Below are 255,704 nucleotides of genomic sequence, written 5' to 3' on the forward strand. Positions count from 1 at the left end.
AAGTTTGGGGCTCCGGTGCCGCTGGAATTTCCCATTGTCGCGCCTGCCCCGGCCCTCTGGACCTGCCAGTGCCTCCTCCCGCCGGAGTGTTTGCGGAGTCTTTGTGTGCCAGGTGAGTGGAGCGCTCCCCGCGACGACGCCGATCACGCAGCGTCTGAGCTGCAGGCAGGTGCTGTGAGTCTTGCTGACTTCCCATTCTTTTGGGGCATGTGGGGGAAGGGCAGGCTGAGGCCCTGGAACTGCGAGATCCAATTGGAACCTACCCGGGACGAGAGCTCTGCATTCTGCTGGCACAGAGGAAAGCCTTTCTCTCTGCGCTCTCCATCTTCTCCCCTCCTCCTGTACTTCCTGGGCTTTTGGATCAGTCCCTGCCTTCTGAATACTTGCGGTGCCGGTGTCATTTCAAAGTTTGGGTCCCCCCGCCTAGACATGCACCCTTTTCAGCCCCAAAGAAGTCACTGGTCCGTTCAAAACAGTGTGGAAAACGCGCTTGTTGTTGGAGCAGTTGGAGGGAGAGTCATAGTTTGGGAGCTGGCAGGCGGAGCATGGACCCACCCTCTAATTTTAGTTTGTTTGCACTCTGGGGAAAACCAGAGCAGCGTTCATTTCTGAAGGGATGGGGGTGGTCGAGAGGGAAAGCTGAGATGTTTGTCCTGTTAAAGGAGCAGGAGGAATGTCCAAGTTAGGTCAGTAGCAGAAATAATAATAATAATAAAAATCTTAGAGGAAAGAGCTTTCTGGGAAATGGTCCTGTCTGCTTCAGACATACCTGAGCTGTAATGATGGAGGGCAAAGGCCACCACTCACGCCTGGGGTAGTTGAGTGCACGGCCTGGCGCAAGCACCATCTATAAACTGGCTTAAATGAAGCCCAGGCACAGGTGAATCCAGAAGGGTCATTCCCCCTCCACCCTCTGTTTGTGTCATTTAACTGGCCTGCAGACTCTGAAAGCCACTGACAGATCACTCAGAGAGGACACACTTGGGCACAGGAAGAAGCCCTCTCCCCGCACGCACACTGGGCCTGCTGGGCCGAAATGCATCAAAGCACAGCAAGAAAACAAACTTAAACCTTAAAGGTAGATAGAAAGTTACACGTCATCTTCTTTCATCCCTCGCTCTGAGATCTTTGGAGACAAGTCACTCAATAAATAGAGGATAATTTAAAGCTCACACTAGCTGGGAACTTCGCTTCTTTGCCATCAAGCAGCAGGTGCGAGTTTGTAGAGCTGGCCCCTGGAGTCCCCCTCATTCCTAAATTCAGGAGGTGTCAAACCTTCATGTTCTTTTAATGGCTGTGGTTTCTGGATAGTTTTCAAGGGGAAACCCTAAAAATCACGAGTTCCAGGAGTTGGGCTGGAGAGGGAAACCGGAGTGCTGGGGCCGAGACTGCCTTTGAGAGGAAAACATACACCTTCCAACGTAACCTGATCGAGCAAGGCCCCGGCCAGGAGCGTGGGCCTGTTCCTTGTTATCAGAACTGCCACTGGCGGCCTGAGATTCCGAATCCTTCTCGTTACCCAACCCAAACACGAAAAGCAATTAGGGAACAGAGGTGGGGTGTGAGGGAAGTCAGGAGACCGCAATTCTAAATAATTTAAGGGTTTCAAGAATGGGGTCATTGGAGGAGAGGTACATACATACCTGGATGTTTGCACACCTGTATTTGTGTTCATTGTACTTTGCAGAGACCCCAAAGCCCCCCCTCTCTCCTTTCAGAAGGTGTGTGGCCCTGAAGGCCAAGAGAAACTTTTCCTCCCTCCGTTTTTTAAATTACAGGACTAAGGAGATTGTCTGCATTTCGTTTCCAGCATGTTTTCAGGGAGCGTGTAAGTGCCTCTCAGAATGGGCGAGGGTCACCCTTGGCTCTTTTATTTAATTACACAAGTGTTATTTAACAACATGGGGCAGATGCAGAAGCAAGCACTTTTCCGATTTAAAAATAGTCCTTTTAGAATCACAAGGAATTAAGTGGCTTGAAGACCTACTGTCTTTATGACATGGGTCACCTCCCTTTCCCAACTCTCTTTTGAAATGGCTGCACTTTCGGTGGGAAGGAGCTGCTGTTTTCCAGTTCTCCTGAAAACACTTTTGATTGACAGGGAACTATTGAGAAACCCTTGCTTATTCTTCCAAAAAAAAAAAAAAACCTGTGCTGCTTCCCCAACCACCTGAAACTTTAATTTTGGTTTCTTCCCTTCCGTCTTTTATTTGCACAAATGAATGCTCAGGCTGGGTGGAAAGGACCCAACTAAAACAGTGCTCCCAGCAGGCCTCTGTTTGGCTCCTCCCACCAGGACAGCGAAGTGCCTTCCTTCTTGATGCTTTCAGAACGGATTTGGAACGGGTTTCACTGCCTTGTAAACTTGGTGCCAGTTGGACTGCCCAGTGGCAAGGAGCTAAAATAAGCGAGATTTCAGTTTTCATTATTATTTTAAATGATGATTACTAGACACTTCCAGGACAGGCCTGGCTCACCTTGGATGACCCAGAGGTTGTTGGTTCATTAGAATAAATACTAGCAAAATATTATCTGGGGCTGGTGATGACTTAGCTCAGTCTCTTTACTTCTGGTCACAAGTGGTGTCCAGGGAGCATGTTCTTATTGTCACTGTTACTATTGAGGATTATTTATTTTTTATTTTTTATTTTATTTTTTTTTTTGCTTCTGAAGTCTTAATGTGAGAAATGCAAGGACCCAAAGTAGACCCTCACCTAAGAAGTTCTTTTTTTTTTTCAGAGTTACAACAGTTTTATGTTAAAAAGTAAATATGTAAGTGACCAAGCAGGGCTTTGTGAAAGTGTCGGAAATTGGTGGGAATTACTTGAAGGGGAAGAAAGTGACTTGTCTTTACAACCACTTTGGAGAGTAGCTGGCTGGCTTCTTAACCCAAAGGACTGGGCCTGGTCTAGTAGGGGAGGCAACTGTGATTCTGCCCGAACAACCTTGCAGGCTCCCTCTCACACTCGCCAGTATTTCAGGGATAATGCACCTGACGTCCCCCATCAGTAACCTCAAGCAGCGCAGTATGTGCTGTGGTTTATACTTTCGCTTGTTATTAAAATGCTTGCTTGCTCTTAGCCTGGCCTATTTCTGTAGTGCTGGGGCTCCTTGGCCTACTCTGGTCCCCAAGACGGGAGTAATTAACCAGGATGGGGGCGGTCCTGTGAAAACACCACAGGAAGGCAGATTCCATGACGGTGAACTTCCTAGGGGTCTCCACAGGCTCTGGTAGGAGAATTGAATTGCAATGGTGATTGTTAGAAATCACAGCTCAGAATCCCAGGCCTCTGCCTGGGTTAGGCACTGTGGTCAGGGAGAAAGGGGGCCCCGTTTTACTAGAAGCCAGCCAAAGGAATTCCTCTGCAGGAGCTGATCTCAATCAAACACTGAGAGGTGCCTGTTCTGACCAAAGAGCGGTGTCCTGAGTCCTTAGGCTGCTCAGATTGAGAAACAGACACACAGAAGCTAAGATTGAGTCAAACCGCCCCGAGGGAGAGACCCAAGCAACAGTCTTGGCTCGTTGGCAAGCCGCTCTCAAAATCCAGATTGAGGGGGAGAACTACAACATCAACAACTGTCAGATTTCTTTTCTCTATGATTTAAAGTTGGCTGCCAGATTGTTCTCTTTGAACATGTGCGAAGTGACAGTCAGATGGGAGAGGGCTTTTTCTCTGCTAATGTGGTAAATGACTTCTATGTGGATGGAAACTGGGGCATTGACTACAGCCTGTGCCAAAGCTTCAGAAGCACAGAGACGACGTGAGTGTTTTCTTCTGGTTTTCATTCTGTGGGGCAGGGGATGGGATGGTGAGGACAAGGTTTTGAGTGCCTCAGCCTTGATGGGTGCCTTTCTAGAGAGTTCTTTGCCCAAAGAAGGTGTCTTGGCTTCTTATTGGTTACTTTTAAAGGTGATCCCCCCCCCCGCTGTTTCTCCCCTTCTTTCACCCTTAATTCCTGGAGTTTCTTGCTTTTGCAGAAATAAGGGTGTGAATAAAAATGGGGTAAGAGACATAGAAAGTTTGCTGGGTGGCAAATTTGGCTTCATTTCAGAGCAAGACTACTGTTTTGTGGGTTTTAACCCCAGACAGGGCCTCTTAGCAAAATGCCTGGGCTTAATCTGGCATTTGGGTGAGCCCTTCTCCCATCCCCAGGCGGGGGGGGGGGTCGCCATGCAGCCTTGTCAACATGAGGATTAATGCATGCGGGTTTTGATGTGCACCCCTCCAGAGCGGCCTTAGCTAGCAGGCCTCCTGTGTGCTGGAGGAGCGGGGAGAGGGGAGGGTCTAGGATGGTTCAGCTGCTCCTTCTTTGAATTTTGTGCCACCTCCCAAGATTTTTCCCTCCTCTTCCCTCCCTGCAGTTGGTCTAAGGCGTCCGTGGCAGGATTGGGATGGGCAGTGTGGTCAGTGACTTCTCCTCCCATGCTTGTCCCTTCTGGCTGCTGCTGCTGGTTTGGGACTAACCACCGAACTCTGCTCCTTGTGAGGATGGGGAAGCACCTGATCCTGCTCCCCTTCCATTCTGCTAATCACATAATGGCCTGAAAGGCTTTCCCAAATGATTATCTCGTCTTTAATTTTAAGTGGGTCTTTTGGAGCAACAGTTGGGAGTGTATGGAGTGTCTTTAGTCATCCGCAGGGAGACTCTGAACCAGGAAGACTGGCTCCGTTGGCCTCTGTGAAAGGACGGTGGAATTTTCATCTGCTGCCGATTTCACGCACTGTCCTGAGAGTGATTTCAGCCACAGACCTTTGATCTGGGAGTGAGACCTCCCCCTACTCGGTTGCTTCTGGAGGCCCGGCATTGATGACTGCTCCCTCCTCCCCTCCTCCTCCCTCCCTCCCCCCTCCTCCTCCACCACCTCCTCTTCTTCGTGTGTGTGTGTGTGTGTGTGTGTGTGTGTGTGTGATGTTACCTAGAGAGAAGGGCTGAGACAGGACTTGGGTGGTTAAGCATGATGGGGGCTTGTAGACTTCTTAATGAATTAGAAGCCTGAGTTACTCGGGGGCCCTTGGGGAGTGGGCTAAAGAACAATCTTGTGTGTTTCTTGGTGGTGGTGCCCAGTTGATCCAGGAATGTGACTGGAGAAGAATTCTCCGGGTCTGTTGTCTGAGCTAGATTTTGAATGAGGCCTGTGCCTGTGCACATGGCTGTCGTGGGCTCTGTGTTTCAGTATTAAAATTCCAGCTCACAGGCGGCTGTCTGTCTTTTCGCTTGAAGCTCCTCAGTGGAGAGGCTGGAGTCAGATTAGCTGAGTGAAAAGACCAAGGGGCTTAATTTGATATTTCGTTTCAGCCCTGCAGCCCCCCCCCCCCACTCTAAAGTCATATAAGTGCCTGTTCAAATATGGAAGTCTCCCTTCTGTGTATAAAAAGCTCTTTTCAAAAGAATTTAAACTCCTGTAAATCTATAAAAAGTACATATGTGTAGACATGAACTTATTTGCTTCTCACACTTCTGGTCTCTGAGTGGCCTATTTTGAGCAACTCAACCTTTCTTTTCCTGACGTATTTGTCCAGCGAAAATACGCTAAAGACCATGTGTGTGCCTTTTTTCTCCTTCTCAGCAACTTTTCCCTTTTTTTAAAAAAAAAAAACAAAACCACACAACAACAACAAACTTTTTTAAAACAATTTTTCTTAACTGCTCAAGAAACAATGCAAGCCTCTTCCACCATTCCAGGCCCTCCCTGGTTTTTAAAATGCTCTTGGCGCAGAGCCTTGGTTCGTAATGTCCATTTGGCTCAGAGGGGGAGCGGTTTTTGCCTCGTATTTCTCTGTGGACCATCTGCATGGTTGCCACTTTTGGACACAAGGAAGAGGCCCGTGGGTTCAGTGTGAGTGAGGAGGTTGATTGTCACGGCGACAGCAACTGCTTATAAATGGCCCCTCTGATCCGTCAGGCTCCTGAGTAGCATCGCTTTTATGGGCATTGAGGACTGTCGGTCTGTGTACCTGACAATGTGAACACGTGCTACTTGACTGACTTGTAAAATGCGGTTCCAGGTAAACCATGGCAGAAGTGAAAATAGTGGTCCCCCCACTTTTTCAAAGAGGAGGAGAGAAGCAGGGTTCCCTTCAGTAGGTATGGGCCCAGGCAGAGGAATCTTTGGGGGAAAGGAGAGAACTTCTACGCCAGCGGTTCTCAACCTGTGGGTCGCGACCCTTTTGGCGGTCGAACGACCCTTTCACAGGGGTCGCCTAAGACCATCCTGCATATCAGATATTTACATTATGATTCATAACAGTAGCAACATCACAGTTACGAAGTAGCAACGAAAATAATTTTATGGTTGGGTCACAACATGAGGAGCTGTATTTAAAGGGCCAGAAGGTTGAGAACCACTGTTCTACGCCTTTTGGGAAAGGACCGTTCATTGATTTTGTCCTTGTTGGGGAATCCATAACAACTGTCCAGACAGTGGAGCCACTGGCTGGGAGAGGAACTCCTGGTGCAGACTCCCCAGTGTCTGATTGGAGGGAGGTGCAGTCCTCTTCATTGGCTGAAGGAGTGAGATAATTACAAAAGGTAGGGTCCCCATCGGGACCAGAGTGGCACTCACGAATCAGCCCGTGAAGTGGGGGCCCCGTGGTTCACACTCAGTTCCTTGGCGGGAGCAGAGATGAATGAAACGGAGCCTGCTCTTTGGGAAGCCGGCTTCAAGCTGCTGGGGTCACAGGCTTGAGGCCCAGCTCAACGCGGGCCTAGCTGTGTGGCTGTGGACCAATCATTGAAACTCTCTGAGCCTCCCTTCCTTCATCTGTGAAATGGGCATAATAGACGCCCTGCATTTATAGAGGAAATTAAATGAAATGGAAAACAGGGCTTTATTGTGCTTATAGCATATTGAGCAGCCTCTCCACAAAGGTTGGTTCCAACCCCATATCCTTTTCCTTTGTGTTTCTTTTGTTGCTGCTCATGGCCTCCGCTACCTTTGTCTCCCAACACCCTGGAAGAGGGAAACTGATCGGTCCAGTATTTTTTCGCTCTTCCCTCATGGGCTTAGATGAAAGACAGTTCTTTTTGACATCCTTCATCTGAGTTCAGGAGTGAAAGAGTCTGAAATAGACAATGTCACTGTCCTCCTCAGCCCTCCCCTCCCCTCACATGCCCCCCACCCGGCCCCCCAGCTGGCAGGCGGCCTTCTAAGTGAGCAGCCCCCTCAATGACCCACCTAGAGAGGCCTTCCCAGGCTGGCTTGTATATGCTAATAGGCCTGACTTGTCCTGGCTTGTTTGTAGTGATTTGTGGAGGCATTTATATGCAAATACTATCAACTTGCTGAGTTAATTATCATGTGCCCTCCCCGCCCCCCCCCCCCTCCTTCCTGCAGTGCCTCCCAGCCTGGCTCTGAGAAGGGGCTGTTCCCATTCATCTCTGTGCTCTTCCTGTCTTTGCCTCCTCCTCCGTTGCCCTGTCCCCTTCCTGCCCCTGCAGCCCAATCACAGTGTCTCCGCCGCTGCTCTGTCACCGGTCACAGGAACCTGTGTGGTCAGGGGTGGGGCCCTGGGCCGGCCCGTAGCTGCCCAGTTGGAATCCTCCATGAGAGGCGGCACTTTGTGTGCAGGGGGCTCCGGCTGGCCCTGCCCTGAGCTTTAAACCCTGCTTCTCCCCTACTAGCTTGAAAAACAGACCTGGCCAGACCTATCAACCCTTGACACTCAGTCTGGTGAGAAACTGAATATAGTTTTAACCTTTTTGTTGTTATTTTTTTTTTTTTTTTGCCCACATTGTTTATCCCACTAAAACCTGTTACCAATGCTGAAACCTGCAGAGAAGCCATTTTGCAAAGCGATGCCCCTTCCAGCCCTGTGCCCCTGGAAGTCTGAGTATTAAAAGCGGGCTTGCTTGGGACTCGCATCTAGTCCCTTCCTGGTTGTGTCTGGTTATGTCAGGGCACGGTTGACACGTGGGGCCTGATCATTCTCTGTTCAGGGTGACAGTCGTCTTGTGCACCATAGGATGTTTCACAGCGTCCCGTCTACTAGGTCGTCTCCACTGGGTGCTGCTAGCTCCCCACCTCCCATCATGACAATAAAAACAGTCTCCAGGAGTTGCCCACTCTCTGCTGGGGAGGCAGAATCGCCCCGGTTGAGAATCGCTGCGGCAGAGGTTGCATTTGTTCCTCTTTGCTAAAAAGACACGAGCTTCCCCCCCTCTCCCAAGCTAGACATACTTGGTGAGCACGCTCCGAGTCCGTGATCCCGCCTAGCTGACACCAGATACTGCCATTTGCTTCATTTTAGGGCCTTGCTAGCATTTACAGATTAAGCACTTCCTGTTAGGGCATGGCCATGGGCTTGTGTTTGAGGCTGTAATGTTTTCATCCTCTGGCGTGCCGGCCCATAGAAATAGAACTGGAGCCTCACGCGTAATTGTATTTTTTTTTTAGTAGTCCCTTTAATACAGTGCAAAGAGGAACAGGTGGAATGAAGTTTAAAATATATTGTATGCCGCCCACAATATCGCCATGACATACATTCTTGTTTCAGCAGTTGGGAATGGCCCTGTTGCCAGAGCCCAGGAACCCCGTGTTGCTGGTGGCTCCCCTATTGGACAGCTCAGCGGTACCTGGGATGATTTTGGCCCTTTCAACCTGTTTTCTACAGTTACTGGGCCTGGAAGAAAGTTTTTTCCTTCTCTCTTTAAAAAAAAAAAGTCTTTGTGTTTATTTTCTGAAAAGTAGGGCCTTGGCTGCACAGCTGCAGTGCAGCGCAGCGCAGAGGCTGGGGAGCTGGGCCTCTAATCTCTGGGGAAGCTCCCCGGCCTTGAGGGAGAGGCCGCGGGCAGCACCCTGGGCCGGGCCTGGCAGGAGGGTAAATATCCCGAGGGCTCAGTGTACTCTCTCACACCGCAAAGACTAATGGTTCGGGTTAATTTTGTGTACAAGGTCCCTTTTGTTGGAGAAGGGGGTGAAAGTCCGCAGCTGCGACCGGAAGCAGGGGAAGGGCCTAGTGGGATGACCTTGTTTTGGAAAATCTAAATGGACCACTAATGGCAGAGATCTAAGGCGGGTGATGTATGTGTGTGTTCTGGCCTGAAGATAAGGGGAAGAGTATTTTAAAAGTTACTTTAGTGCCACCTCCCAGATAACCATAGGCCTGGGGCCAGTTACAATGTATGGCAAGCTGGTAGTCAGGCCTGCGTGCGTTGGCCTCATTTTATCTTTTGAGTCCAGGCTCCAGTAGTTTAACTGGTGGTGCTCCCTTTGTTTATTTTATCTTCTTTTTTTTTTTGGAAGGGGGCAGTGAGGGCTGATCAGGTTTTGCAGTGACACATGGTGGCATTTTCTAATGCACAAAGAGCTGTTCATGTTACTGCTCCCGGGTGCTGTCCCTAATAACAGTGTGCCCTGGGGTGTTGCATTGTGGAGTTTCCAGTAGCCTGGAGTGCAGGCCCACACCTCGCACAGTGCCACAGCCTGCCTGAGGTGGGAGCCAGGGAGGTGTGCGGCCTTAATATAGCTAGCTCCGAGCCCCAGGTTTCTTTCATCTCTGAGGTCAGCCTTTTCCTGTTGCCTCTTGAGTTACTGAAACTGCATTCAGCGCACCCAGCACATTCTCTTAGTGAGCTGGTGGACAGTTTTGGGTGGTGAGGTCCTAGCGAGGTCCTAGCTTTCCCTGGACAGCAGATGAGCAGTGATATCTTCCCTCACTCAGGGGATCTCTTCATCCCGACACTGAGCCGTCCCCTGAATGCTGCTCCTCTTATAACTTAAAGACATCCCAGAGTTTACAGAGTCACCATGGATTTGATCCGTGCATTTGAACAGTGACTGGATGTGCCCCTTCCTACCTCAGTATTCCCCAGGCAGACCCTCGCACCACAAAATACTCCCAAACTTTGTTCTTGAGCTTGCCGGGGGGGAGGGGGGGGGGTGTGCTCGCTTTTCATGATACATTTTATAATCTGGTGCCTCTTACATCTTGCACTGTTTCTCTTACTTGCACTTTGACAAGGTATAGTTTAAGGGACTTTTCTGGGAGGGGCAATAAGATAAAATAGAACTTTCTTTTGGGCCTTAATTTATAAAATAACTTATTTATTGATAGACTATAGTAGACTTATGTTTTGTTTTTTTTTCTTGTGGGTTGAGGATGGGACCTAAGGTTCTTTCAGACTTTTCACTTTACCTATCCCCTAAACCACTGCCATCTGCTTTAAAAAAATTATTTCATTTTAAATCCTCAAAGACAAAGGGACCTGGAAGCTCAGACCTGTCCTGCCACATTCCTGAGTAATTTGGTTTTGATTAACCCGAGGAGAAAAGTTGGTTTCTCCTAGCGACGACCGTGGGGATCAAAGCACCAGGAGGGGCAGTTCCCCTAATTCATGCAGCCCCTCCCCTTCCCTCCCTCCCCTCCCCCCACCGCCTTCCTGGCCCCACTCCCCCTCCCTGGCCTTTTCAACCTCCCCCTCTTCAGAAAGCCCGAGCAGGAGTTATTTCCACTTTCAGACGCTCAGAGCAGTGGTGGTGTATCATAGAGCTTCGGATGGACAGACCAGGGAGAAATCCCCCCCCCCCATTCCTTTCTTCCTAAACTCCCTTTCCCCCCACAAAGCTGCAAAGCACATTCCTGTGCTAATCCTGCCGCGGGAGGAATGCAAATGGCTGTAATTGTGTGCCCCAGGATGGGCCTTCCGCATCTGTGCAGCTTTTCTTCTTCCCGGAGGTAGCTAAAAAGTTCATTTGCATGGAGAAATGAGTCTGGGCTGTGATCCCTAGGGTAGGGTAGGCCACTTTCTAATAGAAAAGGGGCCATTTCTGTGTTCTCTGCCCCTTTCTCTCCCTTCCCTTCCCACCCACCGTACAGTGTGTGCATGTGGGGGTCGGGTACCAGGCTCCTGCTGGTATATTTTATGGAAAGGGCAGTTGAAAGAGAGAACTCTGCTCTCGGTAGTAAGAAATCAAGCTGAACTATTTGACAAGTCAAGGAATAGGTAATCCTTGTATTAAACCACAATAAACAACTTGTTACTACCGTTACTATTTAAAGCAGAGGGTTGGTCTCAGACGTCATTGATAACATTTTGGAAGCGGTGGCACCTCTCCACTGACCCTGTCTAATGCTGACACTCATCTGACCTTCTACCTTTCATTTTTCTTAGCTTACACATGTATTTTGGCATTAGGCTAGTTGAATACTAGCATTTCCCAGCATAATTAAAAGTATCCCTTTGAGAGTTGGCACATTGTGGCCCTAGGGGGATGTTCCAGCTAGACAAGAAAATTCTGTCTCAGTCATATTCGAGAACACTTCACTCCTGGCTGAATCTGAAGTTGAAAGACAGGCCAGGGCTCTAGAACAGCACCGTCCAATCGAAACACAGTGTGAGCCGCACACACATGTAACTTACACTGAAAAATTAACACGAAACTGGTGAGATTAATTTTAAGGAGATATTTTATTTAGCCCAGTATACCCGAATGTTATTTTAATATGCAATCAATATAAAGAAAACTATCGAGACGTTTTACATTCTTTCAGAATACATGCTGTGTGTGTTCTATCTCGACAGCACCTCTCCATTTGGACTAGCCACATTATATCAGCTCAGTGGCCACAGGGGCTGGTGGCGACCTACTGGACAGGGCAGGGCTGCCCTGGGCTCCTCCGAGACATTTGGTAGATGGAGCTGAGTCACCCTCGCTCCTTGAGACCAGTTGCTTCAATTTACTGGGGTTCAGGGGGTACTGGCTTCATCTGCACAGTTTGCTGTGTAAAAGCTACATGATTCCTCCGACATCCTCATGGGGTTGTTAGGAGGCAAAAATATGATGCTGGCGTGAAGATGTTTTGTAAACTGTCCCGTGGCACGCAGGTGGGGGAGGTGGAGATAGCTACCCGGCTTCGAAGGCCGTTCCCAAGGGACAATACCAGCAGAGGCCCTGAGGTGGACCAGGCCCCAGCAGAGGGCCCCCGTGAATGTAGGCCCTTGGACACCTGGATAATCTGGGAACTGCCCTCTCTAGCGTCAAGCAGGCCTCCTGATTGGTTGGCCTGGGCGAAGTGGTGTGTTCCTGGGAGGGAGCTTTCATTGGGAGGCTCCTGCCCTTCCCAGATGTGACGCTCAGGACCTGTGGACCAGACCACCAGTCCTAACACGAAGCCACTCCTCTCCCCTGAGTGTTTATTAGCCTATCTGATTTCCCACATCATCTAATGGCACACAGTGAAATCCTTCCCTAGTCTAGGGCCTTGGGCATCTTTGGTTGGAGGAGGAAAGGGAGGGGCAGAGAGCGATAAGGAAAAATCGAAGCCACCTTGCACCTGAGGATAAGGGATAGGATAGAGGCAAGAAGTTCCAGCCTAGACTTTTCTTTTTTCTTTAAGGCTATTCATATGTTTCTGTGGTTCGCTCCTGAAGTGACTTCCCAAAGCTGGGTGATTACGAGCCCCGCTCCCATGACAGTTTTTATGGGTCCACAGCCAGGAGGCCAGCCCCTGGCTTCTGTTACAGAGAGAGCCACTGCGCGCCGCGCCCCACAGAGGAGGCGCTTCTTTCAGAGCCGGATAAGTACCCGGCTTCTCGCTATTGATCTTCGCATCCTGAGTCGATGTCTGTGATGAGCACAGTTTTCCTTCCTCGGTGCTGGGCCCAGAGCGCCCCACCAGCCTCTGCCCATTCGAGGGCCTCCTCGGGGCGGACGGTGGGATCTGTGCCCCTGATAAGCCCAGAGGCTGGTGTGGGTTTGGGGGTGTAGGGAGGGAGATATCTGATTCCTTCAGCAGGCGGCCTCCTGTGCCGGCAGGAAAAAAACTGTGAACGTGTGAGCTGCAGTGGCCCCGGCGCCGGCCTCTGCTGGGGATGGAGCAGCGCAGCTGTCTGACCCCGGGTGAAAAGTTCAAATCTGCATTTAAAAGGAGTGCCAGGACCCCCACCCCCCCTTCCCCGTCAAGTTGAAACCGCTCACATTTGAGAGGATGGGATCAGGCCATGTGCTGGGACACCAGGCAGCCCTGGCCTGAAGATGCTGGGGGCTTCCTGGCAGCCAGGAAGGGGATGGGGGTGCTCTTGTAATACTCAGTTCTGCAGCAACAAACTCCCCTCCCTCTGGCCTGGAAGGAGGGAGGAGTTTCTTCCTTCAGCTCCCCTCTCTTCCTCTGGAAGCTTCCATGGCCTCCAAGGGCCCAATCCAGATGGGCCGTGTGGGGTCCTGAAGGGCCCAGGCTTGGAGGGAAAAGCGGGGTTGGGCCGGGATGGGAGCCTGGCCTCTGTCCTCTGAGCCGGGAAGCCAGCCTCAGCCTTCTTCCCTCACCCCCAGGGGCCCAGGACCCCTCCTCTGGCCTCCGATTTGTTTACTTGAGCATTAGGTGAATGTAAACAGTTCAACCTCTCCGATTTTATACCCCTGAAGGGCCTGCGTGTGAATACAAATGGGTATTAGGCCCCTGCGGTTTCAATGACTCTCCCCACCCCTCCCGTTGCTAACGAGCAGGTCTCTAACCTGCTGGGCGGAGGACACGCCCCCTGCCAGCTCGGGGACTGGCCGCCTCGCTTTCTCTTTCTGGTTCTGAATGCTTCGCCGCAAAGAGTGACGTTGTGGGGCCCCCGTCTGCAGGACCGCATGTTGGAGAGCAGAGAGCGAAGCTTCTATTAGGAGAAGTCTAGTTATTTTGATCGCTTGTCTGGGGAGGAAGAGAAGTTTCCTGTTACCCTGTCCGATGTGCACTTAGGAGTCCGGGCTGTTTGGGGAGACGGATACTTGAACTGACCAGGTGGCGTCATGTGCCTTCCATGCATCTTTCTGAGTCTCGTTTCTCATTTAAAGGGTAACTGGGAACTCACGCTTCGGACCCTCATCCCTGTAAGAAGTGTGGTCTCTAGAGAAGTATCTACTTGGTCAGTTTAATACACATACTTTTTTTTCTTCTTCAGGGCAACGCAGGAACTCAGAGTATTGAGGGTCATGCCAGGTCACTTACCCACAAGGTTCCAGAACGTGCATTCTGTTCAGGGATCTGGCATTCCCTCTGAAACCCCAGTGCCCTCACTCCCCCACTCCCACCTCCTCCTCCTCTCCCCCTGAGTCCCCAGTGAGGGGATCCCTTTGCAGCCAGAGGGCCACTGTGTGTCCTCAGCACTGGGAAGCCAGCCTTGGCCTTTTTCCACGCCCGCCCCCACTCCAGTTTGTGTTCTGGTTTTTGCATTCAAGGCCCAGCCAGTTCTGTTCCCCGTGGTGGCTCCCGGTCCAGTCACGCCATCACAGGGACATTTTAATTAGCAGGGCCTTAGTCATTAGTGAGTTATTGTTTTTGTCTGGAAACACTTAAGTACTGTTTACTTGATGTCTCAACGAAATACAAAACAGCAATTAAGCAGAAATTTGTTGTATGAGGCAGGAACCAAAATGGATTGTCAAAACAGGTCACAGTTTCTCCAAACCAAGTTAAACCGCTCTTGCCTGCAGCCTCCGATACCTGGAGTGCCCAAGCCCTCTATTTCTCTGTGACCTGCCCCCTAGAGTTACCTGATGGAAATGCCCAGGAACCGGTGTCTTCCTGAGTCCCTCCTTGTTAGGTTGGGTGATGTTTACTCTCTACCCGCCCCCCCCCCCCCACCCATTTTGTTGTATTACCTGGGATAGTTCACACACCTTCCCCAATGGAGATTAATCATTTGTGAAATCTCTTGTGAGTCCTGTGTGATGATTTCTGTATTTTCTTTATGCTGCTTGAGACCAGGTGCCACTGTGGCCTTGAGAGGGTTGGGGTGCTGGGATAGATACTCCTTTTACTTAAGGAGGTTGTTTTGTTTTGTTGTGTGTGTGTGTGTGTGTGTGTGTGTGTGTGTGTGTGTGTGTGTTTAATGGGTTGGTGGAAGGGAAGTTGAGACCTGGCAGAGGTGGAGCTGGAGAGGCACAAGAATGCAAAAGAGAAAAAAGGGGGTGGTGCCTGGGCCTTCCTGCAGCTTCAGCAGGAATCATTGGACCCACAGGGAGGAGCTGTCCTTGTGAAACAAACACACAAACAAACAGCTTCTGCTTTGGTGGGATCCCCCCTCCCCCTCGAATCCAAGGTTTGTGGAAGGAATCCCACGGGAAGGTGGAGGGAGCCTGCCCTGTAAGGGCCGATGAACTCTGTGTTACATTGTACCGGTCTCCTTTCCGGAGACACTTTGGTGTAAAACTCTGCACTGAGTTCGTCACCGGGGAACCCCATTTCTCACTGCTCGGGCTCTTGTCTCACTCTCTGTCTCTTCTTTTTTTTTCCCTTTTCCCTTCAAACAATATCTTCTGACTTCCAGATTTCTGATAAATTGATAAGAGGCATTGCGTGAGTCAATAGAGCTGTAGACACTTTGCCAATATAACCCCGGCTCTATTGATCTGCCAGTAAATTAAAGTCTTACTTAGAGCCTGCTGATATTTCTAATCTCCTGCCTCACCAATTACGTCCTCCCAGCTACCTGGGGAGGGGACTGGAGCCTCCCAACCTCTCCTTGCTGTTGGAGCGAGCAGGCTGCGGGCCTTTGCAGGGCGGGGGCAAGTCCCTTGCTTCTGTGATAGGAAAAGGAGGATCGCGGAGGGACAGGAACCAGCCTGGCTCCGTGCACAGGAGCTGTTTCCATGCAAACTTCTAGGAAACAGCTTCATTCCGTCATGGTGGCCACGTGCGTTTTATAAACAGTCCGCAGGCCACTCTCACTGACCCTTGGGTTCGCCCAAGGTTGGAATAGAGAAAGTTGAGAGTGGCTGCTCTTAGAGGTAGTCACCCTGGCATATCTCATGGATGTGTCTCACTAAAAAAAAATGTCGACAGTCTTTCTCTTGCACTGGGAGAGAATGGATGTTCGGATAAAAACTGGGTGATGAGTGCTTATTATCACTTTTTAAAAATGCCCGAGAGTTTGTAGACAAGAAAGCAGAGGAGGGGGTGCCCCAGGCAGGAATGCATCTTTGCCAGCTGATTTTTTGGGTTTTGTTTTGTTGTTGTTTTGAGGTCTCATTAGAGAGGAATGAGGGAAAGAGAATTTGCTTCTTTGTCCATTGTAACTCTTGCCCACGGTATCCCCAGTCACTCCCCTCTCTGCCCTCACTCCCTTGTTTGAGGTTGAATAACAATGGCAACTGCTCACAGAGGTCTGTGCAGGAACTTAGGGCTCACAGAGTCCCTGCTGGGCTGCCCCTCTCCACGAAGGCTGTCAGCAGATCTTTCCTCCCATAAGCTCCTTTCAAGGCCCGCTGATGTGGTCGGCTTTGGGAAGAAATCTCCAGATAAATGCTGTGTTCTCTCTAATACTCCAGAGTGAAAAATCAATGGGAAGGATAATTCCTTCCTTGTCCAACACACACGTCTCATGTGTTTCTACCTTGAGCAGCACTCAAGAAAACCTTCTTTTAAAAAACAAAAAATGCAGTCCTGGCGTCCCACCTCGTGTCCACATTCCGAGGGAGGAACCGGTAGGAGGTGCCTGTGTCCCCTTAGGACCGCTTGGGCCCTGTGGCCTTCCTCTTCGTCCCCCTACGTCCTTCTGGCTCTCCTTGCCTTTCAGGTGGGAGAGGTGGGTGGTGAGCTGCAGTGGTCACGTAACATGGGAAGCTTGCCAGTGAGGTTCATTGGCTGGCCGAGTTAGGGGGGGCGTGGGAGGTGCATGGGGGCCCAGGCCCAGGGGTGAGGTGTTGAAGGGTCTCCCTTCTGGGCCAAGGCTTTGCAGAACCGCCCCCCGGAGGTAGTGGGAGCGGCCCGCTCAGGGTTGGTGAGGTCTCCGTGCAGCCGGGCTGGAGAGAGCTCCTCCACCTTCCCTTGGCTCCCTTGGGCTGAGTGAGTGAGGAAGATGTCAGACAAGGAGAAACCCCAGGAGGTTGGGATTGACTTTCCCTTTGTCTGGATGGCATTGTGTTGTAGGAGGTGTTTAAATCTTGTTCACACCTGTCGAGGCTGAGGCCTGGCTTTGAGAGCAGTTTGTAACAAGACTTCTGTTGTTGTTGCCCAAAAGGTTCCTCGCTCACAACAGAGGAACTTTATTGTAGCAACTTGTTAATGTTCAATTAGGCAAATTCTGGGCGCCTGGGGCAGTGGGAGGGCGTGCTGCTTTCCCTGGTTGCCAGGGCCCCTGGCAGGCAGGGATGGGGCAGGGGAAGCAGCCATGCCCGCCGGCTCCTCCAGGGGGCGACCCGTGGGGTCTTGGCTGAGCTTGAGAGTCCCCCCTAGGCGTTTGGTGTTGGTGAGGGTGAAGGGAGTGAGTCTCATGCCAACTCTGCACCTTCTGTTGTAACAGTCTCCCCTGCGAGTTGGCACTGGCGGACCCTTGGGTGTGGCGCAGGCCGTGCGCCCTGCACAGTCTGTCTGTGGTTGGGAGGAGGGAGAGAGGACTGACACCAAGCCCAGTGTGGTGGCTTCCACGCCGCCCCCAGGCCTGGGTCCCTGCTGCCTTCCGGCAGCTGAGTCGGACAGGCCGCACCTGGCATGTTCTCTGGCTTCCTCCCGGCCTGGTTCTTCTGGAATGGCTGTTAGGTACCTCGATGGGCAGTGTTCTCCACCTCCTGGTGGACCGAGGTCTTGAGACCTTGGGAAGGGGAAAACAGGACACTCCCTTCTCTGATGTGGCGGTGCTTGCCTTCTGCCACATGAACGTGGGCGCTGGCAGTTGTCTTTTCATGGTAGGAAAAGAAAGGAGAACTCAGGGGGACTGGAGCTGAGCCTTAAGTAAAAGGAAAGCTCAGAGGGGCCGTGCCCCGTCCTGCCCTCCCTGGCCCTCTGTCAAGGTGTGTCTGGGACCTGGCAGCGTGGCAGGAGCTGAAGGTGGGTGTCCTCTCCCCACGGTCTCGGGGAGTCTTCTGTGGCCACAAGGCCGGGCTGTAAAATATGGCCCCTGGCAGCCTCGCCCCGCGGCGTTGAGCGATGGGGAGCGCAGGGCACCCGCAGTGTATTAAACACTAGTTGAGCTCAGGAGGGCCAGTATATCACAGGAGAGAGATAAGCAAAGTTCTCTGATGGTGGATCAATAAAGGTTAGTGACATCATATCTCAAAGTGAGGGAACCTGCTTTCTGCACAGCCATTTATCAGATCCCGGCCCTAGAAGGGCATTAACCTCTTTCTGGCCAGATTTCTTTTTACTGAACACGGACCGAAACTCCTTCTGGCTTGCGGGGGCGGTGGTAGGGGGACCGTCGCCCCCCTAATATTGTGTCTCAGAGTTTGGAAATGCCTCCTGCAGTAGCACTTCCGGCTAGTGGTGGCCTGGGTATTCACCGTGAATTTATAGGAAGTGTCTTAACTTTGAAATTTGTGCAGAAATTCCCATAAAGAGGCAGCGTTTCCACTGAAGTCTTAAGGCTACGCCGTCCTGTGATGGGCCATCGAACACTCGCTGCTGGGCTGTATGTTAGGTGTTTGAGGGTCGAGCAGTGTGATTGGACGGGTAATTAAAATTAATAAGCCTGAGAACGATCTCGATTTGTCTTTTTTTGGCGCCGGGTGTTCTTAGACATTTACTAGCCTCCCGGTGGTCCCGGTAGGCAGACTACAGCCTGTGGGCCAACGGCTGTTTCTGTGTAAGCTGCGAGCTAAGAATGGTTTTGACATTTTTATTTATTTATCTTTATTTTATTTTTATTGAGAGAGAGAGAGACATCGATTGGTTGTCTCTTGTACGGGCCCTGACTGGGGATGGAACCTGCAGTCTTGGTGTATGGGACAGTGCTCCAACTGAGCTACCCAGCCAGGGCCAGCTTTTACATTTTTAAATTGGGGGGGTGGGGAGGGGGATCCAAGGAATCACGGTAGTTCGTGACCCATGGAACTGTGTGCACGCCGTACTTGTGTTCATGGGCCTCTGGGCCAGGTGGGCCCGGCTTGTCCACTCACACGGGTCTCCGGCTGCTTTCCTGCTGCAGCGGCAGAGCTGAGTAGTTGCAGCAGAGATGGTGCGGCCCAGGAAGCCGGGGACGATTACTGGCACTGAACGGGAAGAGCTTGCCAGCAGCCACTGTAGCCTCTGGTTTCAAATCTATTGCTAAGTAGCTGCGTGGCCTTGGCTAAGTCACTTCCCTTCTCTGTTGTATCGGTTTCTGTAACACAGTGTTGTCCCTGGCCTACTCCAGGGTGTTTGAACGTTCGATGAACATGGATCAGAAATGCGTTGGGAAAATGGCTTGGATTTGCACAGCGTTTATTAGCAAATGAGCAGACCCTTGTAAACCCACTGAAGACTGCTGAGCCCTGAGCCTTTTCCTTATGGAAATGCAGCTCCTGCTGAGAGTTTGGGTTTGGCAGAACGGTGAGCCTTGTCATATCCCTGGGTCTCCTTGGGCGGAGTTGGAGCCCCATCACCTCCCTGGGAACTTGAAGGCATGCCGCCCCCCAGAGTGACCTCAGCATCCATTTTCCTCAGCAGCGGCCGAGATTTTTATCCTTGAAGAGTCGGGTCACTTTTCTTCCCTTCCCACCAGTGATTTATAGGCAGAGAGAGCAGGCCTCTTCCTGTGGGTCTCTGACTGTTTATCTTTTTGGTCGGGGCCCTGACAATACACTGGCTGAGGTGTTCGCACTGGGTGTCTGGGGGCGAGATGCCAGTTCCCGGGCCCCGGGTGGGGGGCGGGGGAGGAGGGAGGCGGAGATTCCGGCCCCAAGCTAATGGGCTGATGTCCAAGTGGAAAGTGTGTTTTCATTGAGGAAGTGTAGGTATTAGTGGAGCCTGGATTACTGTGTGATTGTGCTGTCAATACTGCCGTATTGAGTCCGCGAGAGTCCGCACAATACGGGGAAACACTTAGCTCACTACTGCTGCTTATTGAGAAGCCAATAGCAATTTACTTGCTGACACTTGACATCAAATCCATTCCCGGGGTGGAGCTCCTGCAGCTCCCGGGGAGCCCGCTCCCTGCCCGGGCCCTCTCCTGCCCGGGGTGGCGGCCTCCTGGGGCGGGGAGGAAGCCGCCTGGGGTAGCACTGGGGGAGATGTTCCTGCTTAACCTCCCGAGCTGACAAGACGTTTTCTTCGCTTCCTAATCGCTCTCGCACTCGTCTTCTTTCAACAAGTGCTCAATGACCCTCTCCCCGTTCCTCCCTGGGGTGTGGGCTTCCTGCATGTGGGAACTTTCTCCTCCTCTCCATAAAAGGGCCGTCCTCAGAATGGATACATGAGGGAATCACATGTGGGAGAGCTGAGGAGAGGGGTGGGAGTCTGCATGTGCTGTGTGGGGAGCAGAGAGCTCCCCCACCCCGTGGGACCCACGCTAGGGGAGCAGGGCCACCCCAAGCCCACGTTCTGGGCGGGGGGAGAGGGGTGTGTGACTCCAGGGCCGCGGGGATGGGGCTCAGGCGAACACTCTGTTCCTTCTGTAACTACTCATGTGGAGTCTGTCTGCAACGTGTCTGGCGGCCCGACTTACAGTGTTTTCACGTGGCCAAGTCGCTCAGATGCCTTCAGATCCCAGATTCTCCTCCAGATAATCAGCTGGCAAATCAGAGCAACTCACTCTGGGAGGCGGAACCTAACACAGGGCGACTTGGGGGTGACCAGCCCATGGCTCCCACTGGCTCCCCTGGCCTCGCTGAGCGCCAGGGCGATCTGAGTTTCGTCTCTGCGCTTGGGACCCAGGCCAAACGTTCTTCGAGTGAGTCCTACGCGGGTTTCTTTGCAGCCACTGCTTGGAGGTTGGTGAATGGAGAATGAGGTTTGTGTTGTGAAGGTTGGACGGTCTCAAACTCAGTCACCAGGGTTGGTGCCTGTTGCCTGTCGGTGAGGGGAGGGGCCGGAGGGGAGGGAGCCTTTGCTCTGTGGAGGCCGGCCATCAGTTCTGTGGAGTCCAGAAGTTCCTCCCCAATGGGGAGATTGTCCTGCCGCACTCCTTCCTTGCCTCCCATTTCGCCCCATTCACCCAACCTCCTCCTCCTCTTCCAAAGACTCAGTTATTCGTGCCAAACAAAGCAGAGCTGCTTGGAAGTGAGTTTAGGGGGCTCCGATGGTTTTACCTTTTCTCCAGTGACCTTGATAGGACCCAGAATAGGATGCAAATGTGTGGGCAGCAGCCGGGCCTCTGCTGTTGATGGAGCACCAAGGAGGGGGCGATGCAACTTAATTATGATAATGCACAGGCTCTGTTTGTGGGATCCCTTTCTCAGGGAAGATGACAACACTCAGAGGAGGCCATTCTACCCAGTTTACAGATAGGACAGCAGGAGCTGGTGTCCCCCCAGCAAGTCTGTCTCGAGATGGAGGTGTCACTCGGAACTTTGCCCCTTTCTGTCATGGCCACATTGAGGGCCACATTGCCGTTGGACAGACACAGTGGAGTGTGTTGTTGGAGAGTCCTTCTCCTGGTTACTCCAGGCTCTGGGATTCATTGGTGCGGGTGGTGGCCAGATGACACGAGATGTGCCTGGTGGATTTGAGGTTGAGGACCCGAGCCCTGGTTCCCGCAGGCTTCAAACGCTCACGTTATCCCCTTTCCAGGCCCTGATTTTCTTTAACACAAAGGGGCCGACTTGAAGGCTTACGCTTCTGCTGACTCAGGGCGCTGCTGTCCAGAGCATCACGGGAGTGAGTCCCGGAGGCAGCTGGGCCTGCTGGGGGCGGTAGGAAGTGCTGTCCTTCACACGGTGACATTGTCCTGACTCCTCAGGGGGGTCGGCCACCCTCTGGCTGTTCCTGCGCTGGTGGCTTGGGTGGGTTGAGTGGCAGGGAAGGCCCCCTGGGTGGCCAGGCTGGTTCCTGAGCAGCATTGAGATGAGGAGCCTTGGGCTCTGTCCAGGTTGGGTCCGGGCTCAGGGTCACGTAGGCGCAGGCTCTTCCACCTTCTCGAATTAAGGCTGGGACTTGCTGCACTTGCTTTGATCTTCAAGAGACTCTCAAAGCCTGTGGCTGTTACTTGCACCCTTGTGGCCCACAGGCATGCGTTTAGCCATTTCGGGGAGCTTTCCCGGAGCACGTACCTCGTTTTACCTGAGCTCCTGAGGCGCAGCCCTTTCCTTACACTCAGTCTCTCACAGGCCCCCGTCCCCTTGTGGCTGAATTGTAAGTTCCTCATGGGTCTCCCATCCCCCTGTCTCTTTCTACCCCCAGGTAGCCTCTATGCTGGAGGTTACAAAGTTGTGTCCTGTAGGCAAACCTGGCATGCACACGCTGTGATCAGTACCTACTCTAGCTTTTAAATTGGCACATTTCAGTGTAAAAATCAGGACCGGACCCTTCTCTTAAGGGATTTGGCATTTCTGGGCCTCGAGGGCAAAAGCTGGCTGGCACAGGACAGTCACTGCCCCTCTTAAAGGGGCATGCACTTCTTGGGTCACCAGGGTGGGTCCCTGCCACTTCCTGCAACCTTATATGTGCTCAGCTCGCTCACATCTGTTACCTGCCTGGCCCCTCTAGGCCTGTGCTTCCTGTGGTCACACTGTGTGCACTGTCACTGGATACTCTCTGAGTGCTTCTCAGTGGGGACTGATTGTGCCTTCCCCTCGCAGCACGGCATGTTTGGCCCTGTCTGGAGATGGTTGTGGTTGAGGGTGAGGGGGATTCTGCTGACATCTGGTGGGTGGAGGCCAGGGATGCTGCAGGACCTCCTACAGCGCACAGGACAGAGCCCCCACCCCCTAGAACTGTGAGGCCAAATTGTCCCAGTGCCAAGGTCAGGACACCCTGCTGTGTTTTCTTCCTCTCATTCTCCTGACCAGCGGCTTGCAGTGGCTCCTGGACGCCTAGCGTTTCCACCTGCCCGCAAGGACTTGCAAGTCCGGCCTCCATGCGGGCTCCTTCCGCTGGCCCACAGTTGGAAGTGGCTCCCAGGACCTGTGCTCTCCCGCAGGCTGCATTCCCTGCTGCCACTTCCTCTGGGCCTCTGGCCACTCCTTCGCCACCTGTTCGAGAACCTCGGAGCTTCTTGTGTGCCAGGCACTGTTCTGGGTGCTCTGGGGGCTGGTGATGCAGCGATGGGGGGAGAAGGACACGTCCTTGTCTTCAGGGATCTTACCCTCCCGTCCTCCCCCAATATGCATAATTAGTACGTACAGAGCAGCATTTTAAAAGATGTTAAATGCTATGGAGAGAAGGCAAGTAAGGGATCAGGAAGTGCCATGGAGGGCTGTGGACTGCAGGTTAAGTAGGGGGTGAAGAAGGCCTGGTGAGATGGCAGCGGTGGAGCACAGACTGGGAGAAGTGGTGTAGGAGTTCTGGAGTGGTGTAGGAGTTCTGGATGGAGGGAGGCTCCTTCGGAAATCCTGAGGAGCGGCGAGAGCCCCGCGTGGCTGAGTGGGTGTGTGAAGGGGAAGGGGCAGATCTGGGAGGACTCCCCTCACTCAGAGTGAGGGGACATGGGGGGGTCTCGTCCCCCGGAGTGACTGATCGGACTTGGGTTGGACAGGTTCCCTCTGGCAGCTGTGCTGGGGGGTGGGGCAGGGGGCCAGGGAGATGATTGCAGCCGGCCGGCAGAAGGTGGCTCCAGCCAGGCCTCTCGGTGCAGGGCCAGAGCGGTGTATTCCTTTCCCGGGGCTGCTGTGACAAAGTATTACATAACTGAGTGGCTTAAAATAACAGACATTTGATCTCTCACTGTTCTGGAGGCTAAAAGTCTGAGATCAAGGTGTTGGCAGGACCTTGCTGAAGGCTCTCGGGGCGAGGCTCCTTCCAGCTTGCAGTGGCTGCCAGCAGTCCTCGGCATTTCGTGGCTTGTGGCTGAATCCCTCCAATCTCGCTCTCCCTCTGCATATGATGGGCGCCTCCTCTTCTCTTCTAAGGGCACCAGTCATTGGATTTAGAGTCCCCCAATCCAGGATGACCTCACAGAGACCCAATTTCCAAATAAGGGCACATTCTGAGCTTCTGGGAGGACATATTTTGGGGGACACTCCAGCCTGCCCCAAATGGTCACCCCGTGGTTCTACTTTGAAGGTGGGGTGTGGGGTGGGAGGGAAAGAAGAGTCCAGGATGCCATGAGATATTGGAAGGACGGGTCCCTATGAATTTGGCTGGGCGGCCTCCTCGGCAGCCTCTTCTCCCCAGAGCTGCAAGCCCCGCCCCCTTCCTGTGTCTTCCCTCACCGCTCTGAGCCCATTGGTCTTTCCTTTTATTGAGCTACTGCATGTCTACTCAATACCACTGTGGAGGCCTCTGAGTTTGCCATTCAGATGTTTAAGTGTTTAATTCTAAATAGCAGGGAGAGGTGCCATGTCTGTCTGAGGAAAATTGGAAAGGAATTTAAGAAGCTTCGTGTTTTCAAAGCCTCGGAGCCTGTGCCCTTTCAACTAATCCTCACAGTTGTTCTGTAAGGTATGCAGGGTGGACACGAGATTTCTTTTCAGATGAGAAAAGCTCAGAGGCGTCTTAAGAAGTGTCTTAGGGGGATCACCTAGCAGTTGGTTCACATCTGAATTTGAACCTCATGGCACGGACTTGGAAGAGTGTTGGGAGGGGAGGGGGCGGGTTATAGGGAGACATTCTCTACTCACCACCCCTCTGACCCGCCACCCCTCTGACCCGCCACCCCCTCTGACCCGCCACCCCTCTGACCCACCACCCCTCTGACCCACCACCCCTCTGACCCACCACCCCAGACAGAGGGAGGCCACAGGACCACTTCGTGCATGTTGGGGACTCAACTTTTAAGGACCTGTGGAAAGGAGGGAGTGGGCTACACTCCTCCTCCTGAGATGAGCGTGCTTTTCCATAACAGTTTCAAGAGTGTGTAGAGAAAGACAAATGGAGACGCGCTCCTTGGCAGGAGCTGCCGTGGATGCTTCTGATTGCTTTCTGAGCTGGTATATGGACTGTCCTACCTAGAAGAATACCTACAGGTGCTTGTTCTCCCAAAGGCTCCGGCGTTAGAAAATCTAGGCACTGGATTCTTGCTCTGATGCTTCTTAGCTGTGTGACCTTGGGAAAGTTACTTGGTGTCTCTGAACTTCGATTCCTTGTGGGCAAAATGGAACCGATGCTAGTGCCACTTCACAGATTGTTAGGAGGATGAAACAAAGAGTGCAGGTGGAATGTTTGTCATTGTTCCTGCCCATAACTGAGCAGTTGTTAATGGTACAGTTGCACTTAATGCTTTGCAGTGTTTTCCCCACTTTAGCTAGATTTGAGTACAGTAAGACAGAGAAGGACCGAAGACCATGCCCATAATTTTCTGGCCTTACCCTTAAACTAGTAAATGTGTGAATGGAAAACTGTCAGGAACATGTGGGGCATTGAAGAATCATTGAGTGGAACTCAGCATTGGCATCTAAACGGATCAGTTCCACTTGATTTCAGTTTCCATAACTTTACTGCAGAGTCGTGGTGGACAAGCCAGAGTCAATGTGGCAGGTCTGGCTGGGGCACCAGTCCCACACGCCCTGCATTTCCCGTTCTCTGTGTATCTCAGAAGCTGTCCCAGATGGCGAGGCCATTCTTGGCCCCCACAGGCTGTGTGGGGGATGTTTTTGTTTCAGAATTTAAGATGAAGATCTTTTATTTTGATATTTCTTGTAAGAAACCAGAACTGTATCCTTTTTATTATTATTTTAAATTTTTACTCCAGGATATTTCTTCCATTGATTTTTTTAAAGAGAGTGGAAGGGAAGGGAAGATGGAGAGAGAGAGACACACACACATTGGTTGGTAGCCTCCTGTATGCCACCCCCCCCCAACTGGGGACTGGGCTGGGGATCAAACCTGCAATCCAGGTACGTGCCCTTGACCAGGAATCATCCCTGCCACCCTTAGGGCCGATGCTCTAATCACCAGCCAGAGCTATAACCTTATTTTTTGATAGAATGCTACCAGTGCTAGCCTGCTCTAAGGTTTCCCTGGGCAGTCTCCCTTTAATCTGGCCTGAGATTTGGTCTTTATTGCTCAGGAAGTGGTCCTCCAATGTAAATTTTGTATGTGGTCCATTAAATTTATGTTTAAAACTTTGAAATAGAGTGTTCTCTGGTTGGTGCCTCTTGTGCTGGTGGCAGTGGCCTTTCCCGTGTTCCTGCTGCATCCTCCTGTGTCTTACATGCTCCGCTCTCGGACCAGGAATGTGAAGGGTCCATGTGGCAGTGTGGAGCGGATTTTGTCTTTCAGCAACGATAAGGAAGAGTGATAGTCAATCCCCATGGGATGTCCGCAGCTCTTTCGGCAGGTCAAAGGGCTCAGTATAGGACTCAGGCGTAGTTGGAACATGCACATCTTTAAAAAAAGTGTTTATGCCCTGCCAGGAATGGCAGACAGCTCGCTCATTTTGCTTATCTGTGGGGTAAACAAGTAAACAGTCCCAGTGGTGGGTAGATGGAAGAAGCTTGCAAAGGCTGTGGGGAAAGGGGCTGAGTAAGCCCAAGTGCGATCTAAGTGACAAGGGGAGAGAGACCAGAGAAATCTCTCTAGGAACTGGCTCACGTTTTGGATGGAGACGTTGCTTCCTGTAGATAGTGATGAGTCACAGTACCCAGGTTCATGCCCTTTAGAACAGGAAGGTCTATACAAGGAAAAAGGCCACGCTGAGGGTGCAGATGCAGGCGGTGTGGAGCAGCTGCCCAGGGCCAGCCCAGGTTTGGACAGGAAAGTGCTGCTCCCTGGATGCTGTAGGGAGGCTGGGCGGGGCAGGGGCGGGGCCTCCAGTAGACACCCGGTGAGGAAGTGATGGAAGAGTTCTAGGCGCCTCTGGGGCTCAGTGTTGTGCCCAAGCATGTTTTCCTGGGCATGTAAAGATAAGGCCACGGTGAGGTGTGAGAGAGACATTCTCTGGCTGCTGGCAACTTCGGCCGCATTGGGCCACTTTCTGAGATGAAATGGCCACAGGATCCTTGCCTCCTGGAATAACTTTGTAAAGTTACAGCTGCTTTAATGCAGGCACTTTGACTGGAGGCAGGATGAGAAGGTGCCAGGTGTATTGCTGTTATAGTTCCATGTCCAATGACGGCCTTTGGGAGTCTTACGTGAAGTGAAGCATGTAAGGAAATGGGATGAGATGATGGGATGGAGGGCCAGGTCTCCGAGGCCCATGTTCTTAGAAAGCCAGCAGAAAGGCTTCGCCGGACCGCAAACTTTGGCGCCAGCACAAGGGCGCAAGCAAAGCTGGAAAGCGAGTTCTTTTGGGTTGGCTTGAGGAGGTTTAACCTTTGCATGAGAAGAATGGCAGCTTTGGGGATAGAGTCATGGTGGACGGGCAGTGGGGAGGTGGTTTGACAACTGAGCTCATCATTTAAGACTTACAGAGACTGGCTTCAGTCTCGAAGGGAAAGCGACACTTCCAAAACCCAAGATGAAGAGAGTATGACAACGTGCACAAGATACGGGTCCGTTTATTAGAGGGGCCCTCCAAATGTCAAAGAATTCTAGCCATTTATTGCCTAAAGTTAATTTTTTCCGAAGATGAAAACGTAAGTCTTCCCTTCCCCCACTCCCTAAAGACCCCAGACATTTTCAGCAAAAATAAGGAAATCCTTCCCCCAAAAGAAGGGATTAAATTCAGGACAAGAGGAGGATCTGAAGTACTGGCAAGGGGGCAGGTGTCAGAGCCTGCAGGGCCTGAGCTCTGTGAAGATGGCGGGAGGTGTCTTATAGTCTGTCTGGCTCACGGCTCATTCCTGTCCAAGCCCGCAGGACAGCCCTGGGCGATCTTACCGCTCAGAGTTTGAATGCGCGGAGGGACCAGCTGGAAACGCCCTTTGTGTGGGACCTCGTTTTCTAGCACCCGGAGTTGGAGAAGTCAGCCGAGAGGTTGTGCTGCGGATCAGGAAGGCTTAGGTCGGCCGTGTGGAAGGGATGCAGGCAGCCAGTGCCTGGGAGGAGAGCCCACAGAAGTGCCTCAGAGATGGTATTGGCGAGCCTTTGATGGCTTGGCGAGGGGAACCATCAGGATGGGGCTGGAGAAAACTTGGAGCATTTTCAGATATTCCTTTTAAGTATTCTTCCTCCTATGACGGATGGAGTTTCTTGTCTGGGACATCTTCCCATACCCGCCTCCCTGAAGAAAAACAAAAACAAGATCCCCCATTCCTCTTAACCTGAGTGTATGAGAAAACGCAAAAGATGTCTTGAAATCATGTGCTGATTGCCGAGCCAGCCATTGGTATTCCGTTGTCTCTTTTCAAGGCGCTTTAAAGAATACGGATTGTTCAACTCTCTAGGGATATACAGCCAGACCTGGGTAGGGTTCCAAGTGAATTTACACTGAGTGGAGAGTTGTGCCGGAGAGCCGCCTTGCTCTCACCAGGGCACGATCCCACATCCGTGGGAGGCGCGGAGAACATTCTTGGTTCACACAGAGGTTACAGAGTGGCCGTAAATGGACGTTCATGTAGAAGAAGAGGAAATGACTGGAGTCAGAGCTCTGTGCAGGGCTTTAAAAGAAGGCCATAAATTAGTCATAAGAGCTAAGGAAGATGGGCTTCTATTTCTAGGGCTGGTTTATTTCAAGGGGGCATTGGAAGAAGCAAGGGGTAAAGAGAAACAGGTCAATACATGAAGATTTTGGATCTTGGGCAAAACTATCTGCTAGTTTTGCCAGAATTCACCTTCTCTTGGACTTGGATTATTCCAGATTATATCTTCTTTAAAAAATATATACTTTTTTATTGATTTCAGAGAGGAAGGGAGAGGGAGAGAGAGAGAGAAACATCAACGATGAGAGAAAAATCATTGATCAGCTACATGCCCCCTATTGGGGATTGAGCCCACAATCCGGGCATGTGCCCTTGACTGGAATCGAACCCAGGACCCTTCAGTCAGGAGGCTAATGCTCTATCCACTGAGCCAAGATTATATCTTCGTTAAGCAGGAGTCTCAGAATGCTTTGTGGGGGTGGTTAATTTTTTTCTTAATGACTTTACCCTGTTTGAAGTAACGCCTCTATATATGCACTGAAATTGCACTTTTAAACCCTGTAGAGCAGCGGTTCTCAACCTGTGGGTCGCGACCCCTTTGGCGGTCGAACGACCCTTTCACAGAGGTCGCCTAAGACCATCCTGCATATCAGATATTTACATTACGATTCATAACAGTAGCAACATTACAGTTATGAAGTAGCAACGAAAATAATTTTATGGTTGGGTCACAACATGAGGAACTGTATTTAAAGGGCCAGAAGGTTGAGAACCACTGCGTAGAGAAATCCGAGTTACCCAGACCCTAAACATGTAACATAAGTCATCATGTCAGTTGTTAACGTGAAGAAAATGGGCTGGACTGGGAGCGTGTAAACAAGCTGGTAGGCTTAGTGGAAATGGGAGAATTCAGGAGTATGCGGGTCTGGGGAACCAAGTGGATGGATGGTCTGATTGGTGATGGGAAGAAGGTGGGGTCGGCTGGAGTAGGAGGAAGACCCTGGTGGCACCTCCTTTGCAGAGTGAGCAAGAAGAATATTCTTTGCAAACAGGCAGATGTGAAGCACAGATGCACCTTATTGCTCCGTATCAAGACATCTTCCTCTGCCCACCTGGCCCGTTTTTGTGTGGGACGTCCTTCCAGGCTCCCTGCCTCGACCTGGTCCACCGTGGCCTGTACCTGTGCGGTGTGTAAAACCCAGTCCTGGAAAGCTGGCTCCGGCGGAGGTGTTGGGCAACTGGGGCCGGCTGGCAGCCAGCGTCTGATGTGGTTGGCTGCCTGGCTTGCACCTCTCAGGTGCTGGCAAGGTGGCCAGATCTATTGGCCCCAGGCTACCACTGAGGTGGGCAAGACGCCACCACCTTCCAGAGCCTTCCTCCTCCCTTTGTCTTCAGGAGCCCAGCAGGCACGGCCCTGGGTTTCCAGTTCTCCAGGCTGGCAGTTGGCATCGTGCTGAGGCTTCCAGCTGTGGGGTCCATTGGGTGAGGTTGGCTTGGCATAGCTTCCTTGATAAAAGCAACTATGGAGCTGGGATTGTGCCTGTAGATGCTTTTTTTCTACCCAGAATCTCCTGTTAGATAAAATCAAAATGTCATACACACATATACTTTGTTTAACTACTCTTTTTCTGTGGTTTACTTGGGATATTTGTGAGTCTCACATGTAGTTGGCTGGTATGGGAGGTTTTTTCTATCTTATGCTAAGATGCTCCACTAGATACTTACTACCTGTTACGACATAGCACTGGTTTATGGCACCAAAGGCCTGTGGTTCTAATTTTTGGTGATGGAGAGAGGGTTCGGCTGGCTCTGGGAATCTAGAGAAGAGGAGGCTGTGTGAACCCTATGGGTCGACTCAGCCTGAGATGTAGGGACATTCCTGCTTCCGGGTGTTCATTGCTGCAGGCCCCCTTTCTCCAGAAGGGTCGTTTTAGTTCCCTGTTGATGCTGCAACAAGTCATTTGTTTCAGCAAATGACTACAAATTTGATGGCTTAAAACAACGTAAATTGATTGTCTTACTGTTCTGGAGCCCAGAAGTCCAAAATCAGTCACTAGGCCAGAGCCAGGGCGTTGGCAGGGTGGCTCTGGGAGGTTCGGGGGGGAATCGGCTTTCCTTGCGTTCTCCGGGTTCTGCAGCCCCCCATGTCCCTTGGCCCATGACCCTTTTCTCAAATCAGACCACCCCTTCCTTCCATGCCACACCCACTTTAACTCTTAACTCTTAATTATATCAGACCCACCTGGGTAATCTTGTCTCAGAACCTTCCCTTGATCCCATCTGCAAAGTCTCCTGGCCATATAGGTTAACACATTCACAGGTTCTAGATAGTAGGATGTGGACGTGTTGGGGGGCTGTTATGCAGCCCACACAGGGGCCTGTGGAGGAACTGGTGCCGTGGACAGTGAAGGAGAGTCCCCAGCCCCACGGGGACCTAGAGGTCGGTGGCCCGGGAGGGGGGAAGCTAAACCAGACAGCGTCCTCAAAACTGGTCTGGCAAAGAGGGTTTTCTTGGGAATGAGGGGGGTTGCAAGGTGACATTTGGTAGCTTCTCTCCTTCCAAAATCATGTGATTTGAGTTCTTGGTCAGCAGCGGCTTCATGGTGTAGTTGAGAAGACTGCTTCTTCAGGTGCCTGGAGTTATGAGTGGCTCTGACATATGCCGGGAATACTCAGCTTGAATGTGCTTTGTGCTTGATGACCTAATAGCGTGCCTGCCTCTAAAGATAGTGTTTTAGCGGTGGGGGAGGAGGTGTGCCTCTTTAGGCCTGGACGGCAGCAGTTGGCTTCTCATCCTTGATAGAAACTCACCTGGCACCCCAAATTGAATTGAAGGGTATCTTAATTTTCCCTGCATTATCACCGCGTCATTTGAGAGGGATTACCTTAAAACTTAAGTCCTTCGGGGGATTTGTGACATTAAAATGTTCCCTGTTGGCCCAGCTGGTGTGGCTCAGCGGTTGAGTGATGACCTATGAACCAGGAGGTCACGGTTTGATTCCTGGTCAGGGCACATGCCCTGGTTGTGGGCTCAATTGCCAGTAGGGGGTGTGCATGAGGCAGCTGATCAGTGATTCTCATCATTGATGTTTCTATCCCTCTCTCCCTCTCCCTTCCTCTCTCTGAAATCAATTAAGAAAAAAAGAATTTTTTTTTTTAATGTTTGCATTAGCCAGACAGTAGGACTTGAGTTGAACGCCTCCTCATTCTGAGTGGAGCCCCTATGCTGATGGCCTGGCCGTGCATGGCGTGGCTTCTGAAGATGGACATGGAGCCTGTCAGCCAGTGGAGGCTGCTGGCTGCCAGCTCAGTCCTTTTATGAGGTGTCCAGAGTCAGCTCCCCTGAGAGGAGGGGGCTGAGATGAGGTAACCTGGTCCTGCAGGTCAGCAGGGGAGGATGTGCTTGGGGCGATGTGCCCAGTGCTCTGATAATGCAGCTTTTGCTTTAATGCATCTGAAATGTGGATCATGCTATTAATTACTGCTGGACAAGAAGGGACCCGTGCAGCCGGCCTGCTTTCCCTCTGCACTTCTACACTTCCCCTTTGCTAGGCAGTGGCCAAAGGGCAGTGGGTTTTCCTGTCATCTGTCTTTTGTTTTAGCAGCAGTGGCTGCTCAGCCTCCTGTGCTCGTCCAGACAGAGGGGAAGGCATGGGGCTGGGTGCAGAGTCCTGAACTCTGTGTGGCACGCGGGTGTGGGACGGAGGTGGGGCTGCTTCCTTCCCCAGAGCTGGGCATTCTTCACCGGCCGCTGAGGCTGTCTGTCTGGATGGCTCCTCTCAGCTACTGAGGGGCCTGTGAAGTGCTCCCTTCCCATGGGGCTGCACCTCTGTGGCTGCTGTAAATGGAAGTCCCAAGATGCCATGTCCCTTTATGAGTTTCTTAAATGGGTGGCTCTGATTTCTGCTGCTGGCCCACTCCAGCCCCGGTGCCAGGGCGGAGAGTTTAGTAGCCAGAAGTGAGCTAATACCTTGTCATTTGAGACATTCTGAATCTCTAAGCTTTGGTACTACCACCTTTCCTTGCATAAAACGGTATAGATTTTAAGCAATAAACAGCTACATTTTATGTTTTTCCCATATTCAGGCTAGTATACTCATCCTTCATCCATATGGAATGACATTTTAAGAAATAGATGCGGCATTAAATAACATCGTACTTGTATTCCCAGGAGTATGTAACTTGGTCGTGTTTGCAACTACACAGTGTGATCTGTGGTGTGTGCAGCTGTCTGTGTCCTGGCACCCTTCATAACAACACACAGACCTTCCCAGGGGCAGAAGTTAGCATGTGGGAAACGGGTTTCTCCAGAATAAAGGGTGGGGCAGAAATAGGTTTGCAGTTAGGAATATGCAAAACACAGTGTTTATTCTTAGATCATTATTTATTGATTATTGTATTATTTTCCATATGAACAACTGTAACCCCAACCCCCACCCCCATAAGTTGGAAAACTGATGAATGGAGTTGGTGTTTTCTTTTTTTCTTGATATTGCGAAGTTTGTGGGGAAGATGGAAGTGGACAGTGGCATAACACTTAAAAATCACAAGTTAATTGACTTAATTTTGGATTGAAATTCATTTTAAGGAATAATGAGGAAGGAAGTCTGCAGCAACCCAGATGCACATTACGGAGCATTCCGAAGCCAGGAAAGGCTCGGTGCGGAGGTGGGGGAGGCAGAATTCTATCATCTCCTCAGCTGCACATTCATGCCTTTCAGGTTTCAACATGGTGGCCTGATGGGAACCGAACTCAACTTTTTTTTTTTTTACTACTTTTTTCCCCCTTGAAACTGTTAATTCTCCTGAACTTGGAGGTTACAGAATTAGAGTTTATTTTTTCCCCCTCCCTTCTCTAGCCACAGATGTTCATCAATTTGGAGCCAAGTCTTGCTTAATGAAACCAAACTCAAGAAAGTATGGAAATTTACTCGGTTATATACTTAGACTATCTGGGATGATTTGATTCCATTTATCAAGAGATGGCTTTGCTTTTTAAATTAATTTTTAAAGAGGCAATACATGCCCGTAATAAAATTTTCAGAAGGTGCAGCAGAGACTTCCTCCGCCTCTCGTCCTGCGCTGCTTGCCCCGCAGCCTCTCCGGTCCCCGGATCACCTGCCGCTGGAGTGCTCCTCTAAGGCAAATGCTTGCATAGCACCACACAGCATTCTATAAGCAGGTGTCTTTTTACGACTTAAACATGAAGTCGTGTTTTCTGCTTAAGTTTTTTCCCTTCGCCAGAGTTTCTTTATCTTCTTTCTGAGATGTCTTTAATATTAAACATATTAATGAAATCCACTTACTTGAACATTAAAAAACATCCTCCCGAATCACTGGAGTCAAAGAGGAAATGAAATTGCTGCTATAGAATCATTGGGAAATAGTGAGAACTCTGCAGGTCTCAATGTATGAGTCACTGCCAAAGTTATATTCAGGGGCACATTCATAGCTTTTAAATCCTCTTATTATTAAATAGGAAAAAATGAAAATAAATGAGTTAAGTATTCAACTCAAAGTTGGAGAGTATGAAACAAGCCTAATAAGATACAAGTGACATGAGTTAGAAAACAGACCAAAAAAATACTGAACTGATAAGTCTAAGAGCTATTTACTTATTTTTCTTCTGCATTTTATTTTATTTTTCTATCATTTATCCCCTCTGTGCCCTCCTCCACTTCCATCCCCCAACAATCACCACACTGTTTTCCATGTCCACGAGTTTTCTCTTTTTTTCTTTTTTAATTCCTTCACTATTCCCCAACCTCCCCGCCCCCCCGCCCCCACCCAGAGCTGTCTGCCTGTACTGAGAGCTATTTATTTAGGGGGGAAATTATAGAAATAGACCAGACCACTATCATGGAAAAGAGAAAATCCAACTGCATAAAACTAAATGTGATTAAAAAAGAGTAATAAATTCTAAATTATATTGGAAATAATTGTTTTATAATATAAAAATAAAATATAATAACTTAAAACACCAAACTCTGAAAATCTGGGTGGATAAAGCTGTTTTAGGGAAATGACTCAGAAGTCTGAAACTTTAAATCAGGAACTAGAGATGAAACGGAACATTGAAAAAAATAACATTTCAACAAAGGGATCTGGATACATGCAGTTTAATGGATGATTTCTTTTAAACTTTGAGGGATAAAATAATTGCCTGCTAAATAAACTGTTTCAGAACTTAGAAAAAGACATAAAGCAATTCAGTTGATCTTACAAAGCTAGTACAACTCTGGGATCCAACATCTTGACAAAAGATTACACAAAAAGAAGACGGAAGACTGAGTTCAGGCATGAGTACAGATGCAAAAATGCCAAGTAAAACAGTCGCAGGTTGAATTTAGCAGTATTTTTTATTTTTTAAGAGCGAGACAGAGACAGAGATAGACATTGATTTGTTTCTCCACTTGCTTATGCATTCATTGGTTGATTCTTGTATGTGCCCTGACCGGGGATTGAACCTGCAACCTTGGTGTATCGGGATGACACTCCAACCACCTGAGCTACCCGGCCAGGGCCTCAGCAATATTTTAAAAAGAATCATGACCACAAAGGGTTTATCTCAGAAATGTTAAGAAAGGCTTAACATGAGAATGTCTGTTCCTCAAATACTTCACATAAGTAGAACAAAGAAGCAAAACATAATATATAACACATAAGGATGTGGTAATTTTCTACTCTTATTTCTAGTTTGCTTATAATTTTTGAAAACCAAGCTACAAAGTGATTGCATTACTTTGACAAAGAAACCAGCAGCCTCAACAGCTGGCGACTTAATGATGAACCATGAGAGACAGAATAATGAACTTGGGAACGAAACAAAGATTGCCAGTGTACTCATTTCTTTTTCCTGTCTTATTGAATTGTCCGGAATGTACAAACCAAAGTCAAATAATGGTTAAAAAGGAACAGCAATAATTATTTGCAGATGTTATTGTCTTCCTAGAAGACCCAAGGCACAGTTAAATTGAATTAAGTACACAGTTCAGTTACAAAGTAAAATTTCAAAAATCATTAGCTTTCTCATATGCTAGAACAGCTTGGTTAGAAACTATTATAGAGACCACTCAATGGAATGGAACCAAATAGAAATGTGTCTGGTGAAAGTAGCATTTCAAATAAGTGAGAGGAATTAAAATGATAACAGCTCACATTTTTCGGTCCTTCTAAATGCCAGGCATTATGCTAAACACTTATATATGAACTTATTTAATCCTCACAAGAACTGTATGAGGTGTACGCTATGAGTAATTCCATGTAGTGATGTTCAGAGAGTTTAAGTACTTGCTCAGAGTCACCCAGACTTGAACACCGATCCAATTGCCAGCAAAACCAGTGGTCTGTGTCATTGTGCTTTCCTGCCTGTAGTATTAAACAACATTGTGTATTATGCAATCATATAGTAAATGGTTGTAGGATAGTTAGATGACCAAGTAGGGAAAAAATGAAGTTGGAGCCATTTCTCATAGTATATATTACCATAAATTACTAGATGAATTAGAGAGGTAAAACCAAAACTGAAATCACAGAGGAACCAGAACTAGAAGAAGGTATAGGTTAATATTAATGTGACTAGGGGGCAGAAAGATGCCTAATTTTTCTAATGAAGAAATCGTAACTGAAAAGACTGATTTTACTACATTAAAAAAAATTCAGTATGCTGGGCACTAATAGCAAACTTTAAACACACATGACAAACTTGGAAAATATGTTGCCAACACATGTAATTGACAGAGATTGTCCTAAGTGTCCTTAATATATAAAGAGTTCTTAAAATCAATGATAAACGTAGCAGAAAAATGAGCCAGGGATACAAATGAGCAACTCATACGAAGAATAAATTCAGACTGCCCATTTGAAGAGCCAGGTGATAAATAGCTCTTTGTTGAGCTTTTTGTTGTTGTTGTTTTCAACGAATGTGCGAGTGTGTGTGTGTGTGTGTGTGTGTGTGTGTATACATGTGTGTGTTATGGTGAGGAAGTAGAAAAATTGGTGAGCCCTTCCTGGAGAGTAGTTTATCAGTGTGTATCAAAAAGCTTTAAAATAAGGTTTATTTAAATTTGTAGCTTGTCCCACCATAAATTTCATAAATTACTCTGTTCTGCCTTTTCCTTTTTTACCATAGTCTATGCCACCTAGTAAAACACTATAATTTTAACATTTATTTTCCTTGCTTGTCTCTCATACTAGAATATAAGCTTCGCAAGGGCAGGGATCTTTGTATTTTTCACTAATTTATCCTTAATATCTGCAACAGGACTGGGGATCCAGTATCTTCATTTATAATAAAGATATTATCAATTGTGCATAAGACATTTATGAATATTTTCATTACAGACATTTGTATTAGTGAAAAATAGCAACAGTATAAATATCTCACAGGGGATTGATTTAAACTGTGGTGCATCCATATGGCAGGTTCTTGTGTGGCTTTTCCAAACTCCCATCTCATGGTTATGGATGTGGGGAAGCAGTGATGTTAAATTCAATGAAAGGAGGTTGTGTGTATTATAGGACTTCAGTTTATTTTTAAAAACATGCATTGACTGGCCTGTGTGGCACAATGGTTGAGCACCAACCTATGAGCCAGGAGGTCATGGTTCAATCCCCTGTCAAGGCACATGACTGGATTGTGAGCTTGATCCCTGTTGGGGGGAGGAGGGGCTTGTGCAGGAGGCAGCCAATCGATGTTTCTCTCTCGTAATTGATATTTCTATCTACCTCTCCCTTGTCTCTGAAATCAATTAAAAATATTTTAAAAACCATCCGTCCGTAAAGTGAGAGAGGCTAAAGGATTCCTATAACAGAATATTATCTGAGTGGTTATTTGCAGGTGGTGGAAGTGCGGGCGACATTAATACTTTGTTTTCTGAACTCTGAGTAGGAAGTAGCTATTTCCATCATAATATAAAGTACAAGTGTCCAACAGTGAGAGTGGAGAGTCACTTGAATAGCACTTGTCTGTGGCTACTTCTGGAAGACTTTTGGAGATTATTCAATCTTGTGAATTAGCGAGAGCCTAATTAAAAAAAAAATCAGCAAGAATGCTTCACAGAATGTCCTCAGGCTACTTAGTCTTAATTATTTATGATCTTTACTGTAAGTGTCTAGAGTCTGTGTTTGTAAAAATAATAGAACTCTTAGTGATGTGCAAGCTTGTGGAACCCTCCAGGAGATGCAAGAACACCTCTGCCCACTTAGCTTTCTTGATGGAAATGTATTGTAAACTTAGGTTTCATAGAATCTAAAGTAAACTTAGGTTGGACCTCAACATAAGCCAAGGATGAGGGTTTTCAGCTCTCACGTTAACCAAGGGGCAGACTGTTTACCTGTGGTGCCCCATGGCTGTGAGGAAGGACTTTGGGGGACAGACGTAGGAGAAGCTGCCAACTTAGAGGGGAGATGTCAAGGTGGGGGGTGGCCACCACAGAATATCACAGCAGAGTGCCATGGGGGCAGGTCGGAGTCACTGATGGAATTTTCCTGGCCAGCAAATCAGAAGTAATTTTAACACATTGGGGCTGAACTTCCCCAGATCCCTAAGAAGTCCTGTGTGATCTTGGCTAGCATTTGAGCTCCCTCTCTGCTATTTTGACTGTACCAAGGTAAGTCTCTTTTCCTGTAGAAGGAAAAGGGTAAACTAGACCGTCACCATCTCTTCACTCTTCCTTCAGCTCTGACATTCTGAATGAATCCAGTTTCTTTTTGTTTGAAGCCATGTTTTTGAGGTTCCTGTGTGAATCAGTGGTGAGGGACAGGTCCAGTGTGTATTGTCACTGCACAGCTCCATGGACCAAAATGTGAGCTAGGTTACTCAAGTCGCAAGGTGAGGGGAAGCAGCCATGAAGGACCAGTCTGGCCTGAGAATCCCAGCTCTGCCATTTAATGGTCCAAATCTTGTTTCCGTTTGTAAGATAGAAGGATGCTTTAGTTACCTATTGCTGCATAACAAATTAAACCCTAGACGTAGTGGCTTAAAACAGCAAACCTTTAGTTAGTTTCTGTGGATCAGGAATCTGAGTGTGGCGTAACTGTGTCCTCTGGCCGGGGCTGAGGTCTCATCCGAAGGCTCCACCGGGCAAGGGCAGGAGCCTGAGCTCACCCACGTAATTGCTGGCAGGATTCACTTCCTCGAGGGCTGTTGGATCAGGGGCCTCTGTTCCTTGCTGGCTGGAGGCTGTAGTCAGTTGCTTGCAATAGGGGCCTCTCCGTAGAGCAGCGCCTGACATGGCTCTTGGCTTCCACTGGGGAGAGTGAGGGTGTGCAGAAGGCTGAGACTACAGTCTCTTTGTAACCAGTGACCTGTTCTATTTGTGGACTGCTGGTTAGAAGTGAGTCACTGTACACAGCCCACTCTGAAGGGAGGGGATTGCACAGGGATGTGAGTGCCAGGAGGTGGGATGAGAGGGGACTGCCCACCCGGGTTGTGAGGACAGAGAGGTGGTGGTTTGTTCAAGTTCGGGAACGTCTTAGATGATCAGTGTTAGTCCCTACCCCCAGGCCTACTCCTGGTTTAAAAACTGCTTTTCTTAAGGATACTGTGGGTTTGAGCCAGTTGGAATGTGGGGGAGGTGGGGTCTCCCTGCACCATTTAATATCCACTGTTTTCTTACACTTATGCCTTGAAGTGTCTGTGGGCCAGTCTGTTAGACCCTCGACTCCTCGCCATGCGGGCTGGGTGTGGCACCTCTAGTGTAATTTGGGAGGGAAATGGGTGTTTGGCCGGAGAAAACGTCCAGCGAATGTTTCCATGGGTTAGGCAGCTATTCAGGGAAACGCCCCGGAGCTCCTAGGAGCCCATGGGCCAACACACGGCAGCCCCTGATGCTGCCCCTGTTTGTTTCTGAATGCCCACCACCTATGAAGTCGCAGAGGCCTGCCTGGCACGGCTCTGGTTGGGGACACTCCAGTGGGCCGAGCTGGGTGCCAGACATTGCCACAGCCCTCGGAAATGAGTAAGAAAAAATTTTAAAGCAAAGCCCTCCCCCTAGAACAAGCTGAGCTTTGTGCAGGACGGGCTCCAAATATGAAAAGACCATTGTTCCCCGATGGCTTTTTAATTAATGCTCACCACTCACACCCATCAGCTCGCCAAGAAGAGCCGCCTCCTTCCTTCCTCTCCCCGAATGCTCTTCAGCCCGCTCCTCTCCCCATTGCCTGGGGACAGGTCGAGGGACCCTCGGGATGGGAGGATGCTGCGAACAGTGTGGGCAGAGAGTGGCTCCTCCTCCTTGCTCCTGCCTGGCTTAGTGGGGAGCCCTCCACCTGTTGGAGGGCAGCCCTCTGCACTTCCATGTTCAGGAGCCAGACCTGTCCCCTGGGGGCTCCTGGAACAGATCCTGGCCTCAGCCTGTTCCAGTCCTTTCTCCCAAGCTCTGTGCGCACCTTCTCTTGCCCGGAGCCGGAGCAGTGAGCCAGAAGTGAGCTGTTTTCTGTGTGTTTTGGATTCCCCAGGTTCTGCTGCTCTTAGGGCTGAGGAGCTCTTTAACTTTCCAATGTCACTCTCCAGATCAAATCCTCTCCGCTTCCGGATAGGGCCCGTGTAAATGCAGGGACAGGGGCTGACTTAGGAGGTGCCTCTGGGATGACGTGTCTAGTGGGCTCCGCGGGACCCCGTGCTGTGCTGCCCTGACATTGGCAGGCTTGCTGTCCCAGAGCCGTGCTCACTGTCCTTGCAGAATGGGGTGGGGAGCTATGCGTCAGCTCTGGGGTATGTATGGTACTTAAAGTGACTTTGTGCCACTCCTGCGCAGACCTAGGCTGAGCCTGCAGTTTTCTGGGTAACAGTTGCTGAGAACACGATCTCAACATTTTGTCTTTCTTGAAAAAAACTCTTTCTGTTCTCGGCAACTCCCAGATCTGTGGATTTGTCCTGCGTCCATTTGTATGAGGGCAGAAATACTTCAGGGTGAGTTTTGAGTTTGAAATTGAGTCTGTCCCAGAACACACCAACCCCGAGACACTGGATGTGGCCACCACAGAGTTAACTCCGCGTCATTGTGAGTATGAGAATTTTAAGTGACAGGGTTGTGAGGGTTTTAAATGAAGAAACCCTGTGGGTCTAGTTGAATGGTGGGCGAGCCCTGGAAAGCATATCCGATGGACCAGATAAGTCGTCCGTGATTCCTTGAATATCTGTTCGCTCCAGGCCCAGCCAGCTTAACTTCTTGACATGTCACCCAAATATAATGGCAAGTGCCGTGGGAAAGAATCTTGAGTAGGGGCGAGTTGTGTGAAGCCCGGGAGTGGGAAAAACAAGCATGAACTGTTACAGGGAGGCCGGGTTAGAGTCGTGTTTTAGGTTCTCATCGGCAGAGGAAGACAGCCACTCAGATGGCGGGAGCTTGGTAGCCACCAGCCACACGTGGCTCCCGAACACTGGAGATGCGGCCGGTCTGCATTGAGCTGTGCTGCGAGTGGAAGACACACTGGCTTCCCAAGGCTAAGGAAACTTAAAATTACATACACGGCTCCCCTTTAAGAGGAAGGATTTAGATCAAGGAGCTACACAAGGGGGACCCAAAGATGTGCTGGTTATGGTTCTTGGACAGTGGACTTTGTGGAAAGTCAAACTTGGCTGCAGTCGGGAGTATGGTGAATAGCACCACGGGGGACAGTCTGTGTTTGCTTTTTGGATTAACCCAGAAATGCATCCAATGGTGTCCCTCTGGCTGTGCTCTGGCTGTGAAGTGGCCAGGAGAATGAGTGGCCGCACATAGTGGGGGAGCCCAGCGCCATGAGATGATGCACGGAGGCCACGGGGCCTTACCCTGGCGAGCCCCGGGGGAAGGAGGATTTCTCAAGAGCTGGAGCAGCCCTCCAGGGTGAAGTCCTCTTGCTCAATGGCCAGACCTTTTCGGGAAGATGGCTGTTGCTCAGATGGACCTCTGGACCCTCTGAATCCAATCATTCCAGTTACACAGGCCCACGGGCAAGACAGCACTGTTTAATTCCTCAGTGGTATGAAGATTTTACCCCACGGTCATCGGCGGGAGCGATAGGGCAGTTCCACACAGAACCTGTTTGGGAAGGTGTGCCTCTAAATCCCTCCCAGAGTTAGATTTCTGATTCTGATTTCCTTTCTCAGGTGGGTTTGGGGGGGGGGCTCTCTTTGTGAGGGACCCAGTGTTTCTCCTCCAAGAACACTAGGTCTCCCGCCCAGTGTAGAATGCCCAGCCTCACTATTGGCTTGTACCAGCTTAGGGGTCAGGAGCTCACCATACTAGTTGTAAGTAGTACTAAGAGGGCTAGCAAGACAAGATTGATCTTAAGCTGGGTTTAAGTTTGTCTTGTGATTCTACATCCAGAGTACTGGTCAAACCAGTCCGTATCTGGCTGATCCTTATCAATAAAGCAAACTTAACTCTGTGGCCAGAAACAGTCTCTAGCCTCTGGCAGCTTAGGTTTACCAGGTGAAACTGCCTTGCGACTGTGGTTTGCATCTCACAGAGGGCAGCGCCTGTAGATGTGAGACGTCCGGCCATTTCTGCACAGAGAAAGAGCCACAGGCCTTATCTGTAAGGAAGCCATGTCTAGTTGGACTAATAATTGTCCACATTTAGGGGCTTAGCTGTAGAACAGCCTGTGAATAAGTATTCACAGTTACGAGGCAGGCAGGGAGAGAGCACAGTGCCTCTTGTACAGAAAATGTAGAAATTTCCGAGCCTAAGGGCTTTGGCTGCCGGAATAATCCCCACGTTTATTTGTGTTTTCAGTTTGCACTGTTCTCATCGGACCCTCTTAACAGTCTCAGAGGTCGCTTGGTCAGACCACGTGGTGCCTGTGTTGATGGTGAGCTGTCAGCCCTGGGAAGTTATGGGATTCACCCCAGGTCATGCAGCCGGCGAGTGCGGGGCTCAGTGTGGGGTTTGGGGGCCGCTGCACACCACGCCACATGTTTCTGCAGCAGCCTGGAGAGCTCTGAAGACTGACTGATAGCCGCAGTGTGTTTCCTATTAGAGGAATTTGGGGGCTGGCCTTGGGGAGAGGACTAGGAAAGCTGTAGTTGTGGATATGATTGGAGGGACAGAGAAGGTGTCCATCAGAGAGGTTTGTGCCAACAGTTTAATTTCCTTTATTTCGGGACTGGAAGTTATTTAAATTACTTTATAGACTTCCTGTTTCCTTGCAAGAGCTCATTAAGCCAAGCTGAATAGCCGCATGGCCATAATGGAGAGCTGGCCCCGCAGTTCCCATTCCATCCTCTAGGGCACCCCGATGGGAGCCGTCCTTGCTGAGGATGGAGGACAGTTTGGGATGCCTGTGGATGGTGACCCTTTTCATGGATGTCCCAGTATGACTTGGCATTTATGGTCTTCCTCAAGGATAAAGAGTTACCTAGTGCTCTGGATTCTGTAGACTGTGGACTTTCGGGGACTCATTCATTTCACCGTTATGTAATGGGGAAGAGGCAGCCACATTTCATCTGGCCACCGGACCAGGAACCCTGCCTACCTTTTTGGTGATTAGAGTGCAGCTTTGGACTAGCTGTAGCCTGAGAAGCCAACGCCGAGGCCATGAAGTCTGAGGGCTTCCCAGGGATTAGGACCCGTGTTGGTGTAAACGTGGATGACCTCAGCGCTCTGTTTTACTGGGTGGGAAGGTTTTGAGACAGGGGTTCCAGAAGCGCACTGCAGCTGTGAACCCCGCCCAAAGGCAGTTCTCGAAGAGGTGTGCATTGGACTAGATCATTTACCTTTCAACTTGCCAAGAAAATCATTTTGGGTGACCAGGAAACACTCCCTTTTGCATCTGTAATTGCTCCATCAGGGTGGTGGCTGCCCCTGCAGTCAGGGCTGAGTTTGTTGCAGATGCTGATTAGAAATCATAGCACCAACAAGCAGGTGCTGGGAGGGAACAGGGATGGTGCCAACGTGGAGAAGCTGTCGCCGGCTCCCTGGGGATCGGGAGACCCACGCAGCTGCGTACCACCCACCTGGGGAAGGGAGAGGCAGTGGAAATTGGATAAGTTGAGCAGCCACGTCCAGGCCTTCCTGGCCTTTTATTCCCTGCTTTGAGGTTCTGGTCCGCACTCTATTTCCCTTCGGTGCTCAGTGCATGTTCAGTTCCAGCTGGTCCAGAAGGTCTTGGGGAGTCCCACACCTGGGAGCTGGGGAGGGGGATCATTCCTTACCAATAGGCAGATGAGAATCTTTCTAGAGATGGAGGTCATGCAGCAACTTAAACGTAACCTGCGTCAGACTCGCATGTTTTGGTGAACGCTGAGTCTTAAATATTCATTTACAACGTTCAAGTCTGTAATTTCTTCATAAAGAATTCTAAAATAATAAAGATGACCTGGTAGGCGAAATTCACTTGTGTTTTCTAAAAGCTTTTGATAAGGTCCCTCATAAAAGATTGAGAGAACAAAACCGCAGTGTGGCGTAAAGTCCTTGTTGTGGATTAAAAAGTGATTAAGTGATAGGGAGCAGCAGAATTCTGGTGGAGACCCACTGCTTGTCTCGGGGAGAGGTTAATAGAAAGGGGTGTCTGAGGACTCTCTCGTCGGGGCCGGAGTTATTAAGTCTATTAATTGTTTGGAGAAGGAAATGGAGGGTGAATTAGTGCAGTCGGCTGCCGCTGCCCTCCTTTTTGCCATGGATTCTCCGCAGCCTTGCAGGTGCGTTGGCGGAGGAAGTGACGTCTGGGGAGGCTGACAGTGCAGCTCAGATCGCCAGAACGTCGACTCCACGCAGGGAAGATACAGTGGCCCCTGAGCTTGCTGCTCTGTTGAGGAAAGAGATTCAGGGGTTACCATGGGTGACTGCAGTTCAGTGAAGTGGTCTTTCTGAGGACACAGCAGACAGAAGAAATTGGGGTGGGGGGAGCTGAAAAATAAAGGGTTCCTTAGGAAGGACGAATGGTGCCTCTGTGTTCTCAGCTGTCCCCCTGACCTGCACAGGAAGGAGGGACAGTTCTTAGTCTTTCTGACCACGTTCTCTACTTTCACAGTCATGACGAGGGCAGTCTGCTGTACACGTTACAGACGTGTGTGGGCAGCTAGTAAAGGTGGCCTGCTGGACGGATCTGTTTGAATGACCAAAGAGGTCCTTCAGGGTCCACCACACAGCATCTCGAAGTTTCTAAGTTCAAGGTGGGGTGTCTACCCTGTTTGGGGAGAGGAGTGGTGAGCAGACCAGAGTGGTGTCCTTGTGTGTGTGTGTGGGGGGGGGGCAGTGGAGCCCTCACTGCCCACCCTCCTGGTCTGCATTTCTCCTGGCTGCCTCTCTAACTCTCCTTGCCTTGTGCCTCCAGTGGCTGAAACGCAAGTTTCCTGCGCATGGCCATTCGCCTCGAGGGCCTGTACCTTCCTGAATGGGCTCTTGCCGGCGAGCCACGGATTTCTTTCTTGGCCCCTCTCCTTTATTTACTAATTTCCTTTGGTAGCTGTCTGTCTCCTTACCCGGGTCCCACTTTAATTAAGACCTGGAAAAGTGCTGGCCTCCCTCAGAAATGTTGCTGAGTCCCTCCTTTTGGCCTGGAGCAGATGCCTCTGTGTGGGTTGGGGTCCCCCCCTCCCCCAGGGCCCCCCTGGGGAATTTTTGCAATCTTGGTCCAGCATAGTTAGAAGCGGCAATTACTACTTGGTCGCTAATTACCCGGCCTAACATTAGATCAGTTTACAGAGGGAGCTTGGAGCCTGTCAGCAAAGGTCAGCCTGAGGTCCTCTCACTAAACAGCCCTCTTGTGATAGCTGCACCAGGAAAAAGGCATTAACGGGGGAGGCTGGGGAGCCGGCTCCCGGCAGGGTCCTGGTGGGGGATGGGAGAGGGAGAAGTGCTGTTGATGACTAAAGGGGTCAGGGAAGCTGATAACCCTCCTCACAGCCTTTCTCAGAAAGTCTGGAGGAAGGGGCAGCCTTTCATTGTGAGGCTTTGCTTAGAGAGAGCGAGAGAGACACAGAAAGGAAACCAGGCCCTGTGCATTGGCGACTTTTAATGGTTGACTCTGTTAGGAAGATCGTTAGCCACAGGCTCTGAGAGGGGGCGCAGTGTCTAAGGGAGACCCCCCCACGAACGTGGAGTGCCCTTTTTGTTGTATCTTTTTAACCACCTGTACTATACTCGCTTAATTTTTTTTTTCTTTTCCTGGGCTTCCCTGTTAAAACCATAAATACCCGCTCTAACATCACCCCAAGCAGTGATATCTGAGGAATCTCAGGTTTGGGCTGGTTGTATTGGCTCAAATAAACATTAAATAGATAAAGATTTGACTTTAAAATGTTCACCTGTCACCTAAATCATCCAGCCTGTGGCCAGTGCTGCTTGCAGGACGTGCTGGAAAATTATGGTGGAAAAGACACTAAACTGGAAGTGTGAGTCCCTGTCTTCAAGTCCAGCCTGGCTCTCTCATGCCAGGTGTGACTGTGGGTGAGTCCCCTGCTTCTCTGAGCCCTAAAAATGAAGATGTGGTCTTTTGTTAGATTTATGCACAAAAAATGAGCATGTTCTCTCCCTCTCTCTCTCTCTCTCTCTCTCTCTCTCTCTCTCTCTCTCTCTCTCTCTCAATATTAACAGCGAACACTTATTAAGCATCTACTGTGCTAAATACTTCACTGTCTTATAAATCCTTACAACCATATGGGGCAAATATAATCGCTTTCTACACCCATTACATGTCTAGTGAACCCAAAGTAGGTTAGCAACAACCTGCAGCTTTTAAATGGGTCCGTGCTGGGATGCTAGCCCAGGGCTACGCGTGTAGGTTTTTGTTACTGACCCACTTCAAGGTGTTGGGTTAGTGCCTCTCCGCTCTCTGCCCGTTGGGTACAGGGCTAGAAAAAATCCTCTGATGTGGGGAGGCCAGGAAAGAAAAGAGTGTCCTGCTCCTCGCGGGTGGATCTCTGAATTCCCCCAGCAGCCCAGCACGGTCCTCAGTGCTCAATTCCCGTCGTCCATGGGGCCCTTCACTGGTTGGGACAGGCCTGGACTTCACCATAGCTCTCCCCTCCCACCCTTTCCAATCGGTAAGATCAGTATGCGGTTGATGGGGGCCTGGAAGGCAGGGGTACGATGTGTAACATTGATAAAGTTCCTGCAGCCTGAGCTTCGGAGCAGTTTCAGAACTCCCTGTTCGATCTTCTAACTGATATACCTCGTCTCACTGGCATCTGAAGCTCTGACATTGCAGGACCCAGGAGGACACGGAGTCATCCTGACCCTCCGGAGTGGCCGAGGGACGGCGCTGGGAGGTTTCGTGTGTGCCCCGCCGCCACCTGAAATTGGCACACTCTGGTGGTGGTGGGGGGGGGCGGGGGGGGTTCACTCCTTGGACTGACTGAGTCTGACACGGGCCCAGACCTAGCACTTTGGATTTGTGTAACAAGTGTACAGAAAGGAAAACACTGTTATTTTATTTTTTTTAAATATATTTTATTGATTTTTTATAGAGAGACAGGGAGAGGGATAGAGTTAGAAACATTGATGAGAGAGAAACATCCATCAGCTGCCTCCTGCACATCTCCTACTGAGGATGTGCCCACAACCAAGGTACATGCCCTTGACCAGAATCGAACCTGGGACCTTTCAACCTTTCAGCCTGCAGGCCGCGATGCTCTATCCCCTGAGCCAAACCGGTTAGGGCAGTGGTCGGCAAACTCATTAGTCAAAAGAGCCAAATATCAACAGTACAACGATTGAAATTTCTTTTGAGAGCCAAATTTTTTAAACTTAAACTATATAGGTAGGTACATTGTTATTAACTTAATTAAGGTACTCCTAAGGCTTAGGAAGAGCCACACTCAAGGGGCCAAAGAGCCGCATGTGGCTCGCGAGCCGAAGTTTGCCGAAACTGTTATTTTATAAGTCAGGGAAGTTTGGCTGAGCAGCCCGGTGAATGGAAGAGGAAGGTTTTTGGCGATAAACTCCCGATTCCTCTTCTGTCCCCGTCCCCCACCCCGAGCCAGAGAATCTTGTGCGTGAAACACGCTCTCCAAAACGATTTTACTGAACTTCCACCCCCTGGGTGCTGACTAACATGACTTCCCCTCATATAACTTCACGTTCTTGTAATTAACATATAATTTGATACCTGGAAATCCATGCTGGGTGGAGCTGGAAAGAATTACTCAGCTCCTAGCAATTCAGACTCTTGGGTTATAGAACTCCGTGTGCCGAGTCCTGTTCTCCTGTTACTGCTAACTCGTTTTGCCAGTATCCCCGCTGCTACTTCTTCCTTCTGTCCTGCGAGGATGCGTGAAATCATGACACAGTAGGTTTTTATCACTCAAGCAGCTGAAGGGGTGTTGGCTTCTGCATGTGGACTGCCTGCTTCTCTGGTACTTGCGTTCTTTGCTTTCTTCTCCTATGGCTGGAGGGATTGGATGGTGTCAGAGTTTATTTCACTTCCTGCTTCTTTGTCAAAGCGAGGCCACCAGTATTTTTTTTAAATGCAGTAATTATCAGGGCGATTCTTCCATTGAAATTTGGAGTGTATGCCAATCGTTATAAGTTTAGTTAAGGAAATTATCCATTGTGTCGGCACATGTATTAAGGTGGGGTGACCATAGTTCTTATCCTATGTGATACCTGCTCATTTAAAGATGTGAAGGCTGGGCGAACTCTGACCCAGAGCTGAGAATCAGCAGAGTTAAAAGCCAATCAGGATATCTTGAAAGTAAATCGGAATGTCCACATGTTTTGAAAGAGGACATGAAGAGCAGTTCAGATGGGAAATTGTATGTGATGTGAACGCAGAGGAAGGAGAAGAGTGACTCCCTTAAGCAGCGATGGCAGATGGGTTCTGGCTTGCATACCGCCTCTCCGCAGTCACAGCTTCCTGACCCAGTGGACAGAGACGGAGCCACAGGCCCGGCCCAGGCCGAGCATGCCGTCTTCCGTGGGCTGCAGAGAAGGTAGGCGTGCGAGAGGAGCGTGGACGCTGGGCACGTGTTCCCAGCCATGGCTCGTGCTTGTGCTTTCAGGGTTTGAGAACTTGACTTTGGAAAGCTTCTAAATTTGTTCCTAGCGGGTTGATTTATTTTGTTGAGGTCAAATTAGAGCTAATGGCCCTAATGGTTTACAATGCTCCTAAATGGTTCTTAGCACTTAGGCAGGCTTGCCCGGCCAGTGTGGGTGGGCTTCCAAGTGTGGACCATGTCATTCCGAGGGTATATGTTTGGTTGAAGTTATTGTTGAGAGTACAGCGTGTATGTGTAGGTCGGTTAAAAGGTACCAGCAGAATTAGTCACGCTTAATATTCAATTCTGTCTTGGTACCAGGTCCAGGGGTGTGTTTGGGAATGTGGACCCTGTGGGCTTGCAGCTGGCAGTTTTGTTGCTGGTGATCGTATGTCGTCTGCCACTTTGCCGAGGCGTGTGCTGCTCGTGAGATGCAGCAGTGGGGAAGCTTCAGCTTTCCTCTGGCTGTTCCTGGTTGCCAGGTAGTTCCTGTGAGAGCAGGTACCCAGGTTAAAGGAATCTCAGCGCATGCCTTCCAGTCACGCTGTGGTGTCTGGGAGTTCATGGCAAGGTCTTTGGCAAGGGGATCCCACTCCATAAAAAACTGGCTCCAGTCTCCTGATTTCTGAGCGATTGGGAGTAGGAAGAGCAGACAGGTGTCTGCAGAGGAGCTGCGTGTCTCTACGGGTCCACAGAATTAACCCACGTGTACAGGCGGGCTCTGAGGGCAGTGACCTCCAGGGCTGCCTGGTGCAGCTGAAAGGGGGGAGCGGTGGGAGGGCAGGGACTCTGCTCCCTAAACTGAGGTGGTGGTGCAAGGGGCATTGGTTAACGATTTCTCCATGCTTTGATGGGGCTCGGGGTGTGTGTGTGGGTGGGGGGGAGCTGTCTCCAAAGCGTCTTTCTTTGGCCCATCAATTTTCAGAGTAGCTCCCCCAAAGTTGCAAATGTGGTTTTGAAGGCCAAGTCCCGTCGAATTCTATTATGGGTGAAATCCTATTGGTTGCCGTGGATTGAGCCAGAGCGATGGAGGGTTGAGTGAGGGATGGGGGCTTTGCCTTCTGATTACTAATGGAATGGCTACTTGGCTCTCAGAACTTGGGTTCCCTTTTCCCCTCCCGTATACTCTGCAAACACGCTTTCAGTATGTTTGCATGGTTTGCAGTCCCGAAGCTACTGTACTTACCATTCTCAGACCCAATGGATTTTCCCTTGAGCAGTTTGAAGAACATAATGCTACCTAAGTGATGCCTACCTCTTATTGAGAAAAATCTCTACATTCATCCGGTTCATCTTGAAAATATCACCGTCGTCGTGAACAGTGCTGTTCATTCAAAGACTTGGGTCTCAAGGCAGATAGATGGCTGTGTTGGTGACCAGGAAGGAGTTATTTTCCACTGTTAACAAAATTGAGCTGGTGCATTGGGCATGATAGAACGCAAGACATGAGCCCAGTGTAGCAGCCAAAGTCACCATGGAGCGGTGTCGGTGGAAATGCTTGACCACGTTCAGTCCATGGCCACCAAGTTCTCCAGAGAAGTTTTAATTACAAACCATGGTGGTGTGGTTTTTCAAATGTGTTACAACAAATGGATGTCAGCCCAAGTAGCCCTCAGCCCCCTCCATCAATAAAACCCCATAATTATCACATGGTGGGCTCCAAGGAGGAAGTCTCAACGCCCTGAGTGTCTAGTCGGCTGCGCTTCCGGCCTCCCTTTCCTGGAGTGGGAGGCAGGGAGAGGGTGTTGAAGGACAGCCCTTTCCTCAGAGGTCCTGGGGGTGATGATGCACCCTGGACGGGCGCTGTTGCTGTCCCAGGGAGGGACATGTCAGTAGCCTGGAGGGTCAGGTCTGCTTTTCGGTGGGGGGCCAGGGGTGGGAGTTTGGGGGTGGGAGGATAGTTGAAATGGAAGACCTTGAAATGGCAAATCTTTATTAGTTTTGTAAACAGCTTTAGGAAGCGCTGGGAGCATCTTGCAGGGACCCTGCAATTATCATAATAAACAGTTTTATCATCTGCTTGGCAATCAATATTGCGGCTTATGCTGCTTTAGTATCTCAGTGGTATTGATTACCTTAACAACTGTGCTGCGGTCAGCTTCCATTAACCCCTGCTCTGCCGCGGGCTCGAGTCTCCCATGGTTGGATGGGAGACTGTTCTGGTCCCAGCCCAGGCAAGCGCTGGGATTTGAGCTGGCCAGAGAGTCAAGCACAGCTTTTATCTCAAGACACCCAGCAGAAGAAAGGGTTTTAAACAGGGAATCTGGAAGCTAATGCAACTTTTTAAAGGCTTTTTTTTCCCTTCCCTTTGTGGAGACAGTGTATAAAACAATTACAGCAGCGGGGTTTCAACTGTGACTCAGGAATTTGAACGTTAAGAGGGAAAATTCTGATTCTTCCGTGCCTGGGCTCTGTCCAGTGTTCTTCTCAGCTCCACCTCCACCCTCCCCGGGGGAAACGGACATGTGTGGAGTTGAGTGGTGGATGCCGCGCTTAACGCCCTTATGCAACAGGCATTCCTGGGACTCTTCAAGCATTAGTTTTACGATCCACATTTTACTTTTAGAGAGAAACCACTTATTCAGGGACATCGAGTTCCCGGATTCAGGTTCTTCTGGCCCAGCCAGTGCCTGAAGTGAAATGGCCCATCCTGAGGGGAGGGAATGCTGGAGATAGATGGTGGTGCCGCTGTAGATTCTATCACTCTCACTGGCTGCCCTGCCTCTGGTCTGGTTGCTGTTTACATTCCCCTTTTCTCCTGATGAAACAAAGGCAACGAGGACACTCTGCTCTAGGGAGCACTGAGGGACTCCCCAGACCAACCAGTAGTCAGGGATTAGATAGTAGTGACAGTCATTGAGAAACTTGCAGGATGAGATCTTGCCAGCAGTAGGGGTGGTGGTGGTGGTGTGTTGACTTTCTATGTTTTTTTTTCCTCTTTTAACTGCCCTCTTTTGTTTTGTTTTAAATGAGAAATATAGGTGTGTATGCACATGAATATGTGAAGTTGGGGGTGGGGGTGAGGTTGCACACATATCCAGTGGCTTAACCCCCCTGGCGCCCTTTTAGTGAAGTCTGTCATGGGGTCTTCAGCATTGCAGACCCAACAGCACAGATGCTGTTCAACCTGAGTGGCAAGGACCTCTAATGGGAAGCCAGCTACCATGGTCTATAGTTAGTTTTTAACCATTGATGAGTTTTATGGAGTCACTGGGGAGTGGGGGAAAGGAAAAGGAGGGGGGGGGGGCGTGGAAAGGGAGAAGGAGACAGTAGCTGGACTAGAAGGAGAGTGAGTTGTGCTGGCAGCTGCCACTTTCCTATCCTTCTTGCCAGGCTGCAGCCTGTGGCTTCCTGGTCCCTCGTGGCTGCCCCAGAGGAGCCAGGAGTGGAAGTTTATCAGATAGGGAGGAGGCTAGTAGGTATGTGATGAAGGCAAGTGCCACAGACTGAGCTTGGAGAAGTGCAACGGGTCACAGGTGTATGGGATTCCTGGCCATGGGATACAAGCCCCAACAGGGTAAGAGTCTATAGATGAGAGGGTCAAGAAGCCAGGCCACAGAGTCTGGACAGCAAGATGTAAGGCTGTAGGCTCCATCTGGTGAGGCCTAGGCTAGTAAGAGCAAGACTTGGCCTTGTATTGAGTCACAGGCTTGATGAGCAGGGCTGAGCCTGCAGATGCCAGTGAGTAGACAGACCTGCGCGGGTGCGGGGAGGGCCCCAGGGAGTGATGGTGGATCTCTCCTTCCGAAGGGAAAGCCGATGGGAGTGTCCTCTCCTCAGGGTTGGAGAGTCTGCACAGGGCCATGCGTCAGCAAGCCTTCCCTCCTGACTGACCCCATCCTCCTCGGTCACCCTCCCTCCGACTGGGATGTCAAGGGGTCCCCGTCACTGTCTTGTATTCTGGTCCCACCCACTTCTGTCCTCTTTCTCCCTCTGCCCAAACCAGCTTGGTTCCACAGATTGGAAAGTTTTAGACAGAACGTTCTTCCTAAAAACATCACTTAGATAAATTAACTAGACTCAGAGTGTGGGCGGTAGTTCTTAAGTTGACCAAAGTTCCATTGTTTTCCATCATGATGGGGACTGGAGCTCACAGGGTTCCACTGTGATGGGAGAGTGTAGACTAGACTGCTCAGACCCATGGAATAAGTAACATTAATGATGGGAGTGAAGCCAGTTCCCCAGTTTTTGGTTTTATTTAGATTTGTGCACGCTGAGTCATGATGCACTAATGCTGTGGCCAAAATCACCCTTCGCTTTACCCCACTGGTCTTAACTTGAGCTCTGTGTTGGTATTAACTCTTCAAAGTATGACCTCATTCATGTGGAGCTCCTAGACCTTCACAGTGATTTACTTTCTTCTTTTCGCAAATAGCTTTTGAGCTGTGTTCAAACCAGTGTGAGTGGCAGTGTCCTCTGCACAGTAGAGGACACTTAGAGGGCGTTTTACCCTGCCCGCTCATGTCTTACATTGTGTTATGGCCAGAGGGTTTTGCTTTAGCAATAGGTGCCTTACTATGTGCTTTTCCTGCCACACACTGCTCTATGTAAAACTTTCAGACTTAACTGTCTTCCGTCAAGTTCTTGGTATTTGGTGTTATTTATAACTATGCTTTTAAGTGTGAGCAGTGAAACATATTTTTGGGGTCTTTGGCATACTCAGATTTTTTTCATACGCATTTAGACGATGAGGTGTGATTTTGAAGGGTTTGCAAAGGTAGATTCTCTTTAGGAAAGAGATGCCTTTGTAGAGAAAAGAACACTGGAGTGGAAGCCCAGAGTCCCATTCCTGGTCCCTGATCAGCTACTAACCAGCTGGCGACGTTGGGAAAGAGTGACTCATAGTAGTCACTCTTATGTTTGATGAATCTTTTTAAACCTGTAAAATCTGAATGATGAGTCCTATTCTGCCTATTAATACAAGTGTTTGAAACGTGTAAACCACTGTATACATTGAAGGACCTTCGTTATTTGTTCCTGGGAAGGTTGGCGTTGGGTGGGACTTTTCCTTGGGTCAAACGCTAAGGCCACTATGAAAATGTTTATTGCAAAGAGTTTTCCAGGAGCCACAGCGTGCTGATGGGCGTGTGTGGGCCCACATGTGGCAAGAAGCCCTCTTACCATTGGGCCGTCCCACTTGCAAATGAGCACAAGAGAACCAGCCCAGTTCCAACTTTTCAAAGCAATCCCCGTCACTTAGGAAACATTCCTACTGAGCTGAACGACAATCAGCTCAAAAACAGTGGTTGGGAAACATCGCCTTATTTTGTAAAAGTCACTAAAAGTGTTTTAAATTATTGTTTGACCCATTAAATCAACAAGTGGAGGATTTTGACTTATCAATGGGTGTGTTTTTCTTAACCAGGGTTTGGCTCCTAGCTCTGTATCAAGCTGTTATATAATCTTAGGTTGTTACATTGGGCTCATTTTTGCGCATTAATGGTAGTGATCGTTCCCACGTATAAATGTGTCAAGAGCATGATTCTTCTTGGTGTTAGCAGTGTGGTACTGCTCGGTACCTCCTAAGGGTAGGAGTTAGGGGTGGAGTCAGCAGATGGTGCGTTTTAAAGAGGTAGCTGGGACCTAAAGGACTCTTAGGAGGCCCTTCAGCTCTAGACAAAGGAGAATGTGTAATTCTATGTAAAAAGGGGTAACTTGTCACGAGTATGTCAACCCAAGGCTGAGAAGTTTGACTCTGACCAGTGCTGGTCTCTTTTCAGAAAATTCTTCTGAACTGGGTAAAGACAAGGCTTTCATTTTTTTTAAGAAACATTTATTATGTAAAAATAGGATAATATGAGAGACCCCATCACCTAGACGTTAACAATTCACTTTTTGTCAGATTTATTTAATCTTTCTGTTCATTGGCTTTGATTTAAAGCCAATCAAGGACATCATGATACTTCATCATTTTCCTATGTGATAAAATTATCTTTATATAAGAAAATTAACAAATTCTTAACATCACTGAATCCCAAATTGCCATTCAGACTTATCTGATTGTCCCCAGAATGGCTTTTGGCAGTTGGTTTGTTAGGTCTGGTATCCAGATGAGGTCTACATAGTGCATTTAGTTGTTTGATTCCTAGGCTCTTAGTCTAGAACAGGGGTGGGCAAACTTTTTGACTCGAGGGCCACAATGGGTTCTTAAACTGGACCGGAGGGCCGGAACAAAAGCATGGATGGAGTGTTTGTGTGAACTAATATAAATTCAAAGTAAACATCATTACATAAAAGGGTACGGTCTTTTTTTTTTTAGTTTTATTCATTTCAAACGGGCCGGATCCGGCACGCGGGCCGTAGTTTGCCCACGGCTGGTCTAGAACAACCCCTTGCCTCCCCATTTCAGCTTCCATGTGTGCTTCCCCCCGGTCGACCCCCCCTCCCCCGGCCCAACCAGCCCATGGATTATGAAGGCTATTGGTAAGTAGCGATAGGTGGTAGAAAAAGCACTGTTAGTGTGGTGTGAAGATACCCATGTCCTCTTGCTAGCTCTGCCCCTGACCAGCTGTCTGACCTTGGGCAGACCATCAGCATCCTCTGGGGTCATTATTCTTGTCCAGCAAGAGAGGCAGTGAGACTGAAGGGCTTCAAACCCACGCATTCTCACTGTGACCTCCTCAAAGGGGTCAGCGACACCGGGTTGCAGACACCACTTGCTTTCAGTCCTTATCCCAATTTTTGCAATTGAGACTTTACTGGAACGACATAACCCTGAGCCATTGGCTTGTTCTTTTTCTCTTGGACACTGTGAATCTGTGCTTAAAACGAAGTTATTGTGTTTTCCTTCTGGACTCTAAGCTTAGAGTCTAATTTATGGCTCAATATATAGGTTATTATTGTATGCATTTTTGGCTCAAGTTTTTCTCCACTCTTTACTTTTCTTTCTTCTTTTGCCCTGGCCTCAATTCATGCTCTGATGTAGTATTTTATTCTTGTAAGGAATATAAATAAATGGCTGTGTGCTGGGTATTCTTAGGTGACCCAGTCTGTAAGCTCATGGAGACCAGGCATCCTCTGCTGTGTTTGCGCCACAGATTAGATGCTCAATAAAAGCTTCCGGATAGACTTTGGTTTGACATATTTGCCATTCGAGCGGTGAAGAGCTGTGTTTGTAGCACTGTTCATTTTGTGCCTGAGGCCTGGTTCTTCCCTGATTTGCCTTTTATGTGGCAAAGCAGCCAGAGGAAGTATGGTGAGCCACCTGCCTGGTGATGTTTTCATTTTTATTTTTGTAGAATTTGTCATTTTGAGTAGCTCCTGGCTGTTTTGTCTCCACCCCACCCCCTCTGCCTAGGCCTTTGGTGAATGAAGCAATATTTGCTGGGCAAACAGTTGTGAAAGGATGGGGTGGGGGGGACCTTAACTGTTAAACCAATAGTCATTCTACCCAATTCGAAGAGCTCCCCTTTGATTCCAGCCTCAGGCATGAGGAGCGCTGTTGGGCTGTTTAGGATGATGGAGGGTGGATAAATCAGAATCTGTCCTTTGCTCTATCTGGAAAAAAGTGGGTGTCTTCATCTTTTCTCACGACTCCGTGAGGGAACAGGTCTCTCCTTGACTTTGACTCAGTCTCCCTTTGCTGTTTCTGAGAGACTTGCTAGTCCTCGGTAAGGCTGGGTCCCAGCTGGCTCCCTCCCCGCCTCCCAGGACCTCTGCCTCCTCTACTGTGGGGGAGAGGGAGGGGTAGTCATCCTGGCACGTTAGGGAGAATCAGAGTTCATGCCTGGCACACAGTAGGCACTCAGAAAATGGTGCCCTTAGGATCCTCTCTAAGAGTGGTTGGAGGCCAGGCTGGTGTGGCTCAGGGGATGAGCGTCGACACATGAACCAAGAGTCATGGGTTCGATTCCCGGTCAGGACACATGCCCAGGTTGCAGCTCGATCCCCGGTGTGGGGTGTGCAGGAAGCAGCCAATCAGTGATTCTCTCTCGTCGTTTCTCTTTCCCTCCTCCTTCCTCTCTGAAATCAATAAAATATATTTTAAGAAAAAGAGTGGTTGGGGAACATTTGAGACTATTGCTTATCGGCTTCCTCTTTTCCTGTTTGCTGACACTTGAAAAGGGATCCTTTAAGCATTGGTTTTGAGGGGCTTGGTTTTCAGGCCTCCCATTCTGAGTCCCCGGAAAACCTCTCTGTAATCCATGGAGAAGAGGTGAGGGGCCCTTGTGGGGTGAGGGGCCCTGTTGGAGTTCCTCTCCTAGTTAGATCCCCTCCCAGCCAGCATTTATCCTCCCATTGTCCAGGTGAGGACTGGAGCTTCCCATCCTCTGCGCTCCTTGCAGACTTAGTCCAGAGGAAGGCCAGGCTCCTAGGTGAGGTGGGAGGGTCTGGGTGTGGCAAGGAAGTTGAGGCTCACGGCTGGCAAGTTTTCTTCTAATGGAATTTCCCATCACTTACTGCCCTGCTGATTTCTGATCAATGAAAATGAAATTGCATCACCTCCTCAGAGGCTCCACGTATGCCTGCTGCTTCCAGCTGTGTCAGTTCCGGTAAAATAATCTCATCAGGCGTGCGAGAGGGTAATAGGAAATAAAAATAAAAACCCACAATTAGCAAGAGGCCTTGCAGCTGAGTAACACTTTCCATCCCGGAGACAGAAAGGGCTGGGCAGTGAATGCTTAGGAAAGATTCTCTTAAAAAAAAAAAAAAGGGGGCAAGAAAATCCCCAGTCCTTTTCTTCCCCATTCCCGCCCCCCCGCCCCTTCCCCTGAACTCCCACCAGCCCTGTGTGTGGATGGTTTAAAATTGTGCACGGGTTTCTCTCCTGCCCTACTTTTGGGGTCAGTAGAAGTACTGTGTGATAGGCACACGTTGGGTGGCATTTGTTTTTCTTCCGAGTCCCTGAAGGTAGACACCAAATGAATGATAGAAATTCCAGCTTCTCCCACTGACCTGTGACAAAGAGCCAGATGGTTGGGGGTAGGAGGGCGGGGGAGGGGGAGACCACGCAAAGCCAAGTTAAGTTTGGTGAATAGACTTCTCAGAGCTGGTTTGTTTTAATTCTTAGACTTTATGCTTCAACTATCAGTCCATTAACAACAGGACCCCCCCCCCCGCCCCGCCCTCCTGCCGCATTATTCCCCGTAACTCCCAGTACCGTGTCGTAAGTATGAGGCTCTGAGAAAGGGCATTGTTTGGGCTAGCCACCTCCCCGTGGAGTGCAGCGAAGGTGGCCACACGCCAACCCCGGCACCTCCTTGATAAGACTTGGGGAGGTTGGACACTGCTTCCAGAACATTCTGCAGCTACGTGTGTGAGCCTGTCACATCACTGGGTCCAGCCTAAAAGAGGAACAGAGGCCCGAGACACCAGGATGGGGAGTACAAAGGACAGGGGAGGCTGTGGGAAAGCTGTTGGACCACCTGAGAGGAGCCAGTGGAAAGCAAATCCTATGGTCTCCCGGCAGCATCACACGAGAAGACGTGCTGTGTGTAGGCCCGCGCTTCCATGGCCTGGCAGTTCCTCGTAGGTTATTAGAGGGACAGCCCGCCCCGTGTCCCAGGGGTGAAAATCCTGAGCTGTCGGGAAATGGTCAGTCTCAAACAACCCTAATGTTCCTTTAATTGGTGACTCCCATGTGGATTGAGGCCGAGACTCTGAGAGGGATTAGCACGGCTAGAGGATATGGTAGGATGATCCCAAGTGTGGGGGCCACTGTGTCCTCAGTGCTATAGGGTTTCAGGGCAATTGCTCAACCTGCCAGACCATGTGTCGCAATAGCTGAACTGTTTCTAAATGCAGTGGACGTCAGAGGTCATCACTGACCATATCTGGTTGATAGAAGGACAGATTCTGGCAGGAGAGAATAAGACTGGAGTGAGGGGAGCAGTAGCCTGGATAATTCAGTGGCCACGTAAAGTGCAGTCTGTCCTACCAGCGCCCTGAGCGTTGCCATCCAGCTCTTATGCCTGTCTGGGCTCTGACGAGACCAAGCTAGCAGGAGTCTGTGTTGGTAGAGGGTACTGTGTGCATTGTAGGCCTTCAATAAATACTGGGGTGAGTGAATGAACATCATTAGAGCAACCAGTGACTTTGGGCTAAGCATGATGCACAGGAGCTTAAAACCAAGTCCAGTGGGGCCAGGACCCCGATAGCCTCTTTATTATTGTGGCCTAAGGAGTTAGCCCCATTAACTGGCCAGGTTGGAGTCCCCCAGTCTTTAGTGTGGCTTAGCGTGGGAACCGCTTGGAGCCTCGGGAACAGTTCCCACCTCGTTCTCTTGTCCAGGCGCTGTCCAGGATTAGCTCTGCTGGACTAAAGTTGTAGTGGGATGCACAGAGTTTGGGGGAGGGGGCAGAAGGAGAGAGAGGGCCCCTTGGGAAGGGAAGCTGAAGTTCTTTAGGTTAACATGCATTTTTCATAGGTTTGTGTGTTTGCACAAGTACGTTTCTCCTCTCTCATCTCAGACACTTAGCACAGGGTCTTGATCTACATTGATCACATTTTATGACTTGAACTGGCAATTCCCCCCCAGGGATCACTCCTAACCAGGGTGTTCAGGAAGCCATTAAGGAAAAATATGTAACCACACTCGTTCCCAAACTCAATTGTTCTGTCTTAGCAGTGCTTGGAGAAGAGACTCGCAGGCGTAATTAATCCGAGTACTATTTAACGTGGCCCTGGTGAGTCTCCGCAGTAGCTATTGACCCCAAAGCAGCAAGAAGAGAAAGACCATCTGAGCCATTTTTGCTGGGTTCCTGGGGGTGTAATTATTGCCCACAGTCACTCGGTTCTTCGGGTGGCTTCCGGAAGGTTAAAGGAGTGCAAAGTCTTGGACCCTTCTACTGGAAGAAGAACATTTCCTCTGTTGTTTTGCCGAATTCCTAGGGCCACTCTTTGAAGTGGCCAGTAGTAAATATGTCTCGATCTGTTTTTCTTGATGAAAAGTAACAGTGCAAGTAATGGGCGTCCTAATTACCATGTGGGACGGAGAAGGGGCTGCGAAGAAGAGGACCCATGATTAAGTTTTACTTAGCCCACCACCCACCCACCACCCAGCTGGGTGTTAGGTTTGGAATTTGAAAGGGGCAGAACCTGCACCCTCTCCAGTCTGTCTCGAAGGCCTCCAAGGTCCTGATGGCTGTCTCGTCCCACGTGACCGTGAGGAAGGGAGTTGAAGTTTGTAGTAGCTCCTTAGGCCACTAGGATTTGAGGACTACCCCACAGGAAATATGTTCTCAATCTTCAGTTTTGTCAAATGAAGCTGATGAGGAGGCTCGGTGATGGAATCATCGTCTAGTGTGCCCTCCAAATAGGAAGTTGGGGGGACCCTTGGTAAACAACCTGGAGGGGTACCTGGGGGCACCCGGCTGGGCATGCCCCTCCTGAGGCACAGGGGAAACCTGGAGGGGGTGGTTTGGCCTCTGCAGGGTGGGCCTTACAGCTCCTGGTCCTGCTTAGTTTAGTGGTGCCTCTGGCCCCCTGCTGCGTGAAAAGCTGTTTATGCTAACGAGCCAGGGAAGATCTGAGGAACTTGCTGTGAGAGGCCGTGTGTGTGTGTGTGTGTGTGTGTGTGTGTGTGTGTGTGTGTGTTGCCCCGTTTATGAGCCTTCCAAGGGCAACCCTTGTTTGTTTTGTCCTGGTGCCAATTCCGGAGCCCTGTGCCAGCACTGCCCATGGCGAGCCCACTGTGTGGCGTTCTTCCTGCTGGGAGGAAAAGACACTCCTTTTTCAAAGAGTCATGTTGGAGGTGCCAGTTGAAGGAGACTTTCCTTCCCCAAGGCCACCTGTCACCTGGCCTGTGAACCGCAGGTGGTGGAGCTGGTTATCACGGAGCACTGGCTTTTCTCTCCCCGGGAAAGTTAGATGGTGTCCCCACATGCTGCCCCAGGACCAGGAGAAAAACAGCTGTAAGAGGTTATTCATTGGTGCTCAGGTGGGTCAGATCTGTGTGCAGGAAAGCTTAAGGCCCATGGCTGCGTCTACCTGCATTTCAGAAACAAGTGCAAATAAATAAGTAAAATTTCCCCAGTTCAGTCTCTCTCAGGTGTGTGCAGCCTTGAACTATAACAATTACTCGTACTATTCAAATTATAAGTTTTGCTAAGAACTGCCTAAAAATAAGAATCCAGGAAGCCTCATAAACTCATTGGCCTATTCAGCCAACGAGTATGGTGGCTTCATAATCCTTTCCATGAGGCAGAAACCCCGAGGTCCACTTGTATATGGTTTGGGACCTGGTTCCCTCTTTCCCCCTCAACAGAATGGTATGTTAGGATTTGTGTGGCTTCCTGGATTTTTGTGTCATTGACCAGCTATTTAGGATGGCTGAACAGGGGTCGGTCAATATTGTAGACTTCAGGCCCTCCATAATTTTGGAGCAGGGAATAATACAACTAATGCCGTAAACCACAAAATACTGATATACTCTGGAATCATACCCAAGCCTCCAAATTAGGATGGTTGGGTCTTTGGTGATCGATTGTATGTAACGTTGAGATCAGCACACTCCCAGGAATGTGATGGAAGATGTCTGGTAGACAGAGAAAAGTGTGCCATTAAGTCTTTTTGTCCATACTGCACGCTCAGCATGTGCTAGGAGATGAACAGAAATACAAGCTGATTTTTGCCCTCTGGTAGCTTCCAGTCACGTTTGTGGAGATAAAAGCAAAGGAAGTGAAACAAGGAGAGATTGTTCTAGTGACGGTGAGGTGACCATTACTGTAGGAGTGCAGAGAGGAGAAAGGTGGGGGGGGGGGCTTGAGTGATAGCCGGGATATTACTGCCTATGTGGATCTTGAGCTTGCGCTTCTTAAAGGATGTCCAAGGCTTGGATAAATGTTGAGGAAGAGAAAGAAAGGGCCTGGGGCTGCAGGAACCAAGACAAGAGTGTGTAAGAATGTGGAGATTATGGGGCGGGGGGTGATCCTCCTGCTTGAGAGAGAAGTGATTGAGGAGTAGTGTGTGTAGGGGGGTAGCTTTTAGTGTCAAACCTTCCGAAGAGTGTAGGTTGGACTGTTTCAGCAGTTGGTTCTTGCCTGGGAAAGGCACCTGCAGAGCATGGCGTTGGGAATCTTGACTGACCTTCCCTTTCTGTTTTCTGAAATCAAAGATGGTACCAAGAGTTCCATCTGGAGAGACCAGGCGGTCAGCGAAGGGCAGTTCCATTTGGACAAGCTGAGCCATGCCGAGTGTTGAGAGATGGAGAGCTATAGCCACTTACAGATATCTTGTGGTCTATGGAAAGTATGAGACACATACTCAGGCGATAAGTCAGGAATGGAACATTTTGTGTTGGGAGTCAACTCATAATTTCAGTAATTGAAACCACAGAAGTAGTTAAGGTAGTCGATGGACAGAGATAAGAGCAGAGAGCCGGGGGGCGGGGGGGAAGTATGATGATAGGAGAACGGAGAGGAGGAATTTCTGGGGGTTAAAGTAACAGGGAATGCTATCAAACAAGTGGGAAAGCGCATCCATAGAGAACTGGAGGATCAGGGAGAGGGCAGACAGTATAAATTTCGGAGAGATGGAAAGAGAGCCAGGAAGTCAGGTCAGCGCAGTGAAGGGGGAAAGAGATGCCAAGGTGTTAGGGTCAGCAGTTCAGACGGGGGAACATTGATGAAGATGACAGAGGGGGAAAGCCAGGGGCCACAATGGGCCTCAGTGGCCTCGGAGACGTAGGGCCTTCAGCAGTGTCCAGCCCTTTCCTCTGGCGACCCGATCCTGGAGTCTAGGGCAGAGCCTGGAACTTCATACCTTGACTAAGCCCCACAGCCGGCTCCACTGCACAGCAAGCGTGAGAACTGTGGGTGCAGGATAGCTCTCTGTAAACAGAGAGGAGGGTACATTCACCTGGCTTCGGGAGAGAGGTGTGGAGGAAGTGTCCACGTGGTTAAATGAGTGGGGATCCGAGGGTAGACAAGAGATGTGGTCTGAACCAGCAACGTTAGCAGGTCAGACTGTCCTCTCTGAGCTCGAGGGTTTGTGGAGCACGGTAGAGAATCGGGTGAGGGGCCACCAGTGAAGTCCTATAAAGCCCTTCTATTAATCCTCAAGGCAAGGACAGCACTCGCCTGCTGTAGACGTAGCAGGAAATTCACAAAAGAAATACAAACTGCCAACCACTATTTGCAGATGGATTCTCTCTTACGAGCAAAACATGAGTTAAAATGAGATGTGATTTCTTGCCTGCCAAATAGACACTTTAAAAAACAAAAACAAAATAATACCCACTATTGATGAAGATGCAGGAAAATTGCTGCTCATGTGCCAGTGTGAGCATGAGTTGGAAGGGCTTTCCTAGAGGACTGTTTGGCATATGCTAGAGCCCTTAAGTGTTTCCTCGCTTCTGGGCCAGCAATTCTACTGGCTCAAAAGCTAGGAACATCACCAGTAAGAGCCTAGGTTTTAGTAGCAAGGCTTACTGGTTGAAAAGGCTGACTTACCTAATATGTGACTTGTATAAGATACTTAACCCTTTAGGCCTCAACTTCCTCATCTGTAAAATGGGCTGTTTTGAGGGTCAAATGAAATCATGTATATTTAAAAGTGCTTAGAAGCATGCCTGGCCCGAATAAGTGGGTAGTAATGGAACTGCTACTTACATTTTATTAGTTATTTTGCTAATTATATACTTATAAAGACTTATGAGGGTTTATTGCAGCTTTCACTGCAAAATATTAGGAATTGCCCAAATCCACTAATAGAATTTACTGGAGGAATTATGCTGTGTCCATAGGATGCAGTATCTATGCAGCCATTAATTCTAACTTGTAAAGAATATTGAACGTCAGGGGAAAACTTTCTTGCTAAAATAAGTTAAAAGGGCAGTCCGCATAAGAAGCAGTGTGGTCTGAGGTTGGTGAAGAAGATCTGTAACTATAGACGACGGGCAGAGGAAAAAAAATCAAAATCTACCTACCTATCAGTGGCTTCCTGGCTGGTGGAATTATAGATGATTTTTATTTTAGCTGTTGAATTTTCTGCACATATCCATTTTAAAAAATGAGTTCATAGTACTTTAATTAGGGGAAATTGTTTAAAGTAAATTTAACATCATGAGATGCCAGATTGAAACTGTAAGGGGCCAGATGGCACGTTTTCCCACCATCTAGCGTAGGCTCGGCCACCCAATGGCATGAATGGAGAGATCAGAAGTGAGAGGGATGTCGAGGAAATTGGAGGACATGAGAGTGGTGGGCGCTGGCAAAGGAAGCACTGAAGTCGTCAGTTACAGTTAGTGTGGGCAGGTGTGAACTCGGCGCTTCCCCAGTTCAGTCGGGGAAGCACCAAGTGATGAACGCAGGGGGGTTGACTGAGCTATGCGCGTGTCAGCCAGGAGGGGCGGGGTCAGTGCAGCAGGGCAGTTAGAGGTACTGTGTTTGGTGAAAGGAGGTGCTGTATCAAATCTGCGAGGGGGACCAGTGCTTTATGGTGATTAAATCCAGGTCAGGAGAGAACCATTCAGGCCATGGATGGGCGAAGGATGCTGGTCTTCTGTCTTCAGCATGAAGGCCTCAGAGTGGATGCTTAAATAAGCACCTAAGTGTTGGGATACAAACACTCGCATAGCTGGTTCAGTTGCCCCAGATCCTTTTTTAGAACAAGGAGTCTAAGGAATAGCGTGTCGTTTTGCTTTTTATTATCGTATCCCTGGCTTTGGTCGTTGTGGAACTGTGGCTGTACCTGCATAGATAGTAAAACATCCGATTCCCCTAAATACCAGCTCCTCTCTTCCAACACCCACAGCCCGGGTTCCAGGGCCTCTCCTCCTGGCCTCATCTCCCTCCTCTGCCCCTCACGGCTCCGCTGCAGCCAGAGCATTGTGGTGCTGGTGGATTCCCGCAGAAGGGACTGAGCTAGCACTTTCCGCTTCCAGGTTGATTTATGGTCACGCTGGAAAGAGCACAGATGCACTTATTAGCAAACATGGAGCCCAGGGCCTGACGATTCTCTGGGCCTTCCGGGCAGCAGGCCTCCTGCAGCACCAGGGGCCCGTTCACGCACGCGTGTGCTCTCCGGCCTTGCCTTCGTTACGGGATGAATCCTCAGGCTCCTGGGAAATTGCTACCAAGGTGGGTGGAATCTCACCTGCTTATGATTTAACACTTATTGACTAGTACGCAGCAGTCAATACACAAATACAGTCATTGTACAGAGCCCAGAACGGAATTGGACATGGTTCTTCAGTGGATTCCAGGCTAACAGATGAGGGCATTCTTTCTCTGCCCCTTGAATGAGGTATCTGCTTATCTGAGAATCTGGGTTGCCTTTTTTTTTGTTTTGGAGGTAGGGATGGTTTAGTCATTGTTGTGGATTTTTCTCTCAAATGTTTTAGCCCAGAGTGAGCAATGCTCACCCTCTGTGGGCTGTTGGGGTTCCACTTTTCTATGGTGGCTGAACTTGTCCTTACCTTTAGAACTGCTTTCACCAGGTTAGGGAAATCTGAGTCAGATTACGGGTGACTTGGGTGAATGCCTTTCAGTGTTGTGTTACTTGAAATTCTACTCACATCAGAAAGGCCATCTCGAACTCTGTGTAGAACCTCTTGGCTGGAAGAAGGAAGACCAGTTTTCTGCTCTTGTCTATGCCTCCCTGGCCAGCCTCCCTCCCTTCATGAAGCTGGGCCAGCCATGGATTTCATGTGAAGACAGGACATGGGGGCCAGGTGGGCTGGCTGGTCATACGTCTTTGAAGGCTCAATATGTAGAGTTCTTAACACGGGACAATTTCTTTTTTTTCTTTTGCTGTACGGAAAAATTATAAGAGAACAAAGAATTCTCATATACCCTTGGTCAAGACCCCTCCCATGTTAACATATTTTCATATTTCTAGCTGTCTGTCTATATGTAACACACACACACACACACACACACAGTTTTTTCCTAAACCAGTTGAAAATAGAGATGTCATGCCCCTTCACCTCTAAATATACCAGGGCTCGATCCCTGGTAGGGGACATGCAGCAAACAGCTGGATCAGTGTTTTGCTCTCACATTGATATTTCTCTCTCCCTATCCCTTCCATTCTCTCAAAAATCAATAAAAACCTTTAAAAGAAAAAAGGAAAAACAAGGACTCTTTTTGTATAACCACACTGCAGTTATCAAAATTAGGACATTAACATTCACAGACTACGATGATCAGACCTATAGACCTGACTGGGAGTCTGCTGGCTCCTTGGCCGCATCTCGTCAGCCTCCTGCACTCGGAGGCAGTCCTGTTTCCCGACACTCACCTTCCTGAAGAGCGTAGGGCACTCTGTAGGCTGTCCTCACTGGGGTTTGCGTAATGTCCCCTCGGATCAGATCCAGGGTTTGCATTTCTGGCAGGAATATCGGGGAGGGGATGTTGTGTTCCTCTCCGAAGGCACAGAATGTCTGTTTGTCTCACTCCGGGTGATGAGAACTCGATCATGTGTGTAAGGTGCCAGGTTTCTCTGCTGCACACTTACTGTTGTCCCTTCCGTGATTAGTGTGTGTTTGGTGGAGATGCTTTGAGACTTTGTAAATATCCTCAAACTTTTATCCATCCGTTTTGGTATCCCTCAGTTTTTTCCAAGATGGGTTATAATAGGTAGTTACCAAATGGTGATTTTCTAACTCCATAATTCCATCTGCATTTGTTACTTGGATTTATCCCCTAAGAGAACTTATAAAAGTATGGAGATATGGGTTTTTATTTTGTGCATTGGGTTGTGATCCTTTACTCTCATTTTATTTTCTTGCTCCAATTGCACCACCTTCCAGCAGTGGGAGCCCCATTTAACCTGTTCCTCTGTTCTTTTGACACGTTCTGATCATCCTCAGAGCACATCCTTGTGTTCTATCTCAAGAAGATGCTCCAGCCCTGGCCGGTGTGGCTCGGTTGGTTGGGTGTCGCCCTGTGCACCAAAGGGTTGCCAGTTCGATTCCCATTGTGGGCACACGCCTGGGATGTGGGCTCGATCCCTGGTAGGGGACATGCAGCAAACAGCTGGATCAGTGTTTTGCTCTCACATTGATATTTCTCTCTCCCTCTCCCTTCCATTCTCTCAAAAATCAATAAAAACCTTTAAAAGAAAAAAGGAAGATGCCCCAGGCGCATCTTGCACTCTGTCTGCCCCAACCCAGGAATTGTCCATTTCTCCAAGGAGCCTGATTCCATTTGGCTCCGGAGGGTCACACCAGGCATTTCTTCAACTGAGAGAAAAAGAAACAGATCGCGTTCGGGGATCCTAATTTTTCTTCTCCAAGTGTTATCACTTCTCCCAGTGCCGGAAGCTCCCTCAGAGTTTCGGGAAGCACCTAGTCCATCTTGGATGTGGAGGACACAGAGATGACTGAGACATCACAGCCCAGCGGCAGAGACCAGCCAGCGGTAATCACAGGAGTGTGATAACCCCAGGACGGCGGTGTGTCGCCCGGTGCCACATTACTGTGTGACCGCAGGGGAGGAGGTTAAAGCTGATTGAGTCACCGGACTGATAACCCAGGAATGAAAAGAATCTTCACCTTTTCGAGGACCTGAGAGGCTGCCTGATGGCACTTCCTGGCCACAGCCAAAGCCCCCCGCTCTCCCCCCACCCCCGCTTCCCGAAATCCACGAAACCCAGGGATTGCGGTCTTTCACCAGAGGCAGCCTTCCATTGGGGGACTTTGATAATCTTGAGAAAGATTCTCACTTCCATTGAACTGAACTCTAATTCCTAATAAATTGCCCTCATCACCCCTAGTTAAACCCTGAAGCTAGGTAGAAGACCAGTAACCAATCCTCCTTGTAGGCGGCAGGCAGGCCTTCATAGGGTGGAGCAGAGTTGTCTTACGGGGCAATGGGACCCCTCTTTCCCACACTCCTGCTCTGTTCCTGGTCGGCCGTCCTGACCACACTCAGGTTCGTTTGTCGGGACCCCTCTTACCAGATCCCCCCCGAGTGGATCACCGCGTCCTTCGTGCAGACAGAGACAATGACGGGGCTGCAGGCCTGTGGAGTTTCGGCAGGAATAGTGTACTCCCGTGGCCAGAGGTTGCGTTTGCCTCTTTGACTGCCATGTCAGCTTTGGGCGGGCACAGGATTTATAGTAAAGTGATGCTGCCAGGCCGTTTTAGCACGAATTCCTGTTAATTGAAGCCTTTCCATCCTCTGTTGGTCTCACTGCCTGAATGTAATACAGGGCTTCCTATGTAGCCTTTCAAAATTTCATCCTGTTCCTTTGAGCCTTGTCCCAACTTGTTGAGTTCTTTTGTTTGGTTTTTGTTTTTAATCTTAAGTCCACCATTTATCATATTAGTTAGTCCTCTTAGCTTTATGGACTTTGCAGATTGGCGGGTGTGCTTGCTCTTGCCCCTCAATTTGTTGATTTGCATGAAGGGAACCAGGGACAAGACAGAAGCTTGAGGCCTGTCACTAGCCCACTGACCTCGGGCAGTGGCACCCACTAGCTATAACGTTCAGCTAGAGTTTTGTTTTGTGTTTTTTTTCTGAAAGACATTTTGCTATCCTGGATACAAAGAAATCATAAACTCTGGAATAGCTTATTAAAATCAAACAGTACTCTCTGCTGCATTTCTCAGATCATTGAGTCCGAGCGAAGCTATATTTCAGTTTAATTGCTAATTCCTCAGGACTATCTTTTTTTTCTAGATCCTATTCAGCAACTCTTGAATCTGTTCTCAAACTATGAGGAGCTTGCAATATATAATCTATAACATACCTTTTAAATCTAATATTATTACTTTATCCAAAATGATGTACACATACATCACTCTTCCCCCTTTTCTTGCTTTATATTATTCTGCGTGTTTTTCACCCCTTAATGTTATATTTGTTTGTTGGCCATCTCTCCCTCACAAGAATGTAGATTGTGACCTGTTTAACTTTGATTCCCTAGCATCGGACACATGATAGGTGCACAGTAAATATTGAGTGAATGTGTGAATGAATGAATGCTTTTTTGTTTGTTTTGTTAGTCCTCACTTGAGGAAATTTTTCCATTGACTTTTAGACAGAGTGGAAGGGAGGGGGAGAGACAGAGAGAGAGAAACATCAACGTGAGAGAGACACATTGATCGGTTGCCTCCTGCATGCATCCCGACCAGGGCTGGGGATTGAGCCTGGAATCGAGGTGCGTGCCCTTAACGGGAATCGAACCTGGGACCCTTCAATCTCAGGGCTGATGCTCTATCCACTGAGCCAAACAGGCTAGGGCCCAGTGCACTTTTTGATTTATGGTGTCTGGAATCTGTCCCCCTTTTTTTTTCTTAAAAAACGTGAGGATAATGGGCCTACCATACAGTTTGTTGCAGCAGCTTGACCCTCTCTCTCCTGTGTGAAGATATCCAAGTACAGAAGCCATTTTGAACTTTCTTCCCCTCAGCATTACCAAGCAAGAAGGGTTCTGTATGAGTTGGCAATGTCCTTTCACATAGCCATTCTGCTATCCCGTGCTCTCAGAGCAGTCCCTGGGTCCATAAAGACTGGGTGTGAATGTCAGATGTAAGGACATTCTGGAGTTCTCTTTGAGAAATAGACGTTAAAGAAGAACATGGTACAGCGGCCAAGAACACAGACTCCACGCAGCCAGACTGTGTATGGTTTTGTTACTCAGGCTGCGTAACTTGGGGCAACCTCAGTTTTCCCATCTTTAAAATGGGGATAAAAATAGAATTTGTCTCAAGGAGTGGTTCTGAGCATCAAGGTGGTGCTGTACCTTCAGGCCCGGCCTTTACATGATCCCTAATTCAAGAAGGGATGGCTTCTCTTATGATGGTTTTAATTTCAAAAATCTTTGGGAAATAAAGAAGAAATGAAGTCGCCTATTACCTCATCCCCTAGTTTTTGATATAAATCTCATGTATTTCCATATGCAGCCCTATATATGCTTTGTTCACTTAGCATCCCGGGTGATCATTTTCCCACACCCTTAAATAACTTCTTCAAAAAATTTTATATATATTTTGTTTGTTTTGTTACTCCTCACTTGAGTATATATGCCTAAGCAACCATTATGACTAGTCAACCAAACGACCGGTCGCTATTGACAAGCACTGACCACCAGGGGGCAGATGCTCAATACAGGAGCTGCCCCCTGGTGGTCAGTGCACTCCCACAGCCAACCTTCTGCAGCCATCCAACCTCCCACGGTCCCTCCCCCAGGCCAGCCCCAATCGCCCCCAATCCCGGAGAGGCCGAGGGACCCCACCCGTGAATGAATTTGTGCACCAGGCCTCTAGTATTTATAACATCCTATGGAGCTCTATGCACTGTAACTTAGAGAGTCCCTCATTTCACCAGATTTCTTTTATGTTATAAATGTTGTGATGAATAATCTGTCTCTCTGGTATCTTGGGTTGTTTCCTAGAACGGGGGAGTTGCTGAGTCAAAGGGCATGTGCATTCTTGAGGCTTTTGGTATCTCCTGCGAAGTCACCTCCAGGAAGGCAGCCAGTGGAGGCCGCTCCAGCTGAGCTCAGGGAAGTGGCATCCTTGCCCGCTGGCTTCCTTCTCTCTGGCGAAGCTGCTGGGTTATTCACTGAGGCAACAGTTTCTCGCTGTCTCACTTCTCTCTTTCTTTTCCTTTTGGTCCCCTTTGTTTCCTTTCTTGGTTTTCTGCCAAACAACCTCTTGTGAAAGGACCGCCTAATTAACCCTGTGCTAATTAACAATTTAAAATTGCACAGTGCGACGTTCATGTTTAATTCTCTGAGAGCAACAGCGGGAGTCCCCTCCCCTTCCTCAACCCCCCCTCCCCAGCTTCCCTGTAACTGTTGCATTGGCCTCAGCCCTGCCTCCTTAAAGGAATGTGATAAGACTGTCACGCCACATCTTCTCAGTTGAAAGAGGGAGATGGATGACTTTGTTAATGGGGGGCCTTGGGGTGACATGGTGGAGTTTTTAACATTTTAAACAGTGTCTTCAAAACAAAGAGTGATATTTGGGAAGATGCAGGGAGCTTTAGAGGTAGGTTCCAAGGAAACTAATTGTAAGAGGCGCAAGTGTCCGGGGGCCTTGATAAAGGTGTCGAAGCTTTCCTTACAGGGTGACTTCTCAAATGGCAGGTTAGCTCAGCAGAGCGAGCCCAGCACCCTCGACCACACCTCTCGTTCCCCTGCACCCCTGCTGGAGAGATGTGCTCTCCTGAAGAGTAACTGAATTCTTAAAACCACACACACACCACCCACGTGGAGCACGCTAGGTGGGCATGAGTAGGACGCGTCTGTATTTGAGGGGAATTTGGGGGTGTAGGTGGCTGAAGAGAAGCAGGCTGCAGGAAGGGCTGAGGGTCTGTGATGTGTGAGCTGGCCCTGGTGAGTGAAGGATGAGGAAGGGGGCGCAGAGCCGGGGTAGGGCCTGAGCAGAGGCTGCTGCGGGGCTGCCTGTGAGCGCGGGGACCCGCCAGGTTCCCAGGCCGCCCTCTGTAACTGAAGATCATTGATTTTACGGGAAACCGTGTTTACAGACAGAGTGCTGATCGACCTGCCGAGTTGACTTCTGCCTCCTTAAGTAAGAACTACCTTTTTCTTATTGACTGGCTGATAAACAGAGCGAGAGGGACGGGCGGGAGAGTGGTGGACGGCCCGAGGCCCTTGAGCTGAAGGACTGGGAAGCATAAGCGGTTTCTTCATCTCTGCGTTCTGGTCCCCCCTTGTCCACCCCGTCCCCTCATTCCCAGGGACCGGTGGGGAAGTCCTGGCCTGACCCCGCCTGGCCCCCTGGCCGTACAGGGACAGAGCGGGGAGTTGGCAGTCCGGTGGAGCAGAGGGTGAATCAGACTTGAATGATGTGCACCCTCCAAAGACCATGTGCAACGTGCGGACCCTGGCCTGTGGCAGGGCTGAGAGTGCTCCTCCCAGCGCCCTGGTGAAGGCGATTCTGCTGCTCCCTGATCCACACTTTGCTCAGCGAGGCTGTGAAAGGTTCTGCCTGCCATGGCCGGTGTGCATGGACAGCAAGCCCAGGGCAGGCAGCTTCGACCTCAGAGTGGGATCCTTCTCTCCCGTGGATGCCTGGCTGGGCTGTCGGTCCCTGCGCATAAGTAGTCTCCCACGTGTCCCTCCAGGGGCCAGTGTCACCACCCAGGGGGTCGTCTGTCTTTCAGGGGTGGCCACAGTGTCATTCTTGACATTTGCTTGGAAATAGAAAACAAACTTAGGTGAGTTTTCAAAAGTCCCAACCCCTTTTAAGTGGGTGAGTTGGGGAGGAGGAGGAGAAGGAGGAGGAGGAGGAAGAGAACAGCAAGAAAAGCCCACCAATTAATTGGTAAACGCTGGCAGGTTTCGCTGGCCCAGCCCCGGCTGGAGAGGAGATTGGCTTTGCTGTCGATACACAAGTCCCTGGTGAAGCATCAAAGCTGTTCTCCTTTATCAATCGTGGCCTCCCCTTCCCGCATGTTCCTGTAACTTACCAAGCATTTATGACATCGATTTTACAATCGGGCTGTTAACCCTCCCGCCCCTTCAGGCCTGCCAACCTTTCTGGCCTGAGCTGTCAATCAGGCGCATCTTAAGAAGAGCCACCCGGATTCTCACCTGTGTGCCAGCTAAGCCTGGCGGGGAAGTCCCATCCATCTGCTGTTCGGTTTGGTTCAGTGTCGTTATCTTAGCTTGAAATCAATGTGTCTGTTCTCAGGCGCACAGAGCTTTGTCATCGCGGAGTTTGAGGTTATGAACGGAGAGGTGGGGAGTGTGTGTGCACGTGTGCTTTAAACAAAACATGGCACATTCTTCCAAAAAGTTATTTCTCCCAAGGCTTCTGGGAAACCTGCCTTCCCCATCTTTTCCCGAGGGGGAGCTGTTGGCTCACTGTGCAGTCAAGAATCAAGAAATGAAAAGAGAATGGGAAGATGAGGGTTTGGGGGGTGGGGTGGGACCAAACCCAGCCAAAACCTTCATCTGCGGGGTATGAATGAGATGGTGGGTGGAGAAGCAGCCAAGTGTTCTCCAGGCAGGAGGTGCAGGGCGGCGGGGGAGGGGGGCTTGCCTGGGATTTGCAGACTGGGCTCTGAGTTGCTGTAGGAGCAGCACTGGGTGGAAGAAATGCTCTGTCATGTCCTTGCCACAGGAGCAGAGCAGCAGCGGGTGATCCGATGCCCCCCTCTCCAGGGACGTGTGGTCTCAGAGGGCAAATTCAGCTCAGTGGCACTTTGGAGTCGGAAACGGAAAAGCCCCAGGGCTGAAGGACAGCTGCTCGGGTAGCAACTAATAACGGAGAGGCAGGTGGGAACGGGGGCTGGCCGAGCCCAGCTGCCGTCTCGGTTTGCTGCTAAGATCCTTGACAGCAGACAGCACCCAGCCAGTGGTAACGGGGCTCCCTCCAGACGGGGTGACATCCATGCTGCCGGAGGGGGCGTCGGCCCATTGCGCCTGGCAGGTTCTTCCTAGAAACATCACGTGCATGTTCGCACCTACACGTCTTCCGTCTGGAGCCAGCTGAGTCACAAGCAAGGCTGCTGGAGGGGTGGGGGCGGAGAAGGGAACTCGGGATCCACCTCTGTTTCACGGTGCCAGGCGGCAGGGGCACGTTTTAAGGATTTGCCCCTCGGTTTTCCTGCTTGTAAAACGGGACAGTGCTCCCCGGACCTCAGGGGCTTTTCTCTGAACTTTCCAAACTAGAACCTTGGTCAGTAAAAGCAGCAGCAGCAACTTCTCCTCCAAGTCAGTGAGCATGTCCTTGCACAGTTGGCCTTGCACAGTTGGCCTTTCCTGTTCTGGGGGTGCAAAACCTCCCTCCTCTCGTCTGTCCCTCCCCTGCTCCCCGGCCCACAGGCAGCTGGGACAGCCGGGGCGGCTTGGGGCTGGCTGCCTGTGTGTGGTAGGGCCGCCCTCCTGTGTCCTCCGTGGGGCCCTCCTCCCCTGTGGCCGGCGCTCAGTCCTGGTGCTAACAATGTGCTTGCAAAGAACGGAAATCCAGACTGGTCTCCAGGGTAGAGCAGCCGACAAGCTGAAGACTAAGAGGGATTCTCCTGATGCCCCTGCCTGTGCTCCTGCTCCTGCCACGTCCCCCGCCGTGACCCCAGCCATGACGCCCGGGGGCCAATGGCCCTCCGCGTGTCGGACAGCATGGGGCCAGCGCTGGGGTCCCTGCCGCCCCCGCGGTCTCCGTTGTGGGTGTGGACAGAAGCTGTTAGAGTGCTCTGTGCGGGACCTTAGCCTCGGCCCTCCTAACCTCTTTCCTTTCTCTCTCTCTTCCCCCTCTCCCTCTTCCCCCCTTGCCTCCGCCCTTCAGGTCCGATCCGTACTGGGTGCAATGAAAGCTCCACGCAGGCCTTACCATGGAAGGCTGTGACTCGCCCGTCGTCTCGGGGAAGGACAATGGGTGCGGGATCCCTCAGCACCAGCAATGGACTGAACTCAACAGCACCCACCTCCCCGACCAACCCAGTAGCATGGAGCAGTCCACAAGCGAGAACCACGGGCCCCTGGACAGCCTGAGGGCCCCCTTCAATGAGCGCCTGGCGGAGAGCACCCCGGCCGGGCCCCCCGCCGAGCCCGCGGGCAAGGAGGTCAGCTGCAACGCGTGCGCGGCCTCCTTCGCCAGCCTGCAGACCTACATGGAGCACCACTGCCCCAGCGCGCGGCCCCCGAGGCCCCTGAGGGAGGAGAGCGGGAGCGATAGCAGCGAGGAGGGGGACGAGGAGAGCGACGTGGAGAACCTGGCTGGGGAGATCGTCTACCAGCCCGATGGCTCGGCCTACATCGTGGAGAGCCTGAGCCAGCTGACCCAGAGCGGGGGCGCCTGCGGCAGCGGCAGCGGGCCTCTCCCCTCGCTCTTTCTGAACTCCCTCCCCGGGGCGGGGGGCAAGCAGGGGGACCCTTCCTGTGCGGCACCCGTCTACCCGCAGATCATCAACACTTTCCACATAGCCTCATCCTTCGGGAAGTGGTTCGAGGGCCCAGACCCGGCTTTCCCGAATACCTCAGCCCTGGCGGGGCTCAGCCCCGTCCTGCACAGCTTCCGCGTGTTTGACGTGCGACACAAAAGCAACAAGGATTACCTGAACAGCGACGGCTCTGCCAAAAGCTCCTGCGTATCCAAAGATGTTCCCAACAATGTGGACCTGTCCAAGTTCGATGGCTTCGTGCTCTACGGCAAGCGGAAGCCCATCCTGATGTGTTTCCTGTGCAAGCTCTCCTTCGGCTACGTCCGCTCCTTCGTGACCCACGCGGTGCACGACCATCGAATGACCCTGAGTGAAGACGAGCGGAAGATTCTTAGCAATAAGAACATCTCCGCTATCATCCAAGGGATCGGCAAAGACAAGGAACCCCTTGTAAGTTTCCTGGAACCAAAAAACAAAAACTTTCAGCACCCTTTAGTTTCCACAGCTAACCTCATAGGTCCCGGACACAGTTTTTATGGTAAATTTAGTGGCATTCGGATGGAAGGGGAGGAGGCGCTCCCAGCCGGCTCTGCCGCCGGCCCCGAGCAGCCCCCGGCTGGCATCTTGACCCCCAGCACCCTCTTGAACCTTGGCGGGCTCACCAGCTCGGTCCTGAAGACCCCCATTACCTCAGTCCCCCTGGGGCCTCTGGCCTCCAGTCCGACCAAATCCCCGGAGGGCAAGGACCCCGGGGCGGCAGAAGGAGAGAAGCAGGAAGGGGGCGACCCGGACTGCTTCTCCGAGAAGGCAGGGCCAGCCGAGGAGGAGGTGGAGGAGGAAGAGGAGGAGGAAGAGGCGGAAGAGGAGGAGGACGAGGAAGAGGAGGAAGAGGAGGAGGAGGAAGACGAGGGTTGCAAAGAACTCTTTCCCAGCGAGTTGGACGAGGAACTGGAGGACAGGCCCCATGACGAGTCCGGGGCCGCGGCAGGTAGCAGCAAAAAGGACCTGGCTCTCTCAAACCAAAGCATTTCTAACTCCCCCTTAATGCCTAACGTGCTCCAGACACTGTCGAGGGGCGCAGCTTCTACTAGTTCTAATTCCGCTTCTTCCTTTGTTGTCTTCGATGGTGCGAACAGGAGGAATCGTTTAAGCTTTAACAGTGAGGGCGTCAGGGCCAATGTGGCAGAGGGCGGCAGGAGGCTGGACTTCGCCGACGAAAGTGCCAATAAAGACAATGCCACAGCACCAGAACCAAATGAAAGCCCCGAGGGGGACGACGGGGGCTTCGTCCCCCATCACCAGCACGCGGGCTCCCTCTGCGAGCTTGGGGTGGGGGAGTGCCCCTCGGGGAGCGGCGTGGAGTGCCCCAAGTGCGACACGGTCCTGGGCTCCTCCCGCTCGCTGGGCGGCCACATGACCATGATGCATTCTCGTAACTCGTGCAAGACCCTCAAGTGCCCCAAGTGCAACTGGCACTACAAGTACCAGCAGACGCTGGAGGCACACATGAAGGAGAAGCACCCGGAGCCGGGGGGCTCCTGCGTCTACTGCAAAAGCGGGCAGCCCCACCCCCGGTTGGCCCGAGGCGAGAGCTACACGTGTGGTTACAAGCCTTTCCGCTGCGAGGTGTGTAACTACTCCACCACGACCAAAGGCAACCTCAGCATTCACATGCAGTCCGACAAGCATCTCAACAACATGCAGAACCTGCAGAACGGGGGCGGCGAGCAGGTCTTCAGCCACTCGGCCGGGGCCGCGGCGGCGGCGGCGGCAGCAGCGGCCGCGGCGGCCAACATCGGCAGCTCCTGCGGGGCCCCCTCGCCCACCAAACCAAAAACCAAACCCACCTGGCGGTGCGAGGTGTGCGACTACGAGACCAACGTGGCCAGGAACCTGCGCATCCACATGACCAGCGAGAAGCACATGCACAACATGATGCTGCTGCAGCAGAACATGACGCAGGTCCAGCACAGCCGCCACCTGGGCCTGGGCAGCCTGCCCTCGCCCGCCGAGGCCGAGCTGTACCAGTACTACCTGGCCCAGAACATGAGCCTGCCCAACCTGAAGATGGACAGCGCTGCCTCGGACGCCCCCTTCATGATGAGCGGGTTCCCGCTGGACCCCTCCGCGCCCATGGCCGCCGTGACGCCGGCTCTAGGTGAGGCTGACTCCGTGTTTGTCTGTTCTGTGCTGTGACTGGAACGGGGGGAGACACTGGGAATAAGTCCAGGTCCCGTGGATTCGGTTGATTTTTTTTTTCTTTTGTATCAGCTTGAGAGTCTAACAGTCAATACTTTTTCTCAAGAATCCCTTGAACCCTGTGTGCATAGGGAAAGTCGTATGCACTGAACAGAGACGTGACCCCACTCCAGTTCCGCAGGCCAGGATTAAAATTTAAGTGTTTCCTCTGCTTTTTTGGCTTCTGGTCAACCTTCCTTTCTGTTCCCTTTCTCTCTTTCTCTGTCTCTGTCTCAATTTGAAAAATCACCACAATTATCCAAAACTTTTGGATTCCATTAAATATTTATTGAAACTTACAGGAAACTGTAGCTGGAGTTTTAAATAGGAACAGTCATCTCCATAAGAGGAACGCGGGACGGGGGCGTACTTTACTCCGATAACCAGAGGCTGGCTCTGAGCCGAGCACGAGCCGCCCAGATAGGGTTCCGCCGGTTCCCCCCGTGTGTTCCCTCAGGTCTCGGGGAGAGAGGCGTGTTCCTCTCCTTCCTTATTTTGCATGTGTTTTTGGCAGTTAGTATACTTGTGAATTAAATGGCCCTGGGGCACACTAAGGACTGGTGTGATGGATGAAAATGAATGAATTCTGAAACTGTACATCAAAGAAAGCTAAGTTTTAACGTCAGGGAGATCCTGGTTGACGGAGCCTTTGTTGCCATGAAGAACAACCCAGGTCTTCCTGGCTTCATGGGTCGAGCGTGGGATCCGAGGGTAGTACTTGGTGCCGGAAACCACGACTCGTTACGTACAGAGAATCATGACCACTTTGGGGGAGAGCTTCTTGCAGCAAGAAAATGTACGAATCAGTTTCATGAGGAGTGGTTGGGCCACTCCTGCCCCTGCCACCGGTGCCCCGGGCAGGCAAGGCCTGGTCTCCATCCCCTGACCGGCTAACCACTCGGGCCCAGCGGCGATGGCCCGAATTAGGCAGCATCCCCTCCCCGGCACTGGGATAAGTTGTTCTTGGCACCAGAATGTCAGCAAGTACCTTTATCCTGGCATGGTTTAGGTCAGCGCCAGGGGCCAAACCTCACCGGTCGGAATGTCTTTATGTGCATGGTGTTTTCGTGCTAATTGCTGCTGATGAGTTACATTTCATAACAGTTAATTTGTTTTTCCGGCTATACATTTAAATTTGAGACCTTGCTGCTTTGATCTCTTTTCTGTTTTGGAACATTGACCTGTTGATCCTTTATTACCAAGTGGTTGGAAGAAGTCTCCCTGGCTGGTTAATCGTGGATGCAGAGGGATAAGCTGTCTTATTGGTCCCCAGAGTAAACCACAGGGATGCACATCAAGGGATGGCATCAGCACTCTAAGACTTTTTTTTTTTTAAGCCTGTGGGAATTGGGGTTTTCTAGTCTGGAGATTTAAAATCTTGAGGAGGCAGATCTTGGAGTAAATCAAATATAATGTCGGTGGAATGAAGACACAGAAAATGGATGGGTTCATACTGAGCCGAAGTGAGATCTTTTTAATTACCTTGAAAACCAGTAATTCTGACGTAGGCTTACATGGAGAGGTAGAGAAATGTTTTGCTTTTACACCAAGTGTCTGAGTCCCTGGGGGCATTCATGCATTGTGGGCATATGGCAGATGCCAAAGAAATAGAAGAATGAATCTCTATGCTCTGGACATACATTGATAATCTGCATTTTATTTCTTAAAGAGAAGAGAGCTCTCCCTTTTAAGGACCTAAGCCCGGCCAGCCAAGAAGGGCCCCTGAATTTCCAGTGGCTCCGCTTGTCAGCTGAGGTGCGTCTCTGCAACCTCCTGCGTCTGCCTTCGGGCCACAGCAGCTGGTCAAGATCAGACAAGAGCCACAGATGCTTTGTGCTAACACCTGAGTGGGTGCAGGTACCACAGTGCATGTCCAAAGGACTTGGCAGTTTAAGTTTTGGGACCTCAGTAGACACGGATATATACAAATGAGAAGAGCCCTCTCTTTTGGTTCTCTCTGCAGCTCCACTGATGTTTCTGCAGGCCATTCGAGGCAAGGCCGTAGGTTATTAGATATTTCTGGGCTCTGCAGGGGGAAATTGTTTTTGGTGAAACCCACTCCGGCTTGCAAAGTTCTTCTCATACTTCCTTTGCCAGAACCTTCTCTGTGGTGATTTCAAACATGCTGATCTGGGATGCTTGCTCTCTAGGGGCCTTTAAGGAAAGGGTCGGCACCGCTGGTCTGGGCTGGTGGGATTTGCCACGTTTGCAGACAAGGTATAGAACTGAGGCCATCGCAGTATCCTTCCAAACAGCCCCTTCCACTCTGAAGTTGAGCACAGCACTGGGAAGCCGGGAGCTCGTGGTGGGTCCCTGTGCTCCCCAAGTAGCCAGCCAGCCACAGGCCACCTGCATGAGGTTTCCAGGTTCTCTGCTGCTGCCGTTGAGTCTAGACCAGCCGTGGGCAAACTACGGCCCGCGGGCCGGATCCGGCCCGTTTGAAATGAATAAAACTAAAAAAAAAAAAAGACCGTACCCTTTTATGTAATGATGTTTACTTTGAATTTATATTAGTTCACACAAACACTCCATCCATGCTTTTGTTCCGGCCCTCCGGTCCAGTTTAAGAACCCATTGTGGCCCTCGAGTCAAAAAGTTTGCCCACCCCTGGTCTAGAAGGTATCTCTTCCCACAATGTGCCTCTGATGATGTGCTGATGGGCAGGCTCTTGTGCCTGGATGTAAATTTCCATGTTGAAGTCAGGTGCGTGTGGGGAGGGGGTGGCCATTCCTTTCCAAGACCATCTATCCAGCGTGGCTCAAAAGTCAGCGCCTGCTAAGTTCTCCCTTACTGGGGCTCTCCTCCTGATCCCTGTGAATTAGGGCAGGTTCTACTTTGCGGGCCTGAATTAGTTCCTGCCAGCGCTATGGATGGGTAGGATTCTAAGCCGTGGGTTGTTTCTCCAAGGTTTTGTGCTCCGGACCCCCTCAGCTCATGGCTTCTCTGCTTCTGTCTTGGATTTGCATTTCGTTTTAAGAGCTTCGAGTGGGAATAGGGACTTTCTCCTCCGTGTGTCCGAGGACCTCTCATTTTCACGCAAGCATCCAACAAGTGACAGTCGAATTCCTCCTTAGAGCGATGTTGATAAGCCGAGGTTACATTTAAAAAGTGGAGAAGGTTTGCTGCTTCCGGTGGTTGGCATCAGAAACAAATATGTGCTTGCTCCTCTCCTCCCCCTCCGGCAGTTTCCGCTTCCACTGAACACCGCGTACATTTCATGGATGCTGCTTGGTCGCGGTCCCCAGGAGGGGGCAGAGCTTTTAGGCTTTTTTCCTCCTCTTTTTCTCTCTTGTCCTAAAAAGAATGTCTTCGTGATGGCTCCTCTCACCAGGGGAGATGGCAAGAGAGGAGACAAGCAGAAAGCTCCCCGTGCAAACTTTGGTGGCTTGCGAGGCTGTCCACGGGCTTCAAACGCTGCGAGGCTGCTGTGTAGAGCCCACACTGATCTTCCGCTGGAGGTGCCCCGAGTAGTGTACATTTAAAAAATCATTTAAAAATATATGTAACGCCTTTTCTTTGATTAACCACTAGCTTGGGTTCTAATCAGTCATTAAAAGAAAAATAACCTCAGCCCGACCACATGTAAAAGGTCAAGTTTAAATATCAGTTGGGGAGAGGCAGGGGCGGCCATAGCTCACGTGTGCACGTGTTCAGGGCAGAGGCAGAAAATAGGAGCCCGGTGCCCAGCATCATGCTTGACTGTACACTTCTGAGGAACGGAGGGAAGGCTGCTCTTCGCCAGCCTTTCTCCTGATACGAATAAGAGCGTGCAGCATTAATTTGCTGCTGGTAAGTGAGAGCCGCTCCCTGTTATGCAGGGCAGTGATGGACCAAAAAAGCACAGGGGTGGGGAGGGAAGAGCTGAGCTTTCTCAGCCCCCCCCCTTTTTTTTTTGGAGGCGGAGTGGATGGAGACTGTGAGCTGACCTTTGCATTTCACTGCTGATCCCACATCCACTTTCCAGTTCACTTCCCAGACCTTCTCAGCCTTGCCTGGCACAGCGGACGTGTGGGCATCTGTGGAGGGACCTTCTGGAGGCTCAGCGAGGAGAAGGCTGGCCCTGCCCTAAAGAGGAAGCCCCCCGTGGGGACACTGGCCAGCATGTGGTTCTGTCCGAGGCTGACTTATGGCCAAGGAGAATGTGACCTTAGACCTCCGTTTCACGCAGCATGGGGCTCAGAAAGGGAAAAGATGGCACTTCCCAGGGGGGTGTGGGAGGAGCTGGCACCATTGACGGGCAGGTCGGATATTGGTCAGTGGGATGTGATGAGGAGATCTTTCCCGAAATCTCAGATTTAGACCTGCACTGTCCAATACTAGCCACGTGTGGCCACTTAAATTTAAATGAATTAAGAGTAAATAAATTTTCAGTTTCTCCGTTGCACGTTAGCCATATTTCAAGTGGTCAGTAGCTACCTGTGGTCACGACGGCCACGTTGGACGGTGCAGATACAGACGTTTCCACCTTCGCCCAAAGTTCTCCTGGATGGCGCTGCGTCAGATGAGGTCTGATTCGCCATAAAGACTTGGCGTTACAGATTGCAGCTGTAACTCATTTCCAACTTTGCAGGTTCTGAAGTTTCAGATCCTATTATGTCCAGTGAATGATGCTTATATCTATCTTTCCTTGCATCTAAGCGAGGGGCTAAATGGAAATATTCCAAAGATTGTGGTTCCTGCCTCTTTCTAGGTGTTCTTCTCCAAAGGAACACACAAGCACCCATAAAGCCTTTCACAGATTTCAGAAAGATCCGAGTGCATGAAGGTGATTTGTGCATGTGTGTGTGGTTTTTCCAGTTAGTAGCACCTTGCAGCACTTGAAATGTGATCTTTTTTCTGCTTGAACCCAGGTGGCGGGGAGCGGAGGGCAGGGAGGTGCCCGGGTACGGCTGCAGCTGTGAGCCTGGCCGCTCATTCTCCTCTCCTCTCCTTCCCCACAGTGGGCGGTGAGATCCCCCTCGACATGCGGCTCGGGGGCGGGCAGCTGGTGTCGGAGGAGCTGATGAACCTGGGCGAGAGCTTCATCCAGACCAACGACCCGTCGCTGAAGCTCTTCCAGTGCGCCGTGTGCAACAAGTTCACCACGGACAACCTGGACCTGCTGGGGCTGCACATGAACGTGGAGCGCAGCCTCCCCGAGGACGAGTGGAAGGCCGTGATGGGGGACTCGTACCAGTGCAAGCTCTGCCGCTACAACACGCAGCTCAAGGCCAACTTCCAGCTGCACTGCAAGACGGACAAGCACGTGCAGAAGTACCAGCTGGTGGCCCACATCAAGGAGGGCGGCAAAGCCAACGAGTGGCGGCTCAAGTGCGTGGCCATCGGCAACCCCGTCCACCTCAAGTGCAATGCCTGCGACTACTACACCAACAGCCTGGAGAAGCTGCGGCTGCACACGGTCAACTCCAGGCACGAGGCCAGCCTGAAGCTGTACAAGGTAAGGCCCGGGCTGTCTCGGGGAGCAGTGGGTCGGGTCGGCCCCCTGGGAGATGGGCGAGGGTGGGTGACCCGGTGCGGGAAGGGGCGCTAACATCCGCTTCCTCGCACAGCTGCAGCGGGTGGCAGGCATCAGCTGGTACATGAGGGTTCTCTCCGTGGGGTGCCCCGTTTTAGAGGGGCAGGTTTTGTTTGCGGAAGCCCAATCCTATCACTGTGTTCCCCTTGCCCTTCGATTGTCTCTACAGTTGACTTTCCTTCCGTCCTCACAGTTACCGTTTCCCGAGTCCTGGCTTTTGTGCACTTTTGTGAGCCTGGTTTCCCCCTCCCCCAGGAGCTTTCGCTCCCCTTGTCCATCCCATCTCATCGCTCCCTTTAAAAAAACAATCTCTCCTGGATATTCTTTGGGTGCTGTGTACGTTTGTTCATTCGTTTGTTTGTTCACTCAGCAGATACACACCTACTGTATACCAGGCACTGTTCTGGGTACGTGCCTGCATCCATGCACAAAACAGACAAAAATCCCTGCCCTCCCCCAGGAAATGCGTGCTACACACCATGAATAAGTTAGACAGGAGGCTAGAAAGGGGGAGATGCTACGGGGGAAACAGGGGTCAGGCAGGGGGGCTCCTTTGTTCTTTCCCTCGGTCTCCCCCAATCCTCCTTTCTCTTCCGTGTATTTTTATTCCCTTTTCCAGGCTTCTCCCATCTTCCTCCTCTTGTTCTGTCCCCTCTCCCCTTCCTTCATTCCTCCTTCCTGCTCCTTCAACCCCTCCCTGACCCCTCCGGGCTATCTCTCCGCCCATAGACTGTAAGGAGGAGCTGGTGTTCAGATACTGTAAATAGTCCTCTCACTCGCACGGCAGAATTGCTCCAGACGCTTCTATTGATTTTCACTGGACTTAAAGCCTCACCTTTTTCTCTAATCATCCCGTAATGGCTTTAGTATGAACAGTCAGGTACAAATCGCCATAAATCTGCCCAGCCTCCCTCCGCAGACCCTCCACGCCCTCACTCCCTCTTCCCCTTTCCTCCCGTATTGTCAGTCTCTCCTTTTTCCTTTCACATGGGGTCTCACGTCTCTGGGCCAAGGAGGGTCGAGTTTCTGCTGACCCTGAGCTGCCATCATCCCCTTGCGATTTTCAGTAGAGACTCTGATGGGGAAGACTTCCGACCCTCCCCACAGGGTCCCTGGGACATTGATGACTGGAACGCGTTTTACCGTTGCTCGTTCTCAGGCTGGCGAGACGCCTGTGTAACATTGGGTGAGAACCCATTGTAGGGAGAGGAGGAGAAAGCAGGAGTGAGGCAGTGGGAATAGAATGTTCTGGAGTGACAGCTGACTCCGGCGTGGAGGGGCTCGACTGGTGCCGTGGGGAAGGCCTGGACACCACGTAGCCAGCCCCCTTGTCCTAAGTGATCAAGAACCTTGCTGGGTGGCTTAGTGCTGCGCCACCTTGGAAATAAAAGGCTCTTTGTGGTGAGTTGAAATTGGAGGTCTTAACTGGCCACAGGGTGGTGCCGATGTGGTCAAGAAAACCTGATGGAAAAACCAGTGGAAAAAAGTTTCCAAAGGACCCCACTGAGCAAAATCAGTACAAAGGACTCGGTGTGGCCACGGAAGGTTGTGTGCAACTTTGATGAAGGTCGTTTAGAGGTGGCATGAAGCCAGTCTCCTCCATCCAAGGGAAAAATTGCTCTTCAAATTATAAAATGTGCACAGTGGTGATTAACTCCACGCTCCGTCCTCCAGTAAGAGTGTACCAGGCCCTCGGCTTTCCTTCCAGAGGGCCGGGGGCCGGGAGGATTTGCTGAGAATATCCCCTCTTGGGACCCGAACCACTTCCACGAGTCACCCCGAGAGTCGGGTTTGAGGCGGTTTGCCAGGTGGATGTGAGGGAAACAGTGTGTGTGTCTCCATCCTCCTTCCTGGCCTTATTTTTTCATTAAATTTTTTTTTAGTATCTTTTTATTGATTCCAGAGAGGAAGAGAGAAGGAGAGAGAGAGAGAAACATCAGTGATGAGAGAGAATCATCATCGATCAGCTGCCTCCTGTACACCTTATACTGGCAATCGAGCCTGCAACCTGGGCATGTGCCCTGACTGGGAATCGAACTGTGACCTCCTGGTTCATAGGTCGATGCTCAACCACTGAGCCACGCCAGCTGGGCCATCTTTTTCTTTTTCTTTTTCCTTTTTTAAAAGGGCGGTGCAGGTGGAGGGGCCATAGGTTTTGGAATGCAGGATGGCACATGGGAACTAGCGCCTGAAGGAGAGGTGCCCCAACAGTGCGATTGGCTGGCACACTCTGGGCGTGACCAGCCCCGACACTCGGGGCAGAATTCCCTGTGTCATCAGTCCGGTGTCGTTCGTCCTCGCTTGCAGGGCTCTGCGGTGGGGGTGGGGCGCTCTCCCGCCCACTTGGGGCTGCCACAGGGACAGGCCTGTCATTGCAGCATCCTCACCTGGCCGTTCCGTCCCCCAGTGAGACGAAGACAAACTTCCCTGCCACCGAGGGGCTCCCTCTCCCAGGGTCCCGGGGCTCCGGGGTGGGGACTGGAGGTGGTTTGAGAGCGAGTTTTTCTCTCGGCCCTGGTGTGGCCTGTAGTAAATGGAGATTGATTGCATGTTATTTTTCCTCTTGCTAATGTAATCCATTAGCCCAGCACATGCATAATCAGTTTAGTGCACAGTTAACTGGATGTAATCGAGTTCTTTACTGTCTGCTAGAGAAACAGCTCCAGATGCTCCTGACCGGGGAGGGCGCCCCGCTTCTCGCGCAGCCGTCCTGGCTCACCCCTTCCCAGTCCCCACCCCACCCCACCCCACCCCACTTGCCTGGCAAATTATTCATTATCGGTCAGGGAGACTCCCTGGCTTGCTTTCTGCTGCACCTACTCAAGTGGCCATGATGGATGGGACTTCCTGATAGGCCTCCCACCCTCTCTTTCAACTGAGGCTTTTATTCCCTCCTCTTCCTTTTTCATGTGGAGGAGAGAGCAACGGTCTCGGGAGATGCAAGCGGAGGCGTGGCTTTCCGGCTTGTCATTTGACCTCACTCCGGTCCGGAGTCACTTCTCCGGGTGTCCTAAACGCCGGAACACAGGTTGCTGTTCTAGGACTGAACTGCCTGAAAATGTGAGAGAATTTCTAATCCAGACACCAGAGAGAGTTGGACTCATCTGCAAAAACACCAACAAACAAACAAAAACCCCAGAACCGAGTGATACGATCTCTGTTGCCTGGAATTGTCTAGTTTTGATTATTGTGTGAGAGCAGTTTTTAAATGGAGATTGATGTTCAATGAGTTCTCCCTCCCTGCCTCCTGGGAGTGTAAGGGCATGGGGCTGGGAGTATAGGGGCCCAGACATCTGAACTGCAAGCTTACTTTTGTGGAGAGCTCACGATTGAGTGCCTGGCGTGAGTTTTGTGTGACTCTGGCCCAGCCCCTAGTGGTCACCTTTCCGGATCCTCACACCGGAACATGGGACATCGAGATGGATCAGAACAGCAGGCAGGCCAGCCGCCCCCCCCGTCCAGCTTAGCGCTGGCTCTTGGTTTCTCTCCACAGCGACTCAGCTGAGCCCGAGTGGAAGGGTGCTATGGGAAAGGCGCTGGTCTCCCAGTAGAGCTGCAGTTCTGGAGCACGAAGCACGCACCTTTCTGCTGCTTCACTGTGTGCGTGTGGGACCTGCACCCTCCCTGCCACGGAGGTGTGGGTGCCCTCACTTATCTGAAATAGGGGAGCGGAAGGTACAGCAGCCTCCCCCTCCCCCCGTATTCACTGGGGATGCTCCTTCCAAGACCCCCAGTGGTTGCCCGAATACACTGTTTTTTCCTATACATACATACCTAGAATGCAGTTTAACTTAATCAATTAGGCATAGTAAGAGATTAACAACAACTAATACTAAAAGAGAGCAATTAAAACAATATGCTGTGCTAGGAGATGGATGTGGCACTAAGTCAGGGTCACTCGAACACAAGCCCTGTGATGCCAAAGCAGCTGATCTGATGGCCAAGCCGAAGAGACTAACGGGTGGGGAGCGCATACAGCGAGGATGTGCCGGACAGAGGGATGATTCACATCCCAGACCGGCTGGAGGAGATGATGTGGGATTTCATCACCCTACTCAGCACAGCGTGCAGTTTAGAACTTATGGATTATTTCTGGAATTGTGCATTTAATAATTCTGGACTGTGGTGGGCTGTAGCAAACTGAAACTGCGGACAAGGGGGGACCGCTGTGCTGACAGACACCTGCCCCTCGCTCCATGCTTAGCCGAGACCCCGAGTCCAGTGTGCGGCTCCGGGGCCAGTGTGAGCTCTCCCGTGCTCATCTGGACGCCGCTGCTGCGCGGCGTCCCTGGTGAGCCGTCTGAGACGTGCCGTGTTTTCTGCTGGGGGAGGAGGGTGCAGAGAGGGCAGGTGGCGATCAGTGCACACCTGCCAACTATTAGAATCTGGTTTCCACTTTGATGTTTTTCTTCACCTGAGAGTCATTGGAATGGAAATCCATCAACTTGAGCAGATAGATTAAGACCCCACCAGAATCTATTACTCAAACAGTTCCCAGCTGAAGTTCCTTTGATTGGGCCAAGCCCGAAGGTTTCATATTAATCTTAAATTAGACACAAAGACGGTTGTCTACCACCGAGTTGGGTCTGGGCCCCATGTGGGCTGACTTGGGCCAGCGAGGCGAACAGACGGCGAGATGCCAACTCGACTTGGCTTAAAAGTAGGAGTTCGGCACTGACTGACGGAAAAACACACCCAGACTTTCACTTCTGCCATCCCGTTAGGGTGACGCAAGGCCAGGGAAGGCAGGAAGAGCCCCTTGGTCAGACTCTGCATTACTCTAGAACAGGGGTCCTCAAACTTTTTAAACAGGGGGCCAGTTCACTATCCCTCAGACCGTTGGAGGGCCGGACTCTAGTTTAAAAAAAAACTATGAACAAATTCCTATGCACACTGCACATATCTTATTTTGAAGTAAAAAAAAACAAAACGGGAACAAATACAATATTTGTATTTGCATGTGGCCCGCGGGCCGTAGTTTGAGGACCCCTGCTCTAGAATCTATCTTCTCTGTTCTTTCCCTGACGGGTAAGAAACTTTTTGGCATTCACGCCCCAAGCAGGGCTGTAGACTCACTATAGGCTGCATGGACATATTGCAGAATATAGACATCAGATATTTGGTTTGCAGTCTGCATCCCTCATGCTCCTGTCTGGGTGCAGGGAGGCTGGGTTGGGGTCTTAGGAAGACAGCTGCATGGTTCATGCCCAGAGGTTGTGACTGGTGGCTTTGTTTGGTTTGGAAAGAAAGTGTATAAATCCTCCTGCGAGCCCACCGCCCTCCTGGTCCTCTCCGCCCTGGCGTGGCCGGTGTTGGAAGCGCTGGTGTGAGTGTCATCTGGTTCACATCGTCATTCTGGAACCAGTTTCCTCAGTCCTTGTTTTCTCATTAGGATGACTTTTTTTTAAAGTGCATACTTCTGCCTTCTACTCCTCATACCTTGATGCCTTCAACCAAAAATGAAAGGAAGGGAATGTTTTCGTGTGGTTGATTTAGAAGGTGTGAAAGGCCAGATGTTTGGGTAAATTTCAGCACATTTAGCCTTCATGCCCTCCGTCTCCTGGAGCAGCTGTGGGTCTGAAGTTCATTTCCCCCACTTAATGGCTGGCCTTACGGAGGTGGGGCTCCTGCAGCTGGGCTGGGAGGCTGCACAGGGGTCCCCGGGTCATGGCGGGGGAGCCCCGGTTAGCTCAGGCAGGGTTTCTGGCCACAGTTAACGTCAGGGGGACTCTGGGGAGATGAAAAGATATTTTTTTAGAGAGAGTGCCCCTGCCATGAGAAAGTTCATCCGTTACTGCTATGGTGACGATGGCCATCCTGTCATCAGTGTGTGCAGTGCAAGGCTGGCTCCACACTGCAGAGATGCCCTGCCCTCACCTCCATCCAGAACCATCCCACCCACCTTCATCTGCATCCCCCCAGTGGGTCCTGTTTTTGTCAACACATTCATTCTGCCCATTGGCTTTAAGCACAAGCTTTTGGCTCTACATTTCTGACACCACACAATGGAACTTAAATCTTACTCGATGTGCCTGTTTTTATAAGTCCAGGGCTGTATATGCCACCTGTGGGAAAACTAGTTTTACAACCATTAACCATAACACTTTTCTCATTTTTCCAAAAGCTTTTGGTATTTTTGTTTACTCTGTTGTTTTTGTGAATTTCTTTTTTGTGTGTGGATGGTAAAGGTAAGCCCCTGTGAAAACACTGTGTTCTTAATTATTTCTTATGAGACTAGCATAATACGTTACCGTAAATGTAAGCTAATAATAAAATGTGTATTTCTTATTTTTAGGGTAAAAATAATTAGTATGTGTAATATATGTTCACTGGAGAACATTTGAACAATCCAGGAAGAGAAAATAAATATTAGCCTAATGTTATGATACATATATTTTTTAAAAATATGTTTTTATTAGGTTGAGAGAGAGGGAAGGAGACAGAAAAACATCGATGTGAGAAACATGGATTAGCTGCCCCCGCGCCCCCCACCAGCCCAGACCCAGGGATTGAACCCAGAATCTGGGCATGTGCCCTGATGGGGAATCAAACTGGGAACCTCCTGGTGCATGGGATGACACCCAACCAACTGAGCCACACCAGCCAGAACATACAACATATTTTTATTTCCTTCTTTTCGTATAACTTAGGAATTTTACAAAATTGGACCTGAGCCCTTTCTGATATCTTTAAAAGTATTTTTCAATAATTTTTTTAAATGGAATTTTTTTCTACTCTCCTCTATTTTCCAGAAGCAAATCACTGTTCTATTTAAAGTGTATCCTTCTTTTTCTGTGTTTACAGTCATATAAATGTGTATGTATGATTATGTACATATACACACTGTTCACTTAAAAACCTTTATAGACACACTAGAGGCCCGGTGCACTAAAAGTCATGCACTTGGGGGGAGGGCATCCCTCAGCCCCGCCTACACCCTCTCGCAGTCCGGGAACCCTCGGGGGATGTCTGACTGACGGCTTAGGAGGCGACTGATGGGCCGATCAGGCACCAGCAGCGAGCAGCCGGCCCTGCTACTGACAGTCGCCGCTGCCCCCCGGTTGCTGTCCCCTCCCTCTGCCTGCTGGCACCTGCCTTGGCTGGCCTGGTGCCGCCTACTCACTGCCCCCCTCCCCCCGCCGACCTGTCATCCCGCCATTCGGTTGATTTGCATATTAGGCTTTTATTATACAGGATGCTCTTGGCTTGTTCTTTTCATATAACGTTTAATCATGAACATCATTTCAGGTCAGCACGTATAGATCTAGTTCACTTTTTTGTGGTTACATAGTATTCCATTTATTAACTGTCCTGAAAACTTAGCAGAAATCCTCATTCCTCTGCTACAGGTTTACCAAACATTGTCAGGTCTCCAGTTTAGAACTTTCTTTAAATGAATAGTATTTTAGAAAAAATGAAGTTGATCCCATTAAAAAACAAGAAGAAACAAACAGTACAAGGCAAACTAGCCTTTGATGTGTTTAGGCTGTTTCCAGTGTTTTGCTGTAGGGACCAAGTGTACACAGGCATCTCTCCACCTGGGCTGTTCCGAGAAGTGGGCTCGCTGGGCTCCAGGTGCAGTAGCAGTAGTTAGTCTACTTCTTACTGGCTCTTCAGAAAGAAGTTGACCACCCCTCTCCCACCATCCCCGTTCGGTGGCCCTCGAACTCGCACACGTGCCCAGCACGATGTTATTTTTCTGTTTTCTTCATCCCAGAACAGCTGGTCTAACTTGGGTCTCTAGAGATTAGGTTCGGTGAACATTTTTTCTTGTGTTTATTGGCCATTTGTGTTTCTGTAGTGGCTCTCCTGCTCCTGGCCTTTGCCCTTCATTTTTCTTGGTTTGTCCCTTTGTCCCTTTACCTGGTTGATTTCCGAGGGCTCTTGGTTCCTCGCGGCCACCCATCCCCATTGTGCTGTGGCTGTCACTCAGCTTATGGTGCATTTTAACATACAGAAACTTTTCACTTGTGTGACGTCCAATCTGTTATGCTTCTAACTTTTCTCTTTTCTCAGGGAAGCTTTTTTTTTTCTAAATTATAAAATAATAAAAGTGACAGCTAACACCTAGGCAGAGTTTATTACAAGCCAGATACTGTTATCCCGGCTTCCCATGTATTAACTTGATTTCATCTTCTGTTAATAAGCCTATATTCAGATGGGGAAACTGAGGCATAAGCTAGTGAGTGTTGTTGGAGTCAGGGCTCAAAACTAGGCGATGGGCATTACTTGATCAATATCTTCCTCAGTATCGCCCGCAGCCCCAGCTGTGTCTTTAACCCGCGAGGAGTGGCCATTGTGGGGGCGCTATAGGGCTCCTGTTTTGAGTATTGTGTGACTTAGAGCTGCATTCTCTTTCAAATTGGATGATTGATTGTCCAATAATTACTTCAGTAGCCATCCTCTCACGCTGATGTGAAAAGCCCCGTGTATGGTGCCCGGTTCTCTAAATCTAGCAGGGCGCCTCTTGAACAGTCCAGGCACACGGCGTTGTTTGCCGAAAGCACCCAGGAGCAAGAAGAGGGGACAGAGAGACACAGTTCTCCTTCCCAGGCGTGTGAAGTCTTGGGGATGACATGTCCTCCTCTCACCTTTCCCTGTTCCTCTCCAGCATGCTCCCCAGGGCGGGATTTCTAGGATTAATTACCTTCCTCCAATTCACTGGGACGAAGGCGGCTCTAGGAGAGACAGGGGCTTGGGAAAGGGACCGAGTTTCTTATTGTCCCTTAATGGAGACTGTGGGTCTCATTCATATTCTCTCTCTCTCTCTCTCTCTCTGTCTCTCTCTCTCTCTCTCTCTCAAAGGCCAGGGAACAAATACTAAAACTCCTAAATGTTCCCTTTTCTGAAGTTCTTACTCGGGTAGCGTGAGCTGACGTGGCTGCGCCTGTGTGTTTTCAGTGAGTGGTTTGCAGGCCCGGGTGGCAGGTCGGCTCCTCTGGATGCCAAAGAAGCTGTTTCGCGGCCCCTGACTCGGGCGGAGGAGCAAGGAGGTCTAATCTCAGAAATTCTAAGAACTGCCGCTTTGTCCAAGTCCTTGAAAGCCTCCCCAACCCCAAATCCTCACGCTAAAAGCCCTAGATCTTCTGGTGACAGAAAAATCTCAAACTGTCAGTCGCCTGCAGCCCACCCCCACGCAGAGGATAAGCCCCGCAGTGCAATTCCTGGCACGGATGCCACCTGCTGCCTCAGGGGTGGTCCGAGACCCTTGGCGGAGTTTCACCGCCATCACTCCGACGCCCCCACATTCCAGAGGAACCCCATGTGTCACAGTTGTGCCAGGCAAACCCGAGCTGGCAGCAAAAGGGTGCCATAGAGCGGGGCCAGGGCAGGAACCCCGTGTCCAGCCCTTTGAATGTGCCCAGGACTCAGACTGAAAGGACTTGGTAGAAAGGGGTGTATTTGCCGAGATGGAGTCCCAACAGGTGTGTCTGGTGTTCTGTTTTGAAAGGGAAATTGTGAGGGAATAATTAAGCAGAAACCTTGTCAGGAAAAGGCAGACTTTTTACATAATTACATAACACACCCGAACCATGTTCTTTATTCTGTTTTCAACAACTTGAAAGTATAAACACTATTGAAGGGTAGGGTGGGAAAAGCTGTTACTGTGAAACCATTTTGGTGGTACGAACTGGGCCTTTTATACTTGGACATTTGATAATGTCAGGTTTCCAGCACTTAAAAACAAAACAAAAAAACAATCAGGATATAGTATGAAAGTTAAAGACAGCCCGGCTGGCATAACTCAGTGGTTGAGCGTGGACCCATGAACCAGGGGGTCCCAGTTCGATTTCCGGTCAGGGCACATGCCCGGGTTGCAGGCTCCTAGTAGGGGGCATGCAGGAGGTAGCCGATCAATGATTCTCTCTCATCATTGATGTTTCTATCTCCCCCTTCCTTCCTCTCTGAAATCAATAAAAAATATTTTTAAAAAATCTTTAAGGACAGAAAACCTATTGCTCACAGACATGCCGGAGGTTTTTAACACCAGCCACCCCGGGTGGTGATCCAAGGGCACTAGAAACACCCAGTGGAGGCCTCTGGGCAGGGTCAGCACAGTCAGCAAATAAAAACATGGAATACCCAATTAAATGTAAATTTCAGATCAACAACAAATTGTTTTTTATTATAAGCATGTACCCTAAAATATCATTACGGCGTCTCCTTATCTGGAATCCATATTTAACCAGGATCCTGTCATTGTGCCTGGCATGACCCCACCCCTGGACGGGGAGAAAGTCTCTCGGTGTCCCGCCAGCAGCCTCCCGAGACAGGTGGCTTCCTAGTTGGTAAAACTTCCTTTTTGTCCCAGTGGTTCCCAACAAAAGAGGAAAATTACAAACGCCTCCAATGATGATTTCCAATTTTTGTTATTTATAGAAAACTGTCATATCAGATTTTCACATTTTCTACATTAAATAAAGTGCTTTTCCTATAATGAAATCTGAAATTTTCTCCAGAGCTATTTGCTAAAATTTGCTTTTCAGTCATTTTCCCCATTATTTCCTTTGATTGAAGTGCCTTCGAGCCACGCGGTTCAGGACGCCCCGTGGAGCCGGCTGCCACTTCGCCAGGTGTGTCCCCGCTCACACGCGGCTCCTGGGCTCCGCCTGTAGCTGCCACTCACGTGCAGGTGACGGAAATTCCAGCACTTGAGCTGGCTGTTGTGCAGGGAAGGCCCCAGGTGTCCACCCCATGCAGGACGCTAGTAGGAACGCGGAGAGAAGATTCGAATTGGACTAATCATCAGGAATGATCAGGGAACTTCCTCTAGGGCCTGCGTCCTCATCCTGTAAATAGCAAACTAGTGAGAAGGTCAGAAATGTTTATCTACTGCGAGTGTTTGATTTGTAACCTGTTAATTAGCAGGGCAGGCTCCCAGGCCCCGGATGGGGGCCTCCAAAGCATATCCATGCTCTTAGGTCAACAGTTGTAACCACCGTTTGTCCGCCGGGGCGGCCCGTGGATTGGATTTGTGGACGGAGTTTCACATCCACGTGCCGGCCTGTTGCGTCTTTCTCCCTCTCGGCTCTTTTTGGTGACTGGCTGGTTCCTGAGGGTTGTTGGGCCTTTGTAACCACTTTTGGGCTGACGTCTGGACTTCCTGAGTGGCCTGTTACACTAGGTCGTCCTTGCTTTCCTGTCTCTCGGAACAAGGCAGAGGTATGGCCCCAGGGACCGGCAGGTCTGTGCTGGGCAGCGTCCCTGCACCTGTCCCCGCACCCGCTCTCCTGCTCCTGGTTTGGATCCCAGCACATAGGAGAGTGTTCCCTGGCGTGGTCTCTGGGACACACATTCCTGGGAGGAAGGGATTTCTCCCCCTGGGTCGGCACCACTCGCCGGGTGCTGACTCCATGTAGACTTGGGCTCATGCGTCCGTAACGTGTCATTTGAACAGCTGGTCTGCGTGGGGCGCCCCTGGCTCACCTCCAGCGCAGGAGTTACCCAGCCAAGGTGGATCCAGAGTCATCTCCCCCCTTCATGGTGCTTCACGTTTCCGTTTTCCCCTCCTGCCACCCCCTCTCTCGTTTTCGAAAATCATTAAAGATGAAGGAGCTTGGGGAGCATTCCTAGCCCTTCCCGTCAGCCAGGCCAAGAGGCGCGGGTCCCGGGGCTGTTCCGTGTCCGAGACGTGAGTCAGCGCGCGGCTCCGCAGCCAGCTGTGGCGTGGAAGCGCCGTGGGAGCGATTTGGCTGGAGGCGTCTGCTTGTGTGTGTTTGTTCGCTTTCTGGTTCTCAAATTAGGATCTGACCATTTTTACTATTTTTCTTTTGCTCAGACTGGGTTCCCATTAGTGGTGGCCACAGCTGCCAGCGTAGAAGAGCAAACAGTTTCTCCAGGGACCAGAATTCTGTGCTTCCTCCAGTTGTTCTGTGTCCAGCATTGAATCCGCATCTCGTTCTCCATCTCTGTTCTCTCGCGGTAATTCCTGCCTCTGAGCCTTCGGTGCTTGAGTTCATCGGAGGTCCAGACTCGGGCATCTGCCAGTTTGTTCCGAGCCGGTGGGTTCTCCAGTCAAGCTTCTGGGGATGACTTTTCCTTTCCGATGCTCTCGGTCCCAGAGGACCCCCCAAAGTCCCTCGATGCTGCTTCTGCATTCTGACCGTCTCCCACAAACACTGCCACAGGCCTCCCTTCTCTGCCTGGCCTGGCCTCTTTTCCTCTTGGAGCGTGGCACTTGGAATAAAGTCTCACCTGGGGAAGTCTCAGACAGCGGTGACAAAGCCCTGCTCCGCCGGGGAGCCTAATTACACAGCTAATTAATCCAACAGATGTCATTGTAAGTGCTCATTTCTCCGTAATTTGGATGCACACATCCCACATTGCTGAGAGAGGCTTTGGGCCTATTGCATAACGTCTTTTTTATCGGACTTTAAAGACTAGCATGTTTCCTGGTCAGTCTTCTCATGCTCTAGCGAGACATTTCTTCTAGTTTTCCAGAAAGATCTCTTCTGCTCCAGCAGCTGCAGGTGGCATCGCTGTCCTGGGTGCTTGTCACACCACTTGCACCGAGCTGGTCTCTGTGTCGTGCGTTAGTTTGTTGCTCCAACTGGTTTGTGAGCTTCTTCAGTACATGGGCTGCCATAGCCTCGGAGGGATTGCTCAGTTCAGCGCCAGACAGGTGGACGCCAGCACAGGGTCACCAGCTTTCCCCTTCACCTTCTCTTTTCCTGAAGCAGGTTTGCTTGTGACGAAAGTAGCTGAAGAGTGTTGGAAAGGTGCCATTTTGATGTAAGAGGGTAAAGCATAGAGCCTGTATGGTTTGGTTAGTGAAATTGAACAACTCCTGGGTGGGACAGAGAAGGGTCCTGGGAGGTGGAGGAGGGGTGTCTGGAAGCAGGGGGAGGGGAGGTGGGGTGGGAATGGAGCAGGCAGGAGGGCAGGAATCACACATTTCACCACGGATGTGATGGGACCCCAATGTCCTCCTTGTCACCAAATCCATCGGCCATGTTCTAACCCCACGTGATCTTTCACAGCCTTTGCCACCTGTCCCCCGCCCCCGCCCCTCCTCTTCCTCCTCCTCCCTTGGCTTCTGTGACACCATCTCCCAGTTCCTCCAGGCCGCCTCTGGCCCTCTTCCTTGGTCTTCTTGCTGGCTTCTCTTCTGTTACTTAATAGTAAATGTTGGACTCCCCAGGGCTTGGCCCAGGCCCCTTCTTTCTGTTTATAACTTTCCCTAAGTGCCTAATTCAGTCCAGTGGTTTTAAACATCTGCCTTCTGCTGACACTCAAATCTGTATCTCCAGCCGTTACTGGACATTTTCATTCAAATGTGTGGTGATGGATTCCTCGGACTTAACGTGGTCTGGAGAGAAGTCTTGGTGACTGTAACCCCCACCCAGCCCCTCTCTCCTCTGGGCTCCTGCCTCTTGGTCAGGGCCACCCATTTGCCGAAAGACGGGGAGTTGTTTGTGAGCCGCTCTTTCTCTCACTCACCTATTCCCAAGCTCGCAATAAGCCCCAAAATATGTCCCCGGCACCCGCTCCATTGTCTCTAACTGTGCAAACTCTCCTCATGCTTCTGTTCTCGTCCCGTACAATGCGCTCTCCATACGGTGATTCTGTGACGAGGTAAGTCAGGCCCTAGCATTCGCTGCAAAGAGCCAACCACGACTTTCCGTCCCATGTAAAATAAAAGCCGAGTTCTGTCCTGTGGCTGGCAAACCTCCTTGTGATCGGGACTGCGCCCACCCTGCCAGCCTCATCGTGTAACACCCTCCCCGTTGCCCTCTGCACCTCACCCCACTGCCCTGCTTCCTGTTCCTTCAGCGTGCCAGGCGCGCACCTGCCTCAGGGCGTCTGCACTTGCCGTCCCACGGCCTGGAGTGCACTTCCCTGGCCTTGACCATCATCTGTCTCTCATGAGATGTCTGGTCCTCGGAGAGGCTCTCCCTGACCGCCTACCCTCAAGTAGCAACAGCGTCACTTCACCCAAGTTCTCTGCTCTGTGTTGACAGTTATCTCTTTTTCTTGTTTGTTGTTTGTTTATTTGTCTCACAAAAGATCAAGGGCCTTGGTTGTCTTCTTAATGGCTGTACCCCTGGTGTTTAGAACAGTGTCTGACACCAGCCCCGTAAATATTTATTGAGTGACAAGCGTACTAGCAGAATGTGCCCGTGATTTTCCTCCTGCCATCGAATCTGGTGCAGCGGCTCTGCCTGAACCCTTTCATGATTTAGAGTCCAAATTCATATATTCAAGTAAAATGAACGTCCCGCGAGGACCAGAGCATCCCAGAGCTGCTCACAGCCGTGTCACTTACCATCAGCTTTGCGCAGAGCTTATTCCTGCATCGACCTGCGGAGAAATAGTCCTGGTACAATGGTGAGCTTGTGCCCAAGTACTTTGAAAAGTCCCCCGTGCAGCTGGCCTGGGCTCTGTATCCCCAAATTCTGCTGACCCCAATCACAACACTTTGTACTCGACAGTCATAGAGACTGATGACGTTGGAGACAAATTAATGGCGCTTTTCCCCTTTTACTTAGCATTGAAATCCGTCTTATGGTGGCCCTTCTCCTCTAGTCAGTTATAAGATCCTTCATAGCAGTATCTGCTTCTTCTCATCCAACTATGCGTCCTTCCCAGGGCCTTGCAGACACTTGAGTGCCAGTAGGATTTGATATCCAAACATGGATCTTAAATATAGAAATATAAATATTGGGTTCAGTCCCGAAAAGCCTACTCCTTCTGTTCGCTCTCCAACTCCCTGTCCGTGTCTAAATGATGCTAATTAGTCCCAGATCTGGTTGTTCCCGGGAGAACCATGTTCCTGATGGCAGAACACAGCCTCAGTAAGAGAGGAACGCCAGTGTCCTCCTCTCCTCCTGCCCATGTTCAAGCCACACCTCTTTCCGCACCTGCCATGCGCAGGGTAACGTACTAACGTAAGGGCTGTGGCCCTTAACTTCATAAACTTTGTTGACTGTGATCCAAAAAAGAGATACATTTTACATCAGTGAGTCAGCACATATAAATAGGTATTCTACATATATAAGTTTTATTAAATAATTTTATCCTTACTGCATGGCTACATTCTGATGCTTTCTATTTTATCCTTTCTGTTGTCTTACACAAATGCTGGTGGTGTTGATCAAGGCATTGACTTCATATTCCACTAATGCAACGACCCATATTCCACTAATGGCCGGACCCCACCCATGCACGAATTTGTGCACCAGGCCTCTAGTAAAAGTACTAAAACCCCCCAAAAAACATAGTTAATACTATATATACATGCTGAAATATTTGTGGGGGACAGTTCACTGGTGTCTGAAACATATTCTGAAATGCATCAGAAACTTTGGCGACATTGATAGGTGTATCAATGGATGGATAGGCATACAGCTAAGTATTAGTTTAGCAGCTAGGCGGAAGGTATATAGGTGTCTACTATATGATTCCCCTCCCCCCCCAGCTCTTCTCTGTGATTGAGAACTTCCATAATGCAATGTGGGGGTGCAGTACTAAAAGCCAGTGGTTAGATGTACTTGCCACCCTGACCTCCACCGCACAGAGAGAGGCTGCGTGTTTGACGTGAGGGCTCTTCTCCCCTCCCCTCTGCCTTCCCCCGACATGGAGAGAGCGGTATTGATGTGCTGCTGTGTCTGTGAAGACAGGGCTCAGCTGAGTTCTGCTTTTTACCAACGGGCATACGTTTCACTAGCAGCAGAAACATCGCCCAGTCGAGAGCTCTCAGACCCTGCAGGAGGGGCCGGGGAGTTCAGCAGGCTCTTGGTCGTTCCAGAAGTCTTGTTTCACTTACTCATGCATCCATTGGTTGATTCTTGAATGTGCCCTGACCGGGGATTGAGCCCGCAACCTTGGCGTTTCAGGACAACACTCTAACCAACTGAGCTACCCGGCCAGGGCCTCATTCCAGATGTTGTGAATGCCAACTAGATGCCAGGCCCTAGAAAACTTCAAGGTAGGGCACCTAAGTGTCTTAGGGGACAGACACCCAGGTAGCTCTTCAGATTTCAAAGAAGGAGAGGCTCCCCGATGTCAGGCTGCCTGGGCTCGAATCCCAGCCCCTGTCCTTCGTGGCTGCGTAGTGTTGGCCACGTAACTTAATCCCTCTCTGTTCCTCGGCTGTAAAACAGGCCACGGAATGACCTGCCTCATGGGACTGTGAGCGAGTTGAATGAGGTAACAACATGGGGTGTGCCCACCATGCAGTCAGCATAATGCACAAAGCAACGCGTGGCTCTGCGAGAATACCACGTGTTTGCGTCAGTTTTTCCATTGTCGGATGAAGACCACGTGATTGAAGTTGTTTTATAATTTGGTTTTCATTAGCGTTGGGCTTGTCACATTTTCGGTTTGGGGGACAGAAGGGATGGTGTTTCTTGGTTTGTTTGGTTTGGAGGAGAAAGAAAGAATTTTCCTTAAGAGAAATGTAACTAATGTGTAGTGAATTGACTTTGGGCAAATAATTTAACCTTGGCCAGCCAGTCCCAGTTCTATCTGAAAAATGGGGGTCGGAGGAGATGGCCAGCCAGTCAGGGTCCTGTCTGAAAAATGGGGGGCTTGACGAGATACCCAAATTCCCCCCAGGCACTAAGAGTGTGTGCTCACAGGACTATATTTTTTAAGGCACTTGTCTGTCTCCTCCTAATAATGGAGCAAGAAGGGAGCTAGTGAGGGTCTTCTGAAAATTAAGAAAGGACTCCAGCTTTATTTTTGCTACAAATTGTTGGATCCCTTCTCTGAGAAGTGGCTAAGGTCCTCAGTTGTCAGAGGAATGAGCAGTGAGGTTACTTTTATTAACATCCTTTTATAATTTTGTTCTGCATAACCTGGAGGATCTCAGTATTTGATTACATTTTTAAAGGACAAAACCCCCCACAGGACTTCCCACACACACCAGCACACCGATATTTCCCTTCTGTGACCAAAATTAGGTGTCAGTAAGAATTTAGTCTTAGAAACTGATTTAGCGTACACAAAACACTCAGAACTGTATGCTCTTCCTTTTTTTTTCCATTCCCATATATATTATGATTAAAGCTAATGCATATTTGCTCTAAAGAAACAAAAACAAAATTAGAATCCAGAAATGTACAGTGTGTGTTTGGGGTGGGGGCAGAGAGAGATTGTGAAGTGGAAGTTGCATTCCTGTTACACTAGAATGCATTTGGCTTTGGTGTCTCTTTATGTTTCGTATTTGTGTCTGTTGATGTTCCGTAACCTTGGCAATACCACAGAATATCGTAAAGGGGAACGGCCTCTGAGCAGAGAGGGAGTTACTGGCTGGCGCTGCAGAGCCGCCATGTCCACCTTGCCGAAGCGTCCATTTGTAAGGAAAACCGCAGGCGGGGGGCGTGGATGACTTCACCTGCCGGAGGAGTCTTCCTCCAGGGTTTACATTTCTGTCCCTGATTGTGGCTGTCCCATCCCAGTCTCCATTCACTGGAGGGAACACCTGCGGGTCAAGTGTGTAAAACCGTTTCCATGGCAACTCTTTGTTATCCATTAATTTAAAAGATTTCCAACATTTTTCTTCAGGGGAAACTTTTTTTTTTTTTTTAAAGACGTGCATTCCTCCTCTTCCCTTATTTGTACATTGGAAGTTAATCTCCCTGGCCTCTCAAGTTATGGATGTTTCCTCCCTACCCCACCTCTTTTGAAAGATGACTTTTTTTGTTGTTTAATGAAATTAAGGCTACACCTGGCATTTCTGATTACAGCTCTAAGTCAGTAAGTGGGTGGAGATGCCTCTCTCCTGCTCCTGGGTTTGAAAGAACAATGCTATCACAATCTTGAACATCAGAAACAATGTGCAAAGTGTGGGCCATGGAGAAAATCTCACAAGTTCATTGCCTGGACGATTGGGTCAGTGTGAGCAGATCTGGACGGTGGGCCGCTCTTGCCCTTCAGTGGGTGCTGTGAGGCAGCCTCGGTTTCACGCTGGTGTCACGAAGTGTGTTTGGAAACACCCATGACATGAAATGCAAATCGATGGCAACAACACGATAAGGCTGCAAATTTGAACACAAATGAGGAAATGCAAAGGGAAGTTTTGCATAGCAACACTCATTTCACATGTGGCAATAATTATTACTATCAAATATGACACATTCTGACATCCAGGATGTGGGACATCGTTATGTCCCTTGATGATCGCTCCTTGGGTGAAGTTTTACATTTTATAACTGTCGTATGCGCGTCTTTTGCATTTCTCCCGCACGTGGATGTAGGTAATGATTCTGCCGTTTGTCGTCAGGATAACCCTAATCTTCCTTATGTTAGAAATGTACAGACATGGTCTTTGTTGTCTTCCCCCGAAGGTTTAATGGGTATTTCTAAACCTATTGATTCTGAAGGGGTATTCATGTTGGGCAGTGGCAGGCGAAGGCAAATGCTAGTTTTGTTTTGCTCCTGTAGAGCTTGAATTACTGTTGTCTTGTTCAATATTTAATTTTTGAAACGCTCTGGTTATGTCACACGCAGTTGTGTCTGGTCATTTTGAGGGTTAGGACTTAGGACTTTTGTTGGCCTCAGAGACTGTGAACTTTGAAAACTGTCTACAAGAGTAGCTGGCACAGAATTAATATTCTCTCCCCCACCACCATGTTTAAATAAGTGTACTTTCATTTTTCTATTAGCCTCTAATTCCAGTTTGGCAAAGACTTTTATGTGCGGAAGCATCTTCAAAGAGTATGTTTCATCAGAGGCCACTCCTTCCCTGGGGGTGGAATAGAAAATGGGCGGGCAGCTCTGTGTGTTTGGCGAGCATGTGTGAAGTGTGTTATATGCATGTGTTTATCAAAGTAAAGGTTCCTTTTCCTCTTTGCTCCCTTCTCCTGCGGGGGACCCGGGAGCCCAGGAGCCCAGCGCATCCCCATGACTGCCGTTGGTTCAGCATAATTGATGCGGTCTCATTTCCCACAGCTGATGAGGATTATATCAGCTTGGTTTAACAGTCTCATTTTCTGCTCCCAGTGCACACTTGTTTTAATGTGTTTCAGTTAATGAGGTAGAAGAGAGAACGAGGTGTTACTGTTTATACACAGACAGTGAGCTTGTGCAGCGAGCCCTGCCCCAGCCCGCGTGGCCCTGGGTGTCCTTGGGGGGCAGGTCCCACCGAGCGCAGCCACCTTTTCGGAACACGGCTAATGCAGAGAATGATTATTATCCATGAGCTTCACCAAACAGCCTTATTAATACCATTTCTCTTTTCACGATGTCTTTTACATGTCACGCTACAAAGATTATAACTTGGCTCTGAGCTTGGGGTGCAGCCCAGGGCCTTCGCAAACCTGCCACTCAAAGCTTTCTCAAACTCTGTGTTCCATTCACCAGGCCTGTACCCCTACAGGGTCCCCTCCCCCAGTAAGGGTCAGTGCATTTGAAGTAACACAAGTGAAACCAATTTCAGAAGCCCCGGGGGAACCAGACCAGTGTGGGGAGTGCTGCGAGTCCGAGCCAGGAGCTAAGAATTTGGGCTTGTGGTGCCATGGGGTCAGAACAGCGCTGCTGGCAGGGTTGGCAGAAGAGGTGGGAGGAACTGCCAGGGGTCATTTTATGTGGATGGGGGTCTGGGTTGGATCATGACTTTGCTCTTGCTTCTTTGGAGAGTTGGGGGCCCTCAAGGTGAGAGGCTGTTCATTTGGGTGCAAATAACGCCGCCCCCTTCTTTGAGCTCCTTGGGGAGCAGGCTGCTGCCCCAGGGCAGGCAGGAAACCAAGTCCGGGCGGCCCTTTTGCATGTATTCAAATCTCCAGCTCTGGTTGTATGGAAAAGAAAGGGTGTGGCAGGGGTGCAACAAGGGAGACCATTTTGTCAGCCGCACACACACTGGTGGAAGGACCCTCTCTTGTACCTGCCACCCCTCTCCTTCCATTTTCCACGAAAGCCCTCTCCGTTTCTCCTCTCTGTCAGCGGAGCACCCTAAATGGTTAAACCTGTTGCCTGGCCTTGGCGTGGTGCCAGCCCCGTGGGGCGCTGCACAGGCTGGAGGCCCCCAGCTCATCCAGCTTCCCGAAGGCGCAGCAGCCCGTGGGTTTCAGCAGGAATTAAACAATTACTGAGTCTCAGTCCTCCCCACCTTACGTGGATTGACTCTATAAATTGTCAGCCTGTTGACATTTTAATGCGAATTATGTCATGTGGTATCCCCTTTGATTTCGACATGCCTCAGTTTGTAAATACATGAGCCACTCAAAGGCTTGTGGTTAGTGTACACTCCGGAGGCCTCGGGGTTTTTGGTGGGGGAGAGAGCGCTGGAGAGCGCACAGCGCTGGGAGTGTGCCTGGCGCGGCAGGCCTTTCACAGTTCCAGGGCGGCTCCCTCCGAGGGGCCTGCTGCCAGCCCAGTGCCCTGCTCTCTGCCCCCCCGCCCCCCAGCCCCTCCAGGGCATGGGGAAGGCCACACCTTTGGGACCAAGTCACAGGATATTTTTATTGGATGTGTCCATGGCCCAGCATTTCCCCAGTCACTGTGCAGCTCTGTCTCCTGTTGTCAAGTGGACACCTTCCCCGGCACCAGCACCAGGAAGAAGGGACTTCCTCTAGATCCCATGGCAGACCCGTGGGCCAAGGGAGTCCTACCTGGAGCAGGTGTTTCACTCCGAAGGGCTGGGCCGTCCCACGTCCCAGGGGGAAGCTGCTTCGGGAAGGATTTTTAAGGAAATGATGGATGGAGGTTGAGACGTTGAGGAAGAAAGAAAGGTAAATAGTAAGGATTGTGAGATGGATGGAGGAAAAAGGAAGAATCAGCATTTGTGTGGGAGACCAAGAAAGAGTGGAACCTTGAAGATTCTGTATGTTCAGACTCTAAAATTCAAGGGGGGGAATTTTGAAATAGATTTGGAGACACAATCTTCCAGTGAGAAACCCCTGTGCTCGGACTTGGCTCCACACCTACTGCCCTAACACCCCATTTTCTAGCTTCAGATCCCCCTAGTTGAGACTTTCCGTTAAAATTAACCCTGGAGGAGCTGGCTTCCTGGCGATCCTTTGTGTGAGGAATGTCCATGCTCATCCAACTTGGAAGTAGCCGTCTGGAGATTGGATGTGTTGTTCCCGGAGGAGGTTGGCCAGGATGACATCATCGATGGGCCCTCAGCGTGGACCAGGAGTCGGGAAGTCGGTTTCTGCTTTGCATGAGACATGCGACCTTCTCTCCGAAGCCAGCAACCGCCGGGCCTGCTGTCTGTGTGGTTGGAACGTGGCCGACTCACAGAAATGCCATGGGATCCTTCGTGGCCCTGGGTGGTCGGGACCGATTTCCCACGTGCTGAGTAATTCCAGCTTTATGTGTGAATAAGGCCCATCTTAAAACCATTAGAGCTACGCACAGTCTGAAAAGAACGAGGGGACCCCCGTTCCTGTCTATCAGAGACACTTCCAGCTCACTGACTCCTCTAACTTCCACGAGCGCTCAGAAAAGTTATTTGAGGGATTCTCAATCTTAATTCATTTTTTAAAGTTGTAGTAAAAACACAGGTTGACAGATAGGTAGGAGGAGAGGAGAGAGGAATGCGTTCTTCAGGAGCGCTGTTTACTTGGTTCCCATGAGAAAGCATCCTCGGTCCCTCTCCACCATCGAAAGTTTAGCTGTAAAAGTGTCTGTGGAATAAAGCGGCAGGATATGGTAATAATCATGGCCCAGGAGAATGTTAGTCTGCTAATTAAAACAAATTCCAGTTGATGTTTTTCCAAATTAAAACAAACAGTGACTTCCAAGGTATAAAATGAGCCCCGTGCTCTGTTAAAAGATCATAAAGTGTGGTTTGCAACATATACCTTGGTCTCTCCGTTACCTACTTCCTCTTTGTTGTGGTGAACGTAAGTTAGCTATTGGAAACAGGCTTTCAGAGACAAACCCAGGGTCTTTTCAATAAATCGGTATGTTTGCTGTAACTTGCTAAGGAGAGGGGCGTGGCAGCCGGGCCTCCTACACAGGTGTGAAACCCGTGCTCACTGGCCGCCCTGGGCTGGTGCCCACTCCAGCCCCCTGGACATTGGTCCGTCAGTGAAGGAGGAGGCCGCAAGCTGACGCTTGGCTTCTTAGGCCTGTGAAGTAAAAGGAGTTCTGGATGGTTGTAGGGGCCGAGATGAGGGGAACGAGGAATTTGCTTACACTCCTTCCTTTTTCTTCATCTTATTTCTGCAAAAAAAAAGCGAGGGGGGGGGGGACACACACAACTGAGGGTGTAATGGCCGGTAATGGAAAGACACAGGAATGTGGTAAGTGGATACAGGTCTCGGCTGCACTTTAGCTCAGCATGTCCAGAATCCCCGTTCCTGACCAGTGGCCTGTGAGCTCGACGGGGCTGCTGTGGTTGGGAGCTGCTAATCTGACTGCAGCGTGCTTAGCCCCCCGACACTCGGGGACACTAGCATTATCTTGTCCTCCATAGAGGTATGGGCCTCGAGCTTCTTTTTATTAAACTTCATTTGTGTGTGTGTGTGTGTGTGTGTGCGCGCGCGCGCGTGTGCAATAATCGACAGGTTAAAAGTGCACAGGACTCACGGTGACCGAGCTGAACCTGGAGCTGCGTTCATGTGGCCGAGGCTTGTTCAGAGGGAAGCAGCCGGCCAGCCCCTGGGCAGCAGGGCAGGTGGGCAGCAGCGGACCCGTTCCTAGAGCACAGCCCTGGCTGTGTTAGCCCTGCATTCCAGCGTGCTCCGCCCACAGTTATTTGCATGGCACACAAACAGCGGATTGTACAATGCATCCAGGTATCCCAGGGCCTGTGGAGATGAATGGGACCTGTGTGTCCCTGTTGTAAGACCTTCCCAAACCAGCCCCGCTGCTGCCTGGGCAGAGCTCAGACTTGCCCGTGGAGAGGGGGGTGCCTGACCCATCCGCATTCTCACTTCCAGGGTCTGAGAATGCATTTGTCTGAAGGGGAGGAAGAAATGGGATTAAAAACCCATAGGAAAGAAGTGCCCCGAGGAAGGAAGCCCAGGAGGTTAGTTTAATAAGAGAAAAACAAGGGGAAGTTAGAGGGAGGCGGGTGGGGGAATGAGAGAGCGAGTGAGAAGGGTTTCTGACAATTAACTAATTCTCCTTGCTCTAACCCGTGACAGAATTAATCACACATTAACACACTGACAGCAAAATTAATGTCATATGCAAATTAATAGGCAGGCTTGGCATTCAACAGCCTGTTGGCTTTTTAAGGCGGGTGTTGTAGTTACACCCCCAGCCCCAGCCCATAGGCTGCTGTGTCGCACCCACATTCTGCCCGCGAACTCCCACGCAGCTTCAGCTTCGGAACTAAAGCGACATCCCCTTGACTGGCACCCGCGAGTGGTGCCGCTGTTTTGTTTTCATCGCGGGAGCGGGGTCAGGAGTGAGACAGGTGTTGGTTAGGAGCCCTTTGGCGCTGCTACTTTATAACCTCCGCCATAGTTTCGCCATCCCTGACCATCTGGGTAGGAAAGCAGGGTTTTCTTCTTGAAACCTTCGAGGAAGCTACTGCAGCGTTGCCCCCCGATGCCATCATCAGGAAACACGCTGGTTTGGACAGAAGGCTTGTTAAGAGTACAGTCGCCCCCTCACCTGGAGTTTCGCTTTCCACAGTTACAGTTGTGCACCGTCAACCATAGTTCAAAAACATTAAATGGAAAATTCCAGACATTTTGAGAGAGACCACATTCATATAACTTTTGAATAGCATATTGTTATAATTATTCTATTTTATTATAGTTACTGTTACTCTCTTACTGTGCCTAATTTATAAATTAAGTTTTATCATAGGTATGTGTGTATAGCAAATAACATAGTATATATAGTTGAGCTTTGAATAACACAGGGGTTAGGGGCACCAATCCCCTACACAGTTGAAAATCTGTGTATGACTTTTGACTCCCCCCAAATTAACTACTAATAGCCTACTACTGACCCGAAGCCTTATTGATAATGATAAACATAAGTCGATTAACGTATTTTGTATGTTACACATATTCTGTATTCTTAAAATATTCTAGAGAAAGGAAAATGTTAAGAAAATCATAGAGAGGAGACAATACATTTAAGGTTATTTATTGGAAAAAAACGTGTGTCTGTGTGGACCCAAGCAGTTCAAACCCGTGTTGGTCAAGGGTCCAGTGCACTATGCAGCTCGGGCACCCGCTGGGGGTCTTGGAACGCAGCCCCTGCGGACAAGGGGGGCTACTGTTTGTAACACAAACCTAAAGTCATTCTAGTGTTCGTGCTGAACTACAAAGTGCAAATTGTCTTATGTGGTTTCCAGGAGGCTTAACCTATTGAAACCAACTCCAAGAAAGAAAATGTGCGCCTCTCCTTGATGTTGAAAAATAAATAACCCAAAGAAAGAACAGTCTGTCTCAGAACATTCTGAGGGCTGAACTTCAGCGCCTGGGGCCAGCGCGAGCCAGCCGGTTATGGCGATGACTAACCCACTTGTGAATGCGCCATCTGGGATCATGATGATTGTGACACTTAGTGAGTAATAGCACGGCGAAGCGGGCGTTACACAGAGCGAGGAAGATGGGATCCTGCCCGGGAGGCCCTTCAGGAAGGATGAGGCCATTCACAGCAGGACAGGAACGGTCGGCTGTTGATGTTGGTTTGGAATGAGTATTGGCATGTTCTTCATGGTACTGATGTCCTCGCTTTCCCATCAGCCCCTGCTTCATCTACGACCAGGGAGGAGACTTGATGGATGAGACAGGGCAGAGGTCTGGGAGCCACGGTGCTGGCGGTGGAAGAGTTTAGTCCCTGGTGCTCCTTTCCATTGTGTGTGAAACAGCCCTGAGGACTCACTGCCTCGACTCTGTGGGGCCGTAGAAGTTGGGACCCTGGAAAGTCATTCACATAGACTTTGGTTTTATCAATGAAGTGAGGGGTTTGAGTGTATCAAGGATACAAGTTATGTGTGTAGGTGTGTGTGTGTGTGTGTGTGTGTGTGTGTGTGTGTGTATGTATCTGTCCTTCCTTGGTATTGGATTTATGATGGATGCAGCTTAGGTACATGTATGTAACATCTATAATAATAAAAGCATAATATGCAAATTGACCAAACGGCCAAACAGCAGAACGACTGTCTGGAGGACCACGCTATGACACCCACTGGCGCCAGGCCAGCCAAGGCGGGTGCGGTCCGATTGGTTGGGGACCGGCCACGCCCCATGATCGCCCACCAGAGGGAGGCCCAGACCCCTGGCTGGCAAGACGATCAATCGGGGGCTCTGCGATCCCCCCAAAGAGGGAACCTAGCCCCCCCTCTGTGGGGCAATCGATCGGGGGGGGGGCGCTCTGTGGAACTGGGGAACCAGGGGGTGCGTGGCGGCAGATGCAGACAGCACCAGCCAAGGCGGGTGCGTGGCAGGGAGGGGTGGGGGGGTGGGCACCGCGAGGCAGCCAGGGCCGAGAAGACACTGGCAGCCGGGGCTGGGAGGCAGCTGGGGCCGCGAAGGCCTACCCTTGCATGAATTTTGTGCATCAGGCCTCTAGTATGCATATAAATATACATTTGCTATAATATTTACCTGTTAAGTAGTGTCTGTGATACTACTAATTCCATCAGTCTCCTCGTTGACGTTACCATATACAGACTTCACACTCTGTCTAGGAACCTTGTGTGGATAGATCAGGAAGCTGGATTGGGGTTTGGGGTTGTGTTCTGTTGCTGGCTCTGACATGCCCGCGCCCCTAACATCATCTGTAAAGTGGCACCGACGCCTCCCTGAGTCAGGAGGTTTGGACACCCTGAGAGATGTGAAGGAGTTCTACAGACTGTACATACAGCATGTCGTCTGAGGCAGATTCCTTATGATTGATATCCGATCACACAAGACAACGTCACAGGCAAAACCAGGCAATGCCATACCTGGGGGGTCCACTCTCACTTGCACTCCAGTTCCTGTTGAAGGTGGCAGCCGGATGGCTCTCCCGGCTGTGACTCCAGGCTGGCCTAGACGTAGGCCCTTTCTGCGGGTGCTGTTGGGTATGCAGAGGTCCTCATCTCAATCGTCCCACCTCCCACTTGGCATTTGCTGTCAGAGTGGCTTGAATAGAACGTGAACAGGTGACAGTGGCCAAAGGGCAGGGCAATTGTCTGGAACAGGTGGACCTGAACTGGTGACACAGGCCGGGCCTCACAGTCCTGGTAGAGTGGTTGGGAGATGATGGGGAGCTAAAGCCCGTTCCCAGAGGGTGACACCAAACCGAAGGGGGCTCGTCGAGGTAACCGAGAGGGAGGAACTTGGGTGCCATGGCCTGAGAGTCAAGTTCTCAGAAGGACAGTCAGGTGTGCACTTTCAGGTTCTGGCACCATGGAATGCGGAAATGGGTCTGCTGTTTCTGGTAGTTGATGGACGTTCACAGGTGTGGCTGTGGTCTGCGAATGCGGGGGGCTGAGGGGAGGACGTGAGAGCGCCTCCAGTAGTGCCCTAAGACTCTTTGCAGGGGAGCTTACACCTGGAGCTGGCAGAGGCTTCTGCCGACCTGCATGCCCAACTGGGAGCTGGACCTGCTCTCGTTTTGCATCTGTGCCTGTGGCTGTTTAATTTTTCCCTGGATGGCCTTGCCTCGGATTCTGCCTGCTGCCTGCAAGGGTTGCTAGGAAACCGGCAAAGGCCTGTCTCCTCCTGCTCAGGACAAGGCCCGGGCCAGCTTCCCCGGGCCTGGAACCAGCAAGCATCACAAGAACACTGGCGCTGAGCCAAAGGCACTCGTCACCTTTTTCTCGCCCTGACTGGCCCCGTCCCTCCAGGCACCTGGACTTCCTGCACTCTCAGTGGCCATTTGCCACATAGAACTATCCGGGCGAGGCCGGACGTGCCTCGTCCGCTGTCATGTTAGTGTTCAGATGCCTTTATCAGGGAATGAGGGGAGCCCCAAATCCAGGTGATGGTGAGCTTCCTTTAATTTGTTTTCCAGGGCCTTTCTCGGGTCATCCTACCTGAGCCGGCCAGATGCCCAGCAGTTCCCGTCCCTCTGCTGCCTGCATGGTCCCTGGCGCAGCCTGCATCTCCCCTGCGTCCCCAGTGTGCCTCACGCCTTTCCAAGACAAGGAGAGCCGTGAAGTCATGGCAGGAAGTAGCCACAGTGTCCTTTCTGTGAGGAACTGTATGAGTTCGTAGAAACTGCATGTCCTGAAAGCTTTGTTGATCTGTCGCCCTGGTACCTGCCTGCTTTCTGAGCACAGCGGAGAGGGAAGGAGGGAGCAGGATCTAAAATCAGAATTGGGCTCTGGAGAGCTAACAGGCAAATGAATGCGTGCTCATTCTTTTTTGGGGGGTGGATTTATTGGCAATATCACCAAATTATTTTTTATTTTATTTCATTTTCAGCATTTTTTGTATTAATTTCAGGTATACAGCATAGTGGGTAGACAATCATATACTTTACAAAGTGTCCCCCTCTTCCCCCTTTCCATGATGTTCCCAGTACCCACCTGGCTCCGTGCCTAGTTATCACAATATCATTGACTACCTTCCCTGTGTTGTACTTCACACCCTCGGACTATTCTCTAATGACTGCTTTCCCCTCGTTTCAGTTTTGTTTGTTGGTTTATTTTTTTATTTATTTAGATTCCATGGATAAGGGAAATCATGGTAATTTGTCTTTCTCTGAGTGACTTATTTCACTTAGCATAATACCCTCTAGGTCTGTCCACGCAGTCACAAATGGTAAGATTTTATTCTTTTTTTATGGCCCGTAATATTCCATTGTAGTATATGTACCACAAACTTTTTTATCCACTTGTCTATTGATGAGTAGATACAAATGTTGATGTATAGCTTGGCTATTAGAAACAGCACTGCAGTGGACATAGGATGCATACTGTATATTCTTTCGGATTGGTGTTTTGGGTTTCCTTGGATATATACCCAGACGTGGAATCTCTGGGTCATAAGGCAGTTTCACTTTTAATTTTTTGAGCACCCTCCACACTGTTCTTCATAGTGAAGAATGCTCACTCATCAGGATATTCCTTCTGACTGTTGTTGTTGGGTTTGCTTTCAAACCTAAGAAAGTTGTCTTCTCCCACTTGGAGAAACCGCTCTGCAGGTTACACACAGACTGGCAGTTCCCCCCTAGATGTTTATTTTAAGTTGGTTATATTCCTGATCATGAGAGAACCCTGGGGCTGGTGTGTCCTGTTGGTGAGCATGTGGGTTAGTATGATTTTTGTGATGTCTATCCCGACGTAAAGTGGGCTTATTCCTTCTGTGCATTGTTTCTGAAGTGCTTCTCACCACGGCATTGTTTATTTCAGTTCTTTTTTAGTTGGTAAACTGGTCACTTGGACTTAAAATCATTATATCATGTCTTTGCTGTGAATTACTATGCAGCTGTTAAAAATGACGGTGCATATGTATTTTGTAGTTATGAAGATGGCCTCGACATTGTATAAAAATGTTACATAGGCCCTAGCCAGTTTGGCTCAGTGGATAGAACATCGGCCTGTGGACTGAAGGATCCTGGGTTTGATTCCGGCCAAGGGCACATGCCCAGGTTGTGGGCTCAATCCCCAGTAGGGGGCATGCAGGAGGCAGCCAATCAATGATTCTCTCATCATTGATGTTTCTATCTCTTTCTCCCTCTCTGATATCAATTTATATATATATATATATATATATATATATAAAATTGTAATTATATATATATAAAATCATTTAAAATGTTACATAGAATATTTTATGTATATAAAATTGCAATATATTGTATGTGTTGATTAGAGATGTCAAGATGGATACTGGCCAGAAATGTTCATAGGTGATAGAATGAGGTGATGTATACTCTTTTTGTTCCTTTCTATATTACCTTTAAAAAATATAACCAGAGCCAGGCCGGTATGGCTCAGTGATTGAGTGTCAACCCATGAACCTGGAGGTCATGGCTCAATTCCTAGTCAGGGCACATGCCCAGTTTGTGGGCTCGATCCCCAGTGGGGGGCATGATCAGTAATTCTCTCTCATCGTTGATGTTTCTGTCTCTCTCTTCTTCTCCATTCCTCTCTCTGAATCAAACTTTTATATTAATAAAAAATAACCAGATATCATTTCTTAAATTTTATTAAAGATGTCACCTTTCTAGGGGTTCCCGAACCGGACTGTACATCGGAATCACCTGATGAGCTCGTTCAAGGACAGATTCACGGGTTCTGCCCTTGAGTTTGATTCTGTGAACGGGGGCTCCTGATGCACCTTGTCCTTGTAGGGCACTTGGGAGGTACTGACCCTGACGAAGGAATTTCCTGTGGATATAGTATAGTATCTTGGAAAATGTCCTTGAGTTGCTCCGACGTTGGTTTCGAAGCCCCCTCCCATCCTGTCACCTGCCTCACGTGTGTGCGTGTTGCTGTTCCTCCGGTGACAATGTGCTTTATGGCATGTGGTGCTCTTGGTGAGACCTCACTGGTTGATCACAGGGAGTCTCTCTCCTTCCTCAAAGTAGGCACCACATCAGTAACTGTCTGTTCTCTGATTAAGCAGCCACGCGAACCCTTGGCTCCTGTGAAACTTGTGGTTCCCCTGAAAGGTCAGGGGTGTGTCGCTACCTTCATGGAACAGACAATCCTCCCAGGTCTCCCTGTGCCTAAACCTGAGGACAGGCTGTGACCTTCATTGCTGTTCTCCTTCATCCTGTTGATTCTGCTGCTTCAGCATGGTAGCTGGCTGCCCTCTCAGATACATGGTAGCTGGGACAATGACAGTAAAATGGCCATCTTTAGTTTTCATTTTTGAACTCAAAAGTATTTCTTGCCTATTGTTTTAAAAAAAACAAAACACACAAAACTTTGGAAGTGCAGAGAAACAGGGAAAAGAAAACCATTCCTAATATCACCGCCCCAAGGTGGCTTGAATTTTAAACATTTTGGCATATATGACTTTAGCCTTTTCTATAAAGATAGGACATTATTATTCTATAGAATATGTCTTGTTTTATTTTTTAAATTTATTGGAGTGACTTTGGTCAAGTATTATCACAAGTGTCGGAGAGGTTGTGGACAAAAAGGAACCCTTATTCTGTAGCATTTAAATGATGCTGGGTGTATTTTATAACTGGCTTTTTAAAACTTTCCAATGTTTCATTCTTTTGATACCACAAAATGTTTTCCCACCACCCACATTTTTTAATAGCTACACAGTGCACCACCGTGTGAAGGTGCCACAGTTCACGTAGCTGCCCTTCCCTGTGCCATTCAGATTGTTTCCAGTTTTTCACTATCATAAAAAATTTTGAATGAATACATAATATAGTTAAACAAATCAAAAAGAGCTCTTTCAGTTCCCGAAATACTGTATTTGCTTGCTGTTAGCGTCAGCCCCTTCCCAATTCGTCACCATCTTTCACTGTTTAAGATGTTTGGCGATTCCAAAGTTTAACATTTTTATATAGCGAGGCCTTTTTAGTCTCATGTTCTTCCCCTTGGTTAAGCTTAAGAGCCCTTTCCTCGGCCAAGATCACGCTCAGTTAGATCCCCTCTCAGTTCTTTTATGGCTTCATGTTTTGACACTGAACTTTGTGATCTATCTGACATTGATTTTGGTGTAAGTTGTGAGGCAAGGTCTCCCTATATTTGTTTTTGTCCTCAGTTAGCTGTCTGTCCCGGCCCCATTCACTGAGCAATCCATTCCTCCCGCAGGCTGAACAGTGCCTCGGGCAGTGCCACCAACCCACACGCTGAACTGCTGTTCAGAACTGGTCCTAGACTTTCTCTTATTTCACTAATTTGCCTTGACTTGGTCCTATACAGAACTATTTAAATTATTCTAGACGTGTACTGCCTAGTTTTACATAAATACTGCTCAACAGTCATCTTTCAGTTTTACCTGTCTATTTCTCTCTAGATTTTTTTTTTTTGCATCGTTGGGAATGAATCCTGTCTCTATTAAAATCTCACTAGGAATGTTGAGCAGGAGAGATGCAATTAGATATTCATGATCTTCTATAGACATTTCTCTACAGCAGTGGTTCTCAACCTTCTGGCCCTTTAAATACAGTTCCTCATGTTGTGACCCAACCATAAAATTATTTTCGTTGCTACTTCATAACTGTAATGTTGCTACTGTTATGAATCGTAATGTAAATATCTGATATGCAGGATGGTCTTAGGCAACCCCTGTGAAAGGGTCATTCGACCGCCAAAGGGGTCGCGACCCACAGGTTGAGAACCGCTGCTCTACAGGGTGACTTTGATTCATGATCAGTGTTCTTTGGGCCAAACCCTTACTGAACGAGAATCAGATCCTCCTCTTTGAAGATTGCTCTTGAGGATGCCACTCATAGGAGACAAATTCAAAAGTCACTTAGTCCCTCTCAGAGTCCCCTGATCTGCCAGTTCAATATTATTGGTAATAACAGCAGTCGAGACATTGTTGGGGCGGCGGGGAGGGGAATGAGAGGAGAATTAAGGCAAGAAAGAAGTTAGGCTCTTATTCTTACTTGTGAACTTATGTTTATTTCTGGTGATTCATCTGCTTAAAGGATTTTAGATTTTTGCCACATATAATGCCTCAGTCCACAGTTTTCAAGTTCTGGAGCCATTAAAAATTGGGAAATATCCCCCCCGTGAATGCTGTTTTACTTTTCCTGACTGAAGTAAGACATGGAAAGGCACGGGAAAGAATACATTGAAATGTGAAGCTGCTATTTGGTGCTGTATCTGTTTTGTTTTAGAAACAGCCCTTGATGGAACTGTGCCTGGCACGTTGTAAGCTCTCACAACACTCCCCTCCACTTCATAAAACAAGTGTATGCTGCGTTTGTTATTAAAATTCACACCGAGATTCTGTCTTGAGAGGAGGCACTTCTGTTTTCCTCTTAAAGATGGATGAAAATGGGTAGAGTTGAATGCCAAATGCTTGGAGAAGACAGTGTGGGGTGGGCTCCAGGAAGTGGCATTCGCTGCTTCCTGCTCACCTTTTCTCTATGGCAAAGGATAACGGTGAAAGGTCAGGGTGGGGATTAAATAATGAGGGTGACTTGGGGGAACTTCTTATCCAAACTTTCCTGGTTCCTTTCTTGGTTTTCTAGAAACATCTCATTTCCTTGTGTGTGTGGATGTTTTTTATTGCCAAAATATCCACAATGTAATGCCCATTGGGATTATTACAGGCGCACATTCAGGTTTCTGCAGGTGGTTGTCACAGGCCAGCGTGGCCCCTTCGTCTGGGCTGTTGGTCCCTTTCGGTCTTGGCATTCCCCGTCTCCACCGCCAGAGACTTGCTCTAGCCCTGGCCTCTGCTTCATGGCTCTCTGGCACTGGGAGCTCTCAGAATGGTAGAAAAAGTAAAGGTTATTGGGGGGGGGGAGGCACAATTCCAGGCTGGGCTCTGGGACAGATGGGAGCTGGGATATCAGTGAGCATCCTGAATCTTCCAACATCCATGGGACAGGATGCTTACTGATATCCCGGTCAAAGGACCTCTCCACCTGTTGATAGAGAGGTCCTTTGACCAGCTCAGGGGGTCTGTTTTCCTTGCCACACTACACTGTAAGGTAAGCAAGGCCTGTCTTCCGTTGGGTTGGGAGTCCTTGGACCTGCAGCGTTGACCACAAACAAGTGCCACAGTGGGTCCACTCCTCTCCAGAGAAGCCTCCGTCCTGTGTGTCTCATGACATCCTGCTCCAAGTCACTCTGCTCTCTGAATTACATTTTGCTGCTCCACGTGGCTGTCTTGAACTTTCGGAGTCGTATTCAAGACTCAGGATAACAGAACGCTCTCCAGCAGCATGGCCTCTTGAGCCAGGCAGCCTGAGTCTGAATCCTGCCCGACACCTATTGACTCTGTGGCCTGGAGCTAGTGACGTCCCCTCTTTGTGCCGCGTTTCCCCGTATGTAATTCTGAGTTGATTGTTGTAACGTTGGGGCATCGCCTTCCTCAGGCTGCTGTGAGGACTGAGTGAGTTATAAGCAAGCGTGCAGGACCCTGCTGTAACAAAGAGGACACCTCTCCGACTTTCCATATAGACATTTTCTTTTTAAAATAATATTTTTAAATTGATTTCAGAGAGGAAGGGGGAGAGAGAGAGAGAAACATCAATGATGAGAGAGAATCATTGATCAGCTGCCTCATGCCCCCCACCGGCGTCCGAGCCTGCAACCTGGGCATGACCAGGTACTGAACCATGACCTCCTGGTTCATAGGTAGATCCTAAACCATTGAGCCATGCCAGCCGGGCCCCCATATAGACATTTCATTAGATACTTCTCTTTGCATGAAGAGAAGCTTATCTCTTTTACAAGATGTTTTATTTAACGACATAATAAGCAGAAAGTGGAGCTTTATCCCCCACCCCTTGCCTGTGGGCTGAACTTAATGACTCACTCCTAATGACAAAGTGTGGACAGGGCAGAGGGAACTCGCCAGTGTGGATGGAGCCTGGCGGCACCACCTTCCGGAAGTGACCACGATAATGTGACCACTGAAAGCCATGTCCATGTCATGTACCCCTGATATGACACGGAGGGAGAGGGGCTTTCCGAGACTCCATAGCCTCAGTCTAGTTGTGAGAAAACATCAGGTAAATTCAGATTGAGGGTACTCTCCAGATAGCTGACCCGCAGTCTTCCTTCCTACGTGTCAAGGTCACGCAGGATGAGAAAACTCAGAGGAACTGTCTCCCGTTAGGAGACGGAACAACTCAGTCCTGCCCGGGATCCTGGTTTGGGTCCTGGGACAGAAGAAGGATGTGAGTGGGAAAAGGGATGCAATCGGAACACAGTCTGTTCACTAGGAATAGCCCTGGACCAGGGCCACTTTCTTGGTTGTGACAAGTGTCCCAGATGTTAAGGCCTAAGATGTTAATATTAGGAGGAGCTGAGTGAAGGGCATATGGACACTCCTTGCTGTCTTTGCTGCTCTCCCGTCCATATATTTCAAACCAACCAAACAAAAACATCCCCCACAATACGTGCTTGTTCAGAATAAAGGTTTCGTCTCTTTAGAAGATTATGAAGTAAAAAGTGGAGGCCCCGCCTGCCTCCTGTTTTCTGTGATTACACCCCCCAAGGGCCGTGACCTTTCATGTTTGGTGTTCCTTCCGGCCTTTTTTCTAAACGCACGTAAACATTTTCATTCAAAACCTTTAAAAGGTGTTTGTTTTTGGTTTTGTTTTTTTACCCCCGTTCTGATTATAGGCCTTAGACACTGCAAATCTTTTCACTTCGGCACAACTGTTTTCCAAACAGATTCCTTTTCGGTCGTACTTTGGTTCTTCCGTGAGACCTCTTTAAAGTGGTGTTTGTTTAGCCGGCGCTTAATTTTATTTTCCACTCATACTTCTAACCCATCCAGGTCCCGTTTATATTGCCTCTGCCCTGGCCAGTCTTTCTAAAGCCCCCAAATTAGCATCATCTGAGAATTTAATTAACTTGCTGTTTACCAAGCCTCTCCTTTCAAGATAATTAATGAGGATGTGAAGTGACACGGGGCTGACACAGCTCGCAGTGGCACCTGAGCAGGCACCTACCCACCTGGCCCTGCCGGCTCGTGGCTCCCCTTCGGCCCGCACCCCAGGCGGCGTGGCCACACTACGCGCAGGTACCTGTGGCACATGTTTGCATAAAATCAGGCTCTTCCGCCTCACTTTTTATCCACTCGTTCTCTGCTTTCTTAATTAAAAAGCCTCATTTTACTTAGGATGGAATGCTTATTTTCTGTTATTCCCTAGATAGTCTCCATTACCGGGCCTGAAATTAAACATGCCGAGAGAGTCGGGTGTTACAGTTAATTCCCGTTGTTTCTGCACAAGTGGCAGCATCGCATCTCCTGCATTTTCGTGTCTCCGCCCCCTGGCCCCCCCCCCCCCCCCCGCCCTCCCAGCGTTCCACTAAATCCAGGAACCCGGAGTGGTCATTGGCCGAGGATTCGGTGCCGTCCACTGAACCTTCTGCGATGATGGGAAGGTTCTGGACCTGCCTGGCCAGCGTGGCGCTCCCGGCCACGGGGTCCTGATCCCCCAAGGTTTGGTGGTGTGACCGAGAAACTGAACTTTTACTTCTATGTAAGTGGTTTAAATAGTCACACGGGGCACAGGGCTGTCATGCCGACGGACTGTTAGTCATCCTCTGTCTGCTGGGGGTTACCTGGGGCAGGTCCGAAACCTCCAGCAGCGCCCTGCGCTCCCGGCCACGAAGGTACCCCGATGGCCTGGGCACATTCGGCAAGCAGTAATCGGGAAGTAAGTTTTCCGAAGGAAAAAGATGTTACTTTCTAAATCCAGATGTAAATGACTTGGATTATCCGTGTCACTGAGCGCTTCATTCATGCAGATAATTGAGAATTGACAGTGTCCTTTTCCCTCAATTACGTCCTGATGGTTCCCGTGTGTGACAATGGGAGAAACAGGACGCTGTTTTTAAATAGCTGTGTTAATGTCCTCATTAATTTTACCTTTTCCTACCAATTAACAAATATTAACTCCTGTGGCAGAATTGAGTTGGCCTCCCTACGAAGCCACATCCGTCCAGAGCTCTCCCGAGCCTGGGGAGCCCAGCATTTCCCTCCTGTTCCATGGTGTGCTGCTCAAATGGAGGTGCTGTTTTTTGTTGTTGTTGTTGTTTTTGGGGGGGTGGTCTTTGTACTGGGTTAGTCACAGTGCAGCCCAGAGTGGCATGAGGAATCCTGACTCCGAACGAGAAGATCTGGGGTTGACCTCCAGGGCTCCCACTCACATGCCACGTCCTCTCCCACATGACACAGCGCAGGGGTGACAAACCCGAGTGCCCACAGGCTGTGGGGTATCACACACGGTGCTGGTGCTGGGCTGGGGGCACCTGCCCCATCTTCCCCGCATTCATTTTGAGGTGAGGGAATGTGCAGCCAGGACAGCCAAATAGCCTCCTTAAAAAGAACACGTTAGAAAATCTCAGTTGCTTGAAAAATTCACAGATTTTAGTGTTAATTACTAATTAAGAATTTTTAAAACTCCGAGAGTTACATAGCTCATACGCACAGGCTGGTCAGTTGCTGCCAGTGGACACTCTCCTCTGTCCACGAGACTCTAGACCACTGGGATCTGTCCACCAGTGTCCACAGGGCTAGATCCACGCCGATGGTGTTACAGAGGGAATGTTTAAATACCTTATTTTCTGAATACACACATCCTGACACATCCTGGGTGTCAAGATCATTGCCAGCATGTTCCTTCTAAGCGACGCTGAGGACATAGGAACGTGGTGTGTGGGCAGGTACACAGGGTGATAGCCTCACCTAGCTTTTCGCCTTTTGTTTTACTCCCTCGCTATTTAAACCTGGGTTACTTTCAGCTGCTAGAGGGGATGGAAGAAGCCTGCCTTTCGTTGTTGGAAATTCCACTAGCAGGTTCGGTAAAACTTGGATCACTTACAGGTCTAGTTTACTTCTGAATAAATGTATAACCTCAATTCTCCCTCATGCGGGGTTCCTCCCTGTGGGATGGAGAACACAGAACCCAAGTTCCTATGTTCAAAGGCGTGAAAACGGGGCAGAGCCTAATTGTTTTGGGGTCATGTCATCAGTCAAAGTTAAATGGCACTTGAATGACTGTTGATCTTCAGTTTGAAGCAATTTATTTTTATATCAGGTTTGCAAGCCCGCTCTGACTGAGTTTATTTATTTATTAATTTTATTGATTTCAGAGAGGAAGGGAGAGGGAGACAGAAACATCAATGATGAGAGAGAATCATTGATCGGCTGCCTCCTGCACGCCCCACACTGGGGATCGAGCCCACAACCCGGGCATGTGCCCTTGACTGGAATTGAACCTGGGACCTTTCAGGTCTCAGGCCGATGCTCTATCCACTGAGCCAAATGGCCTGATTGAGTTTTGACAAGTTGGAAAAACTTAATTTGTTTTAATAATGTAGGTGTGTGTGTGTGTGTGTGTGTGTGTGTGTGTTTGATATTCTGAATAGGCAAATTATTTTTCAGTTTTTTTTAAATGGGTTAGCACATCACTGCCAAAGCAGAGAATCCATCCAGTCACTTGTTTTTATAAATAAAATTTTATTCATAAATAAACATGCTCTTTTATGTATTGTCCGTCACTGCTTTGTGCTATGACGGCAGGATCGAGCAGTTGGGGCAGAGACCGTCGCGGACGTGTTCAGCCATCGGTTTAGCTAAAACCTGAGTGCTTCCTCAGCCCCAAGCAGTGAGTGTTATCCTCAGTGCTGAGCAACGTGGCGCTCTGCGGAGACAAAGTGCTTCCCGGTCACTATCAGCTCCGCACCTGCCGTGTTCCTCACGACGGTGCCACGAGGGCGTGCCGTCCAGGTTTTATCCCTGACGCGGAAGAAGGGGGACTTGCCCACTGGCAGTTGTGTCATCTCATGAGTCTTGTGAGCTCCGGGGATGCTGTTGGCACCAGTGGGACTCACACCCAGAGGCAAGCCAGTCCCTCCACAGGTTCCCCCTGCAAAACCCGATGATTTCATGAGCACAGGACGTGAACAGGTGATCAAGTAATTAATTCGTCTGGTGTACACTGAGGACCCCCATGAAATCAGATGGTGGCGAAGACTTTGAGTCTTCAAGTGCCCCTTCCAACTGATTCTCATCACCTGACAACTTTTTTTTTAAAATTTTGCCTTGACTGTTTATGAAGTGTGTTCACACCGACTGACCCGCGGGAGCCTCCTGGCCCCTGGTTGTGTGCTGGTGTTATTCCGTTTTATAATTGAGCCTCCTCTGCAGGCTCCTGACCCCACACGTGTGTCCTTGCTGGGGAACGACCTGACTGCTGTGTGTCCAGTAGGAGAGCCCGGGTTCCTGCCTTCAGGGACCTCCGGTCTCCTTGGGAAATAGTCCACATCCATGAAGCGGATAACCAGCGCTCAGGGCGTCTCTGGGAAAAGCGGTGCTGAGAGCTTGGGCTCTGAGTGCAGAGCAGAGCTAGAGGGAGAGGGGGCACTCAGAGGCGGAGCGGAATCTGGCTGAGCTGGACTGGAAGTAGATAAGGGAGGACATGGCACAACCCCCCCCCCCCACACACACACACCCCACCCACTGAGGTGCCCAGAGTCAGTACGCAAGGTGGAGACAAGGTTGGTGCAGGGGAAGTAGTGGGTGCTAAGATGGCCTAGTGGACGACCTTCCCCTTGTACAGACAATGATGGAAGTGATGTTTAGTTAGAAGATTAATCAGCCCTTCATTGGTCGTATGAGGAAGCAAGAAGCAGGACAGACAGGTGGGAATGAGTGAATCTAAAGCTGGAAGGAAGACCTCTATAAAAAAGTGGTGTTACCTCAGGAGGGGACTAGTATGTCATTGCTCCCTCCAGCCTTATGTTATTGTAGAATAATCTGGAAAGGTCTTTGAGAGTTTTGTATTTTAACATGTAAAGTCTTTAAAACACCTGGTAAAAATGTATCTAGAGTCTATATTCATACAGAGCAGGCTCCTGGACTTGAGATTCCAGGAAAGATTTAAAAAAGACGTCACCTGCCGATTGGTGTGGGGTGAGCGATTGGCTGCATCCAGCACTGTAGCCGCAGGCCGGCGTGTGTCCAGACGTGAGGGACATTGTAAGGCTGACACCACAGTTCCTGTGGGCACCCCAGGGCCCTGGATGGCAGGACCTGAGTCATCCCTGTCTAGCCAACCCCGATCTTTTCCCAGACGCCTCTCAATCCGCCCTTTTGCTCAGACCCTTTCCCAGTGGGCATTTTTAGGGGCAGTTTTCCAGAACTCAGATTTCACCGAAAAAGTGCCACATAGTTCTCGGCACCATGGGGAACGCCCAGCAGATCTGCTGCGGATGCTTCCCATCCCGTCGCCGCCCGGGCCTGCTGGAGCCGAGGGGACTTGTTGGACACAAGGAGAGGATGCCTTGGTCGATGTGAACTAGCTGATGAGAAACCTCCCAGGAATTTACCATTTAAAAATAGGTTTTAGAAAAAAGTCTCCCTGACTGGCCTTGCAGCCACATTCCACGGGGAGTCCCTGGGGAGGGGCTGGCCCTCCAGGCACAGGGCTGGAGTTTGGGCATAAACTGGAAAGGGTGACACCGCTAAGCATCTGTCTTCTGAGCCCATTCGAGGAATGGTCCCTTCCTCGCAGATCCCAGAATTTGAAAATTGATGAAAGAGAGAGAGATAACCAGTTCCGTAGACACAGCGGTTCTCAGCAACGTCGGTCTTACAGGCCGACAGGAAGTGTGGGAAGAAAATACAAAGAGTGTGCGTCGGTCTTACAGGCCGACAGGAAGTGTGGGAAGAAAATACAAAGAGTGTGTGTGTGTGTGTGTGTGTGTGTGTGTGTGTGTGAGAGAGAGAGAGAGAGAGAGAGAGAGAGAGAGAGAGCGAGCTCATCCTGACTGAGACACCTGGGGGAGTCCAGCTGCTGGCCCCGTGTTCCGTGAGCGCTGTTTAGCCACCGCCTTTCCCCGGTGTGAGCACCGTCACACCACTCCATGACTCTGGTAGACATTTTACGTTTAGAACTGAAATACGGACTAAATTGTTGTTACCTGTAAAGAGGGGTGGAGTTCTGACAGCAGGAGCTACTCCCCCCAGAGGCACCTGTGGCGCTGATTTTCTGTCCCCGTCTTTTGTGATCTTCTGTTCTAGGCCAGGGATGGGGAACCTTTTTCCTGCCAAGGGCCCTTTGGATATTTATAACATCATTCTGGAGCCATATAAGAAGATTAGCTTAGAAGTTAGCCTGCTGTATTTGGTCAAACATTTAATCAACTCACCCCTAATGCCCTGGCAGGGCCAGACCAAATGATTTCACGGGCCTTATATGGCCCGTGGGCTGGACGTCCCCCACCCTGTTCTAGATGTTCTCAGCATACCTGAGTCTTGCAGTTTAAATTCGTCAGTTTAATAGTAAAAGAGCATAGCAACATTAAACCTACGTAAATACGTCTAGGATGTGGTCGAAATGAGAGGGCGGAATGACAGTGACCGGCTGAGCTCCCCTCTGCCCAGGGGCATATTTTGGCGGATTCAGAGGGGAAGGGATAAGTCCTTTGGGGACCCCGATACTAAAAAAGTTAAGACACTAAGTACACTCACTTATGGTAACTATATCCTGCCATAAAGTTTTACTTAAGCATACATATGAGCAAACAGTTTCATTTTCTCAGTCCCAAACTCCTCTCTCAGTCGTCAAGGCATGCAGAGCCCCGTGTGGGAGTCACGTGCAGCATGTGCTCAGAAGAATGGCTTGTGGTGGGCACGGGGGATCCCCTGGCGTCGTGGACCCCAGAGGCGAGGAGACAGAGTCCTGGCTCGGGCGTGATGGGGAAAGACCTCGGGTGGAGGTGCCATTGGTCTGCCCTGGGATTGTGCAGCAAGCATGTCAGCAGGTGGAGAGGGTGCCCGTGAGGGTTTCCAGGCAGGACAGACACCTAGACCAAGAGGCGGTTGGTGGGGAAGGCGGGCACTGCCAGGAGTCTGACTCTGTGTGGCCCGTGGACTGGACTGGAGGGCTGGAACCTCAGCTAGAGGAGGGGAAGTTAGACCAGATGGGTCTCGAACAGCAAGTTAAAGACCAGGAGTGACAATGGAGCATCACAGGGTTTTCGTCGTTTATCCAGACTGTGGCCAGTGATGTTGAGGCACCTGTTATTGACCAGGAGCCGTGCTGAGCAGGAGGGAGAGACAGCGTGGCCGCCCGCCTGTGAGGTGCTGCTCATGGTGTGGCTTGTGACTCAGTGAGAAGAGCAGTAAGGAAGCCACCGGGCGGGCGGGCTCTGGGCCCACAGGAGTGAATTGTGGGGAAGGAGTGGCCGAGGTCTGGGCTTGTGCACAGAGGAGAACCCTGATCCCTCTGGCTGTGTATTTATCTTCTGCTCATCGTGGAACCTCTAAAAAAGACCCGGCTCTTCTCGTTCTACTTCATTCACAACATGAGACTGTCGATGCTTAAAATTCAGTCGTGTGACCCACTCCCCAAGCTTTGGCAACGAGTGAGATGCAGTTTCCACACAGGCCTCCGCCTCTGGTTTCACTGTTCCCAGAGGCCTCACGTTCTGGAGCAGGTGGTGGGCAGGCTTTGATCCAAACCTCAGCAACTATCGAGGTTTCTAGATATTTCTCAGGCACTGAACTGTTTCTGACCCAGAAAGGACCAGTTGGCCAACTTGCCGCCTGAGACAGTGGCTGTCACAGGAGCTCGCACCAGAATTGCTGGTGAGCTTGTTAAAACCCTAGCGTTCCTGTGGGGCCGGGTGGGTGTGATGGGGACCCTCGGAGTGCTGATGCCGTCGGCCCAGGGGCCACACTTTGAGCACCCCTGCTCTGAGCCATGCACCCCTGGGAAAAGGAACTGCTGTGCTTGTGGGGCGTTCCTTTGGCGTGGCCCTCTCTCAAAGGCGTCCACAGTGGGTGCCCGTGCCCGCTTTCACAGCAGGAACAGACGTGAAGCTGCACAGCGGCCTCTGACCCCAGAGGCCCCGTGGAGCCAGCCCTCAGGTGGCCCTTGTGAGCACTCACACTCCTGCAGTGCCCTGCGGCTTGGGAACTTGGGATTCCAGACCCTTCCCTTTCCATCCCCTCGTCTGGGAGGGAGCCATCTTCCCAAGGCCACGACTGACCTCAAACAGCCTCGCCCCTGGGGAGTGGCCTGTTTGGTCCTTGGCCCCCAGCGTGGCTGTGGACGTCTAGATTGAGCCTGGTCTCCATCCTCTCCTGCTGGCTGGTGCTGGGACCCTTCGGATCCTCCCCTCGTGATCTGGAAACGGTGTTGAGATGAGGGTGCTCATATTAAGTGACAACCCTAGGGAGGCCCGTAGACGCCCAGAGACCCTCAGCCCAACCCTGCTCCCTCCGGTCTTGGAGCGCTGGCCAGCCGGAATGATTAATTGATGTTCTCCACTCTGCCGGACAATTAAGGGAAGCAGGAGAAGGAGGGGACAGTCTTCAGTGAGACCTAAATTGGCACCACATTGTTTTCTGTTAATCTATTTTGTTTTCTGTCCGTCTGTCCCCAGGGACGGGTGCCTTGCTGCTTGCTGAAGCATGCATAACTAATGTCCTCATTAAGGGCTGATCTGTTTATCAGGGCCCTGCGAGGAGGCCGGCCTGCCAACCCCAGGCGCGAGCTGGGGGCTGCGCCCTCCCTCCGGGCCGGAGCCCCACCTCATTAAGCCGGTCCGGGCTATTGATTGGGAGCCTGTGTTTGGAAGAGTCTTACTTACTCCATGCATTACCTTGACAGATTGATCAGATCTGATTGAGAACCTCTTAAAGGAACGAACAGCTGTAATGGGAAAGTTGGACTCTGTCATCTGTTAGGATGATTCTGGGAGCAAGAAGAACACGGCTGACATCTTGGAGCAATTGTATTTACAATTAACATGGCTGAAAACGATTGCCTCTATTGATCCCCCCTTCCTGCAATTACAGCCCCATTGTTTACATTCCAGCACTTCAGTTATAAAAAGGAAATTCAATAATTATTGCATTATTTAAAGTTAAAGTGCCACAGAGTTTGCTGGCTACGCTTGCTGGTTGATTTAACGTTCAGTAAAATCCATGCTGAGCTCTCCATCTTGAGGCCGAACAATATCGGCTTTTAATGAGACTTAAAAAGGGGGAGGGGGGAGGAGAGCAAAACCCAGAGCCCAGGGTGTTTGTCTGGGTTATTTATGGGGGAGCCCGAAAGCCGTGTCATCCTTCCCAAAACTGCACGCCCTGTCGCCATGTGGCTGTCCGCTCTGGAGCCGGCCACCTCCTGGCCTGGACTCAGGCTCAGCTGTCTGCCCTCAAAGAGGCGCTTTTCTCTGTTCACTCTCCTGGTCCCTGGTCCCAGTCCCACCGGCATCGCTCTCTCCTTCAACTTTCAACAAAACCCATGAATGTAAGGAGAAGCGGTCCAGCGTCTTAGCGGCCAGGACGCGCGCGGTCAGAGGCGTTTGTTCCAGGGAAGTTTCCTCTCCTGCCTCGTCACTGCCCCATTTCCTCTCTTACGGGAAAAGTGAAATCAAAATGAAGCCCCTCTTCTCAGGAAGGAGTCAGCCTGTGTGCTTGCTGCTCCCCACCGTCTCACGCCTGTGACTCCTACGGCAGGTGGCAAGGGCATTGGTCAGCAGACCGTGGGAGCCAGGAAAGCCTCTGGGTTTGAGCACCACAGTCATGCTCTCAGCAGGCAGCCGGGACGTTCAGGGGTGGGAGGGATTGTAAAGACCATTTCTATTTTTCTTGTATTTGGTTTACATTCTGCCACGGGCCCGGGTCCAGCAAGACATCTGGACAGGTGCGCTCAGCAGGACGCGAGCTCACAGGAGAAAGGGGTGCCTCATGCCCCAGTACCGAGAGGCGCACCTTCAGCGACAGCCCGGGGAATTCTGGACCGCGGGTGTGAGGGGGCGGGAAGGTGAAGAGAGCCAGCCCTGACTTTTAGGATGTATCTGGTGCAGGCCAGGAGCAGGCAGCTGCTTCCGTGCAGCGTTTTCGTCAAGCAGGTGAATTTGTGTGCGCAGGTGCCGCGTGACTTATCTGGTGCCGCTTGGGATCGAGTCTGAAATGCTCTGTGGGAAAAGGTGGGTGCAGAGGTGGCAGGCCCTGAAAGAGTCCTTATCGGGGACTGTCTCCGTGTGTTCTGAGTCGGGTCTCTGTTCCGTGGAGTTGCTGTCCCAGCCAGAGCAGCGTTTCTCAGAGTGTGGCCCCCACCACAGCGTTAGCGTCACCTGGGAGGGTGTGAGGAATGCATGTTGCGGGCCCCACCGCCAGCCCGACAGGAGGCAGAAGCCCTGGGGATGGGCCCGACGCCTGCGGCCCAGCAAACCCGCCAGGGGCCCTGATGCGAGCCCATCTGCATCACCGACCAAGCCTGTGGCACCGCACCTGCCGAGCAGAAGCGAGCAGGCAAAGTCTGGGCTCACGCTAGGGAGACGCTGCCTGCGCAGGTATTTGGGCAATCCTTCAATCTTCCGAAGTTCTTCGCACGTTTTCTCATGTGGTGCTTGACACTGCCTCTGAGGGAGACGGGGCGAGTACAAACATCTCCATCTGGCAGATGAAGTCGCGCCCTGTTCTGACCACCAGGCACGTATTTTCTCTGCTGGGTTGACTGTCGTGGGATTAGAGTTACAAATAAGCAAGATTCTGGGGGTCAGGTGTCCGCCACCCACCTCAGCTGAGTTTCCTTTTCTTCCTGGTCCTCACCCAGGATGCTGGCAGACATGACGAAGAACACGGGCCTAGATTTTCATTGTATGGCGCCCTGATGGGCAAAGAGAAAGCAGATACGGTTTTGTGGGAAGGACACGGGCTTGTGGTGTGGATCCAGGCTCTGCTTGCACCAGCGGCGTGACCTTAGGCAAGTGACTTAAAATAAAATTGAAGCAGGAAAGAAGTCGGCCCCGTGGGTGCTCAGTACCCTTCCTGTGTCACAGTTTCTATAGATCACAGTTCCTGTCAACCAGGAACTAACTCCTCTTGGGGCTGGGGGTGGGAGAGCAGTTATCAAGGAAGCAAGTGGGTAAGTTCAGTAGATGTTCCTTTCCATCCCTCATCCCAGAGCTTAACTAATGTGGACAATAATGACAGTAATAATCACCTTATTCGTTATAAAGACTCACAGTGCACCCGGCACCGGAATAAGCACTTGATGAGAATGACCTTGTTGAATCTTCCCAGTGGTGCCGTGAGGAGGCTCTGCTGTTGCCCAGGATTGCAGACGAGGAAACGGAGGCTCGGCATTGTAGTAACTTGTCGGGTGGCACAGTGAGTGAGCGCCAGGGGGAGGGCTTCCACCGGCTCTCTGAATCCCGGCTGCGCCTAAACCACCGTTGTCGGCAACGATTGGACACGGAGTTGAACGAGGACGAGCTAGAGTAGCACGTGTGCATACGTGGCCTTTACTTCTCTACGGGCCTTAAATCTGGGGGAGCTGGGAAGTGCTGGGGAAGGAGTGCGTTGTGTCTTCAGGAGTGAAGAGAGTGACGTCCTAGCGCAGGGGAGCTTTCAGGTCCTGGGAGCTTGAGGTCGTTTCTGGAGCCAGTCAGGGTGGTGCTAGCCGGTGGGACCCACTTGGTTGTCTTATGCACCCACCTCCCTCCCTCGGCCTCCGAGCCCCACATCTAGATGCTTAATTTACCGTCATGGAAATCAGCTGTTGTTTGGCCTGTGACCCCAGGCTCCGATGGGCCCTCCTGAGGGAGGACGTCTGCTCACCCGCTGGACGCCCGCTGCCTCTGGAGTTTCCCTGCTGAGGGGGATGGAATCTGCTAAGTGAAGGCATCAGCATTCTGCAAGGGTCCACATTGCGAGTGTTCACGTGCCCTGTGGGCAGTTACAGGTGTGTGCCCTCACTTCTCCTTCTAGAACTTACACCTCTTCTCTCAAGGGAGGATCATATTGAGACTTTGGAATCAGGAAATGTCATCCACAGGAGGGAAGAGACCGGGGCTGGGCCGTCTCGACCTCGGCCCTGGAGCTCGGGTACCGAGAACTAGCATCACGCCCTGATCCGGGGACAAGGAACCTGGCCTAGAAACCGGAAAATAGGTCAGAAAATGGACTGATCTAAGGGAACGTTTTTTATTTCCTTTCACTTTCTCTTGTAAATCGGGGTTGGGGCTTACATCTTTTGGCATCGGCAGGGCTCCTGCGGTGAAGTAGGACTAAATTAGCATGTGCCAAGGATGAGGGCATGTGTGGGTGAAAAGCCAGCGTTAAACAGAAAATACACATATATATTTAGGTTGACCTTCCGGAAGCCTTCCTAAGAAATGTGACTTTAAATTTAGAACTGTAACACAACCTCTGATTAAAAAATTAAAAAGAACTGTAACCCAGCTGCTGATTAAAAAAGCCACCGCCCCATGCCTGGTTGAACCACACCTGAAACCGTCCCTTTCTTGTGCATTCAAGGTGAACAGCTGGATCTGGGGAGTCCTGTGCTCCCGACACCCCTGCGGCCAGTGCAGCACAGCTGGACAGCTGTGGACTTGGCCTCAAGCCCCAAGTCCCAGTCCTGAGGCCTTGGGGGAGTCATGTGACCTCTGTGAGCTTTGGGTTCCTCCAAGGACAGGAGGTGACAGCCACTCACCTTGTGGGGCCGTAATGAGAAGATTAGGGGTGAGAAGTGGAAGCTGTGCGTGGAAACACTATCCATTAAACTCCCTTCCTTCCTTTATCCTATGCTGTGGGGAATTAGCCAACTTGCTCTGCACCCCCGTCTTCCCGTTCCTTCTCACTGCGAGTGTCAGTGGGGTTTTCACCGTCCTTGGCCTGCGGGGAGGACCTGGGTCCCTGGCACACCAGGGGTGGCGATTTTGCCTCCTGAGGCATCCTGATCTGGGACCTTCCTTTTATGGATTGAGAGGCCCTTCCACCTGCCCTTGCCTGGGTTCCAGTCAGAGTCCAACAGGTATCTCCCGGGAGCCTTGCTGGATGCCCATGGGGTTGGAGGGGGTGCTTCTCTGCTCTGAAAGAGATGTCCGGCATCCCCTGGGGTAGCCCACTGGCCTGGGAGCAGCGTTACCCCATCAAAGAGCTTCCTCCTTCCATTTGCTCTTGGAATAGACGTTCACTGTGTGCACAGAAGAGTGTGGGTGTGCGTCGTTCCTGTGAACAGGTGCTATTCCCCAAGAAGTTCCATTTGTCAGTCCTGTGAGTGTCAGAATGTACTTTGTCCATTTCTGCTTTCAAAGGAGGCTTTGACAAACCCTGATCGATACTTTACATTCCATGCATGAAGAGCCAGATGTTAGAAGTTTCCGGTTGGGGAGAGGGAGGGAGCCGGCCCCTCCAGATTTATAGAAATCAATGTCCTCTGACAGAAGTTGGTTAGTTTTCCTGGGAAACAAGTAGCAGGAACACATTTTTTTGATTTTCACGATGAATTATTTTTCTAACAAGAGCCCTCTTCTCGTCTCTTTGACTTTCAGGCACTGGCCAGGGTGAACGAGGGTAACATATTAATGGGGTGTCGAGTCCCACAAAGTAACATGGCTGCCTTTTTTTCTTCCCTTTCTTTTTGAATTATTCATTTGCTTTTTGTTCCCGCCTTTACGTGCCAGGCTAATTATTGGAGGTGCCTGTTACTGCAGAAAGGGCGTTTCTCTCCTGAGTTCTTGGATGCAGACCCAGAGGGAAGGTGCGAGGTGTGTCCAGGTCAGGAGCACAGGGGTGTCACCTTCAGCTAAACCGAGACGGGACCAGCATTTTCAAAAATAAAGAGCTCCACGGGGTCAGGAAAAGGCCCCGTCACTGCCAGCACAGGGCCGCCCCTCCTGTGTGTGTCACACTCCTCTCGAGGATCGAGGATCGGCTGCTCTCAGATGAATGGGAGCAACTCGGAGAAGCTGAGATTCCTGGCTCTCTCCTGCTTCCGTTTCTGAGCCAAACGGGATGCTTGCTTCTCATTGGCCATTGCACTCCTCGGAGCTTTCCAAACGTAGATCCTGTTGCCACGTGTAGACGTTTCTTTCAGTAGAAAGGACTGTCCTTTGCAGTTCACAGCACCCAGCGTTTGGCAGGCACCTTTTAAACTGGCCAGTGAGACGGGGGGGGGGGGGGGGGCGTCACAGAGACCTCAGGTGATGGGAGGTTGGGGGAGGCTGAGGACTGTGAGTCCGGGTGGGCCTCGCTGCCCCTCCCCTTCACCCAGGTGGATCTTCCCATCTCCATTGACCAGTTGGCCCTGCTTCCTGATGACTTTGCGGGTAGATGCTAACCTTTAAAAAAAGTATTGAATTTATTAGGGTGACATTGGTTAATAAAATTATATAGGCTACAGGTGTATAATTCTATAACACATCACCAGTATATTGTATTGCGTGGTCACCACCCCTAGTCACGTCTCCTCCATCACCACTGATCCCCCTTTATCTCTCCTACCTTCCCCCTTCCCCCTTTCCCTCTGGTCATCACCATCCTGTTGTCTGTGCCTGTGAATTTTTTTTATTCCTGCACTTAATCCCTTCGCCCTTTTCATCCAGCCCTCCAAACCACCTCCGCTCTGACAGCTCTGTATCTGAGTCTGTTTCTACATTAGTTGTTAGTTTATTTTGTTCATTAGATTCCACATATAAGTGAAATCACATGTTCCTGTCTTCTCAGAGAAGACTGGCTTATTTCACTTACATAATACTGTCCAGGTCCATCCATGTGGCTGCAAAGGGAAGATTTCCTTCTTTTTTTCATGGCCGAGTAGTATTCCGTGGTGTACGTGGACCACAGCTTTTCTGTGGCCTTTGTGATGTAATGCCCCCTTCTGAGTGAGCCAGTGGTTTTCCCTGGCACAGCGGGTGGTATAGTCTCACATTGGCATTCCAGCCGAAGAAGTGCCCCCTCATGTCCCTGAGAATGAGAATGGCCTCCCAGTCCCCCCGCCACTGCTTTCATCATCGGCAGGTTAAGCACCTGGGTTGGGACAGTTCTCTCTCTCTCTCTCTCTCTCTCTCTCTCTCTCTCTCTCTCTCTCTGTGTGTGTGTGTGTGTGTGTGTGTAGTATCTAATGTGCTGTAGACACTTAGAATCAACCAAAAACCAGACCCTGCCCAATGGGTTCAGCAGCCGTTTTCTTTGGGTCCAAAGCAGCACGCATACCTTATAGCACAGGGACCACAGTTGATGTCCTTTGTGTGTTTTTTTAAACTGTACACCCACCCTGACAGAGGTGAGTAGATAGGAATCTTGAGCACAGAGTAAAAGAAATGGAGAAAGCTCAGCAAAACCTGGGTCCCCTGCCCAGGATGGAGGGGCTCTGTGATCGGGGGCGAGAGGACGGGGCGGGGGGTGGAGGGTGTGCATGGGGGAAGCATTCCCGTCGTAGTGAGGAGAGCAGGAACTCCAAAAGCAGGCAGTGCCTTCATGGATGCTCCACTGGGGTTTGGGCCGTGGTGGATTCTTCATATATTACAGTGACTTTAATTAAATACATTGTGATCCCAACTGAGGGTATTCTAATTAGCTGGGTCAGGAACAAATTATTCTCCCTCCTTCTCCAAATGAAAACATCTACTCGCTTCTGCAGGCAGAGCGTGTCCTTGGCTGACTGGCTTGCCCAGTGGAGTCCTCCTGGGCCTCTCCAGCCCCAGCCCCTCCTGCTGCTTCTTATTAAGCTGCTTCCAAAGGTGGGATTCTGGGGAGGGGGCCAGTGCTGCCCGGGAGGGGGAGGGCCTCTGGCCAACAGGGTCAGGGCGGTGACCCCCTCACGGCCTGGGAAATGACCAGATGGTGTGGAGAAGGTCACAGAGGTCAGGCCCCGGCTGCGAGCTTTGGGTCCCTGTTTGCACCAGGCTGGACAGCCTTTGAAATAGCGAGTGAGAACTTACAGAATGTGGTGAGAACAGGATCTGTCACATGCAGGTCAGCATCAGGAGACTCGGGTGGTGAGTGCAAGTTTGGGTTGGGATGTCACCTTGAAAAGCAGGTGTTTCCTGGCAACTGAGCAGTAGTTTGTTGTGTGTGTGTGTGTGTCTTGGAGAATGAACTTGAAGCGCAAACACAAGCTTGGAATTTTGAATGAGGCTTTTGTGCAAGTGAGAGAGGACCCTAAAGGCTCCCCAGACCAGGATCCGTGGGAGAGGCCATGGCCGTCTACCCTCCTTCCTTCTGTTCCTCCCCATTGAGGGGGGTGCCCGTTTCCCTTCCCAAGGGGCTCTCGGTGGCAGAACAGAGTCGGGGCCGCACAGAGAGCGCCGATTGCCACCATGAGCTGGAGTGTAGACTGGCTCTGGAACATCTTCCTCCTACCAGTTGTTAAAGCAGAGTCCACTGTACGACGTTTATTTCATTAGGATTTACAAGTGCTGTCCCCCAGGAGCCCAGGAGCGTCCGGACAAAAGACATTTGATATCTTGACTTCCACCCAGTTCTCTTTGGCCCTGGTATCCTTTCTTCTGGCTCTGAGGCCAGAAACCCCAGCCATTTCTAAAGGAACCCTCACGTCCATATTAAACGTGATGTTTACGAATCAGTGCCTTACTGGGAGGAAGCCCTGTTTCGTGGGAAGGTGATGGGACCTGGGGGGCAGGCTTTACTGATTCCTGCTGTGTTTGCAGACTTCATGGTGTTACCACAGTCCCTGGATTCCATGGAACTTGGTGCTTTGGATTCCGTGGTTATTTCTCCAGTTGTCTTGCATTCAGGCAGTTTTTGTTGAGGCAGAATAAGTGTACTTCTTGGTGACCAGGACCGCAGTCCCTGGCGCCTGCACCTCAGTCCCACGCTCATCTCATTCCTTATATCGTCCACCGGGCCCTCTCCTGGGAGACAGGGCTGTAGCCTTGGGAACACGGTGCTTCTGTGCGGCTCATCCCCCTGAAGTTCTCGGCGAGGAGCCTTGTCTCAGAGGAGGCAAATGGAAGATAAACCCTGAAAAGATAAAACAGCTCAAATTTAATGTTTTTATTTCTTTTTACTTTTATTGATTTCAGAGAGGAAGGGAGAGGGAGAGAGAGAAACATCAATGATGAGAGCGAATCATGGATCGGCTGCCCCCTGCACACCCCACACTAGGGATGGAGCCTGCTACCCGGGCATGTGCCTTGACCAAGAATCGAATTGTGACCTCCTGGTTCACAGGTCGACACTCAACCCCTGAGCCACGCCGGCCTGGCAAAACAGCTCAAATCTATTTCAAGAAAAGTAGCTTTTTATTTTAAGTTGTTGCAATTTCTTGAAGAGTTAACATTGAGCTCACTCCTTCCTTAAACGCCTTCTGGTTGGGCCATGGCACTTGAGTAGCTGTTACTGTGGAGACATTAGCAAGTTCCAGGGCTCTGCACTCAGCGTGTTCACTCACCCACGCTGTGGGGAAGGGGATATTGGTACCTGCAGAGCCCTCCCCGTTCCTACCTGCAGACTAGCTGCGCCAGTTCACGTGATTGAGGGCCTTGGCCTCCTCCGCACAGTGATTTTCTACGGCACGTACTCGGTGTATTCATGTTTCCTCATCCGATACGGTGCAAACGTGCTCCTGGAGCTTGCACACTCTTTTGCTGAATGTTTGACGTGCGCCTGTGAGCAGATGAGCCTCAGAGCCGCGCCATTCGATAGGAAGTGCTGGTGGGGCCTGGGTGCTGTCGGTATTGGGCCCCGTGCCGGGCATTTCAGCTGCTCCGCGTTCTCGGGCCTTATTATCACCTGGACCAGCCACAGTTGTCAGGGTGTGGGCATCGAACGGGACGGGTGCGCGGCAGACGGGGAGCAGCAAGTTGACTTCCGAGTCACCTGCTGTGTGCTCTGCAGCGACAGGGACGGCTCCCGGGACGGGGGGTGGGGCTGTGGGCGAGGAGGGAGAGGGACAGGTGGTGACATGAACACAGACTCTTCGGTCATCTGAACTTCCTCCCCCACAGGGATGCGAGAGTCGGGGTCTGGTTCTCTCCTTTCCACAGACGAGCTGGCTAGCCTGGGTCAGGCACTTACGCTTTGCAGAATTGCTTCCCCTGCTCTCGGTGTACAAGCAGAACTCACGTCTCCTCTCCTGCGGGTCCTGGGGAATGAAGGGATGGCCTTTCTGTGTACCCAGAGCCAGTGTGTCCATTCCCTCCCTGTTCCCAGAAAGGGCCCGTACGTAGCTCTTTTCATTCTCAAAGAGCCATGGAAATGTGGTCAGTGTTGTCCTTGGAAAATCGTCTCCTCTGAGGCACGGGCGTCGTCAGGGCATCAGCGACTTGAACCCTGTGTGAGCCCGCCTCCCGCCAGTGCCTGGGCTCCCAGGTCCTGGGATCAGTGCTGTGCCCGCACAGACCCCACACAGAGTGCAGTTTTGTCCATCTGTGCACGAAGCCAGGTGACCTTGAGATGTTGGCAGGGAACTCGTCGGAGAAATTTATTTTTCTGTCTTTTTTAATCCAGGAGAAAACCTAATTTTGAGTTCTCCCAATAGACTGTAGTTCTTAATACAAACGCTTGAACCTTCTTCCTTGGCCTGTGTTACTGAACTAGGCGGGCATCTGTTCAGGCCCGGTGACCTTACGGACTGTCACTTAGACTAGCTTTTGCTAAAGGCCAGGTAGCTCGATTTGAGGCTTTGCAGGACCTCCAGTCTCTGTTGCAACTGTTCAGCTGTGGTGTTCTGAAAGCAGCCCTGGACGATTCGTGTCACATCAGTGGCCGTGTTCCCTTAAGACTTTATTTACAAAAGTAGTCAGCAGGTGGGATTGGCCTGCGGGCTGCCGTTTGCTGACCCCTGACCTCCATAATGCAGGCCGCTTTGGAGAATGGAAGGGGAACCTTTCATTAATGGGCCAGGAACACCGACAGGATGAGAAAGGTCCAATCCATCCGCATTTTCAGCCCCGTGAAAAGCCACGGGCAAGGACGCTGGGGGACACAGGAATGCGAGTCAGCTTGCTGCTTGTCCTCGGGGAACTGCTGGAGAAGGCACAGTGGAGCGGGGAGAGACGGGCACAGAGCAAACCCTCTAAGGAATCCTATCGGGCTGCAGCCAGGACGGCGGTGGGCACTCCGCGGTGGGCTCAGGGCGGCGATGGGCTCTGAGTGGCTAACCCCAGGCATGTCCGTGTTCTTTGCCCCGGCAGCACCTGCAGCAGCACGAGAGCGGCGTGGAGGGCGAGAGCTGCTACTACCACTGCGTCCTGTGCAGCTACTCCACCAAGGCCAAGCTGAACCTCATCCAGCACGTGCGCTCCATGAAGCACCAGCGCAGCGAGAGCCTGCGCAAGCTGCAGCGGCTGCAGAAGGGCCTTCCCGAGGAGGACGAGGACCTGGGGCAGATCTTCACCATCCGCAGGTGCCCCTCCACCGACCCAGGTGAGTGGTCTCCAGGCCCGGAGGCCTGGGTGGGCCGGATGCCGACCTGTGTGCGGCCTCCGTCGGTGGGTGCAGCTGGCCCTCGCATCCATGGCTGACCGCACAGGCGGCCCTTGTATTCTGGAAGGAACATGCATGGATGGTTGCATTTTTTAAAAAGGGACTTAGGGCCACTTTGATTCTGCTATCACAAGCCACTGCCCAGGGAGCCGGCCAGCAGTTGTCCTGTCCCCATCCCCTAACGGTCTAGTACACTGTGGATGCAGAGTGTTGCTTCACGTTGTGCATAACCAAGTGCCAAGTTGTGTCGTGTTCGATCTTAAGGACAGTCCGTTGGTGGCCTCGCGTCTGGTCTGTGAGGAGTAGCTTCAGGTAGAGTCAAAACAAAGACTGGTTGCAAACATCGTTATTATATTTGAAAGCGACCCCAGTTGCCCCGTGTCTCAGTGCCGCCTGTTACTTCACGGAGCCAAGACCTCCACCCCCCGTCCTGTCAGCTCGCCCGCAGTCACCTTCCCCGCACCCCGGGCTCCCCTTTGTGACTCGCCCCCTGCGGCCTCGCTCGCTGGAATCACCCCTCTGCTGTTTCCAGGCTTCCCATCCCTTTCTCTCCACGCGGAAGCACAGGGACAACGTGCTTTTTTAGAAACAATTAAAACAAAAGGCCTCCCTTAGCCCCCCGTTCCCTCCCTGCCCCCAGGAAGCTGCCGGGCTTTTGAGGGGCCTTTCCTGGTGGCTCCTTCTCAGCTGCCCCCTCATGCCGCCTCGGCCTGTGTCCTGTCATCACACTGCCCTGGAAGAGGGGCCCTGGGCCTTTGGGCTCACCCACCCAGCGCTTCCTGCTTGCCCCGACCCCTCCCCTTTCTGCGGTCTTGGAAATTGTTGCCCGGCCCCTCCTCCAAGCTCCCTCCATTCTCTGGGCGCTCAGGTGTGTTCCTTCCTCGTCCTCTGGCTCCTCCTGGCCGTCCTCCTCCCCCCACGTGCCGGCGTCCCGGGGTTAGGCCCTGGCCCTTGGCTCCCGGCCTCAGGAAGCTTTAAGCAGCTCCTGGGGTTCCCACTGGTGCCACCTCGCAGGCTGAGCTCACGACGTCCTGTCCACACTTTCCTCCCAATGGCTCGCTGCTGAACGACCTGGTCCAGGTGGGGACTCGGGCTGCCTTCTCCCTCCACCACCTGTGGCTCCCTCTCCGCCTGGAGCCGTCGGGGCTGAGTGGGGTTTCCAATCTTAACGTTAACAAATTGCACATTTGTAGAGCTTTTAAAGGCAAAAATTACGTGGCCCTTATGAAAAATGGCGTGACCCTCCCTCATCCCGTTCCCCTGAGCAGTGGCTTTCAAGTTTTCGTTGGATTTTTGTTACTTATTTCCATGTTGATGGACATGCTTCTATTACTATTTTTGATTTTTCCCCCCAAGTTTAAGGCATCTCTTGGCTTTATACTCTGGAAGATGGCGATTTCACTAGCATGCCGTTCTATAAATCCACTCACTCGTACCCGCTCACCCACTCCCCGTCTGCAAACCCACACAGAGAGAGACACACACACACACACACACACACACACACCCATGCTCCGCATACACTCACACACGCACACTCTGCACCTACACTTCCCTGCTCCCCGCCCCCCGCACTAGCCCCCCCCCCCCCCACTCCCCAGCCCCCTACACGCTCAGTCCTCTCCTCCCTCTGTCTTCCAGTGTGATTAAATAATAATTTGGGGTTTTATTAATATTCAGTGTTTTCATTATTCTAACTCTATAAATATTAATCACAGCTGAGCCGTGTAGAGTTTTATAATTTCATTTACCTACTTGTACAACTTTTTGTTTTCCCTGGTTTTCTAGGTACCTATGATTAATTCATGGCTCAGCCTCCCCAGAATGACAGTTCCCGATCTCTGGAGGCCCTGCTGTTATCAGTTGTGCTGGGGGCCGCGTTTCCTCCTGGAGGCACCCCTACTCCTGGCCCCGTCACCCCGCTCTCCACATAAGGGGGACTGGATTTCCCGTGTGATAGGCTGCACCCCCCCTTTGAGGGTGTGTCCCCCCACCCCCTCACTGGAGTGGCTCAGGTTTCCTATCACAGTGGAAAGGCCAGTCGCCCTGAGTCAGGGTGAGTCATTGTGTCAGGAAAGGGCTGCTGGGGACCAGGATAATCTTGTCATCTCCAGGTCCCTGCAAGACTGTCTCCTCCCACGTGTTTTTCAAATTCCTGTTCTGGTTAAAGTCCCGCTGCCTTAACCCACGGGGTCTACTTCGCTTCTTGTCTGACCCCATCGCTCTGTGTGTGTGGGGGGGGGGTGCTCTCTGGAGCAAGGGATGGGGTCCAGTACCCAAGGACACGTCTGTGCCTGAAGACTGGGACCATTGTGCCATCTGGCTGTGGGGTCCCCAGTCCCTACTGGGGCATCTGCCTCTGCCTGCCCCTGCCACCCCCCATTATTCCACTGCCCAGTCACTTCCTAGGAGTCTCCTTCCTCCACCTCTTTATTTCAGGGCTGGGGTTTTCTTTTTCATGTCTTTTTGCCAGCTCTGCCTATGTCATTGTTTTAACCTTCTGTTAAAAGCTGGTCCCTCCCCCCCTCAATTCTTTCTTTCACTCTGCTCAGAATTCCCTTTTTATTAATGAGGTGCCCCAAACTAAATAGTGTACAGCTGCCATTTCACCCGGGGTCTGTGGGCTGGAACAAACAGTGCCCTGTTTCATAATGTAATCCTCCTATTTATGCAGGCCGCGCTGGAATGGCTTTCTTACACCATTGCCTTCTGGGTTGCTCTCATGTAATGCGTATTAGGGTTTCTTTTCCCCCTGAAGTGTATGAGCAACGTTAGTTAGATGATAGACTTCCTCTCTGTATTTCAAAATCCTTTTGTATTGCCTTTGGCCCGCAGTCATGTTTTTGATCTCTACCCACCCTGCACCCCCCTTGAACCCCCCTCCTCCCGGCTAAATTCATCCTCCTTACCAATGACAAAGAGGCAGATTATTAGGTGATGTTCCTGTTGACGTTAACAGTAACGCGGTGCTGTTTTGGAAACTCCGTTAAGAAAACTCACCTTAAAATATATCATCTCCATCTCTCCTCCCAAGGAATTGTCTCTTCACAACTTCTGGAAAAAATGTCCTCAGTGCCCTGGCCGGTGTGGCTCCATTGGCTGAGCGTGTCCAGTGCCCTGAAGGTTTGCTGATCTGATTCCTGGTCGGGGCACACGCCGCCCGGGTTGCAGGCTCGTTCCCCAGGGGGGCGTGCAGGAGGCAGCCGATCAGTGTTTTGCTCTCATGTCGATGTTTCTCTCTCTCCCTTCCTCTCTCTCTAAAAATCAAAATCTTAAAAAGAACGTCTGGAAGAAAAAGGAAGTTGTGACATGGAATTAAGCAGAAGGTCATCAACTTCAGATTTTGTCCACAGACTTTATAAAACATCCCCAGTTTTCTCCTCAAACATAAAAATGAGAACCTTACTCTTCAGCTAGAGAAGTCACTCCTGTAGCGCGAGGGAGTCCGGGGCGCATCTTGCGAGCCCTGCCTGCTCTGGCTCTAAGCTGCATGTGTGTTCAAGGTTGCCTGTCTAGAGTGTTCGATTCTGGTGTTCCGATGCTATCTAGTTAAATGAGAGCGTTCGCTCTCCCTTCCTTCCCCTGTTGTCCACGTACCAGAAAGTCTTACCGAGAAGCCACCGGGAAGAACTCCCTTTCCTTTTCTGAGCTCAGGACCTTACGCCCGGGCTCCTGTTGCCGTCCGTGGAGCGAACTCTAGGATAGGTCCTTCCCTGTGATGACAAAAGTGTCGTCTTCTCACATTTTACTTATTAACATAAGTCAACATGTTTTCCAATCAGGCAAGTTCACCATCTAGCCTGTCAGTCGCCATGGACATGTCAATGTGAAGGCCTTCACCGCTGGCCATGGCCAGGATTTCCACCTGCCTCTGGCCACGTGACCCCCTGCACCACAGGGCCGAGTCTCAGCTGCCAGCAGGGTGCTCATCAATAGGCCATCCTCCCCTACATGGTCCTGCCTGTGGGCAAGCTTTCACCCTTCCCTCAGTGGGCAGGCCGGCCCATACTGTGTTGTCTTTACCTAGTGTGCCGGTGTTTGTGGTTATGCTTCACATGCACACACGTGCACGTACACACACACACACACACACGCATGGGCCTTCTCATTGTAGACATCGCTTGGAAGTACTCATCTCAGAGAACAGAGAGTAACCTAACCCGATGAGATTTCCCCACCCCAACGTTATTATTATTGTTTTGCATCCGAATCTTTAGATTATTGGCTTGCATGTATTTTTCCCAAGACCAAGTCGTGGCCCTATACTGTGTTAGGAGTTGGTCTTGTCACTCCATCTGCACACACAGGTGAAGGTAGAGGAAGCCAGTCTTGAAAGACAAAAAGCTCTCATAGGTGGGTCCTGGGGAGGATCAGCTTCCCTGTGTGCCTGTTAAAGAGGTGTTTCTGGCTGGGGTGGGGGACGGGGGGTTGTAGGGGGAGGGGTTTAGTTAATTTCATCCTGTCAGTGCCCCAGGCACAAGAGGCCCTTTGTCTTTCTGTCCTCAGCCTTCCTCCTCCCCCCTCCTCCTGTTTTCTCGCTCACCCTTGCCTTCACATCTCTTTCTTTCATGTAGACATAAATTTCAAAACTTTGCACAGATGTAATTAGTGATTCTTGACTGAGCGCCTACTGTGTACAAGACTCTTGAGTTCTTGGCGTGGATACAGTGGTTAAGGCACCAGCTCAGGCATTCGCGGCCAATGCCGGTGACTCTGTTTACAGAAGGCGCGCTCGTTCAGAGTGCAGGAGACGCTTGCTTGGCGCAGAAGACGGAATCCCCTTTCTGACACAGCTGTGGTGCTCCAGGTAGTGAACTCCTGGGGTCAGGGAGGCAGGGGCAGCTTGCCAGGTGACGACGTGGTTTTGGTGACAACTTGTCCTGAAACAGTCACCGGCGTTGCTCCATGGATCACTTTTTTGAACCAACTTTCAGGGAGTTCTGTTTAGCTTGGAAGCTTAAGGGGATAAGAACATGTACTGTTTTTAACTTTCTCATTTGACTTTGTTTTTATTTTTCCAAATTGGCCTAAGGCTGCCCTCTAAACATGAACTACGTTACATTTTTTTTTTTTTGGTACATAGCTAAATTATAAGCAATTTCAGTGTGACTTTTCTCATAGCACTAAAATATGTTGTGGCCAGTCTGTAATTCTGAAGCATTGTTTTTATAAAACCAAAGCTATGTTCTTTTTTTTTCCTTCCCTTTTTACTGTACATCTTGTTCACGGGGCTTGGGGAAGGCATGGGGGTGATGGATTTCTAACCAGAGAAGTTACATGTAAAAGCGCATCTGAATAGATTGGGGTGCCTGGGATTTTAAGCCCTTATGGAGGAATGAAGGAAATACGGCGTTATCTGTAATAAATACATTCCCCACTGAAGGGCTGTCTGGCCAAGGGTTGCAAGCATCAGTGTGTTTTTTAGAAAGGTGCTTTACAATGCAAGAATAAAGAGAGACCATTGTGCATCAGATGAAAGAGAATATATTGTTAAATGAAAAGGGGAATTTGCAGAATAATGTAGAGGTTGATTCCATTTTTTTAAAGTATTTTCTTAAAGCTTTAAAAATAACCATTCTAAGCAAAGTCAGTAATTGGCATATCTGGCTGGTTCGTGGGTGGCATTGGTTCACGTGTATGGAGCCTCATAGAGCTCAAGCGCTGGCGAACCTTATAGGTAGCGACCTCGGCAAAGTCGCTGCTGATCCACCGGGAGTGCACCTTGGTTTCTTTTGTTCATGGAGGTAGTTTTCTGCCCGTCAGTGCCCGGCACACGTAGTTTGATTACTGTCTGATTCGCTTGCGTTTTGCATCTCCATGAAGAGGACAGGAGTGGTTCTCCGGGTGTACCCTGTCTTGTTTTTCTGTTGGATAGAGTTCCTGATTTGCCTTAATTAGTCCTCTAACAATCTACAAAGGTCAGTGCCAATTGCCTGTTCATTTGCATTTGTAATTGCGATGGCTTCTGATTACATATTCCTTGTCTTAGTCCTTCCTCTAAGTATGTGCTAGTGTGTCCTCTTCTCCTCCGCCTCCCACACCCCACACCCACCCGTGTACCGGCCTGTGTGGGAGCCGGGGGCCTGACTCTTTGTATAAGAAACCTTCGTAGGGATGGCCCAGCCTTCCCTGGCACCTTGCAGAAGCTGTTGCCTCTAAGTCAGGGACATAACGAAGTCAGAGTCGGGGAAATGACGTCGATGCCAGGCAAGAAATCTGAGAGCCATTATCTAGCAGCCTTCTTGAACTGGGTAATTAAGGGCAATTAAACTTTACTGCCGACTCTCTGCAGAATATGCTAATGACCTGGTCTGTGGGAAGGTGGACATGTGCAGGGTGCTGTTCCACTGTGGTCCCGTGCTCCTGGGCTGGAGGGTCCCCCAGAGAGCCTGTGACATCACCAGGCTGGTCACTTGGCGATGGGACCCGAGTCCACACCTGATCTCCTTCCTCTCCGCTCCTCAAGGGGAGACGAGCATCGGCACGGAGACTTGCACCTTCTAGAGATTGTCCGAGACGCGGCTGCCGCAGCTCGAGTCGCAGTGGTTCTCACTCACCCACCCTCTCGTGTTCTAGCTCCGCCATTCACTAGTTGCTTTATTGTTATGGGCTGATCAGAGCCACCTGGGTTTTCTGTTTTATTTCAGTGGGTGAAACTGGAGGGTCCGCTGCCCTATGTGTTGGGCATGTGTACGGGATATATTGCCGGGCCAGTTAGCCTTTTTCATGGTGGAGGCTTTAGATTACCTCCCACACCCTCCCCTCGGGTAGCGACTACTGTGCGCCCTCACGGCCACCCAGCGCTGCCCACTCCCTTCTAGCGAGGGTGATACCAAGTGACACAACAAAAAAGAAAAGAAAGGCACCTGCTGGCGGTTACGGGAATTAGACTGCGTGTGTGTGGGGGGCGGGGGATGGTGAGCCTTGGGGGTCCCCTGTTTAGGGTATGAGCATGCCAGAGAGCCCAGGAACACAGGGGTCCTCAAGGAGACATAGAATGTCAAGTCACACCAAGTGCTGTTTTAGTGACACCTTTATGCCAAGTCCCCTTGGAAAGGGGTCTCCAGGGAACCTGAAAGTCTGAAACTTGACTCTCACGTGAACGTGGATTGCTGGCCAGTGAGTGGGTGTGTTTCCTGGGTTGGAGTTTGGGGTTCTGTGCCTGGATTTCACCGAAGGGGCGGGGCCTGGTGGTGATGACAACGGCAGCGGGACACTGGCCATCACCTGCTGTCCTCGGCCCTGTGTGCAGGCCCCTCCTCCCCCCTCTGCGCTTAACCCCCCCTTGGTTGCCCGGATGTATCTCTTAAGAGAAACAGTGACTTTCGGACTGTGCACAGCATCCACTTCTCGGGCTGCGTGCATCCTCTACCGAACCTGTTCCTGACCTTGGTGGGGGCAGGGCGGGGAATAGAACGTGCATCTCTTTGCTACAGAAATAGCTCAAAGGCTGCTGCTCGGCCTCACAGATGGGAAGGAGCCCCCTTCAGACTGTGACCCAATTACGACACTCACAGTCCCGCATGGTTTTTCCGAGCGTTGACTAGCGGTGGGGAGTGTGTGGCCTCGCCGGTCCGTGGGGCACGCCCGCGGGTCCCCGGTGCCTGGGTTCCCAGGTCCCCAGAGCAGCAGGGAAGTTTCTGCCGGTTCCCCACCTGCCGGGCAGCCACAAGCCGCACGTGGCTATTTAGGTTCAATCAAAGCACACAACACCCAGTGTCTCTGCCACAGGAGCCAGATTTAAGTAGTTGATCATGACCTGTGGCTGTGGCTGCCTCGGTGGGCAGTCCAGGCGTATAGAACCACCAGAACGTTCCACTGCACAAACCCGTTCCTCACAGGCCTGATTTCCAGCCCGCCACGCCGGGGTGGGCGGCCTCCCCAGAGGGGCCTCAGCTTCCGTTGTAAAGGCGGTGGTGCCTGCCGGCCGCCTGCTCGCTGGAGCCTGCACCAGGGGCTGCCTTCCTGTCTTCCCGACCCTCTACGTCCTTTTCTCGGGATGGATTCATTTTGGCTTTGCCACCCCGGCCTGTCCCATGAGTGGTGGTGAGGGTGTTGGAAAGGACTCTAAAGCTGTTTCTTACAGAGTGGATGTTAAAGGGCTTTTTATAGTTTTATACCTCAAGACCATCTTGAGACCTTTTGTGTATATGTTAATAAAAGGAGCTCTTTATTGCTTTTAAAAGATCCTGACCTCTGCTTTAATTAGAATATTAAAAATTGGACAGTAAGTGATTTTTCTTGGAACAGGCCTGTCGTTTTAACTCGAAATTTCTTCCAAAATTATCATCTTCTCACAAAGAATCCCTGCGCGTTGCTCTGACCGTTTTCACTGGTTTAAAGTTCTGCACTCAGGGCAGATTCTCTTTCCTCGTGGACTGCCCTCATTTGCTGGGGCTGCCATAATGAAAGACCACAGCCCAGGCGGCTGGAACAACAGGAGCTGATTCGCTCACAGTCCGGAGGCTGGGAGCTCGGAGCCATGTGCCGGGCCGGGCTGGTTCCTCCTGGGGCCGCTCCCCTCGGCTCGCCCAGGGCCGCCCTCGCTGGTTCTCAGCGTCGTTCTCCCCGTGTGCACCCCCTGGTGTCTCTGCACGTCACACTCTCCTCTTCCTGTGAGGACACCAGGCAGATGGAGTCAGGGCCTCATTTCCACTTAATCGCAGCCTCAAAGGCCCTCTCTCCAAGCCCAGTCACATCTGAGGTGTGGGTGTTAGAACTTCAACACGTGGATTTGGGGAACACATTTCCGTCCACCGCCTGCACTCTGACAGCTGAGGCCAGCATCTGTGAAGGAGGCTGGGATGGCCGTGTTGGTGGCACAGGAGAGGGGAGGCGGGAGGGACGGGTGAAGCCTCTGGCTGCGGGGTCAGTGCCCGCCAGTCCCCACCGGGCTTTAGTGAGGCTCTTGGCCAGTGAAGAATCAGAGCGAAACTCACTGGATTTGCGGGTGGGGATTGACAGCCCCCCGTTTTGTTTCTTTCTGTGTTTGGGGTACAAGCTCTCCAGAGCTGAGCGCTGACACAGCCTTCACTGGCTCTGGGACAGAATTCTATAGGAGGAAGTGGGGGGGCTCCTTCCAGAGGATCTGGTTGCCGGAGGACCTGAGGGTTTGTTTCTTGGTTTACCTTACTGTGCCGGCTGCTGCAGGCTTGCCGTTATTTAAAGATCCTCCTTCGTACAGCGTTCACGGAGGACCCCTGCTTCCCCCGTGTCCGCACGCCCAGCCCTGATCTTTCCCTCGGCCGTTCTCCGGAAGGGCTTTCCTTGACCGCAAGAGTAGAAAGTGAAGGCGCTGTCACCCCTCACAGGTCCTGGTCACTGGGTCCCACGGTTCCGGACCATTGTGCTCGCGCCACCGGCGGGCAGTGGCCACCGTATTGGGCAGGGCAGGTGGAGGTCACTTCCTTCCCTGCGGGAGGTGCGCACGGCCACCTGCTCCAGGCAGCACGGCTGTGACTCGGGGCAGAGCTGGGCCTGGCGCAGAGGTGCCCTGCCTCCCTGCTGGGTTGATGGGCTAATCCTGGACTGTAGCGCTTTGCCCGGGATGGAGTCTTCATGTCCAGAAAGGAAGGCGACCCATTGCTGATCCTCTCCGGACAGAGATGAAAGCTCCATAGGCCGGGGAGGGTGACTCCTTGTCCTGCACACATGGACGGTCCTAGGATGGCCGGGCATCACACATGGATGTGTCCTAGGATGGCCGGGCACCTCACATGGACGTGTCCTAGGATGGCCGGGCACCTCACATGGACGTGTCCTAGGATGGCCGGGCACCTCACCTGGACGTGTCCTAGGATGGCCGGGCACCTCACATGGATGTGTCCTAGGATGGCCGGGCACCGCTCTGGCTCTGAGAAACTTGCCAGCAGGGAGAAGACAGTCTGGGCTTTTCCCTCCCGTAGCGGGCACAGATACCCAGTAAACAGTGCAGAGTTAGGTGTGCAAGGCGCGATAAAAATAGACCAGGTGGGGCAGGTGAGCTGGGCGCTGCTTTATATAAGGTGCTCCTCCGAGAAAGTCTCTCTCCGGAGGTGACATTGGACCTGAGAGGGCGACGGTGAGCGGGAGCGTCCAGACAGAGGGCCAGCACGTGCAGCCCCGGGGCTGGTTGGAAGCGCAGGGAGGCGGACAGAGGCCCGGAGAGGAGGCGCGTGCTGGGAGGTGTGGTCTGAGCGGGGCGTGGGGATTAGGATTTGCCCCCATCAGGAAAGGAACGGTGTGAGCAGGGGAGGCGGCAGTGTGACCTCCACTATTCAGGTTCCTGTGGAAACTTGACTTGCATGTCCACTGTGGTTCATGAGTGAGTTATCTCGCTCTCCCTCACCCCATCAGCCCCCCAGTAAAGCCCCCACCCACCCAGGCAGGAGGAGAGGGGGTGCCGCAGTGAGCAGCCTCCCTAGGAACCTTGGGAGCAGCAACCACTGCAAGTAGAAGGGGCCCTGTTGACCCTGAACTGGGTAGGAGCCGCTCCCTGGGATCCCCATAGCTTGGGCCCTCTCTGCTTCAACCCAGGGGTCAGCAGCTTTCACCCTTCTTCCCCCCCAAAAACAAACAAACCCAAATCCTTTCCTGGTGCTCATCGCCTAAGTGTGAAGCACAGGGGAGACTGTTGTCCTTTTGACTTGAGGACGACTTGTCTATACTACAGTGCCAGCCCCAAACTCAAGAATGAGGAGCTGGCTCTGGCCGGGGTATGTGTTAGGATGACAAAAGCAACGTCAGATCCCTCATCGCCCCCTGCCCTGCGCCTTCCGAGGGGCACCCACATTCCCCGGAACATCTACAAGATGGCGACGTGTGGTTCCAGGACAAGCATTGCATTTCTCTGCTTCTGTTGTAATCCCAAAGGAGCCCAGGGCCCTGACAGCTTTGTTCCCTGGGTGTCCCCAGGGCTGCGTGTCCAGAGGTCATTGTCCCACTGGGGAAGGCCTCATGACCCAGCTCTGACTTGCGTGTCTAGCCAGCTTTCAACAGACAGGCCTGGTGGAGCTCTGCAGCCATTTAGTCTCCGTGGACCTGTGCCCAGGCCCCGGGCGCATCTGAAGACTCCCTCAGAACACTTCAGACCGTGGAGATGTGTGCCACACGGTCCTATTTTCCCTGGGCTTCCCTTTCATGAGGAATGTAGACGTGTGTGTGTGTGTGTGTGTGTGTGTGTGTGTGTGTGTGTGTAGATGGTTTGCAGGCACAGGGCTTCCGGTCCCTCCTGCAAGGCAGTATTGCACAGCTAATTGGGAAATAGTGGTTCCTTTTCAAGAACTATTTTGACACCACTCCTCTCCCCCTTCAGGGCCCTGTCCCCTCGGGATTGTCAGGCTCATGTTGAAAGATCCCTGGAGGGAAAGAGGTTGGTATATGTCATGGGTATTTGGAAAGAATGTTTTAGCCACACCTGGCTGCTGTGTGTGAGGACAGATTTAATTTATTTTAAAAATCTGGCCACAGGCAGTCTCTTCTGTTTGTTTCCTTCGGGGAGAAAAATGGAAGAGCAGCAGCAAGCTGTGGTTTGCATTTGTTTCCTTCCAGATAGACCAGCCAGCAGAAGAGAGATTATCTCTAAAGGATATGAAAGGTTTAATCATTTTAATTTTGTTTTTATTAAAGTTTATCATAACTTTTTTTCCCCATCGTGCCCTCGTAGAACAGAAGGGAGAGAAGAGGAGGTAATATAAATACACAAACCCCAAGCGTTTGGTTAATAAAACTCCCTAAGGGGCGGCGCCAGGGCAGGAAGTGGTGGGAGGGCTGGGGACAGCAGGCCGACCAAGGCAGCACTGAGACATGGCCAGCATCTCACAAGCTTCCCGTCTACCCGCGCACGCCTGCTGTGGGGGCTCCGGGCTTTCCTTAGAGATAGAGAGGAGCCCCAGTGCTGGCGCATCCTGTCATGGTTCTCGAGTGGCCTGCGTCCCCAAGCCGTTTCCAGCCCAAAACGTCCAAGTTCACGGAGAACAAAAGAATTGACATCAGTTAGATCCTCTTACCCTTGATCATAACAGTGAAATATTTGGACCCAGATATTCTGAAGACTTGTTGCAGACCAAAACCTCTAAGGTTGTATGTATGTGTTGTATGAAACAGCCAAGTTGGGGTGAAAATAGTCTTTGGTTTTTTAATAGAAACACTGTCCTATAATTTATGGCGAATCAGTAGATAGGACCCTAGATTATTAGGCTTTTGGCTCATTTTCCTTTTGGGGCAGTAAAGAAGCTTGTCTCCAAGTGAATTAAGGTGTCCCCAGTCCCCTGGGTGTGGGCTGTGTCCCCTCCACCGTGGCTGTGCGACCTGGGAAGCGCGACTGGAACCCCAGCTGCAGACCAGGCAGGAGCTTGCATCACCTTCTGTCGTCAGGAAGGCTGGAAATGTGGCCTGTGCCCTTTAGCCATGTTTAAAACAGTAGGATTAGAGCGCTGTCAGGTGGTCACACAGGTGGTTCACATATTACTAGTACTGACTAATCTTGAAGTTTGGGGCTCCATGAGGGCTTCGTGGTACATTGTCCACTGTTTCTGTGGGGAGTGGGGTGCTCATCGGTGGAGAAGCTGCTCCTTGAATCAAGCAGAATCCGCATGTGGAGGCTCCACCAGCTGCTTTTGTGCAGTGGCCTGCCTGTCCCCTGTAAGCTGTGTGGGCAGCCCTGTAACCTGCAGAGTTCCCTTGGGCTCTGGGGCCTCCCTGGGATGCTGGGCTGTGCCTGGCAGAGCCAGCGGCTTCCGTGACGAGGGTGTTGGCTGGAAGGCTTCCCTGCAGGGCTGGGTTCAAACCAAACTGGGCCTTCCTCCTGAGAAAGTCCCCGGAGGCTAACCCAAGCTTGCAGGGGGCAGCCCAGTAGCCTGTGACTTGGGAATTCTTATATGGGAGGTACTTGCACCAGGGAGGGGAGCTTTCCCGGCCACCCTCAGCTGGAGCTGTGCGCACAGCAGAAACGAGCCAACGCAGGCCCATCTCGTTCCCTGCAGGCTGCTACCCCCAGGGGAGGCCGCCCTCAGGGAGAGGCGAGACCAGCGACTGCCCTATGCCAGTCTCTCAGGTTGGACTGATGGCCTCAGACAGTCTGCTTTGTATATGAGGTCTTGGTCCCATATTTTGAAGCTGTAGACGCAAGAAGATAGTAGAAGGTGGGGAAACAAAACCATTCTTTTCTCTCACAGCACTCAGCTGGGAGGTACAGGCAGCCCGGGAGTGGGTGAAGGGATTGGGGTGTCATTCCTTCTCTCCTAAGCAGACGTGGGAGGAGGGCCGCCAAGTGCAGAATGAAGGCCCCACGGGGTCAGCAGGGACCCAGCTTCCCCCCACCCGGCCACCTTGTGGTTTCAAGCAGGCGGCCCCACCTGTGCTCCAGGCGGGAGGTGGGGGGCCGAAGCATGGGGACACCTCTCTAAAGAGCTTTCCCCAAAACCTCACCCCATTACTATTTCTTGTATCTCATTGGCTGGAGCTGTCACATGACTCTCCCTGGATACACAGAGACTGGGAGATGCAGTTCTAACAGGGGTGTTGCGGCCCCGAAGAGAGTGAGTGTTCTCACCAGGAAGCACGGTTGTTAGGAAGGCCATTCGGCGTCTCTGCCACCCATCTTCCACAAGATAAGGAGGGATCGAGTCACCTGGGTGTGGTTATGTGGTAGAAACCTGGGCAGCCATTAGGAATAATGTTCCTGATTAATATTTAAGGATATGGAAGAAAGGTCAGTAGACAGGGGAGCAAGACACAAAATCATATGTAACTGTCCTAGTTTCTTTTAAATGTAAATAAATATACTGAGATGTCAGCACTGACTATGGGCGACTTACTTCAGTCATACTTTTTTGTGTTTTCAAGACTTTCAGCAACAGGCACTTACTGCTTTTATGATCAGGAAACAAAGGGCACACTTTACGTGTAAGGAGTAGAGAACTTGGTGACCACTACCTGGAATATGACATATACTTGATGGAGAAAATAAACTGAGTAACAAAGGGGGAAACTATAAGCATCAGTGATAATGGAATGGCGACGAGGAACCTACCGTAGTGCCCTGGATTCATCACGAACAAGCCCCATGGAATGTGGGTTCTCACTGCAAAGGGTCGTTGTGTTGTACAAATGCTAACTTATGCTCACTGTTCTTTCCAACCATCTTTTCAAGGTTACTCGGTGGCAGTCCTTGCATTGGGAACACGGGCATGTTGAGGTTTGCAGCTTTTTGTTAAGGATTTCTTAGTATAAATGCTATTTTCCATGAGAGTATAGAAAAGAGTAGAAGAAATGACCCCTGTCTGTCATATTTTGGGCTCTCTCTCTCTCTCTCTCTCTCTCTCTCTCTCTCTCTCTCTTTCTTTCTCTCCCTCTCCCCCCCCCTCTCACACACACACACACACACACACACACATACACACACACGATTAAAAGGATCTAAGATGATTGCCAGTTATTACCAGGTAGTGGAGCAGGACAGTACACATCCTGGGCCTCCTGAGGTGTGAGGAATTCCTGGGTTGGATGGCTGGGAAAGCTCCAAGCGTGGGCTAACCTGGTTCCAGAGGATGATGGGTAGAAGCAGGTGCAATAAGATCCCAGGGGTGTTGGGAAGTTCAGGAGTGTGGTAAGGGGCCAGTGAATGGCCGTTCCAGCTAGGGAAAGGATGGTGGGCAAGGACCACATTCTGATCCCATTTTCTTCCACCTTTTGTATCTCTCTTCTCCCCGTCCCCCCACCACACCCATCTGCCCTCTTGAAAGCAAATAGGATTGCAAGTGTGAACATCATAGATGTATTAAAAACAAATACCTAAAAGCTCCTGTCTTTCCTATAATGTCATAATCAAATTCAGCGCCTAAAGAGAAATTTTTACACGTTGGACCCTGACTAAAAGAAAGACTAATAAATAGAAACAATATATTGATTTCTGGGCTATTTGTGTTGAGTTGAACTGCAAGGGCTGGTGAGAGTTCTGTTTCTATTTAACATTTTCATTAGTAGCTTGAAAACAGTAAATAGCAAATGAAATGTGCATACAATCTAAAATATTTATGCAGTAATATGTATAATTGCATATATTTAAGAATAGAAAATACATAATTGGACTACAGATGTTAGAATCGTACTGTATTTTATGTATACTTCTTTGAAAATTGTTTAATTTCAATACAATTTCAGACTTACAGAAAAGTAAAGAGTTAAAAGAATTCTTTAGCCAGATTCCTGAAATGTTATCCTTTTACCACATTTGTTTTATCAACCTCTCTCTCTCTCTCTTTTCTTTCTCTCTCTCACACACTTTCACTCTCTATATGTGCATAAGTAGAATACACACATACACACATTTACATTTTGTTTTCTGAATCATTTCCTAGTAAATATCAGACATGGTGCCATTTGATCTCTAAATTGGTTAATGTGTCCTTCCTAAGAACACGGGCATTATCTTTCATAGCCACAGAAAAATTATCAAAACCAGAAAATTAACATTGACACAAATCTACTAGGTAATATGCAGATCTTATTTAAGTTTTCCCCATAATGCCATTTATATGAAAAGAAATCTGCAGGTCACAAGTTGTATTCAGAGCTCCATCTCTTTAAGTCCTTCAACCTAGAACAGTTCCCCAGTCTTTCCTAAGTCTACAGTGTCAACATATTTGATGAGTGCAAGTTATTTTGTGTCCTTCAATATGGGGTTACCTGACGTTTCCTTATAATAAGAGCCAGGCAATGCATTTTGACAGAAATTATAGATGTTCTTCTTCTTATGCATTGTATCAGGAGGGACAGGATATTAATTTGTCTGTTTATTGATAAGGTCAACTTTGATCACTTAGTTATGGTGACAGTGATTACTTATGTGATTAGTTAGTAATCATGGTGACTAGTACGTTATCTATTGTAAAGTTACTATTTTCCACTTTGTAATTAATGATATCTAGTGGAGAGATAACATTGTGTCTGTTTAATAAGGAATTGATCTTTACATGGGATTATTTGGAAAAATATATGCTAATAAAATCAATAGGTAGAGCTGTTTGGCAAAAAGGGGGGGGTTAATATGGTTACTGAAGGTGAGTTTTCAAGCTTATATATGATTTAACAGTTTCTAGATGAGTAGGTAATTCAGCAGACCAGAATACTGAAAGGAGAGAATTTTCAAAATGCCCTTGGCCACTGATAGTGGAAATGAGTGAAGAATGGTGAGCTTTGAAAACAGCCAAATAAATGATTACAGAATAAGAAGGAAGAAAAAGCATTAGCTTGGCCAGAGCCTGAGTAGCAGGGTCTTAGGGATGTGGACGTTGGGACGTGATGAGTCTGAATTCATCCCTGATTCCCTTAGTGAAGGAACAGGAGCACCTCTGGTTGCCCTCGGTGCGCTCTGTGTGAAGTGGGCCCCGGCCCGCCCGGCCTGGAGGGGTTGGTCTGTGTGGAGGGGTTGGTATCTGGGCGCTGGGCACGGAGGGAAAGGTGAGAGTTTGGAGTGCTGCTTGCTGTTCTGTGTTTTTAGTTCCCGCCAGACTCGCAGTATTTTTTAATGTAAGAGCATTTGATTAGCTTTTCATTTTCCTCTGCTAAAGCCAGGACAAAGTCTGGGTCCTTGTTCCCTTCCTTTCCACCTGCTCCCCCTCCTCCGAGGGCACAGATGAGAAGGCCGATCTTTGTCCTGGGCTGGCTCAGAAGGCACCGCCTCGTCTTCATCTTCCACTCTTTTCTCTGACTTGCTTTGGTGGAAATGCAGTCTTCTGATTTTTCTTCTTCTTGCATCAAATCTTTGTCAGCTTTCTCTCCTGTCCATTCTTAGAATTCCTGCCAAGCCCCATTCTTACCTTTCTTCCTTTCTGGAGGTAATTATTCCTGCTTTCATCTTCAAGGCCGCACATACAATGGGGCCTATCTCCTGCCTCCTTAGGTGAACAGAGGTCTTTTGTGCCCGGAGGCGGGACATGCTCTGTGCCCTGGGGAGCTGGCTGTCTAGCAGGAGAGGATTCCTAAAGAGACCACTGGCAGGGGCTGGGAAACCCGGGATGTGCTGATGTGCTCATGCGTGAAGGGCGCAGTGCAGAGTGTGAGCAGGTGGGGGACAGACGTGAGGTCCGAGGGAGCACGTTCTCCGTGGGAAGGGGAGCCTGGACCTTCCTCTTGGGAACAGGGAACCGCCAGACACTTGCACGGGCACGTGGTGTGACCTCGCCCTACTTCAGGCTGGCTCTCCGTGGAAGAGGGGGGGATTTGAGGGTGGGCGAGTGGCATGAGAGTGGCGGTAAGAGTGAGGCCCTTAATGCTGTTTTGGGGCTCCCTCTGGGAGAAACGGGGGGAAGCAGCTAACTTGATGGTGAGGCATCTGGCGGGGGCCCCTCGGTGGGTGCTGATGCTGAGTGGAGAGAGCAAGGCAAGGAGCAGGATGGGTAAGAAAGGAGCACGAAAACCATGTTATCGTTGAACCCACACATCCCTCCCTCATCCCCCTCTTTTCCAAATGATATAATGCTTAATGCGTACCACAGTCTTCCACATGATTGTGTACTGTTATCTCGGATTGTTCCAGAAAGATGCGATATATAATTCTGCTTACTGTGCATTGCTGAAGTGGTACCTCTGGGAAACAGGGGCCGTGTCCCAGCTCCTGTGTGGCCCTGGTCCCGGGTCTGCTCGGCAGTGCCGTGCTCCCATGGGCGCCGTCTGCGGGTTCCTGCGGGTCCCTCGGTGGGCCTGGGTCCCGTCCCACACACTGATTCTCCTGTGCCCCCCACCCCTGCTGTTGCCTTCTCCCTGCCCCTATAGACATCACCCCCTTTTTGAAGATTAATAAGAACTGAACAGAAAAGCCACCTGAACAGGTCAGTGTGTTGACCAGGAGTACAGGAAGTCCTCCCTCCGCGTCATCGGTAGGTTTGGGGACTAAGCAAAACAACATGTAATGAAACCAGTTTTACCGAAGCTACTGGATACACACAAGAGTTGAGTTCCAACGACGCCATCTCATCAACGTTCTAACAGAACTGTTCATCGAGGACCTGCTGTTTCATCAAGAAAACGGCACCTTGAGAAAAAAGTGCCTGGTCGTATCCGGTGCCACTTCTCCTTCGTTTCTGCAAAAGCTCACACTCTCCCCGGATTCCCTACTGCTCACTTTGGCCAGAAATTTGACAGGAAATGACTACATGAGCAGAAACAGATGACTCAACTAAAATAAACGAGGATCACAGGTGTGAACTGGCGTCATCAATCAGCGGAGGAAGAGCTGAACTGCACCGGGGAGGGCAGGGACCACATCTTTCTGGAACAATCCGGCGTTGCTCCTTGTGGCCTTCGATGTGGGCATGTCTGGTCCCTGAACGCCGTGTGTGTGTCCTCTGGGGGGAAGGGGACACACTAAGAAACAGTGCCCGTCCTCCTCGGGATGACACCTAGTGCCCCTCCAGGGCCCCGGGGCCTGTGCTCTGTCACCGAGCGATGCTGTCTGGACTTCCCCGCCTGCTTACAAAGTGCTGGCTTTTCTCACGTTCCTGCCACCGCCCCCTCTGGGTTTGCACACGATCTGCCCCCTGCCAGCCTTCGCTTTGTGGAGTGGAATGAAGGGTGTGCTTCTCTCAGCCGGTCACAGATGACAGGTTTCTGGGGCACTTGGGGCTGGGCTAAGGGTGCCGATGGGACAGTCTCGTGCTGGGTTAGTGAGACAGGACGCTGGACCCTCGGCCGGTACCTGGGAAGCATTCATGTCAGTGAGATGCATTCTGAGTGCATAAGCAGCTCCCCTTCCAAAATAAGAAAAGCAATACCTACCTGTTTAAGAATTGCGAGGTGCGTGTGAGGGGTTGGGAAATCCCACGGCCCATGAGGATGAGGCTTTCCCCTCCCAAAGAGAATGCCTCTTCATATTTAGCAGAACTTTCTTCCAGAAGCGCTGTAATCTGGGGAATCTGCATGTTCATGGCTGGTCCTGTCATTCCCGGGTCACTTCTGAGTTCAGGTGAAGCGGGACTGTAGGTAGGTGGGTTCCTGCCCATGTCAGTGACGGAGAGAGGGAGTGGGGTGGGGTTCCGTGCAGAGAGGTCACTCGTGTACATTGAATGAGTTCAAAGAGGTGGAATTGCTTTGCGGAGCCCCTGGGATGGAGTGAAAGGCCCCGTGAATGTCCTCAGACATTCTGCTGGGACCCAGCGCCCCTATCACTTCCTCCTGCACCTCCTCAACTCTGAGGACCCCCCTGCCATTCCCTGCCTTTCTCACACATCGGGGACTTCCAGTCAGACCTGCTTGCAAGGGCTTTTGAAAGTCATGTGGGAGTTTGGGTCCCAGATTTCTGAGCTGGCTGACTTTGGTCTTATTACATAATCTAGGGATTTTTTTTCCCCTTTTCAGGTAATTTGATGAATGAAATGATTCCTCCAGAAAAATGCACGTATACAACAAATGTTGCACATTCGATTCAGGAGTCCCCAGCTGCACACCTCTAAGGTGTCCATTCTTTTATCTGTAAAAGGGGACGCTTATATACATTTTGAAGGTTTGTTTCATTGATTCTCATGACAGATAAGTAAGAGGAAGGGAGAGGGAGAGATAGAAACATCAATAGTGAATGAGAGAATCACTGATCAGCCACCTCCTGCACGCCCCTTATCGGGAATCGAGCCCGCAACCTGGGCATGTGCCCTGACCAGGAATCAAACTGTGACCTCTTAGTTCATAGGTCAACGCTCAATCACTGAACCACACTGGCCGGGCATCCCCTCTCACTTCCAAACACCTGTGCCTTGGCCTGCAGCACATTTGCCCAGGGAGAAAAGTTAGTCTCGTTTCATTTTTGGATCAGTGTTAGGCTAGATCCCTGCTGGATTTCCATTTTATCCGTCCACAATGACCTCTTTGTTCCTTCGTTTCTCCCTCCGCTTTGGGCATCTCTCGGCCGGAAGCATCATGGTATCTTTTTGGTCTGCAGCTTTCTGTGGAGTGGGCGGGGCGGGTACTGGATGAGCTCAGAGAGGCGGGTCTTTCTCTCCCAGCATGGCTGTCTGGCGTCGTGCAGCATCTTCAAGGTGGCGTTTCCTCTGCTCTCGAGGCCAAGGGAAGCCCTGCTCCAGAGTCCATGCTCCAAACAGACACCAGTGGCAGAACCATGTCCTGGGCCCTCAAGACACATGGCTTCACTGGGATGGAGACATCGGGCAGATACCAGGGCCTTGGTCAGAGGTGGGGCTGGGAAGAGCCAGCCCTGAGGGTGGAAACACTCATTTGTTATGGGTTGAGGTGCCCTGACCACAGGGTGGCCTGTCTCCTTGGCCAGTGATGGGTCACAGGAGGCCCCTTCATCTCAGCAGCCAGCGCCCGGCCTCTCCCTGTTTCCCGTTCCTGCTCCGCTAGCTGGGTCTTGCCTCCTGCCCTTGTGTTGGCACATTGGGTGGGGGCGGCGTTCACTAGCGAGCAAGCCGAGCACTGTGCTCACAGAAGGTTGTCATAGCCCAGGTGTCTGGCGTGGACAAGCAGAGCCACCTGCAAGAGGGGAGGCTTATCGGAGGCTCGGACAGCCTAACTCAGGGCCGAGGGCTTGTTTGTAAAGTGAGAACTCAACTGGATTCCGGGATGGGACCTCGAATGCCACAGACGCCTTCTCCATGGGCCCCTCCCCCTCCCAGCCTGCCTGGTCCCCGTCTTGTCATTTGATCGCAGCTCTGCCTGCACACCTGGCAGCCTCCCATGGAGGCCTCGTGGTGGGACTCCTTCAGGTCCCGGGTCCATTTCAAGAAGGTAAAGCTCTCGTAGGTTCTAATGCTCACGTCCCAGCTTCCATTTAAATAGTTGATGAAGGTTGTTCAGCTGGTCGTCACTCTCCGGAGGTAGGAAGGAACAGGCTGGACTCTTTAAGGCAGCCCAGTGGATAGGCCAATGTCTGCCTCACCTGCGCCTGCTCGGGCCGTCCCGGCGTAAACGCACTCATCCCGTCTCCATCCACAGCTCCAGGGTTCTGGGGGAGCCTGCCACTGCTCAGGCAGTGTCATCGCAGTTTACAAACCGAACCCCACTTCCACTGGATTGCCCCAGGATCCATCTCCAAATGGCAACATCTGCATGTTTCCAAGCTGCTTGCCCGTGGGTGACAGATGGCTGTCACTCTTGGCTCAGATCCTGCTTATGCCACAGTGGTTATGACTGGAGTTGGCAGTCCTACTGTGCGCCACCAACCTGACTCAGTAACGTGGGTGGCCACGCGGGGAGGCCCAGGGGAACATGGGCCATTTGAGAGGTCAGCTGCCTGTCGGCCAACATCATGTGGCACTTCATTCCCAGGTTTAGAGAAAGGTTTCTACGTTCTGTGTATGTCCTGATGCATGACAATCTGTTGCCGACACCTGACGCTTCAAGTACTGGAGTGGCGCAGGAGGACTTCTCGTCCTCTCGGGACGTGGGGAACACCCCTCCCAACTACAAGCAAGTGCGTGGAGCACAGCACTTTGAGCTGCCACATGATCGAGGCGGCCGTGTTGGTACATGTGCCTTTGTGTATTTCATGAAGCTTCCTCTGTGCCAGGCATCTGTGAAGCCCTGGGGACATGTTGGGCATGGGTGGCAGGCTGAGGGCCCAGCTGTGCAAAGGCGCTGGGGCAGAGGCGAGGCCGTGCAGTGCAGACGGTGTGTCCTGGGGAGGGAGAGGCAGGTGGCACGGATCACCAGGCTCCCCTTGTAACAGGTCCTGAGTCGGGTTTGAATGCTGTGGGAGGAGTTCCCCAGGGCCTGACGTGGCCGGACCTGCATGTAGGTCACGGTGTCCCGTTTGCCACACATCCCGGTCCTCATAGAGCCGACCGTCTCGGGGGGAGGGCACAGGATACAGTTATGTCTGTTCTTGTGTGAAACTGTGAAACCAGATGGACTTTCACTTTCACATTCTTCGATCTTCTGCATCTCGGAGGTCTCCTTTTCCAGATAGAATTGTCTGTGATGGCGCCCAGGCCTGGACTGGGTCTGCAGGGGAGCACTTGGGCTTCCTTCGAGGGTGTCTGCCTCGGCGTTGTCGTCCGTCCTCGTCCTGGGGGTTAGGTTCCCTCTGCACTGTGACGAATGTCAGGGTTTCCACCAAGTGCTTAGAGGAAAGATCTAGCGCCCCTTCGTGTGGCTGACAGTCTTCACGTAGAGATTTGACGGTGAGGACGGGGACTTGCTCTGTGACAGACAGCCTGCAGCAGCACAGCCCTGTGGCCGTGGGGAACGTAGGTGCCAAGGCGCCTTCAGAAGAGAGGCGTGGGCACAGCACAGAGGACCCGGGTGTCTGCCATCTGCCGGGCGCTGGGCCACTCCTCTGAATGGGAAGGGAAGGTGCAGAGAAAGGCACAGCCTGGCAGGTTGCTGTTGACCAGGTAAGAGAGGAGCTGAGCAAAGTGGTCAAAGTGCCGTCTGTGACGGGAAACCCTGAGGGGCTGCGCAGCCGACCTTGTGCTCTGATGCAGAGATGTCCGTTTTTTGTTGTTGGGGTGAAGTTTTGAGAGACGTCAGAGGAACAGCCAAGCTTGGGCTGAGATCTGGGGGGGAGGGCAGTTGAGGATTCGGCCACATCTGCCTGCTTTTGGGGGCGACACAGGGAGGCCGCTCCCGGTGACTCAGAGGCTGTACATAGTGAAGGAGGTGGAGAGGGACACCTTTGGTGTTTGTTAAATGATGACAGGAAAGGGGGAAAGTGAACCTGGGGAGTTTTTTATTGTTGTTGAAATAGGTGGCTTTGCACCCTCCCCTGGGAACGTGGGAATGGAACGTGCAGGCCATCCAGGAATGACAGCTGGAAACAGGAAGGGGAGGGCCTCCCAGACCCGCCCCTGTCAACCTGCCTGAACGCTCCATGCCCCTCCCGCTCTGCACTGAAAGTTGTCTTTCTGGCTGGGAATCTGAATCTGTTAAAGATAATAGGCGACGAGACTTATTTATTTATGTGGGGAACTCGGAGAGGGAGGCCGGGGAGGGTGGATAGCGGGCGGGGGGAGAGCAGGGCATGAAGTGCGGCAGCTGCTGGAGAATGTGGCCCTCCCAGGCGTCCTCATGGCGGAGAGGCGTGGAGAGGAGAACGCCCACCCCTTCAGAGATGCCCCGTCTCCTTTAAAACAAGCTGCTCTCCTTGGGTTTAGTTAGTTACCACCTGTGTCTGTCAACCGGCCTCTGAGGGCCCGGCTTCAGTCAGGAACACGGTGGGAGCTGGCCCCTCCCTGAATAAACTGTGACTTCAGGAATACGAACCACCAGCAGCCAGACAGCTGGTTCATGTGTCCAGAACCAGAAGTGGCCACAGCCAACTGTTCCGTGTTTCCTAACGGGCGTCCTGACACGTCCTCGCACAGCCGGGCGGCTCCATGTGGACGGAAAACTGGTGCCGGTGAAACGTTCCTGCCCTGAAAGGCCTGAGTCGAGTGAGGACAGCGAGCTGGAGCTTGTGTTCTGTTGAACCTCACATGAAGCTAAGGCTACATTTAAATGCCCTCTCTGTCTTTATTTCCCTCCACGGGAGACAGAAGAAAGTGGGGGTTTGTAAATGGACCAACAGATTTCCAGAAAAAATTTTTTTGCCACCACGGTAAAAGAGAAGTTGGGGAGAGAAAGCCCATTTCCTCTTTTGCCCCCATGTGGTCTCCCTGAGGTGATCATGGTTGTCATGGAGACCCACGCCCACGGACAGCCCTCTGCTCCACTTCCACCCACAGAGGATGGAATCCAGACAACTGCCTGCTTCTGAGCATGCGGAGCATGGCTGAGCTGGGGAGAGGGAAACATGAGGAGGATCGGGAACGGAGTATTTCTGAGGAAAGGAAGTCACCGTCATGTTTTTGGTAGAAATGCCTTTCTGTGGCTTGCTTAAAAAAAGAAAAATCACTGACAGATGAGAGCTCGGTTCTCATTTTGGAAACTGAGTCATGTTGCCTCGTTGGAGGGTCCGTCAAGGTGGAGGGGGGGCTTTCGGAGCACAGAGAGAGCCAGCAGGAGAGGACGCGGAGGTCGCCGGGCCTCGCCCCTGCAGCGCCAGCCCAGCCCTGTCTGCCAGCTCGGGGGACTCAGGAGCTGCGTGGGGGGTGCAGGCCGAGGCTGACGTAGATCTCACTTGCTCTTCTAGGTTAGCTCCCCGAATCGGCCCTGTGTGGATGGGCCAGGAGCTGGCCAGGAGGCCCGGCTAGCTTTCAGGAGGGACCCGGCCCTGGTAGCCGGGCAGAAGCATGGCCGCCAGTGGCTCTGCCCTCTCCCTCGCCCGGGCTGCGGCAGCTCGTGCATAAATGGGGCAGCGTGTCCACATCTCTCCTTCCCTCTGCACAAATTGGAAACGACTAACCTTGCCATATTTAGTGCAGCGCTAACGGCCACTCGCCTCTGAGGGGTAATCATGCAGGCATAAATTCGGAAAGTTGCTAAGCTATGAGCAGTCTTATGAGCATTAAAAGTGTCCTCTTTGCCAGAAAGGTCATTCATAACTTGGCTACCCTGCTGATGTACAGCCAGCGATATTGATTGATTAATGTATAAAAGCACCGGGTCCATTTGCTTCTGTGAAAGAGAATAAAGTGCAGTCGACTCTCTCTTTATTTTCACCTCATCCTTTTGTTTGAAGGACATTTCCCCCCTTCTTTTTGTTTTGCCGGCTAGGTTTAAGGGGGTTACAGAAAGCCAGTTTCTGCCAAGTAATGTGTTCACAAAGGGAACATTGATTCACATCAGTGTCGCTTGAATTACCCTTAAAGGTTTGCCAAGGAGTTGCTCTTATTTAACCTTCCGTTCGCGAAGGAAGAAATAAATAAATAAATCATAAAGGCAGACTCGTGGCTTTGCATTTAGCTTTGGACTGGATCTAAAAATCATTTCTTCCGTGGCCGATGGTGGTGAGAGGGAGTGTGCAGAAAGGCCCTCGTTGGTTTTGGGGGTGCTGGGTGGGGGCACCAAGGGAAGTGAGCCTACCCCCTTGCCGCCCGCTGGAGCCTCCTGGGTACCAGATCCTGGAAAGGCCTGGATTTACTTCCAGCGCAGAGATTAGTTCTGATTGGCTGCCTCGCATTCAGGCTGAGGCGCTCTGGTCCTCTCTCCCTAGGCAGTTCCCGTAGGCAGTTCACACAATCAGGTGGTGCAAACAGCAAGAAGAAAAACCTTCCTTTGTCTGGAAGATGACAGATTCTGGTGGGGAAGGCAGCTTTGCCTTTTAGCTCCGATGGAATGAATTAGTTATACAGTGTTCAGAGCCATCCTCAGATTTCCCAGTTCTTTACAGACCTAGCAGGGCAGTTGCCGGTGCGAGGGGGGGGTGGGGGGGATAACTCCTCTCCTTTTTTTTTTTTTTTACTAAAATCCAGTTTGTTTAGTTCTTGTTTTAATTTTTCCATTATCCAGGCAATCTAAGGAATTTCCTAATCTTGAAAAACCCAAATGGTGTTGGTGATCTGTAAACCTAAAGCGTATTGATTGCCTTGTGACTTGGTGAGCCTCGGCTAGTAGGTGGATAGAGCATTTTGCCAGCTAATGAGCTTTGTTACTAAGCTTTCTTTCGGTGTCTTGATTAGAAATGCCCAGGAAGGTAGCCCTGTGCCGGGCAGGTATGAGCTGTCCGTCGTTATTACCTGACTGGCCATCTTGGCTTCTTCAGCATTTGACATGGCCATTTCTAGAGTTGGAAGCTCTTTAAAACAGTGTTTCAAGGAGGCTGAGAAGCCCAGAAACGTGGCATTAATGGAACATGAGGCTGCAGGGAGCTCCTGGGGAGGTGCATTCTGAAGCTTCGCCTGCAGGTGTCAGTGTGGAGTTCTCCGTATTGGTGCCCGAGATGGAATGGACTAGGAAGCCTTGGAGTGGAATCTGGTCAGTCTGTTCCTGTAAGAAAGGCCCCATTCACTTGGCGAAATGTGCTCTACCAGGCCCGGCAGAAGGAGGCCCCTTCCTTTCTCTCCAGGCTAATGCAGATGCTGGAAGAACCAGTTTAACGATGGCTGAGAGCCACAGAGGCGTTTTCTCTGTGCTTAGGAAGCATCAACACTTCAGTCTTCCCTAGAAATCTGGGCCCTTGGACCCATGTCCCCTTCCTGTCTGCCCTGGGCAGCCACCACTCAGGTAGTATTAAAAAAAGAGTGATAAAGTCGATTGCCTTTTTCCCCTCCCAGCAGTGGTTTGGGAGTTTGAAGGTATCCAGCTCCCATGAATCCTCCTAGTTAAACGGGGCTCAGTGAGCCAACTGCGCCTGTCCTGTGGTTGCTAGAGAAGCAGTTCTTCACCCCCGGCCGTCAGAAGCGCCCCCCCCCCCAATCATCCCCATTTCTGCCGGTTTGACATGACATGTGGCATAATCTCCTCTGTTCAGCCCTGAGTAGCACAGTGTTACCAATGCCTCATGGTCTGACCACAGTGCAGGTGCGCATGTCAGTCTCGCTGGCTTCTTCTTTCTGGACCGGGGCCGGGGAACCACAGACAGGTCGTGTGTGGCTTTATATTTCCCATGGACGCTGTGTCGTCAGCTTCTTTCCCTTCGTAACAGCCGGAGCTCTAAATGCTCACGGCCACACTAACCCCAGGTTAGTGAAGTGGTGGCCCATATGGGGAGCCAAACTGACTTCATGTAATTGTTTAATTAGAACCTGGGTTTTCTAATTGCAATCCAAACACAAGTGCCTTTTGTTCATGAAAGGCCACCTCTGTGCTTGTGCACCGTGTTTCTTTTCTATTTTTCCCAACCCGGAAATCGACGTTTAGGTTCCCACCGTGGGGAAGGTGGCGGTGGCGTTTCTTGCCATTGGGAGAGATGCTCCATAACTCCCGCTGTCAGTCCTCCTCAGCATCTTCTCGGGGCTGCCGTCACCCTTCTGGTTTCATATTGCACGCCTCCATTCATAAGCCCTTTGCCTGCTGGGGCAATCGGAAGGCTAGAGAAAAAACCCCAAGTTTCTCGGGGGTCAGCATTGTTTTCCTATTCCTGGTGCAGGAGTTGACATATATTTTAATGTTTGCTTTTTAAAGGTGAGACCTTCCCTCGATTTCCAGACGAATCTTGGCACCTTTCCCCCTCCTCTGTCGCTCGAGGTGATGGGAGCTGGCTCAGAGGATACCCTGAGAATAAATCCATTTTCTCCCCCCTCTCTCTGCAGAATACATTAGACTTTGCCTGACTTAATAAAATGGCTCTATCTCCCTGCCATGGCTCCCATCTCCAGAGCGTTCCTCCCGTAGGGGCCTGCCCTTCCATAATGGGGCTCAGCGCCGTATCTCCTTGTCACAGGCCAGTGGTTTCACATGTAACGCGCTCACTCACGCTCTCACGCACACGCTGTTTCACACATGTGCATGCATGCCAGCTTTGGAGGGTCCTGATGGCTGAAGGTGCGGAAATTTGTCACCAGATCTCATTCTCCCCATTGTCAGGCGGGATGGTTATAATTAATGTAGAGGTCGGTGCAATTTGCCGGCCGTCTGCCATTAACCCAGGCTCCTGGGGTTGATGTGACCACAATGTAGAATATATTTTGGGGGGAAGGGGGAGAGGTTGAAGACAGGGAATTGCAGCATAAATCTTCTCACTCTGCCCCAGCCCTTTCTCTATTTAATTGGAACATATTTGTCTCTGGGTCTGGTGGTCTAGTTTGCTCTCTGATGGACTGATGGGTGCTTGCTGTTTGAATTTGGAATGGTTTTTCCATTTGAAACCCGCCCCCCCTTAAATTTGTGTTTTAATTTCTATTTCCTAGGTTGATTTTTTTTCTCCCCTTCCCATCCTGACACTAATTATGCCAGGCGCATTGGGAGCCCTCACTGCTGGGAGGTACCCAGCTAAGTGTTAAGAAGGGTTTTAAAAACAGGCTGAACTCTTTCTTAATGAGGCTCAATCGGGCTCTCCTCCGGGTGGTTTTGTTTTGCTGATCTGTCAGTTTTTCAAGGATTTAATTGCACTTTTTTCGTATTAGTCTTTGAAATTGGCCTATACAATCCTGCTATAAAATAACATTTAAAAAATACAGCAAAAAGTTAGTAGCTTTTGTATCCCCCACCCCCCTTTATTGTTTGTGGATTTTATTTCTCAGGTGTATCTCTCCAGAGCCATCTTCTGCCAGTCACTCTTGGGAGCTGGCGATAGTGAAAACCCAGAACGGGGGTGACAGGAGGGGCCATGGAGAGCCGGGACCTCCAGGCCTCACAGGCAGTTCCCCATTCCGTCAGCCTCTGGGGCTTCAGGAACGCAGCTCACTTGTGTCTCCTACCCGGGCTTGCTGTGGGCCAGGGGCAAGGAGAGGCTCTCACACACAACCGTGTCTCTTCAGGCGTGGCCGTGGCCGATTCCATCGCATGGTGCCAGGCCAGCTACCCGGCCTCTTGAGCCCTCACCCATGTGGAGGTGAAGAGAAGAGAGTCCACAAGACGGGAGGCAGACGTGGCCAGGCAGGGGCGGGGGAGGAAGGCCACATCCTTCATGCTATTATCTTTATGGCATAGAGAAGCATGCTTGAAGCAATCAGCATGAAATTCTTAATTGCTTCTCTTCCTTCTGCCCTCCTCCTGGGACGGACTGCGCAGATGCGGGCTGCCAGGACCCTCGTGTTAGCACACTGTCCCTGCTGCACACACTATTTTTAACTAGTGCTTTGTTTTGCAAAGATGCACAAAGCTTTTTCTTTCTTTTTTTTTTCTTTTCTTCCCGAGGATGCTAATAAACAGCAGAGGCAATAAGGAGCTGCGCTCGCCGCCCTGACAGCAGCTACACGTTAGTCGGCTGTGTGCCCAGCTCTCCCCAGCCGCCCGCCACCCTGCCTCCTGCTTCCTCACTTTGGGTTCTTCATTTCTTCCCCTTCCCCACGAGTTTTGACTTAAAAAGTTTGTGTGTGTGTGTGTGTGTGTGTGTGTGTGTGTGTCTTTTTCTTTTGCCTCTGAATTTCCCTGTGAACAAACCCACTTCCCTTTCCCCTTCCACACTCTTCTGGGTCTGAGTTACATCCCTTCAGGCCTCTCTCTTTTGATGCGTATCTTCCTCTTTGAGATTCCCAATCCCCCCCCCCCCCCCCACAAGGATGTAAAATCCAAGAACCAGATCTCGGAGATTTCAAAATAAAATAAAAGTAAACTCTGCTTAAAAAACACTTTAGCAGGAAAGCCAGGCTAATTGTAAATCAATGGGTCTTAAAATGCAGCATCGATCTCCAGTTAGAAGTTTGAAGGGGAAAGCAGTAATTACTGCACCAGAAGGTAGTTTTTCCTCTTAGTAAGTTCTGGGCAGAAAGAAGGCTCATTAGGGCAGCACTTCGGAATCTGAGTAATTAGTTTAAAAAGTACTTTTGTGGTGTTATTCCCTTAGCTAGAAATTATTGGAGTCTTCACGGATTTATAGCTCAATTCTGATAAGATTGGATTTATTGTTGTGTTTGGGGTAGAAGAGCCTTGATACATAATCGCCCAGGTGAAGATGCAGGGAAGCGTGGACAGTCTTGGGGATGAAGAGTCCGTTCGGAGTGGGTGGGGCTTGGTTCTTGCATGATTCCTGCTGTTCGCTGACAGCGTTGGACGTGGCCAACTTAGAACCTGGTGGGCAGCCCTGTTAGACCACCCAAGCCCAGCCTTGTCGTCCCTCAGCTGAACAGGCATACGCCTGGAGTTAAAAAGGTGATTTTCTTGGCCGAGTGCATGCCGACATGACAGGGTTGGATGTAACACAGTCCTCTTATGTCACCCAGGTGGGTCTGCCGAGGGTAAGTTCCGTGAGGGCAGGAATGTGTCCCTCTCGTCTGTTTAGGTTCACAATGCCCGGGACCTGGCAGATTCACAGGTTTTGGTTTCATGACTTGGCAAGTAAATAAATGAGCACATAGGCAACTCCTCTTTTCTGTCTTAGGGAGAGAGCTCTAAGCTCTTGTCTCAGCAAAGAAAACCGCTCCGGAAGCTCTCTATCCGGTTAGATGACTGGAGCAAGGACAGCTGCCATTCTGCGCATTCGCCATTGCAGACGAAGCCAGAAGCACCGTCCTAAAGGGACTGGTTTTTGCTTCCATAGGAAGCAAAACGAGGCCATTCTCCATTTTTCATTGTAAAGAAAATACACAATGTAAAACGACACTTCTAAGTCAACTATAATCTTCCCGCCGTGGCACAGTTCTCTCTGTCCTGGCACATGACCGTCCATGCCAGGGTAGTGCTCATGGCGGCCAGGTGTGTGCAGGAGTGCTCTGTTAGCAGAGCTGGGGTTCTGACCCTCACTGGAAACTCAAGGTTATCCGTGCTCTTTCCAAGAGAGGCTCTTAGGGGCGCGCAGGCCACGTTAATCTAGAGCCAGACGTCGGGCAGAGCAGTGGCTTGTAGCCTTTTATCAGTGGGGCCCTGTTTTCTGAAAAATGAAAGGGAACTTAAACCTAATATATAAATGATATTTTAAGATCTTAGTTATTTTTTAAAAATGAGAATATGACAGAGTTGACCAACATTTTGGTCAGGATTGAGTCATGGAAGGTAGTGCAATGGTACAGACTGAGCCTTTGTAAGTTTTGGGTTGGTTCTGTTTACACAAATCATCACTCACGTGGAAGCCATCCTGAGTGGCAAGGGTGTTTAGCAGGAGGCCTTGAACTCCCAGAAGAATCTTCAGTGAAGCAGAAATGGCCGAAGTTCAGTGAAGCAGAAATGGCCAAAGTTGTTTTACTCAGAGGTCCACACAAAAACTAGTGAACTTGGCCATTCACGTTAATGCCGTGGCCTCCGGGGTGTTAACTTTTGGCACGCATCGCATTTGAGTTTGCTTTATTAAGTGTAGCATTTCATAATAACCAGCCACCTAATAACCCATTTAAATTGAAATTGGAATTAAAAATCTGTGGCACCACCCGTGCTGCACAGAAGCTGCCCGCGAAGTGCACTGGGACCCCGCCATTGCTGCTCTGTGGGAAACATCACCGTGGTGTTGAGTGGCTGTGAAGGGCCCTTGTCTGGTGTCTCCTTGTCACCCACGTCGGTGACACTGCGTGGAATGTGCAGCCCTTTCTGTTCCGTGTGAAGAGTGACTATAAGTTGGGAAGGTCTTGGCCTCCCCTCGGAACCTCTTGCCTTCCCCTTGCCTTCCCTCTGCTGTCTGTCCGTCACCTGCCTTGGTTTGTTCAGGACTTGCGTCTGTCCTGTGAATATGGAAGCACTAAAGGTCCATGTGGGAAAAAATGTCACTTTCTATTTATAAATGAGAGGAAATATTTCTACTGTTTATCCTAGGAGCCTGGAGCGGTGCTTTTAAGCAGGGAGAATGCTGTCCCTGGGCCGTGGCCTCCCCAGCTCCGGGGCCCTGTCACTGCTCTACCCAAAGCCGCTATGTCCCCACCCTCCATCTGCCTTTCACCAGCTCCCCTTGCCTGTTCCCTCTCTCCTTCAGTTAGATGTTCGCGCTTGCAAAGTCTATTAATAGCACTAGCACCGCTGAGGGGAGTAGTGATTTTCTTCCCTTTTTAAATTTAATTTATTTTTGGCTTTTAGAAACAAATCTGGAATAATATTTCAAGTTGCTTCCTTTGGAGGCAAATTCCAGTGAATGCTTCTAAGCATGTCTTGGGGGTCAGGCATGCCCTATGGACCCTCACGAAGCCATGGGCACATCAGCATGTCCCCTCTTTGTAAGGTGACTGGCCTGGTGCTCACTCCTCATTGGTGGGGTGCAGCTCTGAATTCATGGCTTGTGGCTCCCCCACAGCCTGTCGCTGAGCCTTTTCTGAAACAACCTGCCTAGAGACACGTTGCTGCCCAGAGCAACGTTTTCCCTACTTGGACTTGACAGTGATCGAAATGCTCTTGAAACGACTTATTGTAGGCATTTCAACAAATGTCCGAGGGCCACACGGGTGCGTCAGGGAGCCGGTGGTGACAGTGGGGTAGGGGCTCCTTTTCCGTGCTGGAGCGGGGGCTTTCAGATGGGCAGGCAGGTTTCCACACAGGCCCGTCGGCTGCAGGCGGTGAGCGAGGTGTGATCAGAGGTGCAGGCGGGACTGTGGATCGGGAGGCGGGGGGTTCTGGGGAGGATCCCCAGGCGGGCAGAAGGCTCCTGACTGTGGTTTGTGTTTTCTGGAGTACAGTCCGGAGTCGAGGCTGGACACCATATCATTCTTGTCTGTCCCGAATCTAGTGGCTCTGTCTCCTACCCCTGAACACCCAGGGAAGCGAATGGCAGCCGCTGGCCAGGAATTGATTGCATTAATTGATATGCCAATAAGAGAGCTTGTTACATCCGCCATTGGTTAGGAGGCCAGCTAACAAGTTCGCTGATCAATGGCACCAATAAAGATTTCATCCATTAATGAGCAACATGGTAATTAATGTTATCCACGAGCCAATTAGCCTGGTTAGCTAGTGCCCGGTTTGCAGTGCCGAAAGTGGGCGGCAGCCGCCCTGCCGGTGTGGAGGTGGCTCTTCGGCAGCATCCTGGGATGCGAGAGAGCCTGAGGCTCCGCAGGGTCATTCCAAGTGGAGAAAGGGAAGAGGCCCTGGCAGAGAGGCAGGCGTGGTCCCGCCGGGCCCCACGCTGGAGGGCAGCTGTGCCCTGCGTGTCCCCACATCTGCTGGGAGCAGAGCGGGACACATTTCTCTTCCTGTTCCTTTGCCTGCACAGCTTTCCCACACGGGTCTCCCAGGGGCTGTTAGGGCCGTAATGGAATGACTGAGTTCCCGGGTCACTCCGTCCCAGCTGGGCACGCTGTCCCCAGAGACAGCCCCGTCCGTGGCTCACACGCATTGCCCTGAGCTCCTGGAGGGCGGGCCTGGGCCTCTTCTGGGAACCATGAACGAGTGGTAAAGTAATTAACACCCCCCAGCCCCCCACCCTTGTATTTCATTAGGAAGACAAAGCTTGCTAGGATGGAGAAGGAGAAACAGATGATTTGAAGCTCTGCCTGCCCCCCCCCCGTTTTTTTTGCAATGACATCAGTGGGTTGTTTGCCAAGCATAACCTGGCAGCCGGCGGCTCTGCCTGACGCCTGAGATTTCTGGGGACCGTGCAGCTCGCCAGCTCCAGCCGTGGCAGCGTGCCAAGGTGACGTTCTGTGACTAAGCAGAAACGAGGGAGAGAGAGAGAGGGAGGAAGAAGGTATGTGTGGCTGGGGAGCTGGGGGAGAGAGTGGTCCCGGGTCTGGGTGTGGCATGGGGAGACACGGAGGCGTGGCCTAGGGCACTGCTCTAGAGGGTGGGGGTCAGGGAAGCGCACCCGCAGGCCAGGAGGGCCCCTGTGGCACTGGGTTCGGGTGGGTGGAGGGGGAGTCCCATGGCCACAGCCATAGCCATAGATGCAGCCTGCGAGGTGGCTGCAGGGTCTGACTTCAGAGGGACCTGAATGAGCCAAAGTGAAGGTGACAGCCCCGAGGGCCTGAACTATGGAGAAGGAGGCTTTATCAGCATCAGGCCCACACTCCTCAGCCGGGCTTCCTTTGCATTGTTAGGTATTGACCCTCAGAGACCCCTTGTGGATTCCCTAATTGAAAATTAATACTAGATCAATGCCATGGGCAATTTGCATATTGATCATAAACAACTCTGAAGGCACCGAGTGTGCTGCAGATCAATAGGGCTCCTGAGCAGGCTGCAGAGGGAGCACCTCCCAGTACAATGCGCCGGGAGAAAGGTTAATGATTTGGGAAGTTCCTGACTGCTCAGTGCAGGCCCACCCGCCCCGCACAGCGTCCACAGGAGCCTCCCGCCCCCGTGCAGGGAGGATGGCTGTGCTGGTGTGAGGGAGGGGCTGGCCACGAGTGTTTTCACAGTTGCCTTTTTTGGTGATGGATGAAGTCTTGGGGCAGTTTATTCTGGGACGTGTACTGTGAAAGGCAGCAGCCAAGTTCTGGCTCCAATACTGGTTCTGGCCCCTTCCCCCAAACACAGTTTTGATGAATGGACGGGAAGGAAGTGGGGAGGGAGACACAGCCCCTGCCCACCGCCTCCTCAGGCTTCCCACTGCTGTGGGCACAGCCACGGCGTCACTTGAAGCAGCGATGGGCTTGGCCCGTTTTGCATCCTGTTCCATTCAGCTCTGAATTTCTGGCTTCTGTCTCCTTGCCCATCACCTAAGCTCCTCTGCTGCACGCCTTCTTGTTTCAGCTCTGGCTTTAGTCCTTGCCTTTCTGGGCTAGTCCCGGGTGCCCCCTCGGGTCCCCTGCAAGCCTGGAAGGGTGCCTCTAGGTGCCCCTCACCTGCTCCCCTTCACTGCTTTCCATTTCTGCCTTCAGGCCCAGATGTTGTCCACAGGCCATAGATACAATGTATGGACCAGCTGCCCTGTGGGTGCTCTGGTTTTAACACAAAATCCCGCACACTCGAGGGCTCTCTCGGAGCTCCCAGGTGCTGGGACAGCTGGTCTGAGGATGGGGCCACAGGCAGCATGAAGAGATCCGCAGTGCCGGTCTGCGGGCACCTCAGTACCTGCCGGCCCCGGGACGGGGAGGCGTGCGTGTCACTGGCGGGGAGACACCTCAGCCCATTTAAGAAAAATAAAGCCCCCACCTCCAAATCCATTCTCGCAGTAGGAAGAGGTAGCATAAAATAGCAGCCCTGTGCGGCCACGTGACTTTATTTGGTAAGTTAGCGAAACGCGATGAAGTCATTTAGGTGGAAGGCAGTGCAGTTTCAGGGGAGGGACATGCACTGTTCGGTCACAGACTTCTCTGTTGGAGCTGCAGCCCCCGGAGCCCCACACCCTCCCCCCCCCCCCAGCTGGGTGCTGTCTCCAGCCTCTCAGGAGGTGCTTTGAGCCCCCTGGGCAGGGGGCACTTGGGTTCAGGCTGTCAGAAGGGTTCTCGAGCGGCCACAGGCCGTGGCAGAGGGTGGTCAGGGCCCCCCCCACCTTCCTCAGGGCCAGCCCTCGCCCAGGAGCGGCAGAGCTCAGGGAGGTTTGCTGTGTCTGCATGTGCACGTCCGACAGCAGCCTCCCCCGGGAAGCCCTCCAGGGCCGCCGTGGAGAGCGGGGAGGCTGCTCCTCACACACGCACCGCTCTGCTAAGGGGCGGGAGGACCCCAGTCCACCCCAGATCCCATTCCCAAGGAGGGTGGGGATCCTGGCACATCTGCCGGAGGAAGGGGTGCTGAAGAGGATGCCTCGTTCGACTTTCCATGGGGCTCCCTTCCGTGTTGGCAGTGCCTCTGGCCTGACAGTGGCCTGTAAGGCCGATAGGACGTGCTCCCCAAGACCTGTCCGTGCTGTCTGAGCCCTTCCCTTCCCTCTCCGCTCTCTGTTCCTCCAGCCCTCCTCCCACCTGGGCCTGCGCGCTTGCTGTTCCTCTGCCCGGCAGCCTCAGTGGTTCCCACCTCGCCCTGCAGGTCTGTTCCCATGTCACTCTCCCGAGCTCCCCACATGAAGTAACTCCTGGGCTTCCTTTTGTCCCCTGCCCTGCTTACCCCTCCCTCACCACAGCTGGCTTACAGTCGGTTCACTTGTTAGCTGCCGCTTGTCTCCCACCCTCCTTCCTATCCCCGTCACATCCCTGGGAAGCAGGGACTCTTTTCACAGCTGTGTCATCAGTGCCTAGAAGGGAGCCGCATGAGTACATGATGGATGGGTAGATGGGTGGGTGAGTGAGTGGGTGGGTAGATGGGTGGGAGAGTGGATGAGTGGATGAGTGGATGGATGGGTGGGTGGGTGGGTGAGCAGATGGATGGGTGGATCGGTGGGTGGGTGATGAGTGGGTGGGTGGATGGATGGGTGAGTGGGGGGATGGGTGGATGGATGGATACGGTAGCCATTAAGAGCATGGGCCTGACAACAGTTGTTACTTGAGAGCCAGGGGACCTTTGCCAGTCATTGAACCTCCCTGAGGCTCAGTGTCCTCATCTGTGAAATGGGAGTTCTAATAGTATCCACTTCAGTTGAGTGGCAGGTGCATACTACCATGGCTATATTATTACTACCATTTATTATCATTAGATACTAATGTCTCAGGCAAATGGAGGCTTTCTTGGTGCATGACACTGGGTTTCCAGGCCAGGGTCTTTGCCAGGAAGGATCACCCAGGCAGGAGAAAAGGAGAGTGGCCGCATTTGGTACTGATCAGTCCCACTGTGCTAGTCCCTTTTTGCAATCAGGGCATTTGAGATGGAGTCAGAGAAAATGACGCCCAGGCTGTAGGCTCCTGGGGCAGGAGGGGTGACCTGGCATGGAGCATGGGGAGGGGGAGTTTGTAAAGCGCATGTCAGCTTGAGCGGGGCGGGTGTGGCCGCAGCCTGGCAGCCCCCCGGACAGTGCTGGGCATCCCCGTGCATGGGATCGCATCATTACAGAGCCTTTCATTGACTTGGCTGCACTGTGCTGATGAACTGAGGCTGGGACAAGAGCACATAATTGAGGGAAATAAATTCCCATCACAGGCCTGGCTGCTGCCAGGAGGAAGCGCCCACCTCCTCTCGGGATGCGTGATGGGGTGACTGTTTGTAGTTCTCTTTCCCCTCCAGAACCTCAGGCACTGGCTGCAGGCCAGTGAGTGGCACCTCTCTGACCCGCCTCTGTACCGCCCCCCCCCCTCTTCCGGAAGCAGGCCTCTTGCATTGGCACCTTGCCCTCTTCCTCCCCCCGAGGGCCAGGAACCCGCGGGGCCTCCTGCACACACCTGTCCTTCTCATTCAGCCCCTCTCCCTTTGTCCATCTGTTTGTTCACCTCAGTCCTGCCCGCGCTCTCCACATAGATCTCCGTGAAGACGGAGAAGGGCAAGCACTGGTGCTGCCTTTCTTAATTGAAACTGCATTTCATTCATCTGGGAAATGAGGTAGGGAGGCTGGGGCAGACTTTTCCCAGCAGCCCACGGATTCCACCCCAGGCCGGGCTCCACGGCCCAGCGCCATGAATGCATAGCAGCATCTTAGTGGGGAGGAGGGGTCGATGGGGGAAAAGAGGACCTGTCATAATTTCAGTAAAGTGTTGTTGTATCTGTAATACAACAATAAAGATACATTTAAAAAATATCTTAAGGAAAGAATTTAGGGACCAAAGTCGTTTGCATAAAACCATACATTACAACAAATAAAAATAAAAATGTCCTGCTGCAATGCATTTTCTCAAAACAAGGAAATTCATGGCTCAGTTCACCAGAGCATCTGAAGCTAGTCCTTACTCATCAGTTGTTTATAGCAAAGAGATATTTTTTTTCTCCCCCAGTGTTTTCTGGGCCTTAAAAATCATTTCCTGGAATCCCGACTAGTCGGCGTGCCGCGCGGACTGGCCGGGCTGGGAGGCAGGTTGCCTCAGTGACAAAGAGGCCTGGGTGGCGTGAAGCAGAGTAGAAAAGAAATGGAGAGCCCTCACTTGACACCCTCTGACCCCAGCCGGGGGAGCTGAATGCTGGAGAGCCAGGGCTGAAATTGCAGTCACTTTAGATTATTTGGAGCGAAGAGAGGCAGGGAAAAAGGGTCTGTTGACTACAGGAAGCTGAATTCTTCCTCTGCGGAAAAGCTTGTTAGTGGAAGGGGAAAAGCAATTACTTGCTTTTGCTGTTCTCTGCGGCGGGGACTCGGGGCTGCCACAGCCCCTTGGCCCTCACCCTGGATCCAGACTGTCTATGACAGGCACCGCCCCAGCCATTGGGAGCAGCATTCCTGGGGTCTCCCCTTCCAGAAAGTACAGGAGGAGGAGGAGGAAGAGGAGGAGGGGGTAGAGTGAGAAGGGGGTAGGAGCGAGCCAGCTGTGGCTTTTCCTTGTCTTTAAACGTGACAGGATTTTGGGTGCCGTGTTGGCACTGGGCAGGAAGTCAACGGTACTCTTCGCCTGGGAGCATGGCTGTCTGGGTTCTTGGGGGCTGGTGTGTGACTTGGTTGGTTTTGATGAGCCCCCTTTTATCCCTGTTACGCCTTTTGTCTCAGAATGTAAAGGAAAAGTAAATATTGCTTTGAACAACCATGGTGCCACTGTTAGAATCCATTTGCCTCGATATCCCAGCTCTAAAGGAGGAAGATTCTAGAGGAGTCAGCTTCTGGGGGGCAGGGCGCCAGGCTTCACCCTTCAGACTGCCCATGGCTTCTGTCTTTGCTTGTCTGATTGCGGAAGCGCCACGACAACCTCTCGTTCCCTCCACGGCAGGGTTCTCAACCTGTGGGTCGCGACCCCTTTGGCGGTCGAAGACCCTTTCACAGGGGTCGCCTAAGACCATCCTGCATATTAGATATTTACATTACGATTCATAACAGTAGCAACATTACAGTTATGAAGTAGCAACGAAAGTAATTTTATGGTTGGGTCACAACATGAGGAACTGTATTTAAAGGGCCAGAAGGTTGAGAATCACTGCTCCATGGCCAGTGCCGCTCGCCCGCCCTCCTCTGGGTCACCTCAGTGTCGGCTGAGAGCCCTGCCCGTCTCCAGGCCTTCTCTAGTCTGTAAAACTGAGGACTAGAGGTCAGCTCCCCCAACCCCTCAAAACCGAGGCAGAGCCCCTGGTGACCAGGCTTCGGCAGCCATCCCTCCTCCTTCCTAAGTCCATCTCGCTCAGGGTTATGCTCTCATGCCATATTCTTGCTTGGACTCCCCTGCCTACTTTATATTTTTTATATTATGTATGTCCTTTTTCTTTCTCTAAAACACAGAAATGTCTGATTTTGCTACCTTAATTGTATTAAGCTAAATGTTAACACAGCTAGATTTTCAGTATGTTGACCCATTCATCTTTCCTTGCATATGTCTCCATTCTCAAATTATTTCTCTTTAAGGCTCGGTTTTCTGTCACTTACTTTCTCTTGGAACATTTCCTGTTCTTTCACCAAAGCTTTGAGTAGTTGAGTCAGTTCACAGACTCCTTCAGACAGAAATTGACCTGTTGTTTTTTTTCCTGCCAAATATATATTTAATTTTAAGATACACTCTGTTTTACAGTTTCCTGTTGGTTATTGTCTAAATCCTCCCTCCACCCCTGCCCCCTTCATAGATAAAGATGTTGCTTGGTAAGTGAGGAATCATTCTTTTTTTTTTTCTTCGTAATCATTGGGGGAGCTCATCTTTCAGGTCGCACTTTCTAGCTACTTCTCATTCACACCTTTGGCTTGTTTTACTCGCTTCCTCAAAGTGAAGCAAAATGGCTACTTGTTGCAGGTTCCTTTCCTTATTCTCTCTGCTCGGGGTCCATATTCGCTTAGAAAGGGTGTCCCCTTTGGGAAGTCTGTGGAGGACTCTGACTTACGAGCTCCCTGTCCGGGGTTTCTAGTATTTTCTTCAGTTGCAATATGCACACAGAAGCATTTAAACATCCAGAATTACTTTTTAATATAACTGTGTGCTACAGATTTCAAAGGATCCCTATTCCTACTGTCCTGAGTGCCAATTCCATGTCACTGAATTGCACTTTCTGTCCTGACAGATCCTTGATGACTTTCTCATCTCGTGGCAACATTCTCTTTCTCCTTGGTTCATGGATCAGTTTTTTCAAATGTTACCACCATTAAAGAGTATGGGTATGAGTCTAGAATTTAAGTTATTTTATTGTGTCGTTTGCCTTGATGACCATGACTGTGCGTGTTGTACTGTGAGATGTAACACAGTATAAGTTTGGGGGTTGGGGGGGTGTAATGGGATATATTGCTTTTAAAGGGATACCAGCCTGTTTTTAGGTCTAAGAAACCTCTTACAGGAAAAAGAGCTGAAGAGATACCCACAGAGGCCTATTGAGTCTGAAATGCAGTTAGCAGTCTCGGGGGGTTGGAGGAGGGGCCGCTGCAGCTAAAATCGCTGAGAAGGAGCAGGTGTGGTGGTGGCAGTGTTTTGTTAAACCCTAGAAAAGAACATTTCATGGTGCAGGATCCAGCTTTTACAAATACAGATGCATCGTAGTCAACCACTGGCATAACTTGGGAAGTTTCTGAAAAGGAGGAAGAACATCCAAGAAATGTCTTTCTCTCTTTGGGTGCAGAACAGCGGTCCAAGGTGCATGACAATGACAGCAGCTCAGCGAGTCCACCTGCTCTGCCTCCCATTCCTGCAGGAGAGCTTGAACATAAACCTGGGATTTCTCTGTGCCTCAGCTTCCTGCTCCACTTTCTTTGCAATTTCCTAGGAAATGTCAACTAAGACATGCTGCTTCTGCTGCCTGGTTGTTTCAGACCGAAGTGCTTTTGAGGACTTGATGGTTTTGGAGAGGGGCCCAGTTTTTGACATTCCACACGTAGACACATCTTTACCCGCCTCAGGTGTGACCATGAATGAATGCTCTTGGCAGCCGCAAGCTCTTCACCAGGCAGTGGATTCATGGTGGGCACCTGATGGCTCCCAGCATGCTTGGAGGTGGCATGTTCTAGGCCCCCTCCAAAACAGAGTGCATTACTATTTTTTTAAATATGTTTCTATTGATTTTTAGAGAGAGAGGGAGAAGGATAGAAACATTGATGAGAGAGAAACATCATCCATCGGCTGCCTCCTGCACGCCCCCTACTGGGGATCAAGCCCTCAACCCAGGACATGTGCCCTGACTGGGAATAGAACTGGTGACCTCTTGGTTCATAGGTCGCTGCTCAACCACTGAGCCACACCAGCCGGGCCGGAGTGCATTTCTGTCCTTGCGGTCCGGAATGTGCAACACCGTTACATACACAGTGATCCTTGTGCACGCCTGAGTCTGCCCAGCGAGCACGGCTGAACCAGTGCTTTTCTGCGTGCAGTGTGGCCTGCAGTTGGCCCGATGTCTGTTTCCCAGATTTGGTTTGGAAAGTGTAAGCCTTTGTTTGTGCTTTGTTTTTATGAATCAGCTTGTTTTGCCAGCTGTGCATGTAAGTGGCTTATGATCATAGAAAATGAAGCTCATTGACAGTCAGCGCCTCACTCTGCGTCCACTGGTGGGAGTAGACTAACATTTCCGCATGCGTTCTGTGCTTCCCGGGGGCCAAGCTGTTTTCTGAGCAGGCTGGAGACCCTTCAGGCTCTGTGGGTACAAGAGTGAGGCCACAAACCGGCTGGGAATTCAAGTCTCTTGTTGGTGTGGCCATGTGACTCAGGCCCCTGGAGTCACGGCTTATTTTCTCTGTTGTGTGCTGTTTGTTTTGATGGCGAGAAACAAAATGTTCACCTTTTTCTCTCTCCGTTTGCTTTTTGGCATATATTCACCCCAAATATTCCATCATTGCCTTTGACATTGTCAAAGCGTGTCACGCCGGGTCTGCTCGGCCGCCCCCCACCTCTCCTCCCCTTACTATCATTCCCGTATAGATTGCATCCATCAACCTTGACGTTCCCGTTACAAGAACCATCCCACAAGGTTTCACTTATACCCATTAGGTTCTAATCACCATAATCTAATATCATTTCTGATACATCCTGTTCATTTCCCATACACCTTCATTTGTAGACAGATGCTTAAGTACACTTACAGTCCTGCCTGCACTTTTTTCATCCGTGTGTTTCCAATGCTTTCCAATTAAAAATAAATAAATTAGGAAACAGCATAGATTTTTTTTTCTTTGCTTTAAGCACAAGATTTCTCTCTGACAAACCAAGTCAGTTTTGACTCCGAAGGAGATACCAGTCTTCTTTAATGGAAACTGTTAATTTGTTTTCTTACAGCCTTTCTATCACTCACGGGTGTTCATCTGTCTTGTCTTCTCCCCCCGCCGTGGAAGCCGGGCAGTGTTTATTTCAAGCAGGGTGTTATTGAAAGACAGATGTTTGTAGGGACTGCTCAGGCCTCACACCTGGAATGCTAAAAAGCTTTCAAGCAGATCTGTTCGATTGAAAAATGTCCCTTTCTCTAATGGAGGGGGGACTGGGAGGGAAGTGGTACCCTATCAGAGAGCCTTCCCGTCTTCACTGCCCACCTGGTCATGAACCCTCAAGTCTGACAGCACATCCCGACTCCACAGAACGGCCTGCTCTGATGAGCAAGCACCAGGCCCTCCATTGGAGACCCTCCTCCTCCTCAGCCTGCTCTTTTCACCTTTGCCTCTCAGATGTTCTGTGGTTAAAGGCATGGCCGTCTCCGTTCCCCCCTCCCCTTTCTCAGTAGCATACTGAGTTACAGTCATTATTGTCCTCCACTACTTTGTTTTTAAAGGGGGGGGGGACCACCCTTCTTGGTTTCAAGGTCCTTCTATTTTGCATGCCTCTTCTTTCCAGAACGTTCCAGTTTGGTGTGAGGTTAGACTGTGCAAAATACAGCTTGAAAGAAAGGAGAAAAAGAGAAAGGGGCTTGTCAAAATGCATTTGTTAGATCACGTTTTAAATGAAGTACAATTGAAGGTAGTTTTTGTCCAAAGAAAGGAAAAACCCCTGCAAATCCGCTGAGCTCCCCAAGAGCGCGCCTCCTTTGTCGTCGCCCTGACATTGAAGTGTAATTTTTCATGGTTATTTGGACTGGAAAATGGGGGAGGGGGGAGGGGAGAGATGGGCCTGCGATTATTTCCCATAAATGACAACACAATCACATCACGCTCCGCTACAAACATGCTCGGGGAATTTGCCTTTTTCACATTTCATGTGTGAAAGTAACAGCAACCATCCTGGCTCGGTGCAAACGCAAGGGGCCTAATCCCTCTGAATTCCATTTCCTTCAGCGCTGGGACCAAGCTGCGCTCCTTGTTCAGTGTGGATTGTGACACCGTCGCAGGGTCCAGTCTGTATTTTACAAACTGGAACGCACATCTTTCAGTTCCTGAAAAAAAAAATCCTGTGAACAGCCACCAGGCGAGTCAGCGACATCTTCCGTTCCCTCGTGCTTTGTTGCCTCACGTTTGCTTTTATCCTTTCTGCGGTTCTGCAGGGGGCAGCCCAGGTGCTTTGCTAAGAACACAGATAAATGGAACTTGTTGCAACGCTGGCTCGAGGCGTCTCCGCCCTTTTTCTCCTCTCTTGACCCCCACCCACCCCCTTAATTCTAGCTCCATTTTGACAAACTGTTCAAATGACCAAGTGGCCTTGCCCGGAAGAGGAAAAATGGCAGGACCGGTCCCTCGCCACACAAGGGCAGCACTTTTCACTCCGCGCTCCGGCTGCTGTGCTGCGCGCGCCGAGCACTCACGGCCCAAGGAGACTTCTCTCCCAGAGGCCTACACAGGCCCGCTGTGGAGCCAGAAAACACTCTCTGCTGTCAGTGCTCAAGTTAGAGGTGAAGTCCCGCCAAAAGCAAATGGAGGGGCTCTCCCGGGAGTGTGTTCCTGTCCGGCCTCCGGGCTTTGCAGCAGGGGCTGGGCGCACGGCTGCAGCCTTCCCAGGCTCCCCTTGCCACACAGTTCCCATTTTTCTTGTTTCTATAAACAGTGGCAAGATCTTCAAATATACAAAAGCATAAATGGTCTCTATTCATCCAATTAGTCATTTTAATAATACCCGGAGTTGCCTTCAGAATGTTGATTCTTTTAGCCTGTGCCAATGCCAGGGGTGGGGGACGGGAAGAAGGGGGGGGTGGGGGTGGGGTGGGGTGGGGGCGGCCAGGAGGCCAGTTCCTTCAGTGTGGGGCTTTCCTGCAGCCTTGCTCGGCAGCCCCGTGGGAAGCTGGCAGGCCGCCACCGCCCTTCAGGCCGTGTCCAGAGGCTCCGGGCGCCGCTGCCCAGGTGTAGTTGGTAAAGGAACACCTAGTGGTGAAAGGAATTCTTGTGGTAAGGCGGTCACTTAAAGAATCCACGTGAAAAAAGCTCTTCATTGGAGGAAGGGAGTGTCTGATCTACTGTCCTCCTCTTCCTCTCCTGCTCTCGACCTCTGACCTCTCAGAGGACTGACAGCCATTTTTTATAAATGCCATCTTAAAACAAGTGGGGAGCAGTTTGGCCACATTTATTATTAATTTTTACAGAAAACTGCCCGGATGGGAACATTCCCTGCAGAGCCCCCCGCGGAGCCTGACCTCACGCCAGCTGGTAGAGAGGGTCCTACAGGACGGCCAGCCTGGCAGTGCACGCAGATGGCCGAGAAAATGGAAAATGCCCAAGACAAGGGGGACCTGGAAGAGAGACCCCCTCTGCCCAGCCCTGGTCTCTGTCCCTTAGACCCAGAGCCAGGGGTCCCACTGGAGAGGGATTAGAGCGAGGCCTGGCAAGCGGAGTACAGGAGGCCAGTGTGCCGGCATCCACCGGAGGGCGTGCTTTTCCTGGAATGCCTTGGGCTCTGCTGGTGCAACGCACTTCCAAGGCCCGCGCTGGGGAAGGTGGGAATAAATGAGTGCGCCAGGCTTGGAACCCTGCCTGCTCCCCCTCCCCCCGACCCCTACCCTCATCCTTCACCCCTTTAAGGCTTCCTGCCTAGACTATAATAAGTTGTATCTCAAAATGTCCACTCACCAGTGTGGATTTGGATCTGGGCTCTTTGTCTTGGGATTTGGCATTAATCTATACCGTATTAAGATGTAGAAAACAGAGTTTGCCAGCAACTAAAAATAATATTCAGATGATTACCCACAGAGAAGTTCCAGATAGATCTGTAAGATCCTAATGCCACATACATGCACGAAAACATGTAGGCACCTTTTAGCATGCTAAGCGTAAGGTGTGTTAAGAGAGTAATTTACATCTGAGGTAAGCAAAACTGCCTTGATTTTTTTAAGTGAGAATTTCTGGGGCTGGATGTTGTCCATCCAGAAAACTGAATCGCTCCAAGCCACCTCTCAGGCAGCTGCCGGCCACACTATCGGCTGGAAAGACATCCCCCCCGCCCCCCCCCGCCCCCCGCCGCCAGTTGAAAAAACCATGGAGTGAACATTTGTGAAAGTGTGCAGAGGAGGTCATTGCACCCTCGCCTGGCCGTCACTGTGCAGTTGGGACGTAGCCCAAGGCAGAGGGAGAGCACCTGTGGGTACAGCCACAGCATCGCCACCCTTCACCCCTTCCTCCCGGGCCGGAGAGCGCAGACAAGACTAGGGCCGAGGAGTGGGAGCAGCAGGGCTGCTGTTCATCGTGTCCTGTTACAAGTTTCTATTGTAGCAGAATTTTAATGCCCTGGACCTTAAACTAAGTGCATTTAGCAGCCGTCTTTCATATCGTGGGTTTGATTTGACCTGTATTTACAAAATAGAGCATGTGGATTCTGCAGCATATTACAACCATCACAGGTCTCCTAAGGGTAACAAAGTCCGTGAGGGGTGGGCATGCTGGAGTTCTGGCCCCGTTTTCCAGTTGTGCCAGCCAATGCCTCAGGACAACCGATTGGCCAAGGGGTGCCCTTCCCGGAAGCTGTAGCCACAGAGCCCAGCGCCTGCACAGGAGTTACAGAAACAAGGGGGCAAGACATAGTCGCGGAGTTCGTCCTGCTGCCCACTGCAGAGACCCCGAGCAGGGCGGCCGCTACCCTCCGTGTCGCTCCTGCTGGTCACAATGTGCCCGGCCTTTCCCGCCTGCTTGGGTGGTTGTCCTTGGTTAATTAGGTTGGAAATGGAGAAAGGAAAAGCTTTAACCCTATCTTAAAAGTAAGCCGGTTGGTTATTTTGTTTTTCAAAGAAGAGGTCCTATATACAATTAAAACTTGTTTCTGGTAAACCTCATTCCAGGAAAGATGAGCTTTTAACAAAAGGCTTTTGACAGCTGCAGGCTATTTCATTTTTTTTAATGCCGAATGAAAAATCAATACATTTTTCTGGGTTATACATATTCAGAACAGGCCTGATATTTCCATTATAATGGAAAGTGGGTGTCTGTGCACATCTCGCCTGTCAGAGCTGCGCCACGCATTTTCCAAGCCACTGCTAAATATTTCAAACCTGATTTGATTGTGGTTCATGACAGCTAATGTTTCTCAGCTCTTGAGCCTGCCGACAGGCAAACGCACTTTATTTCAACCCCACCCCCAACCTCGCTCCCCCCCAAAGAAAAAGGAAAGAACAATTTCATTCTTCAGGGATCCAGACTGGTGTATTATTTAAGAAACGCGATCGCCTGAGAGCTTTGGGTACAGACACCCTGATAGAAGAATTTCCAAATTTCTTTCACATCGAGGCATTAAGGGGCTTTGTCAGGTTTGGGGGAAGGTTTGAATTAATCTACATTATCCTGTTAAGAGTTCGGAACAGAGGGACTAGTCTTAGTCATTGATTGACTCCCCCTCCTTCAAGTCTGTAAGCGATTTGTAAATACACCCAGAGGACATGGCACTCGGCCCCAGCTATTGGATGAATGGTATCATTTTCTTAGCAACTGGCGAGTTTTCTTGGGTAACACATTCAGGGAGTGTGCGCAGTGGGGTGCGTGCTGGCTTTCTGGCTTCCTGATGATGCTACCTCTATTTTTGCTTCTGCCTGGTGCTCCTTCCCAAAACCGCTTTCCAGGTTGTTCAAGAAATGCTTGCACATCTCCATGGGGTCGCCAGTCGGCACACCCACCTCCTTTGGGAGCAGAGAGAATTCACCACCGATCGGAAATCACGCGCTCATCTTCAACAGCATGCCAGGGTTGTTAAGAGAACAGTTCGCATTTGTGGTCAGCAAAACCTTGAGTGAAGGGAAATTTTCTGGACCTGTGGTATCATCACCCCAACACCTTTGCTGCCCTAGCAACCCTCCCCTTTTAGAATGTATTTTACCTGCTGAGATTCGTACACCTGGCGGCTCTGCCTTAACCGGGAGACATGAGTGACGTGAGCAGGTTGGGTTTGGCTCGAGTGCTGTCTGGGAGAAGCAGTTGTAAAAAGGAGGTGGTGATGGAGATAGATTTTTTAAAGGCCTTCAGCCAGTTTTGCAGTAAGTTGAAGGGACACCAGGAAGACCTCACAGTTATTCAAGATTTGTTTCTATTTCCCCAGCCCTTCAGCATAAAAATACATCCAAGCAGGGGGGTGGAGGGGGCTAGTTTGAGGGCTACTGTGGGGTGTAGCCATCCAAGCAGCTTCTGCGGGGGTCTTAAAGGAACCTCCTCTGTCTGGAATGCACTGGCCTGCTGCCTCCTGCCAAGAGCAGGCCGGGCAGAGGGAGCCGAGATGACCTTCTCACCCCGGGCCTGGCTGAGCCCTCGGAGAGCATTCCTGCTGCATTCTGGTTGGGTTCTGAATATTATTAAACTCTTTGGGGAGAAGATGGTTTTGACTTGTCTATTTCAGTGTAAAAATGGCTTGGTGACTGTTGTATGGGTTAGTGAAGAAACAACTTTGTCTTCTGAAGGAAAGACAGGATTTTCCAGATAAAACCAGATTGTCGGTCCATCAGGTCTTTACTTGTTCCCACCATCTGTCAGTAGCTGATATTATAGAAACAGTATTTACTTCTGTCATGACCCTGGCCATTTGCCACTGACTTCATGGGGGGAAAATGCAATCTTGATCTGTGCGGAGAAACCTCCTCTAGGCTTGGCTGTGCCAGCATGGGTATCAGATACGCATTCCTGAAAGGAACAGGCCAGATAAGCAGCCTGGGAGCTCTGAGTGTGGCCACAGCTCTCTGTGTCAGAGCCAGATGCCATCACATTCCTGGTTCCCACATGTTTCCAGAGCAGGGAGACCAGGCCCCTCCCAGGGTGCCCGAGGCCTGGGTCTTAGTGAGTGAGGTTGCCTTAGGCTTTTGAGGGCAATAAAACATACCCTGCCTGCAAAGCATTGTGAGCCCAAGCCGTCCAGACGAATTCATAGTTTGCATCACTGTTTTTTAATAATTTCTCTACCTTTATTGGTATTCAGAGCTCACCGTTTTCTGGTTACTGACAGCCTGGGCTTTCATCCATTTTAAAGAGCTATTTTTCCTCTTGCTGTTGATGATGATGGTATAAAGACAGATGGTGTAACTGCTTATGAATGTCCTATTTTATTTCCCCAGGACCAGACAGTTCACTCGTATATTACTTCCACATGCTCAGGTTAGGCGGCCCAGACAGTGTCTGCCTCCAGCAGCTAGCTGCCCTTCTAGGCCTGGCCATGCAGAGGGCGACACCTGTAGGGCACAGGTGGAACTGCAAGGAGCTCCTGCCTGGCTGACTGGGACCTGGTTTTTTGGCTGGAGCTGAGGACACTGCTCCCTTGTAAAGGCAGATGGCTTGTCCAGGAGTCCCTTAGGCATTTCTTCTTCCACCAAGCGTATAATAGTCTTTTAGTGAATGACACACAAATGATATTAAATCTAGGAACTCGAAAAGAAGACTTGATTTTTAAATCTTAAAAGGGAGGGGGAAGAAAGAGAAGCAAATCAGCACCTGGATTAGCCTCATTGAGACTCAGCTGCCTTTGCGTTTCTGCTTGGAGTAGGGCGAGGAGGGAAGAAAACAAAAGCCCAAGTAGCTCAGAGAGCAGGGGCTCCAGGAATAGTCACAGAGCACCGTGTGGTTCCTGCTCACTGCATCAGTGATGTGCTTGTTCTTCAGTCTGTCTTCTGAATAGATACGGCCACTCTGGCACTGACCCCAGTTCTTTGGGCCTTTCCAAACATGAGTTTTTAACTCCGCTCAGTGGCCCAGGAGAGAGGCGCTGGCCTTGGACACGGCCCCCCTGTGGGCAGATTCCTTTTCTCTTCCGCAAAGCAGCACCTTCAAACACTGTTCACACCACGTCAGGCGTTCTCCACTTTGGTGGTGTCAGACTGTCCCCATCTTAGGTGATAGTGTGTGTGTGTGTGTGTGTGTGTGTGTCTGGAGAGCAGAGGCCATCGAGCCATCTCTTTGCATAATCTAATTAATCAAATGTACCAGTACCACAGATATTTTGTATCACCAGATGTAAGGGCAAATGAGTAGATTTTAAGAGACCTAGCTGCGTTGGGTAGACCCAGCTTAGTAGTATCAATGGGCTAAATGCTAGCATCACCATTCAAAGATGGATTTTACCATGATAGTGCCGAACAATTTTATCAAATGCCTAAAAATATGCATTGAACATCCTGCCTGAAGATAATTAAGATGGTAAATATATTATACCATGTAACTTGCTTGTTTTTGCTCTACTAGCACCTGTGTGTGTGAGTGTGTGTTTCTCTACTTAATGAAGTATAGTGTTAACGTGGCTCTGTATATCTGATTGACTTCAAACCATGGTTGCTTGATTTTTCTCTATTTGAACTAAGTGTAGGTATGGGGAGAAGATGTTAACTTTATGATACAGTAAGGAAAAAGGAGATGTAGAAATTATACATGGACTCCTCTTAGTTGGAGATGAAAATCATCAGTATCTTATTTCATCCGCGTTCCCTGTGACTGCCTCATAAATCCCCTGTTGGAAGTAATGAAGAAAGAATGTTCCTTGACCCCTAGTTCAGTTTCCAGTCCTTAGACTTCCGTTGTCTCTTCAGGAAGAATTAGGAAGATCTGACTCCAAATAGATACTTCTTCCCTCAAGTGTTTGATAAACTCTCTGAGGTCCGTTTACTCTGAATGCCTTTGACTTCCATCGTGAGATAAAATGTAGAAGCTATTTTCTGGAGGGTTGGAGAGTGTTACACCTTGCAATATTGAAAAGTGGAGTTGCAGTTGGAGGGATGGACCTCGGGTGACACTGGACAGAGCCCCAAATCCACGATCCTAGATTGGACCCTAGTACCATGTCCCTGTGGGTGTGGTCTGGTACCGACCTCAGGGGATGGACATGGGCAGCCAGGAGCTTACGGGCCGGTACCCAGGCAGTTGTGCTCTTCAAAGTGCCCTGCGTGTCGGCATTACCTGCCGTGGTTTGCCAGCCTCATTCGTCCACTAGCCCATTCCTAGTGAGTGTGTTGGATAGCAATCCAAAGGGCCAGGAGAATGAGAGGGACATGTCTCCCCCCCTCCCCCAGCACCTGGAGTGTCTTATCCTCTTCCCCACATGGGCAAGTGGCATTTTACTTTATGATTAACCTGCTGTTGGAAATGACCATTCCTCTACCTTCACTAAAGCATTATGTGTTGAGCTGGAGAAAATTCCCTTGATTAGTTTTAAACCAGCGGTGGGTAATGAATGGAATAACTTCAAAAAGAAAGTGTATGATTCTATTAGTTTTTCCTCCTCCTTGCCACTGACACCTGATGTGCCCACAGATGTCATTTTCTAGAACTCTTCACATTGATGAAATCATATGACCGATATTTTATGACTCTTCAGAGTATGAATGACTATTAAAAAAAACAACCACGTGCACAGGCACCTTGAGGCCTATGGGGGCCAATGCTTGAGTCGAGTCGCATTCAGTGCCAGGACGCACTGGGGTTGGAGCCAGGCAAGAAGCTCCTCTTTTGCACCTTCAAGTGTAAAATTTTGCATTTTCAAGTGTAAAAGACTTGCATGCAACTTCAGGAATTTGGCTGGAGTTATTTCTTCAACAGGATTGGCTTTTCAATAAGAAACACTCAAACGAGGCATTCAGAACCCTCTGGAAAAACATGTCCAGGGCGAGTCCCACTCGCGTGCCAGGTGGCGGGAAGAACAGACCCACTGCTTGCCCAGGCCTCAGCGTAGCCAGTGCAGCCGGCCTCGGCCCACGGGGAGGAGAGGAGGCACGTCATCGTGTCTGTGTCTTGTGGTTGGTAATTCTTTGGAGTAGGAGCCAGGAGTCCTTCATCTTCTGTTGAGTTTTAATCATTGACATTTTTTTTTCCTTCTGTTTCAGAAGAAGCCATTGAAGATGTTGAAGGGCCCAGCGAAGCAGCTGCTGACCCAGAGGAGGTTGCCAAAGACCCGGAGAGTGGAGGCGAGAAGGACCAGAGCAAGTGGACAGGTAGTGTGTGCGGCTGCCCCGGAGCCCCGTGCTCCTCCCGGGACGGGGGAGGCTGCCTGGCAGGGAGCAGATGCATCCTTCAATCCCCCCCGGAAACCTTGGCTCTGCGCACGTTGGAGAATTCTGTTTTTGCTTTTTTTGAGTGGTCACCTTCCTTCTCCTTCTATTCTGTTCTATTAAGGAACTTGTAAAGGTTTTATAATTGGCCCCCAGACAATCTCGTTTACTAGCATCCAGGGGCCTGGCTGTGTTGGGGGCTTCCGTGTTTGTGAGGTCACATTTTTCAGCAGCCCCTCCCTGTTGTTGGCCCTGGATGTGGTTCTTTCTCTGGTTAAGATCGAGGCCCCTATCCCACCTGCTCCATGCCCAGCAGAGGGATTTGCCATGTAGAACCTGATCAGGGTCACCCCAGTCTCGTAAGGAGTCTGTGGTGAAGGGTGGGCTTCGCCCTGCATTTGGGGGCCTGGGTAGGATTCGTGTGCCCTACCCCGTTCCCCAGCGTGAGCACCCACACCTGGAAATGCACCCAGAGGGGAGACAGGCAGTGCAGCCAGGCAAGAGGCCGTCTTACCAAGAGCAGAAGAAATGGAAGAAGTCAGGAAAGGAAGTGCTATTTCTGGAAAAGCTGGCGTTGAGAAAAGGGAACTGGCCATCTCTCATGATGACCGGATTCCTGTACTAAGAGCAGAGACTAAGAAGAAAAGCTTAGGGTTTCTGAGGAGCAAAATCATTTCTGAGAAGACTTATCGGGACAGATAAGTCTCCCAGAAACCACCACAATAATTAGAGGAAATGATATGACAAGCAGCAGAAATTATTGTGCTAAGTCTTACTGCCCCCCATTATTAATATTGTAATATTCAGGATTTTTTTTTTTTTAGAAAATATTTACCTTCTGGAGTCTGTATTGGTTGGGCCTTTGTTACTTTTCCAGGCATGACTGTTCTTAAATCATGTTCAGTGTTGGCCTCCACTCTTTAAACAAGATACAGAATCTTGGAGAGAGGCCAGAGGACAGCAATGAAAATGACTGAAGGCTGAGAAATACTGCCTCTGGGAAGAGGCTGAAGAAATCAGGGCTATTCCGCCTGGAAGAGAGAAACTCGAGAGGGAGATAACAGCTTCCAAAGACAGGGAGGGATGCTGAGAGCGTGGACGGCGCACTAGGCGGACTTTACGTCCACGCTGCGTGTTGTCCCCTTGGAACTGGGCTCTGGGGTGTCCAGGGCCTGAGCTCGAGATAGCGCTGAGGGCCAAGCGTCAGCACCTTGGGGAGGTTTGTAAGGACAGGAAGTAGGGTATGGACGTCTGTGCTCAGAGGCCCTGAGTGTCGGGGAAGGATCATCCTGTGTGGCTTCGCATGGACCAAGACCCCAGTTTTTGCTGTACTATTAAAGCATGATCTAGATCAGCAGTTCTCAACCTGTGGGTCGAGACCCCTTTGGCGGTCGAACGACCCTTTCACAGGGGTCGCCTAAGACCATCCTGCATATCAGATATTTACATTACGATTCAGAACAGTAGCAACATTACAGTTATGAAGCAGCAACGAAAATAATTTTATGGTTGGGTCACAACATGAGGAACTGTATTTAAAGGGCCAGAAGGTTGAGAACCACTGATCTAGACAGACTTTGCAAACAGATAGCAGTTAAACATATCTGCCCGGGGAAGAGGATTTCACAAACTCAGTTTGAAGACTGAGTAACCTTTCAGACAATCTGTCCTTTGTTTTCATGATTTGGGTGCCTGGTTTCAGATCCTGGCTCTGCCACTTACTAGCTCTGTGGCTTTGCTCCAGGTACCTTACCCTTCCCAGGCCTCAGTTTCCTCATATGAGATGGTGATTAAAAACGGGACCCAATTCCACAGGATAGCTGTGTAGATTATTTGAATATGGGAGTCTCAGAGCAGTGCCTCACATATAGTAAGCTCTATAATAGGAAGGTTTTTGGTGTTGTTTTTAAGTTTAATTAAATAAGATTGGGAGAACTAGTCGCAGTTTCTCTTCCAGGCCTCCCATAGGAACGTGAAAGGCGCTAGGCAGCCTGTGGCTTCTGGGGATGTTGAGAAGCTGGGAGGGAACAGTATATAAGGATGTAGTGAGATCATGCAAATGGTCGTTGGTGAATAGTTTCCTGCATTCTGTATGCTAAGGACACTAAGAAAACAACAAGAAGTAATTGCCACTTACAAAGCACCTACTGTGTACCAGACCCCTTGCAGAGTTCTTTGTATATGTTTCTCTAATCCAGGGGTGGGGAACCTTTTTTCTGCCAAGGGCCATTTGGATACTTATAACATCATTCAAGGGCCATACAAAATTATAAACTTAAAAATTAGCCTGCTATAGTTGATCAAACATTTAATTAACTCTTCCCTAATGCCTTGGCAGGGCCAGACCAAATGATTTCACAGGCCTTATACGACCCACGGGCTGGACATTCCCCCCACCCCTTGCTTACACCAGTTCAGGGTAAGCTTGATTGAGGGTGGTTCATTTGAATCACATTCAGGGTGTTTGTGATGCAGTGGAAGTGTGCCTTCACAATGCTATGGACACGCTAGGGAGCCCAGAGCCTCCTAGAAGACTCAAATCGAGCACCGTAAAAATGAACGTCTTTAATAAGACTCCATTTTCTTGTTCGTTCATTCATTCATACAACAGGCTACCCTTTATCTCCAAAACATGGAGACGATCCAGGCAAACAGAGAATGAATGAGTAACTCAGAGGTGCACCTTGTCAGTTGCACAGCAGTAAAGAGAGAAGGGAAAATTTTGTCCCAACTCCCGCAAATGATCCTCTTTTGACCTGGAGCATAATTTTGTCTCTATTGTCTGAGTGTGTAATGACAGGCTTTATTAAAGGACTTGGTCGAGTTGATCTTGGGATCGATGTGGGGGCCAGCCACCTCTTCTGAGCTTGCTTTGGGATCTCCAGCATTTTATGAAAAATGTCTGCGTTTGTTCCATTTACTCCCTAAATTGAGCTGTTCCTATCTGATTAACTGTGATGGGGAGTGCTTCCTCCTGGCAAATAAATAAATAGTGATTTCACAATTTGTACTGCTGATTAGTGGCTGCTCATGATGCAGATTAATAATATTTCAAATGGGCCTGGCTAATTGGCATTTTCTCAGCTACTGATTATGTAGTTTGGGGGGTTTGTGCAGGAATCGGTAATCTTTACTAACATTTTTTAGTTGGCTAGTTTCACATTGCAATGGGATTCCTCGTTTCCTTTTTGGTGTCTCTTAGTGGCCCTCTCTGGGCTCCTTGTATTTAGCAGGTCTTTTTCCTTGAGTGGCAGGAAGACAAGCAAGGTAGTGGTTTGAATCGCGGCAGCGTCAGTCCCCCACGGTCAGTGGCTGGGTCTCTGCCCACATGCCGGACACTGGGTAGAGTTCCACTGATCCACATTCTGTGAGGTTAGAGGCCTCGCCTCCAGGACTGGAACACTCCAGGGGGATTTCGGGACCACCCACCGCCATGAGAACGCTCTTACTGAGACCAGTGCTGCCCATGGAACTTTCTGTGCTGGCAGGAATGCCTTGCGTCTACACTGGACAGTACAGTAGCCACTAGCCACGGATGGCTGCTGAGCACTTGATAGGTGGCTAGTGCCCATGAGAAACTGAATTTTAAATTTTATTTAAATTTAATGAAATTAAATGTAAATAGCCGTGTTTGGCTGGTGGCGAGTCCAGCTATAGATGACAAACCCGAAAGAGTGCAGGCAGGTGTGACTTTCGGGTTATCATGAGGCTACATTAGCTCTAACCCTGCCAGGCACCGCTGGAGTGTTCACACCTGTCGTTCCCCGCAGGTGTGCCCTGAATGGCTCACAAGGACACAGGTGTGCTGTCCCCACAGCCCTTGGTTGGCCGGGTGGGGCGGGGGCCTGCTGGGGCTGCATCAGTTGCAACTTTATCTGTTTTGCCACCCTTTTCTGTGTGTGCCATGATGTGAAAAAGAGTTGGGAAGCATTACTTGATATAGATTCTATACATTATGTCATTGATTCTCACCCTCCCCCCCCCCACTCCATGAAACAGATACAATAAGTAACCAGCCCCCTCTACCCACCATTTCGCAGATGAGTAAACTGAGTCCTGGAGCTCAAACAAGTGGCCCAAGGGCATGCGGACAGGCCCAGATCTGCACACTGGCTCTGCCACTTACTCTGCCTTGGGTGCAGCCCACACCCTCCCCGCTGTGCGCAGCACCTCCGAGAATGGCACAGCTGATCATCTGATCTAGTCTTCACTTCCTCCGAAGCATGAGGAAGGAGCAGCTCTCTCCTCAGTTGTACAGAGGCAGCAGGGTCCCCACAGCCCCTGCGCATTCCAGTTGAGTGAGCCTCGTATAAATCAGAGCTGTGCTCATTCTGAGAGCACATAGGCCAAGCGGCGGAACTCTCTAGATTTGGAGCCATGAAGAGAACAACCTTGGTCAAGGGGCTTGGCCTCCTGGAGCCTTGGGTGCCTCACCTGTAAAATGTGGACGAGAGGCACCCACCAGCCCCGGCCTGGCTTCCGTGGTGGCGAGTGCTGGCACATGGACACGCCCTGTGCACACTCAGGGTCACATCTCCTCGGGGCTTGTGGGCCGGCAGAGGGTGGGCGCAGGGAGGTCCCGTGAAACAAAGCCTCTCCCCTAATGCACAGTCGTTTCCACCGTCCAACTCTGTGGTTTTGTTGTGAAATGTGAGAGTGGTCCCTTGTTCTCTTTAGCGTGTGGATTTGAAAGTGTGTCTTCTAGATTGAAGAGCCCCCAGTGTCAGCCACTGAACAATAATTAATGCAGTGACTGTTCAGTCAATCATTAATTGCTATAAATTAAGTGATATACAATTAATGTGATGCTTTATCACCAATAATTAGGGGAAAAATTGAACTCTTGGCAAAGAATCACAGCAAGATGGTTATTTAAATCCTGAGCCGCTATGATTTCTGGCAACAGAGCACTAAGCCGGGTCTAGTTAAGCTAATTTGAGACAAGATGAGTAGGGGTGTTGGCGCTTTAAAAACAAACAAAATGGGGGGAACAGCCCAACTTACACTAACACCGTGATAATGCTTCAGAAACCCCTAAATGATGCCCCTGCTTATATTTTTGTAGCATTTTGAGTTAGAATTGTGGTTGGAGTGCTGTTTTTCTAGGAGAATGCCTCGAAGGGTTTTTTAAACCCATGATGCTCACCTAACACAGAGCAATTAGTGCAGCGGAGCGTCCCTGATTGGAATCTGTGGAAGGTTGCTATTAAAGGAGGTATTAATGGGCTGGCAAGGTCTGGGCGACTGTTGGGAGAAGTGTGTTTATGGAAGATGGTGCTGGCAGGCATGATTTCAATTGGATTTGACATGTTTAACATAAATGTATAGTGTACCGCTCTCACTGTATCTGAGTAATTCCTGCAGACCCAATGCCTTTCTAATTACTGAAGTTGAAAAAAAGCAGGTCAGGCACATCCTGATGCAAATCTGTTCCCAGCCCTGCCCCTATTCTCCCTGTTGTTCGCAGCTTTGTGTAAAAGGGATGCCATTGTATGGGGAACAGTGCCTGAAAGGTAATCTGTGACAGAGAATGGAAAGGGACTAAAAAATATACTTAAGAAATTGAATCCATAAGGACAAAAGAAGGTATGTACTGAGAGGAAGTGTTACGTGTTAGCAAAACCGCTGGGCTACCAGTCAAAAGCCCAGGGCTCGGGCTCTGACTCTACCATGAAGATTTGCTGCATGACCTCAGTTTCCAAATTTGGAAAATGTAGGTTGGGCTAAATGGTTTCTTGCAGTTCTGGAGCTCCTTAGACGTATAATTAGAGGAGAGACGGTGAACAGTAGTGTGGAATCTTAGAGAATATTAATGTGTAAAGTCGGGGTGCTGGTAGCTTGGAAGGATTTCCCTACCTGGCTGGGTGAGAGGGTGTGGCTCAGGAGGCTGGGGAGAGTCCAGACAGGCCCCTGGGGCTCTTTCCATGGAGGCCAGATAGTTCCACGCCACCCTCCTTGGTGGACCTCAGAGCTCCACATTCTGTCACCTGGCCTGCATTACTGGGACCCACCAGGCTGTTTTCAGAGCTGAGTGTGATGAGGATATCCATGGAGACATCCTTGAAGACTCATGTCGGTGCCTTTGAGTGGCTGCCATATCCCAGCCCGATGTTTGCTGGAAACCAGGCCGTTTATCACCATCAGCCTCTACAGAAATCCTCTGGCCTAACTGCATCCTTGGAACACTTGGTCCCGTTTCTCCACCTCACCCAGAAGTAGATGTGCCTCTGCAGTAGGGTGCGTGCGAGGGAATGCTGGGAGCCTGCCTTGCATGGCCCCTTGGCGGTTCACACTCTTGCCAACGGAAACTGTTTTTGGTTTTACATTTTTGCACACAGACTGGAATTGTGCGGCTATGTCAGCTTTTCCAGAGTCCACTTGTCCCCTCCCCGCCCTCTTTTTTATTTTCCAGGCCACTTTCAGTATAACTTGGATGCTTAAAGTCACTGTAGGCAGAATTCTCTCACAATTGAAAACAAACCATTTGAACTATTTTTATGTTGGGAAGCAAAAATAGATCTAGGGTGTGGTACATATCTGGACTCGCCTGAATTCCAGTAATTCAGAGGTCCTGGCTTGGAGGATTTATGTGCTAAGTCATGAGAGATAAGGGACTACATCTACTGCGCAAATGTTTTTGTGCAGATATCTAAGGCAGATACAGGATGTACAAAAAAGTAAGGAACGCACTTTCTAGAAGGGGCATCGTATGTAATTACATAGCTATGCTACAGTGTCATGAGAATTATCATCATGGTATAAATAAAAGGCTGTGAAAATGTAGATTAGGGAGCAAATAATTTTTCATCGCTATAGAAAATACCTTATAGATTTGCATATTGTTCTTGAAAAGGGGCCATGTTAATCTCTCTCACTTTCAGTTTGAGCTTTGGTGCTGATGGGGGAGGTACCTCTATTATTAGAATCATGGTCATGATTTTTAAAAAACACCATGGTGCCTTTCTCACAGAATATCAGCGCACCTGTGTGAGACCTGCACATTCTTCCTGGTCCAACAGGACCTTTCTCTTGAGGCTGGAGAACCAAGGCTCAGATATGGGAACTCCTGGGTGTCGGATTTGTGATCAAATCCCAATTTACCTTCTGGGTCAGCCATATATTCCCCAGATTATAAAGCGAAAGAACACATAACATAGTCGTTTTCTCTTATTGTAGGAAGATTGGAGAAAACATGGAAGTCCTGTTTCTCTAGTTGTCAGACAGAATTGTAGCTCTTAATGATAGGGGCTATGTGGCATTAATCTTTTTTAAAAAAAATAAGACTTTAATTTTTTTAGAGCAGTTTTAGGTTTACAACGAAATTGAGGGAGGTAGAGATTTCCCATTACCCTTTCTTCCCCCACACATGCACAGCCTCCCCCATTATCACCTTCACTCACCAGATGGTGCATTTTTATAAATGGTGACCCTACAATGACACATCCTAATCCCCCTAAGTCCATAGTTTACCTCAGAGCTCACTCTTGGGGGGTACACATGTGGGTTGGGACACATGTATGATGTCATTATAGCATCACACAGTGTATTTTCACTGCTCTGCCTGTTCACCTCTCCCCAGCCCTGCATTCGTTCATTTTTGTTCTCTCCAGCACCTAGAAAGTGCTTCGTACTGTTTGAATGTTTCATTAACAGTTGGTGGGTAAAATAGCATAACCGTAAACACTTTCAAGTCCAAGTTATTCTACTTTTTGCTTTCTAGACTTCAAACCCATGGGCTAGTAGGATTATTCCATGTTGATATACAGAAAAGGCAAACCTAGGTGTCTGCTTTCTTTAAAACCAGGCCTCTCCCCTCGCTCTATCATTATGTGGCCACATGTGGACCCATATTACTTCCCATAAATACTTCTAAGAGTGAAACCATAGCAACCAGCATGTGAGCTCTCCCCACGTGCTAGACTCTGTGGTAGGCTTCGTGTGCCTGATCTCTCCAGCTAGTCTCACAGAAACCCTGTGAGTAGACACTGATATCCCATTGACAGAGGAGGAAAGTGAGAGCTCAGTGTAGTCAAGTGAAATGCTCGAGGTCACACAGCCGGGATCTGATGAGGTTGCAGCCAGTGCTGCAAACCCCTGTGCGTTGTAACTGAGCCAGGGGACTGATGCCTCTGTGTGCAGAGAACGTGACCATGAACTCGTCCATTCTTGAGGAGTCCCTGCAGGTACACCTGTGCCCGAATAGTCTCACTCCTGTCGAACCTGGACTAGCAAGAAGTCCTTGGCGGATCATGGGGAAGTTGATTTGTTAGGGACACTGAAAACTTAAGGTCAGAGCTCTCTGTGTCTCGTCACCACGCTGGACCCAGATTTTATGTGTTTATGTTCACAAGTTCAGTTTCACTCTTAATACTTAGTAAGTTAGGAAGATAGGTTTACAGAATGGAGAAAAAACTGAAGAGTATTGTTACATTCCAGTCTCTGGGAATCTGCCCTGTGTTAGGGCTCAGAGACCCCAGTGAACCTAATTAGTGTTTGATTCGATGGGGACTGGGTGAGCTTCTGTAATTAACTTGGGCCTGGCCCCAGAATGGCCCACACTGCCCCTTGTTTTGACCTACATCTTGTACCTCTGGACTTTTTCTTCTGTCAGTTCACGTGCCTCTTGGAGAAACCTCTGGTTTTCTCCAAGTCCACGGTCGTCACAAACCTGTAATTAAGCCCAAGGGCAGTGTGATCCTGCAGACCCTGTCCGCCATGCTCACAGGACACGACCACAGCCGCCGGTGGCATCTGTGCACAGCCCACGAGGCTCTGCCAGGGGAAGACAGGCTGCTTGGGGGGAGCTGACAAGAGGCCAAAGGCAAGCAGGCTGATACCTCAGAGTGAGGCACCAGCTCCTGGCACAAGCTGGGCTCATGGTGGCAGCCCAATGTAGACCTTATTAAATAGACCATCAGCCAATATTGGTCTCAATGAGGTGGTGGCTGGTGGCTCTGAGGTGGTGGCTGGTGGCTCTGTTTTGCCTGGTGGTTCATTCAGAAACCTGACACAGACGGAGCAAGGTATCTTGAAATAGTTCAAATCAGTGTAGTTAAGCAGCTTTATGCATATTTCAACAAGGAATTAGTGCAACAGATTGATGCCTCTGATGTAGGGCTTAGCACTATTTTCTCCCCAAAGATGCAGAGCCACCAGTCAGCCTGGGCCCACCACTCCACCTGGGGCCGCTGACTGGGGCCGCAGTGGGCCCCCAGCCTGGCACGATCCCCCACGCCCAGCCTGCTGACTGTGGGCACAGGGCCTGGTGTGGCTCCCTGCATCTTCCCCAGGGCTGAAGCACAGGCTGGTGTGGCCTGCAGGTACCAAGACCTGGGAAGCCCAGCGGGATGTGCCCTCTTTTCACAGATTCTCTTGGACACGTGGAAAAACCAAGACTTCCCTCAGCCAGGCAGTCTGTCGTTGCTCTGGATCACACTGCAGACGGGCCCATGGAGGTTATTCCTTCCGGATTTCTTTGAACAGTGTCTGTGTTTGTTTTAGAGTGGGCAGGTTCATGGGGGACAGCCATCTTTAATCTTTCACCACTGGCCTGAGGGAAGACCGACTCCACGCCTCGCTGGGAAGGGAGAAGCCCAGCCTCGTGTTGGTCAGGGCGTGAAGGTCACCCCACTGGGCGGGCAGTGCGTGCGTCTCTCTGCTTCCCACAAGTTCCCCGAGTCCTCTCGGAAACATCGCTAAGTGCTTGGTTGGAGGCAGAAAGAGACCCTGCATGTTTAAAGGCCAAGTTGGCAGCAGCTTGTTCTCTGTGTTAGGGGAGGAAGAGAACTTAGCCAGCATGCTGGCCGCTTATCAAGTGCAGTAGCTCCGCAGGAGATGCAAAGAGGAAATCCTGGCCTCTCCTCTGGGGAGGGCCTTGCGCGCGAATGCCAAGAGCAGCTCCACTTTCAAGGACAGTATGAAGACCACGAAGTCCAACAGCACAGACGGCCTTAGGAAAAGCAGGCATTTCTGCTGTGTAGGATAGTCCGAGGCCCCGAGGAGCTGAGGGGGGCGGCTGTGGAAGGCGCACACAGCACCTTTCATTTCCTGTTATGAGCTGAAGGACCATTTTCAGATCTAGCGAGGCTTCCATGTCTCATGTGCTGGGGTAGTTGTCCCAACTCAAACACTGAGGATGGAGCTGTATGAGTTTTTTCCTCTTTGGTCAATGGTGATAGATCAAAGATTGCTGTAAATTTCTGGGGCAGGTGGCAAGCTGGTTTACGGAACACAAGGCGATGAGAACCTCTGGCTTACGGAAAGTAGCATGAATTAATAATCATTTAATTGGCTCCTCCATTATGTTGCTGGTTTGGGAGATGGAAGTTTAGATGGAGGGGCTGTCAGTGGTACTTTAGCTAAGAGTCTGATGGTTGAGAAGTGGGGGTGGCGGCTGCCCTTGGCCTCTCTACAAGGATGAAATGTCAGGCAGCATCCCGGGCCCTCAGTGGGCTCACCTCAGGGCCCCCAAAAGGCAGAGGGCCAGCACTTTGGTGAATACCAGCTCCAAGTACCACTTCACCATGAAGACAGGAAATGCAGAAGGCATTTCCCAGCAGCTTGGATAGCTCACTGCGTCCCAGGGTCTCCCCAAGGGAGGTCTCTGGCCAAAGGGAGGCTGGCCTGCAGCGGAGAACGCCCACCATGCCAGCAGCCTGTGGTGTGTTGCGTAATGAGATCTGCTCATGAAATAGAAATGAATTCTACGAGTACTTGTGGTTTTCTTGGAGGGCAAGTCAATGTCTTGGCTAATGATTAGAAAAAGCTAAAAACTGGGTACCTTAAGGTCCCATTTCTACTTTGTTTCAGTTTTTCTTCAGGTTTCTTTTTCATGAGGCAGCAGCCCCACGCCTTACCTGGCTTCAGAGTCACACAGACGAGGCGAGTGTTGGCATGAAGTCACTAGCTGGCTATGGTATTGTGCGTCTAACTCTGAAGTTTTCTGTTGCCAAAATTTCAGTGACTCGGATGTCAATTTGTTAGTGAGGATTTGAATTGGATGAGAAGTCATTCTAGGAAGAATGGTTTTATCAGGTGAAGTTACAGTGGCTGTGTTTCTACCATCCTTGGCACTTTATAAGACCTCTAAATTATACTATTCTTACCTATTCTTTAGTGTAAGTCAGGCTTTGCTAAGCTTGTTTTAATTATGCTAGGTGCTTGGAGCACAATAAAGCCCTATCTTGAAAATTGCAAACAAAACCTGCATGAATTTGGATTGACTCTCTTCCCTTCCCTACTCCCTCTAATTAGTATGTGAGGAGGAGTAGCTTTTTTAAATAAATATTTTAGAGGTTAAATACTTCCCAAACAAATGTGTTAAAAACAAAGGATATCTGGAACTTGATGTTTCTGTGCATACATGACTTTCCCTGAGGAGGCCATGCATTGATTACTGTTTTTCCCTTTGAAATGAAATTCTTTGGCCTAGAATATAGAGGAGTCTAAGAGGATAAAATGGAGAGCCAGGACTCAGGTCTGCCTCCCAGTATTTGTCAGGTATAGTGGCCAACCCATCACAGTTTAAGGGAAAGTGGTTGGTGGCTCTCGGCCTAAAAAGCCAACTTTGAATTTTCTGCCCTCCATAACAAGGACATGCCAGTCCCTTTGTGCCTCACCAGCCAGTTGGGTAAGGCAGCCATGACTCCTAACAGGCTGAGCAAGTGTTTTTTCACTCCTTGTAAAGTTTGCCTGGTGGAACCCACAGCTCACATCCTATCAGGTTTCAGCTGGGGTTTGACCCAGCATTCCGTTGTCACAAATACCCCGTTTGCCTGGCTTTATTGACTATGTGATCTATGGTGCATGCACTCACATGGGTCCTCGCCACATTTTTATCCCCTTTGAAGTGCCAGGAACCCAGCATGTTGCCTGTGGAAGGTTCATTGGGATTTAACAACATACTTTCGTATGACATAGCTGCCAAAATGGAAAAATTGCTTCAACCAGCAAAGTGAAAAAATACCACCTGGTGTTTTTCACAGTATGGATCCAAGTATCAACTTTTGCATGGACAGTTGAACAAAAATGGTAAAATATTTAATTATAATATTTTAGAATAGAACTACATGACAAACTGAGGAAATAGGAAAGTAGTCCATCATGCCATCACCCAAATGCAACATTTTCTTCTCTTATTTTTTATGTACCTATATCATGGAATAAAGCAAATTTTACCTTATTTTTTTCCCAATGAACATTCTCAGGGACACTTCCATATTGCTTCATAGCTGTCACTTTTAATATCTTCTGTTACCCACTAGAGTGGATATAGCATTATTTACTTAATCACATTAAAAAATCTACATTGTTCCTGGTTTATTTTGTCATTATTGGGAAAACGAGCACAGGTCATCATCCTTCAGGTCGTTTGCGTTTTTGTTGCCAGTAGAAACCCAAGTTTCCAGGTACTGTTTAAACCATGGCTACCTCAGGGGCATATATTTCCATTTCGCTAATGTGATGTCATAGTGGCCTTAAAGTGACCAGTCATTGATTTTTTAAATAATGTTTTTGAGACTGTGACATCTCTCCTAGAATTTAAGTCAAAGTTTAGAAAAGTCTCCAGAGCAGAAAACCACAGTGCTTTCTCTCTTGGTAGCCACACCACCTCATTTACATATACCTACAGTGTGCGCTGGTGACAGAACTGAAGGAGACATTGATTTTGAGAGACTGGCCCTTTTGAAGTTGCTCAGAGAGAAGCAGCTTGAGGAAACCGTAGACTGCCCGTGGCCTCGAGCAAACCCTCACCCAGCACGCTCATGGAGAACTTGTACAATAGTTTGCCTGCCTGCAGAACTATATAAAGACTTAGGTGCCACATCATTTTTTAAAAATATATTTTTATTGTTTTCAGAGAGGAGGGGAGAGGGATAGAGAGGTAGAAACGTCAATGACGTGAGAGAATCATTGATCGGCTGCCTCCTGTATGTCCCACACTGGGGATGGAGCTTGCATCTCGGGCATGTGCCCTGATCGGGAGTCAAACCATGACCTACTGTTTCATAGGTCGACGCTCAACCACTGAGCCATGCTGGCTGGGCAGTGCCACGTCTGGATGGGGACTGATATTTTAATGTCTGAGGTCAAGCTACGAGGGGGCCTGTCAACCTAGTTAGGTCTTAGGAGCAGTCCCCACATCACCCAGGGAAACACAGTGGGATTGTACGTGGGTGTTAATAGAATCTGTTGTAAGAATGGCATGGCTTTCTCTTTAAAGAAGGAACTAGTGAGCTGCAGGTGGCTAATGTCCACTTCTAGACAGATCTGATCTAAGATGAATTCAGGTTGTCTGGGGTAGAAATTTTTATACCAGTAGATGCAGCATTTCATATTGTGGCAGGGCTGTTTTGTTACTGGTGAGGAAGAGAAATGAGTGAGCGGTTTCATTTCTTAAAACACGTTACAAGAACTCCTTAGCTTGAGCTCACAAAGGAAGCTTTAGAATTCCAGAGCAGTGTGAGAGTTTGAAAAAAAAAAAGGTAATGAAAGTTCCCCTCTCCATGCCGGGGGAAAGAATAGTGGATTTTGAAACCAGAATTGTCACCTCTGCAACCTCGTCACAATTCATCTCGCGCTCAGCATTGAAAGAGGAGGATGGACTCTTTGGTCCTATGAGGAAGGGAAGCTGCACTGGGTTACACTGGGTTTGCCTTTCAGCTCCGAGCGAGGAGATGAGTTGGGTGGTGTCAGCCTCGGTGCCCATTCATTCACACTGCCAAGCAACTCACAACTGACAGTCGTTCTAAAGGGGGGGAGGGTGCAGGCAGATTGAGGGCATTTATAAGGTAGTGTCATGGTCCCGTAAAAGCAAGTGTTGTTTCAGGTCAGGCAGACTAACAAAAAGGCGGGTGGGTATTTGGAAGAGTATCTGTATCTCAGTTTGCTTCTATTAGAAAAGAAGTAGGTAGTGGCTCTTTCCTCACTATGTGCTCTGGCCCTGACCCAATGCCTCAGGTCAGGGATAGAAACAGGGAAGATGAGCAGATGACTAACAAGCATCTAAAGTGCCACTTACCGAGTGCCTCCACCTGCCCCATCTTTAGGGTGCACTTGAAGAGCTAATATATAGAGAGATAACCAGTAAGCAAAAATGAGAAAATGATGGAGAATAAGGAACCTTCTGGGGGTAGGGAACTTCAGTCCCCGAAATATTAAAGATTCCAATTGTGGGAGTGTTGAGGCAGGGGCCCCACACTGTGAGGTCTAAACCCTGAGACAAGGTTCCGCAGAATCAGGTCTGCGGGGGGTAGGAGATGGGAAGTGGGCCATGGGGGACCCTGTCTAGAATGTTACAGCACCTAGTTAATCGGCAGCCAGTCCATCACATTAAATATCCAGCCGTCATGTATTACCTTTCAAGTGAAAATGAATAACTCCCATTAAGAGCAAAATGGGTTTGAAGTCGATTCGAGACAGATTAAAGTACTGTTATGAATGTGTGTGTGGGGAGGAGGAAAGGTCTGTGTGTAATATGCTTGTCCTTGTACTTTTTAAATAATAGATGTCCTACAAACTTATGTAGACCAGGTTACCAAGATACTGGGGTTAAAGGTCACAAGATGTGAATTCAGGGAAGAGTGTCAACTTCCTGGAATATTTCCTGCATTTAGCAATTTTTTTTTCAAAATTATCTTGTGGCCTTATGATTTTAATGAATAAAATTGATTTATAAAATTGTTTATTAAAGCACATGTCTGTAATGACAGCATCTTGGTATCCATGTCCAAAAAGAATCTCAAAGCTGAGCAGTGTTTCCACGTGCCGGGTACCTAGGCTCGGGGAGACAGAGGCCATCAATTAGGCTTTCCAAACCAGTGACTTCAGTGCTGAGTCAAATTATTTTCCAACGGAGGGCAGTGGGGATGCATTTTCTCACTACCATCTTCAGGATATTTTTTCCTTGTTGCTTTTAGCAAAATTATAAAAAAATGGAGTTCCACATCCAAAACTAGCGAGAGAGCCAACCCCAGCTCCAGGCCAGGTTTCATAACGACAGATCCAGGGTCCGGCCGGGAGTGCGAGAGGGCACAGGCCAGGCCGAGGGACCCCACTGGTGCACAAATCCATGCACTGGGCCTCTAGTATGCATATAAGATCTTTGGTTAATCTCTTCCTTTCCTCCCCCCTACCCCCTTTCCTCTGAGATTCATTAGTCTGTTCCATGTTTCCATGCCTGTGATTTCCGCTCCTGCGTTGAGAACCTGCCCCCTGGTGGTCAGTGCGTGTCATAGCTACCAGCCGGTCTGCTGGTCACTTAGGCTTTTATATAGAGAGATTATGTATTACTTCCCATACAGACACCTGTAAGCCTACTTTTGCCTGCCCCGCACTTGTGTGCAGACGTCCATGTGAATGTTCCTCAGGTCACACTGATCGTGTCCTTCGTGATGTGCTGTGATTCCAGGAGCTGGGACAGTAAAGTTGGGGCATGTAGTTTATTACCTTTGTAAAACAGTGTCTGGTACTCAAGTTGATGAGTAGTTTTGGTGAAGCAGTTGGTGAGATTCTTGCACCCACCCTGTGCCCACAAGCGAGCAGATTGTGTCTTGATTGGAGGAAGTCAGAATAGACTGAATGAATTGAGCTTTATCCAACTCAGCCTTGTCATCCATTTCTTTACCATTTTTCCTTAGTGTTCAGCTGTTAAAGTAGTAACAGAAAATTCATGGGGCGGGGGGAAGAAACACTTGCTTCTTTTCCAACGTGCTTGATAAGTCAGTCTGGATGCTCATCCTGCTTGGATTTTGGTGTTTCAAGAAAATCCTGTGCTATAAATGAATGTTGATTTTCACCCAACACAAAGCCTCCAGGAGCTGGCCTGGTCTGGCTGCTGTATTGCATCTTCTGCTTTTTCTTCCAGCATCGTCCAGCCAAGCAGAAAAGGAGCTGACAGACTCTCCTGTAACCTCCAAGCGCATCTCCTTCCCAGGTAGCTCGGAGTCTCCTCTCTCTTCGAAGCGACCAAAAACATCAGAGGAGACCAAAGCGGAGCAGGTGAGGCGGGAAGGGGCTCTGCTGGTGGGGGTAGTGCTTCAGACACAGGTGGAAAGGAACTCTCGGGTGGGCGGGCTTGGGGCTGACTTGGTTGCCGGTGGGAACTGAAGACTCAGCCAGAGGAATGGGTGTGTTCCCCACAGATGTACCAGTGTCCCTACTGCAAGTACAGCAACGCAGATGTCAACCGGCTCCGGGTACATGCCATGACGCAGCACTCAGTGCAGCCCATGCTTCGCTGCCCCCTGTGCCAGGACATGCTCAACAATAAGATCCACCTCCAGCTGCACCTCACCCACCTCCACAGCGTGGCACCCGACTGCGTGGAGAAGCTCATTATGACGGTAAGACAGCCAGGAGCAGGATCCTGTGGCTCTCCTTTTCCCAGGGGTCAAAGGTGATGCAATAGCATGGACAAGATACTGTGTTGATGGATGAGAAAGTCAGTGTAGAGTTGGAAATGTCAAAAATGATCCTAGCCCTGGCCAGTTTTGCTAAGTGGTTAGAGCATCAGCCAGTGGACCGAAGAGTTGCAGGTTCGATTCCTGGTCAAGGGTGTGTACCTCGGTTGCAGGTTCCCCAGCCCTGGTAGGGGCGGGTGTGAGAGGCAACCAACTGATGTGTGTCTCTCTCATGTCGATGTTTCTTTCTCTCTCTCTCTACCCCTTCTGCCCTCCCTTTCTCTCCCCCCTCCACTCTCTCTAGAAATCAATGGGAAAAATATCCTCTAGTGAAGAAAAAATAATTTTTTTTAATGGTCTATTTCTGTGACTTTGTGCTACACTGTCTGCCTTAGATTTGGCATGACCGTGGCCCAAAGAGCTGAATACATATGTGTTTCTCAACCTTCCCTTTTCATCATCCTCTCCCTGAGGGATGCAGAGGCCTAGAGCAGTTAATCATTTATGTGAAGAAATTGTTATTCAGATTCTCCAAACCTTTATTGAGCAGGTCATGGTCTATGTTGCTCTTATATTCATTACTAGAGGCCCGGTGTGGGGTCCCTTGGCCTAGCCTGCGGGGATTGGGCCAAAACCGCTCTCCAACATCCCCAAGGGGTCCTGGATTGCGAGAGGGTGGTTCTCAGGTGACACACCCTGGAATCGGGCTTCCTCCTCTCTGGTTCCAGGTGTGTCACCTGAGAACTGCAGCTGCCAAGTCACGGCAGCTCCTGCTGTTGAGCGTCTGCCCTCTGATGGTGGTCAGGGAGCATCATAGCTACCTGTTGGAGCATCTGCCCCCCTGGTGGTCATTGTGCATCATAGCGAATGGTCGCTTAGGCTTTTATATATATAGATGCTCATTGCATCTTCACAAAAGAGTCTGACACAGTTACTTTAACAGCTGAGGAAACGGAGGCTCAGAGGAGTTAACTGACTTGATGTCCCTTGTAAGTGGCAGAGTTGAGAGTTGAACTCGCATTTTCCGACTCTAGGAGGGTAGCCCCTGAAACATGGGCATTTCTCAAGTGGACACTTTTATTCTCAAAGCAGGAAAACGGTCAGCTGGATAGCACATGTTGATTCATGCATGAGGGTTTGGCATTTTGAACATGATGCTGCTATGCCTGCAGGTTTTGAAAACATGGCTTTAAGTGGCCTTTATAAACACAGCCCAAAAGGTTAGTATAAAGATTTAAATCTAATTCTGATGTGAAGACTTTTCAAAGTACTACAGGTGACATGAATGTCTTACTTTCTATCTGTGTTGGGACTGCTGAGAAAGCCCTTTCCTGATCACTAGAGGAAAAACCACGGAGGAGAATCAGTCCCACCTCTAACTTATTTCAGCAGTGGAGTAATGGGAAATTAGTTTGCCTTTTCGTATGAAGATTCCCAGAGAGGTAGTCTGTTCAGAATTCCATCATGTAAAGTGCAAGTCACAGACATGTAACCTCTAGGCCTTTCCCATTCCATTTGGTTATGCAAGATTAACGAACAATGTTGAAAGTGATGTAACTATCATTGGTGATGCATCAGAGGACGTTAGCAGCCAATGGGAAACTCAAAGGTGACCTAGCATGTATTTCATTTCAGAGTTCTTTCAAGTAGAATTCACTCGCCGTGGGTATTATCAAATAGAACAGTGAACGTTGTCGAAAGTTTCTCTGTAAGTGAAAACCTCTCTGTGGATGGTGGGTCTCTGTAGATGTAACAGGTTTCCTTGGCATTCTTACCAGCCTTGCAAATAACTCCACAAGGGGGATTTTCTCAGGCCTCATTACATTTGCCACTGATGGCCCGGAACCGTGAGAGCCCAAAGGAACAGAGAGATATGTGGGGAGGAAAGCATTTTCTTTTTTCTAAAATATTTTTATTGATTTCAAAAAGGAAGGGAGAGGGAGAGAGGGATAGAAACATCAATGAGAATCACTGATCGGCTGCCTCTTCCACACCCTACACTGGGGACCAAGCCCTGACTGGGAATCAAACTATGACCTCCTGTTTCATAGGTTGACACTTAACCACTGAGCCATGCTGGGCAGGTGAGAGGGAAGCATTTTCAATACTTAATTAAATTTTCTTTTTGCTCAGGTGGTTATTTTTTCTGTTTAATATAAATCTGTTCTAAGGTTTGTGGGTCTATAGTAATCTGTATGACAGTAAGTTTCTTTTATATTTAGCTAAGGAATAGAATGTAAATTATTTTTCAAATATCCATTGTTTTTTTGTCATATTTTTATAATAGCAATAGTAAGGTACATTTCAGGTAGCAAGTCTGGTGGTCATTATGAATCTTCTTAATTTACCAACAGTCTTCAAGGGCAGGATGTGACTGTTGTGTTTGCTTGGGTACCAACCCCTAAGATATTTCTGGGTATTATCCACTAGCTGGCACCTTCTCAAGCAGTGATTCTCAATCTTTCCGGAGACTGGTGAAAACAATTCAGTAGCCTTACTGGGTTACTCTATGCATACTAAAGTTTGACAACCACTATTAAAACCTCCGTCAAGTATTACGCTTATACACAATTGTCTGTACAATGTCAGGAAGCATAGGGATGCCCTAAAACTCATCCATGGAACCAAGTTAATAAATACTGTCCTGGAAGAATCTCTGACAACATAATTATGTAGGAGAAACATGGTCCCTAGAGGGGCTGCACTTGGCACCTTGCACAGAAATCCCTGTGCACCTCATCTTCCCATAGCAGGTGATGGAGATGTTTTCTAGACATTTCTGAAAAGTGTGCAAATTGTGGGAAATGTGCTGATTATAGGATGTTGATTTGCTGGGAACAAGAAAAAGTGAATGGATTCAGAAGTAAAGTTGAAAGTTGTGGGAAAGGTAATCATACAAGGGTTTTCCTCTGTGCTTGGAGGTATAAGGATGGCTTAAAGGTTCTCTTTGCATGAGAAGATGGAGTCATTGCATGGCTGTCAGTACTGAATTGGTTTTTCAAGTAATGAGGCTGGTTTTATATGAAGTGTTTCCACCTTGATCCTTTAGCTCAGTAGGAAAAGATGAGCAGCCAGGGCTGGAGGGGAATTTGTGGCCGGACCTCAGGGGGAACTCAGACTCTAGCTTGAGGGCTGGATCTTGGTCTCTGCCCTGATGAATCAAAGCAGATACCACTCTCCTTCCTCTGGAAAGTTTGGTGTTAAAACGGAATTTTCATTTGTTAAAACGAAATGATGATAATGAACTTGTGGTTAAAATCCTGCCCCTGGAGGGTATTTTACTGTCATTTCATGAGAAAACTGGCCATGGGGAAGTATTGGTGAGGCTTCCTGACCGTATATCTCTATGTTTCTGGCCAAGTGGAGGAGGGAGTCTGAAAACAGCATGATGAGAAATGCCCCTCAAATCAGAGCTCCATTTTTTTTAACCATATTATCAAGGAATGGCCAATGCACGGCCATTCATCCTCCAAGGGGAGAAAGTCGTGTCTGCTTTGTCCCTGAGTGGTTGCGATGAATGGCAGGAAGAGGAGTGAATCTTCCTTCTTGCCAAGTGGCTTGACTAAGTTAGCCGCCTTTGGCTGCTGAATAGGAAAAGCTGGCAAAATTCACTAAATAGACAGTTCCTGGCAGACATGGGGTGTGTCCAGGGTATCGAAAGCTATAAATTCTGGTAAATATTTTTTGCTGTCTGGGTCCAAGGTCTCAGGATATGGTTTGAATTGGGTTTCAGTCCCTCTAAAAGTAAATTCCACCCTGATAAATGGAAATAGATTACTTTCTACACAATGTCTTTCCGTTCAGTTGTAAATGGAGAGTGTTTTGAGGAGGCTTCATTTAATAATACCTTATCAGACAGCTTTCAGGAACCTGCAGTGTCTAATATGTCTGTTGCTATGGTAACAGCTGCTTGCTTATGCTCTGCATCTCATATCTGTGTCTTCCATGGGTCCCCTTCCTTTTACTGATGAAGGGGCTTGAAAAATATTCTCCATTGGGAACAACTGCAGCTCTGGCCCTGCGCTATGGAAACTGCACCCACGGCACTCCATTCTGCTCGGCCCATTGGAAACCGAGCTCCAAAGGGTGTCATTAGACATGTCACATGAAAGAAAAATCTATAAAGCTTAAAAGGCAATGAGACAAGTGCCCCTCCAGACCTGACTGAGCAGCCCGCCCCCAAACTCCGTTCCACAGACCTGGCACCCACTTACAGAAAACTCGGATTTCAAACCCATGTGGGGACTTGGAGCTACTGGACTGTGTTCTCACTTCCCCACTGACTTGGGAAAGGAGTATTGAGGACGTGGGGGGGCATGTTTTTGGCCGGAAAAGAGAATGGGAAAGACCACCTACCATGCATTTCAATACTCTTAAATTATTCTAATTGATCACTATCGCTCTAAGTGACAGGCCACACCACTGGGATCCTGGAACATTAATGTCAGGAAATTGTCTTTGTTCCTTGATCACTTAACAAAATACAACCTCGCGGTGGACATGGGGGTTGGCCCCTGAGCATCCCAGGAACACCTTTTTCGCTAACCCTTTATCTTCTCTCTCTTTGCTGGTTTTTAATTCACTATTTTTTGTACATGCATAGGTTTCCCTTCACTGCCTGCAGCTCTCTTTCTCTCTTGTGGGAGCAATAGTTTTTCTCCTGTGATTTTTTTTTCCGTCAGTATCTATGTTTCTCTGGGCTTGTTGTATGCCTGTGCTTTTGTGAATCTCTGGGATAGGCTGGTCTACCCCACCTCCTACCCTCCCACTGGGGCTATTGGGTGGCCACTGCCCTGGGGCTGTCGCACCCGCCTGGGTACCAGCTTTCTTACTTTGTCTCCATCTCAGAGGAAAGTAATGAAAATAATCGGGCTTCATTAATTCCAAGCCCTGTGAGATGATAGCCATTTGGAGCCTGTTTGCCAATTAGATGGTCTAAATTAGAAGTGACCTTGGTATACTGCCACTGCTTGCCTCTCTCAGTCTAATGAAGCTCTTCTCCAATTCATTCTCCTTCTCGGCTCTCTTTGCTGTCTGTGTGTTCTCTCTCTCTCTCTCTCTATCTCTCTATCTCTCTATCTCTCTATCTCTCTCTCCCCTCCCATTCACCTCCATTTTCAGTCTTTGTCATTCTTAGTTTTTAAGATCTGGTTCATGGCCATGTTTGAGTCTGTCTTTGAGTCTGTCCCACATGAAAACTAACGTGGCCCTGCAGTTTTTCCTCATGGGTTTTATGTTTTTTAAAAAGGGAAAGACAACCACATACAAGACATTTTAGAAAGGAAACAAGTCAGAGAAACCCCTCTAGACTCCGTGGTTAGTGCCAGCCTAGTGAGGGAAGGAAAAAACCTCTGAAGTTGTGCTGCCAAGAGGTGCCCTGGTTTGCTGGCTGCATTAGTGCAGAGACCAGCTGGCAGGCCCCATAGGCCCTCGAGGTGCAGGAGAGGAGTGAGCAACCCGCCTCTCCCTGGAGCAGTCAGCTTGAGCTGCACCACTAGCTGGAATGCTCAGCTTTGGAAGCAAGTAGGTTTTAACTTCATGCTTAAATGTTTCTAATAGAACCAGTACCTCATTCATAGAGACTGGCCAGGTCTGTGCCAGGAAGGCCTGGGTCCAAGGACCCCCCCCCCCCCCCCCCCGTCTGAGGTTCTTCTATTGATTTTCACTGACAAGTGAAGGATCTGAGGCTTATTTGGGAGTCTAGGTTTTGGCAAGCCTATACTTTGACTTGGAAAAGTGAGCCTTTCAGAAAGAAGCCCCACTTAGGCGAGCAGTGCTAAGGCAGGAGGGTTGAGTGTCTCAGAGAAACCAGGTTCAACACTTTCTCTAAGAAAACAGATCTGCTTTCCAACATGTGGAACTTGTTGGTTGCACTGATCTAACCTCACACAATGGCTTTGAGAGGTGAATTTGCATGAACAGTTCTATAAGACCTTAGCAAAGTAGACCACATGGCTGCTCAGGGTGTTGTATTTGGCTGCTCCACATCCGTGACCTGGAGAAAGCAAGAAGGGTGGAGGGCTCCTTATAATTCCAGCTGCTTCTATCAAGAATGAAGAAACACTGGTGACCTCTTCCTAATGTCATAGTGGGGACCAGACCCACATCTAACCCTCTGGGTTTTATAAGGGTGTCCTTGGGGCGTTAGGGTCCACTGAGCTCATAGAAATTTGAAAGGCATTAAATCATAATAATAATGGTGAACTGAAGAGAACTAGGTATTTATGAACCCATGTCACCTCTCCTTGTATTTAAGAGCAGTTAACTTGAGTTCATGGATTTCCCTCTAAGGAACCTGTGATTTCCTGAAATTATCTGCACTAGTCTGTGTGTGAAAGTGTTTTTCTAGTAGTCTACAAGTTTCATCAAATTCTCTAAAAGGTTAATTATTCTGGATTGTGAGCTACTTGGGCACAGGGACCTTGTCATGCTCTCACAAGCAGGTGGCACAGGGACCCTGTGCAGTGTTTAGTGAACGATGGTCAGATTGAAAAGATGAGCAGAGTCACATGAGGCTCTTCCTTTTCAACAACTAAGCTGCTTTGGCATTGCTTAAGCTTGGAGACTGTCAGTGTGGAACTCTTCTGTTGCTATTGTTAGATATGAGAATTGCTTAAGCTTGAAGAATTTCAGCATCAGAGCAAACTCCACATTTCTGGTTATACATGAGACCTGTTTACTTGTCAGGAAGATTAGAGCCGCTGTTTGTTTTTGAACTTTCAGCACCTGAGCTCAGCTTTTATACTACATTCCCATCAACTCTACATACTTTGGAAGGAATGTAGTGGACTTGGCTCAAAAGAGTGGGAGGAACACATGTGGTATCTGGGCCTTCAAACCTGTAAGTCTTGCCCCATGTGTGTTTAGGTAACTACTTTTATCTACCTGTATCTTTAGGGATATTAGAATAACTTCAGTTCACCTCTTCTAATAGGTTAATAAGATCACCATGGAACTGCCTTTAGATGGCCAAGGCCAATCTTGAGTGACCCAAATTCTGAGGAAATAATGTGTCCAATCAATTGAATTTTCATACCAGAAAAACTTCGTTTTACTTTTGGTTAAAAGTCCGTTTTAATAGTCTCGGGTATCCTCTATACATTAATGGGTAGAATATGGGGACATACTTGAACACGTTTATCAGTATACAGATTATTAGAAAAATCAATCTATCTGGATGGTAGTGTCACTGTAAAAAAGTGTAGGTGTTTGGACTTATTGGTACTGGTATCTGGCCAAACCTAAAACGTTTTGTTTGGCTTTGAGTCTGGAGTAGGAGAGAGGGCAGAGGGAGACAGGGAAGAGGGAGAGAGTGTATGTGCATGTGTGCATGCATGTGCAGTGGTGCTGGTGGTGGGATTCAGTTAGTGGAAGGCGAGGTTTGGGTACCTTTGGGATGGCTTTGGTTAGATTGTAGCCAGGTTTTGTTGTCTCAGAAACCTATACTCCGCAATGCTCCTCTAAAGGGAAGGTCTTTACAGAAGAACTGTGCCCAGCAGTTAAATGACTGCCTTTCCAACTGACTTTCAGCTCTCCATCGGATACTGTGGCTTGGATAGTCTGAACCTTGCACACAGTTTAAAAAACAGGGGGGCGGGGTGTGCCAAGGCAAGTTTTGAAGGAACTGTGCCTTTGGCCAACTCTCCTTTCCTTAGAACTCCTCAGAAAGCTGTTGGCAGGACTAAATTTATGGCTTTACGCAAAAGCATGCAAACTTTTGAGTGGAAAGCTCTGGGAGCTGGTAGGAGAGGGAGGAATGGACACAAGCATGGGAGGGGTCATTCGTGTCTGAGAGCTGACACGGGGCCCTCCATCACCTGTGCAGCAAGGAGGCTTCTCTTCTCAACCTCTCTGTTCAGACACAGGTGCAGAGAGGCCTTACCCGGACTTCTAGATCCTTAGGATTCCCTTTAGGGCTCCTCCTTTTTGCCTCCTGAGAATTTCTTGCTCGTTAAAATTTTATATACCCAGGCTTCTTTTCTTCTGAGGGAGATGCTATAGATGAGAAGATGCAGGTAGATAAAAGTAATTACTTAAACACATATGGGGCAAGACTTACAGGTTTGGAGGCCCAGATTAAGATGCAGAGGAGCATGTGAGGTTGATGATTATATTTCGGGGAGAGTTAATTGATGGAAGGTGAAGGCAGACAAAGAACCGCTGCTTACTGCCTTCTTGAATCCCAATCAGGAATTATGATTAAAGTCGCAGCGAGACAACAGAGGGCTGATGAATTGGTGTCTTTTTTTTCTTTTTTTGCCGTCATTCACACTTGATTGACTTCAACCTTTCAAGTGCAAAAGTCTCTCTTTTCCATTATTATTCATAGCCATCTGAGTTTTTCTAATTAAAGTGTATGAAAACAATTACTGATCCGTCGTACTGAGTCTGTTAGAGGGGATGTCTGCCTTACTGTAATGCGTATAAAAAGCCCCCAGTTTTCTATAATGATGTGCAGCTGAGGTGTTAGATAATTTTATTCTTTTTTACTCTGTAGGGCTTTTTTTTTATTTCTCATGATTCATTTTTCATAATTCCAAAAGATCCCAGGAAAGGACTGATCCTGCCGCTACAACTGAGAAAGGAGGTGGGGGGGTCTTTTTTCCTTTCCCTTTCTCCGCCCTCTAGCCCCCAACCTTGTGCTCCCCCTCAGCTGAGGACTATAAATTAATCGGTGACCTTTCACTTCTTGGTCTCCTGCTGGACTCCCTAACCACACTGGTCAGAAATGCTTTCTATTAAAAAGAAAATAGATGGAATGAGTTTGGCAATCTCTGCTCCACTCCTAACGATTCATCAACAGCTAGCCTTAACCAGCTGCCACAAGTTTTGTGTGGAGGTGGAGGTGCAGGTGTCTGTGAGAGCAGGGATTCTGTCACATGTGCACCTGCTATGCACCTGCTCTTGGAAACACGGTTTCTCAGAACCCCTCTCCATAGTGCCTGTTGCTTACTTTTGCACCTGTTAGCATCTGGGGTTGCTGAAATTATTCTAACACCCATAAATGTGTTGGGGCGTTACCTTTCTGGTGTTAATGTGAACAGTTGTCTGGGTTTCCTCTGACAGTTGAGCCCATCACTGATGATTCTAGTAACATGTCAGTAGCTATTTTGAGCAAGGCCAAGATCTTCAAATGATTAGAAATAGGAATTTACTTAAAATATTTCATTTTGAACAGTAATCTAGTGGTTCCAATCATTGCAACAGCGAGTGAAGGTATTATCATGGTATTTGTGTTGCTGATGGGAAAATAATGCTTCCAAATGGGCTAGGTGCCGTGTAGAATGGTTAGTGGTGACTGTAGTTTCTGTAACCTTGAGGTTAGATCATTTCTTTCGCTGTCATCAAACAGGAAACAATTTCTGATTCATTTGGGAATATCATCACCAACTATATTCCCACCCTATAGCAGGCAAAGGGACATTGTTTCTTTTTAAACAAAGAACCTTTTATCCTTACTTTGGATATTGAGGGCTGTTTATCACATTAATGTGGGGCAAATGATAAGTTGTTTGGACAAGCTTCTGGCCAGATGGCAGGGAAGCCTAGAGAAATGTCTGAAGATCTGACCTAAAATTGTAGCTCTTTTAATCCAGGCTAATTCTGGAATTGCTCTATTGCAGTGGTTCTCAACCTTCTGGCCCTTTAAATACAGTTCCTCATGTTGTGACCCAACCATAAAATTATTTTCGTTGCTACTTCATAACTGTAATGTTGCTACTGTTATGAATAGTAATGTAAATATCTGATATGCAGGATGGTCTTAGGCGACCCCTGTGAAAGGGTCGTTCGACCACCAAAGGGGTTGAGACCCACAGGTTGAGAACCGCTGCTCTATTGGGAAACAGTGGCTAAAGTGGGGCCACCCTGCTGAAGGATGCTTTGCGGGGCATCCTGTGTAGCTGGGACACTGGCCAGAGGTTCCCCTCTGATGCTATGTACCTCGAGCAGAAACTCCACAAGAAATCCTGGCTTAAGTGAGTCATAAGAAATGCTTATTTGCACTTGATCTCAGCTTGTAAAGGGTTACAAAATGTTGTTTCCTGGAAAAACCGCCAATGTGCCTGCGTGTCCTCAGCCTTCCTTTGTTCTCTTCTCTTCTTCTTACCCTTTCCTTTGCTCTTATTCCCCTCCTCTTCTTGCCTGAATACATTTTGAAAACAGTACTACAATGCTCCCTGCTTCAAGATTACAGTGTACTTTACTAGGTATGATTTAATTAGGGCCCTTATTATGTTTTCAGCAGCTTAAGGTGGGCCTTTCAACTTATCTACCTAATTGGTTGCACAAGAAGTTTCACAGCCCATGACAAAACATTGTCAGTGATCAAAGTCAAAATTCTGCATAAAGGAAAAATATTAATAATAAGATTATTCTTCAAGTGTGCACTGCTAATTATGTCCAGAATGTAACCGTAGAAACACTTTTGACTGATGTGAGCTTTGTCTAATAAACATGAATCTTCAGTGAGCTATGAAAAGTGACACCTCCAGCTTTACACTGGTGAAGGCTAATTTTGCTTATTAAATAATTGTTACACATTTCCCTATTCTGTGTCTCTTCCCTCTCCATTTGACTCTCTGTGTTTCTCTGCCTCTTGTTCCTCAGGTGACCACCCCTGAGATGGTGATGCCCAGCAGCATGTTTCTCCCAGCGGCTGTTCCAGATCGAGACGGGAACCCCAATGTTGAGGAGGCAGGCAAGCAGCCTGGTTAGTGTCACTATCCTTGACCCCTGCAAATGGGAACAGAATGAAATGTCGGGCCGGGATTTTTCACAGAGCGAGGGTGCCCAGAGTCCTTCACAGTACTCCCAAGCTGACTGTAACTGATCAGAAGACGAGGGGCACTGTTGGCAGCCACTTTGTACTCTGGTTCTCGGCATATTTTTATGTGCTACTCATATGGTTTAAAGGGATAAAACCAGGTGAGAACAAGTAGGATTTTGGTGGGCATGTCCCCTTCGGGAGTGAATAACCTGAGACTCAATGAACAGACCCATAACTCACCATCCTAAGCTGTTAAACACTCCATCTCTGAGGACTTTATTAGGAACTTATAGAGCACATGGGGGATTTCAGGGCTCTGGGTTAGTCATCTTTCTAGGAGCTGCCTCCACTCCAAGTTCTCTGAGTCTTCTAGGATTGCCTCAGGATATAGTATAGGGGTACCTTGTCGTAGACAGGGATGATGTGGTGGTGCCCCACGATGGTTTGTACCTGGATAGATCATTAGACCTCCATTTATGAGGCTCTATTTATGAGGCTCCTCTACATTGTTCACCTCCTGTCAGCATATCAGGCTGTGGACAGCTGATCTGGGTCAGAATATTTATGGGTATGCTCATTATAGGGAAAAATGTACTGTATTTTAATAATTGGCCACTTGAATGTTCACTGCTTATTGAATAGAGATAACAGTCAAAATGCCTAAAAATATATTCCAAAATTTCTTAAATTACAACGGACCACAGTTCTCAAATATGCCCCATAACTCAGGACAGCATTAATTCACATATTCTATAATACTGATCCATGTAAAAGGTGAACCCACTTAAAATCAGTAACCTTCAAACCAGTTCTGGAGAAACTGAGGATTCTGAGCCAAACAATTTTAAATATTGTTTAAAAGCTAGATATGTGATAGGATACAGGTTTATTAGGAGGCAACACTTTTTGTATTTCCTTTCAGTCCTCTCCGTTCATGTGGACCTGCTCCTAATATGTGTGCTCTATTAGAGGGAAGGAAAGCAGGAGGCTGTGTGTTCAGGTTGGGTGTTTCCCTCATCGTCAGATTCTGTGTTCCTGAGGCCTTGCTAGGTAGACAGCTCTTGGTGCCATCCTTGAAACAAAGCCCTCTTTATCATTGGGCTTGATGTGTTTTTTTACAGAAACCTCAGAGGATCCTGGAAAGAACATCTTGCCCTCCGTGAGCACAGAGCACAGTGGGGATCTGAAACCCTCTTCTGCTGACCCAGGCTCTATGAGAGAAGACTCGGGCTTCCTGTGCTGGAAGAAAGGGTGCAACCAGGTTTTCAAAACTTCTGCGGCTCTTCAGACTCACTTCAATGAGGTTCACACCAAGAGGCCCCAGCTGCCTGTGTCAGATCGCCACGTGTACAAGTACCGCTGTAATCAGTGCAGCCTGGCTTTCAAGACCATTGAAAAGCTGCAGCTGCATTCTCAGTACCACGTGATCAGAGCCGCCACCATGTGCTGTCTTTGTCAGCGCAGTTTCCGAACTTTCCAGGCTCTGAAAAAACATCTTGAGACGAGCCACCTGGAGTTGAGTGAGGCCGACATCCAGCAGCTTTATGGCGGCCTTCTGGCCAATGGGGACCTCCTGGCAATGGGAGACCCCACCCTGGCCGAGGACCACACCATAATTGTTGAGGAAGATAAGGAGGAAGAGAGTGACTTGGAAGAGAAGCAGAGCCCCACAGGCAGTGACTCTGGGTCAGTACAAGAAGACTCAGGCTCAGAACCGAAGAGAGCTCTGCCTTTCAGAAAAGGCCCCAACTTCACCATGGAGAAATTTCTAGACCCTTCTCGCCCTTACAAGTGTACCGTCTGCAAGGAATCTTTCACGCAAAAGAATATCCTGCTGGTGCACTATAATTCTGTCTCCCACCTGCATAAATTAAAGAGAGCCCTTCAAGAATCGGCAACTGGTCAGCCAGAACCCACCAGCAGCCCAGACAACAAGCCTTTTAAGTGTAACACTTGTAACGTGGCCTACAGCCAGAGTTCCACTTTGGAGATCCACATGAGGTCTGTGTTACATCAAACCAAGGCCCGGGCAGCCAAGCTGGAGGCCGCAGGTGGCAGTAGCAATGGGAACAGCAGCAGTGTCTCCCTGAGCTCCTCTACCCCAAGTCCTGTGAGCACCACTGGCAGTAACACCTTTACCACCACCAACCCAAGCAGTGCTGGCATTGCTCCAAGCTCCAGCTTACTGAGCCAAGTGCCCACTGAAAGTGTAGGAATGCCGCCCCTGGGGAATCCCATCAGTGCCAACATCACTTCCCCTTCAGAGCCCAAGGAGGCCAATCGGAAGAAACTGGCAGATATGATTGCATCGAGGCAGCAGCAACAACAGCAGCAGCAGCAGCAACAAGCACAGACACTGGCCCAGGCCCAAGCTCAAGTTCAAGCTCACTTGCAACAGGAGCTGCAGCAGCAGGCTGCCCTGATCCAGTCTCAGCTGTTTAACCCCACCCTCCTTCCTCACTTTCCCATGACCACTGAGACCCTGCTACAGCTGCAGCAACAGCAGCACCTCCTCTTCCCCTTCTACATCCCCAGCGCTGAGTTCCAGCTCAACCCTGAGGTGAGCTTGCCAGTGACCAGTGGGGCGCTGACGCTGACTGGGACAGGCCCAGGCCTGCTGGAAGATCTGAAGGCTCAGGTTCAGATCCCACAGCAGAGCCACCAGCAGATCCTGCAGCAAAGCCAGCTTTCTCTATCCCAGGGTCACTCTACCCTCCTACAGCCAAGCCAGCACCCTGAAAAGAAAAACAAATTGGTCATCAAAGAAAAGGAAAAAGAAAGCCAGAGAGAGAGGGATGGTGCTGAAGGGGGAGAAGGCAACGCAGGACCGAAGGAGTCTCTGCCAGATGCCTTGAAGGCCAAAGAGAAGAAAGAGCTGGCACCAGGGGGTAGTTCTGAGCCTTCCATGCTTCCTCCACGCATCGCCTCAGATGCCAGAGGGAACGCTACCAAGGCCTTGCTGGAGAACTTTGGCTTTGAGCTGGTCATTCAGTACAACGAGAATAAGCAGAAGGTGCAGAAAAAGAATGGGAAGACGGAGCACGGAGAGAATCTGGAAAAGCTCGAGTGTGACTCCTGTGGCAAGTTATTCTCCAACATCCTGATTTTAAAGAGTCATCAAGAGCATGTTCATCAAAATTACTTTCCCTTTAAACAGCTGGAGAGGTTTGCCAAACAGTACAGAGAACACTACGATAAACTGTACCCCCTGAGGCCCCAAACCCCAGAGCCGCCACCACCTCCTCCTCCGCCCCCTCCACCTCCACTTCCTGCAGCACCACCTCAGCCTGCTTCCACACCAGCCATCCCTGTGTCCGCACCACCCATCACTTCACCTACAATTGCACCGGCCCAGCCATCCGTTCCGCTCACCCAGCTCTCCATGCCCATGGAGCTGCCCATCTTCTCACCACTGATGATGCAGACGATGCCACTTCAGACCTTGCCAGCCCAGCTGCCTCCTCAGCTCGGACCTGTGGAGCCTCTGCCTGCAGACCTGGCCCAGCTGTACCAGCATCAGCTCAATCCAAGTCTGCTCCAGCAGCAGAACAAGAGGCCTCGCACCAGGATCACGGATGACCAGCTCCGAGTCCTGCGGCAATATTTTGACATTAACAACTCCCCCAGTGAAGAGCAGATCAAAGAGATGGCTGACAAGTCTGGGTTGCCCCAGAAAGTGATCAAGCACTGGTTCAGAAACACTCTCTTCAAAGAGCGGCAGCGTAATAAGGACTCCCCTTACAACTTCAGCAACCCTCCTATCACCAGCCTGGAGGAGCTGAAGATTGACTCCCGGCCCCCTTCGCCGGAACCTCAGAAGCAAGAGTACTGGGGAAGCAAGAGGTCTTCAAGAACACGGTTTACTGACTACCAGCTGAGGGTTCTACAGGACTTCTTTGATGCCAATGCTTACCCAAAGGACGATGAATTTGAGCAACTCTCTAATTTACTGAACCTGCCAACCCGAGTCATAGTGGTGTGGTTTCAAAATGCCCGACAGAAGGCCAGGAAAAACTATGAGAATCAGGGAGAAGGCAAAGATGGAGAGCGGCGTGAGCTTACGAATGATAGGTATATTCGAACAAGCAACCTGAACTACCAGTGCAAAAAGTGCAGCCTGGTGTTTCAGCGCATCTTTGATCTCATCAAGCACCAGAAGAAGCTGTGTTACAAAGATGAGGATGAGGAGGGGCAGGATGACAGCCAAAATGAGGATTCCATGGATGCCATGGAAATCCTGACACCCACCAGCTCCTCCTGCAGTACCCCAATGCCCTCACAGGCTTACAGCACCCCAGCACCATCAGCCAATACAGCTTCCTCCGCTTTCTTGCAGCTTACAGCAGAAGCTGACGAACTGGCCACCTTCAGTTCAAAAACAGAGGCAAGTGATGAGAAACCAAAGCAGGCTGAACCTCCCAGTGCACAGCCAAACCAAACCCAAGAAAAGCAAGTACAACCAAAGGCAGAGCTGCAGCAGCAAGACCAGCCTGAGCAGAAGACAAACGCAGCCCAGCCAAAGCTTCCACAGCTAACTTCCCCCACTTCATTACCACAGCCTCCTCCACAAGCACCGCCTCCTCAGTGCCCCTTACCCCAGTCGAGCCCCAGTCCTTCTCAGCTGTCCCACCTGCCCCTCAAGCCCCTCCACACATCAACTCCTCAACAGTTGGCAAACCTACCTCCTCAGCTAATTCCCTACCAGTGTGACCAGTGTAAGCTGGCGTTCCCATCGTTTGAACATTGGCAGGAGCATCAGCAGCTTCACTTCCTGAGTGCGCAGAATCAGTTCATCCACCCTCAGTTTTTAGACAGGTCACTGGATATGCCTTTCATGCTATTTGACCCTAGTAACCCTCTCCTGGCAAGCCAGCTGCTCTCTGGGGCCATACCTCAGATTCCAGCAAGCTCGGCCACTTCTCCTTCAACTCCAACCTCCACTATGAACACTCTGAAGAGGAAGCTGGAGGAAAAGGCCAGCGCAAGCCCTGGCGAAAATGACAGTGGGACAGGAGAAGAACCTCAGAGAGACAAACGCTTGAGGACAACTATTACACCAGAACAGCTAGAAATTCTCTACCAAAAGTACCTGCTGGACTCCAATCCAACTCGAAAGATGTTGGATCACATTGCGCATGAGGTAGGCTTGAAGAAACGTGTGGTACAAGTCTGGTTTCAGAACACACGCGCCAGGGAAAGGAAAGGACAATTCCGGGCTGTGGGCCCAGCCCAGGCCCACAGGAGATGCCCTTTTTGCAGAGCCCTCTTCAAAGCCAAGACTGCTCTCGAGGCTCATATCCGGTCCCGTCATTGGCATGAAGCCAAGAGAGCTGGCTACAACCTAACTCTGTCTGCAATGCTCTTAGACTGCGATGGGGGACTCCAAATGAAAGGAGATATTTTTGATGGAACTAGCTTTTCCCACCTACCCCCAAGCAGTAGTGATGGCCAAGGTGTTCCCCTCTCACCTGTGAGTAAAACCATGGAGTTATCTCCAAGAACTCTTCTTAGCCCTTCTTCCATCAAGGTGGAAGGGATTGAAGACTTTGAAAGCCCCTCCATGTCTGCAGTTAATCTAAACTTTGACCAGACTAAGCTGGACAATGATGACTGTTCCTCTGTCAACACAGCAATCACAGATACCACTACTGGAGATGAGGGCAACGCAGATAACGACAGTGCGACGGGAATAGCAACCGAAACCAAATCCTCCTCTGCACCCAATGACGGGCTGACCAAAGCGGCCATGATGGCAATGTCCGAGTATGAGGACAGGTTGTCGTCAGGCCTGGTCAGCCCAGCCCCGAGCTTTTACAGCAAAGAATATGACAATGAAGGTACAGTGGACTACAGTGAAACCTCAAGTCTTGCAGACCCCTGCTCCCCAAGTCCTGGTGCAAGTGGGTCAGCAGGCAAATCTGGAGACAATGGGGATCGGCCTGGGCAGAAACGTTTTCGCACTCAAATGACTAATTTGCAGCTGAAGGTCCTCAAGTCATGCTTTAATGACTACAGGACACCCACCATGCTCGAGTGTGAGGTCCTAGGCAATGACATTGGACTGCCAAAGAGAGTTGTTCAGGTCTGGTTCCAGAATGCCCGGGCAAAAGAAAAGAAGTCTAAGTTAAGCATGGCCAAGCATTTTGGTATAAACCAAACAAGTTACGAGGGACCCAAAACAGAGTGCACTTTGTGTGGCATCAAGTACAGCGCTCGGCTGTCTGTACGTGACCATATCTTTTCCCAACAGCATATCTCCAAAGTTAAAGACACCATTGGAAGCCAGTTGGACAAGGAGAAAGAATACTTTGACCCAGCCACTGTACGTCAGTTGATGGCTCAACAAGAGTTGGACCGGATTAAAAAAGCCAATGAGGTCCTCGGACTGGCAGCTCAGCAGCAAGGGATGTTTGATAATGCCCCTCTACAGGCTCTTAACCTTCCTACAGCATATCCGGCACTCCAGGGCATTCCTCCTGTGTTGCTCCCTGGCCTCAACAGCCCCTCCTTGCCGGGCTTTACTCCATCTAACACAGGTGGGTTCTGCTCTAGGTGATTCCATCAGCATTCAGTAGCTGCCCATTTAGCCCTTTGTTCTGTGACTACCATCCATACCCTATGAGTGTTGGGCAGATAGGAAGCTTCAACAAAACTTCAGGTGCCTTCCATTGAGTCACCCTGGAGCTGTGCTCATGTTGTACATCTTTCTTTGACTTCCCAGTTCAGGGATGGCATCTCCTGGTTGGATTGGTCTCCTCTGAAACCATTCTTGTGCCCTGTGTTCAACAGCACAATCGGGGGGAGTGGGAGAGGTGTTATTTTCAAGAAAGAAGCTTCTATTGTAGACCCTTCCATTTGTTGCTTCTGGAAATCCTGATCCCTTCTAGATATTTGTTGAAAATATAAGACACTTTAATATCTAGCAAGTTCTGGATCATGCCCTATGGGAACTTGTTCAAGAGAATTTAAACCAATCTTTGCCCTTACCTGTGTGGTCCCTGCTCCCTTCTTTAGAGAGCTACCTGGCATAATTGCTGTCAGGTGTCCTCTTACTCCTAAGATTCTCTTCTAGCCAGAACAACAGTGGCTGTGTCAGTTTGTGCTCGAATGCACTGACTAGGAATCTTGTATTGGGCAATGTGGTTTTGAATTTTGACATGTTTGTGTTAGTACTCCAGACAGACAAATGATGTTAATGGTCAATTTTTAGGGGTATTCAATCTGCATCGTTTCCTTTTGCCCATCTCCCCTTTTGCTTCTCTCCCCTATTCAGAATCATATACTTGGTACTCTCATTTTTCCATTTAATGGGGAGTCTCACAGTTCTTCCTGTGTACCTCTCTTGTTTGTCCTTACCCATCTTCCCTGGATCCACCTGTCTTTCCTAAATTGGACCTCTACAATCCTCTAAGTCTTAGGCACAAATCATCAAGTTGCCTTCATGGCCTGCATTGGCCAGTGCACATTCACCAAAGGAGAGCCCCTCAAAGGGCCTCCTTGCCTTCAAAACATGTCCCTGTTCCCAGGAGGTGAAGCGGCTCTTCTACTTCGAAGAGCAGTCCTGGTTGAGTGAAATCCAAGTTTTACAATTCTGGCAGGATTTACAGAACATAAGACTACCTCATTCCTGGTCCCAGTTTCTTAGCCAAAGAGAGGAACAAGAAAAGGAAGCATTAAGATATAAAAGTCGTTGCTTATGTGTGTTGGCAAGTTAGTGTCACAGAATGATGCTCAAGCCAGCTAGACATAAGCCAAGAAACAAGCTGTGGAAAGTGGCCAGACACTGAATTATCCTTGCAGCCCAGGACCTTGGCAGAGGGGCTTGGGAAGGCCCAACATTTCATAATAATGTGAAAAAAATTAGAATCAGAATGTCTGATCTATTCCCCTTGTTTTACAGATGAGAAAACTGAGGCCCAGAGAGGTCGAGACCCTTCAGCAAGCTAGGGTAGGAGCCAGAGCTCCCACCCAGGCCTCCGGGCTCCCAGTGCTATGTGCTCCTTCCACAACACCCAATATGAGCCAGTCAGTCAACAGGTATATGTTTAGTGCTACTCAGGTTCTGACCACTTAAAGTGGACTTAAGATGGAAAGATATGCTCTTAATTATTCAAGGCAGCCAGCCAGATGTGCCCCCCGTAACCACCTCCTGACTGCACCAAAGCTCACAGGAGCACTGGATCTGGAATGGGAGGGAAGAGACCTATGTTTAATATGTCAGGCCCAATGGTAACCTTTACCATGTAAATCCCCACAACAATTTCCTGTGGGAAACTGAGCAGTCAGCGAACGGGTCCAAGATCACACATGGCAAATGTGTGTCAATCATAATCCATATCCTATCAGTCTGACTCCAGAGGTGCATGCCTAGGTCTCGGGGATGAAGTGCCTTGCTTGGTTCTGATCTTACAGATGAGAAAACCAAGGGCACAGAATTACTGAGAACACATTAAGCTACTGTATTGATACTGTATCAAATGTGGCTAGTGCAGAGCTTGTAAATAGCACAGGTTCAGTAACCATTTCTTAAAATTTTGAATCTTTTATGTAGACTGTCAGTTCAAGATATAGAAAGTCCGTCTAAAGCCTTCTGACCTGGATCTTTCTCCTGAAAACCTGATGTCATAGAGATGGGGAAACATCTAGACGTTCCTTCCTTACCCTTCCTTTTGGCTCTGGTTACAACCTAAAACTTGGAGTAGGCCTGTTGTCTAGAGGGAGACGGAAAGAGCCATGTTGCAAATTTAGAATTCATAATCCATTCTGTTGCAGCCTCGTTTGTGCCAATTTGTCCAATGAGCCTTTACTGTGTTTTTCTTAGTCGGATTTATCTTCTCCTCTGGTTTCAGCCCCTTATGTGCATTGAGGAAATTGGATGTGTTAATTTCAGAAGAGTACATAAATGATGATATGTGGTGCTGAGGGAAGCATCCTCCTTGTCTATCCAAACATTAACGGATGTTTTTCTGCGATTGGCAACTTGAGACAACTTTGTTCTCTTATCTGAAATTTGAGTGTTTTCAAATGCAGTGTAATAGCCCAGTAAACACTGAAGTCAACATTGTCTTCACCCAGGTCTGGGCTTCATGAGGACAGTGTCACATTATGGAACCCACTACCACAGCTTTCTGGCTGTGATCCAGATAAGTGGTGAGGGGCCATAGGGTTTGCTTTTAAATTCTGGTGCTCACAGAAGTGAAGGGGCTGTACACTGTCTAGTTTCTTGGGTGTAGCAAATGTAAAGATAATCTGAAGGCTGCTGCCTATGAACTCTTCTCAATTCTTGTCTTTTTTCAGCATCTCATCACCCAGCACATCCTTTCTCCCCACCACCTTACTAGTCTTTACAAACCTATAGTTTGGTGTACAAGTTTTTCTCACTATCTGAAAGTAGAGTGTTCCTATGAAACCTTTCCTAAGTCAAAATGGCATGAAGTGAAGAAGCAGTCATCTTAGGACACATCTTGCTAACAAATGCACACAATAGATCAAGATAAAGCACAGATACTCACAGAAACAGCTCAAAGCTATGATGCTGAGTGTAGTTCCTGGGGAAGGAGCTTGGCAGTCCCACGCTCCCTGTTCAGGGTGCGCGATGCCTCTACTATAGCTCACTGCAAAGCAAACACTGAATGCTATTTTCACTTTTTGTATTTCTTTGTTAGCGAAAATAGGTATTAATGTAGGTTTTTCCTAAAAGCAAAGTGGCACAAAGTGAACTTTTGAAAAGCGGGGATATCTACCAGCAGCATCAACATCACTTCCATGACTCTGGAACAAAAGCCTCAAACCAGAAGATAGGTCTGAGGGTATATTAGGCTCTGGGCTGGATGAAAGCTTTACAGGTAGTGGTAGGTTAGGTCTGCGTGTGACTGAGGATGGGGCTGTACTCCATGTGTGTCTAGTGAGTGACATGGTCAAAGACCTCTGCCACCCATAAGCAATGGTACCTGATGTAGGATGCAATCTTAGGAATTGATGGTGGCAGCACTTTGGGCAGTTCCATTTCTGACATGTTTTTCTCCTCTTCCTATGGCCAGTTTTTCCACCGTCTACAGCCCTAGCCCTGCTGTATGTCATTCAAACAGGGGCAAGAGTAGAAAGTGTTCATTTCTCTAGAGGACTGCCGATCCCATTCCTAGATGGTTACATTTTTTCAACAGATTTGTTAAAGCAGATCAGCTGAGCCAAGACACTGGAACAGTTTTCCCTGAATAGACTGTTTTGATTTCTTCCTATTCCTCCTCCTATGTCTTTCTTCTTAACGGATCCATTCAGCTGCAGAGGTGCATGTGTATAGCCTATTTGTTCACATTGTCTTGAGGCTTGGCTAGGTTTCTTGCTTTCCTTCCCTCTCCTTTCCTGTCACCTGTCTCCTCCAGACAACTTCTGGTGAGACCTCTTGGCCGTAGTATTTTTGTGACACTTTGATGAAGGCCCTTGGTCCCAGCTAGTTTAGGGGCCTCCAGACTAATTGCCTTGGGTAGAATGAATGGTAGCAGGGAGCTTGGCAAGAAAATAGGAACTAGCGGGGTGGGCATGACACATGGGGCAGAAGGTGCTTGGCTGGAAAGGGAAGTGTGGGAGCGGAGCTGATCCAGGACTCGGGCTTGATTAGAATACAAGGCTCTCCAACCCTAAGCCTGGCTGACACCTCTGTTGAAAATGTCGGTGTAAACCTTCAAGTATAAACCTTGAGACCTCAGACTCTGTGCCAGTGACACAGGTCAAAACATCTTGAACTTCAGCCTCACCACCCAGACTGACGTGATTTCTCTGTGTCCGTTCTTTTCAGCTTTAACGTCTCCAAAACCGAACTTGATGGGTCTGCCCAGCACAACAGTTCCTTCCCCTGGTCTCCCCACATCTGGATTACCAAATAAACCGTCCTCAGCGACACTGAACTCCCCAACCCCAGCACAAGCCACCATGGCGATGGCCCCTCAGCAACACCCCCAACCCCAGCAGCAGCAGCCACAGGTGCAGCCACCGCCAGCAACCCAGCCTCCACCTGTGCCACAGCTCCCGCCACAACAGCAGCAACAGCAACGCAAGGACAAAGACAGTGAGAAGGTAAAGGAGAAGGAAAAGGCACACAAAGGGAAAGGGGAGCCCCTGCCTGTCCCCAAGAAGGAGAAAGGAGAAGCCCCCACGGCAGCCGCAGCCACCATCTCAGCCCCACTGCCCACCATGGAGTATGCAGTGGACCCTGCACAGTTGCAGGCCCTGCAGGCAGCCTTGACTTCAGACCCCACAGCGTTGCTCACGAGCCAGTTCCTTCCTTACTTTGTACCAGGCTTCTCTCCTTATTATGCCCCCCAGATCCCTGGCGCCCTGCAGAGCGGGTACCTGCAGCCAATGTATGGCATGGAAGGCCTGTTCCCCTACAGCCCTGCGCTGTCACAGGCCCTGATGGGGCTGTCCCCGGGCTCCCTACTGCAGCAGTACCAGCAATACCAGCAGAGTCTGCAGGAGGCGATCCAGCAGCAGCAGCGGCAAATGCAGCAGCAGCAGCAGCAAAAAGTGCAGCAGCAGCCCAAAGCAAGCCAAACCCCAGTCCCCCCTGGGGCTGCTTCCCCAGACAAAGACCCTGCCAAAGAATCCCCCAAACCAGAAGAGCAGAAAAACGCACCCCGTGAGGTGTCCCCCCTCCTGCTGAAACCCCCCGAAGAGCCAGAAGCAGAAAGCAAAAGTGCGGACTCCCTCTATGACCCCTTCATTGTTCCAAAGGTGCAGTACAAGTTGGTCTGCCGCAAGTGCCAGGCGGGCTTCGGTGACGAGGAGGCGGCGAGGAGCCACCTGAAGTCCCTCTGCTTCTTCGGCCAGTCTGTGGTGAACCTGCAAGAGATGGTGCTTCACGTCCCCACGGGCGGCGGTGGTGGCGGCGGTGGCAGCGGCGGTGGCAGCAGTGGCGGCGGCTCGTACCACTGCCTGGCGTGCGAGAGCACGCTCTGTGGGGAGGAAGCTCTGAGTCAACATCTCGAGTCGGCCTTGCACAAACACAGAACAATCACGAGAGCAGCAAGAAACGCCAAAGAGCACCCTAGTTTATTACCTCACTCTGCCTGCTTCCCCGATCCTAGCACCGCATCTACCTCGCAGTCTGCCGCTCACTCAAACGACAGCCCCCCTCCCCAGTCGGCCGCCGCCCCCTCCTCGTCCTCCGCTTCCCCCCACGCCTCCAGGAAGTCTTGGCCGCAAGTGGTCTCCCGGGCTTCGGCCCCGAAGCCTCCTTCTTTTCCTCCTCTCTCCTCATCTTCAACGGTTACCTCAAGTTCATGCAGCACCTCAGGGGTTCAGCCCTCGATGCCAACAGACGACTATTCGGAGGAGTCTGACACGGATCTCAGCCAAAAGTCCGACGGACCGGCGAGCCCGGTGGAGGGTCCCAAAGACCCCAGCTGCCCCAAGGACAGTGGTCTGACCAGTGTAGGAACGGACACCTTCAGATTGTAAGCTTTGAAGATGAACAATACAAACAAAAGAATTTAAATAAAAAATTAATAACAAACCAATTTCAAAAATAGACTAACTGCAATTCCAAAGCTTCTAACCAAAAAAAGAAAAAAGAAAAAAAAAGGAAAAAAAAGAAAAAGCGTGGGTTGTTTTCCCATATACCTATCTATGCCGGTGATTTTACATTCTTGTGTTTTCTTTTTTCTAATATATATATGAAACACACCCCTGAACCCTGTTACATTGTGTCCTTTTGAAGGTACTATTGGTCTGGGAAACAGAAGTCCACAGGGCCTCCCTAACGTCTTTGGAGCTTAAACCCCTTGTATATTTGCCCCTTTTCAATACACGCCCCCACGTTGATAGCACAGAGGAGCCCGGCATGCACTGTATGGGAAAGCAGTCCACCTTGTTCCAGTTTTAAATTTCTTGCTATCTTAGCATTCAGATACCAATGGCTTGCTAAAAGAAAAAGAGAAATGTAATGTCTTTTTATTCTCAGGTCAATCGCTCACACTTCGTTCTGTTTTCAGAATCATTGTTTTATATATATATATTATTTTTTTCAGTTTTCTTTTTTCGTTTTTGTTCCAGAAAAATTTTTTGTTTCTTAATTTAAAAATGGGCAGAAAGTATTTGAGAAAAAAACAATGTGAACTGCTTTAGCTTTCTGGGGATTTTAAGGATAGCTTTTATGCTGAAGCCAATTTTAAGGTGAAAAGTTAAGCACTCCCACTTTCAGAAAAAAAAAAAATAAACCCACACACAAAGAGTGTTGAGGACTCGTAGCTTAAAAAAATAAGTTTTAAAAACTGACTTTCTGTATTTATGATAGATATGACCATTTTGGTGTTGAGTAGATTGTTGCATTGGAAATGAACTGAAGCAGTATGGTAGATTTAAAAGGAAAATAAAAAGAAAAACCTTTTGTGTACATTTAGCTTTTTGTATGGTCCAGCTGACAGCTCCTCATTTGATGTTGTCTTGTTCATTCCTAGCAGATAGATTGCAATCCGTTGATTCACCTAAGCTTTTCTCCCCTTTGTCCCTTAATTCCACTTTCTCTTTCCTCCTCCCACCTCCCATCCTATAACCTCCCACGTAATGTAGCTGCCTTCATTTCTTAGAGGGTAGCTGCAGAATTATTTTATAAAACTAAAGAAAGAATTTCAAAGGGTCCTAGGGGTCATTAGGATCCTCACAGATTATTTTTGGTTGGGGAGTTGAAACTTTTTAAAGGCATATAATTCTAGTTACCTATGTCTGTTAGCCTCGTGCATTTATTTTTTATTTATCTTTCCTTTGGCTTTTCTTTTCACCCTCTTTTTCCCCACTCCTTGTTTGGTAGATGCTTCAAATATTCTTTTCCTAAGCTCAAGCATTTGTTTCCATTTGTGTAATTGGATTGTGTGCTTTTCTTTTCTAAAAAAGTTTTGGTTAGGGGTTTGGTTTTTGTTTTGTTTTCTTTTCTCTCAGAAAAAGAAATTTCATGCTTTAAATAAAATCCAAAGACACACCCTTTCACTGCTGGTGCAGAAAAAGGGGAAAGGGTTCTTGTTACTTGAGAATTTGTTTCTAATTTAAACAAGACTTAGTTTAATAAAAGAAAGAATAAAACAAAAGATTCCCAGGTTGTTATTTGCTTCTTCTGCAAGCAGAGAGGCAATTGTTAATTCCATATACCAAAAGACACATTTTTTTACTTCAAAGTTTTGTCCTTGTGTTAGGCAGTCTGAGCGGCGAGTGATCCAGAGTGCAGCCAACAAAGAAGCAGATAGCAATGAACTAAGAGAAAGAATGAGACACTTGTGTTTACGTTAATATCCATATTCCTGTGACACACAACACAACACAACACACCATACCCCCTTTCTCATCTAAAAAAAATGGTCTGAACTTTGAGAGGAAAACTTTGTGCTGCTATAATGTAGACTTTGGAGACAAATAGATGCTTTGCTGTTTCACTTTCATAGCTAAACAACAGAAACAATCTCCCCTGGCCCCTAACGTGTGAAATCCTTCTCCCCTTCATCCTCTTCCTTATGTTTCAAAAGGGAACTTTGAAGACTGTGAATGCAGGTTCCATTGGTCACCTTCCGGGCTTCTTTCCCCAGTGCTGAAGCCACTCATCAACTTTGCAAAAGACTGGAGCATTCCAACATCTAAAAGTGGATTTTTTTTCTTTTTTCTCTTTTCTTTTTTAGCCGGGACTATTTTATTTTTATGAATTTATTTTCAGTTTAATGAAAGAGTAGATCCTGAACTGTTGTACATATTTCTAACTAGGCTGATGCACAGTGCAAATTCCTTTTATAATTTTTTAAAGTAGAAATGCTAAAGAATACCATCTAACTATTCATACCAGTATCCAGTTGTAGCATAAGGTGTCAAAAACAAGTACGCAAAAACACTTGCTGTTTTAACAAGCTATTTTCTTTTAACAAGAATTCTTGTATTTCTCCCTGTGTTTGAGATGAACATTTTTAAATTTTAAAGTTGTACAGTTTTTTGTTTTCCATTATTTTATCTTGTTTGTAACTCTATAAAAATATATATTTTTGCCATTTAACTGTTGTATGTTACTCTGTGTCTGTATCATATAGAAAAAATTGTTTGTTTTTTGGTTCTCTATGTGATGATACCAATTAACAATTTAACACTAGCTTTACCTGTCAAATTCTGCTAGGTCTTTTCTGTAAACTTTGTTTTTAAAAATGATATTGCTTGGTAATAGTGCAATTTCTATCCCTTTCCCACCCCCCTCAACTTTAGGTTCATTTCCTAATAATTTTGCCACCTCCTCCCCAATGGTTCTTTCCATTTTCTCCCTCTCCCCACCCGTCTCTCTTTTAGCTACTATGCCATCCTCCCTCTGTGCAGCAGAGTGACTGTCAGTGTTTTGTTATGTCATGCCTTGACCTGTGGGTGTATTTGGCGACTGCAAGATGGTTGGTTGGGTAGACTGGCTAAGTAAGCATGCATCCACCGACCAGTGTTCCTCAGAGGGGTTATGTGATTGTTTCAACCTGGAGTGGGTTGCACACTAATGTTTTCCTCCACAGCTCTACTGCCCACATATATGTTCCTTCAAAAAAGAAAACAATTCTCAGCATTAACCCAGAAGTATCAAAGCAGTCAGTGATAGTGAAAATTAGGGGTCAAACGTAGCTTAAAATGTTTGTGGGCTAACCATCCACCCTGGCTGGGACCAGTATCATTTACAAAGCATGAATTTACTACAATGCCCAACTGTTTAGGCTGGTCTCCCTTGGAGAATTTACTCCTGTCTGTTGCATAGTAGATAAATGAATAGGATCTCTCTACTCACTTTTTAAATTAATTCTTCACATTCATTCACACTTCATATTTTGGTTGGTTGGTTGTTTTTCCCCCAAATACTCCACAGTGTGGGCTGGTGCTAGACATTCAGTCTCATAGCACCACTGATCCACAGGATGGAAGTTATCCATTCAAAAAGAAACATAAGAAGGAAACACACACACACACACACACACACACACACACACACACACGGAAAAGTTTAAATCTAAAAAGGGTTTTTTTTTTATTTAAAAGCGATTTAAAGAGATGAATGTGGCCAAAGTTTTGAAAACAAAATAAAACAGACGGCATGTGTTTAACCCTGAGTTTATCAGTCATGGGCAGGAAGTTGCAGGAGAGAGAGGCAGTGACCCAAGCCAGTGCACTTGATGTTCATGGACATATATTTTTTTTAAATAATAAATTAAGACATTTTAAATAGAAGCATAAATTGAGTTGGTTGGTTGTTGGCGCTGAGATACTGCCCACTGTGAAACAAAGCTTTGACTAGTTTTTTGTTTGTTTACTTTCTCTGGGGGGAGGGGGGCAAGTTTGGGTAGGAAAGAAAGCATAAATGAACGTGACCCTGAGGTGAAGAGGTATATGAACAGCCTTTGCAATGTACAAAAAAAAACAAAAAACAAAAAACAAAAAAAATAGAGCAAGTGAAACCAAAAATGATGTTCTTGGTGTTTTTCTATAATGTAGTCTTGTTAGCTTTTTTGTTACTGTAATAATGCTGATCTCGAACTGTACCAAAATACATGGAGACTAACAAACAGAACCACATGGAACTTTCAAACTGAAAAAAAAAATTTGTCACAAAAACTTTGTTGTCATAGTTAAGTTGATTGTAGATGGTAATTGAATATACTCCTTTGAAAATATTTCATCAAGTATGTTTCCTGCTCATTGTGATACATTAAAAAAATATGAGCAAAAGTTCTTGTCTCTGTAGGCAGATTTTGTGTGTGCGTGCATGTGTGAGAAAGAAAAAGGTTGATGACTGAAGAAGTGTAAATTTGAACAGTATCGTGAGGTTGGGTGTGCAGGAATAATTGCATTATTCCACGGTACACAAGCTCTTGGGAAATGGGGCCTTGTATTTCCCATCTTCTGGCACTCATTAAAGCAGCAGTCGCCAACCGGTGGTCCGTGGACCACTCGTGGTCCGTGAGGTCTGAAAGGTTGGTGACCGCTGCATTAAAGTACCAGAGGTTTTGGCCATGACACTGACTAGCTTATTTCATTGAGAAGAGTAAGCATGACAGCTTAGACAATATTTGGCCCTAGAGAACCCTAATAGCACGTAAACATTTTAAATTCAAATATTTATGTAAGAATGTTAGACACTTGACACAATCATGAGCAAAAGTTTTTCTGATGGCTAGGAGAGAGGTAAGTTCAACTTCTCTGAATTGGGAATTGGACCCAGTGTTTATGACAGGAAGATATGAAATATAAGTTGAATTAAGTGGGTTATTGACTAAATTTACCTTTCCTAGGAAAGGATTTTTCCAAACTCCCTGTTAGAGCAGAATTTGAGATAAGAACAGTCTGCAAAATCTTAGTAGCATTAGTAATTCCTACATATAAGAGAATACTCAGTCCTCTTACACTTGAAAATCATTAATAAGGAGTACATCCAAGATCAGGCCTAAAGGCCTTCCCTTCATCTCTAATTTATAGCCACAGCTGATAAATAATTTACAAAACTTTTGCAGCTGGGCTTGGATGGCATTGAAGGCTGTCCTTGCAAGGTCTGCAGCATCTACCCTCAGCCAACAGGGTTCTTCCTACCCAAGATGAACTATGAAACACTTCTGTTGGCTCTGACAGCCACTGTACACCAAGTCCTTTTTCTTAGTTCCTGCAGCAGGCATTCAAGAAGCAGTGACCCTATTAATTCAAGATCTCAAAGAAAGCTACAGTTCGCACAGGTATCACTAAATGCTCAGAAATAAATAGTTGGTTCCCTTGCCAGTGCTGGAATCTCTATGCCAAAAAAGTAGTGTCACTGTCCTTAATGAAACCATGATCTTTCCCCAGGCATTGCACCTTTCTTGTGGGTGTTCCTGCAGAACCAGATGGCTCCAATCTCGGTATGTTTTCTTGGCACACAGTTTATCACTGATCTTTCTTCCAATCCCACAAAAAGGTACAGAATGATAAAAATTGTTCAAACCCAAAGCCACATCTGCCTTTCTAAGCTATAATTATTTTAGGGTCTGGCAGATTCACACTGAAACATTTTAAACGGAACTAGTTTTGCAGAGAGGTTTCGCCACCTCAGCTCTTTGGAGGAAGGTGACAACAATTCACATTTTTCTAACAAGAAAATAAGACAAAACCTTCGCAATGGTTGAGCCTTTGGTATCAGAAAATCTCTAAGCACCTAAATTACACTGAGAAAGGTTTAGTAAGGGATACTTTCTGTTCCTGCAAAAGCTTTTTTCTTAAGGGAAAAGAAGTCTTCCAATCTGGCTTCAATATCATGCTCATGTGGATATTAATCACCTTGGAATTAATAGTATTTCCCCCTTGGAAAATGTGAAATGGTAACATCTTAAAATGGCTGATGTGTGTTAGGTAGCTGTTTCTAATTTTGCTTTAAATAAATGTCTGCAGAGCCCAGCTCCTGTTATAGACTAATGACCTTCAAAATCTCACTTTTAACAAGTTTAGATTTTAAGTTACAAGAGCACAAGCAGTTTAAGAGTCAAGTTGAAGGATGAGAAGTTTGCACCTGCTGCTCTGCAGCCTTAATTACATGAGGACAGATGTGCACACTCAGTCTCTGTACATTACTGCTGGGGGTGGACCAGCCAAGGCCATGGTAAAACTTGCAAAGAAATTAGTGCTCTCAGGGCCATTAAAGTAGAAGCAGCTTTCCATTCCTTTTCACTTCATAGCAAAGTGTGTATTTCCCTCCCTCCCTCATTCTTTTTTAAACTAGAGGCATATGTTTTAACAACGTCTTAGCCAATTAGTATTGACTCCTCTCTACTCCAGTTTTTTAAATTACAGGTGCAAAAATAAATGTGTTTTTTATCCTTTATGACTTTCAGTTCTTATCCTATGTGGGACTAAAAGACTATTTAATGCAACTTATGGATCTTTTATTTATATGGAAATGAAAACTTATAGATGAATTGTTTTACTCTTGGGCCAAGATCCCTTGGCTTGAGAAGTGAGTGCTAAGAAACAACTAAGACTAGCAAGAGAGAAAGGCAGTAGATACTCTGAAATACCAAAAGCTTCTTTTGGACACTAGCTATTCCTTGCCTTGCTACTCTCAATACACTCCTCTTCCCTAGGCCCCCTTATGCACTGTTCCAGTCTTTTAGACTGTTGAATGCCTTATATCTGCATAACATTTGAAAAATATTTTATAGAATTACCATATTTTTCTGTGTATAAGACACTGTTGTTGTTTTTTCTAAAACTGTTAGACTGAAAATCGAGGGGTATCTTATACACCGAAGTCAGCTGAGGAGGGAGCCACCTGGGTGCATAGCTGCCCATACCTGTCAAACAGGCTTCCTCCAATCATAAGCCTTATTGTTACTGCCGTCAGCTGATGCCGTAATTGGAGGTGGAGGTGGAGAGTGCACAGATGCAACAGGGACCGGAGTGTTCTGAGCCCATAAAGATGTCAAAAAATAAAAAGATAAATACTGGTAAGCAATTATCTTACTCTGCAAAATTCAAACTGAATGTGATCAGCTCTGCAAAAGAGCATGGAAATAGAGCTACAGAGAGACAATTTGGACCTCCTCCCACTAAGTGTATGATCAGACAGTGGAGAAAACAGGAAGAACAACTCCTTAAGATGCCAAAAAAGAGAAAGGCCTTAAGAGAAAAACCAGAAAAGTGTTTAAAATATTGATTTCTTAATTTTGGGTTGGAAAACGGGGGGGGGACGGCTTATACACGGAAAAATACGGTACTTCTTGTTTCTCAAAATCATCTAGAGAAGGTAAGCAAAGTGGTTGACATCTATCCCAGGTGTTCAGGGTAGTGAGGTAATGAGTGAGAGGAAAAGGCACTAACCATGTGTTTAGCCTCTGTCCAGTGTGCCTTCTTCCAGTACACTATGTCCTGAGAGACACTAAAGAAAAGTGGTTGAGAGTATGGGCTCAGGAGTCAGACTCACAGGCTCCAAATTCTGCCTCCACCACTGTGACTTTGCTTGCATAACTTATTCTCACTGTAAAATGAGGATAATGGTACCTGCATCATAGGGTTGTTGGGACTGACTTATAAAATTGCACTCTACAAACCCTCTGTAAAATAAAGAATTGGAAAGCTGCAATCACAGGGAACCTACGAGGAGAAGAGGAGAGTTAATACCATAATAGTAGCAACGGATATTTAGCACTGAGTAGGTGCAATGGAAACATTTTGCATATTACTTATTTAATCTTCACGTCAAGCCATTGCCATACATTTATATCTGATGCTTCCCTGTCTGTACATATCTCAGAGGGCCCAAAGATCCTTCAGAAAGCTTCTGCTCAGGACTTGTATAGGAGTCTGCATTTCAGTCATTCAATGCCCAATTTCTAGTTATTAATTTGGTCAGAGGAAAGGATGACTTGTAGCTTGCTTTTGTTTGCAAGTCTAGACATACTCCTGCTTCATTATGCCTTGATGGGTGTGGGGCTTATGTCTGAGGTTACAGAATAGATAAAATGGAGTAGGTTATGACAATTTGCCCACTGCCAGTTTTGAAGTGGTTCAGATACTCAGGTCAAGAGTTATACCATCTAAACTGAGACTGTGAGAGTAAATGAATTGTACGTGACACAAAACTGAAAGAGGACTACACACAAAGGATTGCTGCAACAGGATCTCTATCACTAGTTTTATCACATTGTGTTTTGATTATGATGTGCCTTGGAGTAGTTGTATTTGTTTGTGTGTGTGTGTGTGTGTGTGTGTGTGTGTGTGTGTGTGTGTTGAGCTTCTTGGGTTTGTGGGGTATTACTTTTCATCATAATTGAAAACTCTTCAGCCATATATCTTAAAAAATATTTGTTCTGTGTCTCCACTGCCTTTCAACCTCCTGCCACAGGGACACCAATTATATATGTACTAGAGGCCTGGTGCACAAAAATTTGTGCACTCGGAGGGGGGGTCCCTCAGCCCAGCCTATGCCCTCTTGCAGTCTGGGACCCCTCAGAGGATGTCCACCTGCTGGCGTAGGCCCGCTCCCTGGGGGATCGGGCCCAAGCTGGCAGTCAAACATCCCTCTGGCAGCCCAGCAGCCCTCGGGGGATGTCCACTTGCCAGAGGGGAGCAGGCCTAAGCTGCAATCTGACATCCTTAGTGCTGCCGAGGAGGCGGGAGAGGCTCCCACCACCACCGCTGTACTGGCAGCCATCAGCCTGGCTTGTGGCTGAGCAGAGCTCCCCCTGTGGGAGCGCACTGACCACCAGGGGGCAGCTCCTGCATTGAGCGTCTGCCCCCTGGTGGTCAGTGTGTGTCATAGTGACCAGTCATTCCCAGTCTTTCTGTTATTAGGGTCAGTTTGCATATTACCCTTTTATTATATAGGATAGAGGCCTGGTGCATGGGTGGGGGCTGGCTGGTTTGCCCTGAAGGGTGTCCCGGATCAGGGTGAGGGTCCCCACTGGGGTGCCTGGCCAGCCTGGGCAAGGGGCTGATGGCTGTTTGCAGGCTGGTCACACCCCCTTCAGGGTGGGGGTTCCTACTGGGGTGCCTGGCCAGCCTGGGTGAGGGGCTGATGGCTGTTTGCAGGCTGGCCACACCTCCTTTAGGGGGGGTCCCCACTGGGGTGCCTGGCCAGTCTGGGTGAGGGGCTGAGGGCCGTTTTCAGGCTGGCTAAGCCCCCCCGGTGACGGAAGCTCCCAGCCTCTCATTTTTTTCTTTTTTCTTTTTTTTATTCTGGGATTTATTTACCTTCTATAATTGAAACTTTGTAGCCTTGAGAGGAGCTCAGAGCCAGCCAGCACGGGCGGGAGGGAAGCTTTGCTTCCTCCATTGCCAGAGGCAACCCACTCCTGCTCGCTCCAGCTCCATGGCCACGCCGGCTGAAAGGTATCTGTGGTTTATTTACCTTCTATAATTGAAACTTTGTTGCTTTGAGTGGAGCTCAGAGCCGGCCACGGCAGGCAGGCGGGAAGCTTGGCTTCCTCCATCATTGGGGCAACCAAGCCTCCTGCTTGCTCCAGCTCCATGGCTGCCGGCCACCATCTTGGTTGGGTTAATTTGCATATAGTTGCTCTGATTGGCTGGTGGGCGTGGCTTAAGGCATGGCGAAGGTATGGTCAATTTGCATGTTTGCCATTTATTAGTGTAGATTAGGCCATTTGAAGTTAACCTGTAGCTCACTGATGCTCTGGTTTTGTGTGTGTGGTGTATTACTCTTCTCTGTGTGCTTCAGTTTTAATAGTTCCCAATGCTTTGTCTTCAAGTCCACTAATCTTTTCTTCTTTTTTAAAAAATATACTTTATTGATTTTTTACAGAGAGGAAGGGGTAGGGATAGAGAGTTAGAAATATCGATGAGAGAGAAACATCGATCAGCTGCCTCCTGCAAACCTCCTACTGGGGTTGTGCTCGCAACCAAGGTACAAGCCCTTGACTGGAATCGAACCTGGGACCCTTCCGTCCGCAGGCTGACGTTCTATCCACTGAGCCAAACCAGTTAGGGCATAATCTTTTCTTCTTAAATGCCATTAATCCAATCCAGTACATTTTTCATCTCAGAATTATAGTTTAAATATCCAAAAGTTTGATTTGGTCTTTCTTTTTTACCTTTTATATCTCTACTTAGCTTCTGAACATACAAAATACAGTTATAATGACTGCTTGATTATCATCGTCTGCTAACATCTACGTGAATTCTGAGTTGGTTTCAGTTGATTATTCTCCTCATTGTGAGTTGTGCTTTCCTGCATCTTTGCATGTTTGGTAATCTTTTATTAGGTTCCAATCATAGATGGGTGATGGATATTTTTGCACTCCTATAAACTGTCAGTTTGTTCTGGGATGCACTAAAACTACTTTAAACAGCTTGATTTCTTCAGGTCTTGTTTTTAAGTTTTTTGGGGGCAGGACCAGAACACTGTTTAGTCGAGAGCTAATTATCCCCCTCTATTGAAGAAGGATCCTTCTGAGAACTCCACTCAAGTGTCCCACAAATTTTTCCCTACCATTAGTGAACATCAGGAGCTGTCCCCTCTTATCCTTTGGGCTGGTTCTTTCCCAGCCTCAGATAGTTTCCTAACATGCATGCACTGTCAGCACCTTTGTGAAAACTTGTACAGGACCCAGTGAAGATCTCCAGTAGTCTCTCTTCTCTGATACTTTGTCCTGCAAATTCTAGCTGTCTTGGTCTCCCTAGACTCAGCTTTATCTCCTTAACTCAGGTAGTCTGTGGGACTCCACCTAGGTTCCTCACCCTGTGCTGTGGCCTGGAGGTGATAATCACAGGGCTTACCTTGTTTGTTTTTCACATCTCAGGGGCCACGGTCCTTCACTGTGTGATATCCAGGATCTTCAGAAATATTCTTTCATATATTTTGTCTTATATTTTCAGGGTGTTTTTTTTCAGCTGGAAAGGGCATGAGGTCAGAGTCCTTCATACCTTTCTAAAGTGCTACTTACACTTACAAAATTTCCCAAAAGGTTTGATTTTACACAGGAATCTAATTTATCTGGACATGATATGGTGCTACAACTAATTTATCCCTTTGCTTAATCACAGTGATCAGAGGTAGATGATAGGTAAATGCATAAATTCTTTTGGCCACTTTTTGCCTTCACATAATACCACATAGAGGGAAAAAAACATTTCTTAGGTTTTGAAGTTGTAAGCCAGCCCATGGAAGAAGAGGTAGGACTAACAGTAAAACACTGTTTTAGCTTTCCCCCTAAGTTATTCAAGTCCTTTAAAAAAAAGGAAAAAAAACCCACTTTATTTCAGTGTTGTCCTTCACACAGATCATTTTTCAGGCTAACTAAATGTGACGCAAAAAAAATCCATTAATTTGAAAGTGTGGTTCTTACTCTCAGATTAATTCATTGCACTGAGTAATACAGAGGAATGCTAAAAATCAGGCCCTAACAGACACAAGTCACTCTTGCTAAACTTAAATCATGTTTTTATTTGTATGTTATTTTGGCAAAATTTTTCTTCCTATTTTAATTGGGCATATAATATATCCATGATAAGTGAAATTCTTAAAGTGTTAACTCATGACCTGCTTTCAAAACTCTCAACATTTGTTCTGGGGTAACTTCCCCACTATACTTATTTGCAGATAATCTGCTCCACTAAAACTATTTTACTTTCCAAACACAACTTATACTGTACCTTCTACATTTGGCTTAACTAATGTCATTTACTACATAGTAAGATCTTCCCAGCCCCATTTCTGACCCCTTGTAACAGCCCATGTAATGCCTTGTTTGGCAGTGATCCATGTATGTGTCTTATCCTTAGATAGCCTCCTACACGACATTTACATTTAATGTTTGAATCAGTAAATCAATTAAAGAATGAATGAAGGGAAGGATATTCACCCTCACTTTTATGCTTTTTATAGGAAGAGAGATCTTAAATAGTAGGTACAAATCTATATATATAAAAGCCAAGCAACCAGAACAATGGAACGACCAGTCACTATTACGCACACTGCAGTGGCCAACTGGCTGGATCGGGGCCATGATTGCCCCCCCCAACCTCTGCGACCCCTCCCCCTGGCTGGCCCCACCCCTGATCGGCCTCCCCCGACCCCGATCAGGGGTGGGGCTGGCCGGCCAACTGTCCACGGCTCCTCACCCCCAGCCGTCCCTGCCCCTAATCGCCCCCCATCAGGGTCCTCTAGTACAGTATTGCGAATAGCAATATTAAAATATTTCTTCTAATTAATTTCCTTTCAATGTGCACAAATTTGTGCACTGGGCTACTAATACAATAATAACATTATGATATTGGCATAACAACAGACAAATAAAACAATGGAACCAAAATAAACCCATATATTAGTCAATTAATATAAAAAAAGAAACCAATGGGAAAGAATAGTTTCTTCAATAAATTGTGTTGTGAAAACTGAACAGCCACATACAAAAGGATGAAACTGAACCATTATCTAATATCATACTAAAAGATAAACTGAAAATGGATTCAAGACTTGAATGTAAGACATGGAAACATAAGTCTCCTATAAGAAAAAATAGGAAATAAGATCTCTCGTTGACATCAGTCTTGGTAATGATTTTTTGGATTCGACATGAAAAGCAAAGGCAACAAAAGCAAAAATAAACTAGTGGGACTGCATCAAACTAAAAAATTTTTGTATAGCAAATGAAACCATCAACAAAATGAATAGGTAATCTACAAATGGGAGAAAATATTTGTAAATTATATATCTGACAACAGTTAGTATGATATCTATCTAGAGCAAGGTCAATCAGAAGTAAGGTCAAGATGGCACAGAAAGTAGATCCTGAACTCACCTCCTCCCATGAACATATCAAAATGGAACAACTACTGCTGAGAACCACCTGAAGAGGAGTTGAACAGAAATCCTATAACTAAGAATATAAAGAAGCCAAGTTGAGATAGGTAGGATGGGTGGAGATTTAGTCTGGTCAAGTCCCACAATCGGTGCAGCGATTCACAAATGGGAGGGATATCACAGGTATATAGAAACAAATACAGAGTGTCACCTCAAATTAGAAGACAAGAGTTTTTTGTGTTCCATATGAAAAAGCAGAACAAAACCACAGAAAAATAACTAAATGAAAAAAAGATAAGCAATCTATAAGATAAAGAGTTCAAAACAATGATTATAAAGATTCTCTATAAACTCAAGAGAAAAATAAACGAACTCAGTGTGAATTTCAACAGAGACAGAAAATATTAAAAAGAACCAATCAGAACTGAAGAATACAGTAACTGAAATGAAAATACACTAGAGGGTATCAATAGCAGATTAGATGATACAGAAGGAAGAATCAGTGATGTGGAAAATAAGGTAGTGGGAATCACTCAAAGGGAATAGAAAAATAATAGTAATAACTGAAGTGAGGATAATTTAAGGAACCTTGGGGACAACAGCAAGTATACCAATATCAGAATCATAGGGGTCCAAAAGGATGAAATTTTGCTATTTGTGACAACATGAATGGATCTTGAAAGTATATGTTAAGTGAAATAAGTCAGATGGCAAAGGACAAAACCATATCATTTTATTCAGATGTGGAATATAAAACAAAAAGTAACAAATGAACTAACAAAATAACAAAAAAAAATTCATAGACACAGACAACAGCATGGTGGTTACTAGAGGGGAAGAGGAAAATTTGAGTAAAGGAGGTCAAATGTGTGGTAACGAAAGGAAACTAGAGTTTGGGTGGTGAGCACATGAGCATGAAATGGAGTCAACTGGTATCGAACTATAGCTGAAATTTATATAATGTTATTAACCAATTTACCTCAATAAATTTTAAAAAAATAAGGTGACAATCATATTCAATCTCTCATTGACTGGTCCTCTATTTGGACAACTGCGTAACATCTAGAATTTTGATATCCTGTCTGGACACAATTTTGTCAGCTGTGCAGAAACCACGTTATCCAGAATTACAGTGAAGTAAACTATAAAACATTTCTGTTTATTAGGCAAAGCAAAATGATACTGTTTCCTTTAAATCTGATTTGTTTCCCATTTTTCTTTCCTGCCCAGCTCTTCACCTGATTCTCCAACCTGAGGCTGGAACTGATTGGGTCTATATTATTGCTTGTTCTTTTTGCTAAAAAAAAAAAAGCACAATGGTTTACCCCCTTTTGAGGCAGGGGCCCTGTATAATGAGTCAATGCTTCTGTTAACTCTAAGAACCCTTAATTATTTCTACCATTTTCTCCATGTGTTTCCTTCACTGACTGTGAGTCAGAGGCAGGCTGCTGTCTGTCAGAGACTGGAAAACTCACTGGCCTTCCTTGTTGGCAAGGAACTGAATTCTGCAGCATCTGCATTCATGGACAGAGTATCCTATCTCATAGTTTGTGCAGCACCTTCTGGTTTTAGTTTACTGGTGAGCGGGGCACATCACAAGAGCTTGGACTGCAGCTAAAGCCAAATCAGACTTGACAGAAAATTATTAGCAGGGTACAGAAGGAAAAAAGATCCTCCTTCCTTTCTGTAATCAGGTTAATATGTGCATGGAATGTTTCACTTAAAAAGGTAGTGTGTTTTGGCAAAGCTGGATTCTTAAGTAGAATTTCAGTTCCCATTATGTGAGGCTATCCATTGCTGCTCTGGCAGGGCCTTTGATCAGTGAACTCAGTAGGGGAGAAGGGCATGGGCATATTAATAACTTCAACATGTGGCCCTTCGGCCCAGCTGTACCCTTGCCTTGGAAAAAGGCCAACTGCAAAGGGTTTTCTTCACACGACCTATGTGTGCATATTTTGGAAAGGGTTAAAGAGAAGATAGGGGTTCAAAGAGGGGGGGAAATCTGATTTTATGGTAGTTCTTTCTCTTGTCCCTGCTCCCTATTTGGAGCATTCTGCTACTATATATTTGGATCCTATGGATTCTGGCTCCCGCCTCAACTTTTACTATCTTTGTTCCTTCTACTGTGATGCTATAAAGATTAAAGCTGCTGGTTTAATTTACATACCAGCTCAGGACAAGGTTAGGAAAAGGCAAGAGGCTCTCTAAGAATCTATAGGGATGAGAGATTAATGGGAACCAGGTGCCCAAAATAGGAGTCCAGGGTCCATTTTGCCAGGACTGTATCTTTTGCCCTTTCCCTCCTGCATTGGTATTTTTGACTGTTTTATATATTTTTAAAATATATTTTTATTTATTTCAGAGAGGGAGGGAGAGGGAGAGAGAGATAGAAACGTCAATGAGAGAGAATCATTGATTGGCTGCTTCCTGCATGCCCCCTACTGGGGATCGAGCCCACAACCCGGGCATGTGCTCCTGACCAGAATCGAACCTGGGACCCTTCAGTCCGCAGGCCGACGCTCTATCCACTGAGCCAAACCACCTAGGGCAACTGTTTTATTTTAAGAATCATGGTTCTTTGGCCATGACTATTAAATTACTGCCACAGACTAGAGCCCAGACTGTTCTTTTAGTGTATATTTTGTGTTATTTCATACAATTCTTTCATTTCTTCTTCTGGATGTCCATTTGCCATGTATCCCTCTCTGGTCCTGAAAAGGTTCCTGAGTGACTCTACATCATAGCCATGGAGAGCAGACTTAGCTCATCACAAGTGGCTTTTCAACAATGGCCTCAGCTAACATCCATTCATCTCTCATTTCTTCTCTCTCCTTCATACTTCCTCTTCCTCCTTCAATTTTATGATATTATCATTTCCTTGACCCAAACCTTCTATCCTTCTAATTCCCTAACTGACTGATGCTGACTTGTCACAAAGGAATGATCCCATCGGGTGGTATATGATACCTAAGAACTCTGTATTAGTTAGAAAACAGATTTTACTTCTGTAACAGAGGCCAAAAAATAATGTTTTAAACAAGATGGCAGCTGATGTTTGTGTCATGTAACAGAACAAGCACGAGCAGTGTGGGGCCAAAAAGGTGGCTCCATCGTCTCAGGTACCCTCACTCCTTCTATCCTGTTTGCTTTCTGATTCTCAATACACAGCTTCCATCTTAGAGTCTAGGATTGCTTCTCCACCTCCTGTCCCCAGATTCCCATTCCTGTCAGCAACAAAAGGGAAAAGTGAGAGGAGGGCATGCTCCTTCCAGCTTAAAGGTGTTAAGTTATACTTATTACTTCTCATATTCCATAAACTAATCCTTAGTCCAGAAACTAATCACCTTTCCATGCTGAGCTGTCAGGGAAACTGGGACACGACTTCTTTAGCTACTGATCTTCTTTGCCACAGAAACCTGCTTAGCATTTTGGTTTTTTTTACCACTATGTGCACTGTGAAATTTTGAGAGCTATAAACTGAACTAGCACAGTTATGTTGTCTTCTTGGAAAAGGTGAGAATTAGAAGAAAAGTACAGGTAACAGTGTGATGGTCATATTGTTTTATTTGTTTAAATACTGTTCTTTGATCACCTTGATCATTTACTCATTCAACAAAGTAAGAATTCCAGGTACTATAGAAGGCTTTGGACCTACAGAAGCATCTCCAACATGGGCCCTGACTTTATGCATCTTCCCATAGGTATGTGAAGGAATCAGAGAGCAATGGTGATATGCATGAACATGGGACTTCAGTGGAACTCTCTCATAAGGGTTTGTTCAGCAGATGAGAGGAAAAGAGCTAAGTCGGAATGAGATAATAAAAAGCCTTCTATGTCAGCAGAAGAAGATTCAAATTTATCTTGTAAAAAATGGTAGTGAGATACCAAAGATAATTTAGCAAGAAATAACATGAATAATTTTTAAAGGTATGATTCCTCTACAAAAAAAAAGATAATTGATCAATTTGACTACATGAAAAATTTTAAATTTACCTGGCTCAAACATCATGAACAAAATCAAAAAATAAATAACAAATTCAGAAAATTATTAGCCACACGTATGACAGAAAAGGGGTTAATTTCCTCATATAATATTTTAAAAATTCTAAAGACCAGTAATATCAGAGAAAAGAAATACATGGACAGTTCCTTCACAGAAAAGATAAATTACTAATGACTTTCAAATATAGAAAATGTGCTCAACCACCCTTTAAAAAATTAAAATAAAAACCTGACATATTATGTCTAAAGTTTGCTAAAACACTATATGGGTGGAGATGGTGGGAAAAGGGCACTTGGGGCCAAAAGGATTAGCCCAAAGTGAAAGGAATGCTCTATAATGAAAACAGTATAACCCCCTATAACAAACATCCTCTAAAATAGCTCCCAATGATCCCTACTTCCTGGCATTGATGCCCTTGTGTAATCTTCTCCGCTCGAGTGTGGACTGGACCTAGTGACTCTCTTCTAACCAAATAATATGGCAAAAATGATGAGACATCATTTCCAACACTGAGTTACAAAAGGACTCTGGCTTCCATTTTGCTCTCTCTCTCATGCTCTCTCCCTCACACTGAGGGACACCAACTACCACATTCTAAGCTGCTCTTTGCAGAGGCCCATTTGGCAAGAAGCTGACATCTCTGGCCAATAGCCAGTAAGGACCTGAGGCCTGCCAACAGCAAGTGAATTTGCTTGGAACAGATGAACCTTAAGACAACTGCAGCCCGAGCCAACATTAGATTGCAGCCTTATGAGGGTCTCTGAGCCTGAAAACTTATCTCAGCCACACCTGATTCCTAACCCACAGAAAGTATGAAATAATAAATGTTTGGGACATTCTGTTACACAGCAACAGGTAACTAATACAGATTTTCATACCTAGAAGTGAGGGGCTGCCCTACTTTGGAACCAGGCTGTGGAAGGATTTTGAATAGCATGTTAGAGAAAGTTTAACACATTAAGCGCCCAGCCTGTTTTGTCTTCCGGACGGAAAGTATAGTGTCAATCACCGGTGACTGGGCGCTTAATGTGTTAAATTGCTTTGAACAGAGTGTTAGTAGAAATTTGGACTTTGAGGATGCTACCATTAAGAGCACAAAAGAGGTGAAGAACATATTATTAGAAAGTGGAGGAAGAGGAATCCTTGTCATGTACCTGGTAGTGGCAGAAAACTTAGCAATACCTGCCTTCGGTAACATGGAAAGCAGGATTATGTGTTGAATGAAATGGGTGATCCAGTTGAGATTCCAAAACTGTTAAAGCTGCTACTGAATCTTTTCTTTCTGTTAAGAGAGAGAGAGAGAGAGAGAGAGAGAGAGAGAGAGCGCGCTAAACTGAAGGGAAAATGGCTAAACAGGAATCAGAACTGAAGAATTATGGTAAGATGGCAGAGTAGGAAGGAAGAACCAGGAATTCATCTCCCTAATTAGACATTTGTCCTGGCAGAATCTGTCTGATAAAACTGTTCTGGAACTCTGAAGTCTATTCAAAGGCTTGCAACTTCCAGGGGAAGACATGGACTATAAATTAGGTCAATTCCAGTTCTTAGTTCAGTACCTATTGGCCACCCCACAGACCAGTGACAGGCAGCCATGTACATTCCTGGAATAGTTTGCATGCAACTTGCAGAGCCAGGGTAGACAATAAGGACCCTGTCTTACAAATATCAGGGATCTATGCTCTGATCACTGATTGCTGCTTCTGATTGCAGAAATGTGAATGCAAAGATAGGCAGCCATTGTTGCAAACCTCTCTGCCACTGGTGCAAGCCCATCCTCTCCAGTTGAAGTGATTTCTAGGAGATTTAAAATGGGGGTACATTTCCCCTCTATCATTTTTCTCTTTTCCCCTTGTGTGAGCTAGATATTAAGTCACTGCACAGACCCAAGGCAGATGCAGGCTCTGCAAAAACATGAGAAGTGTACACCTCAGTCTAATTGCTGGCACAGAGAGAGTCTATAACTGGGGGGAGGGAGAACCAAACCCTGGGGAAATCTGTTTAATTCAGATTTAATAGAACTATCCATTAAATCAACAGAAACTATTTCTGACAAAGATCAAATGGCACACTAACCAAAGATTTTAAAACATTTGTCTTAAGATGCCCAACAATCTGTAGGAAGATGTTGAGAAAAATAAGAAAACAATATACAAACAAAGTGGAAATATAAATAAAAAGTCAGAAGCAAAAAAAGAAAGAAAGAAAAAAAAGTCTGGGCTGAAAAGTACAACTGAAATGACAATATCCAGCAGAGAGATTTGAAAGATTTGAACAGGCAGAATAAAGAATCAGCAAACCTGGAGACAGGACAATTGAAATGATCAAATTGGAGGAACAGAAAGAGTATAAGAAAATCAAACAGGACATAAAGGACGTGTGAAACACCACTAAGTGGAGAAACTTATGCATCATGGAGAAGGAGAAAAGGCAGAGAAAACGACAGAGACATTATTTTAAAAAATTATAGTTGAAAACATCCCAAATTTAATAAAATACATGATATAAACATTGAAAAAGCTCAACTCCAAGTAGGATGAACTGAAGAGACCCACACCAAGACACATTGTAATCACACTGCCAAAATCCAAAGACAAAAAGAAAATCTTGAAAGCAGCAAGAGAGAAGCAAGTCATCACACATAGGGATCCTCAATCTATAATAATAAAAGCATAATATGCTAATTAGACCTAACATCCTTTTGGACGTCCTTCCATCCTTCCAGACGAAGCCAGGGCTGCGAGGGAAGCCTGGGTCCCGGGTGCCAGAGGGAAGCCGGTGCCAGCAGCAGGGAAGAAGGAAGACCTACTATTGCACAAATTTCGTGCATCGGGCCTCTAGTAAGATTATAAACAGATTTCTCATCAGAAACTTTGAAAACCAGAGGACTGATATATTTGAAGTGCTGAATCCTATTTCCAGCAATACTGTCCTTCAAAACCAAGGATCCTATTTCCAGTAAAACTGTTCTTCAAAGGTGAGAGAGAAATTAAGACATTCTCAGATAAACAAAAGGCAGTCATTACTAGTAGATCTGCTCTTCAAGAAATGTTAAAGGGAGTCTTTCAGGTTGAAATGAAAGGACACTAAACAGAAATATGAAACAGTAGGAAGATCACTATAAAGATGAATATGTGGGCAATTATAAAAGCTAGTATTATTTTATCTTTGGTTTAGAATTCCACTTTTTGTTTTCTACATAATTTAAGAGACTAATACATTTTTAAAAGACAGTTCTTGTCTAAAAGTTAGTATGATTATAATTTCAGGTTGTAACTCCACTTTTTGTTTGCTACATGACTTAAGAAACTAATGAATAAAAAGAATAATTATTAGGCTATGTTTTCGGCAGACTGTATAAAGACATACTGTGACATCAGTAACTAAAAAGGGGTGGGGAGAAAGCTCTAGGAGCAGTTTCTGTATGGTATTGAAGTTAAGTTGGCATAAATTCAAATCAGAGTGTTATAATTTTAGAAAGTTAAATAGCATTCCCATGGTAACCACAAAGAAAATAGCTATAGAATATACACAAAAAGAAATGAGAAGTGAATTTAAACATTTCACTACAAAAAACAAATACCAAACACAGTAATTAACTAAACGAGGGACAACAGAGCTATAAAACGTATTGATAACAACAAAATGACTTTACTGAAATGGATTAAATATTCCAACCAAAATACATATATTAGCAGAGTGGGGGGGGGGGGAAGGATCCAACTACATACTAAAAGATACTCACTTTAGATCCAAAGACAAATGTATGTTGAAAGTGAAAAGATGGAAAAGATATCCCATGCCTACAGTAATCAAAATAGAGCAGAGAACAATACTAATATCAGACAAAATAGATTTTAGATAAAAAAGTTTAGAAAGGACATTATATATTAACAAAGGTTCTAAAGAGTGAGAAAATATAACAAATATTTATGCAGCAAATAACAGGCCATCAAACTATATGAAGCAAAATTGAAGTAATAGTCAGTACTACAATAGTTGGAAATTATTACACTGCTCTCAACAGTAGATAAAACAACCAGACAGAAGATAAGAAAATAGAGGACTTGAACAACACAATAAATCAACCACATCTAATAGACATACACAGAACATTTTACCTAATAATAGAGTACACATTCTTCTCAAGTGCATATGGGACATTCCTGGGGACAAACTATATGTAAGGCCACAAATTAAGTATCAATAGATTTTAAAAGCCAGCTATACAAAGTATCTTCTCAAAGCACAACGAGATGATGTTAGAAATCAATGAAAGGAAGACAACTGGAAAATTCACAAATTTCTAGAAATTAAACAACATACTCTTAACCAATGGATCAAAGAAGGAAGTACAGGGGAAATTAGAAAATACTTAAAGATAAATGGAAACACAAACAAAACATACTGAAATTTATGTTGCACAGCAAAAAGAAGAAAAAAAAAAAAAGGCAATACCCAGTGTGAGAAATGCTCACCTGTCCAAATTGGACTCGGAGACAGAAGTACATATGGTGAAAACGAGACTTTTAATATGCTCTTGAGAGCGGGTATTCATCTCCTTGTACAGGCACACTTGGGGCAGCAAACACAGCCCATTTATTCACTCCCTCCCCCAGTTCCTCATTGGCTGAGTACTATGGGGTCACTTGTTTCCTCATACGTCATCTAGGTCTTGCTGTCTCCCATTGGGCCATTTAAAAAAATTGGGCTGAGACCTTCTCTAATTGCCTCCACCTCTCCCTGTCTAGCTGAGGCAGGCGCCTCAGGAGTTTCCACCAAGATGCTGGCCCATGTGCACAGTTCTTTGTTCTTACATCCTCTTCCCTCCTCCTACATTCTGTTTGTCCTGGGGAAATTCAGCAAATCCCATCAAAAGCCAAAAGCAGTGGTAGTTGAAGGCATGTTCTTCTCAGGGTAGACCCAGCAATGACTGAATTAGGTGATAGTACCAAGGGCCATCCAATACCAGAAAAATGCAGGACTTCTTCAATAAGAAATCTTGGCTCTAGAGTTCCTCATTGGGCTGACAGAGATTAGGCCAGGCAAGTATCCTATATAATAAAAGGCTGCTATGCAAATTGTCCCCTCGACCGGGAGTTTGACCAGGGGGCGGGGCCGGCTGGCCAACTGTGTGTGGCCCATCCCCTCAGCCAGCCGCCCCCCTCATCGTTCCCCCAACCCCAATCGGGGGTGGGGTTGGCCACCAACGACCCATGCATGAATTCGTGCATAGGGCCTCTAGTTGTAGACTAATTCCTTTCCCTGTCTAATTGAGCTTCTTTCTTTTCCTTTCAAAAGTATTATTCATACTCCTAACTCCATCTCAGCAACTACTTCTCAGAGAACCCAAACCATGTCACTGATATTTTTTCTCCTTATTAGTGACTTGATCTTTTTGCCTGACTACCTGAAGAATTCATTATTTTTGGGGGAATCTAGTAACTTTGCTAGTATAAATTTTGACTGTTTGGGGTCAATTTTGTTCAACATACATACAGCATATGTATGTGGCCCTTTCAATATGTAATAGATGCATAACTTTCATTTTGGGAATGGTTCTTGAATTATGTATCTTAATATTGTTTCTGCTCTCTTCTTCTGAGACTACAGTTATGCATATGTTAGATCTCCTTTGTCTTATAATCTTTTTCTCCCTCAAACTCTTTTAAACTAATTTTCATTTTTATTTAATGTTGTTCAATTTTATCATTTCTAGTCTGTTTGCTTTTATGAATGTTAATTCGCTCTGTATTCAATGTTATACTCATCCATTTTTTTCAACTTCTTCCTAGAGTAATTATAGCCAATGTTTTATTTCCTGCTGCAATTTCACCATCACTTCAAAGCATTTGCAAACTAAGCCTTGTGTTCCTCATTGTAGACATGATTTATTCATCCTTCATGTTTTTTGTTTGTTTTCATTGAAATTATTTTTTATTTATCTCCTTGAGTAGTCTAAACACATTTACTTTAAAATTCCACAACATCAATTTATCTGGAGTGAATTCATATTCTGATTAATTGGGTTGGCTTCTTTCAGGTGAGTAAACTTGTTTTTCTGTTCTGAAATTTTGACGTATTTTGAGGTTTTTTTCACCTCCCTCTTCCAGTGTTCGACCCAATCCCTAGTCAGGTAATTTTATGTTTACTCAAAGCCAAATCCTGTTTCCCCAAACCAAAATAAGGTTTTATTATAGCATATTAGGATTCCTGTCCCAAGATGATATTGGGGATATACCCGATCCTGTCACAAAACTCACAGGCAGCTTGGTTCTATTCTGGTTGGGAGGATGTGTTATTTTCCTTCAATGGAGTTTTCTGAAAGTCACAGCCCAATATAGTAACTAAAAACTCCCCCCAACCCCCACCCAGGCTTCTTTCATGAGAAAATCATCCCTTACCCCAACCTCTGGATTCATGAGGTAAACAGGATTCAAACACTTGGCTCATATGGAGCATTTTAAATACTCCTTATCTCACAGGAACTAAACTCCTGGCAATACTGGGCCCCCACTCCCCAGTTTTAAAAAACCCACAACACAAAAGGACATTGATTGGCTCTACTCATTGTTTTGCTTTTCTGTTCTATATTAAGGCCACAGAGACATTTTTCTGAGTTTACCTGTGATTTTGGTGTTTTAATACTTTGGGACATTGCTAGGTATTAGTCTCATATCATAAACTTATGGAGTCACTGTGATTGGAAATTCCCTAAAGGCGGCATTTAAAATGTGAATTATTTAAGAAATGTTTTTGGACTACTACAAGAGCATTTGGAAAAAATATAAAATTGGATCCCTGCTTCATATCTTTTACTAAAATAAATCACTGATGGATTAAAGATCTAAACTTTAAAATGGAGCCACTAAGCTATTAGAATACACCTTTGGATAGACAAAGATTTCTTAAACAACACAGAAAGTGCTAAAGAAAAAATTAATAAATTTGACTACATTAAAATTAAGAAATTTTGCTCATCAAAGACATCATCAAGAGAGTGAAATGGCAAGTCACAAAGTGGGAGAAGATACGTGCAATACATAATATATTCAACAAATGACTGATATCCAGATCATACTTTTTAAAACTACAGGTCAATAAGAAAAAGGCAACAACAACCAAAAAACTCTTTAAAAAATGGGCAAGAGCCCTGACCAGGTGTTTCAATTGGTTGGAGCATCATCCCATATACCAAAACGTTGCGGGTTCGATTCCCAGTCAGGGCACATAACTAGGCTGCAGGTTCCATCCTCAGTCAGGGTATGTACAGTAGGCAACTAACTGATGTTTCTTTCTCTTTCTCTCCCCCCGCCCCTTTTCTCTCTCTCTAAAATCAATAAGCACATATCCTTGGGTGAGCATTTTTTAAAAATGAGTAAAAATAAATAAATAAATAGGCAAGAGATTAGAGCAAGCACTTCACAAAAATAGGATATCCAAGAGTTATCTAATAAACTTACAAAAAAAGTGCTGGTAAATATCGTCATTAGAGAAATGCAAACAAAAATCAAAGAGCAACCACCTTACACTCACCAAATTGTTGGTGAGAATAGGAAGAAACTGAACTCTAAAACACTGCTGATGGGGGTGTCAATTAGAAAACTGGCAATATCTAGGAAGGCTAACTGTAGGCCTATCAAAGGTCATATAAGTTAAATCAAAGGCCCATCCAAAATCACACAGAAAGAAAGTGAAGGAAATAATGTCAATCTGATGGCAGAGCCTTTTTTCTTTATTGCTACCCTGCTTTCCCATCATAAGCCAGGTCTTCTACAAGCACATTAATGCCTTAAATTGAGTTTATTTCTTTTTCTGGTTCAATATTATTTGGATTTGTTTAAAATGGAAACCCTTAACATAGCCTGGCCCTTGGTTGACGGTAGAGGTTTACAAAGCATATTAATAGACATATAGAACTGAAGTACTGGATCAGAATCAGGAGAAGCAATACATATAATATTAGAGGGTATTATTTTTTTATTTCAATAAAATACCTTCTAATATATATCAGAATTATTTTTTAAACTGCTTTGCCCAGCTACTGTTTCTCTTGGCTGTAATCTTCTGGGTTTAGAATCCTCAGTCCTCACTTCTTGCCTATAATCAAAATTCAAGGCCATGGTCTTCCCTAGTATTTACTTTGTTTCTGATGTCATCTGCCTATTATCTTAAGAGTCTATACAGCCTCATGTTTATGGGTCTACTAAACCTGCTGGTATTTTATTACCGAGGGATCTCATCTGAAATCAGTTTCCTGAAATTCATCACAGGCTTCTTTCTTTAAAAAACGTTTTTTATTCCTGTTGCTTACCAGAATCTAGTCAATCTGCATCAGACTAAAATTTGCAATCCATGTGGTCAAGACTTTTGAAAGCTTTTCCAAATCTGTGTCTTTTGGACAATGTTAAACTGCTGCTTTCATTGTCAGTCTTTGGGTGTCCAATCATACAGAAACACCAAACCTGGACATCTAAATATTCTTGTGATAATATTTGCCACATTCTTCCATTAACATGTCTTACTAATACTGTATTAGAGCCTGGAAGGCATGCATAAAATGTAGCAGCTTAGCAACTATAGAAATTTAGTTTGTGTTATTTAATAATTGTAATATCCACCTTGGAGATCCTTCAACTAATTAGGAAACCTTTTTAAAACATTTTAGCAATCGTTTTTTAAAACACTGAAAATGTTTGGACAGTACCTAAAAGAGAGAAAGAAGACTCTCAAATTTCAGTAAAAAGCCTGATTTCAAACGGTTTGTTGGAACAAAGTGAAACAAAAAAATCTCCCAGATGTCAACCTTTCCCCTAGAGATCAAGAGACTTGGACATGGACAGGAGCAAGGAGGAGTGTACTTCTGAGCTCTGAATCTGCAGGAGAGCTTTTTCTTGATTGATTAAAGAAGAAAAAGAGGCTAAGAATTAAAGCAATCTGATCAAATGAGAGAACAGGTTCATAATGACTTTTTCCTCTTCTTTAAGACATTTCATGATGATTCTGCACATGTGGGAATGTATAAGCTTCTTTAGCACAATTTTCATTTCTGACTATGAAACTGTGAAAAGTTCTTCCATATGAACAAAAAGCAATGAAGACTAAGCATTTTAAACAGAAGTTAATGCTGTATTAAATGTCACAATTTCGAATATTTAATAATAAACATATTTATATATATATATATATATTATGATATAATCAAAGTTTGGTTTATATTGTGCTATATACCCTACTGCTCATATTTATTCTAAAAACCTATGGCCCACTTTCCCTTGTTCATCTTTATAGTTGTCTTAGTTTCCACATTGCTATAACAAAATACCATGGGTGGCTTATAAACATCCAATATTTATTTTTTATTTCTCAAAATTCTGGAGATTGACAAACCCAAGAACAAGGCACTGTTGGATTCAGTGTCCTGTGAGACCCTGCTTCCAGACCGACATTTTCTTTCTTTCTTTCTCTTTCCTTCTCTTTCCTTCTCTTTCCTTCTCTTTCCTTCTCTTTCCTTCTCTCTCTCTCTCTCCCTCTTCTTCCTTTCTTCTTTCTTCTTTCTTTCTTGTTGTTGCTACTGCTGTTTTCACATAGCAGGGGCAAGGAATCTCTCATGACCACAGGCCTCAGCTCCAAATTCTATCACACTGGGGGTTAGGTTTCAAAATATGAATTTTGGAGGAAACAAACCTTTAGTCTGTGGCAGTTTTTTTTTTAATTATCCTGAGGCTCAAGGTTCTTGCATTTCTCTATGTTTCTGAGACGTCTCTGCCTCACCTGAGGGTTCTACTTCTGTTTCTAAACCTGGGTGTTAAAGGGTTCTCAACAACGACAAAAAATTAGAACAATATAAAAATTGTGAATCAGGAGCTGTAGGATAGAAGCAGCCAGAAGAGTTTGAGTGAGGGCAGTGGTACCAGATTGTGAGGTAGGATGGCAGTAGCCAGAGATATTCCAGAACTCAGCTGCTTCTCTATCTTTGGCCACTTTGAAGAAGAAACTTCCAGCTGGACCATTACTGATTTCTGTCCTCATTCATTCTTACAGACTAACAGACATTAGATCTATTTTATTCTACAAATGGAAGAAAGAAGTGTTTGTATATTATTCCTATTTTTTCTTGATCCTCATCACAGTCATAACTCACTTCCAGCCTTCCATAACCGACCAATTTCCTGCCGAACCTTCTCATACCTCCCTGGAATTCTATTTGCCCCAAAAGGTGATTTGGACACCTCTTTTTATAAACAACTATTACAGTGAATGCCAAATATTCATAAGAACCACTAGGATAACTATTAAAAGTATAAAATACCAGTTTCCAACTCTAACCTACTGAATTAGATTCCATGGGTAGGACACGGGAATCTTTACTTTTAGTAAGAACCCTAAGTGATATTTTCATTAGGTAACTTTAGGATACACTGCAGAAAATCATAGTACTTATGGTTATATAAGGACACTTTTAAAAGTAAAAGCATGGCTATTAACAATTTATTGGCCCAAATAGCAAAAACTGGGACAACTGTGGGCAAATATGGATATAGATATAGATATAGATATAGATATATAGATAGATAGATAGGTAGATAGATAGTCATCCTAGTAATGTGTTATCATCTTCATTTTCATCTAAGTATTTTATTTATTTTTGTAACAGTTGTATGGAGATATAATTCAGATATTATGCAGTTTACACATTTAAAATATCCAATTCAAAGTTTTAATATATTCAGAAAGTTTTGCCACCATCACCACAATCAATTATACATTTTCATCATCCCCAAAGAAATCCTGTACCCTTTAGCAGTCACCTCAGTTCTCCAGACCCCTTCCTAAGTCCTAAGCAATGACTCATCTATTTTCTGCCTCTGTTGATATGCTTATTGAAATCATACAATATGTGACCTTTTATGACTCACTTCTTTAACTTAGCATAATGTTTTCAAGGTTTGTCTATGTTGTAACATGTGTCAGTAAATTCACTTTTTATTGCCAAATAATGTTCTATTGAATAGATATACCACATTATATTTATCCTTTTATCAGTTATGGATATTTGTTTCCACCTTTTAGCTATTATAAATAATGCTGCTGCCCTGACTGGTTTGGCTCAGAGGATAGAGCATCGGCCTGCGGACTGAGGGGTCCCAGGTTCAATTCCGGTCAAGGGCATGTACCTTGGTTGTGGGCACATCCCCAGTGGGGAGTGTGCAGGAGGCAGCTGATCGATGTTTCTCTCTGATCGATGTTTCTAACTCTCTATCCCTCTCCCTTCCTCTCTGTAAAAAATCAATAAAATATATATTTTAAATAAATAAATAAATAAATAAATAAATAAATAAATAAATAATGCTGCTATGAACATTTGTATACAAGTTTTTGTGTGGACATATGTTTTCATTCCTCTTGGATTATACCTATGCTACCCCACTTTTTTTTACCCCTACCTTAGGAGACTCTAATAAAGAATTTTCACAAGTCTTGTGGGAAAGCAAGAAATCAGTGAAAAGAACTGAAAGGCAGAAAATTACGTTACTTAGATTAGGTGAAACAGCTATTTTGTTTTTAAAATACATTTATGCCCTTTCAAGCAATAACCCAAATACTTCTTAAAAAATTAGAGTGGCTGAGAAAGGGACACTGGTAAGGTAGAAACCAACCATAAGGATCAGCAAAAATCTCTGCTGGGCTACCAAGGGTCCTTCTTTCAGAGTTTAGTCACCTAAGAGCAGATTAACTAATAATACATCAAAACTCCTGGGTCTTTGTTTTCTGGCCAAATATTTAAATTCTGTGTCTTGAATCAAAACTTTTAATTTCTAGGGTTTATGGTTTTCTCATTGATGACTTTTTAATTTGGTCTTTTTCTTTAAAATACATTGCCATAGCCGGTTTGGCTCACTGGATAGAGCGTCGGCCTGGGGACTGAAGAGTCCCAGGTTCGATTCCGGTCAAGGGCATGTACCTTGGTTGTGGGCACATCCCCAGTGGGGGGTGTGCAGGAGGCAGCTGATCGATGCTTCGCTCTCATCGATGTTTCTAACTCTCTATCCCTCTCCCTTCCTCTCTGTAAAAAATCAATAAAATATATATTTAAATAAATAAATAAATAAATAAATAAAATACATGACACAGGTAGGCTAAGTTTTCAGGAAATATGTTTAATCTTATAAAGATCTATACATAGGTTTTTGTGAGACATAGTAAAGTTAGTTGTGTTAAAGTAAAATCAATATCTACAGAAGAGAAATCAGAAAAGAAACTGATTTTCTTTCCCTCTTTCTTTTCTTTTTTTTTTTCCTGTCACTAGTTTGCACAAGTTTGGAACTCTAGGAATCATTACATTATAAAAGTCTCCAGGTTTCCAGTCTAATAGGTTCCAGGTTTTCTTGCTATGGGGATGAAACCAGCAGATTTTAGTAAATTCATATTTATTTGTCCCAAAGGCCAGGCAGTCCTCTTTCTTCTCTGGTGCTGGTTTCTATTCATTCACTGCCTCTTCTCAGGTTCTTTTGCTGCCCATCATTAATCTTTCAAGCTACAGCTGGGTGGGTTCAGAACAAAACCATCAGAGAAACTGAAAAATGAAATATTTACCTGTACCAATAGGGAAAAAGAGGCCAATCAACCTTGTCCTTTCAAAGCAATCTCATTTTTAATTTTATTTTATTTACTTTCTAGATAGGAGACAAGATACATATATACACTCACATATATATTCCTCTCTGTTAATATATTATAGTTTTTTACTATCTATCCTCATTTATAATGAAGTGTAATATATAAAGCTCAGTTAGTTACCATGGAGACACTGGTCCTCTGTTTCTTATCACAGAGCCACACTATCTTCTGGTGTCAGCCAAGGAGGGATGACAAAGGCCTCCCCAAGAGCCTGGCTCTGCAATTACTGAGCAATCAAGCGCCTCTTTTAATAGAGCACATTCAGGTATACATGGCTCCTCACTCAGCACTGTCTTCTCTCCTTCCTTTTTAAACTTGCATAGGAGGATGCAGATACCAAGTATAGATATCTTACTCCATTATAGGGCCTGTCTATTCAGGATTTCAATAATATTTTTTGGGTTATATAACAGAGCTCACTAGCTACCTTCCTCTTTATTATCTCCCGTATTTTTTTTTAACTTCAATAGTGTTATTTTCTTCTGAGGATAGATAGTGATCTTTCCTTTATGCATTAATCAGTTTCTATGGATTGTCATTAACAAACAAACTAAAGGAGTGGATGAATGAAAATCACAGTTTCTAAACTTCCCCTTAGTCGACTTTCCCCTAACGTCTCTAACCAAATTTCTAAAGCTATCAACAAAAAAAACTTTAAACTTGAATGACTGCCATTCATTCATTCTTTTTCTTCTGGTGGTAATATAAAATGAGAAGCTATATAAATCAAAGGGATATGAGAAACAAAAAGCTTCATTTTCCCAGAAATTTTTACCTTACTTGATATAACTCAGATTTGACTTAGATACTCAGAATCAGATGTTCTAAACTCACTTGGAAATTTGGGGTGAAATAGGGTATGTCCTGAGGCATTCAAACTGGTCTAGATCTATTATTATAGACTAGAGGCCCTGTGCATGAAATTTGTGCACGGGGGTGGGGGGGTGTCCCCTCTGCCCAGCCTGTACCCTCTCTAATCTGGGACCCCTCGGGGATGTCCGACATCCCTCTCACAATCCAGGACCACTGGCCCCTAAATGCTCACCTGCCTGATTGTCCCTAACTGGCCCCCCTGCCAGCCTGATCACCCCTAACCGCCTCTGCCTACTGACCTGATCGCTCCCAACTGCCCCCCTGCCAGCCTGGTCACCCCTAACTGCCTCCCTGCCAACCTTGTCACCCCCAACTGCCCCCCCACCAGCCTGGTCACCCCTCACTGCCAGCCTGGTTGCTTGCCCCCAACTGTCCCCCCCGCCCCCCGCTGACCTGGTTGCCCCACGCAGCCTGCTGCTCAGTCGTTTGGTTGTCCCTCACTAACCCCCCTGCCGGCCTGGTTGCCCCACGCAGCCTGGTGTTCAGTCATTTGGTCGTCCCTCACTAACCCTCCGGCTGGCCTGGTCGCCCCATGCAGCCTGTTCAGTAGTCCGTTTGGTTGTTTCGGATGCAACGGCCCCTGGTTCTTTATATATATAGATAAGCATTTTATAATAATAGCTAAGTTTTTCCTGTATAGTGTCTATAATGTTATAAAATATACAGTTGTCGTTGATTTAGATAAAAAGTTCTAGAACTTTGCTAACATGCCCTTTTCCCAAAGAAGGAGTAATGATCATGGTTGACGTAGGGAGAGATGGAAATAGTGAGGAACCAAAAATGTATATGACATGATCACTGCTTTGAAAAAAAAAACTTAAAATCTACTTGGGAAAACAAGCCTTTAAACATATGTATAAGGCTCAATAATATGAATTAAATAGCAAAAAGCTACAACAACATAGTATGTGGGC

The 255,704-nt window shown here is 48.7% G+C and overlaps 1 protein-coding gene across 5 annotated transcripts; it reads left to right on the top strand.

The window, feature by feature from the left end:
* Positions 1–47,969: 47,969 nt before the first annotated feature.
* Positions 47,970–228,674, top strand: ZFHX3 (zinc finger homeobox 3). Of its 5 annotated transcripts, none has more exons than XR_002829864.1 (11): positions 47,970–48,092; positions 73,282–76,034; positions 81,055–81,551; positions 133,996–134,227; positions 184,634–184,741; positions 200,664–200,797; positions 200,941–201,141; positions 211,807–211,909; positions 213,088–218,502; positions 222,762–224,596; positions 226,477–226,614. XR_002829864.1 is itself a non-coding variant. In XM_023756006.1 (11 exons), the coding sequence occupies exons 2-11, from the start codon at positions 73,328–73,330 to the stop codon at positions 226,484–226,486; spliced, it is 11,064 nt and encodes a 3,687-aa protein (XP_023611774.1). In that variant the 5' UTR covers positions 47,970–48,092; positions 73,282–73,327; the 3' UTR covers positions 226,487–226,603. The 5 variants fall into 5 exon arrangements, 3 of the variants coding, with proteins under 3 accessions (XP_023611774.1, XP_023611776.1, XP_023611775.1); XR_002829865.1 differs by having other exon boundaries at positions 222,762–224,563; positions 226,477–226,561; XM_023756006.1 differs by having other exon boundaries at positions 222,762–224,418; positions 226,477–226,603.
* The last annotated feature ends 27,030 nt before the right edge of the window (positions 228,675–255,704 follow it).

This window comes from Myotis lucifugus, unplaced genomic scaffold, assembly GCF_000147115.1.
Source record: "Myotis lucifugus unplaced genomic scaffold, Myoluc2.0 scaffold_88, whole genome shotgun sequence".
NCBI lineage: Eukaryota > Metazoa > Chordata > Mammalia > Chiroptera > Vespertilionidae > Myotis > Myotis lucifugus.

Bases quoted from the DNA above. Each gene is read 5' to 3' on its own strand.
- ZFHX3 (XM_023756006.1), top strand. From the start codon at position 73,328: ATGGAAGGCTGTGACTCGCCCGTCGTCTCGGGGAAGGACAATGGGTGC. The intron at 76,035-81,054 runs GTGAGGCTGACT...CCTTCCCCACAG, and splicing joins CGCCGTGACGCCGGCTCTAG to TGGGCGGTGAGATCCCCCTC. The intron at 211,910-213,087 runs GTTAGTGTCACT...GTTTTTTTACAG, and splicing joins GGAGGCAGGCAAGCAGCCTG to AAACCTCAGAGGATCCTGGA.